Raw genomic sequence first — 243,611 nt, forward strand, 5'->3', positions numbered from 1 at the left:
GTAGTGGCGCGCTCCCCACATCCTCCGTGTTGGCGTTGTCCGGCCTGTTCGCAAGCATTCGCCGAATGTATATTAGGGTCGGGCAGACAGACACGTAGATTGGTCGATTTTTCTTCCCAATTCGGGGAGCAGAGTCGGTAATTCAAATTGCCAAGATAAGGATGCAAATCAAATCTTAAATACCCTCGCGCTGTCCAACTCAGCTTAGCTCACTTTGTTCGCCCCCATTCGCTCACCAGGTACTATACAGCGGAAAGGGCATTGGCGAAAAGGCTACTATTAACTAGCAGGCGACCCTTGCTTAAACCTACAGAGCTTTAGAAGAGTAAACATCACCCTCTTCACCTTTCGGGGTGACCGTCCAATCCTGCTCTGGACCTTTTTTTTTTTTAGAATTTGTTCGGATCTGCTGCTTGGTAGATGTGGTAGGTTCCGCACTCCTTCCCGGAATCCAAAACGTTGTATTCGTCGTCACTTTCGAATCCATCGGGGAGAGGATTTGCGGAACCCTCAGTCACGTCTTCTGGGACCTGGTAGTCGTGATATTCAGTCTCGGTTGGATCGGAGGGGGGCGCCCTTGAAGGATCTGGCTGTCGACGGAGACTCTGGTAGCCAATTCCTTTCGAGTTGTTCTTCTGACTTGCCGTGTCGTTGCAGATGTTGGACTCTGCCTCTTGAATTTCGCCTTGCACGTGTTTGAGAGGTTCATATGCGCTGGAACATTCTGGAACTTTCTGTTGCTGGTTAGTGGTCGTATGGTGCGATGTTGCCTCTCGAATGGCAGATGCAACAGAATCATTCTTCTGGTCACAGGGAGCAGTTTTGCCAAGTGTTTTGTCGGAGCTGAGGGAAGTGTATCCCCCTTCTCCCGATGGCAATATCTCGGTATACTCTTCGGGTACTTGATAATCTCCCCCGCTACAGACCCGTTCGTTGGTCTCCAGTGCCTGGTATTCACCTTGGCAAGGAATCTCTTTGACGGGGGAGTGCAGGTCATGAGGAGCTTCGAGTGTGTAGTAGTTGTGATTATCTGATTCGTTGTCATTTGACTTGGTCTTGTGGTGATGTGGTGCAGTCTCCTTGTCCTGGCCATTCCGGTTATCTTGAAGACTTGTGTAACCGCCATTGTCACTATTCGTATCAGCAACTGGGGGATAGTCCTTATCGCCAGCAGCGGACGTCAACAGAGACTGATAGTTACCCGTGGCAGGATTTGCCGGTCTGGTCCCGTGCTCAGAACTCAATTCCACGTTATTGATTTGTCCCTGTGTCTGGGATTCAAATACACCATTGGTCTTGCTGAGTATTTTGTCGGGGGTGAGAGCAGTATATTCCCCTTCACCCGATGGCAATATCTCGACATATTCTTCACGAACTTGGTAACCTCCGCTTCTACGGTCCCGTTCATTGATCTGTAGTGTCTGGTATCCATCCCTATTCTGAAGCTCTTTATCGGGAGGATATTGTTCAGTCGGGCCCTCTAGGGTGTAGTAATTGTGGCTATCTGGTCTCTCGCCTTTTACAGCATCTGCATTCATGGACTCCAGAGGTGGCTTAGGCAGCAATATGTGGTCTTGAGAAGGATTCTCTAGGGTGAAGTACTCTTGACTCTCAGACATGGGCCTACCGTCATCGAGTTCTTGATACATCTGGGTGTCGGCTTGCCGTCTGTCCTGAGGCGCCCGTTCCTGATATGAACCTTCAAGGCTATCATAGGCATGATTTTCTAGTGCGCCATTTCCACACACCGAAGGAATTGTGTTGTCAGGTCTGGCCAACGTGGAGACTCCGTTGTGCCGGTCTATGTTACTGAGAGTAACATGCGAGTTTTCAGCGGGGACTTTCGGAGTTTGCAGGACGCCTGATAGGATATCTGGCCGAGAGGGAATCAGTTCCTTGGACAAGTAAGCGCTGTTGGTATGCATGTAGACGTTGCCCTCATCGTCATCGCAAGAAGCTCCAGACTTCTTAGCTTTCGTTCTATGGAATGAAAAAAAAAAATATGCATATGCATATACATATACATAATAAATTATAGTATCCATAGAGAGAGGGGGAGAGAGAGAGACAGTGAGAGATGAAGAAAGAACGAAACAAAAGTGACGGAAAAAGAAGCAATGACAATGGAGACTGCCGGTTAAGGATTACAGCGGGTGCCAAGAGTGCATTGGAAATCGAGTAAAAAATTAATCATTTAGCTGTTTCCAGTGACAGGGGAGACCTTTCTTTCCACGGTTAGCAGTTTCTTTGACGATTTAGAAGTCAAATGATATATGAACAAATCATCATTATATCAAATTTGTAAATGCATACAATTGTTTATGCCATACTTGCCAAATTTACGCATTACAGAATGTAAAGTCGGATATACAGTTTGCTGTACAAAAATGCAAGAATTGAAAAAAAAACAACCTTTAAGAAACAGTATGATTGAAATCGAGCTTAAGGAATGCAGAAGCTAGCTGTGGTGGTGTGTTACGTCATTGTATTTTATTTATAGAGTCAAATGGGATTCTCCATAATCTCATACCTCTTTCGGCGACAGGCGTACAATACGGCTGCTACAACAGGAGCAGATAGCATAAGTACCAGGAAAATACACACTGCGACTATCGCACCTGACGACAGGGCTGCAGCACCTTCAGATGGAGAGTGAGAGTTGGGGACACTGACATGGAGGGTAATCAGCCACCGAAATGTGGGGTTTCAGTTTTCGAATGAAGTTGATAACTGACGTATACGCCGAATGTGGTGAATGTTGTCTCTATTAGGAAATACTTCATGTCACAAACACAACTTTCCTCAGAGTTGTTAGCGTAGCCATCATCATAGCGTACCATAGAGTCTTCCCGAATTAGAGGAAAGCTCTACCCCCGCCTCCCCCCCCCCCCCCAAAAAAAAATGAAATATTAATGCAAAATAAGTAAAGTAATGACGTACGTCATGGAGGATGTGATTTTCAACTTTTCCAATTTGTCTGTATTTTTTCATAATTTCATATATTTTCATAATTTATTGCATGCAGAGCTTATACAGACAACTATTTACGATACTTATATTTGAGTTGCGTGCAGGATTAGAAGTTTACATGATGCGATTACGAGCTTTTCTTATATTTATGATACAAAACATTATGGAGTAAGTTCCCATGTGACATCACGATATTGCCAATTTGTTTTGAATGATCCCAGCTTAAATAGGTCAGACTTTCTTTGCGTTTGATTAGATTTTTTTTCAAACGTTCATTGCCCTGTTTCTATTTGTTTGTTTCTTTTTGTATACACAGAAACTGAATTTGAATGCAGACTTCACCTTTAAGACTGAATGGTCGATATAATAAATTACCAATACAAATGAACTGCTCCGTTTTCAATATTGAAAGGCAGAATTTCTTTCTTTCTTTTACATCCCTGTACGTAAGCTTTATGTTCATAAGATTTCAGTTTAGTTCTTTCGAGGTACCCTTCTTTTAAAAGCTGACGAATCAATGACAGTATTACGCAGGAACGACAAACAGTCCATGTCAGCCATGCATCATACCTCCAGGCTCGCCAAACACTCCAGTAGTTGATGAAAACTCTGTCAGGTAAGTTGTTGTTTTTGAGGAATGCGGAGAAGATGATCTATCACCAAGATCCCCGGCGAACGAAGTGGCTTGCAGCGCCCTCAATGTTGTCAGTGAGCCTATGTCAAGTGCAACAATTACTTTTTCATTGGTTTTATATAAAGGGACATTTACTTTATATACATTTAACAAAAATCTACCAAATCTTCTTTCTTTATACTTTTTCTTTTCTGTCAGACCATCCTAATAGTAGTGTTTTTCGTTTTTGCTTGGTAGGAGAGGTTTGACTTTCATTTGCTTTAAAGGGATGGTACAGTATTGGTGGAGATGAGAATTGGGCTTTTAACTTTGTGCAAGATACCGAAAAAAAAAACCACTTCTGAAATAGTACAGAACATACCATTGTAAGAGGAATTCAAAGTTTATTTGATTGTAACCGGGTTTGGGATGACTGAAGCATCTAAAACCAAAGAGGTGGGTCCCACACTTTAGTAGAATCGCTCTGCTTAGGATATCTCAGCTACTTCAAAACCAATTTTCATCAAATAAATTCCTCATGGAATAACATGCTCTTTCATATTTCAAATGAAGTTCCTCATTTATCTCACCAAAAATGTTATAAACCTGAATTTAGGTCTCAACCAAATGTATCGGTCCCTTTAAGGATTAATCCATATTTTTGATAATTTTTATGTACGCAATTCTGTGTGCCCCGACCTGACATGGTATAGATGGGCACACTATGTTATTGTTAAAAAGCTCTAGAAGTTTTATCCAAGGCCCTTTTACCCATGAATGGAGCGAAGTTTTATTTCATGTGTGAATAATATTATGCCAACAATAACGAAACATACCTCCTACAGGTTGGCGAGATATCTGTGGGGACGTCGTTCGAATTGCATTGTTGGTGGCTGAAGTGGCTGCAGATGAAAAACCAAACAGCCAACCCCAAAGATAATTGTTATTTACAGTTTGTTATGTCATTTGTTATCATTCAGTCCAGGTGAGTAATTGAATGGAGAGTTTATGACGTATGTTGTGTATACATGAAACTTTTATATGAGACATCAGACAGCTAAAAGCTTGAGAAGCTTCAGAATATCCATTTCGCTGAAGTTAAAACAAGAGTGAAGTAAGACTTTCGTATCTTCAAGATATATGCTTATTTGACGACAGTCTTCTGCATTCACACTCCCAAAACATTTGCCATAATTCAGTCAGATCATAATGATTCACTTTATCCCGAGTGGTTCCTAATTGATGTGTTGTCTTATTCTTTTTTTTTAATCTGTACACGTATATCTCAGTTATATTCGGATGTACACACTGTATGTTCTATATTCTTGAAAACAAAGAGAAATGATTGTATTTCATTTGTTATATTTATTTCATTCAATGCAGAAAATTCCCAATAAATTCATTTGAATTGAAAAAAAAGTAAATATAAGTAAATTTAGATATTACACTCTCTCACTCTGTCTTTCTCTCTCTCTCTCTTTCTTTTCATGTGTATATTAAATAATGAATAGATATAATTATATCAAAACATCTGTTTACGATAATCAAAAGGTACATCTCAAATTAATACCGCGTAACGGTTGAAGACAACATCCGGAAGAAAAAAAAAAGAAAGAAAGAAAAGAACAAACAAATGAGTGAAAAGGATGGGCCAAAACCGGACAAACTCCCCCTTTTTCACCATGACTCACTTGCTTGAAGTTTCTCTTGAAAAATTGCGATGTTGTCGATGGCTACAAAGTCGTCTCCGCGTACGCTCACAGCAGTGAAAACGATCTTTTAAAAAGTTATTATAAAAAACAAATGATAAATGCAATTCAATAATGGAGTACTTGCAGTTACTGGAAAGCAATGAATAGCAAAGGAAATGTGTGTTCTGTTACCTTTTTATCATAAAACCCACAGTAGTACAGGTGACTCAGTAAATCAATATTCTCGGTATGAATTGTTTTGGTTGAGTGAAGTGAATATTGTATTTCAAATAATTTCATTAAATCAATTTTGAACAACAACAAAAAAGCCAAGGTAGTAAGACATTCAAATGCATAGTGTAATGTATACACATAGCTGTCGTGTTGCAAGAGATAACCGTTTTGATAGGCAACATTTGAAATCAGTAAGCCAAATAAAAACTTGGTAAAGGACAAACATCATAATTATTGAGTGACCCTACATCACAAACTCAGTATTACTTAATATGAATGGACACTCCTAACCTCCGACTATGCACAAATTGAAAAGAAAGTGCACACACTGAAGAAAGTGTTAACTCACAAACGAGGCTTCGACGTTTAGGGCCTATTCAAGTGCTAAAATCTGTAAAACTTTATAACTACCACAATGAAGGGATGATCGAATTAAACTTGAAAGTATGGTATAGCTTTGCACGAGTTTGGGATTCAGGTTTTCACCTTTTAACTTGTGAGATAATGCAGCATGTAATTCTAAGATGGTTCAGAGATTTGATGATTTTGATAAATTTAAGATTTGAAATGGCCGAGATATTCAAAGCAAATGAATCCTAATAAAAGGTTGCACCCACCTTTCATTAGGATCGCATTGTTTCATATTGTTTTTGGATATCCCTGCCATTTCAAGAACGATTTTTAATCAAATAAACTTTAGATTTTTTGGTAGAATTGTATATGCTATGTATGTTTTTTTAGTATCACGCAAAAAGTAAAAAGGTCAATCCTCGTCTCTACCAATAGTAATACAACCCTTGTCCTTTTAACACAAAGCAAATCATTCGACACATTCGGCGAATTAGACATTTTTTGTTGGTTTGTGATAACAGTCATTTAAATTGTATAGGTAAAGCAAGTGGTATTTTATTCCTGCATCAATATGACCTGGGTGCAATGTGATCTTTGTGATGAAGAGAACGAGGGAGAGAGAAAGGGAGAAAGGGAGTGAGCGAGCGGGGAATGTGAATATGATTGTAAAAATCATCGTATACGGTTTTGATTTGTTAATCTATGATAATCTATAATAAACGTTTGAACAAGCCAATATGACCATGAATATCCTGATTCTCGTATGCTCCAAGCGTTCCAAACAGCTAATATCCTGTCCAACTTTATTTCCAGAAGAACTGCACATTTAGGGCGTGATTATAATTAGGCATTTGATAAACACAATATAAACAATGAAAAAAATGAAGTGTTTTTATCATTTCCAAGTGGGACCAACCAAATTATGTCAATTTTGTAAATGATATATTATTGTAAATAAATTATATCCAATTAAAGAGACAAGAACAATAATGCGCGTCACAGAATTTGTATATCTCATAAAACCGCTTTCAACATCCTGCGCTATCGCCCTAAAATGTTCTTGGCAAATATTTGCGTCATGTGACCAGCCCTGCTAACGTAGTCATAACAATGTAGGTGGAGGGAAAAAACTGCATTTTTAATGAAACACACACACACACACACACACACACATACACACACACACAACACCATCACAGTTACATTAGAGTTTTATTCAAATCAGCTTTTATATCTATGAACTTGCAATCGTGCGATATAAAAGATCAATTCGGAGTTAGATTTGTATTTTTAAGAATGGGTTATAAACATTAATATGGGTTTGAGTTGGTTTTTTTTCGGCAGACTCCCTCATACTTGTTTCTCGCAAGTCTTCCGAAAAGATAAGCAATTCACACAGGCTGAAAACAGGTCAGGATGGAAGCTTCCCAAAACTTAATTATTGACAAAAAATCGGAAACATTTTGGTGCGCCTTTACATATTTTCTTGACGCGCTTTATTTCTTGACAGGAATTGAGATAAAGTGTTTACTTTGCGAGAAAATAATTATGATCATTGTATTTCAATGCCGAAGGGTTATCTTTGAAGAACTTAACAAATGATAGGTATTTGTTTCACAAGTAAAGACCGTTTTTGGAAATACCAATTGTATCAACATTTGTTCTATATCGGACTTTCATGTATGCTTTTTCTCGTCCTTGATTGTATGACTTACCTTTACTTTTTCGAGACTTTCGCAGTCATAATCAAGCAGAGCTGAATCTTCTGAATAGCCTTTGAATGCAAATGGTGTTTCATGTGCAAGCCCATTGCAAATGGACACGCACAAAGCGCTGCCATAGCTGTCACGGCTGGGCAGTATAAGGTAATCGAACGCAAGGTATCCTTTCTTTAAAGTTGGTCTAAAAGGCAAAGTGAAACTGACTGAAAGCAGATCTGGCCTCACAGGGAGTGTCGGCATGGTCCAGGGCCAGAAGGATTCATTGATTTCACTGCCTTCGGACGAATCACCATCCGTCTCATAGACCGGAAGCCCATCTTCGTAGAGATACGCAGTATCGGATGCCATTTCAAAGAATGCGTAGATAAAATCTGAACAGGTGGCATAAGAATATCACACGGATAGAAAACACACAAGTTGATGCATGTTGTTTTCCAAACATGAACGTGACATATTATATTCCAGGTGAGAGTAAAGCCTGCTATAGGAAAAGGATTATGTGTCTTTCGGTGGTTTTGGATTAATGCAAACTGGTTCCTCTCGTCGAAAGGATTACTTCTGCCGCTGCCTCCCATTGAAGATGTAATTTCTAAGAAGCTCCTGTATGAATTTCATTCTCAAGACTCTTTCGAAGTCACATATTAGTTTTGCTTGGTTCGGTTTGTTTTTGTCTCTAAAAGTTGACGTCTCACGTAGTCTCTGTCTCAGAGTTGACGGTTTAGTGTTAAAGGCATAATTTTTCATTTGCGGATAAAACAAAAACACAGCTTTACTGCTTCAAAGTAGTTCTGAAATATGAGTTGGGGATAGAAACAACCGATATAAAAATTCATTGCAAAAATTGTAAATAGTAGGATGTTTTGTGATACAACTGACCTATACACATTTGCATCAAATGTGATATCTCGAACAGTTTTAAGTCACTGCTCCCAAAGGTAAAATGTACCTTTAAATGGTGTTAAATGCAAAGGGGTGGTATAGTATTGCTGGAGCTGAGAATTGGGCTCTTAACTTTTTTTTGCGAGATATTAGGACACCACTTGTGAAATAATACAGAGCATACCATTCTGAGAGGAATTCAAGGTTTATTTGAGGAAAATTGGTTTTTGAATGGCTGAGACACCACAAAACAAAGCGATCGTAATAAAAGGTACAGTAGGTCCCATCTTTTATTAGGATTGCTCTGTTTTGGGTATCTCAGCCATTTCAAAACCAATTTTCATCAAATAGACAATCAATTCCTTTTGGGATTACGTGCTCTTTTCTATTGTACAAGATGTTTCTCATTATCTCACCCAAACATGTTTTAGAGTCTGAAGATAGGTTTCAACCAAAATTATACAATCTATGGAGCTGATTTTTTTTTTATTGCCTGTATTGGTTACCTGTTTGTTTGCTTGTTTTTATTTTATTTTTTCTCTATGAACTAACTATTAAACCAATTCTGTGCGATCGGATGTCAAACCCCGTAAGACAATTCGAAACACAAAGTCACAAGCTGCAGAAATCTGAAATTCTGAAACAAATTCGTAAAACGTCTGCGTTTGCAGTGTGCATACAGCGCGCTAACGTATTAAACACTCAGTGAGCACTCTCTCAATCTCAGTCAGTTCTCGCTCCCTCTCTCTTGCTTCTAAATTCATTAAGCATCAAATGACAGGATATATATATTTAGGCGTTATATAAAGAATAATAAATGTTTTTCATTCTTGCAATGAACAGAAATTCTATTCGGTGAAAAATGAAAATTGATTGACCATTTCATCTTTGACCTCATGAAATATCCTGTTCATTGCACTTACAAACAATAATTCTTTGTATGATATATATATATATATATATATATATATATGTATATATATATTTACATATATATATTTACATATACATAATATATATATATGTATATATATATATATATATATATATATATATATATATATATATATATAATACATATATATAATTATTGAAAACTTTGAGCAGAGAAAGTGGTTTTCATCGGGATTCGAACCTGAGACCTCCGGATTACTAGACCGGTGCTCTACCGACTGAGCTATTGAAAGCCCTAGTTCGGTGTTCGTCCCTTAAGTCTCTTTGCTCGTGTGGTCAGAAGCTATAATGTGTATGTGTGCCACACACACACACACACATTAACCTGACATGAATCCAAAGAATGTAAATCAATGGTTGGAACAAATGCGAGGGATCGCCGAAGCGATGCAGCTTTTTTTTTTGTAATATATATTGAAACAAAGAAAGGGAAAACTGACCAGAAAAGAAATGATAAATAGTGAAAATTCTGAGCAAAGAAAATGGGTTTTCATCCCGATCAAAACCAGTTTACTTGCTCTAAGTTTTCACTATTTATCATTTGTTTTTGGTCACTTTTGCGAACAAACTCTTCATATATATATATATATATATATATATACACGTATATATATATATATAAATATATATATATATATATATATATATATCATGATACATATATATCATTTAATAATCTTCTCCGGTAGGACTACCTAAATGTTGACTGTTGTCCATAATGATTTTCCAGTATCCATCTTCCGTTTTGTTTGCCGTTATCAGACAGTCATTGTTGAATGTGCAAATCCAATCTGGCCGGATAAGAAAAAGAATAAGAATGTTTTTCAATCACATAATTTGTTTATGTGTCACATTTCACGCTTCACATGTTTCGTGTTTTTTTTCACACACCGCAATAATATATTCACAGCGCCCCGGAACACTTCTGTTTGTTTTTTGTTTTGTTTTTTGTTTTGTTGTTTTTTTTTGTTGTTTTTGGGGGGGAGGCAAAATTTCGACGGGGGCACAATTGACGATGTGAGTTCCTCGGTCAGGGAGCGAAGCGACCGAGCGGGGGAGGATGTGGAAGGAGGGATATCCCCCCCCCCTCCCACGGTAGGGAATTTTTGTAATAACAGAGTATAAAAGTCGCGTTTATAGAGCATTTCATGATAAAAGAAATCACTGCAAAGGACTATGATCATGTTCGAGCAAAAAAAAAAAAAAAATTCCTATACTGCTAGAAAGCAGAGAAGAAAAAAAAATGTAAGGTTTATTAAAGGTATGTTTTAGTGGGCACACTCGAGGATGTGAGGCTACCTGGTATACACTCAATGTACTCGTAAGTTATTTTAATCGATTGATATGATAATGTATATTAGTTTTTACTGTATTATAATTTTCGTCCCGTTAGGGGCGAAAAATTCGCTTTTTCAGTTATGAATTTGACAGATTTTAGACAAGAATTGTTATTGTTGAGTTTGGTCCTTAAATACTTGATTGATTATTTGTGACAGGGGGCACTTGGGGGGGGGGGGCAAAAACTCGTTTTGCCCCATAACACTTTATTGGGGGGGGGGGGCAAGAATTACATAGATTTGATCAACAGACAGTTTTTCCGAAAGTATGACTACGTCGCCGTCTCAAAATAATAACATGGCACCCGGGGTTTTTACACCATGAAATAAGGTGTGAAAAGTGAATGATGAAAGAAAGATATGGAATTATCAAGTCATGGACGACGGGATTGAGGTCTTCTTACCTTTGTCTTTCTGTTTTCTGTTTCGTTTTTCTCGCTTTCTTTTTTTTTTCATGTAAATGATTTTGACAGCATCACTAACATATTCATAAATTTGTATACTCACATATTGATGTAATGTTATGTACAAAATGTGAATTCCTGTAGTTGGTTGCCCGTCAGTTATGAGCAACCAAAAAAAAAAAAAAAAAAAAATCTAATGGATACCAAGAGCATGCAAGTGCTAAACTTAGGGGAAATGGGCCTCTGTAATGGCATTCATTACAAAGATCCACATTTCTCCATGACCACTGAACCTAACTGAATTATATTTTCTGTAAGATGTAGATAAAAAATTATAGATTCATATCCCTGGATAACATTTAGATTGTTAGCTATTGTGAAAGCTGTCGATGCATGATGTCCGATTGTAATCTAAACTTTTTTTTAATTTCATTTATTTATTATATATCATAAATATATATATATATATTTTTTTTGGGGGGGTGGGGGCATATGAACAGACTAAAATTAATACAGTCAGAAAGCCTGCATGTGCAGAGGGGTCTCTTTCGATGGTATAAAAGTTATTACTGAGTTACATTTGAATTAAGACTTAAAGGCATAATTGACCATTTGCAGATGAAACTAAAACCCAGCATTAGTGCTTCAAAGTTACGGTAGTTCTAATATATGAGTTAGGGATAGAAACAACCAATGTAAAAATTTGAACCGCTATAATCGGTGTTAAGTATTGGTAAATATACAAAATATGAACAGTTGAAATATGAAATTGTTTCCGGAGTAAACCGACTATAGTTATGGTTTACTGAAAGAAATAGTGATATCTTCATGTATTTTAAGCTTTATTGCAAAACTTGTATGTGGTAGGATGTTTTGTGATACAAGTGACCTACACATATGCAGCAAAATTGATATCTTGAACATTTTTGAAATGACTGTTCGCAAAGGTAAACAAGACCTTTATCCACGTCCTTCATACAAAATCGAATGAATTGATTGATTCTCACGTTATTCTCATAAATGTCTTATCATGCATCATGTATAAAAATTCATTATTTGGTCTTCTCAATTGGTACGTTACCTGACAAATCAATTCAATTCAATTCAAAATGACTTTATTTCCATATAAAGTAATACAAAGTAATATACATAACGATTACATGAGTACACAATATTTAAAGGAACTTTGAATCACATAAGTTACAACAAAACATGAATACAATTTTTATAATGATATCAACTCTGGTTTGGATAAATAAACAAGTAAGCAATACAATCTTAATTTATAACTCTACATGGAAAAGAGGAATTCACAAGAAAAGCATAGCTTGTAAAATTTTAAGATAGGCATATAATAAAAATGAACATATATGCATTTATGCATATATACATACATTACCTGGAAAGGGGAAAACTCTGATGTCGTCCAAACGAATTTTGGCTTTGGAATTTCCTCTTGTCGCGATGAAAGAGATCTAACAAACACATTTTAGATCGAAACAAAAGTTTATCATGACATATAGGGATAGATAAATGTGACCCTGCATCACAAAACGAACAAAAAGTCGCCAGATATGGATTTTTAGTTGAGGGCAGATTCTAAAAGAGCCGACTCTGACTGTAAGCTTTAAAATGACATATTACTCAATTCAAATGGACTCCCCTAACCTACCTAAATACTGGAAAGAAATCACACATTCTGAAAAGTGTGAACTGAGAAAAGAAACTCTGAAGTACGGGGTCTTTTCAAGCGCTTAATCTTTACCCTAGCCGTGCTAACCATGCCATGAAAGGGACAAAGCACAAAATGTAAACTACTGTACTACTACAACAATGAAGGGATTATCAGATTAAGCTGAAATTGAGTATGTTTTATTAACACATTCTGTCCATAATTAATGCTAACTGTCAAAGCCGTAGCGTCATCCTTTCAAAAGTTATTAGACTTGAAAGTGAAGGGTGTACAAAGGATTTCAAGACATGAAAAGTGGTCTCTACTCTTCCTCCCAAAAGGGTTGTAGAAAAACTGCTAAAAACACACTTTCCCGGTCATGTTAAGATCCCACATTGAAGAACAATGTAGAAGAAGGATAGCTCTTTCAGAGAATTTGAAGAGCTCAAAATTGACTTTGTTAAACCATTTCACCTTTCTTGAGTCCTCACGTAAAATCAAGGGGTGCGACTTTTTGTTTGTTTTGTGATGCACGGTCACAAATACAAATGTACCGATTCTACACATTTTCAAGGTTTTTTTCTGTTTCATTCTGTTATTCTTAATTTGCAGCATCCACGAGGCAATTTCAAATCAGTCCAAACTTAAGTGACGATTTCTTATCCAGGAGATAATGGCATTAATGAATTCTATTGTTGTACATTGATGTACGCAATTTATGAAGAACAATACGAACCGAGTTCTTGCAGGGGAGAAAAGCCAGGTGTTTTCTTATACCGTTCTCCTTATGACCTGACATCGCTATTGTTATTACAGGTTATGTTTATACAGTACAATACAATACAATACAATACAATACAATACAATACAATACAATTGGATTATTTATATAGCGCTCTTACACAGTCAATGACTGGTTTCATAGCACTTTACAACAAAACTCAATCACAGATTAGCATAAAAAAGGAAAGTCTTAAGATTCTTCGAAGTTGAAGACATGTTTCGGGTAAATAAGCATCATGATATATTATCTCCTTCCAAAAGTAACGTGCTAGCAACAGAGGAAAAACAGTTCTTGACAGTGAAAATTAGGACATACACGGATATCAGAGGTGCCACAGTCGAACGGAAGTAAAGCCGAATGCCATGTGTTGCCTTCATGTCCCCGGAGAAACACAGTACCTCCTTCTTTGCAAGTTACCACCTGCAGGGTGGCTGGATTCGCAGTCGAACTTTTCGAAAAGTATCTAAAATGTAGCAGTCCCCTCCGTATCGGGCTGCGATAGGGAACAGTAACAACAGAAGAAGTTCCAGGATGGCGGTTTTTACCGCCAATTTGGGCAGAGTAGAAGGTATTTTCTATTAAAAAAGATAAATAGACGGATATACAACCATGTATATTTGTATATAATATAACATAACATTTATGTGTAATTTCATTTTATTTCATTTCCAACAAAAACATGAAATACGATATGACAAGTGTATAAGACTATGTAAAAAAAAATAGAGTACAATGTGACTTTTGTATATATTCAAGCGAAATCAATGCAGCTCATTTTTCTTTTTTTTTTACGATAAAACAAAATAGTCTAAGGAAAGGCAAAATGTGATTGCATCGTATCAATGAAAAAATGTCAACAATGTAGAGAATAGTTACTACAGCTGAAAAGTCTCGCGTTCCTCATGAGCAGTAATTGATAGTAGCAGTCAAACGAAACGATTAGACAAATTGCATGAGAAACAGAGAGAAGTTATACAACGCAGCCTACGGATGAACCGCTTTAAGTACACAAAGAAATGATTCTGCCGTATGCAATATTATTTTTCGTAAATTATAATGATAATAGAAATTATAATGATAATAATAACATGAAATCAGTAGCCAATTTCAGCAAGGAAATATTCCAAGTGGTTGGTGAGAAGAACATACAATGTAAGTCATCGTATACCCAGTGAGTCAATATCCCGGGAGTCGTTATATTATAATACATTTTGATATGTCTGTGTATGTAAAGAAAATAATAGAGTCTGCTATTACCATTCCTGATCGCCCAGTTTCTGTTGTCATCATCGCTCTGAATCATATCGCAATCGTGTCCGTCATCGAATGTGCAATTCCATTCTTTGTCATGGGGAAATAAAAATGATAGCACACGCAGAACAATAATGATATTTCCCTGCATTGCCAATTACTTCAAAGAGCAATAATATTCGAAATTGTTTAATGATCAATGGGTGTCAATATTTGCTTGTTTGCTTCTTGTTTTCGTTGTTTTGGTACCCCCACTCCCTGACCCCGATCAAAATAATCCAGTGTCCCATAGCGTGTAACACAACACTAACACTATGAACATAATTATTGTGAACACTGTGTGAAATTTCCTCATACTGTTAAATATCGTAAATTTAAAATCAAACATTGTGAACACAATTCAGAGTATGAAACAAAATATTTATCTGTGAATACTGCGTGAAAAAAAAAATCCACACAGTGTGAAATCATCTTTACAACGTTAGATTCGAATATTATTTCACATAATATGTAACTGACTATGTGAACACATTGCAAATACACTGTGGGACACTGTACTCTTTCCAGCTGGGTGTGTGACTAATAAAACTGAAATGCAATTCCACCCCTATACGCATCTCACATTCTTTGAAGTTATAAGAAGAAGAAAATTTGTATAACGTGGATTTTACATCACCATTGTCCCATATACTTAGAATTATAAAATATGTACTAAATTTTAAAATCACAAATTTATCAGTATTTCCTTCACTACAGTTTATTTCATTTCATATCATTGCACCCTCTTAATGGACAGAAGTTGAAATGAAAAATACTATCTGGTATGATATGTTTTGTATTCACCACGTAATGATTCATCTCATTTTCATGAATGTTTATCTTGTAAGAATTGATGTTGCTTTGGTTATTAACTAACCAAACGTGGCCCTGCATCACAAAACCAATAAAAAGTCGCTAGACATGGATTTGTAGTTAAGGGCAGATTTTGAAAGAGCAGACTCTAAGCTTTAACATGATGAATAACTCAACTCAAATGGACTACCCTAACCTATCTAAATACTGGAAAGAAAGCACACACTTTCGAAAAGTGTGAACTGAGAAAAGAGGCTCTGATGTACAGGGTCTGTATATACTCAAGCGCTTAATCTTTACCAAGGCGTGCTGGTGTGAGATGAAAGAGACAAACACAGGATGTAAACCACCGGAGCTTCAACAATGAAGGGATTACCAGATGAAGCTGAAATTGAGCATATTCTACGAACACATTCTGTCCATGATTTTTCAAAGCAGTAGTTATACCCTCTCAAAAGTTATTAGACTCGAAAGTGAAGCGTGTGCAAAGGATTTCAAGAAATTGAAAGGGGCCTCAAGACATACCTGATCATTCTACTCTCCCCCACCCTCCCCCCCCCCCCCCAAAAAAAAGGGGGCAGTGGGCAGTAGAAAAAAAATGCTGAAAACACACTTTCGTATTCATGTTATATTACCAAATAAATAATAGTGTAGAAGAAGGATAGCGCTTTCAGAAAATATAAAAAACTCAAGTTTGACTCGGTTGACCCATTTCACCTTTTTTTGAGTCCTCACGTAAAATCAAGGGGTGTGACTTTTTGTTCGTTTTGTGATGCACAGTCACAAATAGTGCGAATTTAAAAACACGAACGCGCATCATCATGACCACTAAGGACACTTTGTGATGCACAATAAAAAAAACAACAACAACAACATACAAACAGTGGGTTGGAATCAAAGCAGAATCCATCAACCCGGATGAGTAGACCCTATACATATGTGACGTTAAAATATGAGAAAAGGGTACCCCTGGTGGCATGCCGCACACTGTCTGGAAAGTGGACGTTATTAAGAACGTCACAGCATACGTTCATGGCTGGGTCAAAAGAGGGCCATATCTCAGAGAAATCCTGGATTCCGTGAACAGGAAGTAATGACGTCGAGCGGGGACTCGACCAGTGCAAAACAAAATGGTAAAGAAACTTGTACAGGCAGCAAACGCCAGCCAATAAGGGCAAGGAGGGCAGAACTTCTGAAAAAAAAAATCCAAGAAGTCACATCATCTGACTTATTTAACATGGAGGTCTATCATGGTCTACTAAAAGTATTATTGAAACGTTTAGGTGCAAAATTCAGATGCCGCTTACTATGATTGCAGCTGAACACCCACGATTATAATAGGCTACGTCACTTCAAATTGGGAAGTTCAGTGTAGCAGAGTGTAAGAATCATTACGATTAGGAAATGGATGCATTTCGGCTAGGACAGCCTGATCGTCCAGAAGAGAATCACTCATCAGGATGATTCGGGTTAAAATACTAACAACTGTTGTGAGTACATGGCATTTAATTGAAAGTTGTTTGCGCCTTGCAATTTCTGTGTAATTCCCGATATGGCATTGTTTATGTAAGGTTGTTAAATCAAATCAAATTCCAGTTGCATTGTGGAAGAAAAATATGCCCAGAACAATGCTTAGAATTTAATGGGCTGATTAATCATCCCTTACACAACGTTGAAGGATAATGCTACATTGTGGAAATAATTGTTGCTATGAAAATCATTTGTGGTTGACTTGACTGGATTGTGAATGCATTTTCTTCAATAACATCTAGGGGAACCAAGAGTAACAAAAGACCACATTGTAAGGAAAGATCATGTTGTTGATTGACAGGGTGTTTAGGGTTTCAAGGAGGACCACGGTTTATGGTTCCAAGAAGGACGACTGTTTGAGGTTCCACTGTTGACGAGCCAACATCTATTAAGAGAGACGACCCACTACTCCAGGCAGGGCATCGTCACCAGCTTCGAGCAACCGAGCAAGCGACCAAGTTTAAGAATTGGAAACTTATCGAGTTTGTCTGAATGTTATTACTAAGCTTGTAAACAATAACAACTTTGAAAAACAATGTAATAAATTCGTTGTTATATTGTAAGAATATGATTTGTGATTGGCCATTCATTTCGAAGAACACTAGTTGGACTAGTCGAACAAATTGATTTTAAAAACGGTCTGTAAATAATCTGCAGCATTTGGAGTTATAGTCATTCAATACAGAAAACGAACCCAGTCGCATAGAGGACTTTCGTTCCCCACATGTGAAAAAGGAAGGTCCCCTGTGACAATTATTTTTTCAATTCATTTTCAATTCAATAGTTATTGATTTCCATCAAAACAAAACAAAAATTGATTCAAAGCGGTACGTGTGCCAATTTGACTTTCATCCAACTGATAAGGACAGTTCATTGAGCGCAATATAAAATATATGCAGGAATGATAATATCGTAACCGAAAAGAAAAAAAAAGAACAAGAAACAATGCACACTTCGTCATGGTAACAAACAAGAAGAAATAATTATTACGATGGAAAAGAGTGTTCTACTGAAAACCCAGGTTTGCAGGATGTGGAACACTGGCATTAAAACAACAGCAACACCAATATACCAATAAAAATTAATATAAACCACATTCATCTAATTTATATAACATTGTACATTTAATCATTGATACACTGTATTATGATGATGATGATACAAGCATAATTTTTTATCAACAATATTTGCAATGATTTTAGAATGCATATAAAATATATCATAACATAGCAATATCATGGCACAGAAAAAAACTAAAAACATATAAAATACATGAAACAACATGCCCATTTTGGTACAATTACAGGCTCATGGCAATAAATGGAAATATAAATTGCATTTCTTTATTAATGGATATGTGATGGGGTTGCTGGGGTTCACGCGTCTGAAAGCAAAACTTGGGAGTGTTGCATCCTTGGAAGTAACGCGATTGCACGGTTGTGCAGCGGGAGGGGACTGGGGACCGTCCAGGTGGCATTTGGTGAGTAAAATCAGGGAGGTGAGGATGGAATTTATGAAAGGTCCTCACAATAATAACTGTGAAATTCAGAATTCTGTCCATAAAATCATCACTGTGCGTGCATCCGAAGGGAGGTGATAAATTTCCTAATTAATTGATGTTATCAAGAACCCCTCGCCTCTTTGGAGTATCACAGGTATAGTCTCAAATACAAATGATCACGCCTCTCTGTGTAAAATTAAAATCACAGATCGCCATAACAAAAAAAAACTTACCTATGATACTGGATAAAACTGTGCTAACCATGAAGGGTAGAAAAAATAGGCAGACGAATCGAGTCCCCATGATTTCAACAAGGGAGTACTGACTCCTGTGAGCACGTTACTACAATTAATGTACGTAGTTCCACATTTGCGGCGACTTTTCTGTAAAATCATTGCAGTCTGAAATTTATTTTTGCTCCTTTAGTTCCTCAATTCTTGGCTCGCGCTGTATGTTGAGCCTGTCGGCTGCGCACAATTCAATAGACACACTGTACGTTAGTGCGCTTATACACACACAAAGAAAGAAAACAGGAGAAAAAAAATAATCTAATTTGCTTGTTGAGATTTTCTTCCTTTCTTTATACTTTATGTCCCTGGCTCAGGATAAAGGAGGGGAAGATAAACTCAACAACGCTCATGCATGAGTGCACGCAAACAGAAAATCCACCCTTTAAACGCACACGCACACGCACACACACACACACACACACACACACACACACACGTACACACACACACACACCGTCACATGCAACAGCATACACACAGTTTGAATACACAGAGACAAAAACAAAACTAGAGATTGTAATTTGTCATCACTGACAAATTAAGGTGATCCGATTTTTTTCAATCAATGACTCGAGTCCTGATCGGAATAGGCATGACCATACAGGTTACATCTGTGTTTCAAGAGACATTGGCCGTGTGATGTTTGGATTCTCATTTAGCAAAGGGAGTCATATCTGCCATGTTAGGTACCAAATTCTGTATACACTATAACGAAGAAACAGCAACAAGTACATATGACCTTTGACCCACCTTTGCACTCCCAAGATGGCATCTGATGAAATAGTGGTTATTTTGTAAAATGATTCTTGCGACATCGTCTATACGTGTGAAAAATATGGGAAAGAGGACAGGTATTTACCAAGATACAAGATGAAACATTAATGACCTTTGACCCTAATTTACATACCCAAGATGTTGTCCGATTAAATACTTGTTATTTTATGAAATAATGTACGTGACATGAACTAAACATGTGCAAAATATGGGGGTGATAGGGGTTTTTTTTCTTGAGTTATTGCAAAGAAAGTAGCAGAAAGAAAGAAATTCTCAATACATAGAAGTTAAGCTTTAATTTCAACCAAGATTCTTAACGTGATCCCGACATCGTATGAAAAAACGAAGGGCCTTTTTGTGATAACGCAAAGTCTTAGCTACAACATATTAAAATCTGGGAGAAATTCACCGAAGGGTAAGTGAGCTAGTGCTCGATAAAGACAATCATGTCAATTTTCACATTTAAAAAAAATCCCTCCCATAGAGATAACACGTCATAACGAAAATACAGAAAGAAGTACATATGACCTTTGAACCCAATTTGCATAGACAAGCTGGCATCTGAGCAAAAAAATGTTATTTTTAAAATGATCCTTGTAACATGGTCTTTGTGTGTGCAATATATGGGAAAGATAGGACATGTATTCACCAAGATACAGGATGAAACATTTATGACCTTTGACCCTAATTTACATACCCAAGATGGTGTCCGATCAAGTACTTGTAATTTTATGAAATAATGTAAGTGACATAAACTAAACATGTGCAAAATATGGAAGTGATAGAGGCCGTTTTTCTTGAGTTATTGCAAAGAAAGTTGCAGAAATAAAGAAATATGTCAATACATCGAAGATAAGCTTCAATTTCAACCAACATTTTTGACGTGATCCCGACATCGTATGAAAAAACGAAGGGCACAATTCGGTAGCGTAAAGTCTCAGCTACGACATATTAAAATCTGGGAGAAATTCACCGAAGGGTAAGTGAGCTAGTGCTCGATAAAGATAGTCATGTCAATTTTCATTTCCAGAAAAACTACACTCCCATAGAGATAACACGTCATAACAAAGATACAGAAAGAAGTACATATGATCTTTGACCCCACTTTGCACAGACAAGATGGCATCTGAGCAAAAAGCGGTTATTTTGTGAAATGATCCTTGTATGATGGTCTTTGCGTGTGCAAAATATGGAAGAGATAGGGCGTGTATTCACTAAGATACAGGATGAAACATTTATGACCTTTGACCCTAATTTACATACCCAAGATGGTGTCCGATCAAGTAGTTGTTATTTTATTAAATAATGTACGTGACATGAACTAAATATGTGCAAAATATTAGGCTGATAAGGCTTGTTTTTCTTGAGTTATTGCACTGAAAGTTGCAAAAAGAAACGAATATGAAAATACATCGAAGATTAGCTTTAATTTTAACCAAGTTTTTGGACGTGATCCCGACATCGTATGAAAAAACAAAGGGCACACTTAAGATAGCCCAAAGTCTCAGCTACAACATACTAAAATATGGGAGAAATTTACCGAAGGGTAAGTGAGCTAGTGCTCGATAAAGATAGTCATGTAAATTTTCATTTCCAGAAAAACTGCACTCCCATAGAGATAACACGTGAACTGGTCAAATTTGACAAGATTACTTTCAATCCATTTTTACGAGGTGATACCGTTATCCAATCAAAATAATGTAATTTTATGTTTGAAAGAACATTAAATAAGCTACATCATACTGAAATCTGGGTGAAAATTGACAAAGGACTAGTGAGATACGCTCGAATGAACTTGAAATTTGATGACGTTATTTTGAAAATTTACTTTTTTACTTTATTAAGAAATTTGACATCTTTTAATCAGTTTGTCAGCATTGCCACCCCATGAAATGACATGTACAACTCATCAGCTTTCAAAATATGTAAAGAAAATGGGGGGTCACCGTCCATCCTGACGAGTAAAATCGGATTTAAAATTGGCAGTTTTTTGGCATAGTTGCACTGTGTATCGCCATTGACGCGCGCGCGGAATTTCAACTTTGACGGGCCCGTATGACGTCATATTGAGTCAGATTGACTTGAAACTTGGTATAAATATTCCTTGACATTTCAGACATCCGATCAAAGTGAAAAAACTGGAAATTTCAATTGCATATGAGCTGTGCGTGCGTGTATGCGCGCGCGCGTACGCGTCCGTCCGATTTTTTCAATTTTTCAAAAAATGCTCCAAATGGTCTGAAACGTGTGCAAAAAAATTTTGAGCTCGATTGGAGCATACAAATATTTCAACGCGCGCGTACGCGCACGTTTTTAACGATGGGATGAATTTCGAAAACATGAGTAGAATTCCCTTTAATTGAACTTTATGTGACGTAAATTTCATTGAAAAATTCCATTCCAATAATGAGATATGAATGAAAATGTGTTTTCATATAATGACGTCATAGTGACGTCACGGTCGACTGATCACTCTGATTTTAGTTCGATTGCCGTCTTTTGGACACGATACATATATGGTATAAGTTTGTCATTCATAGGCAATGCACTTTCTGAGCTAACCTCTACACAACTTTTGGGGAGAAATAAAGAAAACTAGAGATTGTAATTTGTCATTACTGACAAATTAAGGTGATCCGATTTTTTTTTTCATCAATGATTCGAGTCCTGATCGCAATAGGCATGACCATACAGGTTTCGTCTGTTGTTGAAAACGTTGGCCGTGTGATGTTTGAATTCTCGTTTATAAAAGGGATTCATATCTGCCATCTTTGGTACCAAATTCCGTATACACTAGATAACGAAGATACAACAACAAATACATATGACCTTTGACCCACCTTTACACTCCCAAGATGGCATCTGAGGAAAAAGTGGTTATTTTGTGAAACGATTCTTGCGACATCGTCTATACGTGTGCAAAATATGGGAAAGATAGGACAGGTATTCGCCAAGATACAAGATGAAACATTTATGACCTTTGACCCTAATTTACATACCCAAGATGTTGTCCGATCAAGTAGTTGTTATTTTATGAAATAATGTACGTGACATGAACTAAACATGTGCAGAATATGGGGGTGATAAGGCGTGTTTTTCTTGAGTTATTGCAAAGAAAGTTGCAGAAAGAAAGAAATATCTCAATACATAGAAGATAAGCTTTAATTTCAACCAAGTTTTTTATCGTGATCCCGACATCGTATGAAAAAACAAAATCAAATTTAACAATAGCGCAAAGTCTCAGCTACAACATATTAAAATCTGGGAGAAATTCACCGAAGGGTAAGTGAGCTAGTGCTCGATAAAGACAATCATGTCAATTTTCACATTAAAGAAAATTCCCTCCCATAGAGATAACACGTCATAACGAAGATACAAAAAGAAGTACATATGACCTTTGACCTCAATTTGCAACGACAAGATGGCATCTGAGTAAAAAGTGGTTATTTTGTGAAATGATCCTTGTAACATGGTCTTTGCGTGTGCAAAATATGGGAAAGATAGGACATGTATTCACTAAGATACAGGGTGAAACACTTATGACCTTTGACCCTACTTTACATACCCAAGATGGTGTCCGATCAAGTAGTTGTTATTTTATGAAATAATGTACGTGACATGAACTAAACATGTGCAAAATATAGAAGTGATAGAGGCCGTTTTTCTTGAGTTATTGCAAAGAAAGTTGCAGAAAGAAAGAAATATCTCAATACATCGAAGATAAGCCTGAATTTCAACCCAATTTTTTGACGTGATTCCGACATCGTATGAAAAAACAAAGGGCACACTCACGGTAGGGTAAAGTCTCAGCTACAACATATTAAAATCTGGGAGAAATTTACCGAAGCTTTAGTGAGCTAGTGCTCGATAAAGATAGTCATGTCAATTTTCATTTCCAGAAAAACTGCACTCCCATAGAGATAACACGTAAACTGGTCAAATTTGACAAGATTACTTTTAATCCATTTTTACGAGGTGATACCATTATCCAATCAAAATATTGTAAATTTATGTTTGAAAGAACATTTAATAAGCTACATCATACTGAAATCTGGGTGAAAATTGACAAAGGACTAGTGAGATACGCTCGAATGAACTTGAAATTTGATGACGTCATTTTGAAAATTTACTTTTTTTACTTTATTAAGAAATTTGATATCTTTTTATCATTTTGTCAGCATTGCCACCCCATGAAATGACATGTACAACTCATCAGCTTTCAAAATATGTACAGAAAATGGAGGGTCACCGTCCATCCTGACGAGTAAAATCGGATTTAAAATTGGCAGTTTTTTGGCATAGTTGTACTGTATATCGCCATTGACGCGCGCGCGGAATTTCAACTTTGATGGGCCCGTATGACCTCATATTGAGTCGGATTGACTTGAAACTTGGTAGAAATATTCCTTGACATTTCAGGCAGCCGATAAGTGTGAAAAAACGGGAAATTTCTATTGCATATGAGCTGTGCGTGCGTATATGAGCGCGCGCGTACGCGTCCGTCCAATTTTTTCAATTTTTCAAAAAATGCTCTAAATGGTCTGAAACGTGTGCAAAAAAATTTTGAGCTCGATTGGAGCATACAAATATTTCAACGCGCGCGTACGCGCACGTTTTAAGATAAAATATGAATTTTGAGAATATGAGTAGAATGCGCATCACTTGAAATATATGTGACGTAAATTTCATTTAAAAATTCCATTCCATTAATGAGATATGATTGAGAATGTGTTTTCATATAATGACGTCATAGTGACGTCATGGTCGACTGATCACTTTGATTTTAGTTCGATTGCCGTCTTTGGGAGACGATACATATATGGTATAATTTTGAAATTGATAGGAGGAGCACTTTCTGAGCTAATCGATACACAACTTTTGAGGAGAAATAAAGAAGAAGAAAAACAAAGAATCCGTACAGATACAGAAGGTGATCCGAGAGGATACTCGGATCACCTAACTAGAGATTGTAATTTGTCATCACTGACAAATTAAGGTGATCCGATTTTTTTTTAAATCAATGATTCAAGTCCTGATAGTGCAAAGTCTCAGCTACAACATATTAAAATCTGAGAGAAATTCACCGAAGATAGTGCTCGATAAAGAGAGTCATGTCAATTTTCACATCTAAAAAATTCCCTCCCATAGAGATAACACGTCATAGCGAAGATAGAAAAAGAAGTACATATGACCTTTGACCCCACTTTGCACACCCAAGATTGCATCTGAACAAAATGTGGTTATTTTATGAAATGATCCCTGTAACATGGTCTTTACGTGTGCAGAATATGGGAAAGATAGGACATGTATTCACCAAGATACAGGATGAAACATCTATGGCCTTTGACCCTAATTTACATACCCAAGATGGTGTCTGATCAAGTAGTTGTTATTTTATGAAATAATGTTCGTGACATGAACTAAACATGTGCAAAATATGGTGGTGATAGGGTATGTTTTTCTTGAGTTATTGCACATAAAGTTGCAAAAAGAAAGACATATTTCAATACGTCGTTGATGAGCTTTAATTTCAACCAAGTATTTTGACGTGATACCAACATCGTGTGAAAAAACAAAGGGCGCTTACATGGTAGCACAAAGTCTCAGCTACAACATATTAAAATCTAGGAGAAATTCACTGAAGCATAAGTGAGCTAGTGCTTGATAAAGATAGTCATGTCAATTTTCACATCTAGAAAAACTCCCTCCCATAGACATAACACGTAATAGCGAAGATTGAGAAAGAAGTACATAATTATGACCTTTGACCCCACTTTGCACACCCAAGATAGCATCTGAGCAATTAGTGGTTATTTTGTGAAATGATCCTTGTAACATGGTCTTTACGTGTGCAAAATATGAGAAACATAGGACATGTATTCACTAAGATACAGGATGAAACATTTATGACCTTTGACCCTAATTTACATACCCAAGATGTTGTCCGATCTAGTAGTTGTTATTTTATTAAATAATGTACGTGACATGAACTAAACATGTGCAAAATATGGAAGTGATAGAGGCCGTTTTTCTTGAGTTATTGCAAAGAAAGTTGCAGAAAGAAAGAAATATCTCAATACATCGAAGATAAGCCTGAATTTCAACCCAATTTTTTGATGTGATTCTGACATCGTATGAAAAAACAAAGGGCACACTTACGGTAGTGTAAAGTCTCAGCTACAACATATTAAAATCTGGGAGAAATTTACCGAAGCTTAAGTGAGCTAGTGCTCGATAAAGATAGTCATGTCAATTTTCATTTCCAGAAAAACTGCACTCCCATAGAGATAACACGTAAACTGGTCAAATTTGACAAGATTACTTTCAATCAATTTTTACGAGGTGATACCGTTATCCAATCAAAATTTTGTAATTTTATGTTTGAAAGAACATTAGATGAGCTACATCATACTGAAATATGGGTGAAAATTGACTAAGGACTAGTGAGATACGCTCGAATGAACTTGAAATTTGATGACGTCATTTTGAAAATTTACTTTTTTTACTTTATTAAGAAATTTGATATCTTTTAATCATTTTGTCAGCATTGCCACCCCATGAAATGACATGTACAACTCATCAGGTTTCAAAATATGTACAGAAAATGGGGGGTCACCGTCCATCCTGACGAGTAAAATCGGATTTAAAATCGGCAGTTTTTTGGCATAGTTGTACTGTATATCGCCATTGACGCGCGCGCGGAATTTCAACTTTGACGGGCCCGTATGACGTCATATTGAGTCGGATTGACTTGAAACTTGGTAGAAATATTCCTTGACATTTCAGGCAGCCGATAAGTGTGAAAAAACGGGAAATTTCTATTGCATACGAGCTGTGCGTGCGTATATGCGCGCGCGCGTACGCGTCCGTCGATTTTTTCTGAAATACTCCAAATGACCTGAAACGTGTGCAAAACAATTTTGAGCTCGATTGGAACATATTAAAATTTCAACGCGCCCGTACGCGCTCGTTTACCAGGGTCGTGATGAAATTTTATTAAATATATCGATAGAACTTGACTTGAACTCTATTATATGTAAATGTCGTTGACAAATTCCATTTCATTAATGAGATACGAATGTGAACGTGATTTCAGATAATGACGTCATAGTGACGTCATGGTTGACTGATCACAAAGATACATTAGATCTGTCGTTCTTATGACGTGATACATATATGGTATAAGTTTAAAAGTCATAGGTGAATGACTTTTTGAGTTAATCGCTGCACAACATTTGAGGAGAAAGAAATAAAGAAGAAAGATTCAGTACAGATACAATAGGTGATCCGAGAGGATACTCGGATCACCTAAAAAAGAAAGAATCCGTACAGATACAGAAGGTGATCCGAGAGGATACTCGGATCACCTAATAAGAATGCATGTGCCACACATGCACACTTCCTCACTATTTTGTGTACACAAGGTATTCCACACTGAACAAGTTTTGTAGTTTCGCGACCTTGTCCTTATTTGAAAGCCAAATGTGTCTTACCCAAAGTCCGTTCATTCAAGGCCAGTGCCACTGTTGAAAACGAAAAGTGTGAGCCCGCGGTATTTCCTTGGGACAATGGTCTTTTGGTATTCTGTTGTGGAATCGACATGTAGTCTCAACGCATATCTCTGCTGAAATGGCAGAGCCTAACTTGCTCGCCAATAGCCTGATAAGGGACGAAAGCTATATCTTTTGACAAACAAAGATGAAAAATCGCAGCTTTGTAGCGTTTATTATTAATATTATGAAACATTTGTCAAAACGTGCCCACACGGAAACGATTCCTGTTTCAGAAATCATACAAACCCTCCCCTCCCTAACACAAGTTTTACTTTAAACGCGAGATATCAAGCAAAGTTTATAGGTGACAGCAATGATTTGTAAACAACAATATTGGACCCTGCTCATGGACAGGTGACATGCCTACACTCTGCAAATATCTACCTTTACAAAAATGACCCAATGGTGGCAAACCACTATAACACCCTGTACACCGAAAAAAGAAAGAAATAGAAGTAAAGAAAGCAAGCAAGAAACAAAAAAACAAAAACAAAAACAAAAACAAAAACAAAAACAAAACAAAACAAAATGGTATAGGGCCTATGTGTTCATTTTGGGGAAGGCGAGGCTGGCGTGCGACTTGCGAAGAACAATTTTTGCTACCCGGAGGTCCCCGCACGTGACCCGCACATGACGTTCTTGGTACTGTCAGTGCGGGCTATCAGCGGGGAGCTCCGGGTAGCCAAAGAAAATAAAAAAATCCCCGCAAGGCCAACAGCAAGGCTTCCCCAGACAGGGTGGATAAGGCCTCGAGTATGCTCAGAACTTGTTCCGTGTAAGTGGTGGGGGTTTACCCGCAGAAGTACACGCAAGAACACCAGTCGGAACACCCTCAGCGGCAGCACCTCGCAGGCAACTCCAACGAGGGTACTTCGCAGCTGTAACGTATATGTACACCGTACATACTGTAGCTTGCCCGGAAAGGTGTGACAGGGCCTTAAAGTGTGCACATCACTGTCTATCAATTTTGGTCTCCCCCGCCTCCCCACAACATCATTCTGATTTTGTGGATCTATGAGTATTGCATGTGTATAATGCCTATTACATGTATGTGTGTTTGAACATGACCTCTATTTTGTTTCAAAGGAGCACTCTCAATACCTCGATGTTGATTTAACTCTGCCACTGGCCTCGCGATTATGTCTGAACACGCTGTAAAATTGCATGCGTTATTTGGCATAATGTCTCCTGTACGGTATACGGCACAGCCTCACTCTATTGACCTTTGTTGCGTGGGAAATTCCCTTTTTGAATATTTAGTGCGGCTACGTTTCGCAATCGATCAGCATACAATGGCATACGTAGTGTGGAACTTAGTGAAATTAAAAAAAAAATGAAAGTCTCTTCGGCTGATCCCCCGATAATGCCTAAAAATTGCGTAGCGTTTTAGCAGATCTTGACGAACCTCCATAAACCATTCCGTCTCAAGCTGATATTGCTCGTTTTTCACTCATGACGACCTTAATATCCTGTGGATAAAATCATACGAAAACTTTAGAGAAGCAGCTTTTTTGATACTCTGGTAAGGTGTATATATTAATATCATTAGAGTTTCTGCTCTGGGTCTTGAGTACTTTTATCATGTTTATTATCAATTCACGTAATCTCGATAAAGGGGCACCCATTCAGTCTGTCAACTTACCCACAATAAATCATGTAGTAAGTTTGGATAGAAGCACCTTTTACTTTTATCGGTTTCATATGTTGTCATATTAGCCGAAGAATGCCAGTCCCGTGTAGTGTGTTTCGCCAACTCCTCTCACCTTTTTTTCAATATCTACAAGACTTCCAGTTATCCTAACAGTTTTGCTGTTTTAAATTGTAGTTGAGGAGCGAATTTATGTTGCTCAGGTGAAAGCGTGGGAGCAATTTATAGTTAACTGTGATTGGTATGTTTATGACTGAATGTTTGCTTTGGAGACAATGGTCATTGATGATGTTCGTTTCGTTTTGTTGCTACTGAGGCATTCTACATAAAATGATTCCTTTTGTAAACGTCTTTGTATATTTTTGTACATTATTATGTACATCCACGCAATTCGACCTTAGTTCGTCATTCAGATTTTTGATAAGGACCTTTACAAGTCGATTCAACTTAAACCCTCTCTCGAAACAACTTTCGGAATAGAAATCTCAGATGGTGTATTTTGATTTTTTCCCCTGTTTGCATACAAAATTATGCTGACAAACAATTTCCTTCGAGAATTTCCGTTCCTTTACTGACAAGTTGACTGTCATAAAAGGAAACGAATCAAGCGAGCAGAAGGGGAAGTTGCGAACAAAAATCAGGAAGTCTTCACTACAGTATTTTTTGACAAGACGGTAAAGATCGTAGAACCATAGAAAAATGATCACAATTTATATTTGATGACGTCATTGCATCCCATTCTGTTATACCCTATAAAGCCATTATATGAAATTGATAAGGCGGTATATAAAAAAAAACAAAAACAAATAATCATTTATTATTTCCGATACTGGTGTTATCATTGATGACGAAACAATCAGTGTAATTTAAATTTCTTTATTATTGGCGTTGTCATTTTTGACCTATCACCATTTCCGTTAACTGGACCTTCAATGATTTTTCAATTGTATTACATTTAATATGTTCAGAGGAAAAAAAATGTCATACCCTAATGCAGATATTTTTCATGCACACAAACCATACTGTTTTCATTATGACAAAACAACAAGAATATTTTTGGTTACCTAAGACACACATAGAAACAAATACCCTTGACATATACAACGTGCGGAGTCATTCAAGACAACACATGTAGTTACGAGACTTGTTCATTACTGCTTTTGATTTTCTCTAAAACGGGAGTTCACTGTCACTACGAGATGTTTTTCATTACTGCTTTTGATTGCCCAGGACACTTCCAAATTAAGTTCAATCCAGATCAAATTTTATTTCCAAGGTAGCAATTCTTTTTTCTCATACAACAATTACAATAAATCAATTTTACTCACAACATAATTATATAGACACACATAATTACTTCACATTAATGTTGAATTGAACTCTGACGACACTAATGCCACTTACACATGTTTGTCCACTTGATTGCTGTAAGAAATGAACACATCAAAAGGGATATGGCATGAAGTATGATATCTCAAATTTTATTGTAGAAATTTCACTCTTGATAAAAGAGTTTCATAAAATAGCAATCATCACTGTATTTATGAACGTACATCATACATCGCACGTGACCCGCACATGACGTTCTTGGTACTGTCAGTGCGGGCTATCAGCGGGGAGCTCCGGGTAGCCAAAGAAAATAAAAAAATCCCCGCAAGGCCAACAGCAAGGCTTCCCCAGACAGGGTGGATAAGGCCTCGAGTATGCTCAGAACTTGTTCCGTGTAAGTGGTGGGGGTTTACCCGCAGAAGTACACGCAAGAACACCAGTCGGAACACCCTCAGCGGCAGCACCTCGCAGGCAACTCCAACGAGGGTACTTCGCAGCTGTAACGTATATGTACACCGTACATACTGTAGCTTGCCCGGAAAGGTGTGACAGGGCCTTAAAGTGTGCACATCACTGTCTATCAATTTTGGTCTCCCCCGCCTCCCCACAACATCATTCTGATTTTGTGGATCTATGAGTATTGCATGTGTATAATGCCTATTACATGTATGTGTGTTTGAACATGACCTCTATTTTGTTTCAAAGGAGCACTCTCAATACCTCGATGTTGATTTAACTCTGCCACTGGCCTCGCGATTATGTCTGAACACGCTGTAAAATTGCATGCGTTATTTGGCATAATGTCTCCTGTACGGTATACGGCACAGCCTCACTCTATTGACCTTTGTTGCGTGGGAAATTCCCTTTTTGAATATTTAGTGCGGCTACGTTTCGCAATCGATCAGCATACAATGGCATACGTAGTGTGGAACTTAGTGAAATTAAAAAAAAAATGAAAGTCTCTTCGGCTGATCCCCCGATAATGCCTAAAAATTGCGTAGCGTTTTAGCAGATCTTGACGAACCTCCATAAACCATTCCGTCTCAAGCTGATATTGCTCGTTTTTCACTCATGACGACCTTAATATCCTGTGGATAAAATCATACGAAAACTTTAGAGAAGCAGCTTTTTTGATACTCTGGTAAGGTGTATATATTAATATCATTAGAGTTTCTGCTCTGGGTCTTGAGTACTTTTATCATGTTTATTATCAATTCACGTAATCTCGATAAAGGGGCACCCATTCAGTCTGTCAACTTACCCACAATAAATCATGTAGTAAGTTTGGATAGAAGCACCTTTTACTTTTATCGGTTTCATATGTTGTCATATTAGCCGAAGAATGCCAGTCCCGTGTAGTGTGTTTCGCCAACTCCTCTCACCTTTTTTTCAATATCTACAAGACTTCCAGTTATCCTAACAGTTTTGCTGTTTTAAATTGTAGTTGAGGAGCGAATTTATGTTGCTCAGGTGAAAGCGTGGGAGTAATTTATAGTTAACTGTGATTGGTATGTTTATGACTGAATGTTTGCTTTGGAGACAATGGTCATTGATGATGTTCGTTTCGTTTTGTTGCTACTGAGGCATTCTACATAAAATGATTCCTTTTGTAAACGTCTTTGTATATTTTTGTACATTATTATGTACATCCACGCAATTCGACCTTAGTTCGTCATTCAGATTTTTGATAAGGACCTTTACAAGTCGATTCAACTTAAACCCTCTCTCGAAACAACTTTCGGAATAGAAATCTCAGATGGTGTATTTTGATTTTTTCCCCTGTTTGCATACAAAATTATGCTGACAAACAATTTCCTTCGAGAATTTCCGTTCCTTTACTGACAAGTTGACTGTCATAAAAGGAAACGAATCAAGCGAGCAGAAGGGGAAGTTGCGAACAAAAATCAGGAAGTCTTCACTACAGTATTTTTTGACAAGACGGTAAAGATCGTAGAACCATAGAAAAATGATCACAATTTATATTTGATGACGTCATTGCATCCCATTCTGTTATACCCTATAAAGCCATTATATGAAATTGATAAGGCGGTATATAAAAAAAAACAAAAACAAATAATCATTTATTATTTCCGATACTGGTGTTATCATTGATGACGAAACAATCAGTGTAATTTAAATTTCTTTATTATTGGCGTTGTCATTTTTGACCTATCACCATTTCCGTTAACTGGACCTTCAATGATTTTTCAATTGTATTACATTTAATATGTTCAGAGGAAAAAAAATGTCATACCCTAATGCAGATATTTTTCATGCACACAAACCATACTGTTTTCATTATGACAAAACAACAAGAATATTTTTGGTTACCTAAGACACACATAGAAACAAATACCCTTGACATATACAACGTGCGGAGTCATTCAAGACAACACATGTAGTTACGAGACTTGTTCATTACTGCTTTTGATTTTCTCTAAAACGGGAGTTCACTGTCACTACGAGATGTTTTTCATTACTGCTTTTGATTGCCCAGGACACTTCCAAATTAAGTTCAATCCAGATCAAATTTTATTTCCAAGGTAGCAATTCTTTTTTCTCATACAACAATTACAATAAATCAATTTTACTCACAACATAATTATATAGACACACATAATTACTTCACATTAATGTTGAATTGAACTCTGACGACACTAATGCCACTTACACATGTTTGTCCACTTGATTGCTGTAAGAAATGAACACATCAAAAGGGATATGGCATGAAGTATGATATCTCAAATTTTATTGTAGAAATTTCACTCTTGATAAAAGAGTTTCATAAAATAGCAATCATCACTGTATTTATGAACGTACATCATTATTCCTCCAGAAAAGTACTCTGAGAGCGCATATCTAAAACAAAAGACAATCTTTCGAAAATCCATAGAAATTCCCTGATCACTACCCAATTTAATTATATCTTCCTTGTGCCGCAAGTCTCATCTACATTCGTCCACAGTTTTTGGAGTTTTTTTTTTTTTTTTTTTTTTTTTTTTGCACATAGACAAACAAACAAGCTAGCAAACAAACAGCGAAACCCCGACAAAAATACAACATCCTTCCTTGGCGTAATTCAATTTGAGGACAAGAGCACTAGGTGAAAAAAAAAGAGCAACAATTAATCTACATCAGTTTTGTAAATCTGTGCGTTGTTATTTTTCATTGATTACCTTGCACTGAACATTGTTAAATTCATATTCCACATGCCACTGCACATGTTAAAGGACAAGTTCACCTTCATAAACATAAGGATTGAGAGAATGTAGCAGTATTAGTAGAACGCATCATTGAAAGTTTGAGGAAAATCAGACAATCCGTTCAAAAGTTATGCATTTTTGAAGCTTTTGTGCAGTACCCGCTGGATGAGAAGACTACTGCAGTGTATGAACAACTTAGATGTCACATGCGTACAACAATATAAGGAAAATATAAAGAGAATTTCACAAAATTCCATCTTTTGAAAAAAGTACACATTCCCCTGAATCATTACCGACAAATGTTATGGGTAATATAATTCCCCCTGCCTTTAGAAAGAGGCAAGTCAAGTGCTCTTTTATTATGCGAAAAAAAGTGAAAATATGTTGAATTTTCTTTTACATTTTCTTTATACTGTTGTACGCATATGACTCACAAGCTGTAGTAGTCTCCTCATCCAGCGGTTCCAACACAAAAATTAAAAAAATTCATAACTTTTGCATCGATTGTCCAATTTTCCTCAAACTTTCACTGATGTGTTCTACTAATATTGTTGCATGTTCTCGATCCTTATGTTTATGAAGGTGAACTTGTCCTTTAAACATAGAGTTTGGAAGGTACGATAAAGTAAATCAACCTTGTAGTCAGTAGTGTCCTACTCCTTATTTCCTTATCTCTTTTCCCTCTCTTTCCCCCCAAATTAAATATGAAGTTGATGTGATATCTAACAAGTAGAAAAGAAAGCAATGATTTTCATACTTTTCATTTGATTGACTGACACAGCTATTGTTTATTGATTTTACTTGTATGTTCTTGTCTTTTCGTGTTTCTAATATACAGATCTCCTCTCCGTCAAAATCATTCTTAGCCAGTCCTGTGTATGTAATGATACTAATTGACGATGGATGGCTTAAGGGACAGAGAGAGGGGAGAGAGGGGAGAGAGGGAGAGAGAGAGATAGATGACTGAACTTGAACTCTATTAGTGAAGTTTGTTAATTACGTGTTTCGTTTCCATTTCTGACCACAGGCATGCACCATTTACATTTTTTCTTTGCTTTTCTGAGATCCTCGGCTATCTTATCACATGTACATATCTATGCATGCCTGTAAAGTTGTTTAATGAATCTCCTGAAATTAATCTTTAATAAAAACCGGGGAAGGTGACAAACTTTTCTGCAGCAGGTGTATAGCGGATGAAATAAAAATGGACTTTAGAGTATCTGCAAACTGATTGGTCAATTGTTTTACATTGATTTGTACTCGTCCACACAGACTGAGCCATGCGACGGGTAAAATCCGAATACATACAGTTTGTAGCCGTGCTTCCAGTAAAATCCGAATGAACGCCTTAATCCTTGTATAATTATGTGTTTTATGTGTACCGGATGCATGATAGGGAAAAGGGTTTCATTAATTTACATAGCCATCTTAAACAGTTTAAAGGTAAAACTCATGCATCCAATTGTCACCGATCCATCTGTCCCGTGCATCATTTTTAATTGTATACATGTATCATTGTTCTGGCAATATTTTACTTTGATTCTGATGTATCAAAAAAGTTGGAATCAAGTTTGATTCATTCTCCATCCTGATGACTGAAGCCAGGATTAACGGTTCCCTGTTCGACCGGTTCTTTCTCCTTTTCTGGGGAATAGATCACGCTGAACTCTGGGGGCGCCCCATTCTTCTCGCCGTTGGCCAATGACCCGCTGTTCTCCGATTTGTCCTCCAGATTACTGTATGACAGAGACAAAATAAACGAACGTCGTAAGAACGATTTTTAGACCATTTCGTAAGATCTCACAAAGAAGGCTGTAAAAACCACGGCTATGTTATGTAATGCACATGTATGTGTGATACAACTGCAGGTCTATTTGCATCTTTTGATAATTTAATAATAATTGCTTTTATTTTCTGTTGTAATTATTCATGTGTAATTACTGTTGTTGATAGAATATCGTATTTTGAAAGAGAATTGTATTTGTGGTTATAGCTATGTACATGCAATAAGGCTCACTTTTTGCATCTGTTTCATGTGAATGATTATTGTATCGTATTGTTTTGTTTTGTTTGTATATTTATATCAAGAAGACGCAAATCACCCTCTAGGCTGCTATGTATTTTCATTTTGATGAAATAAACAAATATCTATCTACTTTTCGTATGTTCGTGGCCTGGTTACAGATTGTCTTGTCCAAGATTTCTTATGACCATACGAACGTCTCAAGAACAACGTATGAACCACGCAATATTTTGGATAGATTTCATAGGTTTGCTAGACCATTCTAGAAGCATCAAATTCTTCAGATGATAGTAAGAACGCCTTCAGTTGTTCACAGAAGGCCCTTACACCGTTCGTAAGAAAGTTTTACCAACGGAGATTCGTACGGCGTTCATACGAACGACTCATAACCTTCATAAGACGTTTGTAAGCTGCTCTTAAAGGAGTGCGTACACAATTCGTGTAATTATTGTTGGGTATTAAGGAGTAAGAAGTCAAACGCTCGAAGTTCTAATTATCTTTCTGTTCATGGTGCTAGACGAGGAAGCATGTCCCGTCAAAGAAAATGCGGGACTATCAACAGTCATGATTTATAACTGTAGACTGTACACGACAGCGTATGCTTGAACCAGACAAAGTAAACACATTCATAAAATTTTCTTACGAATGACTTTAGAATGCCATGATCTGCACGTACAACTTTCTTGCGACAACGAAAAAATCTTAAAATTGCCATAGGTATGACGCAGTGTTACTCAAGGCATTAGTGTCAGATACGTACGAACTCAAGTCCATCTTATAACCGAAAATCACTTCGTCTTTCTCAAAATAGGCTTAAGTTATTCTTACGAATTAATCGGTGTTCGCACGAATTTCTACCAACTTCAACGAAGTCCTGAATTCATACAAAGAGGAGATTTGTACGAACGCAACGTTCGTACCAAAAATTTGTGACTGAGGTTTGAAGTAAAACTTACAGTCCAAAGTTTTCCCCGTCCTCCATGGTCTCGGGTAGCTTCTGGCCGCGAGTCTCCGGGAAGAAGAGGGAGAGCAGTCCCGCTAGGACCGAGGCGCTGCCGTAAATGACCAGCGGGAGTGGAGTCCAGTACTTGTCCAGCGTGAGGATGATCGGGGCGATGATGCCGGCGACGCGAGCAAACATCGAGCACGTCCCCATCGCCGCAGTCCTGATCGGGGGCGGATGTAGTCACGGTAGTATAAATGACGAGAAAATGTACGTGTTTTTTTTTTTTTTTTCATTAGCTTAGATCCGATCAAAATACTCCTTTTATAGGATTATAATGTTGATCATGCTTTTCAGAGTTCACAAAGGACTATTCTGCGACCCATGATTCAATGATAACCATCTATTGATAACACAGTGCATGACATTTTTTTTTTCACTAATTCAGTTACGTCTAAAGATAATGTTAATATTTCTATATTGCACATTCAGAAAAGAAAAGCGTATTGAGATAGATTTGTAACAGGATTCCCCTTTACGGGACGGACGAATGAATGCAATATGGAAAATTAACCGTCAATATACAATTACAAAGTATTTTTGTTGTTTTTTTTTTCTCCGCCAAACTTTTGAAACAGAGTACAACAATGTACATAATTATGTAGTTACGTCATATAGCTACCTACAAAAGGAGAGAAGTAAAGAATACAGAAGAAAAAGACCCGCCCGTCCACCTATCAAAACTGCATGCTCCATTCACTTGGAACTCTCTTTAATAATGATTATTGTGTGGTTTTACAAACCCTGCTACTAAACGAATTCACAATTTGCAGTTGAAAATGACAAAAAGAAGATATAATAATGCTTATGAACGGAATGTAATGATCTATACCTCTATTATGAAATTAAACAAGGAAGAAGTAAATTGTAATGTTTTTACCAAATCTTCGTCATTTTAACGGCTTTTCTTTTATAATTACTCTAAAACGGCCGAATTCCACACGCCACTTTTGATATGATAAGGTACCCAATATCATTACATTTTGACGCATTTGTCTTGAGTTTGCTTACCTGATCTCTGTAGGGTACAACTCCACAGTGTACAGGTAGAGTATGGCGAACGAGGCTGAAATGCCGAACTTGCCTATCATAGCAACAGTGGTCAGGGCAGCTCCAGGGGCTGTTGATAACAAAGCATGTTCTAATTGTTAATATCATTTGTTTTTCAAATTTATGAAGTTCTTCCGTCGTGATGTTTTCATTGCAACTGATTGACAAATTGCCCTACATCGACGTAAATAAGCACTGAATTGATCAGTGTTTTAGTAGTAGCCATGATAAAAATATCATGGGCGTACATACTCGAGCAGGATTCGAACCCACGACCTCCTGATCACCGGACAGGCGTCATCTCCACTAGACCACCGAGCTTTCGCCCGACAGCAAGTGTTGGTTCTAATCCTTATAGCATGCAGCGGGTACTGCTTTTGTTATTCAAATTTATGAAGTTCTTCCGTCGTGATGTTTTCATTGCAACTGATTGACAAATTGCCCTACATCGACGTAAATAAGCACTGAATTGATCAGTGTTTTAGTAGTAGCCATGATAAAAAACCATGGGCGTACATACTCGAGCAGGATTCGAACCCACGACCTCCTGATCACCGGACAGGCGTCATCTCCACTAGACCACCGAGCTTTCGCCCGACAGCAAGTGTTGGTTCTAATCCTTATAGCATGCAGCGGGTACTGCTTTTGTTATTTAAATTTATGAAGTTCTTCCGTCGTGATGTTTTCATTGCAACTGATTGACAAATTGCCCTACATCGACGTAAATAAGCACTGAATTGATCAGTGTTTTAGTAGTAGCCATGATAAAAAATCATGGGCGTACATACTCGAGCAGGATTCGAACCCACGACCTCCTGATCACCGGACAGGCGTCATCTCCACTAGACCACCGAGCTTTCGCCCGACAGCAAGTGTTGGTTCTAATCCTTATAGCATGCAGCGGGTACTGCTTTTGTTATTCAAATTTATGAAGTTCTTCCGTCGTGATGTTTTCATTGCAACTGATTGACAAATTGCCCTACATCGACGTAAATAAGCACTGAATTGATCAGTGTTTTAGTAGTAGCCATGATAAAAAATCATGGGCGTACATACTCGAGCAGGATTCGAACCCACGACCTCCTGATCACCGGACAGGCGTCATCTCCACTAGACCACCGAGCTTTCGCCCGACAGCAAGTGTTGGTTCTAATCCTTATAGCATGCAGCGGGTACTGCTTTTGTTATTTAAATTTATGAAGTTCTTCCGTCGTGATGTTTTCATTGCAACTGATTGACAAATTGCGCTACATCGACGTAAATAAGCACTGAATTGATCAGTGTTTTAGTAGTAGCCATGATAAAAAATCATGGGCGTACATACTCGAGCAGGATTCGAACCCACGACCTCCTGATCACCGGACAGGCGTCATCTCCACTAGACCACCGAGCTTTCGCCCGACAGCAAGTGTTGGTTCTAATCCTTATAGCATGCAGCGGGTACTGCTTTTGTTATTCAAATTTATGAAGTTCTTCCGTCGTGATGTTTTCATTGCAACTGATTGACAAATTGCCCTACATCGACGTAAATAAGCACTGAATTGATCAGTGTTTTAGTAGTAGCCATGATAAAAAATCATGGGCGTACATACTCGAGCAGGATTCGAACCCACGACCTCCTGATCACCGGACAGGATTAGAACCAACACTTGCTGTCGGGCGAAAGCTCGGTGGTCTAGTGGAGATGACGCCTATCCGGTGATCAGGAGGTCGTGGGTTCGAATCCTGCTCGAGTATGTACGCCCATGATTTTTTATCATGGCTACTACTAAAACACTGATCAATTCAGTGCTTATTTACGTCGATGTAGGGCAATTTGTCAATCAGTTGCAATGAAAACATCACGACGGAAGAACTTCATAAATTTGAATAACAAAAGCAGTACCCGCTGCATGCTATAAGGATTAGAACCAACACTTGCTGTCGGGCGAAAGCTCGGTGGTCTAGTGGAGATGACGCCTGTCCGGTGATCAGGAGGTCGTGGGTTCGAATCCTGCTCGAGTATGTACGCCCATGATTTTTTATCATGGCTACTACTAAAACACTGATCAATTCAGTGCTTATTTACGTCGATGTAGGGCAATTTGTCAGTCAGTTGCAATCATTTGTTTGTTTGTCCGTTTGTTCATTTCCATCTGCAGATGAGAAGATGGCTGGATAGCCCATATTCAGCTACGCTAAGCTGGTCTTTCATGGGGTCCAGTTGGATGTGAGGATGTGAGGATGTGAGGTGGGTTAAACACCCTGCTCTTTGCGATGAATGAATGAAGCGGGATCTCTTACGTGTATGCGTCATGACTCTTTCATACACTTGACATCCATTTTATGTCCTATCCGTGGGACAGAGTGTTTTGCCTCTTGCTAGGGGGACGGTATGATTACACACAACATTGCTCTGTCAAGACGCGGGTTCGAACCCGGGTCCTTAGGTTCGTGAGGCAGACGCGCTACCGACTGAGCCAACTCACCGTCCTTGCTAATAAAGTCTGCAATTGAATATTTTGTTTTTAATTTGTGTTGTTGAATAGATATAATTTGGTATTTTCTGTAGAAAACAACGAAACACATTATGTGACCCTGCATCACAAAACCAACAAAAAGTCGCCAGGCATGGATTTTTAGTTAAGGGCATAATATTCTTAAAGAGCAGACTCTAAGCTTTGAAATGATGTTTAACTCAATTGAAATGGATTCCCCTAAACTATCCAAATATTACTCTGGAAAAATGTGAAGTGAGAAAAGAGGCGCTGAAGTACAGGGTCTATTCAAGCGCTTAATCTTTACTAAGCCGAGCTAGCTGTGCAATGAAAGGGACAAAACACAGGGTGTAAACCACCAGAGCAACAACAATGAAGGGATTACCAGATTAAGCGAAAATTAACTCTTTATGTGCCACGTTCGCGCGTCCGACTCAGTCGACGGCATATTCTGCTCAACAAACAAAGCCGCCAAATCGATCGATAAATCGCTAATCACTGCTAATCCCGCGGCATAATGAAGGCGTTTCTCGTGCTTTTGTTCCTCTCATACACGGCTTGCATTCTATGAGGTGATTAACTATCAAGCGGTGTTCCCAACTAGATTTGCTGGTACATTCTAAGTTTCTGTCACGGTTTTATGTGCAAAAGTCATGCCTTTACAGTAATGTAGCAACTGGTCATTTAAAAGAAAAATTGAAAATATATTCGTCATACAATTTATATTGACACAAAGCTTGGCGTTCCTCATTAATTTTGCCTGCTTTTATGCCCATCTTAACATATTTTGTAGAAGTTATACACATTGGAAAAACAGAATTCTTTCTCAAAGCATGACTACCTTCCTGTCTCAGAATAACGTGGCACACAGGAGGTTTCCACCATGGCACATAAAGAGTTAAGAATGTTCTATTAACATATTCTGTCTGTAATTCATGCCAACGTTCAAAGCAGTAGAGTTATCCTTTTAAAAGTTATTAGACTTGAAAGTGAAGAGTGTGTAAAGCATTTCAAGAAATGAAAAGGGAACTCTAAGACATACCTGATCTTTCTGGACTCCCCCATAAAAGGGTTGTAGAAAAACTGCTGAAAACACACTTTCTCATCAATGTTATGATCTCAAATCAACGAATAATGTAGAAAAAGGATAGTTCTTTTAGAACATATGGAAAAAAAAACAATATTGACTCGGTTGACCAATTTCACCTCTTTTTAGACTCCACGTAAAACAAGGGCGACTTTTTGTTCGTTTTGTGATGCACGGTCACATATGTAAATATGTACATTGTGACAACATTACGGAAACAATATTTCATTTCATGAATAACGAAAAAAGAGATGATGATGATTGATTAAGACAGAGTTGAAAATGGATTCTCGCTTCGGGAAACATGCTATTGTGAAGGTTCATGATACAAGGACAATTCAGTTTGCTTTGAACTGGTCGAAATCGTTTGAATTGCTCCCATCGACTTACGAATAAAGGTTGTACACAGACAGGCGACGCCACCAAGCAACAGACAGCCAAACATACTGAGCCGTCGACCGATGAGCTCAATGATGAACACGGAGAGCAGGTAGGCCGGGATCTCGACCGCGCCCGACACGGCAAAGGCCACGTAGTCGTCGACGCCCAGATTGGACGTGTTCAGAGAGAGCCCGTGGTAGACCATGACGTTGACCATCCTTCCAAGGATTGAGAACCAAAAGCACAAAGAGGACAATAACAACAGCAACCGCTTCCCGATCGTTGTGACAGAGCCACGATATCCCGTGTTTCAGGTTTGTTTGTTTTTTTAATTACACACTCAGACGTTACGTTCACCGCTAATAAATATTGCTAAATAATTAGTTAGCCTCAGAAATATATATAAAGATCTGGAATGGAAACAACTTGTTGACACTGTAAGAGGGCTAAACTGTATAGCACCATTAACATCATCATCGGATTAAAAAAAACAGTTGCTTTTGATAATCAAGACAAACCGCCCGTTTACAGAGTCCAGACTTGGCAGAAAGAAAATTGTTTGTGTAATAGCAATGACTTAAAGACATCACGAAATAATAAAGTGGATAATCGTAATGTCAACCTTCTTATTTAATCTTGTATAAATAATTCGTATACCACACAATGAAAGTATTATATTGACACTGTCCCATCATCCTCGTTGTTATATTATCATATCTTTATGGTTGGATGTTTTCAGTTTTACACGAACCCTGCCGTTAAATAATTTGCCCCAGGGAATACAATAATCATTACGATGTTAATTTCGTCATCTTTGAATAAGAAATGAAGATATCCACCTTTACATAACCATTATTTTTTCTTAATATTGTTTTCCTTCCAGTTTATCACATAATTTATTTTCATCGCATTCTTATCCATTGATTTTGGCATAAAACTAAAGCTTCAAAAAATCATAACTTCTAAAAAGATCTTCCTATTTTCCATAAGGTTAACAGACAAGTCTCATAAACGTGTCTGCATTTTGAATTCACATCTCTATCTAGGGTAAATTCTTATTTGACCCTTTTCTGTGACAGGGACTTTGGACAGAGTGGGCAACGCAATACCGGTGCAAATTGACACTAAGTCACACAAAAGTTTAAACAGGAGTTTGAAAAACAAATACACACACACACACACACACACACACACACACACACACACAACACTGCAGTTGATCAACGGTGTAAATTATAAAATGGGAAAGCACATACCAGTTAAAGATGATATTCACAGAGCGGAGACGCATTCGTGGGGTACGGAAGATGTCAAGACCTGTTTTACGCCGACCTTTGGTGGCGCTCTCCTGTTTGTTAAATCCATCGATTTTGGAGTCCAAAAAAAGAAATAAGATTGTCGGATCAGCATTATATGCCCAATAAATACTTATGATGATATGATGGATCCATTCATGACTGTCTATGTCTTCATCTCTCTCTTTTTTTTTTTATTTATTCATCTATCCATGCCAACAGTCCTCCGTTTCGCCTTTTGGTGATCCTTGTGGTCTTGTGATATCATCATTTTTGTTAGTCAACTTGTGTTGATAGCACTGACTCTTATGACCTGCGTGATTAATGTTATTGTTTCCATGCCTCATCATAAAAAAAACCAACGCTATGATAATATCTTGCTTCAGTTTTATGTTGATTCGTGATGCCTGTTATCAGTGCGTCTATATATACATCTGCCTATACGTCTGCGATTGAATTTCCAATCAGTACCAATAGTAGGAGAAGAGATTATTACATGTAGTGGATGACCATCTGGACAAAAGCTAAGTAGTCTTTTTTTGTGATGTATCCATCTATTACCGAACATATCAAGTTGATATTTCCGGTGACAGGACATTTGCTATTGCAACTACCCCAGTCTTATTTTCTCCAATCACTTAGGGTTAGGGTTGTGATTGTGTGGGTAGAATTTGTGGCGTGCAGGCTTTTCATGGGAGCAATAATTGCCGCAGAAGCAAATGCCATGGAACCATACTCCCAAATCTTTATTCACATGGTGTCATACTGTTCGTCTTCCCATTCATCAATTCTGGCATTCCTACCATTTCCTTGACGAACTCGCCACTGAGGATGGGGCCCGACGGGGATTTGTCGTTCGACTCGGCAACCTTACGCAATGCTTTCTCCGCCTCCTCGTACTTCCCCTGCGAAATCTGCCATCTCATAGATTCGGGCAGGAAGCTGTTAAAATGTGTATTACAGAAAAAAAAAAACAAAGTGAGGAATCAATTAAAAAGAATTAATCAGTGAAGTTGACGAGAAAGTTAGGGTAAACTAGGAAGAAATTAAACACAGAGAGAGAGAGAGAGAGAGAGAGAGAGAGAGAGAAAGAGAACAGGACGTAAATGAAGTTTGTATTTTAGGATGAGATACAGGTGGAGAGAGGAGAGAGAGAGAACACTAAGTGTAATGATTATGTACCTGAATGAGGGAGAGAGAGATAGAGAGAGAGAGAGTGAGAGAGATAAGAAAGAGAGGGAAAGACCCTCATGACCATAATTTGAATAGTAATAATCTATGAGAAATAGGTAGGAATATCTGACAACAAGTAGCAATATGAACATAGCAATTTGTTTCTTTCCTCTCTCTCTCTCTCTCTCTCTCTCTCTCCCTCCAGCCTCTCTGGATTGATTCATTTAAACATTTGTATTCTTGGAAGATATTGCATTTGTTTGAAAAATGATGAAAAAAACATTGTGATCAATAAAATGGGGTTACATCAAATTAGAGGGGTATTTAACAATACGAACATCATCTTTAGTAACCCCCGATTGCATTGAGATGTAATCATTTAAAAATGTCTCTTTGCGTTTGTGAACTTGGGCAGTGGATCATGAGGGACCGTTAGGGTATGTTTTGAATTTGTTTCTGTTTGTTTGTTTTTTTTTTACTTTGTTGATTATGGGGGTTGAGGAGGGCTTATATAGTGGTACAGATGCATCACTTTTTAACGAATTTAATCGATGTGTGAGGAAGGATTGTCTACCAAACATACCTAAGTCTGTAAATAGTGAAAAATATCATTTATAGGGATGCTGTATTGTAAGTATTGACGGAACAGCTAGGCCTGGGATGAGTCCAAAGAGGTACATCTTTGTAGCTCACTGCCCCCCCCCCCTCACACACACACGCAGGCACACAAACAAAGAGTAAATACTACAACATAGTCTTCTAGCTTGACTCACAGTCTTGAGAGGAATGACTTACAACATCAGAACTAAGAAGGCGACCGTCGGGGCGGTAGCCACTAGCTCCAGGGTCTTCCAGTAGCGGAGGAGGTAGGCGAGCAGGGCCAGTAGCATGTAACCGAGGGCGAAAGGGATGACGACCACGATCCCGACCACGTTGCGTTTGGAAGGACCCACAAACTCGGTTCCTGTGGTATCAGAGAGGTCAGTGAGTTTAATAATCCAGTGTCTTCAGGATTCTGAATTTCCCACGGATTGTGTATTCCCGTTGCCAATGGGATAAGTTTTATGAGGCACTCATGCAGTAGATACACTGCGTATCGCAGTGGAAAATGGACTCTACGACAATTTGTGAATGCTTTCAACAACAACAAAAATGTAAATACACCTAAAATGAGTAAATGCAGCAATATATCAATAGAACACATAATGCGTAAATTTGCACAATCCTTCCAAATGTTATAAATTGTTGCGTCTCTTATCTCTGGATGAGTAGTAAGACAACAACCGTTTGTGACGTCACAGCAGAAATACAATAAAACGCAAATGATACATAAAAGTCAACATGATATCGAAGTGAATGAGCACCGAAGTAATCAGAATCAATCAGTAAACCAAATTTAAAAAAAAAAATATTGGCATATATACATACTGGGGCAGGATTCGAACCTATACGATTACCGGAAAGGCGTTTTATCCACTCGACCACAACAGCCAGTGGTGATTCTAATCCACTTAGCACGCAGCAGGTACTGCGTATATTCAGATTAAGGATTTGTCTTGTAACTGATTGACAAATTGATATACATCGATGGTATGCAATGTTAGCGGATAAAATAACTATCTGGTGATAGTATATGTGTGCTTATATATTTTTCTATTAATTCGGTGATTGTTTACGTGACTTGATTCAGGGACACTGTGATTTATAGTCTGAAGTCTTATCCACTGCGCCGCGAGGGCTCCTCGATTACACAACATTCAAACTTTCAAGCCTTGGTGACAAGATTCTCTAAAATGATTTCATAGTATATTCCATGGGATGTAGGCCCTATATTTACTCTTTTGAGTAAACTACAGTTCCGAAGACTCTGCAGCAGTATTCGACGTGTAGACGAGCTTACCATGCCCCTTTTCATCACGAAGTACCTTATAGGTAGTGTAAGCATTAGTCTCTAGAAATTGACTCTCACCAAGCACGAATGTTATGATGTAAATGCTGATGCCAGCGGCGCCTTGGAAGAACCTCATAACCGCGTAGACTGGCCACGTCGGCGAGAACGCCAAAGCCACACCGGCTATCAGCCTCAGCACCAAACACGCCATCAACGTCCACCATCGGCCAACGCTGTAAAAACAACAACAACAACGTAAAACCTATTATCATAAAATGAACCGTCATCTGTAACTTTAACATGATCTCATTCTTACGATGAAGGTTTTTGCGTTTCCACATAATTTGATTTTTGTTCTTTTATGATTTTCTTTATAAAGTTTAGTCATCAGATCAAACAAGACTTCTTTAGGTAATTTAACCAGAATCTTGTTTATGAAGTGTTAACAAAAGTAACAAGTATTGCTATTGTGCTTTGTTATATTGGCACAGTGAGATTCTTCTTTTGATTACCGAAAATAGAGCTATTCCATCATGTGAATGTGTATAAACATCAAATGCATTTCTATACACTTTAGAATACATGCAGTTTGCACGTGATATGCCTTTTTCAAAAATGTTCTCAAATTCACAGATATTTTGTCTTTCTCTACGGACATAATAATACTGCTTTTCGTCTCTACTATTATGTCAAAATACATTCAAATAGTGAACTGCCTCCAAAGAAAAAAAAATCAAAGAAACAAACTAATAAACTCACACTCACAACAACTACTCGCTTTGTATTCAATTGCATTCATTTGGATGAATGCAATTGACACAAACTAAATGGCTGCTAGAATTTGATATTAGGGAGCTTTAGATTATGACGCGCGGACGTTTGAGACGACGAGTGCGCTGGACGTTCTCCTCTCCACTGCGTCGTGCTGAAAAGTAGCTTTAGATTACGCTGGGACGCAACGTATAAAGAATAAAATCGCGCCCCCATATGATCGGTGCATGAAGTAGCTCTCTACGTTGCAAACTGTGCGGACGTAAAAATAGCCCACAGTACGTGTAGTGAAAAACTCAGGCGACGCAAGCTAAAAATAGATCGACTTGACGCGCGCTTGACGCGCGCGTTTCTTTTCCCTCTGAACGTCCGCGCGTCTAAAATCTAAAGCTCCCTATTAATGAAATGAATACTCTCTAAAAAAAAATCGAGTGAAAATATTCACTCTTAAAAGAGTGAATACAAAAAAGAGTGAATTTCGAGTGAAGTTAGAGTGAATTTTGAGTGAAAATATTCATTTTCACTCATTTTGGAGTGACGTCAGGGATCACTCCAAAATCTTCGAGTGATTCCTGACGTCACTCCAAAATGAGTGAAAATGAGCATTTTCACTCAAAATTCACTCCAGTTTCACTCGAAATTCACTCTTTTTTGCATTCACTCTTTTATGAGTGGAAATTTTCACTCGATTTTTTTTAGAGAGTACACTGATGAACATGACTCTACCTCTCCACCCCACGTCCCCACCTGTCTACCCCATTACATCGGAATCGCTGTGTTATCTAATTGCCTGTTGCTGTTTTAATTTTCTTCTTTTTTTTCTCTCTCTATTTGCTTACGGTAAGCGCTCTTCTGTTTTTTTGTTTTCTTTAAAAAAAACAAATAACAAAGTAAAAACAATACAAACAACATAGTAAATACAATTAAAAAAAGTAGTTGTTATGGATGCCTTGATGGTTATACAGAAACCTTAAACAAAAAGGCTTCGGCCTACATTTGCACTATGTAGAATATCACTGAACCATCCAGTTGACCTGAGGAAGGGGAAGTGTATTCGATTTTTTTTTTTTTTTTTTTTTAGTTTTTAGTTTTAACGACGTTCTCTCACGCAAGGGACAGCAGCTAATCAATGGCTATGTCAACATGTTTTGTTGCATTGTCGAAAAGAAACAAAACATCTCATGAAAGCACGGAAATACGCGTAGACTGCTAAAATATCAGACGGGCTGCAGTTCAATGGACACCGCGATGAGGAAAAAAGCAGGAAATTTCTTTCATGTTCTCAATAAAGAAAAAGCCATTGGGAATGGCAATTATTGCGCTCGAAGAGCAACTGAATCTATGATACCGAACAGAAAAACAATAATGCTTAATCACTGAATCAGCTGTGACTAATAGAAGACGCAAGTTTGCTAGAAATTGTTTGAAGGAGAAAGACTCAATTTCAATTTTCAATTTCAATTTATTTTCATATTTCTCGATGAAAAAAAAATACATCAAATATAACAAAATTAAATGAAATACATGATATCCAGCTATGAGACATACATAGAATATAGCAAATAAATAAAACATAGTGGTCGATCTATAAAGGTTGGAATCTGTAAATGAATGCTAAAGAAATATGAAGGAACCTACTTAAAGGCGATCTTGTTGATCGTAGGTTCCAGTTAAAATCGAGTTAAAGATTAAGATGAGGAGCACGGGTACAACAATGACCGAAACATAGAGAAAAACAAAATAAAAAGTACAACTATACAGTTATGATACAGCAAATCCTTCTCTAATGCAGGTTTGGGGTCGGGTAAGCCACATGCTGTAGGCGGATGAACCATTGTCGTTCTGGCAATAATAATAATAATAATAATACGGGTGAAAACATCACGAACAAGGTAAGCGGAGATCTATAATGTGCACCACTTCTGCAGCGAACAGTGGACTTTTCACAGGTCTGCTGCAGAGCCACGCGCCTCAACTCCAGCTCAGCCTCACATAGTCTGAACCCTTTTCACTCATGGACATTAGATGACGATACATGCGAGGAGAGCAATACCCACACTGAGTATAAAAAGATACTCCCGAAGGAGATCAGTTGGGGCGCAACCCTTGAAAATTATTATTACGTCCGCCGAGGGAGGATTTTACACCGTTGGTTTGTTCGTTCGTTCGTTCGTTCGTTCGTTAGTTAGTTTGTCCGTGTGCAAAATAACTCAAAACGTAGTTACCGGATTTGGATGAAACTTGCAAGAAAGGTTGAGAATGACACAAGTAAAAAACGATTAACTTTTGGTAGTGACCCAAGAATTTTCGGGGAATTTATGAAGGATTTTTTATATTTTGGCAGGTAGGGTCAATATCCGGGTTCACATGTACATCAATTAGCGGGATACAAATCTCGAGATTTGCATCGCGATCGTCATCCCGAGTTTTTTGCACGTGTGGACAGAAAAAACCCGAAAATTAGCGGGATAAGCATCGCGATGCTAATCCCAAGGAATCTTGCGCTAGTTCGTCAATTAGCGGGATAATTGGCACCGCGCTGGTATGTGTGAATGGTCGGGATTAGAATCTCGAGTTTTTATATCCCATCATGCAATGCGCACATCACAACAGCGAGGCAGGCCTGCTCCTCTGCGAAGAGCTCCTTCACCTCTTTGGAGCACAACAACAACAGCGCGCGAACCACACAACTGACCAGTAAAAGACAATGGACAAGGGTAAGTGCGCGCAGGCAGTGATAGAGAAGGGCGCTGTGTGACCCAGTTTGCAGGCTTTGCTGTTGTCTCTATCGGCAATTAGCGGGATAATTCGGTACGTGATGTGGACGCTCGCCAAATTAGCGGAATACCGATCGCGATCGCTATCCCGCTAATTTGGTACGTGTGGACGCTCGCAAAAAAACTCGGGATGTGCATCGCGATCGTCATCCCGCTATTTTGTACGTGTGAACCGTGGTGTGAACCCGGCTAATGAAATTGGGAGTTCAGGCTGCGCGTATTCGAGGTTTCCATGCGCTATCCTCTAGTTTCTGCTGGGGCGAGGCGCGCCGCGCATCTGAAGGTTTATGACGTAACAAAGACATCTATAATAATTTGGGAAATCGGGACGATTTTTCAGTGGATGGAGATCACTGATCTCTATGGAAGAGCAAGATCACGGTGGAAAGTAGCTGCTTGGCGGAGGTCTGAGGTCTCAGAGTGCTTCTCTAGTTGTTATTATCATCATCTTCTTCATCATCACCACCATCATCATTTACCGGGTCATGCAATCAAACGGTTTGCGCCATCTCTCGGCGTGTTGCGAAAGGGGAATATTGTTCCAAAGATGATAATAAGATTGGGGAACTGTACCCCAGATTACTCACATATCTGCCAGAGATCCGAATACGATCGAGCCCACCAGGTAGCCACCGTAAAATACGGATTGGGAAATGTCGGTGAGGTCTTCATCTCCACAAACGAGGTCAAACTAGAATTAATGTTAGAAAATGAACACATTAAAAGGGTACATAAATTAAGAGACAGTGTAGCAACAGAAACACGTTTAAATATTATGCTACTGTGATAGTCACCTCACCGGACAAAGTTGATCATGATGAGTCACTGACTGTGATCAAAGATGATTATGAAATATGATTACCTACGCGAGTTACCCTAGACTCAAAGAATGCAAGACGGAGAATGTCAAGAAACGGGAGGGCAAATCTTGGGGCGGGGGAAGAGGTAAGTTGTGAGATGTGGTCAAAAATGAAAATCAAAGACCTCAAACGAGCCACTAGAAAGGGAGAAGAGATGGGTGGAATAATGCACGAGACTACTGTGCGACCATTGATCACTGGCAATCTTTCTATACATCTCATGTTACCGGTACGACAGAAGAGGTAAAATACAAAACATCGATTTATGTTAAAGTATCAATTGATAGTAATCTCAGTGCGTACGATCTCCAGGTATAACATTTCTATTTCATGTCGAAGGCTGCCAATGACTCAAACATTAATGACGATGAGTCTTTGCTTGATGAGTATAGAACAAGAACACACGAATTAAAAAAAAATATGCTGGTAATTTTCATGGCCGTACCTCAGTGACGATAGACGATTTATATTGTGACCTGTCGTATTCCCAGCCTTGGTCACAGGCGATGACTTCCCCCGGTGCGACGCCGTAATCTTGGGGAAAGAGCCCCGGCGAGAAGTCGACATTCGACACGTTATATTTAAGACACTGCTCGTACACCAGCTCACCGTCGGCGGTGAAATTGAACGGGATGCTGGCGTTCCTCTTGGCGGCGGCACAAGCATCGGGTGTTAAACCTGCGCCACTGCAATCAAAATCGTCCCATTCCGGTACCTGAAAGTGCAGGCAATTGTGGAATTATACATTCAAATGTGCATCATCTGTCTTTCTGTCGTTTCTCATATTTTATTCAATCATGTGCAAGTGTCTCATGTTATAACACAATACATCGAGCTGTGGAATTCAATTCAGTTCGATTCAATCTATTTCACTTTCTTCTTCCACAGAAGATAACTTTAATATACGAAAACTACAAACTATCTTGAGTACATAATGGTTGACTTTTGACAATGACAATTAGAGGTAATCAATGAATCAAGTGTGTGCATACGTAGTCTTAAACCACTTCTTTTAAAGTTACACTATCCGTGCTCTTAGGAAAAGCAAAAAAGGAGGTTTTCTAAAAAGCAAACTTGTATACTGTGAATAACTTGTATAGTCGACTAATATTTATTTCAACATATTTTGACAGGATAACAAGATCAGCAAGTGAATGCTGTTTTACATCAAGGTCCTGTACAATCCAACTATATGAAAACAAAAATCATGTTACATAAATATAAGCATAAAAACCACTACAATTAAACAAGCAATCAGAGCTGAAAGGAGCAATACGTTAAATTGAAATCAGTAGTAACCAGTCTAAGTATAATATAATGAAACAATATGATGCAAAAGAATATATTAAAACAGTGAATAAAATGATGCAAGATTATATACACAATCATACCATTTGGTGTACAAAAGGAATGTAAAAACTCTGCCAGAAAGGACTTGAATCAACAAGCCCACGATCATAAAAAGCAGATAGAAATTCTATGTAAAAATCTACACTAATAAATAAATTACATGCAATCTGGCAGTCATGCCCGTTTAACCTAATCAGTCGAATGCATGTATACCCATAACACACATTCATGGATTCATGCACACATAATTTGCACCAGGCAAGTGTGGGTAACACAGTGTGACAAAAAATAATATGGTACATATTATGTAAAAACAGGGCGTTTGATAAAATCAGTGAAAATACATTTTCTTATATAACAACTTAAAAGCTGACAATGACTTTGATTTCTTTAAAACATTTGGTAGTGAGTTCCATATCTTTCCTCCTGCATATCTAAAACAGCTTTTAAAACACTCTACATTCGGTTTAGGTGGTACCACATTCAAAGAATCAGCTGCTCTTGTGTTAAACCCATGCCTGTCAAAAATCATCTCAATATTATTGCACATTCGTGTGGGGGCAAGTCCATGGATGCATTTATACATGAGCGTTGACAAAAAATAATTCCTTCTATTTTCAAATGCTTGCAAATTCAAAACCTTGATTATGTCATTCCCATTTGCAGTTTCGTAATCAAAATTTGATGTGATAATTCGTGCTGCCCTCTTTTGTAATCGATATAGAATATTTTTATTTTTAGCAGAGCAATTTCCCCAAACGGAGCATGAATAATCAATACACGGTTGAACAACTGCAGTATACAAAAGTTTAAGTGAATCTTTATCCAAAAATTTATTCATTTTTCGTAACATAAATAATTTCATAGAAATAGATTTGGCTAAATTTTGTACGTGTGCATCCCAATGAAGATGGTCGTCTATTATAACACCCAAATACCTAAAATCATGAACCTGTTCAATCCTTTTTCCATCAAGAAAAATGTTCAAACTTTTGGAGCACCGTGAACTTAATAACATTACCTTAGTCTTATCTAAATTAATACTTAATCTGTTTCTCTTGTACCATCTATATATCGAGTTCAGATCATTTTGCAACATTGATGTAACTCTATCAGTATCTTTGTGCGAACAATAAATTACTACATCATCTGCGAATACATTACAGGAACATGAATATACAGATTCGGAAATATCATTAATAAATATGAGGAAAAGTATAGGCCCAAGTACACTCCCTTGTGGTACCCCTGTCGTGATACTTTCAGATGTTGAGAGATGACCATGACAAAAAACATTTTGACTCCTACCAGTTAAATAATCAGAAAACCATTTCAATTGTTTGCCCTTGATGCCATAACATTCCAACTTATGCAATAATAACGTATGATCAATTGAATCGAAACACTTAGAAATATCAAGAAAACATGCTGCAACTACTTCACGATCGTTAAAAGACTCCAACCAATCATCAACAGCTCGATGGAGACAAGTGTTAGTTGAGTGATGGGGCAAGAATGCAGCTTGATCTATGTTAATCAAATCATTTTGCTGAAGATATGCCAATAACTGATCTTTAATCTGCTTTTCAAAAATTTTTGATACATGACAAGCGACAGAAATTGGTCTATAATTTGAAGGATCATTTTTACTTCCTTTGCCCTTGTATATAGGCGTCGTTTTAGCCCTTTTCCATTCAGTGGGAACAATTCCATCAGTCAAACTCTTATTATATATAATACAAAGTGTTTCAGAAATGACAGGAGCAGCTATACATAACAACTTAGAATCAAAACTCAGAATGTCAAGGTTGCTATCTTTACCAAGATTTATGAGAGAATTACGAATGCTATCGACAGAGACACAATCAAAAATAAACTCATAAATACATTCAGAATGATTCCATTGAAAAGTACTTTTACCACCTTCTACTATTTGTTTACCGACATTAACAAAATATTCATTCAATTTATCGGCAGTCAATTCCATCGGAACGTTATCTTCTTTACGTTTTCTACCCGTGACTCTATTCAGTTCTCTCCACACTCTCTTACTGTCATTTTTACATTTATCTAACATAACATTCATATACTTCTTTTTACTACTGCGTCTAAGTTTTGTAATACTGTTTCTGACTCTTTGATATTCCTTCTTAAAAAGAGGTTGGGATTCACATTTTTTCTTTAAATAGTCTCTTTTATAAATCAGCTTTACAATATCTTTTGTGATCCATGGACAACATCTCTGTTTAACTCTTACCCTTTTTAAAGGGGCGTGCATATCACATACTTGTAAAAATATAGTTTTCCATTTTATCCATTTTTCATTAACTCCTTCTGCCTCATCCGTGAAATCATTCATTGAAAAAACTCTCTTAAGATCATCCAAGAACCTAAACTCATCAAACGCATTAAAATCACGGAAAACAATTTCTTTATGTTTCCTATCAGTACTTATCCTCATGTCAACACATGTATATATGAGATAGTGATCGCTGATTGAAATCTTAGCTACATTACAGACAGTATGTTTATGAGGGAAACTGGTAAGTATATGATCTAAACACTTTGATGATTTATCTGTTACCCTCGTCGGCTTGTGAACGATTTGTGTTAACAAAAACAAATTTTCAATCAAATTGATAGGATTATTACACAAATTTTCATCAAACTTATAATCATAATTCAAATCTCCCAAAATCACATTCTCTTTATTTTCATCTGTTATTTTCTCAAGAATATCCAAAAAACAATCAAAATACAACCTATCTGCATTAGGTGGTCTATATACACAACCAACGATTAAATTTTCCATCCTAGTTTGTAACAATTCAATCCATACAGCTTCCAGAGAGTCTGAAAAAAGGTCCTGTCTTATAATAAAAGATAGCGTTTTATGAATGTATATACAAACTCCTCCACCACGTCTTTTTTCTACTCTATCTTTGCGTACAAGTACATAATCATCAATTGATATCAAATCATCACTCATCATAATAGACGTACAGATAAAAGAGTAAAGTATTCGGAATTAAAATAGATTGTTACAAAGTCTATTGGTCAGCAAGCGACCAACAAGTAAGCAACCAGATATTAGAAAATTCCCGTATAATGTAACCAAATTACACATTACCAACAAAAGTTGTGAGAATGGTCAAAGTCGCCGAGCGACCATCCCCTGCACCCCCCCCCCCCTTCATAAACATTTCTCCACCTTTTTTCATCTCGATGATCAAATTCAAATCATTCAAAGTAATATTATTTTCTTCAATATCTATTCACTTTGACAATGCAATAATGTCAAAATTATTGGTCTATTTGAGCAAGGATCGCAATAAATTCTATAAATCCATACACTGCACGACTGATTTATGCGCTACCTGGTGTTGAATTATTTGGAATACCCGGGTAAAGGTTGGTGACCAAGGTAAGCGCTTCCGAGTACACTCAGTTCTAAATTGTGACTGGCGACAACGGTTTCGTGCAAAGCTTAGGAAATGGGCAATGTGATTCAACGAAAAAAAAAAATGAATTTTCGAAATTCCCGACTTTTACCTATATCCGTTATCGCCGGTCACAATTATTTAAGATTACTAGTAGAACACAATTAAACATAAACGCTTCGTCCACTTATCACCAGTTTCTGTGTATGAGCACTGACAGTAAAAGAAAAAAAAAAGAAATAAAAAAGAGGGGGTGGGGAAGACAATCGAAAACCTGGGTAAGGAAAAAAATATTCTCTTTGCCGTGTTTAAACTGTCATGTTTCTTTAGTCGTGTTCCGTGATCAGTGGTGATATCTTCCACCTAGCCCATTTGTCACTTCATGCACTTTATGCATTGTTCGCTTTTTTGTGTGTTTTGTTTGTCTGGTCCTGTCTATCCTGTAAACTCTGTGCTCTTTTGAATTATCATTTTTCTATTCGCAACTTTTTAGTCGATTGTACGAGTTGTCAACAGTATTCAAGCTCTGCGCGTTTTAAAGGGATTGTACGGTACTGGTTGAGGTGAGGATTCAGCTTGTAACGTTTTGCAAGATCTTCAGAGAACACGATGAAATGTTGAAGATCGCACAATTCTAAGGAAAATCAAAAGTTTAGTTGATGAAAATCGGTCTTGAAATGACTGAGACATCCAAAACCGAGGAAAAAACAAAGAGATCCTAATAAAAGTCGTGGCCTGTCAATTTTATTAGGATCACTTTTTGTTGTTGTTGATATCTCTGCCATTTCAGGACCAATCGTCTTCAAATAAACGTTAGTTCCTTTTTGGAATTACATGCTCTTTCGTATTTCATAAAAGGTTTCTCATTATCTCACACATACATACACGCACACACACACGCACACACACACACACACACAAATGTCATACACCTGACGTTAAGTCTCAACCAAAACTGTACTATCCCTTTAATCGACCCTCACTTCTTTCTCTTTTTCCCCCTTCGGGGCAAGAACAATAAAACAAGTTTGATTTCAAATTATGTACACTTGTCTTGTTTCGTTAATTACATCGAATGTTCTATAATAGGGTCAACCATATTGTGTACTCGCGGTCAATGTATGACTTTCTGATAAATGTCATGTTTTGTGGAGGGAGAAGATAAACTAAAACAAAAGGATTAAAGGGATGACACAGTGTTGGTGGAGATGGGAATTTAGCTTTTAACTTAAGAGGAAATCAAAATTTCTATCATGAAAATCGAGTTTGGAATGACTGAAACACCCAAATACAAGGTAAAATAAAGCGATCGGAGTAATATGTGGGTCCCACTCTTTATTAGATTCGCTCTGTTTTCAGTATCTCAGCCATTTCAAAACCAATTTTCATCAAATAAATGTTAAGTTCCCCATGGAATTACATGCTCTTTCATAACTCATAAGAGGTTTCTGTTTATCTCACGAATAAGATTTAATGTTAGAAACCTGAAATTAGGTTCTAAACCAAAAGTTTACAATCCCTTTAGATTGAACTAGGATATCCTGGTTTTGACTCACCGCACACCAGTGGTCCATGGAGGCACTGAGAAAGACAGTGATCATGGAGATCCATGAATTGAAAAAGATGATGATGCAGCAAATCAGGAAGACGCGCCGCTGGTAGGGCCCGAACTCCCCGATGTCCTTCAGGATGTCGTCCAACTTCGGCATGATGTCGATGTCGATCCGACGATGTCTTTGGAGAGTGAGAGTGTTTTGGGCAGTCGGGAATATCGAAGCATTTAATGTTGAGCGTTGGTCGTCCGGCCGTGTTGTGACGCATTCTGCTATCCAGACTGACTTTTTCTTTATACATACGATACGGCTTTCTCTCCCTCTCTCCTTCTGTTTCTTTCTTTCTTTCTCTCTCCCTATCACTCACTCACTCACTCTCTCTCTCTCTCCCTCTCTTTCTCTCTCTCTCTTTCTCTCTCGTTACACTCGTTTTGAGGCCTGATTGGCTACAACGGAACAAAAGCACTATTGTATAATGTTGTTGCTGCTTTTTTTTTCTAAGGCAAACATGGAGCAGCCCAGATCACGAACAATATGTGACCCTGCATCACTAAACAAAGTCGCCAGACATTTTTTTTTTTAAGTTAAGGACAGATTCTGAAAGAGCAGACTCTAAGTTTTAAACCGATGTATAACTTAATTCAAATAGACTCTCCTAACCTGCCTAAATACTGCAAAGAAAGCGCAAACTCAGGAAAAGTGTGAACTGAGAAAAGAGGCTCGGAAGTACAGTGTCTATTCTAGCGCTTAATCTTTTGCCAAGCCGCGCTAGCTGTGCGATGAAAGGGACAAAACACAGGATGTCAACCACCGGAGCAGCAACAGTGAAGGGATTATCAAATTAGACCGGAATTGATCATGTTATAAAAACACATTCTGTCCATGATTAAAACTAACTTACAAAGTTGTAGCGCTATACTTTCAAAAGTTATTAGACTTGAAAGTGAAGAGTGTGCAAAGGATTTCAAGAAATGAAAAGGGGCCTCGAGTACAAAACTGATCATTCTACTAACTTCAAAAAAAAAAGAGTTGTCAAAAAACTGCTGAAAATACACTTTTCCATTCGTGTTATGATCCAAAACTCTAGAATAGTGTGGAAGAAAGATCGCTCTTTCAGAAAATATGAAAAACTGAAGATTGAGCTAGTTGACCCATTTCATCTCTTTTGAGTCCTCATGTAAAATCAAGGGGTGTTTTGTGGTGCAAGGCCACAAATAGTCGACTCTTACCGCTAGTTGTACCCCGTACTACATTTCATTTCATTTTATTTCATTTCATTTTATTTCATTCTCACTTATCCAACAGAACACAACACAGTATGAATTAGGTTATTATCACAATCGTATACACACAACTTGGAAATGATATCAAATGATACAATAATAGAGTTACATATATGCATGTATACGCAAAATAATACAAGTCTATGTTTCAGTTGGAAAAAAAGGAGAACTGAGAGGTCCACTAAAAAGCAAGCTTGTAGATTGTGAACCACTCAAAAAACTCTAACGAAATACTTATTTGTATATGCTTAACACAAGTATAATTTAAACAAGACGGAACAAAACAGGAGACACACAATAACATGACACGACTAGACAGAAAGGTGGAAAATGGAAGTAAGGAAGGAAGGAAGGAAGGAAGGAAGGAAGAAAGAAAGAGAATGCCTACACGCTGATCAAAGAAACGAAAGAGGGAATTGAAAAGGGAATTGAAGAGATGCTTTAAACAGCCGGTGGTTGCATACAGCCGTGTAAAGAATATGATGGCTATTTCATGAATTAATGAGTTCAGAGATTGATTGATTGATGGTTGGACGATGAACCCTGTGGTTGTTGGGACTTGGTTAATAAAAACGAACATCAGAGATGGTTTAACAGAAAGGATTTCAACTTACGCTTAAAGGAAAACAAAGAAGGAGAATTTTTTTTATTTCACAACTTAATGAATTCCAGAATCTAAGGCCTGTGTAAATAAATGTATTCTGAGCCAATAATGTTCTCAGAAGGGGTAGATGAAACTCAGTAGATTGTCTGGTGGGATAATTATGGAAAAATTGGTTCCTTGTAAACATTGAATTGAAAACATTGAATACAAAATGTCTACACCTAATATTATCTCGATCTTAAAACTCCTTATATTGATATCAATACCCTCACCAGTGTTGTTGATGACCAAGGTGAAATTCCCACAGTACTAGTCGAAGCTCATTGACAGGAAACTCACTTCGAGGTGAACTCTGGTTGCGGCTACTGTACTTAAATGTCTTTTTGTCTATGTGTGCCCTACTTATTAACGGCCGCCAGCTTGACTTCCCGAATCCGTATAATCAGGAAGTCGGAGCCTATTTTTCACGTAATAAACCAAATGATCGATTTAGCAGGCGATCGAGCTCAACATATTTTTTTAGGAGGGGTGAATCATAAATTATCGTAATATTTATGCAATTAAGATGGACATTCAGAAAAAGATATCGTTAAAACTTCCATGTTTTTATATCCATGCTTTCATAACCTTGCTTAAAGTTGACCTTTAACGGTAATGTACAGCACCCCCAATAATTTCTCGCAGTGAAAATGTAGATCTCGACGAATCCTAAATCATTCCCAATTGAATATGAATATCAAAGTCAGCAACACTAGCCACACTAGCATCGCAATGTGACTCTGGTGGTAACGTGATTATGGCGACCTATTATCGGTTCATGTGAGCTACACTAGTTTCGTAACGTCAGACAAAATACCTTTCATTAAACGACTCTGACTGAGCCGTAGACAACGAAAGGCGGTTTAGCCGAAAGAATACGTTTCTGGTTCGGCTCAATACAAAAGTGCCTAAAAGTGCCTCATAATCATTAATTGAGCAATTCCTGAGCATAATTGTAATTATTTCAAGGCTTTGTGCCGTTTGATAATACGTTTCTGAGAACTTTATCGTTTTTGCGTAGAAATTGTTCTCGCGTTGTCTGAATTGTATTTCAATGTAGATTCTTCCACTCGTTACTGCATCTATGCTTCAAAACTGATCCAATGGTACACGTATAAGCTCATTGACCAGTTCTTCGAACTGGTTCTGTAATTGGCTTTTAGGCAGTGAAATCATAACAATAATGTAAAATTGCGTGAGAAGTTACCGCTCGAGGGATTCTGTGGTACCACTGTAAAGAGAATACTCGGGAAGGTGGCTCCTTCAGGGAGAAGTGTAACGTGTTCGTCCTCCAAAATGTTCAGCTTTATTTATTTAAATGATATCAGCCATTTTCTCCTTAAATCTAGTCGGCTCGACCACCATTATAATGCCCAGTCTGCACCAATATTTGCACTTGCAACAGTCAAACGAAATCCACAAACACTGTTGTGCGGAGTGAACTAACACTGCGTAATGAATCCCGAACAACGCCCCCTTTCGGGTTGTGAAATCGTGAAGAAAGTGCAAAACATTCCACCATCGCGGTCACATGAAACTGGAACGAGTCGGCGCTAGGCTCTTGCAAGCTTAACTTCAAGAAAGCACACTCCGCGTCAGCACAAACACTCACATGTGAGTATCAATGTTTGGCCAAAGTCTGTTCACCAAAAACTGTCCTTATTTTCATTCTACTGTGTTTCCTTTCAATCATTGTTTTCTCTCTTTGTTCATTTAATGGGTTTTCCATCTTTTTTTATTCCTGGATTTGACAAGTCTCCCATGAGGTTAACACATGGTACATCTTCTTCCTGTAAGCAATTGATTAGTGGGCTAAAGTGAAGCGGTTTGTTGCCAAAGTTTGTGTAGAGTCCAGAAAGGTCACTTGTCCCGAAAGCGCTATTTTACTTACTAAAAAAATACAACAACAACGCCAAAAGTATGGATCAACAGGAACTATGCCACGACACTCGTTCCTTTAATCGTTTAAGCATGGAGTAGTAGAAAGCAACCATGTCACGGGATATTAAACTAGCTGAATGACAATGGTTTTCCTTGAGACCTTATGGTAACCCAGGCCCTCATACAATAGTGAAGAAAGGAATGATTCCAGACTAAAAATGAGTGTTGCAATTCTGTGTCTCCCCATACTTCTACTTTTTTTCTTCTTCTCATTATAATGATTACAGTAGTAACGCTAATATTCAATATTTATGATGATGATGATAATAATAATGATAATGCTGCTGATGAGGATGATTCTGGTAGCAATGATAGTGTCATTAAATGATTATAATTGTAGTGAAGACAATGACAACAAGAAAGAATTAGTACTTTTATTATCATTAATATCGTTATCATCGTTGTATTTGTTATTGTCATTTTTATCATCATCAAATATTGTTGTTGGTGGGGTTATTTTTACGTCGTCTACAGTTTAGTTGTTGTTTTTTCACTGTTGAAAGAACGATGAGGGTTTCCTAGCCGCCCATAGGACTGTGTTGATAAGTCTTTCTTTGCCTGTTGGTCTGCGCAAAGGGTTGTCGTTTGTATCTTCAGAGTCATTGTCAACCTACACGTTCCTAACAACGTCTCGTTGCCAAAGTGTCAAATATCGTGCTTTTGTGGTGGAGTTTAGCTTTTGTACTGGCGTCTGGCTTGTGATAACGTAAATAATCAGCGTTTCATCACTGTTTCATCAGTATTACTCTCATTACAAAGATAATTCTGTTGTTGGTGTCTCACATTATTCTAAACTTCTAATCATTGTTTTTTATTTAATTTCATCGATGCAATGAAAATTAATATGATATATATGCACATACATATATATATATGCACATATACACATACACAAATCATAATACTCATCATCACACACATACACATCACATTCAAATTTTTCCCACACCGGGTGCTAATAACCCTGGAAAGAACTCTTCCTCATTTACTTCGAGACAAGTCGTTTATTTGCTTTAACATATCATACGGTTTTAATTGCTCTTAAATAATATCTTTAATATGACAAATTACATCACAATGACCAATTGTCAAACCGAAAACACGTAATCATTATTTCTTCAGAGAGTCATTCGCGTTACATTAAAATTTCGTTCCGATTGTATTCAAGTTCTAAAATATCTGGTCCATGTAGGTACTTTTTGCGATGTGTCTATAAAGTCATCGACCGGCAACTTCATTTCGTTATATCGAAATTTCGTTGTATTCGAACAAATAAACAATAGAAAATAAAGTGGATAATGTTTCTATTCGTTGTAACCGGATTTGCTTTATACCCGTGTTCGTTATTAAAAGAGTGCACTGTAATAGGCGCTGATGAACAATACTTGAACCAGAGGCGTTCTTTCTTAAATTTTTCTGATTTTAAGTAGACGTATAGAATAAAGCAAATAATAATGTATGAGAAAATCGTATGTCCCATACACGGCTTTGATGCCAGAGTATGAATTAGCTGCTAGATTATATTGAGTTTGATTTTATGAACGATCAAAAAACAACAAAACCAAAATTCTGTGACGGAATAGCAATATAAACATAAACATCACATACTTTCTGAAAATATTGATTCCAATACATACATTTGCAGACCAGTAGCTGTTTCAAAGATTATGTTGATGCAGTCTTAAATTTTACAGAAATTTTCATCAATTTTGCTCGGGATTGTGAAATGCAAAGTAAGTTGGATAGATATTAAACAGTAAAAAGTCTCTTATAACAGACAAAACTTAACGAAATATATAATGCTGTAAGAAACAGGGTACTATGATGTGAAGTCATATTTCATGATATATTACGACATTGCGTCATTAGCGATGAAAACATAGAATGGCATAAAATGTTTCATCCTGCTGGTGGAATGCATGTCTTAAGAACATTAAAGAATTCACCACCAGCATGCTTAACGTTAAGATCCGTTTCCAAGGCAAACATAGGCACATACTGCATCCACCCCTGAGCGAAACAAATAGATTACAAGCTGTTAAATATGCCGTTTAGAAGACGATGATAAACTTCACAACAATTATAGATATGATATATTACGACATTGCGTCATTAGCGATGAAAACATAGAATGGCATAAAATGTTTCATCCTGCTGGTGGAATGCATGTCTTAAGAACATTAAAGAATTCACCACAAGCATGCTTAACGTTAAAATCCGTTTCCAAGACAAACATAGGCACATACTGCATCCACCCCTGAGCGAAACAAATAGATTACAAGCTGTTGAATATGCCATTTAGCAGACGATGATAAACTTGACACCATACAACATTTATGATACAATTTACAAGAGTGTAATGTCATAAGATATATTTCAGTTACACATTAAATTCGATATGAAAAGGTATTTTAGTTCAATGATGTACACAAAACTTCCTCTGAAATATGTCTACCTTAATTTCACATTATTTGCGTCAAGTAGTATGTGCTGCCATAGTTTCTACGGTGTCCTGTAATCACGCGTGGAAAATCAACATGTAGATGGACATATTAATTATCTTCTCTAAGCTAAAATAATAATGATAACAACAACAACAACAACAAATATTTCTGAATCCATCATCACAGCTGACCAATGGGGTTACTCAAACTGGTCAAGTGGTCCATCTTCACTGTGTTTGCATGGTCAAAGTGCCCTGGGTGACATCCTGTCGCAGTTGAACGCCAGAGGTAAAACCCTGCCAGAATCCTGATGAAAACAAAACCGGATTGCACAAAACAGCATTGTAAACATCGGAAACAGACTTTACAAGGTTTGATTCTATGGTCAATAAATTTCAAACTTAACCGTTAAACCGAAGTACGCCTTCAACCACATAAACACTGAGCTAATAATTTTGTATTGTAATTACACTTTTCCTTGATGACAAGCTAATAAGGTTTCATCGCACAGATTATCAAATTATATACTGTGTGGTTTCTTTTTCCTTTGTCTCTGACTGTGTGTTTATGTGTAGGCCAAATAGATGGATTAAAATAACTTCTTTATCACTATAATAGCTTCGGCCAACTATGTATGTAGTCATGTATTCGTGTATTTCTGCCCCCCCCCCCCCCCCCCCGGGTTGTTTGTTTGCTTGTTTGTTTTTGTTCTGTTTGGTTTGTTTGGTTCTTTATGATTTTTCCTTCTTTGTTTGTTTTTGTTTTTGTTTTTGTTTTATTTTTGTTTGTTTGTTTGTTTGTTTGTTTGTTTGTTTGTTTGTTTGTTTGTTTGTTTTTTGGGAGGGGTGGGTTAAACCAAAATTTATTTAGTCTGTGAAGATACGGTAGGGATAAACACTACCTTGATGTTGGGTAGTCCGAGCAAAGCCAGGGTTGAGTGGTCCAGCAGTACGGTCACATCCTTCCCTGGACAGAGTGCCGGTAGATAAGATCCATCCCTCAGAGAGTGGCGGTTGGGGTGCAGTCTGGGTGCAGTAGAAGCGTCCTTGGTCGAAGTCGTGAGTGGCGCCCTCAATGGCCTGGAAGCTCGGTCGCAGGAGACGCGCCCCTGGACTCGTTCCCGGTTGAGCAGCTTGGGTTGAAGAGGACCAGTTTCACCGTGTTGACAGGGAGACGGTATAAATAGGCCTATTCAGGTCAGCAGACGGCTGTAGTTCCGGCTGGGTGTGGACATCTGGGTACCACTCATCTCGCTGACATTCCGGTAACCTATCCTGTAGAGGTAACTCTTGGTTGGGGATGGGTTAAGCGCGCGGTTGTGAACGGGTTAAGAGCGCGTTTGGGCATGAGAGCGCAGGGAGTTAAATTCGGGTAGCGGTGAATTTTTGTTAAGGATCCAAAATTCATGAACATGATTTCAGGGAAAATTTTGCTGTAAAAATGCAGGGTTTTTATTTTGTTTGTTTGAAGAAAATATTGTCCGAAGTGACTTGTAACATATATAAAAACAAGTAAGGACTAGAAAAATCACAGACCAGGCAAGTGAGTTATGTGCAGAAGTTGCTCATTGATCTAACAAAGTGGTGTTTTTTGTTTATTTGTTTGTTTGCCTAATTCTCTTTTGTTGCCTGTTTCATTTTTTTCCTTGAAATTTCGTTCATTTTTTTTCCTATTTCATTTTAAACAGAAGTGGCGAGATGGAAAATTTCCTCTTATCCTAAAAAAGAGGGGGTGGATATTCACACCAGGTGTTGCTGCTCACGCGCGCACCGCTCGAGTGTCGACTTACTCACCTTGACAATGACAGGCGGTCAAAGCTTATAATAGTAGACGCATACTTACTGGGACCCACGGTACAGACTAGCTGACCAAGGGTGTGATAGGCCTCCTCAGAGCCCGCCCCGCCCCCGGTGTCTCCGAAGCGGAGTTGGGTGACGGGAAGAAACTCCCCTAGAAAATCGTTGATGTCGCCAGAATCTGATGACCACGAGTTAGCGTCCTTGTCGCAGTTGCAAACCTCAGAGGCACCTAAGAACGAGAACCCAGTTGCGGGAAAGATGATAAATGGTCGGTGTTATTTATGCAAAATATCTATGGAAAGGTAATTCTTCTAATACACATGTGTAACAAAATGGTATAACCCGTAATAAATCTAAAAGAGGGCTTTAAGTCCATTGTACAAAAAAAAACAAAAAAACTATTTCCAACATCAGTCTTTGTCCTTGGTAAGAAAGTGTGTATCGGGCATTACGAGATTTTGTTCGTCAACAAGACAAATACATTGCAACTGATTGACAAATTGCCCTACATCGACGTAAATAAGGAGGTTTTTTGATCATGGCTAGTACTAAAGCACTGATCAATTCAGTGCTTATTTACGTCGATGTGGGGCAATTTGTCAATCACTTGCAATAAAAACATCTCGACGGAAGAATTTCATGAATTTGAAAAGACAAATACAGTTGTTTAATTATAATTGCAAGATTCTGGAAGCAATTGTTATTATTGTATTACCCGACGTACGATCGCATTGCTAACATGGAAAATCGATACAACGAAGTAACGTCATTGGATTATGGCATTTGAACATCATCGGGAAATAAAGACCATGTGATATCATTACCACAACCCCCGTAATTGTTGCTGTAAAGAAGAATCAGGCACTGTACAATTTTATGTTCCTTCTTTGATATTTCGTCAGTATCGATTATGTCTTAAACTTTATAGTCGTATCGATTATATTCAAACTCAGTTTTTGTCTATGGCTTGTCATGACAGTAATTACACAGTTACTTTACACGTTGTTTTTTTCTTCTTCTTTCTTGACTAATTCATTTCATGTATATTTCAATATATGTCAGTTTCGTATCTTTTCAAGCGTGTATTGTTTTGTGTATGACGTGTGTTATACTTGTATGTGATTTTTATGAAGTCTATTGTACTCCAGTCTTTTATCATGTATATGTATGTACACAGGGCTGCCCTGGAAAGCCGTTGAGAAACTGAGGGGACTACCCTGTTTAAATATGACAGAATAAATATTACGGCAGTGGTATATAAACATACGGCTGCAGGAGCTGTCAACGCCGCATTCGCAAGAAGACAGGCTCGGATCCGCAGTCCCCCAGTTGGTTCTCGCCGTCCCGTGTCGATCCACAAACCAGCCCATGTCGTCCTTAATGAGGGTGGAGGCTACAGTGAGGGAGGAGGAAGAAAGAAAAAAAACCCTCTAAAACATAAATTTGTAGGGTCCGTACGATAAAAAAAAAAATCAGTTATGAAACACTGAAAAAAAAAGCAGTGGGTGAGTTGCTTAACTCGTTCCCACAAGAAGTCTCAGATCGCCTAGGAATACTACGGTATACCTCTGTTCCCATGGTTAGCTGGTTTGTCCAAATTATATTCATATACATTTTACTTTATAAGTTCATGTCTTGTCATATTGGCAACTTGATAACTGTTCATGGGCACTGGACTACATAAGATTCTGACAGGTAAGGACAGGAATTACCACGGTCAAGTCATTCGGTATTGTAAATATGGATAATAAATTGATAAACTAATTTATCACACAATGTCTGAAGATAATATGTACTGTGCCTGGATTTAAAAAACAAAGAAAAGAAAATAGGGGAGTCTCTTTTGTTGTTGGGTATTCTATTGGAGGCGGAGAGGGGTTAGAGGAGTTGTTTTGGTCAAATCTACTAATGATTTCTACTTGTTGCCTTTGTAAATATGATAAATAATTATGATTATATCCTATCAAACATAGACACAGCACTGAAAGGATACGCGATGGCATGTTTCTATTACTTAAAATCTTCCTCTTCTTGATTGTTTTAATGTCCATTATGTCACTTTATGCTCTAAGAACAAAAACGTACCAATCAAACAAAAAGGGACCGTATTCCACACAAGCAAAATCATGAAATGATGTGATATGTATTGCAGCAGCCTTTTCATACCTTTGCAATCATACGTGAACGATTGCGTGCAAGCTATATGTCTGCGATTTGGGTCGTTGGTGAAGAGCGCGTCTATTTGCTCCTTCGTCAAACCGTCGTACGTCACCATCTTCTGATACTCCCCCGCGGACGCCATACCCACGACGTGAGTGCGAGCTTCTGAGTCGTGGGGCAGAAGCATTTGCGCATGCGTGGAGTTGAAGGCCGGAACGCAGACAACTGATATTATTGTTGAAGAGACAAAATTAATACAAGCGTCAATACTCCAATCATTACGCTTGTTCAATATTCTTACAAGAATTATTCAAACAGATAGTCGACATTGATTGAATTTATTTTGGTGTTTAATACAACTTTGCTGTAGTCGCATTTATTATCACTGTTTGTAATGTCGCACACTTTTATATGCCTTGCGAAGTGCATATTAATAAAGACTGAGCTAGAACGTTCATGCTTTCGAAAAGTGCATTCGTTGAATGTCTTTTTTAACCAACATTTTTCCTGCCAGCCAAGTTCGAGAATTGCTAACACGAATAATTAATTTATGACAACGAAAGATCGCAAAAATCCATTTTTTTAAGTCAAAAAATGTATTCGGAATAGCTTTCGCCTAATTCGAACATGTTGAATGAATGAAACGGCATATTTCTATATCTATTGACACGCACACACACACACACACACACACACACACACATACACACACATACACACACACACACACACACATACGTACATACACACACAATGAATAAGAGTTGTTTCTACAAATCACTTTGACAAGAAATTATCATCACAATTCGACCTGACAAGAATCTACGACATAGTATACCATGCATGGAGTTTAATCTTACATGTATACACAAACTATTGTCCGGTGTAAATCTCACGTCCCACGCAATCACAATAATAAGAATGCCCATCAGACGTAGTATTTTCTTCTTCCTTTTTTTTTGGGGGGGGGGATGCATCGTTACACGGCTCAATGTAAATAGTACGCGCTACTCTTTACAACGGAAAGACGAAACAAATTCACAAACAAACAATCAATCAAAAAACCAAAGAAACAGACAAACAAACAACTGAACAACTAAGATCTAGTCTATACTAATCTTACCAAGAAAGGGGTCAACTCCCCCGCTACCGTCCGGATCGATAAGGTACGCCCCGGCAGCTGTGTCTCCGTTTAATTTGACGTCATAGCAAGTTTCTGGAGGCTGTGATCCCGACTCTGATAGAAGTAAGAATACAAAACAAAACAAAATATAATAACTTTGAAATCTTTACTACGAAACATTCACATACAATACATAAATACAAACTGGTACATACAAGTGCAAAGACATATTGGTTTCTTTGATTTTGTTTTATATATCTGTTTGTAGTTTCATTAAGTCATTATTCATTCTCTTTCAATGTCGTACAAGGCTAACATTGCTTTTTAGCGAGACCCTCCATTTCCGTTCCCATCCTTATTTGTATTATGCATACGTATACATACCTTGAAAATACAATTATGTCGTTACTCATGATCACATGTATTTTTTTTTTATTTACGTTTTACAAATTAGTACAAATATGTTCTGCGAATGCATTGTATTATTTTACCATGTTTATTTAATGAAAATGAAAAATAAATGAAGTTATATTGAAAAAAAAAGAACACCTTAAGACTATTAGCCATAGTACAAACACCTGTGTGCACTGGCGAAGACTATATTTCTATTTTGCTGTTAGTTGCACAATAATATACGACTTTACCTGTATAAACATCTTTATGAAGCATAATGTTCGAAATATTCGCATTATAATCTTATTTTCTATTTTGCAGAAAGAATTGCATAAAACTTCTCTCTCCCCACCCACCCTCTCCACTTTTGTCTCTCTTCCTGTTGTCCTCTTTTCATTCTTCGTCCACATTATCAAAGAACAAGGGACATACCTTCGGACACACAATCCATGTAGGCAAACTTGACGATCGCTTCCTTGCTGCCGGTAGTGCCACCGGCCCGTATCTGAGTGACCGGGAGTTTGGTGCGGTCAGTGATCCACCCGTTGTCCTCTAGACGATTTGAAGAGCCGGCGTCACAGTTGCAGCCCAGCGAGTCGTCATAGCAACTATTGAGGGCACCTTTTTTTCACACGTTGGGAAAGAAATAATCATATAAACAAACACATAAAGGACAAAAAAGATGAAAAGTATGAGTCCATGGATTCAAATTATGTCACCACGGAAGTGAGAAAAACAGTATGTTCATAGAACAAAAAAGGAAACTCACAACCTCAAACACAAACACACGCACGCACTCACACAACTGGACAAACACGACTATGAGATGACTATAAAAGGATTGGGCATAGAATAATTATAGTACGCATGCCTTGAAAGACTGCATGTGATTAACATGCCGAATATCTGTGCCAAATGCTAAAAATGTCACCATAATGTGCAAGGCTAATCTCGTCATGGTGCATTTAATATAATCATTATCATGAAACTGAACTAGGTGAATTAGGATGAAAATACGGACTGAAATTGAAATAGATGAATATACACATATTTCTATATCTGTATTACTGTATCCTATATGTATTGTATACATTATTTCTATATCTGTATTACTGTATTCTGTATGTATTCTATACATTATTTCTATATCTGTATGACCGTATATCTGTATTGTTTATATTTCATACTTTTATACACGTATTCATTAAGTTTCTTTCAAATCGTCACCACCCTTCTCTGTCCCTACTTCGAGGGCCCTGTGCAATAACTATCAGTCACTCACCACAGGCGCACTTGTTGGCTTCGCTCGTGCCCGCCCAACTCGACGAACTCGTCCCGTCCCTAATTCCGTACCACACCGCATTTGGTGGATCGAGAGGAGCAGCTGACAAAGGCGACACCCAAACACAGAGAGAATCATGAAAATGCAATGATATGATCTGTCCATATCGACTGGTGTAAGAATCTATCTGTCTTTAAATAAGTTATGAATAAGCATACATGTTTTTCTTTTCTACTGACCATAAACGCTCGTCTGAATAGAAAGTGACTATTGTACAATTTTGTCTTTTAGTTGCATTGCTTCGTTAATATCTTTCTCCCTTCCCCGCTCTTTTGATCTCCTGATGCATGTATGATTGATAGGAGTCACTCTTTCAGTTGACCCCCCTCCACAAGCTAAAACTAATATCTTGCTTGGTTTCTTTAATTTTCCCTTGTCTTATTCATTCTTTAATTATTTTATCTATACCAGCGCAAAACTGTTAATACTTACATCTATAAGTATGAACTTTACTAAACTACTCTGTTTGTCTAGTACCTACAAATAAAATTGTTGAATTTTTAAACTACTTGTTGTCTTAATATCAAACTTCAATCTGAAACAAAGAGGAAACAAAGGAAAAAAAAAACTATAAAAAAACGCAGATGAGAACACTGTACTGCAGCTCTGTAGTTGGAAAAAATTACTGAATACAGTTATGGAAAGCCAAATAGGTCAAAAGAATTTTTCCTACCATTTTCACAACTGTACTTGACGCTTTGTCGGCAGGCGTCTTCGCCATCAACATATTCGGAGATGAGAGAGATCAGAGCACCGTAATCGTAGTTGAGATCGCGGGAGAACTCCCCGTTGGCACTGTACCCGTTTAGGGTGAACTCTTCAATGACGTCATGCCCGAACCTCGTCACGATGCCGTTCTCCACTTCGTCAAATGCACACTCCACTGAAAATCGACGGAGAAACATAGAAACGAATGCTTATGAGAAGAGAACCACGAATAATAACATTGTGCTTGTTCTTTATTAATGAAAAGAGCATACACACGCACACACACAAGCATTTCGTTTGACATTTAAGGCAAAGTCATGTATTGCTATAACAAACTCGCTTATGGTGACTTTTTAACATTATCTAAATCATGCTGCGACATAGTGACATGTTGGTCATCCTGGTTGTCGCACGCCAAACGCATGCACAGAAGAAACTGCATGGGAGCACTCATTCTCCGGTCTGCCGGGTTCCATAACATTAGTTGCTCCTGTGACAATAAAGTCTGAAATATTAGAAGATATCACTCTTCTCCCAAATAAGCTATAACTGTAGACGTTTATTCTAGGAATATTTTTTTACATTATAACTATTGTTCACATTTTGAATATTTAACAATACTTAGCATTAACTATACTGATTCAAATTTTTACACTGGTTGTTACTAACCCTAACCCAAATTGTAGACCTCTTTTGAAGAACTGCGATGAGCTGAATTTTGTTTCATCAGCAAAATGGTAAATACTGCCTTTAAGGTACCCGCAAACATAACCTCAGTCATAATCCTACACCTCAAATTAGATCAAACTTTATCACAACCCTAATCGTAATCATGATAAAGTCTGTGGAGAAAATACAATCGCAGGAATTGTCGCAGGAGCAAACTTGAATGTCGTATCACCGGTCTGCAGAGACTTGGCGAATTTTAGCTCACCGAGGCTAAAATGTTTTCATTTCGAGTTTGACAACGGAACATCAGTCTCGCGCATATTATAGAACTCCCCCACTTTTTTTTTCGGGGGGGGGGGGGGGGGGACAAGCAGCCCGCGTCTTCGGATTAGCAACGGGGATGTGACGGATCTGTCCTAGACCACTCACCAATCATGAAGTTCCCGGATGTGAGTTGTATCAGGAATAGTCCGTCTGTACTTTCTCCATTTTGGTACGCCTCCAGGCACGAACCAGGGGGAGTCGCATCTGAAAGCCCCGGGAAAACAAATATGCACAGAAAAAATAGACAAACAAGCAAACAGATGCATTAGTACCACAATTCATGGATGTATATATACAAGACACAAACCAAAATAAGATAAAACAAAACGTAGTATGTCAGATTTTCGAAAGAAATGAATAAAACCAATTCATAGAGGTGAACAATTTTGAGACACGAATCTTTTGATTTACACTAAATTTCGAAGACGAACTTTGTTATTTTGCACCGAGTGAATGTACATAAACGATGAAAACATAATAAGTCAGATTGGTAAAATATAAATAGAAAGATAAACTAAAAGATAGGCAGATATATATATTTTTTTTTTGTTGTCTGCAAAACAGTAAGAATAACAACATCAGTAATAGCCAGAGTAGGATTTTGAAATTATGGAGCTGCTTAGGTATTGAGACTTGAGTTTTCTTAGACATGAGTTAGAATTTAATGTTATAGATATCTTCGGACAATTGAAAGAAGAAAAAAGGTAAAGAGATTTTTACGTCAACATTGTTTCTTATCTAAATATTTAAGCAATAGTACCATTGTCCTAAGTATAGATCAATTACGATAGCCAGAGTCAATGGCAGCTCATGATAAGATTGTTGGCTTTCCCTCAAATTGCACTTGTTTATGTTGACGAAAACCTTTTGTTTCTGTGCAAAGACAGCCTAACCATTACATCAGTCATCGAGGAGTATAATAAAACTTGAAAATCATCGTTCACCCATATTCCCCATAACACAAACAAACAAATAAAACAAACAAACAAACAAACAAACAGACAGAACGAAACAGAAATCATGACTCACCTGTATCAAAGCAGATGAGATCGCCGACGGTATAGTTTCCCTGATTCGCCGCGTTCGTGACCCCGCCCAACACCAGCTCGGATATGGGTAACAAGTTCTTGTTGGTTATCCAGCCACCGTCCCGGTAGGGATTCGCCGATGCCTCGTCACAGTGGCACAGATTGCTGGAACCAATACAATTGGAATCCTAGATTCGGTTTAGAAAGAATGAAGGAAAGAGAATGGGGTGAAGATGAAAAGAATAAATGTGACCCTGCACCTCCAAACAAACAAAAAGTCGCCATACATGAATTTTTAGTTAAGACCATATTCTGAAAGAGCAGACTTTAAGCTTTAAAATGATGTATAACTCAAATCAAATGGACTCTCCTAACCTATCTAAATATTGGAAAGAAAGCACAAACTCAGGAAAAGTGTGAACTGAGAAAAGAGGCTCTGAAGTACAGTGTCTATTCAAGCGCTTAATCTTTACCAAACCGTGCTGGCTGTGCGATGAATGGGACAAAAAACAGGAAGTAAACCACCAGAGTAACAACAATGAAGGGATTATCAGATTAAACTGAAATTAAGCACGCCTCATTGACACATTCTGTCCATAATTACTGCTAACTTTCAAAGCAGTAGCATTATCCTTTCAAAAGTTATTAGAGTTGAAAGTGAAGAGTGTGGACAAGGTTTTTCAGAAATGAAAAAGGGATTCTAAAGACACACCTAATCACACCATTCTACCAAAAATGTTCGAGATAAACCGCTAAAAAGACACACTTTCCTGCCCATTTTATGATACCAAATTTTAGCACAATGTAAAAGAAGACCCGCTCTTTCAGAAAATATGAGAAAGTCAAGTTCGGCTAGGTTGACCCATTTCACTTATTTTCAGTCCTCACGCAAAATGAGTGTGTGCGACTTTATGTTCGTTTTGAGGTGCACGGTCACAAATAATATATGCCTCATCAAACGGATTTAATATGATAAAATTTGCCTTGCATAGATATATTATGCTCCCTGTAACAGTTGCATGGTATAAGATGGTATTTATGATCATGAATATTATTGAAAAATACTCATTGCTTTATTTCTTATCCTGGAAAACCGAAAACATCAAGTTCTTAATCCGTCTAAGCTCTTAATGAACCTCGAGATGAGCTTCGATTTCTGTGTTTGAGGCAGCTGTTGGATTGGCCATTTCTGACGCGAGAATGCATAAACTTTCTTTATTGTTTCACGTTTAGTCCCCCCATAAATAAACAGTCTCATCATAACTATGGACAGCGCTAGTAATCACAGCGACGTGCAAAGTTTTCTCACCGCGTTACAGTAGCAGCCGGTCGACTCGGCCTCGTTGCCAGCCCAGTACGCCATCTTGTTGCGATCTTTGTCCCGCCACCACGAGAGGGCAGTAGAGCTACTGTAGAGCTGGGACTGCGCGCACTCGTACATGAGGTATTGGTAGCAGAAGTCGGCGTTCGATGCCATTTCCCCGACTTTCGCTGTTTAGGTGAAAAAAAAAATTAAAATATGGAAAGTTTTAGTGTAAAAAAGAAAAGAAAAAAAGAAAAGTCAATCGTCACTTTCAAATGATTTAAGGTAAGACCAGCATTAAATACATCGTAAGGGGGGGGGGGGATGATTTTTTTTTTCAAATGAACCTGAGAAGAGATATAAATGTGAGTACACTCCGTAGCTTTGTCTTAAGATTCACATCAAAGGAGCCGCAGCATCACCAGTTCTATTCTTGTTTATATCTTCACAAATTTTATAATGTTTGTTTTATGTTAAGTGCTGTCTGGGGCAAATTATTTGTATAGGGCCCCATTTTTCTCTCTCTCTTCTTTCTTTCTTTAAACAAACAACAACAGTTCTAGAATGCCCAGAGGATACAAAGATACAGCTGAGTTTTAGCGACGTTTAAAACACACACACACATAAAACTCCCAGATAACAGAGTATTCTTTTGGTATATTTACTTTTCGAAGCCCGTCACTGTGAGAAACAATTAAGGTAGGCCTACATGAGACCATCGATTTTGATCTACTCTAGAAACAATTTACGTACAGATGTAAATATTGAATATTTAGGTAATGGAATGACGTGGAAATGAAGTGAAAATGAAAACGGAGATGAAAATATAAATGAAATCAAAATTGACATTACAATTAAATTGAAATGTACAAGGAAAAGGAAAATGGAATGAAATGAAATGAAAATAAAATGAAATGAAATAAAATGAATTGGGCGATAATAAAATGAAATGAAATGAAATGAAATGAAATGAAATGAAATGAAATGAAATGAAATGAAAGAAATGAAATGAAAGAAATGAAATTAAATTAAATAATGTTTAATGTTCGACTATCACATACCGGGGGCGCCCTCCGGGTACGTGATATTCTGCTCAAGAGTGCCGCCCTCGTTGGAGACCAATGTCCAACCCGTCTGGTCGTGCGTGACGGTAGTCATTATCGTCGCGTCGTTGACCACGAAGCCGAAGTTGCAGTAGGCCAGGAACGACTCCGATTCTCCTCCGTTCGCCGGGTCGAGGAAATAGTAGCCATCGTCTGTAAATCCATCGTTGTAGTATGATTTACAGTACCGGTAGTCTGTGCGGAGGACGGATGTAAATTGATATTTTAATATGTCGGTGCAATGAAATTGCTCACACCCTACAGACACACGTTTGTAAGACTTATCCCATTATGATACTTCAGACACATACGCAAAACAATCAATGGGCAATCAACAATATTGCTCATATTACTACACATTAACAGAGCAGATATAAGGAAAGCATTGCTCTTTAAATTTTTCACAAAAATATTTTTCTTGATATCGTTCGTCTATTATGTCACATCTAGAAAATTACATAAGAACTCATGCAATCAACCAAAGCATTAGAATTGAATGAGTTTTGAACGACTTGCCTCAAAATTTAACAGAGTGTAATCGTTAATCTTCTAGTTTTACTGAATCTACGAAATATTTTTGGGAAATTTCCTCTTTACCAAATTAAACGGTAAAACGAGAACCATGTTGGGTTGCTCAAGCGAAGTGAGAATTATTTACCTATTGAACACACAACGTAGTCGCTCTGTTCGGAGTGCCAATAGACTCCTGTGGTGTCGGCGATCTGGTATTTATTTGTCATCCATTCCTCGCATGTTGCGTCTGGAGAATGGGCGAAGATGCACAGGGTTGACGAGGTCGACGACGAAAAGGAAGAAGATGAAGAAGAGGATTTCAGTGTTAAACAATGATCAAGAAGGAGAACGATGAGAAACATGGAGACACAGAAGGGTCAGAGAAGAAGATGGAGAAGAGAAAAATAAAAATAAGAAGATAAAGAAGAAGGTAGGAAGGAGGGGGAGAATAATTGGCGCAAGAGAGAGATGATGAAAATATAGAAAAGGGGAAGAAGAGGAGGAAACAAAAAACACAAAGAGAGCGACAATGACAAACAGACGAAAGACAGATGCAGAGGGCAAAGAAGAAAAGACGGAAGAGACGGGGGATTTGGAGACGGAATCACGAAGAGGAGAAGGAAAGGAGGTTCTTAAAATATTCGTCGGAACTTTTCACGTTTACAATCTCACTCAAAATTTGCTTGGAAAAAGCACAGAGTTAATAATATGTCGTCAAGAGAATGCACAACATATGCGCTATCATTAACTGACACAATCAATGGTTGCTATGTGACAGTTCTTCCTGCCGAAGGTTCGTAATTCCGAAGGCTCTCTAATTCGCATCTTGGTCTGATTTTCGGATTACCGACCCTCCGGAATAAAAAAACATTTTTTTTTTCGGAATGTACAAATCCTCGGAAAAACAAACCTTGCGAATAATGCCACAAATGTTCAGATAAACGTGTCGGACACCTAGGTTTTCTTTTGTGTGCTTTGGAATAACGAAACGTCGAAATAATAAACGTTATTTCATTCAAGGATTGAAGAAATTGCAGAGTAACGAATACCATTCCACCGACGTGGCAAGGACTGGTAACCTACTCAGGCATACGTGAATCGTGGACAGTTTGAGTTTTTGTCACTGTTTTGTGTGCAAAAGTTATGCATTTAAAGTAAAGTTACTGGTCAGTTGAAAGTAAAGGAAGCATAGATTTGTCATACAATTTAGGCTAAAGCAAGGCTTGGCGTTTTCTGTACATTTTTGCTGACTAGATATCCAGCTTTTAACAGAAATGCAAAAAAGTGGTATAGATTAAAAACAGAATGGTTTCTAAAGGCATAACTATACGTTGGTGCTTCAGAATAATGTGGCATACAGAGGATTTCCACCATGGCACATAAAGAGTCAATGGTTTTAAGTTCAAAAGAAGAGAAGTACAAATAAAGTAATGACTGAAAATACAAATACATCGTGTGGTTGAGCAACACCGTTAAGTACACATAGATGCATCCCAGCCTGCGAGCTTTAAATCTGCGACGCAAACGCTGCAAGGCGAAACAGCCTTCAGGGTCAAACAATGGAGACTGCTGCCTCGCGACTGCGCCGAACACAATTTTTAGCTGCATATCGTCGTCATTGGCGTTCGCGTCGTGAATCCAAATTTCGCTATTGCATAATCGTAGCGGCCAAGAATCAACACAGCGGTACTTGTGAATACTCACTGTACTGCAGGCCATTGAAGCTCAGTCGGAGACCTGGACCACCGCTACCCCAGGTCTGTGGGTTGACTCTGATGTAACGGGCGAACAGAGGCGGGCTGAACGACTCCGTGACGACCTGATTGGTACCAGAACCGTCATTGCCAGCGATGAGCTGTTCATAAAAGGGCCCAAGCCAAAATTTTCATAGTAATCAATTTGTATCCAAACGATGCTGGCTTCATGAAAGAAAAAAAAAAAACTCTATAATGTCATTTTCATATTTCCAAGCAGATAAATTCCAAAGATTGATAAACCATAATTTCCGTACCCCACTATCTTATATGCAGAGTGAGAACGGAAATAATACTAGAACCATTTTAGATATAGCTCTCTGTAGATGCGTATGAAACAAGTGCATGATATCATGTAGTAATACTCTTGTTCTAACGGAATATCAGTACATCATGTCCCTTGGTAATCAATATTTAAGAAACGTGAAATTTCGCTATGGTATATCCCGATTTTTTTTCAAGAATGATTCAGGTCAAGGATAGAATAAAATACACAATGAAGAGTAACAAACATCATTCTTTTCATTGTCCTTTATTTGGGTAAAGTGTGAATAGCATATTATATCTTGCGCTTTTGTCGAAGAATACAAATCAACAAAAAGAATACATTGATCAAATTTGCCATGAGGAGATGCCACACATAAATCAGTTACGGTACACTCAAAATGCACTACAGCAACCCTTAACGTTGTGACTCATGGTAGATGTCTGCGCATTTAATAGTGCAAAATGTTCCAATAGAAGATGTATCAAAGGTATAATTTTCGGGAAAGAGAAATAATAAAGAAAGTGAAAAACCGATTATGGATAAGAGAGCAACAGGAAAAAAGATGGCCATACAGAATTATTGGTAGATAGGTAGATAGATAGATGAATAGATAGACAAATAGATAGATAGATAGATAGATATAGATAGATATATAGATAGATAGATAGATAGATAGATAGATAGGCATAGATATATATATATATATATATATATAGATAGATAGATAGATAGATAGATAGATAGATAGATAGATAGATAGATAGATAGACATAGATATATAGATAAATAGATAGAGAGACAGACATAGATTGAAAGATTAGATAAATACAAAGATAGATAGATAAATAGATAGATAGATAGACAAATGAACAAACAGACAAAATATAGAAATATCAAAGGAAAAGAGGTAAACGACAGACAAACGGATTTTTGCTCTTTCGGCTTACCACAGGTTCGTCTCTATGTGTGTAGTCAATGAAATTGGTACCACCCATCGAATGCTGAACGTAGAACGAGGCTACGTACTTATTGGCGTTCGTGTTATGCCCCTGTACCAAGATCTATGTAGCAGAGTTTTAGGGAAAAAATAATAAGAAGGAATCGCAAATTTAGCATGCATCACTTGATGCCATCGATCACATTCAAATATACTCACTTTAATAATTAAACGACATTGACAAAATATTCCTTGAAATGCACTTTTTTTCTTTCTAAAATTTGAATGTCTGCAATCATTTTGGGATATTTAATGTTGAAGTGTAGTTTGGATGCGAATCCCATTGATTTTTTTTAAATGAGAACTAATACTGCAGATAGTTGGTGAGGTTCTTTTTTTTTCTTTGTGAAAAAAACACACAACTGGAATTATATGATCTGGGGCCCGTTTCACAAAACTTGCTATCAGTGACAACTGCCACATTTCTATGACAAATTTTCTCTCAGCCAATCAGATGCGAGAATTTCAGTAGCTTGTCACATCTATGACAACTTGTCACCAACTTGTCACTGAGGACAAGTTTTATGAAACGGGCCCCTGATCACTTCTCTCTCTCTCTCTCTCTCTCTCTCTCTCCAAAAAGATCGCTGCAACAATAAAAATCACTAAAAGCTCGCCAATATAGGATCTACGACTTAAGATATGGAGGACAAACAGTATACCTGAGAAACAAGGGTACCGAAGAGAAAATCGACCATAATCCACTGGTTTGTATCGACAGTATCGGGTATCCAACAACCTGTAAAGAGATAAAGAAGAAGCGAGGGGGGAGAGGAGGGAAGGAAAGAGAGATAGAAAAAGAAAAATACAAGAGAAAGAAGAAGGAAAGGCAGACGAAGAAGAGGGATGGATTTTTGTTTTTCAATTTCATTTTCAATTTATTTCTGCAACTGTTTTTATTTTCAAGAATTCAATGTACAAACAGGAATACACTAAAACTGATTTAGATTAAATAACATTTTTTTAAGTGAGATCAAGCGCTAGTATTCAAATATAAACGTAGGTAATGATGTATTGACAAAATGGGAGCCCGCTACTGACAAAACGACCACAAAAAAAAAAAAAAAAAATCTAGCTGCAAAGTGCGAATTATCCCGCTATGGATTATGTATTACATAAATGTTTACACAATTATTTCCTTTACTTTAGTACTATGCAAAACGTCGATGTGACGCTTTTATGCTTATTATTATAGTTGTATAAAAAAAGATCTGATCTTTGCAACACATATACAATGAGAGTTTAACAAATGAGAATGCCTTTGTTTTCTTTTTTCCATCAATACTAAAGCTATAGATTTTAATTCCCCGACATCTTATGTTTCAATAAACAATTATAAACTCTGATATGAGAGAACTAATTTGTGGCGTGCCACAAGGTAGTATATTGGGGCCGTTGTTGTTTATTGTTTATATTAATGATTTATGTGCTTCCTCCCAAGTGTTATCATTCATACTTTTCGCCGATGACTCAAATGTGTTTTATTCACATGAAGATTCAAATATTCTTGTGCACACAGTAAATTCGGAGTTACAAAATTTACGAGATTGGATACGAGCTAATAAGCTGTCCCTGAATATCAATAAAACCAAGTATATGTTTTTTAGTAACACTTTAGATAATTTGAATATGGATATTTATTTTGATGATACTGTTTTAAAAAGTGTTTCACATACAAAATTTCTTGGAATTACAGTAGATAATAAACTTTCTTGGAAATTTCATATAGATTATGTTTGTAAATTTATTTCACACAATATAGGTGTCATTAACAGGTTCAAATTGTTTCTTCCCCAACATTCATTATTTATATTGTATTCGTCTTTGATATTACCTTATTTAAATTACGGAATTTTGGCATGGGGAAGCACGCATACAAACATTATTAGATAGGGTTTTATTATTAAAAAAGAAGGTACTTCGAATCATTTGTAATGCCGCTCCTTGCTCTCATACAGCTTCTTTGTTTTCTGAAAATAAGATTCTGAAAATTAAAGATTTGTTTTTATTTCATTTAGGACAATTTATGTATAGTTATAATAATAACTGTCTTCCGCTTATATTTGATTCTATGTTTCCTCGTAACCTGACATACCATAGTTACCCAACAAGACAGTCTAATGAATTTCACTTGCCCCCGCTTAGAACTGTGTTAGCTCAGCAGACATTTATTTATACAGGCCCAAGATTCTGGAACTCCCTTAGTCCAGACATAAAAAATGCTCCTTCTTTGTTTTCATTTAAAAAAAGATTGAAATGATTCCTTCCTAAGTCTTATAATGTAACAGAAAGAAATTAATTTTGTTTGTTTATTTTTTTCAGTAAGTAGGTTTTGTAAGCACCAGGATGCTATTGATTTTTCATAGGCTTGTCAGGTCGCGACTTTCGCGTAATTCCGCATCGCATCCCCTGTTTTTCTTATTGCAAACTTGTACATTATTACACGTGCCTTCACAGAACAGATAATATGTTCTGCTATCAGCAATTCCATACAATTGTATCGATCACTTTCTCGTCGCTTTCAACGCTCTACACTTCTAATAATAGCATGGCTAATAGTCTCTGTTGGTTTGATCTTGATGGTATCGATTGATCTAGGCTTTTTGTTTTTAGTTGTCTCGTCTCTTTACTTGTATTTCTGCTTCTTCCCTTTCCCCTTTTCCACTTCTTTTTTCATCCCGCACACTTGTAGTTAAGTTTTCACCTTTTTTTTTTCCTCCTGTGAGGTGCCCACGTTGTACAAGCATAGTCTTTTCAGTGGGTACCTCCACTTTTTTTTTTCGCAGAATGTATAAATATGTCTGTATGAAAAATGCCTAAGTTTGTAATGATTATTGACAAATGTTATTCTTTGCTATCTATGTATCATTCCTTCAAACGCATGTCGAATCTATATTTTTTGTACATTCTGTTGAAAGAAGTGAAAATAAATAAACCTTTGAACCTTTGAATCACGGCAAACAAACAAACTCCGATAAAAAGAAAAACAAACATTGCATACGTTTCTGTGTATTCTCCTAATTTCTTTAGATACATCGTTCTGTCTGTTGTTTGCTTGGTTTTATTTTTTTCCAAGTTGTTACAGTCCTAGAACTTACCATTGTAGTTCAGACGCCCCTTGTATGCCTGCCTGGACGAGCTCTCTGTCGATGCCGTGATCTGCGAGTTTGCAACCGTGCTCGTCGACGACACACCGAGATCTTCCATGGCGTCGGTGTAGCTGCCCTTCACTAAAAGGGAAAGAACGACAACGTACATCATGACTGCTACTGCTTCTTCGCTTCTGTTTTTTTACAGTGTAAGTGTGTTTCGGGTGAGGATTTTTTTTTGTTGTAAATCTGCATAAATTCTTCATTTGCGTATTTGAATATTTATGATCAAGCAGCAAACACTTATAGGAATACTAGCTGTAATTTTTTTGTGTGTGTGTTTCTGGGCTTGTTTTTTGGTGACTATAATTTTGACATTATCAACTGAAACTGGAATAAATGGTACAAAAAGTGTGCGTTTGTGTGTGCAGACACTTCATCAAATTCTTATTGGTTTTCATGACAAAAATAGAATTTGTGCGGAGACTTTAAATTCAGTTGCACACGTTTGAGATGATTGTGTCATCACCTGTTGCAGTTTGTATTATGTGGTTGCAACTGATATTCCATCTTAGTATGATCATAATATCAAACTGTAATATTTTATAATATATTTCTTTAAGCTTATTCAATGACAAGTCCGATCGATTTATTTTTCTTCATAAACTCTCTACCATTTTGTTCCCCTGATTCGAGTGCAGATATCATCATCAACTTCATTTGATTTTCTTTTTTGTTTGTTAGGTTGTTTGTTTGCTTGTTTATTTCATTTTCCATCCGAGAAGATGGCTGGATAGCCCATATTCCGCTGTAATATCTGGGTGTAGAACCGCACATTAAGAAGTTAAAAAAAGAGAAAAACTCAACAAAAAGGATCATTCTGGAAAACGTATTAAAACTCCAAAATGAAAAAAAAAAAACACAACATGCAACCAGATTTGCTTTCATAAGTGTGGTATCAATGGTTACTGGCGAACAGTAATGGTGATGTTACAATAATAGTAGTATATAGTAGTAATGATAAAATTGATAATGATAATAATGGTAATAATAGTAATAGTAATAATAATAATAATAATAATAATAATAATAACAACAACAATAATAATAATAATAATAATAATAATAATAATAATAATAATACCAATAACAATAATAATAATTAAAACAAATTCTCACCGTAAGTGCGAAGTCTCCAGTCTGTAGGCGAGTTGTAGTACCATCCGTAATACACACCGGTATCTTCCACCACACTGACATCCGTCCTGATAGCTAGAGGTACATTGAGTACAAAGATGTTTTTAAGCATCATCAACCAACACACAAGTCTAATTAACTTTTAATCTCAATTTGTATTGCCATGGCATTATATGGTGACAACGTTCCAATTGCATTTGTCTTTAAGCTTTGACCCAGCGTTAAAGACAGAATTAATCTGTAATTTTTGGTCACTCATTGGTATCATAGGATTCATAACGAGGTATCAAAAAGTTTTCAAAATTTGTCGTCTTCACTTCGTATTTATGAAAGCTGTACTGACCTATTCATATATTTGTTCCGTCCTGTGTTAAAGTATATTTGCGCTAAGTATTCGCAAATTAGTATTTCATACGATTTTCTTTGATTAGTTCACAATATGCAAGCTTGCTTTTTAGTGGACCTCTGAATTCTTTTTTTTTTCCTCAACTGGAGCATGACTTTGTTGCCAGTATGCATGCATATGTTTACCTGTATCATTCATTCTTTGCAAAGTGACTAGTAGAATGTATAGGTTTATGATATCATTCCTGATTTATTTTCTGCTATGTTTTGCTGAAACAAAAGTAAGAATGAAAAAGAATGAATTATTGATTGAATGAATGAATGAAGAATGTATAATTTATTAAAAAACTACATCAATCATTATTAATTTATCATTCTACTTATTACTACTAATATATTACTATATCAACGATCAATAAGCAGTTGTCAAAGAGACCCAAAGAGAAAGATAGGCATGACAGGAGGAAGAGAGACAAGATAAATATGATCTTGCTTTCATGTTTTTGACTCATCGCACATTCAGTACCTGGGATTGAAGGACAAAATCACAAGAACACTTACAATCGTGACAGCCGTAAACGTCGACCCGCATGGCGATTAACCCGTTCCAAGTTTGTGGATGGAAGCGTACGTAACGCGCCTCGAAAGGCGTGTCAAAAGTCACTCTGGCCACAGTATCCTGCTCGGAATTACCGACGCAGATCTGCAAAATCAAGAACCATTTTAAAATGGGTGATGTTTGTCAGTCCGACAAGTTCATTGGTCCAAATACTATGAAACACACCAATTCCCCTTCACCTTAAAAAAGTTATTGTTTTTTTTTTCTTATTGTTATTGTTTTATAGTTGGTTTATATCAAGATTAACACTATTATGACCGTTGTAATTGTGTATATCACTATTGGATTGAAGAAAATGTGACCTGCTACAACAAAAGGATCCGAAAGTCGGGGAGGACAATTTTCGGAAAAAGGCATGACATTATTCACTTACTCTTCTACTTTGATTTCATATATATATAACACAACTCATAGAATTACTCGGTTACGGAGATATCCATGATTTCATTATTGCATGTCAAGAGGTTGAGGAAATCAGAGTTTTGAGAAAAACGCCTTCAAAGTTTTCCTTCCGACGCTAACATGATCAAGGGGAGGCGAGACAGTTTTCGCCGCTTCACAGTAGAAGGTATGCTCCTAGCGACCTCCGTGATGTTCACGACCAATCAGCAATCAGGATGCCACGCAATGACCGATAAGATTACTCCCTCGTTGCTATGGGCGGAGTCTAGCTGCAGCGCTAAATCCAAATCTTTTCTGTCTCTTAATCCGTTGAAAGTCGGAAAATCATGGCCAAGAAAAAAACCCTGATTTCTTGCCTTTCCTTTAAAGACTTAGCTCTGAAATTTCGGCAAATGGTAGACAAAACATTAGACTACAGAATTATGCCCAAAACAGGAATGCGATTGTATTGACCAATTCTAATGATGTGACTTCAAACTCGAATTTTCTCGGCTCAGCCGTCAGCGACTTTAGGATCCTTTTGTTGTATGCTTGCTTGTCACAAATGCAACAGTTCTGATTACTTCTTTTTAGTGTAAAATCAATCATCAAGTAGCCCTGGTGTGGGGTGCTGTTCGTTATTCCGAAGGGTCGTTAATCCGAAGCACACAAATTCCCTATACCTAGAGGTTCGTTAATCCGGAAATGAAAAAGGGTTCGTTAATCCGAACATTTGTGGCGTTATTCCGAAGGTTCGTTATTCCGAAGATCCGTTAATCCGAAAATGAAATTAGGAACAATGAACCTTCGGAATAACGAATCTCCGGACTAAAGAGCCTTCGGAATGACGAACCTTCGGAATAACGAGCTGTAACCCTGTTGTATTCAGCTTGTGTTCTTTCTCTTCCTTTTCATCATTCCCACTCTCTCCCTCTCTCGCTCTCTTTCCTCCTTGTATGTTGTGCTCTTTCAGATCTCTCTATCTACCTCATTGTTTTTTTCTTATTCGTAAACTTTCCCTGTCCAACCATCCATAGACTACATTTATCATTCTTGTTATTTGACCTGGGGCCTGTTTCATAAAACTTTTTATCAGTGACAACTGCCACATTTCTATGACAAATTTGCTCTCAGCCAATCAGATGCAAGGATTTCAGTAGCTTGTCACATCTATGACAACTTGTCACTGATGACAAGTTTTATGAAACGGACACCTGATCTGTTGGCGTATATTGAACGAATATGATTAAATGAGAAATTGATTGAAGAGTTAATAAAGTAGATTTTTTTTTTAAATGATTTATTTAAGAAACAAATTTTGAAGAAATGAAAATAAAACAAACATACAAACAAAATATCCCTGCTGGAAAGAACACAAAATACTACAGTTCGTAAATTGTTGAGACACAATGTAAAACACAGTGTGAACACATTGTGGTATCCCTTCACACTGTTATATTCTTGAGTTTTAACAATGTGAAGGCATGGTCAATCATCAATTCATAGTGTGAAACGGAAAATTGGTACGTGAACTCTCTGTGAAAAAAAAAAACACACACACACACCACAGTGTGAAATCATCTTTACACTGTTACTAAAATTTGAGCGTTTTCGCACAGTCGACTTTGTGAACACACTGTGAACACAATGCGAGACACTGTGTTCGTTCCAGCAGGGATAATCACGGTACGTCAATGCTTAACAAATCGGCCTACCTTGTCCGATCCACTTTCCTGTACGTAGGTCCAGGTAGAGTCGTCGAAACTGTGGCTAACTTTGTACGTCTCCACCCACTGCGCATTACCATTACCACGACTCTGGGTGGCCACCTGTAAAAGTACGCAGTTAAGCCTTTAAGTCCTGAGGAACTTTTTAGCGGGGTAGATCATGTGATCACCCTCAATGTTCAACTTTTGAGTTAATGCCCTTAGTTACGTAAAATTGCATGAAGATCAGGTCGAACTTTAAATTCTTTGAAACTTTAAGTTCTTGAAATGACAACAAGAAATCCTAATGAAGTTTATTAAACATTTTAAAGAAACTTTTTTTGTAAACAATTTACGAAATACAATTTTTTAAATTCATAGGCGTTGACATTTTTTTCTTAGTTTCAAATGAACAACAAAGAGCTGACACGAAAGTGAATTTCTTCTTTATCGTTGTGGTTTCATTTAATTAACTCTTGTGTTTTTGTTGTTGTTATTGTTGTTGATGATGTTGTTATTGTTGTTTTGGGGTGGGATATAAATCAGAAAATCAAATATTTTATATGTGATTATTCATCTTTACACGGCTATGGTATCGTCGCCTTTTCCACTATGCAAGCGGTGAGAAGTTTCTCGATAGCATTTCAAACTCTTCAGATTCGACAACTTTTAAGTTTTATGGCAAAGTTAAACAAGATTGTTACTGGACTGTTCGATTGAGATTCACTAATCCTATCATCACTCAACCCGTGGCTAACATAGTTATTTTTTGTTAGAAAAAGCGCTCAAAATACATGGATGAGTAGCATCATAATTTTCATAACAGTGCTGTTACTGTACTGTACTAGAGCCACCATCTCAAATATCACAAGAAACAATCATAGCGTCATCATGCTCATGGTATACACGTACATCGTGATAGCGTTCATCTACTTCAATCTACACACATGCAGAGCTTCCTGTGTTGTTCTCCTTTGACAACATACACCATAATGTAACCGTGCATCACAAAATACAGAAATTAGTTCCTTGCTCTGAATTTGAATACGGGAGTACTAAAAATAGGTGAAACGGGTCATCCTATAAATCAATCTTGACTTTGTAATGTTTTTCTTAAAGGGCAATTCTTTTTCCACATCATTCTAAAGTTCGGAACTATAACTCAAATGGGAAATTATGTTTTAGGTAGTTTTTCTGGAACACTTTTTTTTTGGTTAGAATATTGAGATTAAACGTTTAGGTGTTTCTTACAAGATCTTTTTCATTAAATACCTCCTTACACACACTCTTTACTTTCAGCTCTTTTACCTTTTGAAAGAATGATTCTATTTCTTTGAAAATTGGGAGTAATCATGAATAGAATGTGTCAATGTGTAATTTCAGCTTAATCTGATAATCCCTTCATTGTCGTTGCTATGGAGTCATACTACTTTTTTTTCGGGGGACGTCCCATTCATTGCACAGAGAACAGCTTGAAGGTTTGTTAACCACCTCCCTGTTAACACTACGCTCTTGAATAGATCCTTCTCCTTAGAGTCTGTTATCCTTAGTACATACACACTTTTCCACAGTTTGTACTTTCTCTCCATTATTTGTGACCCTGCACCTCAAAACAAACAAAAAGTCGCCAGACATGAATTTTTAGTTAAGACCATATTCTGACAGAGCAAACTTTAAGCTTTAAAATGATGTATAACTCAAATCAAATGGACTCTCCTAACCCATCTAAACATCGGAAAGAAAGCACAAACTCAGGAAAATGTGAACTAAGAAAAGAGGCTCTGAAGTACAATATCTATTCAAGCGCTTCATCTTTACCAAACCGTGCTGGCTGTGCGATGAATGGGACAAAAAACAGGAAGTAAACCACCAGAGTAACAACAATGAAGGGATTATCAGATTAAACTGAAATTAAGCATGCCTCATTAACACATTCTGTCCATAATTAATGCCAACTTTCAAAGCAGTAGCACTATCTTTTCAAAAGTTATTAGAGTTGAAAGTGAAGAGTGTGGACAAGGTTTTTCAGAAATGAAAAAAGGATTCTAAAGACACACCTAATCACACTATTCTACCAAAAATGTTCGAGATGAACTGCTAAAAAAACACACACACTTTCCTGCCCGTTTTAGGATACCAAATTTTAGCATAATGTAAAAGAAGACCCGTTCTTTCAGAAAATATGAAAAAGTCAAGTTCGGCTAGGTTGACCCATTTCACTTATTTTCAGTCCTCACGCAAAATCAGTGTGTGCGACTTTATGTTCGTTTTGAGGTGCACGGTCACATTTAGAATCGGGTTATACTTCATTTTCAAGCTTTGAGTCTGCTCTCTCGGAATCTGCCCCTCTCTGAAAAAAAAAAAAAAAAAAAAAAATCCTGTCTAATGACGAATCCTGTTTCTGGTTCAATGGTTACCAACCCCTGTGATCAAAGGAACCGTGTTTTGTCCCAGGTCGATTTTCAGCCACTGACTTGTGTCGTCTGATCCTGCCACCCAGCCGTACTGGGCCTCGGTCGTATGAAGCCGTCCCCTCGAGGGTCCGAAGTTGTTGTTCCATCGCACACTCGAAGCGCTCATCTGCGAGTTTGGTATGATGGTTTTTTTCTGCACTCCAAGGGATTCCCTGCATGTTTGATATACTGCATAATAAAAAGGGGTAGAAAGGAAAAAAAAAGTTGTATACATAAAATAATGTGACCACGCATCACAAAAAAAAACACACAAAACAAAACACGACTTTGTGTAAAGATTAAAAATAACCAAAAGTGGGTAACTCTAGGTAATTTTGAGTTTTTTGATATGTATGCTATTTTTGACAGAATCATATTTCTTCTACACACATTTCAGAAGTTCGGGATTGTAGAATGGATGGGAAATTTGTGATGGGTTACCTATTTTTCCAACACACTTCTTTCTGGTAGAATTTGTTATAAAACCATTCACACACTCTTCACTTCATAGCTAATAACTTTTTATAGGATAATGCTACTTAGAAAGTCGGTATCATTCATGAACAAATGATAGAGCAACACTTTAAAACAATGTGTACTTTCTTTCCATTTTTAACATAGGTTAGGAAAGTCAATCTATCTGAGGAGATAGATTCTACTTTGTGAAAACCTGTTTCGGAAAGCACAAATTTGAGGTTTTCAAAAAGGCTTTTCGAACCTCATGATTAAAACAGCTTTGCGTTTATCATCTCATAAAAATTCCCTAAAAGCCGTTTGGAAAACCTGTTTCTGCCGAGAAAAAGAGTTTATAACGACTTTTTGGTGGTCTTGTGATGCAGGGTAACATAACTCTTTGCCTGAAGGCCTGATGAAGTGGCGAAGATATGCGCCGGTATGCTCTGTATTTCCCAGATACAGAAATTTATGATAATGATATCTAATATAAATACATAGAATGATAATGAATTGTTTCGTTTTATTTCAATGAGCAACAAAAAAAAAGCTCCCATATTATGATAGCTATAATACTCAGCAGCCACGGGACACACACGTCTGAATCGCCCTTGCAATTCTAGGTATGTAGAAGATTTCGGGTATGCAAAAAAAAATATTATAACGTAAGAAATTGTGAAACATGTACATTTAAGCAGGTTATAATTTTACGCATCACTCTCCTTTTCTTTTGTATTTTTTCAGCCTCATCACTTTTTTTCCCTCAGTTCGTTACTCTTTTTTTTATTAGGGGGGGGGGGGGGGGGAGTCAATTTCTTGCATTTAATTGCATAAAGGTTACTCGATGACCACTCAGATATGCCATGCAATCTCACAGTTCCCACATCCGACTGCATTACGCTATTAAACTTGGGAAATGGAAAAAAAGAAATCAAAACTGAGGAGATAGATTGCACTTATGCATTACAAGGCTAATATCCAGTGAGACTTGATTATCTTGATTTAAATGTTATATTATTGATAGTATTGGTGATAAATAAACACATAACTTCATTGATAATCTTTGAAAAATACACACAGATTGACATGTTCAATTAAACAATTGACTGGAAAAAAAAAATCTCCCCGAAGAACTACGCTCAAGTCCTTAAGTCAAGAGATTATGTTCATATCTTGGCAATATAAACTGAAATAAAAGAGAAGAACGAACTCGCTACAGTTACATGAAAATAAGTTACAGAAGTGTACCATCAGGAATGCTTGGGCAGAGTCATCAGGTGGTGCGGTGTTGAAATTGCCTGTGAATTTGTCTTTTTGTTTCTTAGATAATTTGTTTGTTCGGCTGTTTTCGTGTCCATGCGCAGGACAATGCCTTAAGCTCTCATTTGTTAAAAAAAAGAAGAAAGAAATGCCCTGCTTCGTTTCCCCCATATCACTTCTTTCTTGCTGTAGTCATATTTTATCCCAAATGAGCATCGTGTTTTCCAGGGGTCCAAATCAAAATAAAGGTTCTGCTCTTTTTTTCACAAAGAGATTTTATCCATAATAAAGATTCAGGTACAAAATAAATGTCACATACAATACATAAAGACAAATAATGATCCAAATTTGACAGGCAACCGCGAAACAACTGAATAATGTAAATGCGATTCCAATTAATATTAGATCCAAAACCTTTAGTTTTCTAAGACATATATTCATCTACTTTCTTCGCTTGCTTTGAAGACTGACAAAATTGGCTAAAATGTAACGATTTCTTTCTATTTCTTACAGAAAATATGAAGTATTTTTGCGTACATATAAACAAAGTTGTAACATTTTGGATTTTAGAATAACTTCTAGTAATTTGAGTTTGATTCTGTAACATAATTTCTGGTATTTGATAAGTAAACCTTTGAGTATCATCACATTCCCGAAACAGATGTGCAATTGTCTCTGTGGAGCTCGAGTTCTGCTCTTTCTTACCTTGGTCTGTGAGTCTGGCGCAGTATGTGTAGACTATAGTGCCATTGCCATAAGGATCCAAATTCTGCCATCCCTCTGAACCAGAACACTCAGCCGCTGGAGGGAAAAGTCAAAGGTCATTAAAAACTTCAGATTTCTTTTTTTTTTTCAAAATCACAAATTGTCCTTATGAGCAACAACAAAAACACTGAACACAGACTAGTAATAGAAAATCGATATGTTATATTACACAAAAGTGTTTTACGTAAAGAAATTCAAACGATTTTGTGTTTTTCAACAAAAAAAAAAGTTTCACGTTGGTATGGAGCGTCATCAAAGCAAAGCAAATGCATTCATTCATGGGCGAGATAAAAGATAATTTTATTCATGAGACCGCTCGTGACGTATAAATATCCTCCTTATGTTTTTTTGTTTCTCCTTTTTTTTTTTTGGGGGGGGGGGGGGTTCTTAACAGTACATTTGGCAGCACATATTAAGCCATGCAACACCACGGCCATAATCTTTATAGACTGCAATTATCTTTTGGCTAAGACTCAGATCTGTAGAGAGCCCAAAATGACAGACATAGAAGGTATGCTGAAAGAAACAAGAACTGAAACAAAACAAAGGAAGCCCCGAAAAAAAAAGTTATAGAAAACAATAGCAAGGAGGAAACGGTACTTACCGCCACCTGACGCAGACGTTGTAGCTGTTCATGGTGGAGAAGCGAAAAAAAAGTAAGATTACAGCTTCAATGAATTGTCCTATTCCTTACGATTTCTCAATTTTTTCATGCTTTATACCATTTCAAGAAGGAAACTGTGAGGCTTATAACTTGTCTCTGATTAATGTTCTCATTGTAATGCTTAATGAATGACAGTCAAAATCATTTGAATTTGCTTGTTTGATTTCTTTGATCACAATAGTATAATATGCGTTTAAAGAAGGCATTCCATACTCATCTTTGTATCACTTAAATAGAGATGCATTGAATAAGAAATTGTAACATAGTGTAGCATAACTACAAATTGGCGAATGACCAGTTGTAAAATGTGAATACTACAGAACCTATTGTGATGGGGCTTTCTTAACAAAAAGCTTTTGGTTTTTAGGTGCGACATTTTGTGTTAGAACTTTCACACACACCGTAAACAAGAAATGAACAGTAATAATAATAATAATATTATAGACATGTATAAAAGCATGAAACCCGTGATAAAGGCAGCTGCTTAGTACTGTTAAAGTAAACTTCTTTTCAGGACAAGTATTCTATTTTGTTATAATCAAATTAGGGTAAAATACTTTTTTTTTGTCTGTATTCTAAATTGAATGAATGCGGAAAACATGTTATTATTTATACGACCAGGTAAAGAATATAGGATACATATCATAAACATTACAAACATGAAACAAAAACCAGAATGAACATTACAAAGGATACACTGTACTGTACACGTTACACAATATGAAAATGAAATGAGTGGAGACTACATGACGGTCAAAGCACACAAAAGTAAATATATTTACTATTGCCCATAGGCATGTGAACCCACAAATGTCAGTCGTTTGTATGGTTTTCCGCAACCTCCTTACGGATTCTTATACAAAATAGGTGAAAATGGAAAGACATATTTTCATATCTATGTAACAAGACCTCGGCAATACGACAGACAAGTATATTGTTAGGTAACTTACCCGGAAAAGCAGTAGCTGCAATAACCGAAGGACAAACAAAAAAGAAACAGTGAAATATAAGGAAAATTTCAATATTTTATAACCTTAAAATCATTAATATGTTACGGATAAAGTCTTTGGGTGAATTTATCTCAGGAAGAGTTCGTAGCACGCTACAGTATAAAGTAGCAATATTATGCTTCCTATTTCAGCGAAAAAAAAAATGATCTCGTCAGATAAGAATGTGAATAATCATGTGGAGGTTATCAGAATTTCTGCAAAGGGAAAATTGGACGAAATAGCACTCAAATGGGCCATAAGCTGTCTTTTCGTGAAATTTGATAGCCAATGGTAGCTATGATGTCGTTGTTGATAATAGACCTCAATGTGGCACTATCATCATCACTATAAATACAAGTTTTAAAACCTTGACGCGATAAATACAAACATACATAGCAGACATTTAACTCAGTCCATTTGTGATTATTCACTAATTGTGGAATTTACTGAACTCTGGACCGTATACTTATAAACCTTTAAGAGAAAGCAGAAAAGTGTTTGCACGGTGCACTTTCAAATCTGGTGACAACTTGGCGACGAAGGTAATGCAGCCGAAGTGTCAGTCCACGTACTGTACATCGTTAGCGATTTGTGTGAACGATCCTTGAATATATACCTCTTTTACAAATTCACATCATTTAAATATTGATTGTGTGCCATAACTCATTTTTCCCATACACTATCAGCAACATTGATAATTACGTCTAATTTCCGTCATGGAGTCAGCTATCGTTTACACACGATCGTTTGTAAATTTCGCATTATGTTATGTTCTGTGAAAAAAATAAATAAATTGAAGTGCAGAGAATGTATAATGTACGAAGTCACTTACGCAAATGATCACCACAGCCGTAAACCTCCACGGCGAAGGCGATGTTGTTCGTCCAGGACGCCATGGTGAATTTGATGTACCGACCCGACATTGGAGTTTGGTAGAGGTAAAAGGTGTCAATTTCCTGGGGCTGAGGTTGTAGGAGGGGGGGGGGGGTGGAGAATAGTTGACAGATAATCATGGAGTTATCCGTTTTCCCTGGATTGCGCCTCACTTCAGTTAAGGTTTATGTACTGTACATACCCACGTTTTTCAATTAATGTCGAAATTTACCCAATTACCAGATCCTCTTCAGGTTCACGAAAGGGTTTGATGTTATGAAATATTTTATTCCAATTAGGAAATTTTTTGATTAAAATTGTCTCGTGAATGAATAAAATTATTCTGAACTTCTACGAAAATGGTTTCTCCATTCTATTCGCAAACAAAAAACCACACACACACAAAAAGAAAACCGATGTGGGTTCATTCCAATTCAATTGTATTTCTGTGTGATATTTTCAAATAAAATATGATAAAGTGTGGACATGACTATACATAAAGTACATGCGTAGTTATGCATGTGATACAAACGTAAAGCCGGATAAGTACGCAATAATACCAAAATATAAGAAATCAAATCTAAAATTCACAACCTTTGACTCGGCTTTTACTACTCTTATCATTTCATCATTCATCATTTGATTCATCACATCAAAGTGACAATGATATTCAATTGATATCACATCAACTGTAATTATCTCACTGTGGCCGATAAACGAGTGGGGACAGATGTTCAGTCTGTTCCCTCCCACTCCTATCACACTAAAATGCGTTTCTATGTGTTCTCTCCGTATACAAATAATTCGGTTCCATTACCTCAGCGAATTCCGTCTGAGAACTGTAGCTGCTTCCGTCGCTGCTGTATGTCATGTAGAATGTGTCGGCCTGGTCTGAGCTGTCTCGGTCGCCGCGAGATTTGAACTGAAACGTGACGAAACATTACAATTAACATTTTCCAAGATGTTTTATTTCCTCTGACGATTGCATGGGGTTAATGGTATAAAGATTCCTTATGATAAGTTGGTGTGCATTTGGAAAATCTACCTTGCCATTGTGTGTGGTACACATGCACACTGTGAATGAAATCTCACTGGTTCTGCTCATTTGTTCTTCTCACATTCAGAAAGCGAAGAAATATTCAACGGTCTTTCCCTACACAATCTCGAAGTGAGGTTTGTTATGAAAAAGAACAATGATTTCAAAGATCTTGGCATTTACTGATGGGCAAAGCCTGAGAATAATCTAGTGTACAAATTACCACAGTTGAAAATTTTGAGCATTCCTGCAAATATAACAGAACGTGATATTTTTAAACCTGTAACTGAATGTTAGCACTGCGTTCAAGAACTTCTTACCCCACTTATGTAGGCATCCACCGATAAGTCAATCAGGAGGTACTCCGAATTCGAGTTTGACGAAGGCATCCAAACTGCAAAGTAATTCACAGAAAGTTCGATACATTAAACATCAAAACTGTTACAATTACAAACAAACGGCTGCACAAACACTCACACACACACGCACATAGACACACAGACACAATGAATAAACGTAATGTATGATTCAATACAAAGCTGAATTACTACTCCGTACAATGTCCGTTTGCTTGAATACTCATTTTTGAAAGCCCATTCACCTGATTTTAAGTTTATAAGTATGTGCTGTCATGAAAAAAAAAATGTTTATTTTCATCGAAGCACCAAATCTCATATCCCACAAGATGAAATATATCCCTGTACTATATGAAAACTGATAAGCCTTACTTTGAAAGTTCAGAGAAAAAAGAGATGACGAAAATCGCAAGACCTGTTAACTGGTTAAGGGCGCAATTGCTTCAACGTCTTCCAACTACGAGCACATTGAATTTTAGTTCTATACCAAGTGTTTACAAAAAACAGCTTAACATTTCTTCTCCCCATAAATCCTCTGAGAATATATCGATGGATAGATTTAGATTCACCCAGGTAGTATAACGAGAACACGTGATTCAATCTTTTCGACTGGACTGTTATACTTAGGAAAATCAAGGAGAGAACAGTTTTGTGACTCGTCCAAGTCATTTCTTCAGCTCTGTCTTGCTCGACGGAATATTATCAATGCAAAGCCCATCACAGGTCACACGTGAATGTTCACCACAAGACAGAGCTGACAAAGTGACTCGGACGAGTCATGAATAATAATGTAATCTCCGTAATTTTCACAATAAGGACCAGTAGAACAGATTCAATCACATGCATCAATCTTCTGGAAACGGTGAGGTAACCTCTGCAATATACCTCCAGACGGTCCGTAGCGACCCTTCCACGCCTCGTACCCCGAGGCTGAACTCGACGCAGTCATCTGGGAATTATCGATCCAGTTGTTCCCGACCCCCAGCGAAGACGTGCAGTCCCAAATGTCTAATTGGAAAGAAATTGAGGTAAATCATGTAAATTGTTTTTAAGAACGATACCTATGCTTTGACTGCAATGATATTATGTTGAATTATTACTACTACTCTCCATCATGACTTTCATATTATGGATGTAGCATCACAATGATATGATGATAAGAAATGGTATTTCTGACATGGTGTAATTTTAAGGTTAATGTTTTATACCTTATATTACACATTATGACAACATTGTATTTAATCATACTTTTTCATCATATAAGGGGGTTCTTTGAAAAAAAAAAGAAGATACGATCATTACATTTAAACAAATTATGTCACCAGGCTGTTGCCATTTATGTTCACTATAGATCTAGCTTCCTTCTGATTATGCTTATCATAGTGAAATTTCGCATCTTCACATAAATTAAATTATCCTCACATTATCCACATGATACAAGCGTAGTCTTTTGAGTGGGTACCTCCACTTTATCGCAGAGTGTATTATAGTTAATACGGTTGTATGTTTCTTGTTTGTATTGATCATGTAGACATGAACATGTTGTTATCCCTGGCTGGCTTTGTATATTCTCAACGACACGCATGTCAGATTTCTCTCTTTTTTTTTGGTATATTTTGTTGATAAGAAGTGAAAATAAAGTTTGAATTTGAATTTGAATTATAGAAATTCTTGTTTCAGTGTAGAACGGATAAGATAAAGGTTTACGTATCTGACCGCAAACATTTCCCCAATCTCATCTTTAATGACGAGAATACTGAATCATTTTATATACAAATTAACATTGAGTATGATCTTCTTCATATCAAGAACGATGAGTCTGAATCAGCAGATTAATGTCAAAGTTAACATGGTTAAGTTCGAGAGCAGACAGGGGTATAATTATTCAACGTCAACAAAAGAACCTGCAGCAGCCAGTGTGGACTTAATGGAAGAAAGACTTCATACTTTCCTCTTCCTCCTCCTCTTTCTTCTCCTCCTCCCCTTCTTTGGCTCCTTTTCCCCCTTCCTCTTTCTTCCTTTCATTCTTTCTTTTTCGTATGGGCTTGTAAACTCACCAGAAGAATCGTCGTAACAGACGGAGACGCTCTCGTAACCTTGTGTGACGTTGTAGTAGGCGCGGGCGTACGACGAAGAGGACCAGAAATAGCCAGTAGTGTCCTGCATGACCGTTGTAAAACCAAGCCACTCGGCGCACGAATGAGCTAGGAAACAACCGCCACCCACCACAAAATTACCAATGTTAGAATTATGATGTTATTATTGCATCACTCCTATTACCATATTACCCTTATATTGTGTAGCAGACATTTGGCTTTAAAAAAAAGAAGAGAAAATAAAGTCCCCCTAAAAATGCTTCTTCATGTTTGCCGAATCTATTTTTGTTATATTTACGGACCAGTTAGAGCTCTGCGTGTTTGTTTGTTTGTTTGTTGGTTGGTTGGTTGGTTTTTCATTAAACTAACGCGCTACAGCGCACTTCTTGAATTCAACGTCAATTTGACTTCATGATCATAGCATAAGTTCACCTGATGAATATATAGGTTATATGCCATCATAAATCATTCTTTTTCATCGTTCTTAGTGCGTTTACAAAGCAGGAATACTCTACGTTAGAGGAAAGATAGGATTGAATAAGACAAAAATATTGTATTTCGCCCTTATCCTAAAGCGTTATAAGCTCTTCACGATAAAAAAAATTAAAGTAAAAACTTTTATAATAAGATCCAACAAATACACAATGTATACATAATATTTTGTCAATAGATTTCTCGTGGTTAATAAAATTTAAAGATATGAAATACATGAGGAGTTGCTAGCCCTATCCACCATCAAACACCACTCTATTCTCCACCCTCACCCCCCCCCCCCTTCCTCATCTATCCAGAAATGTCACACCATTCTAATTCTATTAAAGGGCCCCCTGAAATTCAAATGCATGTTGATTTGCGTTGACTTATGATACTCTGTGATATTTTGTAAATAACAAAAGACATGGGAACATGCAAGTTATGCTGAGTCGAAGGGAAGGTGCATTCCATTGTCTTTCGTTAAACATTTCAGTACTTTAGCAATGATTGACAGATGAGGTCATCTGAGGAATATTGGTCTGGAAGGATTTGTTGTTTGTTTGGGGTTTTTTTTTCTTGTGGGAGTTCCCAAGTAATCTGAAGAAAAATAGAAGAAAAAATCGTTACAAATAGTATGGAATGTTTCTAGATTTTCGTTTCACTGCACAAGTGATGTTGAGGGTATCATAAATCACCTTAAAATTTCAAGGGCCCTTTAAACTCACTTTCGTAGCACCCATACAACTCAAGTCTGAGGGCGGGCTTAGCATCGTAGGTGAGAATATCCATTCTGATCACCCGCGCCACAATGGGGTTGTTAAACGTGATGGCTACTGTCGATCCCTCTACGGTGTTTCCATCAAAGACCTACAACACAGTGATACAGAAATGAATATGCGAAGATTGATTGAATGAATGAGAAGCTCTCTGCTGAATTCTTATCAATTATGGGAGGCTTTTGGCAGCATAACGAGGCCCCATCTATTTCCAGCTTAACAAATCACTTATTTGCTAGAAAAATACCTACAATAATTATGATAAAATATGTTCTTTATTTATTATTAGTTATTCTTTGCTGTTATTATTGCTCTATATTTATTTTCTTATCTGCACACTATTATTGTTTATTGCAACTGATTGACAAATTGCCCTACATCGACGTAAATAAGCACTGAATTGATCAGTGTTTTAGTAGTAGCCATGATAAAAAATCATGGGCGTACATACTCGAGCAGGATTCGAACCCACGACCTCCTGATCACCGGACACAGGAGGTCGTGGGTTCGAATCCTGCTCGAGTATGTACGCCCATGATTTTTTATCATGGCTACTACTAAAACACTGATCAATTCAGTGCTTATTTACGTCGATGTAGGGCAATTTGTCAATCAGTTGCAATGAAAACATCTCGACGGAAGAACTTCATAAATTTGAATTATTGTTTATGTTTATCTTTAGTTGTGTAATGTTATGTTATCACTTTATAACATTGCATTACATTTTGTTATTGTTCGTTTCTTTGAACTTAAGGATGAATTTGAATTTGATTGATTGCGGAAATAAATAAAACCAGAAAAAAAAAACCCTCAATGTATAATGCCATAAGAGGTGTGACCTCATAAAGAAACATTTTATCCTTTAACATTACTCCATGCAAGATGTGAGCAGCAAGTACATGCCTATGTTTGTAACTATGTGTCGACAGTTAAAGTGCATGGATAATAGTTTGGTGCTACATTAAAGTTAACACGGCAGGGAGATTTCCAGCCCACCCGTCTTAAGGACACTTACTAACGGTTTTAGGAATAGATTCTTTTCGGTGTAATAAACTTTAGATCAAAGAAATAAGTTTCAGAAACGCGCTAACGACTTCTCTCGTTAGTCTGAAACACCCCAGATTAGCCCATTCATATGAATAGAATCTTTATGCATTGATTCACTTTGCACACAAAAAAAAATAGAGTTCCGAGAGTTTTCTTACCACCACGGTGCTGCTCTCCTCATAGTCAATGAAGTTCGTACCATCACTGCTGTAGGATATGGAGAATGTGAGGATGCGCTTGTTCGTCTCACCCGCGTCCATTCGTCCTTCCATTATCAGCTGGTGGAATCAAACATGAAATACACGTGACGTCATTCAACTATTCAATTACAGGAAGCAAACAATCTAGCAAAGAAATTATGGTATTACGTTTGTTGGATCAGAAATTTGAATCTCTAATATTATAGGTTGTGGAAAAGACAGTAAATGCATAAATTTTTGATAGTAAATATTTTCAGATATTTTCATGTCGGTTAGTCTTTAAGGGAAACTCATGAGTCCAAGTGAACAGGTAACATCTAGTGTTTTTTTTTTGTTTTGCTTTGTTTTGTTTTGTTTTGTTTTGTTTTTGTTTTTGTTTTTGTTTTTGTTTTTGTTTTTGTTTTTGTTTTGTTTTTTGTTTTTTTTGTTTTTGTTTTTTTTTTTGGGGGGGAGGGGGTCTCTTCATTCCTTTCTGGCATAGCGATGTGTAAATTACATCACACCCATCTCTAAGTACCTGCAAGGCGTTTTAGGCTAATACGTCAAACCCACTGAACATAGGAAAATATTTTTCATGTCTTTAACTTTTAACAATATTTAAAGAATATGTAACATAAGAAATATAACATGTTATTAGCAGAAGCAACTATGGGATATATACACTAAACGGATATCGAACCCACTTACCCCTTCGATGATAGTGTGTGCTAAGAGATCCACCTGAAAATGCGGACTTCCAACAGCTCCATTACCTGTCCAGGCTGTATTAATGTCTGCCAATAAATCATATAAGAGAAGATAACGTTTGCTCAATGTAAAATAACAGTAACGATAACCTTAAAAACAGAAAGCTTAATAGTAGAGACCGTGCGTGATGATAATGGTTGCAGGAGTTTAGTATACTAATGATGATTATAATCATGATAATAGAGGTAAAGGTCATTGTAAAGATGATAATGATATTAACTGTAATAAGTATATTATCACTAGATTATGACTTTTCATCCTGTCATTCTGCATTCTTTTTAATTTCATTTCCTTAATTCTGTATCATTATTACGTTTTAAGTTGTTGGGTTTCTTTCAGTTACGAATAAATCGTTACCGGTTCAGGCTATTTGTTTATAATCTGATTTATCAGATGAACAGTGGCCTATATTGTATTTTATGTTGTCATAAGTATTTTCAAACTACCAATGTTTTGCCGAGTAACAGTAGAGTGTTACCTTGTTTATTATTTTTCCATGCCCCCAGATGCGGCCATTCAAGAATAGATTCCGTTGTTATTGTCATTAACTTATTCTCTAAAAGATATGTTCATGAAACATGAGACGGGCCTGCTCTATCTTGCGTCAAAGGGGATAGATAACGTACTTACCGTCTGATATGCGACCATCCGAAGTTGGATATGAAGCGTAGTCGTGGCTGGTTGACAACTGCGAGTCTTGGATGAAGCCGCTCTGCATGCCGAGAGGGACTGCCGAGCTGCAGCTTGGCGCATTGGCCGAAGCGCCGGGGAGCCGAACCAGCACGGAGACGATGACGCTCAGCAGTGCAGCCGCTGAACATGCTGACACGCTTCGGCCGCCTTCACATTTTGAGCGCGGAGAGGCAACACGAGCGGCGTGTTTCGAAGGCATCTTTAAGAGAAGATAACAATGATTAAGATACAAGATGATAGTGATTGGGAGAAAACCCTCTTTTTTATTATCTCATCTACAAATCCCACACATGTAAGGGTTGCATTCAACATCACTGTTAACCCCTAGACTTAATACGCAGGCTACCAGGTTACCGTAGGGAACGGGTTAAAAGATATCACTATGAAATTACAACATTATCTAACTTTATCATATCCAACTCGAGTGGAATGAAACTTCCCCAACTCAAACTGTCCAAATTTGCTCTATTCATTCTAAGTAATATAACCACTAACAAAAAAAGTCAATCAATCAATCAATCAATCAATCAATCAAGTCAATCATGCCTTCTATCATGTTTTGCCATATGCGGAATGTGCGACTCATCAGCTTAGCTTTATCCGTCGTAAAATGATTTTGCAATTGACAACAGTGTAGGAATTTACACTAAACCAGAACAAACACTACACATTTTTGCAGATAAAAGATTTCCAAAGAGATCGAGTGCAACGCAAATGATGTTTTTAAAGTGCAGAAATAAGTACATGAGGCAAGTAAGGTAGCCTAAGAAATTCAAGAAGAAAAACGCACACCTTTACGGTAGGCGGTTTATAGCAATCAAAGAACAATCTTTCTTCAAGGCAACATTAGATATAACTTATAGTCTGGTGTCATAATCTAAGTGACATATGCCAACTAGTATCTTACCTTTTTTTCTTTCTTTCTTTTATCTCGCTGGTCAATGCTGCACAAAGGCAGCAATGAATTCTGTCATGTTTAAGTAAGATATCATTTGTGTCAAATCCAACCTTTTTGCTCAGCCCAGATTCTGCGGTGTTTCAGTAACTCCAGCAGACGTAACAAAAATACGCATACTGCACACACCGTTTGCAGCAGCAAAATGGCGACTGTTTTGCAAGTGTTATACGATTGCGAGTCGACGCAGTTTGACCAAAATCGATATTTGTAAAGACAATCATAGTACGTGTGCACGACAGTACTTGTCTCTTTTCATCCCTTTCTATTCGATGGCAACGAAAATCGATTACTTGTACGAGTCTGGCGAAATCTTCAAAGACGTTATGAGGTGTAGTTATCGATTGCTGCCAGCCGTTCCAATGTGAGTGGCGGAGCAGTGACGTCACTAACTCTGCGGGCCAATCACAAGTCAGGACCAGAGTAGGGTTATCCTGAAGAGTTTATAACGAGCATAATAACGAGTGTGGTGGAGAGGAGGGGAACAATTGTCTTTGGGTTATCCCTATAGGATTCTATGATAATTGTCGCTAGCTGGCGCTTTTTAGTTCTCTGGGAAAGTGTCGTACGTGGTCTCGACGGCTGCTTTCTGTCAGTGGGTTATAAACAACGACTCTGCTATCTATTTGTCAATGCATAGTGGGCGAGATGATGAATTGAAGACTAAAATGCAAAAAGGAATATCGTATCCAAATGTCAACCTGAGATGGAAGATACCGAAACACACACACACACACACACACACACACACACACACACACACACACACACACACACACACACACACAAACAATTGAAATACAAACCTGTATAAGATGAATTTGATAATAGTTATCATGTTCGAAAGTATTGCTTGTATTGATGAGTGCAGTATCACTGAAAAGAGAAAACTGTTCTTCCTCAATTTGATGATAACCCAACTTTGAAATAAAAAATCATTTGACAATGTCAGTTATTAGTTATTGCATTCAATTTGTTTAAACAATACAAAAATAATGATGCATCGAGTAAGTCATAAATTTACAAACATAGAGAAAAGCCGTTACACAATCCTTAGTGAACTCTCTAACTTCACTTACACATAATTATTGATCAATATTTGACGAGGAGTATGCGTATACGCGGTTAGAACAAAAACAGTGTAGAAAACAGTTATTCCTTACCTTTCTCAGATTTTTTTCTCGTTATAATAAAGTACACCACGTAGGTCCTGAACATGTCAAATACATAATTGTATCAATTCAAGGGCTTGACTCTAACTTCATGAACTTATTTTCTGTCGGGTGACCCGCTCCAAGCATCTAAATTCTTTGAGTCTGATTTTGTTTTGTTTTGGTGTTTGTTTGTTTTTTTGTGACGAGAAAGACAATAGCGGCCTGAAATAATCAAAAACAATATGACAATTAATTGCCCAATACGGCCAGCACAAGATATCCTATCTACAATTTGTCAGACTGACATCAATTTACAGTGGTTACAGGCCACCGGACCACTGCAAGATATATGTCGAGTCCTATAACTTACACACACACAACACTTGAATCTAACAACAGACAAAATTGGAAATGACTTCAAAACAGCACAGACTCGTCATTCACAAGTTTGTTTACGTTTCAATCGTCCCGTTATCACGTGACATGACCCGATAGATTTTTATTTACTGTTTTTACAAAACATGAGGGTTGAAACGTAATGGCTGACAAAGCATATCTGATATCGCGTTGCTACTTGACGAATGACAAGCATCATAAGCCAGACTGTACTGGCAGGTATAGGATCATCGTCCAATAATTGCGTATAATATAGCGCCTGGCGGTTATAATAAGCAAGAGATGGCCGCCATGTTAGACTGCGTAGAGGTAAGTAAGTTTCATCAACTTCCGTTACCGTGCATTGTTGTTTTTTTTCATTTAACATGAATAACATTAATATCACCTGCACATGAAGTATAGATCCTCTTGACATTTAATTTCTATGTAACTAAGGCATCTCAAAGCTGGTGTGCTATCTATAAACATTCGGGTCTTGTAGTAGGGTGTAATACTCCCAACTATCAATCCAACGCCAAACGTTTTACTGTCATTCTCTGTGCCACAGCCAAATGACAAGTGATGATTGTAATTCTCCTTGTACCGTATTATTTTATTAGTTTTATTAATTGATTAATTAATTGATTAATTCTAATTATTTATTCATTTATTTATTTATTTATCTATCCATCTATCTATCTATCTATCAATCTATTTATCTATGTATTTATTTATTTATTTGTTCATTCATTCATTTATTTATTTATGTCTGTAAATGAAAACCTACCGAACAAAGAAAAAAAAATAAGATACCCTAAGTCCGGAAGTGAAATTTATATCCGTCAAAAATATCAGGGTTATATTGGTTATTGGTTTCCAAACAAGGAAAAAAAAAACAATAAGATACTTAAACGTTTTCTACTGGGAGGATTAAGGTAAGTTGATCTGCAATTATCAATCTGAATACCATATTTATATCTGAAATATTTACAAGACTTGATAATAATTATGAAGTTTTGATTATCAATTATCGATGATCTGGTAACGCTGATTTCTTTCCTTTTAGCCAAGAGGCACCATCACCCCGGCAGATCCGTTCGACCGAGAAGCCGACGCCAAGGCGCTTTACGACGCCGTAAAAGGACTCGGTAAGTTTATTTGGACACTTCGCCCTTCCTATATCATGCAGTTAATGGAACAGTTGTCATTACATCCAGTCAACAGCCCCAAACATGATCGTACTTACCTCATGAAATATCAGCTATTAACAAAATGTTCAAAATCCGATTGATATCCCTTTCTGTTATTGTCTTCGTTGTTTAGATATTATTTGGAAATATTCAACAGTGTTTCATGATGTAATTATAAAATTGATAACTGAACCTTGCTTCATTTCTCATCCCTTCCTGTTATACGAAGAACTTGCTTCCAAAAGGCACTAAATCCATCATTTTTTTTTCAATGGATTTAGCACCTTTTGTTTGAAAGGGAATTATGCTTCATTTATGCCAAAGTTTCATGAGGAAGTTGTCCTGTGCTCCAGGTACTCTGGAGTCGACGATTACGGAAATCCTCACCAAGCGCACCAATGGTCAGCGACAAGACATCGTGGAGGCGTACTCGCTGGAATACGGTGCGGTAGGTATTTTCCTCTGACTCATTTCTGATATTCTGCACTGGTTGTACGATATGAGGACTTTGATAATACAATTTATACTATAAACGTCAACGTGGCCGTCATTACAAGTCATGGCTGGTGATTACTTTGTACTCCATCCACTTCCGTCCCTATGCAGTGACGCATCTATGGCTTTATAAGCTCATTGTTGTAATTGCCTGCAAAATGTACACACGGATGACGTGTCCTGAAAGCCGATCACTTAGACAGAATCACGTGTCATGGCCGTTATATTTTTCACGGCAAAACTTGAAAGTAGGCCTACCTACCCGCATGTCTTATAGATAAACAGGGTTGCACGCGAGTCAAGCTCACAAGATCATCCTCCGAAGAAAATAGATTCAATATTCTTTGTTCTTGAGAGCGAGGTCAACAATTTTAATTTTAAGCTAGTAACCATTTTGGATGCTCATTGTATTTTTGTTGGCAGTTGTAATAAGCTATAACGTGACAGATAGCCGAATGACTTCCCAATTGCACTTGAATGCCTCCTCGACTCGTTTTTATTTGTTGTCGCTTACTACCTACACGACTTCTCCTGAACGTTGCAAGTTAGGGCATCCTCATCCCATTATGATGACCAATTCGGGTAAATGCATAAATATCTTACAGTCTGAGTTTCCATAGACCGCATGACAGACACTTCCCCGTCGAAAAAAAAAAATCTTATTTTCGATGAATTTTCCCTAGACACAGGTATGTTTGTGGTAAGCCGCTTTGTGATTCACTCGACGCATTTCACTTTTCTCCTAATCTCCGCTACGTGCTGATCTGACACTCTTACTCCGTTTATAGGATCTCCTCGAAGTCATGAAATCAGAACTGAGTGGGAGCTATCTGCGTGTCGTAGAGGGCCTCCTTGATGAACCGCAGTTACTTCTCGCACACATTATTCACACAAATGCCACAGTGAGTTGAGTACTTTTTGCAATGTTATTTTATCATTATTGATTATATCATTATTATTATTATTATTATCATTATTATTATTATAACCACACAATTTTTATATAGGCCCATGAATTTATTCAAACCACTGGTCAAAGCAACATGTTGTTTAAGGGACTACAAGTCCATTCTTCTGCATTGATTTTGATATTGAAATAATTTTAGTCGGACAGGACTTTATATTTGTTCTCCTTATATTTTTCACACCCATAACTTTGGGACCTACAGTTTTAAAAGCTAGCTTTTATATATATGTCCCATCATATTTTTGTTTCTCCTTTGTTACACCTTTATTATACCGGTACCACATACCATAACCATTAGCATAATAATGTGCTTGAGCTCTCTTTATTTGATTGAATCAGAAGACATGTTTGAATATATACATTTGTATTCTTATTTGTCGTATTAATGCCAAGAAATTTACGAACTGAGCTCCATGATACTGCGTTCATTTCATTTGACAGAATACCAGCTTACTTGCTCCCTCTGACCTTGCTCTCAAGATATTTGAGATAATATTTCCTCTCAACTACGTGGTAAGTGCGTATTGATATCTTAAAGGAAAAACATTTCCTATGAATAATAGAAATCAAGGTGTGCTTGTGCAAATTATGTGATATTGTAGTTTCACTATTCCCAAAACAACATGGAAAATAACACGATTGGTATCTGTTAATGCATAGAGAGGCTACATGCCACACGGGAGGGTAAATCTTTTTTTTTAACTTCTTCAAATTGATGAAGTTCTTGCGTCGAGTGTTTGTGGTTGTTGTTGTTTTTTTTTCAACTGATTGACAAATTGCCCTACATCGATGTTTCTTTAGCTCATCTGAACATACCTCAGCTTTCTTCCTGTACTTAAAATAAAATTATGATACTGTGTATGTCAACCCTGCGTACATATAAGTTGACCTCACACAAATTGAAAACCTGGATAATTAGAAGAAAACTTTTACCCGAATTAGGATATAGACATGTGTTGATTGCACTGTGTAAGTCGAAATATTTTTCTCCAGTCCCTTTAAATTGGATTCAACTCGCAGAATAGGTCGACTGCACTTGCTTAAATTTAATGTCGTGAAAGTAGAGATGATGTTTATACCAGTCACTGTGGTTGATTTTGTATTGTGTGATGAAGTGCAGAAAAGATTTACATAACACATGTGATAATATGACTCGCTGGCTGTGTTTCTATACTACTTGAAATAACGTGACGGACATTGACAAAATCGGTGCAATTGCGACTGATCGATACAATGAGGTTGGGCATTGTCCTTATGAAAAAAAAAAAGTTTTCATATAACGAGTGAAATTCTTGTTCGATATCACGTTAAAGATAATATAAAGTTTTGGTACCTCAAAAGTTTCCCTGAGTTTCCTTGTCTTAGTTTGTATTCAGGTTAAAGTACCTTTCATATAGCTAACACTGTGAGACTTACTCGCCCCAAAGTGCTCTCATGTCTTAGTAATCATGCAATAATGGTTTCGTACAATACATGTATATTGATTGTCGCGGTACCGCGTCGAGTCAAACTAACGGCTCGTTCGAATTTTTCAGAGCCCGCTCTGCTCTGGTACGAAACCATTATTGCATGATCACTAAGGATGAGAGCACTTTTGGGCGAGTAAGTCTCACAGTGTTAGTTATATGAAAGGTACTTTAACCTGTGGGAGAAGGGCTGGTTCTCTATATCCAGAGTGAGGGGATCAGCTCCCTCTGCCTCCCTAGCTGTCTCCCTCTGTCCCTGTACGCTGTACTTTCTCCTATTTTTCTCGAAGTTCCCTGCCTGCTAGGTTGTGTAGGTCAGATAGGTCTGATAGGGTAAAGGCGCCTGCCCCCAGGAAAGGCCGAGACATCACTGGTGTTGACATGGGGTTCATAACCCTATGTTGACGGGAACGGCGTAACCAGGCAGGTCAAACTTCGAATTTCCTACTGTCCCCTTTCCTACAAACTCTCTCATTGAGTCTTGAATCGTTGTTAATTGCGATTAGGAATTGCTAGGAATAAGATCTAACCTAGTATGAGAAGGCAACTCAGGAAACCCGGGTCCCTTTGTCACCAGCCGTCATGCCTCGGCATTCCGTTGGATCTTGAACTAAGGGATCTGAGAGTGTCAACATAACAGTCGCGCGGTGTTTGGCACTTTAATCTTAGCGAAGGCGAGACTATCCATTAATGTGTATCCTTATCTGACCATCTTTATAATGGTCCAGTATGCAGATTATGTGTTGAAAGACCTGCGGCGATGGATTAACGGCGACGGCAGTAGGACTAAGAATCTGGAAGCTGCTAGTCAGATGTCTACACGTAGGCGGCCGAAGTTAGATGGTCGTGCGGTGCATGCAATTTGGGGACACAATGTCTGCAAGGCAGCTGCTTCGGCGTCCAGGCTGCTCTATTTAGAGATGCCACAGCCTGCCCGCAATGCGGGAAGCCCCTAGAAAAGGTGGGGTAAACAACGGGTGTTCCCAGATTCAACCTGGGTGGGTGACCACGCCCATCGGGTCTTCAAATCAGTGGTCGAATCAACAAAAGAAGACACAGTCTGAAAGTAGCCACATGGAATGTACGTACTCTACTTGACAAGAAGAAGTCTGACAGGCCAGAGCGACGCTCAGCCCTGTTGGACAGAGAATTGGACAGATATGGTATTGACATTGCAGCCTTGCAGGAAACCAGAATGAAGAGTTTTGGGCAGCTCAAGGAGCAGCATTATACTATCTTCTGGTCAGGTCATCCACCCGAGGGGCCAAGTGAGGCTGGAGTCGCCTTTGCAATCTCAAACAAGCTTCTAAGAAATGTACACTCTCAGCCCAAACCAATATCACCTAGGCTGATTCAACTACGTGCAAACTTAGATAAGCAGCAGCATATTACCATAATCTGTGCTTATGCCCCTACAATGACCAACAATGATGACATCAAAGAGCAGTTCTACAGCCTTCTTGCTGAAACCCTCAGATCCATCGAGAAATCAGACAAGATCCTTGTTTTGGGTGACTTCAATGCCCGTGTTGGCAGTGATCGTGCTGCTTGGGGAAATGCCTTAGGCAAATTTGGCAGAGGGAAGATGAACAGCAATGGTGAGCTTCTTTTGTCATTGTGTACAGAGTATGATCTTGCTGTGACCAACACATACTTCAACAACCCAGACAAGTGGTTCTACTCATGGTCTCACCCCCGATCTAAGCATTGGCACCTGCTAGACTATGTGTTGACTCGAAGACAGGATGTCAAGGATGTCTGCAGCACAAGGGCAATGAGGGGTGCTAACTGTGATACTGACCATGTACTTATACGCTCCAAGCTGAAATTACAGCTGTCCCCACCACGCCGGAAGACTGCAGCAAAACATCGTACACAACTAAATGTATCTGCCCTGCACAACCCAGAAATTTCTAGTGAATTAGCAAGAAAGATGGACGCTATCCTAGATGATGCCTTGTCAGAGAATAACTCTACTGAAGAACTATGGGAGGAATTCAAGTCGAAGGTGTATGAGACTGCATCTGAGGTTCTTGGCCAACCTAAAGGCAGAAACGCTGACTGGTTTAATGAGAATGACAGTGAAATCCAAGCTCTCCTCGAAAACCGGAGGAAACTGTACCTCAGGACACTTGAGGGTAGATGTACCCGTTCATCAAAACTGCAGTACCAGGATTCAAAAGCCATGTTGCAAAAGGCTCTTAGGGACATAGAGAATCAATGGTGGCTTGACAAGGCACACGAAATCCAACAGTTGCATGATGCTAAAGACAGCAAAAACCTTTTTGCTGCACTGAAGAAAGTCTATGGGCCTTCAACAGGCAACACTGCACCAGTCACCAGCTCAGACGGCAAAGTACTATGCACAGAGAAAAGTGCCATCATGAATCGATGGGTGGAGCATTTCAGCCAGCTCCTGAATAACACTCCCGCAGTAGATGCAGCTGCAATAGAGCGAGTAGAGCAGCGTCCTACTGATGATTCTCTGTCAGCACCCCCAACTTTAGCAGAACTTGAAAAAGCGATTCAACTCTGCAGCAATGGTAAAGCTCCAGGGATTGACAGAATACCGGCAGAAATATTCAAGTCTGGGGGTATACGCATTAAAGAACAGCTCTTGCACATAATAACAGAATCATGGAACAATGAAACTCTGCCAAAAGACCTCAAAGATGGCGTTATCGTTGCATTGTACAAGCACAAAGGTGACAGGCATGAGTGTGGCAACTATAGAGGAATCACCCTACTATCAATCGCTGGGAAGCTCTATGCAAAGATCTTGGTTATGCGGCTTCAGTCTCTGTCAGAGAAACACCTTCCTGAATCACAATGTGGTTTTAGGCCAAGTCGTGGTACAACCGACATGATTTTCACACTACGACAGATTCAAGAGAAGTGCCGTGAGCAGAATCTACCACTATACATCTGCTTTGTTGACTTCCGCAAAGCCTTTGACAGCGTCCCCCGAGACATGTTGTGGAGAGTCCTCGGCAGGTATGGCTGTCCTGACAAGTTCATCAACATCATCAAGCTCTTCCACGAAGGCATGGAAGCCCAAGTCATGATTAGTGGAGAACTTTCTGACACTTTTCCTGTGACCAATGGTGTCAAGCAAGGCTGCACCCTGGCACCCACACTCTTCGCTCTTTATCTTGCTGCAGTGTTGGAGGTAGCCAAAAAAGACCAACCAGCTGGAGGAGTATGGCTGCGCACCAGACAAGATGGCAACCTTTTCAACCTGCGCCGTCTGTCTGCCAAAACCAAAGTAGAGGAGGTGTGTGTACAGGAAATGCTTTATGCTGATGACTCAGCCTTTGTTGCTCACTCTGAAGCAGAGCTCCAGCGAACATTCAACTGTTTCTCTACAGCAGCTGCAGACTTTGGCCTCACTATCAACGCCTCCAAGACAGAAGTGATGTTCCAACCTCCTCCTAGAGCTGAATACCATAACCCAACCATAAACTTCAATGGTCGCCCCCTACCAACTACTAAGAGTTTCACATACCTAGGCAGCACTGTAACTCACGACACCAGCCTTGACAACGAGATAAGTAAGCGGATTCAATCAGCTTACTCCTCCTTTGCCAGGCTGAGAGACAAACTTTGGCATAGACATGGTGTAAAACTGTCTACCAAGATAGCTGTGTATCGGGCAATTGTCTTACCATCACTGCTGTATTCGTCAGAGACCTACGTCCTTTACCAACGTCACATAAAGCGGCTATCCAAGGTTCTACAGAGACAGCTGCGCAGCATCATGGGCATACGCTGGTGTGACCATATCTCTAATGAGGAAGTGCTGCAAAGAGCAGGTATGATGAGCTTGGAATCCACTATCATGCGGTCACAACTCCGATGGACAGGTCATGTTTTGCGCATGGATAGTAATCGTCTGCCAAGGCAAACCCTCTATGGAGAAATGAAAACATGCAGAAGACCCATTGGCCGTCCCCTCCTCCGCTTCAAAGACACCTTGAAAAGACAGCTTTTGCTGGCCAAGATCCCACCAGATAGTCTGGAGAAGGTTGCCGTAAATCGGACATACTGGAGGAATCTAGTAAGGGATCAAACAAATTCTGCTGAGAGAGAGCGACATCAGGCAGCAGAGGAGAAGAAAGCAGTAAGACACGCCAATGCTTCTTGCTTACAAGAAACAGACAAACCCTATGCATGCACTGCCTGCAACTTCCGCAGTACAAGTAGAATTGGTCTGTGGAGCCATGTCAGGAAGCATAACAAGAACTGACTCGCATCCTTACACATAGATTGTCTCAGTCATCATCGAAATCGATGGACAGCCATATACTTTAACCTGAAACACAAACTAAGACAAGGAAACTCAGGGAAACTTTTGAGGTACCAAAACTTTATATTATCTTTAAGGTGAGGAATGTAGTTTACTAAATTGTATTACACAGTGCACTCCCTTTATAAAGAACACGGTTTCAACGAAATTCTCGTTACAACGGACTAAAAACAAAGTCCCATTCTAATTATCATCTCTATGACTCTATTCAATTCAATGTTCTGCTATAACGAAACTTTAATATAAGGAAAGAAAATCATCGGTCTCGAGGATTTTGACAAAACGAGAGTACGCCGTGTGAATCGTTTTCAACATGAATTTGAAATATCTAAGAGTAATAAATCACACGATGTATTTTGTATATGTATTATAGTCATGTACCTATCTCTAACCTCACAGGAAATTAGCTGCATCAAGGAAGTGTATCATCAAGGTATGTGTTCATGTTTATCATCAGAGCGTGCCTTGAATAAAACGACCATATGCAAAAGAAGATGTGAAAATGTAAATAGGCCAGAGTCGTAAACGTATGTTGGTCCACTTCCGAAAAACGAGCGCTCCCATTAGAACACTTAAGTAAGGATATTATACATTATATCGTTATAGGATATAAGGGAATAAGTGAACGTTAATGTTAAAATACATTTTCTCCTGTCAGACATTGGAGTCCTTCTTCGGTGTCAAATTCATAGCCATCAGTAGATCACATCTTTCTTTTTTTTTATTCAATTGCTACAGATAATCATGACTGTATATAGTACATTAAATGTTTAAAGTGTAATCAATCATTAAATGTCTAATGGCAATCAATCGAACAAAGACTTAAATACCAGCAATGTATAATGGTTTACAAGATTTTGAATAGCAGAGTGCCGGCTTATCTAAAACCATTCATTATCATTAGACCAGTATACTACCACACCAGATACGCAGTCAACAGCCCCCTCTTTGTGCCTGCACCACGGACAGAATACATGCGAACGTCCTTTTCTTACCAGGGAAGTGCAACATTCAACACTTTACCAGTATTCTTACAAACTTGCCCCTCTTCTGAAAGATTTAGAAAATTATGCCGTCAGTTGAGTTATACGTTTCATATAAATACTTATTATGATACAATGGTTATTTATAGATTGTTTTAACATTTCTTTAACTGTTTATATTGTTTTAATTACTTTTCCTTTTGGTTCCACTAATCCCTTTTATGGTATTTAAAACTCAGTTTTTATTTTCGGTGTGTCATAACAGTAATTACACATTTTTCTTTATGATATAACACTTTGTCTACGCTGAATGTAGTATATATTTTATGTCAGTCTCCATGATCTAGTATCTTTTTAAGCGTGTATTGTTTTGTGTATATGTGTTATACTTGTATGTGATTTTTTATGAAGTTTATTGTAATCCAGTGTTTTATCATGTATAATACACAGGGCTCCCCTGGAAAGCAGTTGAAAAATTGAGGGGACTACCCTGTTTAAATATGACGGAATAAATAAACAAATAAATAATGTTAAATATGAATCATAATTGAAGTGTGAGGAGAAAATTTTATGAATAGTGGGCAAACTTAATTGCCCAGAAGTGCATCTCCTTTCATTAGTTGATGGAAATCACAGCGAATTTTATCTTAATTCTTTAGAATTTACGTCTATCTGATTACGACAGTGCAAGTGTGCCAGCATAGTATGCACAGTAACGCCTTCTATATACTGTGTGATGAACTATGCAAAGCATAGGAATAATTCATAATTGCTTTACATTTTTAGCTATCTTGTATTTACACATTATTTGTCAACTTGCCTAGTAGTGCAATGTGTAAGTGCCTCTCCTGCTATAGTCATGTCAACATTATCTTTATTTCGATAATACATTAATCATGATGATGGTATTGATGATGGCGTGGTAATTATAGGTACGGTTCTGTCAAAAATAAATCAGACCAAATAAACATTAATCCAAATCTTCCACAGCGTTTGGAACGGAGCTGGAAGGCGACTTGGTGTCTCACCTATACGGGCCTTGGATAGGGATACTCATCGATATTACCAAGGTAACCATGTCACGTCACTAACCTCGTTCTATTTCCTTCTGGGTTTAATCGGTATTTTTCCCCTCGAATGAATGCATATCATAATGACCCTCGTCACCATTATCTTGTCACCCCTACAAAATTGCACACTTTTCTTCTTCCTCTTTTTATCACTCAATTTCCAGGAATCTTCACAACATCTGCACTTCAAACTTACATTCTAACAAATGGCAGTGTGTAGGTGAAATATGCCACACTTATTTATGAAAAATTGTTCTAAGTAATGCAATGTAATTAATTTTCAATGACTTAATCATTCGTGATCAGAGGGCATGTGTCCATATAAAGTCTGTCGGCGTGTGAGTATTTTTCTTCTTTATCTCTGAATTTTCTGAATTTAATTCTCTCTGAATTCGACAACCTTGAGATGCCTTTCTTAAAAAAAAAAAAAAAAAATCTCCAAGAGTAATGATTATGACTTCAAGGTTTTAGTTCCTTCGTTACTGTAGGGAGATATCGTCCACGGACCATTAGGCCTACCCCTGCTGCCAATGAGTTCCAATAGGAGACTTCAACTGGAGTTCTCACTCTCTGCGTTTTTTTTTTTTTGTTATGCATGTATTACTTCGAAAAACAAAACAAAAAATCTCAGCGTGTTGTTGAGGTACAAAGAAAAATTGTTTTGTCTGCAAATATTTCATTCTTGACCCCCCCCCCTTTTTTTTTCTTTTTAACTCCAACAGGGCAGCCGAAACGAGAATGCTCCTGTGGATGACGCCAGTGTCGAATCAGACGTTGAGTACCTCATGGAGGTGATAATGATGATACGTTATACAGTATTCGTATATTGTGGTTACATTGTATGTATGGATGTTTGTTTGTTTGCTTGTTTGTTTGTTATTTGGTTTGCTTTCTTTGAATGATCAATCTCATACAAGCTATGATTTCCTTGTATATTTGTGTGTGGATCACTCTTTTCCATCGCCACATTTATTTGGTTTTGTTACATTTGCAACGAGCGCATTGTGGGTTTTTTTTCCCGCCACATATTACTTTGTATGTTACAATTATATGTGTCAATTGAATTGATAAAATTGTAAGCCCTGTCACCTTCTATTATAATGTTCCTTTTATTGATGGAAATAAAGCCTTTGCTTCAATTGAATTGAACTGAATATACTGAATTGAATGATAACAGTAGTTCTGTTACTAATTATTATTATCGTTATTATTATTACTATCATTATTGTTATTGTTATTATTATTATTATTATCATTATTATTATTATTATTATCATCATCATCATTATTTCTGTTGTTATTACTACACTAATAGTACTTCTTGTACTACCACTAATACTACTGTTGCTGTTAGTACTATACTACAACTACTACTGCAGCTACAGCAATCATTATCATCACTACTTCTTCTAATGAGCATGATATTACTTCTCAAGGCTGTATTTTCTCCGTACGCAGACATTTTGTTTTAGTTCTAGTACTTAATTTTGTGACAAGAAAAAAATCGCTCTCTCGCTCAATCTCTGCTTCATTCGCAGAATGCCGTTGATAGCTGGATGCTGCCCAATATGAGAATTGAGGATCTACTGACAAAGTCGAGTTTACCCCATCTCACGGCAGTGTTTCGGAAGTTTGATGACGTAAGCATACTCCTATTATAAGTAGATGTCAGTGAAGACAGGTATTCTTGCATCTCATGTGTAATGTCTCTATCATTATGATTATATAACCATGTCCAGCGCGCTCCACTTAAAGGCCACCGCTGCACACTTTCATTCCCACGACTAACTTTGCATCCGAAATAAATCACGATAGCCTCACAATAAATACGCTTGTTTATTTCAGATCCGAAGTCGGTCAGTCGTGCGACCGAAAGTTGTATAGCGTGTGGGGACCACAAGTCCACGCGTATTTCGAATAATTGGCCCTATTGAATAAAATAGATAAAAATAAATGAAGGAACTGTAAATCACAAGCAGGCCAAGATTATCAGCAGTCCCCTGTATTTCCAACAAAATGTTCTTTCATACAATAAATTTCATATTATGATTGCATTCTATTACATTTTATTTTCAATCATCACGATAAACTGGCTTGTTTGATTTCATATAACTTAGCAAATATAATTGTTGTAACTATGTGTTGTTGGAAATTATGTAAATGAAGTGTGAAGTTAAATGAAATGAAAAGGGTACCATTTGAATTTACAACCTTAGGTGAATTATTCCACTGTAGATGCAGAAGTGAGAACAATGCTTTTAAATTCAGTGTGTTTGCCTCAGTCCCGACAAGATCTTCTTACAAAGAGTGTCCAGCATATGTTGACATGACAGGCAACAGGAATAATGTGTACTTCAATAATCGCCAGAAACCATATTGCACTGTACTAAATAATAGGAATTGAAGAAACAGATGTGTAATTGATGTTGTATATTGTTACTGGTATACTATGGCTCTTTCAGGCGTGGACTCAAAAGACTGGAAAATCGCTGACTGATGCCATCAAAGTTAGCAACTTGACAGCAGAGCAGAAAGACGGCTATTCAATGATCGGTGAGGATGAAAGATCAAACCTCATGCCTTCGTGCACACGTCATTCTAACTGAAATCACCAGCTTATGAAAACACTCAAGCCTACAATGCACATTATGAATTTGCTTCATACTTTAGCAGGCATAAGCCATTTCCTGTTCATTATATTTATTATGAAGTAATTTTAAGTATTTACTAAATTTTGATTTCATTGCTGATGATGCAGTCTGTAATTTCGTTATTAACGAAAAAGTATATAGGCAGTAAGAATTGCGTGCAAAATCTTGAGACTTGCATCAACATTTTCAAACATATTCATGATCTTTGCTTGGCCTACTGACACCAAAAACAAACTATTTAACAAAAGAATGGAATGTAAATATCAAAATAGTAATGGAGGTTGATAGCTGATAATTGAATGTCCACTTGATTTAAATGTCAGTGTGTCATGAACCATAAACATTACAGACACGATGTAACCTTCAGAATAAATGCAGTGATTTTGATGCATTTAAATTGACAACCTTTCAATCTATTTTCCTCTTTAACCTTGTATTCAGTGAACATGTGTGTGGACTACATCCGGTTCAACGCCATGTCTCTCCACCGGGCCATGGCTGGCTTGGGCACCGACGACGACACACTCATAACGATCATTGTCCTGCGGGCTGAGGTAAATATTCCACACACACACACACACACCCACACACACACACACACACACACACACACTCTGAGTACCTATTACGTACCACCTCTCTGTCGGACCAGTAGAAAAAAAGGAGTTATCGTGCACACACACACACACACACGCACAAACACACACACAAAAAAAACACACAGTACGCACGCACACATTGGCTTTCCCACACTTCAATAAATATCCTATGAAATTATAGAGTTCAAACTGGCAACTCTTTTTGACCTTCAAAAACTGCCTCTCCGTTTGACAATAATATAGTATGCAGCATCGTAAAATAATCATTTAGGTTCACCTTTAAGATGCCTTAAGCGTGAAACTATGCAATGCTCATAAAAACAAGAAATGAATACGTAAGCTAGAAAAAAAAAATATTGGCAGCATTATAATATTATTGTTTTGGTATCATTCCTTGTTTCTGAGCATGTAAAACAAACAAATCTTAATACTGAAGCCAAATCTGATGCTTCGAGACCTGCAGGTGTCTTAAATGATATTACACGATTTTCTATCAACCTGTATTATGAAATTTGATCGCCTAATAGGATATCAGCAGTAATAACAACAACAACAAAAAATACTCGAAATGAAAAAAAAAACCCTAAGTGAAGAAAACAAAGATATCAAAATGTCATCAATGTCAATGTGGCATTGTGCACATGAGCACATTCATATCGTGATTTAGCGGCTTAGACTCTTTTAACTTAAGTCGAAGATTACGAGTTCGAATAATCCTTTCAAGTACTCACTTCCCTGGACCAGATGCCTTTACCAAGGGAGCACCTCCCTGCTTTTCCCATGATGTGTAACAGCAAGTAGAGTAACATTTTTTTTTTCGACAGCACTAGGAGTTTCCATGAATTAGGATGCATAAAGAGCCACATTCGCGAGCATTGATCAGTGCTTATCTGTTTTATAGCTTGACCTTGAGAACATCAAGGTCATCTTCCAGAAGTTGTATGACAAGTCCCTCCGCGACGCTGTCTCCGGAGATACCAGCGGTGACTATCGTGCTGCCCTCCTTGCTATCATCGGAGACTGAACTAACCTGAGGTACCCAGCCTTTTGAGCGTCTCATGCTGTAAGAATGATCGTGATAGTAGAGCGCCAGCTTGAGTTGAAATGTTGTCATTTTGGGCATGTTGGGGCCCTGCACAAGAGAGACTCCTCTTGATGTGATGGATCAAAGAGTCAATAATATGTATGTAAAGGAAATGAAGAAGAAAACGTCAAGATGAATTTATATGAGGAAATCAATGAAGGAGTTAACATAAATTGTGTAAATAAGTATTGTAGGTAGATGTGTACATATTCATAGAATCATTTTGTGTACGACTTTAATTGTAAAAAACTACACCACAATTGTTGCATGAAATGTAGTTCTTTTTTCTTTTTGAAAGTCTACTTTAAAACCGTAATCATTCTGTATTAAGTAGTGATTATGCTATGGATCAGATTCTTACATTTACTTTTGTGTGTACAATATTGCGTTCAGTTGCACATTTCAATATCCTGTAACACTCTATTTTTCACATTTAAAGGCATTTCAGAGAATATAGGTTCCAGTTTGTACCTATTTTCTGTGGAAAGCAAGGTTTCCTATGTCAATGAAGATTTCATGGACACAAAGAGTTAAAGTAAATCTTATTTTGGTATAACGATGATACAGAGCCTTGACTGAAATCACTCTCGCTGCTGCCACCGGAAGGAAATGGAAGTATGAACCCTTTGGGTGGGAGCCCTTGGTCTTATCTACTGTGAAAAAAGAAGCTCCTCATTATGTGACTATTGAATGCGGGAAAACGTTCTCCAGCACCGCCTACTATTTTGTTCATCATTCTCATGCATTAAGTCATTATAACTATGATGCAAATTCACACAGGTACAATTATAAAGCAATTTCTTCTTCACTTGTGTGCACGTGTATGTCCATGTGGCGTCGAAATATTTTCTGGATTAGACATTTTGATGTAATAAAGTATAATATAGCCATTGAGTTATCGTCAGGAAGTATTCTAGACGAATGCCTTTGCAAACATTTACGAATTCAATTTTCGATTCCATTATATTTTCTATATTGCGCAATGGAGAGCAACGACAAATGCAACGTATAGCTGTACGGCAAGTTCCAGCTAGGCTTTGATAAAATTGACGACTCAATTTCACTTAAGGCATTGTCCGTGTTTTCTGTTTCTTTGCTGTCGTATCCCCCCCCCCCCCCCCCATCCCAGAAAAGAAAATGAAAAGCAAGAAAGGAAAATAGATAGGAGCAAAGGAATGGGAATAGAAAGTAATAGTTGCAGCATTCAGAAGAAAGAAATAATCATGAAGAAAAGGTTAAAAAATGAACAAAATGATAATAGTGAAGGATGCGAACAACAACAACAACACCAACAACAAAACTATTAGATCAAAGACATGGGATATGGAGAGAGAGAGAGAGAATAAATAGTACAAGTATAGTAGCCGAAGGAGGAGGAGGAGAAGGAGGAAGAAGAAGAGAAGGAGAGAATGAGAACGAAGCGGACGGAAAAGGGGAAGAAAATGGAAAATAAAGATGATGAAGAATAAGAACAGAAGAAGAAGACGACAAAAAGAAAAGACGGGGAAGAAAAAGGAAGAAGAGGAAAGAAGGAAGGAGCCTATCATTGGTAGCAACGATTACCTATAAGTATTTACCATTATTCTGGTATCACAAAGATCACAAAGATCTCCAATGTATTATCAGTATTTTTATTTGTTGTAACCTAAGAAAGAATCTATCAGTACTATACTGACTTTAAAGATACAGAATTGACTTACATACCAAACTATATACACAAATGTTACAAAAAACGTGGTCATTCATATACTTTTTTTTCTATCTTTTCGGCCTTAAAGTGCCACATGAATAATCTAAACAAACCCTGTCTGTATCATGAAATCAGGGAATTGATTTTCTTCTTTTTTACGTAGTGGATGTCAGCCATGTTTATGTAATTTGACGAAGGCACTTGCCTGATGCGACGTCGTATTATCTGATTATGCCGACGATATTTTGTTCCTGCTGTTTATCGCAAAAGGTTACTGAGAAGTAAAGCATTAAAATGAATACTAAACCTTCTGAAAATTCTTTTTTTTTTCTTCGTCTTTGCTCAGGTCTGTTGTCTTCGAAATGTGTCAAATCTTCGAATAATTTCAATCTTTGAGCTTAGTGATGAGTGACAAAGAAAAGACAAGGAAATACTATGTCATTTTATTGAGTCAGTATCTCTACGCTTACACCGGTTGCTTAGGAATGTGTGTGAGCAATCGAGTGATACACACATCAATGAACTCGGGCGAAGTCAGGCACACCGAAAGAAAGTTAAGCATGAACATTGAACGATTTCTAACACGTTTGTCGGTAAACACGTTTGTCGGTTGAAATCATTCCTTTTATTGCCTGTAATCCCACCACTCGACTTATCATGAAAGCAAAGCAAAACAAAGCAAAATAGTGACGACCCTTTTCACAGTAAAACATGTAATGCGGCACACAGTCGACGGATGTACTCATGCAATGGACGTTGCAATGTCACTTTTAATAACATTCAGTGACAATCGTAGTCTTTATACTTGTTATTTCACATATTACGTCATCTTCAATAGCGATGAGATTTCAATTGCTCGCCAGGTGAGGAGTCTCTTTATGACATCCACTCCCATCTATCACCGAGTGATTGAAATTTTCATAGTGCACCTTACCCCGGCTCGTGCGCATCGGAATTTGTAGTCAATAAAGAATCCCCTTTATCTGTGTTATGTGTATAACCGCCTGCATCTTCGATCGTCTGCACCCGCACGCAACTGCAGCGGCGCGTTTCGCCGCGGAGTTCAGTCCTTACAGACCGGCGTGCTTGTTCATCCTGCACTTGGCGTTGTGTTGCAAACCGTACCGGTCGACGATCAAACGCGCTCGTATGCATTGGGGAGTTTACCGTACCCTGTCCACTGCACTGGATCTTGTCAATTTTGCCCCGGGCAGAACTCGCTCGCTGTCTACGCCTGGACGTCCGCCTTGGGATATTACCAGCGTTCCGTTTCTCTCTCAACTCGATTAAAATTGTTCGCACCCGCAGAACTACTCATCGTTTGCATGAGCAATGGCTGCAGTTGAGGTATGTCCTGATTATAATATTCTCAGTAATCCACACATTTTTTTTTTTGTCAGCTCTGCCTATAGTTGTATTATCTTTTTATCTTTTTATCTAGTCTAGGCCCTTTATACCTGTACTTTAATGTTTGTTCATGTTTCCACGGTGCCCAGGGTTGTGAATAGTAAAAGTTAATAGCTCTCATCAAAGATATAATGTCGCTTATCGCATTACAAAGTCTACAGTCAAGTGAAGCAATTATATAGCGTCATAACAATCAGCTCATGGGCGTATAGAAGCATGGCGGTGACACGCAAGCTAAACAGTGTCCACGCGACTCCCGGAGCAGCCCCCATCTTTCAACCCGTCCCGTGTTTTGTTTTCATTGGTTGCCTGAGTTACATTCTCCCTCAAGCACATAACATTATGAATGCATTATGATATACCAATACATAAACGAATGCACATAATAATGAATAAAGATGGCATGATGTGATATGCAATAAACGTGATGCACTCTGCACGGTTGATGGCTAATTTGAGAAATTTCTTTCGATGATATCCTCGCTAATGGGTAGGTATTAAAGGCACATAGAGATTTTATTGCACACATTATTTTCTTTCATTGTCATAAATAGATTTCTAATCTAGACCTATAGTATATCATGAGATATGATTATGAATTACATAATACATATATGTTTGTATATGAATATATGACTGTGTTTATTTGTGTATTTATGTGTTTATAATCTATATGTATAAAAAAAAATAGACAGAATGAGAATTTAGATACGCTTTCGTGAGGTAAGGAAGTGTACACAATTGACGTTTTTCTTAATCCCACCGTAACATATATTATGGATGATCGCGCAGTATATTTTGAGATGCAATAGAAAAAAGCATGTTCAGTGACATGCTTTTCTAGCATCAATATACCCCAATATGTGATATACCCATATATGTATATAATTATGAATGAATAACATGAATAGAGAAAATCTGGGAAGAGTAACGTTTGCATGTTACTTATTATCAGTTTTCTCATTTTGTTTTTGATTGGGGGTTATTAATCGTCAGTGCAGATCCTTTGTAATGTAGGGATGTAGAGATGTAAAACTCATGTACGGTCTTTGTTATCATTTGAAAAATAAAAGGATAATAGAAAACAGGTATATATTAGCTATACGCTGAACTCCCTGCGAATCGAAACAATCAGAAGCAGAATTTCTGATGCGCTCTAATTATCTTGCCGATGCTACTAGTCTCGCTCTATACATGAGATATGCTATTTCGTAATTCAACATCCCCCCTCCCAGAAATGCGAATCTCAAAATGATGAACCAACATACATTATGGTCCCGCCTTTGCCATAGAAGAAAACATTCCCAGTAAGCTAGAGCTAGAGGCACCCCTCCCCTCCCCCGAAAATAAATACATACTAAGTATACATACATGGATACATACATATACACACTTTCACACCCAGACGTTATCCTTATAATTATGATGAAGGCATTATCATTTTTTTTTCTCAAGTAGAACTGTGGAAAGTATTACTTTAATTTCTGCTTCTATGTGTATGTTTTGTGTATTTTCTATGTATACCGTGGCAAACTGGGGGGATCTGGTTTGTGGTCAAGGAGAGAATCCAATATCATCTCTCTATTATTACTGTAGTTCTAAGTGACTATCATGTTACATCTGCATTGGTGCATTCATGTATTTGAGTACACATTCGTACATACGTGTGCGTGTGTGTGTGTGTGTGTGTGTTGTATGTATGTGTGTGTGGGCGTGTGCTTGTACATTGCTTTTTTGCGTGTGTATCTGTGTGTGTATTGTAGGAGAGAAGCCGCCAAGGGATCTTGCACTTAAAAAAAAAAGGAAAGGAAGAATACAACGTCTTTACTGGATACAACGTATTCTACACTCAATGAGATTCACCCGTTGCATCTTCTTCTTTTTTTTCCTCCTCCAGGCTTGTCCAAACACTTATTTTAATATCGGTGGAATCCATTATCAAATCCCTCCCTTGGAGCCCCTGTGGAGGGGAGAAAAACCCTTAAATTATCTTGCGGGCAATTATTTCGCTGACTGCTGTGAGAAAAAAAAAAAAGAAGGTCATTGCTCCCTGCGGAGTGCATATAAATACAGCCATACTAACGAAAACCACGCCGATCAGCGCGTATGATGATGAGGGCTGCGGCAGCCTGCGCCAAATGATCAGCGAGCAGTGGCGTGTCACACAACGACGCGTTGACTGCCTATACGTGTAACACAAATATGCAGTACAGTAACTATCAAAGGCCCAAAATAATCAAGGAGCTTCAAGCACATACCCCTCGTATCAAGCACGTACACAAGCGGACAAGTACGCACACACACACACACAAACACAGACGCACAGAGAGACAGATAAGTTCGTCTGAGGTCGTGGTGAACTCTTGCAGCTTGGTGGTTGTATTAAAGGATGAGGATGTTCCCATGATATAACCAGGGAAGTGGGAAAAGGTATCCTATCTCCCTGATGTAACAAATGTTTAGATATTGTAAATAAAAGTATCACCGATTGCAATTCTGGCGGTGGAGTTGATAGCGTTAGAGAAATATATTTTCTAGATACTGTTATTGTTATTAATAGCCATATTATATCATCCCTATAATCATCTGCATGACAACATCATTACTATCAAAGCGAAAAACACCCGTGTGATATCACTGAATTTGCGCTCATTCTTTTAAAATTGCGTGCATTCAACAACAACGAACAGCGGTAGCGCCTGACCACTGGAAAGCTTGTCCAAGGCTTACGCGACATAGCAGCAACCGATTATACCGGAATCCAGGTATTGAAATGCATTGAGTTTGTACAGGTGGATGGAATGACCTTTTACAAGGTACCCAGAGGCATACTGTCCATGACTCAGACTTTGTTTGATGGTGGGCTCTTCTGTTGTCATTACTGCTACCCATGCTATTGCAGCGCCGTAAGTGGTGAAAATTACCATCCTAATGAATATTCATGATTTCAACGAAGAACAAACCGACAACAGAGTAGCTGGTAAACCTAGACTAGGTACTCAGGATGGCATATCTCCAGGGATCCTCTATGAACTCAATCACCTATCGAAGGATACATCACATGTGTTCACACAGGAAAAGGGGGAAGAAAGTGAGAGCCCCCGTGCTGTGGCACGCAGACGAGCCAAAGATAGGCGGGAGTAAACATGGCACAGACACATATTCACATACCAACACGCACACACACACACACACACACGATCACACACACGCACGCACGAACACACACACACACACAAACATACACACACGCACAATTTTTTTTTATGGCAATGAACTGTTTTTTATTAGATTTTCATTCAATATCAGGCTCATTTTCACAAGGAAATTAGTATGGAAAGACATAAACAGCTGTATTCCTCTCGCTTGTGCTGTTCAATCATTTTTCTTGGTTTAACTTACAATACAAATATGCCTATTTTATGCAAACTATGCCATACAAAGCTGATATAAAATTCTTTGTAAATCTCATAATACAAAAAAAGCTTCTTCATCAACTTGCTCAAACTAATCAGCACACACACACGCACACACATGCACACACAGACAGACAGACAGGAAAGCGAGACGGGGGTGGAGAAGAGGGTAATGGGGAGGCGGGTTGGGAGATGCAGGGGACACAAATTGAGCTTGGAATAACACATAGATTGTACGGGAAGTAATGCGGATTACCCCCATGAACGTGGCTCGGTTCCATTTTCCCTTTTGAGTTTCTCCGTAGGTTTCCCTTTTGGAAAGCCACGTACGGAACCGTTGGCCGGACTTGCTGACTATAGAATCTCAAAGACCGTCGATCGTATTGGCGTCTTTTCGACAAGATCGTTCCCCCTCCCAAGGCCCCGTTATATTCGTGACTAAGATTGTCTGTGTCCCCCTGCTTCATCGTTCAGTCACTACCGAACATCCCGAGTGAGCAAAAACACGCCAGATATCTCTGTATCGCTCGGGAATACATGCCTGCTCACGTCACGAAGATGAAGGAGAAAAATATAGGTGGGGGGGGGGGGGGGGGGGTATGAGAGAGAGAGAAAGAGAGGATAGCAAACAGCAAGGAACGCTGTGTATATACATGTAATACGTTAAAGGGACTGTACAGTACTGGTTGAGGTGGGGATTTGTGTTTTGAACATTCCTAAGTGAGATAATGAGAAACCTCTTATGAAATATTAAAGAGCATGTAATTTTAAGAAGGATTCAACGTTTATTCAATGAAAATTTGGTTTTCAAATAGGTGAGATAACCAAAAAAGTGATAATTATAAAAGGCGACTGGCCACGCGTTTTATTACGATATCTTTGTTTCACATTGTTTTTGGATATCTCAGCCATTTGAAAACCGATTTTCATCAAATAAACTTTTGATACCCCTTAGAATTGCATACTCTTTGATACCTCATAGAGTGGTTTCTGAATATCTCGCAAAGCTAAATCTTCACCGCAACCAGAACTGTACACACCCTTTAACTTTTAATATACGCAACATGTATAGCCTTAACCCAATGCCTCCAATGTAAGTCGATTCTCCATAGAGTTAATACATAGAACACAAGGATCGTGTGCGCAAAGGGGTAATCCATCCGATTCTGCTATTCATGCACTTTCTATAATTCCGACTCATTATGACTGCCATATTTACCATAGTTACTCACACATTCGATTTCGCTACAATTGATTTTCGTATTTCTAAATGAAAATGTATGCCAAGTAACAAAATAACATAATACATGATATCCAGCTTGGATGTATACATTCGAATATTATCAATATAGAACAAAGCGGTCTGAAATTCAAGTAGAAAAATGCGGGAGAAATACGATGGAACCTACCTGAAAACATGCTTATTTAGCGTAGGTCCCGATAGAAATCTAGTGTGAAGAATACGATAAGGAGCAAGGATACACAACAAACTAAGGAAAGACATAACGGTATACAGAAGTGAAGATACTTCGGATGAAATGCAACTTATATAGGGTAAACAAATGAATCACATGCTGCAGGCAAATTAACGTTCGTTATGATAGAAGTATTGACAATAGTGCAAAGGTGCGATTAAGACATTCCTAAAACGACATATATACGTTACATTAAACTTGTAACGTCCACTCAGCAAGATACAGGAGATCATTGAGAAAAATAAACAACAACCTGCTGAAAGCCAATTTGTTCCTGAAGTAATCCTTTATTTTATAGCTCTGACTTATATGCCACCGCTAACGACCTGACAAGTTTAGAATCACTGTTTGTTTGTTTTTATTTTGTTCTTTTTCTCTTTTGTTTTGTGTAGTAAATATTGTTTCAATTTCAATCTTATTCAATTTTCGACAAAAAACATGTAGACATCACTCTTTAGGTAATAGAAAATAAGGTGCGTAATACTATGTACAATGAAAAAGTGTACAGTATTGTAAAACCTTACGATAATTATACATTGCATTTTGTTGAAATGATATTGTTGAATCGCTTTGAGTCTGTACAGAAAAGACACTTCATCAATATTGGTTAATGCCATTATTGTTTTCTTCTTCTTCTTCTTATTATTATTATTATTATTATTATTATTATTATCATTATTATTATTATTATTATTATTATTATTATTATCATCATTATTATTGTTATTATCATTATTATAAAAAGAAAGAGTATGGACAAAACAATTCCAGAGTGATTTGATGTATATGCTTTCCCGTTTCCGTTTGTGCCAGGATTCCAAAGGGTTATTACAATCGTGTTAGGGGAAATGTATTTGCACAGAGAAGAGAGGAAAAGGCCAACGAGCAAAAGAAGTACATAACAAAGAAGAAAAATGGAAGACGGAAATACCAATATTGATTAAAAAATGGATCATAATAGTGAAGAGACTGTATACCCTGGGGAAATATAAGACCACAATTTATGATACATTTATAGCATTGGCATTGATGATAAAAACATGCATATGACTTCCCTACTTTTACAAAAGGTATCACAACTTTTAATATCATTCTTTTATTGATTATTGAACGTAATAATATTTAGAACGAACGATTTGGTAAAAAAAAAAGATAAGAAATAATAATCAAGTCGGTCGTGTGATCAGGGAACTTTCAGGTTCCACATGTTTCCCCAGACGTTAACATTTATTGCAACCACCTAGATAGAAGTTGATGGTACCTTCACTTAATAACACTTTCATGTCATTGAAGAGGGAAAAAATGAAGAAGTGCCCCAAAATATGATATAAAAGATATGTTTCGTTTTGTTGTTGTTTCTTGGATAGACTATCAATAACAATTTCTATCGCTGAGCTGCCATGACAACACAGTCGTTCATCAGCAGGATGTGAAATATTCATATCGATGTTGTGAAACAAAATGAGGTTGAGTGGAATGACTTCGTCTAATTTGCGTTTCAGTTAATTGGTCGTAAAGAATGCGTCATGATCGCATGTGATATTTCATCTCAGATTTTAGGGAACCTACTTCACCGCTTGCTTTATTTTACCAAGGGTATCAATTTTACTCAACTCAGTAGGGCCTACAACCAACGTTTACGCGGGCTGAAGTTGCACTTTAAAAGTGGCAATAAAATTGTCATTGTATCGCGCTGACAGGGATGTCATTTTTGACACACAGCGGCATTCGGAGAAGGAAGCGGTGCCCTCTTTAACAAGAATGGTATGAACTGGCGGCGCCTCATATACCTTCTTGACAACATCCCTCCTCCACCCACCCCCCCCCCCCCCCCTACCTACCTACCCCTCGAAACCTACCTCACCACTCCCTCCCATCTCTCTCTCTTCCTCCTGTGCATGTTTCCGTTTCATGCTGCTCCCAGAGGTCACGTTTAAATCGTAAATATAACCATTTTTAAACTACAATATGAATATATAGCAACACACGCGAGAATTATAGTGCGCTTTCCTGATGGCGTGCCGACACGTCGGGGTTTCCCTATCGACTTCAATGAGCTCCTTAACTTGTGATCAGGTGCTATAACGCAAACGCCACCGATCAACAAAATAGGAAGATAAAGGTAGGTTCAACTACGGAGGATCGTCACGGAGTTATGATGAAGGAAAGATGGAAAGGCAGACAGACAAATAAAGACCGACGCATAGAGACGGGAAAAGTTTAAAGGGACAGTATAGTATGGGACGATGGCCCGGTGGCCCGGGGCCACCAAAATGAAAGTCGGGCCACCAAGTTTCAAAAAAGGGAAAATTTGGTGGCCCGCCTTGGGCCACCAAAATTTTTTGAAAAGTGTCATTTATTCATGTTAAGATGTTGCAACCCATGTGCCTGTCAATGAATATTTATACTTAGTCATACCATTCAGCAGTTTAATTTGTTTAAAGGATAGATGAAAAGGACTGAATGAGTGCCTGAGAGTGAGTGTTGCAAGTTTGTTGAGGTTTATTTATGAGTAGATACTTATGTCCAGCTTCCAATTCTTACTGTGGTAAAACTTAAATATTTGACTCATCAAAACAAAAAAAGCAGGAATTTTAATGTTTTTTATTATTTTTTTTGGGGGGGCGCACCAAATTTTTTTCCTCGGGCCACCAAAAATTTGAAATTGATGATTTTGGTGGCCAGATAATGAAAAAGGTTAGTGTGGAGCCCTGTTTAAAGGGATAGTATAGTATCGCTTGAAGTGAGGATCTAGCCTTGAATTTCTTGCAAGATGCTTAGAAAAGAAAAAGATGATATAAAATTTTAAAGAACATATGATTTTAAGAGTAATTCAGGGTTCATTTGATGAAAATCGGTTTTAAAATGGCTGAGATATCCAAAGAAAAATTGAAACATACTGTTTTTAATAGGATTGCTTTGTTTTGGATGTCTCGCCTATTTCAAAACCAATTTTCATCGAATTAAACTTTGAATTCCTCTTAGATTTATACGCTTTCATTTTTCATAAAAAAAAAAATCAAAGGGGAGGGGGGCGACTTAATACAATTATACTACCGAGATGAAAGTTTAAATAATTTACAATTGCAATCGAGATGAGGAAGAGTCGCAGAATGTCAGGGGAAAAAAGTTACGGGTTAGGTGGTTCTTTAGTCCAAAGGATACATTTTGTAAAAATACAGCCCAACATTCGTAAAGATCAACTTGAAGCTTGCTTGAATTATGATCGAAGCCGGAAATTGTAAGTCGATCTACTCGTAATACCAGTACAGAGAAGTATATGAAATAGGGGAGAATATCCCTGAGTGGGGAAAACACAACAAAAGAAAACAAAACCCATAAGATTGTTGGAGAAAAGATGAGTATTGTGTATTTATCTTAGTTTCCATCCAACATGTTTAAAGACAAGAAGAGAAGTTACTATTTTCTTTCTCATGCTTTTTTTCGCTTTCGTTTTATTTTAATTATGTCTTTACAATCAAATGTATATTTACGCACTAGGTAATTTTGTTGATTTTTACTATTCTTGTAACTCTGAGCTACAGAGGGCACAAACTATACTTTCTTTTTTTGATTATCGGAATATCAAATGTATCATCGAATATAAACGTATTGCAAGGAGGCGGGTTATTGTGCGCGTTAATTCACTCCTATAATAGAACATGTGTAGAGCATTGAGCAATTTTAATAACCACTTCGTGTTCAAGTGAAATCCCGTCAAAATTAAGCGTGGAATGTGATGTTTAAAGCTCACGCCTGCTTTCAGGAAAAAGTAAAATTTCTCCACAATCACTGACAGCACATGCACGCTAAGCTTAGATCGGAATGATGCTAATAAGTTTGACTGGAACACCAATCCTGACTAAATGTCTTTCTTTTTTTCATTTAAGTACAAGAAGATGGCAGTACGCAGTCATCTCACATTTCTGGCATCTCTTTCAGACACACCGAGTTGTCATATAACCATACGACGTATTGATATACTTTGACAGAATGTACCAAAATTCTTAATTTTTAGAAACGTCATACTAGTCGTTGCGTAGAAAAACAAACAAACAAACAGACAAACACATGGAGCCATTAGGGGAAAACTAGCATTTCATGTTACATAGAACCGGTGGTTCCCTGTTTGACGACAGTCGAAATTATTGTAACATGTTTATCGCTTCAATGTCAAGTATAGTATTAACAAAATAATCTGGGAGCTGCATTTTGGACTCCCGAATAAAAAAAGATAGAGTCTTTGGCTTTAAAGGTTTTAAACGGACTTTGTATGACATAAATAGCAAAGTTCACTTTAAAAAGCATCGCACAAAATTAAACGGATGTGGGGAGTTAGTCAACTTTTTGGTTTGTTTTGCTTTACAGGAAATGACCACAAGGTTTAGAGAAAAAAAAAAGTGTGCAGGAATTGTTTATTCTTATCTTCACCCCAAAACAACGCCAGCGTTTATTAATATCTCCAAGCTAGTTATATACGATTCACTCCAGGTTTTAATTGTGTTTGAATGACATGCATGGTTTAATTTAGAACCGCTGCGGTGGATTAACAGGTCTATTTTTACTCATGCCTTGCCTTCCTCATTTACGTGCCATAGGCTAAACTATCTGAAACTGGTATGCGGACATAAGGACTATATATGGTCGCTACATCAAACGTTGCCTTGGTATTTCGAGTCGCCTTTGGTGTAAGATTTTATTATTATGCTGTCAGGAGGCAACGCAATTTTAGAACATTTTCATCGATGTCATATTGCTCGAACTATTAACAACTTTGATTTTATTCTCAGCACCTACAACACCTCTCCCCTCAAATTCTGTCTCTTGATAGCGTATGCTATCGTGAGTCCTCAAAAATGCATTACTCGTTATCACTTTCTAAATAACAACTGGCGATTTTTAGTGGTATGCATAGGTTTGCCGCGGAACTTTTTGGCTGTTAAAGAAAAAATTGGACACCCCCACCCCGGCAAAATAGAAACAGAGAAGTAAAATGGAAAAAAAAAGGTACAGAAAGAAAGAAAGAAATCACAACAACCCCCACCCTTCACACACACACAGACACAAACACACTTAAAAATGTTTTGGCGGCCCCTGTGCATAGTCATATTGGTTATCATACTTTGCCTTTAGAGTTCTTGGTTAAAACTATATAGGCAGAGGTGGCAGTGAGACCTATTATTTTTATAACCAGAAGCTCGAATTTAGGCAGAGCATAATTGCTTTATATTTTGGATCTAAAATCTCATTAAAAAAAAAGGAGGGGAAAGTGTGAGGAGAGAAGGCGTGTGGTGGATGCGATGTTATGGAGGGCATGGCCGTATAAGGAAGCAGTGCGCGATGTCACAATTGCTTTGTGACATCATTTCACAAACAGTGCACTGATTTGGAAAATGTCGCCATAAACAGTGACGTCATTTTCCAAATAGTGGGGCCTATACCATGGAGTGTCAGACAGGCCAACGTTCTAAACAGTTGAAAATACATTTGTAGGATCACGAGAAGCTCCTTCAACCAATCACTGGAGGATTGATAGCGATAATCATAACAAAATATAATAGTAACTAATAATTTCAACTACAGCATAAAGTAACTCACGTGACTATCTCTTTGATTTCGAGGCATATTCAAGTGCCGGTCTGACTTCTTATTATTATAATATTATGCAATCATACTTTTATTTTTTTTTTCAATTTTCAACCTCTTGCATAGTAGGTAGCACACTTTTCTCTTTCAACAAGTTAAGGTTTGTCAGCGCGTTTCAATTAGAACGAACTTTTATCTTCCGTTTTATGCTGATATAATAAATGAAAAAACTCAAACGTAGTGATATCGTTCCTTGTTCTCTCCAGATTACTGTCCTTTGCATAATACCATTCGGCCAATTATGAGCCAATAACAAATGCGTCAAAATCTTTTAATGCGAAGGGCTGGGGGGGGGGGGGGGGGGAGCTTACGAGTCCGCAATTCTGTGTGGTAGGGCACGCTGAGGACGTGGCGAAAAGAGTAGACCCTCGGAAAGGAGGCTACTGTCGGGCATGCGACCCGTAATTCGAGCGCGGAGATCCGGGTTGACTGTCTCGATTTCACAGGCTACGCGATGCTCCCCCGTAAAAACTTACAACGACTTAAACCCAGGCATATTCAAGTGCCGGTCTGACTTCTTATTATTATAATATTATGCAATCATACTTTTATTTTTTTTTTCAATTTTCAACCTCTTGCATAGTAGGTAGCACACTTTTCTCTTTCAACAAGTTAAGGTTTGTCAGCGCGTTTCAATTAGAACGAACTTTTATCTTCCGTTTTATGCTGATATAATAAATGAAAAAACTCAAACGTAGTGATATCGTTCCTTGTTCTCTCCAGATTACTGTCCTTTGCATAATACCATTCGGCCAATTATGAGCCAATAACAAATGCGTCAAAATCTTTTAATGCGAAGGGCTGGGGGGGGGGGAGCTTACGAGTCCGCAATTCTGTGTGGTAGGGCACGCTGAGGACGTGGCGAAAAGAGTAGACCCTCGGAAAGGAGGCTACTGTCGGGCATGCGACCCGTAATTCGAGCGCGGAGATCCGGGTTGACTGTCTCGATTTCACAGGCTACGCGATGCTCCCCCGTAAAAACTTACAACGACTTAAACCCAGAAAGAGACATGCGTTCCTGTCGGCACGGGCGGGTACTTCTAAAGAATACGAGACGGCCAATAATAATTTGATTGTAAGTTGAGGTCGCGATGGGAATATTGGACTCAATTGAACAGAAAGCACGTCACAGTGATTTTTTTTTCAACCAATTTTAATAAGTGCCATGCTCACCATAAAGCACACGTCCTTTTCAAATCGGCATGTTGTCTATTGTGCGAGATTTTACACCTATACAATCAGAAGAAGATACTTGATATCAAAGAAAGACGTAATTCTCACCGGCAATGAAGATTTTTGTAATGGAAAAAAAAATGCTCCGTTCACCTATACATATATATAAAAATATATATATATATATATATATATATATATATATACAAAGTCTTATTAAATTTTATGATAAATATGCGGCTTTGCTCATGTGTTAGCCACAGTATTCGGGTACAAAATATTAAGCAAGTTTCAGTTCAAAGTCAGATTGAGATTTGTGGGGTTTGTGTCGCAGGTGTTTGTAATGAATGCTCATTCTACCTAAAAGATACTCCTGGCGCTGTGGAATACAGCATGAATAGGTTTATGCTACGTTACAACATAGTATCATAGAAGATGCAACGATCAGGGACAATTAATAAGCAAACAAACACACAATGTACGTATAGGCACATAGTACAAACACACAATGTGCGTATACCATACACCTAAACAATATTACGAATGCAAATTAAAAAGGCATGTTCGTATAAGAACTTATCTGAACCTTGTTTGTTTAAGTATCGAAATAAGGGGTCAACTCAGTATTTGCATAATATCAAAATGATATGTCGGGATGGGTCACTTTCTAGTCCCATGTTGTAGAGGGAGTTATGCTGTACAGAAGTGATCATTACCCCTCTCAACACTTCCGCACGTATCATATTCAATTACCGGTATTGCGATACTTGAGGGTATAGCATTTCCGATGACAGGCAGTGCGCACGCGCGAATGAATTGGGTCGTGATGATAACACATGGGTCATTACTCCACTTTGGCGGGTTCAGCCACCTCCCCCCTCATCCCGTGATAAAGAAATATGAGTTTTAATATTCCCCATGCTATTAGGTACGTCTGTCATATATTTCTCGTTATGATGAAAAAAAACAACAACAACAACACTCATTCGTATATAGAACGTTCGAGAAAATTCCCCGTTGAAGGAACCTCCGGATGATTTTCAGATTTTTACGTTTGAACAACTATAAATTAGTTATACTGAGGACAGAGTTTCTGAATTCATGATAATTGGGATGAAGAATAAGAATATTTTTCAAAATTTAGAACAAATTGCAATGAACAAGGATGATGACATGGCAGAGTTACCATAAGAATGCATGAGTTGGGGCTCAAGGAAGCAGAACAAAAGAAGAAGGCATGCATAGATTATACACAGGTGAACTGGCAAGCAAGCGGTATTGTAATAGAATTACACTGCTACATTTTTGAAATATGTGAATCTCCTATGTCATCATCCTTGTTCAGTGTAATTTGTTTAAGGTTTTTCAAAGTATTGTTTCTCTGCTCAAGCACCACAATAACTTCCACAAATCTACACATGGAGTTGTCAATTTATGTACTACATAGTGTGAAATAAATTATTATGAAAATCGTCTGGAATGCCCCTTTAAGTGCGTTTGCTTTTCATCATTTTTTTTAGAGAAAAAAAAAAACATCAACAAAATCTGTCAATTATTCTGTCTCTCATGGCTTCTTTTACTTTCGACTTATATGGATGGCGACTCCTAAATCAGGTAGATTTAACTAGGAGCAAAACCTGGACAAGCTAACCTGGCAAGATTTCAGGATTGTATACAAACATGTGTCACGTAGAATTACTATTTGAATACAAAGCCAACGAGAATCAATAGCTCAAGCTCGGGGTAGGTCCTATATGCACGACATATGTGTTCATGGATAAAAAGGGGAAATTACCACTTGAGGGAATTGGCTGTCACTGAGGTGGTACTGCTTTGAAATTGCTAGATCACATGTACCAAGAAACTTCACTAGTACCATGCTTGCATTACATTATTTTATCCCAGTGTGTATCATTTCATGGGATGCTTGAGCGGAAATGACGGACAATTGTTGTTTCATGAGCACATGTGAAACTTCCATTACCAATTTCATTTAATGTCCAATTTCAATGAAACTTTTGAAAATGCTCTTTGCAATCTATTAGGAAGACACTTAGAGCCAAACTTCAGACGACAGCAGTCTAAGTGAACACGATATATAAAGTGGCGCAATTATTTTGAATTTTCCAATAGTTAACGCAATTTTCCCATTATTAACGCAATACATACTCCAAACTACTTGTTTGTATGCCCTGTATGCCTCTCACCTGCCTTTTGTACCATTTTCTTTTGTGTTGCACCTTTTTCGCATAAGCAGTATAATGTTTTTTATTCGTAAGGTGTAACTGGCTTTTTGTACAAGAAAATAATTAATCTCGTTCCACTGCTGTCTGATTGTTATAGCCTTCCTATCCACCAATGACGCAGGACGTGTAACTGTATAACTATATGATTATAACTATATAACTTCCTACCTTTCGAACGGATTGTCCGATTTTCCTCAAACGCCGCCATCGTCCTCTGCTATTAAATATTTATCTTTTCATTACGTTAACCTAGAATCATGTTCGGAGTGAATTTCCCTTTAAATCTCCATCCGCCATCTCGCAAACGTCCTGAAATCGAGAGTTCTTAAATACAATGGAGAGAGCAATCATATAGGCGGTGCAAGTTGCTTGGCTCTGTTTTCAAGGTGCTAATTTCCAGTCAGCGCTTCCTCTCAGCTCTGTGTCTGAAGTGTGTGTGTGTGTGCGTGTGTGTTGTATTGTGTACGTGTGTGTGTATGTGTGAGTGTGTGTGTGTGTGTGTGTGTGTGTGTGTGTGCGTGTCGGATGTATCAAACGCTCTACCTATATCCATCACGTGACTGAATGGCTCATTATGAGCGCGCTGAACGTGTTAAAATCGGATGCGGCCTGCAGATTGCCGGTCACACGATATCAGCCGGAGACGTGACTTCGGAGGAGATTCGGTTGCCGAACCGGGCTCTTAAAGGGAGTTATGTGGCATTGATTAAAGACCCTCATTAAAAAGCCTCTTCCACACATGACAGTAGGATTCAAGACAGCAAATGTTAAAGGCATAATTTACCATTTGCGGATGAACATTAGTGCTTTAAAATAGTTCTGAAAAGTGAGTTATGGATAGAAACAACCACTGTAAAAATTTGATTCTGTATAATCGATGTTTAGTATTGTTAGATACGCAGAATGTGAACTATAGTTGTAATAGAAATGTTTCCAGAGTCGGGAGACAACAAATTCTACTATATCCGAGACGCAGTTTCAATAGGGTCTTTACCACGAATGGAGTAGGATGCCACCATCTAAACATGGAAACTGTAGAAGCTCACATTATCGACGTTCGAAACGGCTGTTAATCAATACTAAACGTGTCAGTGCTCTGATGTTTTCAAATCGATTATGAGGGTGGGGTGGTGCAGGAAGATCGACATTTTAAGGTGCAAAGCACACGCGTTCGGCCTCACCGACTTTCCGAGTAGGCCTATGCACACTCCATTTCAATAATGGTGCTTTTATTGTGACCAAGAGAACGGTGTAGATCTAAATTTTGTCTCACAGACAATCAAACTAAACTAAATGTAAAAAAGGAAGGCAAACAAACAACATGAAAAAATGTAAACGATTCAGAATGTTTTAGATTAGTCATTTTAACAAAATTGCATGAGCCAATGAATTATGATGTAAGTTGCAAACTATGAACTGAAACGCAAAGCAAACCTGTTGTTTCGGATGCACGTCACGAGACCAACACCCACGAGTCATACAGCCCACGAGTCATCACAGCTCACGAGTCATACAGCCCATGAGTTATACAGCTCACGAGTTATACAGCCCATGAGTTCGACACTAAGCCAACAAGGCCCACGAGACCGACACATTTTAAGCCCCGTGTTGTATCTGTCGAACTCGTGGGTTGTTTTTACTTAGTGTCGAACTAATGGGCCTATACAGTGTCGAACTCATGGGCTATATGACTCGTGAGCTGTATGACTCATGGACCTGTTTTTGATGCCAAACTCGTGGGCTGTATTACTCGTGGGTGTCGGTCTCGTGGGATGACCCCGTTGTTTTTAGGGCTGATCTTAAAGCTGACGCCTTTTCGCCAGCTGCACGTGGACTAGTGACCTCGGAGTATAGCGAGATGAATGAACCTTCATGACTAACGATTTCTCGTTGTCAGTTTTCTCTCGTCTTCGTTTCGTGATTGATATTGAGTCTCTTTCCCTCTCCCCCTCTCTCTCTAAGATCTCTCTCTCTCTCTCTGTGTTATGGCTGTCATGTCCGGTAGGATATTGGCTATTAACGGAGCTTCCGTAGCCACTGCTGAGTAAGTTGTGAGGGACGTACGCAGTGACTGGGGTCTCTTCGAATGGTCATCGTCCAACTTGTTTTGTCCTATACTTTCAACTCCTTCCTTCTCTACCCCTCCCCGCCCCCTTCTATTTACTTTTCTAAGTAAGCGTTTCAATGCAATGTGATATTGTTACTATTCCCTTTCTTTGTTTTGCTTACCTTCTCATGAAGACATTCATGACCTCGAAGCACTTACACGATTTGCATTTCACTTTTCGTCAGTACGAGAGCGGACCTAGGGGCATTTTGTGGCATGAAGTGTTTTGTCGGATACTTTTTTTTCGGACACATTTGCCAATCAGTTGTACTGATTTCAGTAGCTTATAACAACTTGTCAGAAAAACAAATATCTGACAAAACGTGTAATAAAATGCCCCCTGATGTTCACTTCATCTCATTTATTCTCATTTCCAACATGGTTTCTTTCTGACTATCCTTTGTTGCAATGTTATGATAATTTTGTAGATCTGGAATCTTTTGTCTATCTTTTGTTAGAAATGGAAATAAATGGACGCGATGAAATGTTGGGAATTTATTCACCTTGCACAGCTTACAGACTTACACTTACCCGACAGATATCAGGCACAATATGGAGAGAGAGAGAGAGAAAAAAAACATTAGCCAAGCACAACATAGAACCAAGTGTGCTGTTTTGATGCCAACGTGATTGCACGCACAAAAGCGATAAATATCTCTAATTTCAAGAGAAAGTCATGGCTGAGTTGCCGTGTAATTATTTTCGAGTGTTTCTCGAAGGTTTATGCCATCCTTATGACTAGACACATCTTCACGTGGTCTGAAACACACACACACACACACACACACACACACACACAAACAATAAAGACTTTTACTAGAAAAAAAAATACATAATGAAAATACATCCATTTACCAGTATCATAATGATTATTTGATAAACTGTATGATAAGATTGTACTATACTTTTATGATAGGCACTGGTGTAATAGCAAAACACTTTTTTGTTACCAAATAGTCTCGTTTTGCTAACTTTCCCTATTAGGGTATTTTTTCCCCTTTACTCTTTATTTTCATGCACAGTAATTGTACTAAGTGAAATTATAGAGGGAAAGGGATCTCAAGACATGAGAATGACAGAACAAAGAAAAGTATGCCTTTGAACGTGGCAATATCGTCATCAGCTACGGGGCAACGTTCGGAAATAAAGGGGTGGGGCGTGACTATTTTCTCCCGGTTTAGAGCTCCGGAGATTCACTCGGCACGCATCGTTAAACCCCACGATGCATAGAAAGTCCCCGCCATCTCGCTGGTTATTGCCCCCCTATGTTCCGCCTTCGAGATTGGAGGCGTGATTCTGAATTCGTTCCAAGCCAGACCAAATCGTGACATCATCACTGACGAGCCCCACGTTGCAGGGTTTCATCAGGGAGGTGGAAGTCTCTTTTACACCTCCTCGGTTTCATTGACACCTGAAAAATAAAAGATAGAGAATTCCAAGGGAGAGCTAATAAAAAAAACAAAACAAAAAAACACCCCAAAGTGAGTCTATCTGGAGCTTCCATGTAGCGCAATAAATAGACACTGCTTTCCTATAATGAACTAACATTCTATGCATAGCCCTGCAGCAAAAGATGTTGTTGATGTCTAGACATTATTCTCTCGAGGCATGTCCAATATAGTAACCAAAAAAAAAAAAACCGTATTAAATGGATTCCAAGTATTAAAACGCATTTCATTATGCACACCATACTTTTGATGAGGTCGTTACTAATGACATTAGCTGAAGGACGAAAAACAATATCGCACAATGAACACCCATTCTGTCGCATGCCAGAAAAAAATATTAAAAAACAGAATCAGCCAAAAATACTCGTTTTTTAGATAAGTTACTCCTCATGCCTTTGCCCCACAAAGGAGAATTATTCCCATAAAAGATTGTTCATATTTTGTCGGTCTTTTTGTGAGGAGAAATACCACGGAATATACCGTGCAAATAGCATCATGCGTTTTCGGGCCAAAGCATCCAGACTGTCTGTAAACATTTTTAACATCTATTGTCCCCCTCAGTTTTGCCCGTCATGCTATCCTTAGCAATGTTGCATTTCACATTTATCTGTTCCTGCTTTATTTCGCGACCATTTTCTCTTGTTTCGAGTTTCATTGCATACCCTCACTGAAAGGGGCATTTACTCCACAACATTGTATAATGATATGGTTTCTGTAATGTCGAAATGAGGAGTTTATTTGCAAAAGGGGCTAGATCCACTTTTAGTACTTTATAGAGAAAAACTGGTTTGTTTGTGAGAACTTGTACACAAGTGTATGGAAAATAAAATTCTAATTTTGCCAGAATTTCTTTTCAAATGTTTGTCTGGATTTGAAATTTTCACTGTAACTAACTCAAATGAAATTCTGTGAAGTGATGCTAATAACTCAATTTTCATCAAAAATGGATCTAACTCCTTTTTGCAAATGAGCTCTTCAAATACTAGTGGCCAAAATCAGTTTAACGAAGGTCAAAGGTCGGAGGAAGCAACGAAGTTTTCTAATTTGATTAAACTCGATTACCATCACTGCAGGATGGCAACAAAAATCCGTGATGTCACAGTTAAGGAGACTCTTAAAAAAAGGGGGGGCAATCTAAGGGGGGGGGGGGGAGAATCTACATGTCTTTGAGATTACAAGGACACTTCCCCTGGACTGAGAGTAATGTTATTGAAGGGTTACAGATGAAAATAGATGGATTTTCCTTCATTTCTTTACACTGTTTCACTATCGTAACATCGGGAAATATTATAATCTTCATATCCAACAATGTATTCTATACAAATACTTACCAAAACATTACTTTAAATCGGCTACAGTCGGCTTTTCTTCAATTTCCGCATTCACTAAATCCAGGGTTTAGCAATGGCTAAGTAGTCCCGTGGGAGGGACGCTATAGATGAGCAATTCACGATGAACACGATACTAACCTTACTCACCCTTTACGTTTCTCCGCCTGTCAAGTTCACAGAGTGTGATAGAGATAGACTTGGTTCAAACTCGTCATCATTTCATCGGGTTCCAGAGGTGCATTTGGTCGTATAGAGCTAGTTCAGCTCAGTTCAGTTCAATTTCTTCACGCATTTCGTTTTCGATACAATCTGTAGCAGAATTTGATAAAATAACATAAATTGTACATATGAATTGTTCCCACACACTAATTCACATTAAGGAGAAATTATCGTATAGGGAAAGAGGAAAATCCAAAAAGCAGTGTCAAATTTAGGGACCATTACACGAGAGGGGACAATTTGAATTATGTTTTGAGACAGAAATTGTATATTTATAAATTGGAAATGTAAGAGGGGACCATCTTCATAAGCAGAACTTGATTGGGAAGATGACCTGAGGATATAGCCAAACGGTCCACTCCGTACGTTCTTCATTATAAGCGTTCAAAAATTGTACTCGCGTGTCTTGCTCCATTCTAGCAAACCTAGCAATCAAACGGCGATTGTAGACAGGACAATCTCCCACTGGTTCACCAGCGGTTACGCGTTGAAATTCTTCTTCGAAAATGCATACCTTATTTTCCGATGACCTTGTCAATGAAACACATCTGGAATGTGGTTTATAAACTGTCCCTGTGGAAACATGGGACCTTAAAAAAGTTATAAAACAAATATCCCCTCCTCACATCCTACACTTATCGTACCAAGAGTAATGTTACACGATAATAGTTGAGCGTCGAGTCATCTCCCACGGAATCCTCAATGTATTCTCAGGCACTGTGTTGGGGGTAAACACAGAAATTGCTGCTGGCTTTACACGTCGGGAATCCACTCCCTCACGGTGCAATGAGTTTCATCGGACCTCATCGTTCTCTCGGTCTGAAAAGAGATAGGGGGTGATTCATCCCCGCTTATCGGTGATGCGCGAGGCATTTTCCTCCTGTGGAATTACCATGAGGAGTGTATCGAAGAGCTAATCGGTGAAGTCTGTCTTAAATGAAGGAGAAGCATGCTGTAGGATGGACGAAGACGGAGGAGCTACACACACAGTAGTGTGGGATACTAAGGATGGGAATAGAGCAATGTAGTGACCCCCTTCATCAGTTTGATTTTAATGAGGTATAGGCTTGTGTGTGGTTAGATGGCCGTATACGGTTCATACGGCTTGTTATAATAATGCTAATTCGTTTTTATTATTTTTTTCTCCCTCTTTCACATCTGCATCTCCACAGTTTCACGCTAGAGGTGGCGGGAAGATTAATGATAAATGAAATACGTTGCGATGGAGAAAGATGGGTACTCCCTTCACCCCACTGAAATTTGCATTGTGGGGAAAAATGTAAACATGGGATCTGGTCTAGACGCATGCTGTGCGAAGGAGCAAAATTTTAATTATGGTTCATAACCATTGTGATAATCTGTACTCTTAATAACGATGCCGCTTTTTTGTTTGTGTAACGTTTGCTTCATTTTGACTCTTGAATGTTTTTTTTTTTCTGTATGTTGACACGTACTGTATGTTCTGATGACGATGGAATATTTATTTTATACATATTTCAACGTATTTTTTTTTTCTTCAGTAGTTGTGTGTGTTTCGACTTTGATGGGTACATACTGACGGATCAGCCAATAGAACGTACACAGTACGGTGGCTTTTACGGCACAAGAAAACTACACGGCATGTACGGGCTCCCATTGCGTTGTGCCTTGGGATATGGCGTGTCTGGGAGGACCGCGTGGCGCCAAAACCTGATATCAAGCTTGCGACGCGCGCCAAAACCCAATACCAGCCAATTCCGCCAAAATCTCGAACATGCCACTCGCATTCAACCCTTGTATGCTCTTTTCCCTTCATCATGTACCCACTTCCGCTTAATACAACATTTGATCCAGGGAACTTGCACCCGGTTCCTTGGAGATTGGAATTACAGGATTATTTTCCCCATCCCACAATAGCAGACAAGCATGCACACATACACGCACACACACACACACATACACACACACGTGACACCACACCCGACGACATATTATGTGACCCACAATTTAGACATCCTCAATCATTGCCTCATAAAGAAAAGGGAGAAAAAATGCCTGCGAGCAAAGGGTTCACGTTTTGAAATTCCGTCCAATCTGATGTGTCCAAAAGAAAGCCGACGCGGAAAGAACATTAAGACAGTAAGCATGGTAAGGCGTAATTATCACTGGTTCACTTATAGATTTCAAGGCTGTGCGTTACAGTTGACTCTGGGATGAAATCGATTCAAACCTTCCAGGTGAAAAGGTACACTGCAAAAGTCAACCCATAGGTGACCATCAGCCGATTACGTGTATCATGATTATTTCCGTCTTCATAAGATCTCTTCTTTTTTTTTTGTATCCTGACACGTGAGGCGTTGCAGATCTTGTGTTTTTCTTCTCGCGCGCGAACACGAAGCCGCAGCTATTCCATCCCCTCGTGCGCCCGAACGCGCACACACAAGTCTACGCTTACCAAGACAATCAGTGCGTTATTTTCTAACCCTTCGTTTGCTTTTGGTCAATTCCCAAACGTCCAAGTAGACGTGATACCGCTCTGGGGTCTCTGCTTCGGACTTTGCAAACATTTGGCATACTTTCTTTTACTTTCGAGGATTGCGGTGTGGGCTTCGTTTCAACACCAGTCCTTTTCTCACCGTCGAATTATCTAATAAGAAAGGTAAGATGACCGCTATTATATCTCAAAAGCTTGAAATTTGCAGGTGAACAATATGTGATATTACATTGTTTAAATCGTCGTCGTTTTTGTTTGTTTTTGTTTTGTCTTTTCTTTCGATAACTGCCACCTTTAACTCATACCATATCAATGCCAGACAACAAAACGAGATAAGATAAAAGCTATGCAGCGTATAAGAGTAGAAATGCAATGACAACATGTACTACATATGTCAAAGACCGAGAAACAGAATGATGTCATAATAGCAAAGTTTTGGTATGACCTTGTCACTATAACGTTGGATTACTTCTTCCGTTTTTGTTGTCTACACAGGAGAACGCTATATTTAATTTTGACACCACCCTGTGTACATGGCTGATGTTGTCATTTTATGATACATCCTCCCATCTGTATTCATTTTTTTTTCTGGATATCACTTTCCCCTTTCATTAAAAAAAAAAAAAAATCTTTTCAGTAATTCATCTGAAAGAGGGAGAAGGCCTATACACCAGATGTGTTTATAGGCATGCTTTGGTATCCTCTCTGGTTTGTTCTTGCTGCCGTTTGTCATCGTAACTTTTGCACTCTCGTAGCTGAAATCTGCTTGTGACACATACATAGTTTCTATCAATCTTGCCAGGAACGAACAAACAAACAAATAAAACAAAACTCTTCTTTTCTGGATGTTTAAGCGCAGGAAGTTCAGATTCACTTTTAGTAAGGAAAATATTTCGGCACGTAAGCACTGTGGATTCTACTCAGAAGCATCAAGAAAGACTATACAGTCACATTTGAAGAGTTTTTGTTTTTGTTTTATTCGGAATAAAAATTTCCACGTTTGGTTGTTAGTAAACAATCCCGGGCCGAAAGGCAATGGAATGCCCCCAACTACGTGTATAAAAGCTTTATTGATATCAGCTCTGCTTTGAATAACCACACGACGTTGATGCGGAGTTGCTTATATACTATTTTTTTACACCCATTGTCTTTGTTTATAGGCCTACTTAGCACACCTTTCCTGCATCTCTTCCATTAAATACTCATCAAGCTAACATGCCCCTCCATGTGTTATCAGGCCATTAATTCTTCATTAAAGCGGGCATTTCCTCGTCGGTGCTATGGGTAGCTGTGTATGTTTATATCATACATTAAAGCAGGTGCAGGGGAATCAAATGAGGTCAAGTCGAAATCCACACGATGGTGATTCTGGCCGTTCACTTCCAAGCAATCAAAATCGTCCGTAGATGTTGACCTACTCTGACCCTGGGATGACCTTTCGAACAAGTCTCTTGAAACTGAGCGCACTTCAGCGAACCCAAACCCGAGACCGTCTTTGATCGCGGATTATTATCTTTAGTGATCGACTCTCCTTGTTCGCCAGAAGCCTGCCTGTAAATACTGAAGATATCCCAATGTGACGCCAAAAGCGAAATTATTGCTTTGTGATCTGTGTAAAGTGTGCGGGGAGAGGTATGTATGTAGGCATATTTTAATCGAATGTGTGTGTGTTTTCGTTTGTGCGCAATTGCGCATTCAATGCAGAAGGTTTGTCTTTACTCGAGTGTTGTTTATTGTGGACCTGTACTGTGCTGAAAATACATCTGGTGTACACATTGTTCCCCGAAATCTCGCTTGAGATTTGCTTTCTTCCTATGCTTATGTGTAGTGCGTAGGCCTACTTTTTTGATAACCAATTAACGCTTGGACAAACCGTTTTAAGCCATGACCGCGATGGGCGTAGTCCCTATAACTGCCAATTTACTGTAAGCATTAATGAGCAGTGAGGCATCAGGCTTTCACAGTGGCTATTGACTGGTATCCGAGCAAAACGCCTCATTGATCTGCCTGCATGAATATATTGACAAAATTTATTTCAAATGCACTCCCTTTGTTCTTCGAATTACACTCAGAACTGTACAACGGCTTCTACATGCGCACCCAAGTAAAACGCAACAGGATTTTGTGTGCGCGTAATGAAAGTATGTATATATCGCACTCATGTCGTACATAGAAAAGATCTCTAAAATATGGATGTGATATTATAAAACAAGCTTGCTACTATCTTGTTAACCCTAAAGGGGCCGGGCTTTTTTTGGCTATGCTCAGACCGGGGGGGGGGGGGGGGATGGATTCCGCCCCCCCCCCCCAGATCTCGGCCATCGGTGGTGTGATCGCGATGAAAATTTGCATGCGTGAGACCCGCGTCATAATCTACAAGATTGTGTCATAAGATTTTTTTAAACAATCAATTTCTAATTTTAATTAGTTAATTATGTAAATTAAGCTCAAGATGATATTTTAGCCTAATTAAAAGCAATGAGAGTCTAATTTTTGATCTGCAAATCTGTTTTAGCATATTCAACAATTGTACCTCACAAAAACTTCCAAAACTCATTTCAATTCTTATGTATTTTATTGTTTTCAGAATTTCTTATGTATTTCTTTGTTTTTCAACTTTTGTTTTTTTCTTTGTTTTTTCATTGGAAATTGTCACTGACCACTTTTCTACCATAATTAGCACAAAATTAATCAATGAAAGTGATTAATTGTAAAAACAGTCAGGTTTTTATGACTTTCATGACAGAGCACTGTTTTCCATAGGAAATGTACACAAAATCACAAAATTGTGCCCGTTTTGGGGCGACATTCCGTTACAAAAATGGGCGTGGCTTCGCAAAAGTATGCGCGGACGTTGCAAATTTGGTCTCAAAAAAGTTGCGCGAGACTTGAATAAGAAAGTCAAGAAGCCTCGCGACGAGGCCTTCTCGCGTTACAGAATTATAGCGCGAAACGTGGGGGGGGGGGGGGCGGCCCTTTTAGGGTTAAGTTTAATGATTGTTATTCGTATACCTCTTAATACTGAAATGCGCTTGGTGGGATTACTAAAACGCTCAAGGCTGTACATGATGAATTTCCTCGGAGAGATTAACGTAAAATTCATCAATCAAATGTCAGTCGAACCAACGTTTAACATTAAACCAGTCAGTTTAACCCTTTCTGTCTGCTGTTAAATCATGTTGACCTCTTGTGAGACATTCAGCAGAATTTTTCTGGTTATACTGATTGGTTCCCTGCTTGAAAGAACACAGTGTCTCACAGTGTGTTCACAGTGTGGTCACACAGTCAACAATGTGAAAACACTCGAATTTAACAGTGTGGAGATGATTTCACACTGTGGTATGGTTTTCACAGAGTGTTCACATGGTAATGTTCTGTGTCACACAGTGAATTGATGATTCACACTGTGTTCACATTGTGTTCTTACTATGTTTCTCACACTGTGGGACACTGCGTTCTCTCCAGCAGGGTTTCTTTGTATTGATACTTATTTACGTAGGGCCACACAACTGATACACTATACACGTAAATGTTGTTACAGCCACTCGAGCGCAATACACAGCGTAGCATAGATGATACCACATACGTAATCCATCATTATCGCAATGGACGCTGGGATAATCATCTATCCAATATTGATTGAAATTGGAGAGTCTACTCTTCGATACTTCTCACATCTGGACACGTGCCAACGCTAACGTTGGTACACAGCTTTAGATGATGCGTCAGCAGTTGAATAAATGATATTTCCTTTTGCCCAACGAGCCCCACACCTGACAGCTTCTGATATTATTGTGTATTCATCGTTTTCGAAAAAAAAAATGGGAGGAAGAAGAAAAGACATTGGCAGCGGTTGCAGATTTCAAGGCACTCGCTAGATAGCAGTCGTTGCATATTAACTCTGCTTCCCCGTACGAATAAAGATCTTGATAGGAGTGCATACATTGGTAGTGCACAACCTTGACTTCTCTCCGAACGTTGAGACGAAAGGAAACGCCGACTCCAAGACATAGTCGAATACGCCGTGTATCATCTATCGTACACCGTGACGAGTTACGCGATTTTGTCTTCAACACACCTTGACTGCGGCATCGACTTTGAAATACAGAAGTCTAATTTTGCTCTACCCACAGGGACACGTGATAAACGATCTTTGTGTACCACCATATCGATCTCTTACGTCTTCGGAGCACTATGAAAGCAATAATGTCTTTGACTATGAAACTGTTTTTTTTTCCATGAACGTTGGAATGGGTGGGGCTGTATCGACTATAATGCTCCTTTCATTCAATATGTATGTTGTATACGCTTTATTTCGTGTCATATGTATTGTGTGTGTGTGTGTGTGTGTGTGTATTTGTGTGTTTTTATTTCAAATTGTAGCGGCCTTGGTGGGGAAATATGACTGGCGTAACAATAAGGGGGCTGACAATGCAACGCGGAACAAAAAAAAAATGTGATGCAATATTGAAGAGGGTATGGATTAGCTCGGTTAGAAGACGTAAGAGCGATAAAGGGACGAAAATTATGCTTTATCACCGCAAAAATACTTCTTGACTGGTGAAGACTCTATAGGATGTCAATATGAAGAGGATGGGAAATGGGAAAGGTAGGGGTAACAGGAGAGGCAGACAACATCAATGCTGGCACATTTCAATTTGATTGTTTTGTTTCTGAATAATGGACATAAATATTTTGTATGGATGGATACATGTATTTGTTTGGGGTGATTGTGGTGCTGAAATCGCACGTGGATGGAATGGATACGTAATAATAGAGAGGAGGTCTTGGGGAACATAAGGATCACAGAACAAGAGATAGATAGATAGATAGATAGATAGATAGATAGATAGATAAATAGATAGATAGATAAATAGACAGAATGAAAGAGGGAGAGAGGAAATAAAGAGAAAAACACGATGACATTCGCAATGCAAGAATCATGTGAAATAGCATCTTTGTGTCATTTTCTTTATATTAGTTATTTTAATTAAGACCCAAGTGTTATTGTGTACAGGACAATAACAGAGTAAGAATATTCATTTGTACAAACAGGTGATGATAAGCGATACAAGCAAATATATTTGCATATTTATCCTGCATGTGCGCATACATGCAGACATATAACGTAACATTCTTTTGACATTATTGGCAACAAGGAAAATTGAAGACAGCATGCATTGATACTGAATTGTAATGAATACGAAAAGAACTTGCCAAAACGAACCAAAGATTGTACAACTAGAAATCTCTCTATATAAACATGATAAAAAAACGAGAAGTTTCCCTTCTTTCCGTGTGTAGAAAAATACATGAAATAAAAAGTATTTGCATAATTATGTAAAACTTACAATCGAACTATAAGATTGGACATGCACTCCAATAGCATAAATTATAGATACATAGGTTTGCACTGTATTTCCGTACACATAATCACTTTGTGAAAGTTGCTGTAGCTCCATAGGGTAGCTCCATGGTTGAATTGAATCATTAGACGTCTAACATCCAGAGGTAATTAGTCACTGCCTTTTCTCCAGAAAAACAAAGCAAGAAGGAGTGCAGGAGAAGATCCTGGGAGGCGACCCGCTTGTGATTTCGCATCATCTTTAGATCGTTCTTATCCTCCGAACCGAAATGAACACATCCCCCGGCCCACGCCGTATCGTGTAGCTCTGCATCTGGGTTAGCGTTTAGCGCATTCCATCCTGTGTGTGGAATCCTAATGCAATTAACACGGCCATACAAACGCGTCCCTCTACGTTCTCCTCCTTCGCCCCCCCCCCCCCCCCCACCTCTTCATTTTTTTTTTCTTCACCTACAACCTCTAATGGCGTGTTCTTGCCATCCGCGGGCGAATGGTGTCGGATGGTTAATGAACATTCCTTGATAATGAACGCGAAATTTCAGCGGCTCTTGTGCAAGCGGCGCCTGCCACGCAGGTATTGCTTGCAAAGATTCAGCATGTGAGATGAGAGTTTGGAACCAATCCCCCCCCCCCCCCCCACGGACCGACTCTTGACTACGACCAGTGCATTTCTTTCTTTCTATTCAGATGTCATGTAATCTACGTTCTTCGTCAATATTTACCGAAATATGGAGATGCGCCTATATTGCAATCGTTCGAGAGTGTAGGGTCTAATATCAGTCTCCCAGAAACAAAACGTCGGTCTGACATTCTAATGCTTACGACCATTGCGAGAGACAATAAGCACATCTCATGGTATACAGGAGATGAGACTGGCTGGTCATCATCATTGCCATGGTTACAGTGCGGATGTTTGAATTGTTCCTCTGTTTGTACACATATCGACTGTAGGGAAGTGGTTGCCGTCGGTGCAAGTCGTTGCTCCAAGCTGACACAATGCGTATTTGCAAGGCCCCTCTCCCCCCTTCCCCATCATCAGTATTCGTGATTTCAATTTATCTCTTGCGATAAAGATAGGTGGCTGAGAGTAACAGAGAAACAGGAGAGAGAAATAGGGAGGAAGAAAGATACATCGAAAATGAGAGAGGGAGAGGAAAAGACCTGAAGATGGCAGAAATGCAAGAAGGGGTAGGGAAAAGAGGATGAAAAGAAGAAGTGGCAGAAAAGGGGAGAAAAAAAAGGAGGAGGAGGTGGTGGAGGAAAAGGAGGAGGTGGTGGAGGAGGAGGAGGAGGAGAAGGAGGAGGAGAAAGAGGAGGAGGAGGAAGAGGAGAAGGAGGAGGTGGTGGAGGAAGAGAAGGAGGAGGAGGAGGTGGTGGTGGAGGAGGGGTGGTAGAGGAGGAGGAGAAGGAGGAGGAGGAGGAGAAGGAGGAGAAGGAGGAGGTGGTGGAGGAAGAGGAGAAGGAGGAGGAGGAGGTGGTGGAGGAGGAGGAGAAGGAGGAGGAGGAGGAGGAGGTGGTGGTGGAGGAGGAGAAGAAGGAGGAGGAGGAGGAGGTGGTGGAGGAGGAGGAGGAGGAGGAGAAGGATGAGGTGGTGGAGGAGGAGGAGAAGGAGGAGGTGAGGAGGAGAAGGAGGAGGAGGAGAAGGATGAGGTGGTGGAGGAGGAGGAGAAGGAGGAGGAGGTTAGGAGGAGAAGGAGGAGGAGGAGAAGAAGGAGGAGAAGGAGGAGGTGCTGGAGGAAGAGGAGAAGGAGGGGGAGGAGAAGGAGGAGGAGGAGGAGGTGGTGGTGGTGGAGGAGGAGGAGAAGGAGGAGAAGGAGGAGGTGGTGGAGGAAGAGGAGAAGGAGGAGGAGGTGGTGGAGGAGGAGGAGAAGGAGGAGGAGGAGGAGGAGGTGGTGGAGGAGGAGAAGGAGGAGGAGGAGAAGGAGGAGGAGGAGGAGGTGGTGGAGGAGGAGGAGAAGGATGAGGTGGTGGAGGAGGAGAAGGAGGAGGAGGTGAGGAGGAGAAGGAGGAGGAGGAGAAGAAAGAGGAGAAGGAGGAGGTGGTGGAGGAAGAGGAGAAGGAGGAGGAGGTGGTGGAGGAGGAGGAGAAGGAGGAGGTCGTGGAGGAGGAAGAGGAGGAAGTGGAGGGGAGGGAGAAAAGTACAAATACATGGAAAGGAAGCCAAAGAAAGAATTAAGGAAGATGAGGAGGACGAGGTGGAGGAGGAGGAAAGAGGAATGGAGCGGGAGAAAAAGAGGCAGAAGTTGATAGCATCCAGGCATATAAAAGGTTACAACAAAAAGATGCATAGGGCTTGGTGGGTGAGGGGTGGGGAGGGATGGGGGAGGGGTATTCCAGGAAAGAGATAAGTCGAAAGCGGGTCATGTAGCAGAGGTCTCCAGGAATAATAAGCCGGCAGACGGACAAATGAAAAATGTAACCTTGAACGTTGTTTTGCCATCCCTGCAAACACAGCTATATGATCATGATGATATAACATCTATGCATCGTCATACGTACTGCCCTTGTGTATATTATCTTTTTCTCATTCTCAAGGACAACCAGTCGATCAAAAATAATCATAAATACATGACTTTGCCGTCATCTTATTACAGTATTGTGTACGAAAGCTGTCAAGGTTACAGCCGTTGTGTTAGGCAATATAATAACTGCTCAGAGCGCGTTATGGGAGTTATTGTTATTTTTGTTATTCTTGGAATCAAACCCTATCCTTAATTCACGCTTTTCCCAGGGGAGTATGTTTAAAGTGATGGGATGTTCATGATTAGCATACGCCATGCTTCTTGTAACCATAGCAACGATTGGTTTACGAACAGGTATTCCACTGATCAGATGCACTTGGGTAGGGGAAGGAGCGTGTGGAAATAATCGAACTCAGAACCTGCTTAGTAACAGCGTTGTATGTATTCTTTTGGAAAACCACACATTCAATGCCGTTAAAATTGCAGTGATTTGGTAGTATTATCCATCCCGGGTATAGCCTTTTCAGTCTTAGCTGCACTGATGTACGAGCACGGACCGAGATATCATTACTCTTACAATGTTTCACGAAAACCGTGTTATTCAAAAGGACTTCCATGCACTTCTGGAAGAGTATTTCATCACTCACGTTACGCGATGACTTCAGATGAAACCCCGTTTGATTTTGAAACAGTTACACTAACTTATCAGTGATTATGTCGGCCATAACGAGGGGAGGGGGCTTCAAAAATAAGAAGAAAATGTAATTCCATGGATTATGCGATAAGTCGCGTGACATAAAGCATCTATTGTTAGGTATACTACCCCCCCCCCCCCCCCCCGCTATGGCTGAAATAGACACTTACAAAAAATAGATAACTAAACTAGGATCAAACCGAACAGATCTTTACGAATTCTACACTGTTCTCTCATATCATAATACTCTGGACTCTCCATACACATGGAGAAGAAAACCCATAAAGCCAATTAAAGTCCCTTATAGATGGGGTATGTGACATCGATGGCGGTTTATGTGATTGTTAATTCATTCATATAACGATGTATCACATTGAAAGTTTAAAGAGGAAAAATTTCTCACGCTGTTACAAATTCCCGAAATCGTAAGTAGTGTCTGTCCTTTTGCTCAGGCGTTGTTCAATATACCTTTGTATCTAATGAGATATGGACGGGACACAAAGCGTTTGGAAGAAACTGGGCATTAATCTAGTATGTTAAGGAGGAGAGAGGAGTATGAAAATCCCTGCTGTTTCAGGGTGATTCAAGGGCTGAAGAGTGACCTTTCTCCTGCAAACGGAGAATTGACAATAATGCTGTCACGATCAAAATGTATCTTGCCGGTATTACCGGTAGAAATGAAATTTCAACACAATATCAAGCGTAATAACTGGGTCTCGACAGTGGTCTCGCGTTGCCAAGGAGACGAGCACTGTTTAATCATCTGCAAGTTTTTCCCGCCTTCCCCTTCCTCCTCCCTCCCTTTCCCCTCCATCCCTCTTCTTTTTGTCTCCCCCTTTCTCGTCTGTTTCTATTCTTTCTTACTGTCATTTAGCTTCTTTTTCTCACTCATTTTTGTTTCTGTCCTTCATCTCTCGAGTCTGTCTCACTTGCCCTCCATCCATCCCTCCCCCCTCTCCCAATCTCTCTTTATTCACAATGTTGTATTCTGGTCTGTCAGGGCAACATGTCGATAAAGACGTAATGGTTTTGATGAAAATTATGCTGCAAATGCATTTTCACACGACCTCATCATACCCTGCAACATGTTATTAATATTCAAACACGTAATGAAATGGAAGGCCGTGTTTCCGTCGTATAGCACAGTGCTGACGAAATACGGAAAATCAATATAGGCGTCTATTCGAATTCCTACTTCAGTCACACAAGTGTATTACTTTTTTATTTGAGAGTAAAGATATGAGGCAGAACTTTTTATCGTCTTGGCGTATATATAATACATCCATATATTGCTAGTTGTTCAGGGTGTTTCCTTCCGTGCAGTACAATTTTATGCGTTTATGAAATTGTTGATATAACAGAACGTCATAGACTAAGAAAGGAGAAAAAGCCATGTATTCGTTAAACATGAACAAAAACTAATATTAATGTTCAAACAACACGGGTTGTACAACTGTGTCATTTCCGAGTTTAGCATCCTACTCTCCCTGACAGGTGCTTTTGTTAAAGTGCATCTACATTCGGCCCAGTTTTTCTAATCTGAAAAGCCAGAATATTCAACACTAAAATTCTAATGTTCATTTACGGCGTTACAGTGCTTAAAGTATGCAAAGACGGGATTTCTAACGGCCAAACAACACATCACAAAATTCTTCAAGTATGTTCAGTACCTACATGTATGTATCTCTAAAAAAGAGGGAATGTATAACTTTGATGTAGTCTTCTCTTCAGACCCGGCATTAACAGAAGTCTTTCCAATGCATCAAGTTCAAGTTTAAGTTCAAGTTCAAGATCAAGTTCAATGTCATTTATTTCCAACAAATATGTATCATTTGTATGAATACAAGTAACATGCAGCCAATTTGGAAATACTGGCATCACATTTCTAGAATTACAACAACTTGTGACGAGTGTGCCCTTAACCTATATAAATGAGTATTACGTTCCATAACAATGCAGCATCATAGTAAATGAAACTACAAAATCGAGGTAAGGACAAGGACAAGGACAGAGATATAGAAAATAACAGACAATAATAGGCATACTCGTGTGAGACATAGACAATAACATAAAAACATAGACAATAACATTGACAATTACAGCTCCCGTCAACAATCAGCGATGATCAATTAGACTTTTATCTCATTGTTGGTCCAATCGACTAATTATTACGGTACCACTCACATGTTAGTATTATGAGCTATATAGATAAGAATTGAGCAGGTAAATATATGGCTAAACAAATTAATCAATTCATGCAGAGTGAATAGACGTGTGAAGGCACAAAATAAAGGCTTGGGCAAATAGATATTATAGGAACCTACATGGTGTAATTACAAAGCGATTAACAAGAAGATTCCTGCTAATATCCGGACGGTAGAGCATCTAATGTTCAGAAGTTTCTATGAATCATTAACACTATCTAGATTTCAATTTGATTGCAGAACGATTCAAGTGTGCGTTTTGGTTTCTGCAGAGTACTTTGATAATACATGCAGGAGTTTGATGTTTAGTAATCGTATCGTCCATTTTATGGGTTCTTTTTAAGGAAGATGACACCCAAATATAAATTTCTATTTCTATTTCTGCAGCAATATATAAAAAGAAAACACCATTGAAGTTTGAGGAAAATCAGGCAATCTCTTCAATCTAAACGTTATGAACTGAAAACGTTTTGGTGCCTTCATGGCTGGATGCGAAGACTACAATATCCTGTGACGTCACGCATGGCCAACGATATATGAACATGAAAATTAAACATATATTTTCAGTTTTCTAGCAAAATGAAAAGAGCACTTGACTTACCCCTTTCAGAAAGCGGTCGGGGGAATGTTACCCTTAGCATTATAATCATTTACAAGTCCATGCTTGGAATGTGTACGTTTCATTGACATTTTATTCTAATTTCTTTCTCTCTGTTTTCTTTAAATCGTTGCCCATGCGTTACTTAGCATGTTGTTGTCTTCTCATCCAGCGATGGCGGCACCGAAACTTTAGAAATCCATAACTCTGTCCAATTTTCCTCAAATTTCAATGATGTGTTCCGGTGATGTGTCCTAATAATTTCACTGCATTTACTCAATCCAAATGTAGAATATCTGGGTTGTATTCCCCTTTAACATGCCGGTAGCTCCCCAGTTTAGCAGACGATTTGAACAGTTCAAGGCACACGCGCGGGCGCAAAAATAAAAAGAGAAGGTAATAACAATAATAATAATAATAATAAAGATAATTACGAACGTCGCCAAAGTGGCGCTCGGGTGCTTTGCAAATCGGAATCCACGCAGTGTGTAACGCAGAGGAACGATACACTGTTGCATTCTGCTAAACATATTAACATTCCATCTCTGGAACAACAAGGAAAAAACACAGATGTCACGGTCATTGTCGTGCGCACCCTATTTGTCGTTTCCTCTTCGCGGGCGCACGAGAAAAAGCCATTTTGAGTGAATACGCAGACCGTGCCATGTCGGCTATCAGCCCTCGATCCTATCGAGCAAATTATCAATTTGCGTTGTTAAAGCGAGAACTTACACACAATTTCCGTCCAGTACCTATGAAGCACAAGATGTTGGTTTTTACAAAGTCTTAATATGTTGAGTTATGTTTAAGTTTTAAATTGCTTACAGGGTCCTTCAACAAATGGGGCTCTAACTCGCGTAAGTTTTGGAAGCCAATTAAAAACATCCATATTCTATCGCTGGTGTCTACTTCTGAACGAAGGCAACATCTGGGCATTTCTTCCTTTGCGCTACGAGCCTCTGTACCTGCAAGAATCAAACAGTATAGTCACAAGCGTAAGGATCCCGCTGTTCGCAGCCAGGGCAGGGGCGCAGTGTGATATCCCCCGTCAACCAACAAAAAAGAAGAAGAAAAGAATGGAATCAAAAGAACGAGGTTGGTTTCTATGCTGTCTGCGCTCGTTCAAGTTCAGAGGTGGCACTCGAACCAAATCCGAGTATTTCCTTTTCTTGCACTTCGCGTCTTTGTTATCTGTCAGAATCAAACAATCCCATCGTGGGCTGGGATACAGGAAAAGATTCGAACAGGCGTAGCTATGGCAACGACTGTTATGAGTCATCCTTTGTTATTGTTCCTTGTGTCAACTGCAAGTAAGGCATTATTGTCCCCAAGGGACAAAATAATGAAATGAACTAGCTGAGCGAATTATCACAAAACAGAAGATATTGTTACTACATATCTCATATTCATAAGTCTCCTCTGAAAAGTGAAAATTGCCCCTTTTTTCAGTTTCTTTCCTTTTTGTTGTAAGTGTGTATATATGGGCTCGTGTGCATTATGCGTGTTGTCGTGCAGGGAATTGGAGTATAACGATCAAAGAAAAACTATTGTTGGTGAAATGTTCACACGGGTACTACCTGCGCATTTCATTTTATAATGAGTGTGTTAGGCAGTGTGCATGTACACCTTGCGTGTGTGTATGTATGTATGCATAAATGCATGTTAAGTAAGTGTGCGTGTTGTTAGCAAAGAGCGAAAGATAGACGTCAACAATAATGATACAGGGATAATGCGAGATAGAAAATAAGTAGAGGAATAGAGAGTGAGAAATGGAGTTTAATAGAGTTGTAAAAGAAGAGGTCAAAAGGAAGCATAGTTGACTTAGAAATCATCATGATGTCGAAGAAAAAGGTCAGTATTAATCTAGCATTGTTTACCTGTCGCTATAGGCTATATACGTACAATTCTCAAACAACTTGGTTTCGTCAGCACAGCTGTCGGTGTATACCATATTTCATATTTGTGTACGTTCAAAGGCCAGCGACTTTTAGTGCTCCTCCTATACTGGTTTCAATATGAAATAGCACTGTTTCCATTAAATCAGAAAAGGGGCAACATTATACAAATGTATAGGTCTATTTACTACGAGTGTGGCATATCACTTTCAACGACCATTTTAGTCGCCAATCATATCTGTCTATTGTTTATTTGCATCGAACTCAGAGATCTTGCAGTTTATTGCCCCATGCTGTCTGTGCTAACATGAAGTCACATCGCAACTCGTTATGAAAGGAGAACTAACCACAATAAAAATAATAGTATTTCATGTGAAAGATGCAATAAAGAGATGCAATAAGTAACATCGAGCAAAATCAGATCAATTCGTATGAAAGATCACCATGATTACGAGACATTCAAAATGCGTCATCTGACATGACCTCCCATCTTGTGCCGCAATTTAGGAGGAATCATGTGACTATGACGTCATTGCCTATCTTACCCCCTTTGCTTTATACTTGGAATGCTCCACATCTCACTAATGCTCGAAAGTAACAATTTGTATACGTGACTCCGCTCAAAATGACTCTTCGAATTTTGTTTTTATGTATTTTCTTCTAAAACAGAGGATGCTGAATTTATAATCCCTCAACAATGCGCAATCAAAGAGAAAGACCTCATAGTCATTTTGAGTTCGAAGCATGACAAAATTAATGAAATGTTTCGTCGCAGACTGGCCTATTAAACGGTAGGTCATTTGAGATCATTAACCGACATTCAAATGGTTGTTCTCAAATTGCCGAATCTCCCTGCGATCATAATACCTCCAAAGTACTGTTATAATGTATCTGCAATCATGCAAATAAGTTATTCCCATGAAGGTCGATCGTCATTAATATTGTGTGTATCACACAGCTTTATTATTATAGGCCTATAGACAGTTCGTCATATCTTTATATAAAAAACAAACAAACATAGAAAATACAGGAGGTGGGATCGCGAAGAGAGCTAGGGATGAATGTATCGTGAGCATTGCCCTTACCTATCTATACCAGTGACCCATTGACCAGCACTCATCTGCCTTGAACTTTCCACCTATTTTTGTTTTTATTGTTGTTTTATTTTTGTGTTCAATGATAATTAAAGGAATAGATCACATGCATTGCATCGAGAGTTGATCGCGGTGAAGTAATGACTGTTAGTAGCAAAAACAAACAAACAAAAAACACAACAACAGCAACAAAGTGTTGTATCGTTGCTGAATTATGAACAGCAGCTCGATTGTATAACAACACAAACACACACCACCACCATCACTGAGAGGGTTTTGAGCGGCGATGACGTCATCATAATGAATGTGACGTAACGAAATGTAATGTAACGTAATTTTAAGTGAGGGGACAGCACAATATACAATTTCGCTTTTTAGCAGCCCCTCAACTTTCATTTCCATCAAGTCCTTAATGAAACAAGGTGTATTCCTACTGATCATGTGATACTATGTTGCAAGAATTAATTATTTTGACGTTTGTGTTGTCAATGTATGTATATGTTATTTGGAAATGAAGATTGAAAAAAAAAGGTGATATTCAGGAATGAATTAATGAATATCAAACATTCAATAGCGTTTTGAATGAACCTTTAAAGTCGTTGTATACATGCTATAATGCCAGTTGGAAATTTATTGCCAATTGGGCATGATCAACTTATTTAGTTTGTTATAATCGTATATTCAATATCATTGCTTGCTATGGTAACAATCCATGGCAAACTGCTACAATTGCCTCTTTCTTTCTTTTTTTCTTTTCTTTGCTTTCGTCCTTTTTCTTGGGGGGGGGGGGATGAGACAACACAGCAGTTACGATCGCCTTGTGTTTTATTTCATGCTTTTCAGTAAAAGATTTTGATTGAATTCTAAATGTCAGTGAGAACATTCAGGGTAGGCACGCTACGATTGTCTGTCTTTACATCTTAATGAGACAATTTCGTGTGGATTTACATCATTAGGCAAACAGAGAAAAAAGAAAGAAAGAGATAAACCACCTAGAATTCAGTGTGGTTGTGTCATTTCGACAGATGACATTTTTTGAGCTTGACTCATACGTGATAACTAAAATACATGTAGGGCCTATTATGTAGGTTGATTTCGCGCAACAGAACTTGAATAGTATTAAAAACAGCGCTTTGCCGAGATTGATATGGGTTCGAGAAGTCGTGAAGAACTGACATTTTTGTGAGAATTCTGCCAGTGAGCGTGAAGAAACATTAATATTCACCACCGTGTCTACTGCATTTCTTCAAGTCGGCCTTTGTCATTTCTCAAAGACTGTAAAATCGAACGGCACAAGAATGGACGACATAATGAGGGGATTATTTACTGTCGTAGATTTGAAAAAAGCAAAGAGAAGCCTGACGGAGAAGACTAATCGCACCCTTCCCTAATTCGCAAGTTCGAATTATGCCCAATTCCCCGCAGACGTGTTCCGATCCAATTACGCGCACATTCTGATGTGAGCGGCGCGTGTCGTAGCTACGTGACAGGCTAGTGCAGATCAAATTAGGCGTCTTCTCCAATTGCCCCGTTTTTCGTATAGCTCATACCGTCTGCTAATTGATCTAATTCGGATGAATCCCTGCGTAATTACCGCTCGCCACTTCCGATATTTATGCTACACGTGCGTAGATTCTTCAACGACCGTCGACCGCCCATATACCTTTCTATGTCTCTCTATATTTCTGTCCACCTTCTTTTTTCCCCCGAGTGAATCTTCGTGTTCTTCAATGTTCCAATCCTTTATTTTCTTTTTCCTGGTAAGGCCTCCTCGATAACGAACCAGGCTGAATGTGCATCGTCATTAAATGCGTATGAGCTTTGTACAGTTTTGTCGCTAATGTAAACATTCCATATATGGAGAGTGGAAGTGAGGTATCAAAGCTATATGGGGAGAGTGATTAACATCACGGGGCAATTAGGATCTTGATTGAATGCTTAATTCTTATCTCTCTTTTTATGCATGTAAACATTTGGTATTGCCTTCATTTTTTTTTTCGCCACTTGTATCTCATTAGTCCCAGACAGTTTAATCTTTAGTGTTGTTTTTTTTTTTGTGTGTGTGTGTGTGTGTGTGTGTTTCCGGATCTCCCCAACTTTGTGTGTGCATGTGTGTACGTATTTGCTTCACTGGTGCTATGAGGAGTTTAAGGTTGTTACAAAGGAATATAGGCCTTGATAATGAGGAGTATAATCTACTGAAGAATCACATGCTGTTACCTTGACGTTCGCTCGAGAAACTTTAATGAAATAGAAATGCTTATTATATTGGTTATAACAATAACAGCTTTGTCCAATTTATAAACAGTATCAAAAAAGGAAAATTGTAATCAAGGACTTGACTGCATGTCATTCAAATAAAAATCGTCAGCGAAATTACACGTCCATACGTCTAAAACTTCATAATGGAGAAACCACACATAGGCCTACTTTCATCATACAGGCACACCAGCCCACTCACAACGTTATCAACATACGATAGTAATTTTGTATAAGACATCGCAATATATATATATATATATATATATATATATATATATATATTATTATTATTATTATTATTATTATTATTATTATTATTATTATTATAATTATTATTATATGAGAGAGAGAGAGAGAGAGAGAAATAGGGGATGAGAAAGGGCTGCTTGACAGGATTAACCCATTCGGCACCATGAGCAAGGTATCTTTGTATTCGTTACCAATTTTAAGACGGCGGGCGTGATGGGTTAAACGGAAGGTCAAAAAGTTGTGGATTGAAAATGCTTGCAGCACGTGCGCTGGTACACCACGCGCGCATGATTTGTTAGGCTTATCAGCGCAAGCGAGCCCAAATTAAGGCATGTTGGCGATAGACGGAACAGCTGAATAAAGCACGGTGCGAACCCGAAATTGAATGATTAGGGTTAATCAATTAGGACAAATCACAAAAGCTCCCGCACTCAGGGCTGCAGAAATTCAATAATTGGGTAACGGAGTCAAACAGCTTTCCTCCCCCCCCCCCCCCCCCACTCACACACACACTCTCTCTCTCTCTCCTCTCTCTGACTTTATGTAATAATACTATATCTTTGCTTCACTATCTTCGAAGGGCTTCGTCATGTTCGTCCGTTGAATGAACGTTAATGAAAATACGTTCTTTGATGAATACAACCGTGATTTCATTGTGCAGTCGGGGGGGGGGGGGGGGGCACATTGTGCCTCCACCCCCGCCACCATGTAACTTCTTTATGATTTAATGTATCGCCATCATATTTGGCACCTGGGTAGAACAATTTATACTCTACGTGACCCATTATTTAAAACTTCTCAAGGTCACTTAATTGAGGGCGCTATTCACCAAAATATAAAGAAATATGCAAAATATGCAAAATATTTTTTTTTTGATAATTTCTTTATCTCTGTATAATACTTATTTATTTCAGACCAATCATTTTCATATTTGCCACAGAGGAAAAACAAGTCAAACTTGATTATTTGTGACCCTGCACCTCAAAACAAACAGAAAGTCGCCAGACATAAATTTTTAGTTAAGACCATATTCTGAAAGAGCAGACTTTAAGCTTTAAAATGATGCATAACTCAAATCAAATGGACTCTCCAAACCTATCTAAATATTGGAAAGAAAGCACAAACTCAGGAAAAGTGTGAACTGAGAAAAGAGGCTCTGAAGTACAGTGTATATTCAAGCGCTTAATCTATACCAAACCGTGCTGGCTGTGCGATGAATGGGACAAAAAAAAAACAGGAAGTAAACCACCAGAGTAACAACAATGAAGGGATTATCAGATTAAAATGAAATCAAGCATGCCTCATTCACACATTCTGTCTATAATTAATGCCAACTTTCAAAGCAGTAGCACTATCCTTTCAAAAGTTATTAGAGTTGAAAGTGAAGAGTGTGGACAAGGTTTTTCAGAAATGAAAAAGGGATTCTAAAGACACGCCTAATTAACACACTATTCTACAAAAAAAATGTTCGAGATAAACTGCTAAAAAACACACTCTCCTGCCCATGCTATGATACCAAATTTTAGTATAATGTAAAAGAAGACCCGCTCTTTCAGAAAATATGAAAAATTCAAGTTCGGCTAGGTTGACCCATTTCACTTATTTTCAGTCCTCATGCAAAATCAGTGTGTGCGACTTTATGTTCGTTTTGAGGTGCACGGTCACATTTGTTGTAGTTACAATTTCTCTGGGTCAACACATGGGGGCGTTTTTCATTACAATTAAAGAAATATATGAAACCTATGATGTATTACTTGGGATATATAGGTACATAATAATGTGTAGGTATCACATTTCTTATTTTCATAATATTGGAATTTTGAGTTTGCAGATTGAAAATATGGTAAAGAAATGATACTACAGGCAAAATTGTGTGAAAGATTCAAAATGACAAAGAAATAAAGGAGTAGTCTTTGGAAAATACTGTATTGTCACTTATTTATATTATATCTATGGCATGATGCCGATGTTAAATGAGAAATAAAGGAAATAATAAGAAGTCTATTTCAGGGTCATTCACAGCTCCGATATTATTCTTCATATTTCGATCCTTAAGCAATTTGTGGCCAAGAAAATTACTCTTTCATCTCCCACAATATAGTTAACTAAAATTGGAAATGAAAAATATGCAAAATCTGACCGACATGCATGGTTGTCACTTTATGGTTACCCTGAGAACCATCAATATCGGACATAGCTAAATTATAATATATGAAAATGTTTGCAATGAAATTTTAGGAAAAGTCACCAAATTTGGTTGAAATTGGTGTAGGGCGTAGGGGTGACAAATGAAATATGGTACGGGTTACAATGTGCCCCCCCCCCCCCCCCCGGTTTTAAAGAGTCAAAAGAAACACCATTGTATTATATAAGAGACATATGTCCGTTTTTGTTGAAATTGCGTGACTTTGTGTGATACTGTTCTACTGCAACGCAACAAGTTAATCCCTTAATTCGTTTTCAAGCTCCTATTTCAACACAGGGCAATAGGCAAAACGTATACCTGTGTACTGGAATAGACAGTATACAGGAAGGCACCCCCTGTTCAAATATCGCTATACTGATATGTTTGTTCCCAAATGTGACGAATGATATGTACATAAAAAGGGAACCCACATATTGACTGAACAATCAGTATAAATAGGTCTGCAGAGGAACATAACGGAAGGACAAAGGTCTGTTTGAATTGGGTTACCTTTGAATTGATTTCATCTTTATTCCCTGTTTCGTATTGTTTAAAGGAGACCTCCGGATAATATTCCGATTTTTACAATTAAACAACTATAAATTAGTTCTACTTAAGACAGAGTTTCAGAATTTGTGATAATTGGGATGAAGAATAAGAAATTTTGAATTATTATCTAGAACAAATTACAATGAACTAGCCGAGGATGCTGACATGGGAGAGTCACCGTAAGAATTCACAAATTGGGGATCAACAAGCAGAACAAAAGAAGAAGGCATGCATAGATTTTACACAGGTGAACTCGTGAGCAAGCGGTATTGTTTTGGAATTACAATGCAACATTTCTGAAATATGTGAACCTCTATGTCATCATCCTTGTTCAGTGTAATTTGTTTAAGGTTTTTCAAAGTATTGTTTCTCTGCTCAAGAACCGCAATAAATTCTACAAATCTATACATGGAGTTGTCGATTTACGTACTACATGATGTGAAATTATGAAAATCGTCTGGAATGTCCCTTTAAGTTGTTCCAAACGGGCTTGTATTGCAAAATTAAACGGGTCACATTAGGTCCTACGTCTTAATGACTCACATTTTGTGATTTTATTTTATAATGAACACCACCCTGAAAGATATCTGTTGTTTTTTTTTTTGTTTCCTAATGTCCCACTTATAGAGGTGACATTAACTGAAAATCTATTTCTTTAAAACAATATTGGTACTTAAATGCAACTAGCCGAGAAAACTCAGAAGCTAATAACGCCTTAGAATTAAAATACATTGTGATATTTAACTACATAAGTTGGAGTCATCGTTGTGATATTCAACTATATAAGTTGGAGTCGTTGTGCACGATATCCCAATGTCAAGGCAAACCAACCTCTTCTCACTTTTACGTCAAGATAAATATTATATACTAAATCGACAACAAACTATTACGCCATAAAAATAAAACGACCCAGGGGTAGATTAGTGGGGTTGTGGACATGAGGGTCATGAAAAAGGAGGTATAATTTTGCAGGAAACGTGTCGTATATCCAGCAGATGACAAAGGTCCCATGTCACACACTATTTTTTACAGGCATTTTACGTCATAATAAAATAATTACATGGCAAATCATCTACTATAAGAGGTCGGATGATATGCGCTATGTGAGCTTGATGAGGTCTACGCAGATTTAAAAAAAAAAAATGGTAGAATAGAAATACCTCTAGACCGCTAGTTCCTTCACAACTATAGTCCAGGGTGATATTCGTGGATCCGAAAATGAAATTGGTTTCGTCATTTCGATATTTCGTTATTCCGAAACACACGAATTCCCTACAGGCCTACCTATATGACCAATGCTTCGTTAGTCTGAACATTTTGTGGCTTTATCCGAAGGTATATCATTCCGAAGGTTCGTTAATGCGAAAGTGAAAATGAAATAAGGCTTGTTATTGCGAAATTACGATAATCCGAAAATTAGATAGGGTTCGTTAATCCGAATACAAAAAGAACGTGCGTGCTACTGAACCTTCCGAAGTACAAACCTTATATCGTTTCAAGATTAAGGAACCTTCGGAGTAACGAACCTTCGGATTATCGAATCTTTGGGGTAACGAATTGTTAACCGTATCCTAGAGTACGCCTGCGTAACGGATAATATCGTCAGCCATTCTCTCTGCATGAGGGTTGATGAGGATAACACACAATTATACCAGATCCAAGGGTGAGAAATACATAACACACACACGCACGCGCGCGCACGCACACACGCACACACACACGCACATACACAAGCACTCACACATACAATACACACTGTCCGACAGACAAACGTTATGTTGATGTTGAAAATGAGGAATCGGTTCCTGGATGCCATTTTGTTGTTCTCACGAGAGCTTTTATGTCTCATGAAACTCGACGGTCCATAAAAATACGGGCCATTCTAATCCAGTTTCAATTTTCTAATAACACCTGCAGCGAGCTATTCGTGCGTGGCATGATTACAGAACATACAAGTTGAGCCAATCAAGAAATGAGCGCCAATAGCGCTATGAATTCAATAGCCACGTTGGTGGTTATAATAGGAGTGTATGAAATGAAAATTTTCAAGCCATGTTTCATCGGTGTCCAACATCAAGAACAATGCTTACTGCACACTTCATCGTTATTACTCTCCTTCACTCGCTCTGAAATTGATGAAAATTGAAACCAATATACCTGTTTTACATTAATTTGACACCGACACTCATGAACTTCCGCACATTATTAACACATTATGAGACGGTATGTGATAAAATTGGTGTGTATCAAATTCGAACAGAAGTTGAGGATGAATTAGGTATTCCCTGCACATTTTGAACGAGCTTGGTATAGTAATACACTCGGTTTTTTTACAGGCAAGTGCCAGTCTTTTTGTTTTTACTTATGTTCGCCTACAATGTTCACTTGAGCACATGCAAATTTTATCATTCTGCAAGTCAGTAAACACCTCCGCCTGGAGTAAAATGTCGCGGGCATGGCGGGTGTCTTTTCAAGTGAGTAGGAAGCGCACGTTCGCACATTTCGGATAAGCTTCATCCTTTTATTCTCGGATATTACTTGTGTTGTACTTCGACTGTGCTGTCCGTCTAAGAAGTACTTCTATTTGGACCAAACTGGCGTTTCTTTCCTCAATTTCGGCAATAGATGCATTGGAACTGCATATTGCGACCATTCTGCGTCGCCTTCGAAGCCACCGCCCCCCCCCCCCCCCTTCCTAACGCTTCGTCAGCGAAGAAAACTTCCTCATTATGCTACACAGTACGCATGCCCTTACCTTTGGAAGGCTGTTCACCTCGGGGAAGTGAGCGCAGCATTTATCACGAGGGCTTACTTAGTCTTGTCTCTGACATAGTGCGGGTGCTACGTTATGAATCATCCTGTTTTTCTACCGTCCGAGAAAAGGTTGATTTCTTTTCCATACAACTAAATGCCTCAATATAAAGCGACCTAGATATACAATGTAATATATATCTTGAAGTGTAGACTTATATATTTAGTTTTGTAAACTATCTTAGAGAACACAGAGACAGAAACAATCGTGCCAAATTCATTATTGATTTATCATGAGTGTGATGGCAGTAGTCTGCCATAATTATATTACAGGCATTTCCAAATGCTTTCAGCCCATGGGTGGGGGGGGGGGGGGGGAGAGACGTAGGCCTACCAGTTACATGTTTTGTTCCGGTGTCGCATCATATTGTGAACAAAATAGTGTCAATCGACGCCTTACTTTGTTCTGCACTGTTCCAAATGTTCATCTTTTTAACGGCAGAATTCGAGTTCTCAGGTCGAAAAACCAGTACAAACCAGTAAGAACCAGCAAACATTTCTATCTGGTCTCTGCTGGTTCTAACTGGTCTTAACTGGTTTCAGCCGGTACCAGTTCAAACCAGAAGACCGCTCCAATTTTCCCGTAACTGAATACTGGTAACTGAATACTGTGATCACGTTATACTTTCGCTGTTGCGAATCTAAAATTCATGTTTATTGTGTGTCCGACAACAAACATTCCAGATAACAGAACAGTAGATAACATTGTCTATTATAGGATTTTTGGTATATTTCTGGATTTTTCTCCCCTGAACGTAATAAGAGCTTTTTGCACTCCGCTGTTTATTTTTACATGAATTTTGTGCGGTATTGATTGTTGCCAAAAAAAAGTTAGTATTAGCGGACATTGATTTCTAGATGCTTCTGTTGGTGACCATGATATAAATGTTCATAGCAAAAGGGGAAAAAAATCGACTCTGTGTGTGTATGTGCGTGTGCGTTGGTATATGTGTACGTGTAGATAATTGGAAACATTGAATACAACGTTGACGTTGCGTTTACTGATGTCAAACAATATCAACGATGCTCTGAATGCCTTTGTCAAGAGCTGACAGATCCGCAAGTTTTTTTTTAATGATAGGATAAACAATCAAATGCACAATATCACCCTTGTTTTTCGCACCATTGACCTGTTTTCAACGCTTTACGCCCAATTTCCTCAGCTTTCGGAATCTTAGCATCAAGGAGGTAGTAATAACTACCTCATTGGCCTGAAGATGTTCTTAAATCCCCTCCTCGGACTTCCACGACGTCCTTCGATTTGCTTGTCGTTACCTCCGTAGAAAACCAGGTTTTCTTCCATCGAAGCGTATTAACCCCTTCTGCGCTATGAGTCAACTGTGCACATATTTCACACACAAACATAAGAATAGGTAGTTGATGTGGTGTGCAGAGGGTTATAAAGCCCGCTGCTTTCCGACCACCAGACGCAGACGGACACGGGCAATACCTATTCGACCGGCGCATATCTTCCCTCATTATTATTGGGCAGTTATGAGTTTGCAGCGTGGAGCGCGGTATTCCAGCTCGGGCTTTGTGTCACTATCAATATTGTACCTCATTGCATCCAATTTGGTGCTCTCCACAATTTCAAGGTTTGCAGAAAGTCGGCTGAAAGAGGTGGTGGCGATCGGCAGTTCGAAGCTCTTCCATACTGCGTTCGGCCGTACATGCATTTCTCCGCATTATAAAAAGAGAGCATCGCCACATAACAATGCAACTCGATATTGCTTTAATATGCAGTGCCGTTTCTTGAAACATAATAACAAATAATGCAGAAGGCTAATAACTGGCCAACATTTCGAAAGGTAGATGTCTTTTGAAATAATCAGATCAAACACAATGGTATAAAAGCGACCAGAAATCTGCAAACACATCGCGTACACTGTAAAAACAGCGGTGTTAGATTTAACACCACGGGTGTTAAATCTAACACCGATCAAACTTCAATAAAGGACCACACCCACAGGTGTTAAAAATGCACTGTGATGGTGTTGAAAAGTGTTCACCTGACACTTCGCGGTGTTAATTTGACACTGTACCTGGTGTTATTTTGACACTGTACTGGTGTTAATTCAAAAATGACACCACATGGTGTTGATTTGATATTTGTTGGTGTTAATATCGATGGTTTAACACCCGTCCAGCTTCAATAAGAGACCACACCAGCTGGTGTTACTTTGGTGTAAATTTATTTTCACATTTTTTCAAAAATCTAATATTTTAATGTAAAATTCTTGATCGTCTTGTTTAAATTAAAAATCAAAAAGAAGTGCAGTTACTAAGAAACTCTTCAAAAAACAGTTTAAAATTTGGAAGTGACACCCGGAGGTGTTAATTTAACACCATAAATGAGCACCGAAAATTTAACACCAGCTCGGTGTTCACTATTTAACACCGGACTTTTTGCAGTGTACCTCATACAATCTCACTGTATATTTACATGTATGTGTTAAATTTTGTAGTTTTATACAAATGAATATTCCAATAAACATACACGCACGCGCGCACACACATCGTTATGCCATAGAAAGTATACGGTTTTAAAGATTATGTGTGTCTGTGTGTGTGTGTGTGTGTGTGTGTGTGTGTGTGTGCGTACGTGTTCATTAGTGTTTGCCCGTGAGGATATATAGATATGGATATGTGGATACACATATAGATCAGCAGGGCATAAGAACAGAAGTCGCGAATTATGACATTATCATCAAGAGACATTTCTTGGCGTAGAGAAATCCCTCGAGAAATTGGTGAGACGCAAACTAGAACAAAGAAAATCGGAAAGCTTGCTCTGATTTGAGCCCACATTGTGATTATTATTACCATCTAATAATCATGCCGTCATCGATAACAACCACAGAATATCGGGGGGGGGGGGGACAAAATATCGGGAGAGGGCGTGGGTGTGGAGGGTAGGGGGAGGGTAGTTTCATTGCTATCGGCATGGGATTGGAGAATCATCGTTCGAATGCAACGGGAACCGTATGGTGATAATGTTCTCCAAGGGAGAGAGAGAGTATTGTCCACAACTATAGATTTATAACAGCCATCGAAGATGCTACGCGGAATTGTCAACGGGGGCGTGACTAGTTGGAGAAAAATGTAATAAGAGAAGAGATACAATTCAGTTTGATCCTTTGTAGAAAATGCTTATTTATCCCTTTCCCTTTTTTTATCTCCCATTCCATCTCTCTCTCTCTCTCTCTCTCTCTCTCTCTCTCTCTATGTATATATATATATATATATATATATATATATATATATATATTCATGTATATATGTATTAGCATATACAGTAATATATATGTAATTATATACATCTATCTATCTCTCTCCTTCGCACACAGTTGCTGTACGTTCTGACACACACAAACACACACAAACACACACATACTTATTAGACAAAATAAACGATTTATACACGATGAAACATATGAATGTTATTTCCGCATAATATGTTTCTCACTGCAATCGGTTGGTACTTTCTACATATAAAACTGCTTCCGAATCCTCACTTTGAGAACAGCCTTTCAGTGGGTACCTTCATTTTTCGCACTTTGCGCAAGGTTATACTTTATTTCGACCACTTCTTTTCACAATGTATAATTAATATATGCTTCCTCAGTTATTGTATACCTTTTCATTCTACAATGTTCTGTTTACCTTAATCTCTGCTATATCAAAGGGAGTGACATGTATGTGTTTTGTCGAAAAATCATATAAATAAATAAACTTTGAAATTGAAATTTGAACATGTCACACATTTAATTTCACAACTATACAACGTTCGTGTAACACATACACACACAAGCACAAGCACACACACATAATCGGCATGTATTGAGAGTTAAGTCAATGCGTGTGAAAGAAAAAAGATAAAAACATGAATCTTTAAATACGTAGGCCCTAGACTGTGCATTCAGTTTACACTGATACATACATGGAGTCAAACTACAATATGCCTCTCTTGTCCCCCCCCCCTTCTCTCTCTCTCTCTCTCTCTCTCTCTCTCTCTCTTTCTCCCTCTTCTTGTATTGTCCGGCTTTCTTGGTTATGTCAGAGTCACGCTGGATTCATCCAATATAGGTATAACTTCGTTTGTTGGCTGTACGTTCGAAAATTGCCAGCAAATTAGATTGCAAAAGGACAGGAACATCAACGGAACAAAAAAGAGCACACGCGGATTTCAGCATGATGTGAGTGTGATTTGCATAGGACAATCCACATGATGAGATTTTAGTAGGGAGGAAACCCTCAAACTGTAATAGCCATTATAGTTTCCTTTATTACCGCGAAATATATCTGTTAACGTTCCCTATCTATCCCTCACGTTATACCCACACACACGAACAACACACAAACGCGCGCACACACACACACACACACACACACACACACACACACATATATACAACCGTTATAAGTACAACATTTGATATTACATAGGCCTACATATTACATCAAGTGTACAATCCCCCCTCCCCACATTCCAGTATGCACATATTCAATACACACAAATGCAAACACACACCTAGTATTTGATGTTGGGCCTACTACATAATTATAATTATAATAATAATGTATTACAACTACAAAATACACTCCCTGATTTGCTATGCATTTTTCCTTTTCATCGAAGATATCATATGTGACCCTGCACCACAAAACAAACAAAAAAATCGCCAGACATGGATTTTTAGTTAAGGGCAGATTCTGAAAGAACAGACTCTAAGCTTTAAAATGATGTATAACTCAATTCAAGTGGACTACCCTAACCTATCTAAATTCTGGAAATAAGGCACACATTCTGGAAAAATGTGAACTGAGAAAGGAGGCTCTGAAGTACACCGTCTATTTAAGCGGATAATCTTTACCAAGCTGTGCTAGCTGTGCGATGAAAGGGACAAAACGCAGGATGTAAAACATCGGAGCAACAACAATGAAGAGATTATCAGATTAATCTGAAATTAAGCATGTTCTTAAACACATTCTGTTCATGACCAATGCTAACTTTCAGAGCAGTAGCAATATCCTTTCAAAAGTTATTAGACTTGAAAGTGAAGAGTGTGAAAAGGATTTGAAGAAATGAAAACATACCTGATTATTCTACTCTCCTCCAAAAAAGGGTTGTAGAAATTCTGCTGGAAACACACTTTCACATTCATGTTATGAACCCAAATGACATGATAATGTAGAAGAAGGATAGCTTTTCCGAAAACAATATACCTCAAGATTGACTCGGTTGACCAATTTCACCTTTTTTAAGCCCTCACGTAAAATCAAGGGGTGCGACTTTTTGTTCGTTTTGTGATGCACGGTCACATAAAGTTATTAACACAAGAGTAATTTTAAGCACTTTGGTTCTCACATGAATTTTTTGCTTTGATTTTGGTTCGTCAATATTATGTCAGTTCTGATAAATGTACTCTTTACATTCACACAATAAAGGGCAATGTGGATCAAATAAAATTGATCCGATCAGTTCGAAATCCACGATCAATTTCTTTTTTGTGTGTGTGTTCGTCGCTATAGCATCTTAAAGATTGAAAATAGGAAAGTAAAAACAAAAAACAAAAAAAACTAACTATTCAACTAACTAACTAACTAACAAAGAACAGAGTTTACTCTCACCATGGCCAAACTGCAGTGAATATTATTCTCTTTCAGAGGTACAGCTAGAAAACAGATTTATTGCGCCAGCCCTCAAGTTCCTTGTATGGTGCGAAAACCAACTAAAAACAAATGAATAATAAACAGACAAAAATCCTTGCCCGCTGCTATTCAAATAAATATTGATGGCGAACGGGATGCCCCATTGCTCATTTATAAGTGATCGACTTTTGGCCGACCGAGATAATCGAACTCCAGGGATAGGGGCAGAGGGAGCAATGGACCTGTGTGTGCATCAATATTTCCGGATAAAGAATTACCGGGGTACAAAGTTACAATGTTCAAAACATTGAGTCAAACTTTCATTCTGATTTATGCCCCTCAAAAAAACAAAAACAAAACAAAACAAACAAACGATCGTCACCATCGTTAACAGCAGGGATCATCAAATCATATTTCCCATTTTTTTTTGTATGTGTTGTTATTATTGAATACGCACAACTTTATAATGTGGTTTCAAAAAATGTTTCGAAGCAAATTAGTGTCTTCGAAGTAGCCATCATGAAAAATATAAAAATTACCATGGGTATACATATTTGGGTTATGCATGCCCATAATTTTTGTTTATTTATTATGGCTTATGTCTAAACACTGAATAATAGGCACATTGAAGAAGGGCTATTTGTCAATCACTTACAGCTGTAAACAGGTTGATGCAAAAATTAATTAATTTGAATGTTTCGAAGCTTTTGCAGTACATGATGATATACAAATAATTATTAACACTGAATTAACATCAACAATTGACAAGAGAAATAAACATATACAAGACAATCGCAAGATGAAGTTATATGTCAATTGCACATTCATCAACTTTGTTCCACAAACAGGCCTGTCTTTCTTTATAGAAGTGTCAGCGAGTGCTAAAACGTGAATATGGGTGGAGAAATTGTTCGAAAAAAAAAAAAGAATCATATCCCCCCACCCCAAATTGCTTTCTACCCGAAACCCTATTTTAACAGACCTTACCCCGACAACGTCGGGACAACGTCCGGAAAACAAAATCCTTCGCCTTGGGCAATAAACCGCACGCAGGAGAGAGCGAGGGGTATACCGTTTTAACAAACACACCGCAACTTTTCTCCGGGTAGGTTTCCATAACAACATCCCAGTTCATGCGCAAAGGGGCTGTGGTTACAATCCATGGACGCGATCGGCGCTGGGTGTGTCATTCTGTGTGGACTACAAGCATTGCGCATACGTGTTGAGTGTATCATCGGGATGTTACCGCGAGAGCCGCGTCTTTACAAAAGAGTTGTCGCGGTAATGTCGCGGTAGTGTCGGGGTAATGTTTGGTAGTAGGCTTAGTCAGAATTTTGCAAAAGTTACCGACCATCATTTTACGAGGACCGTCTTGATAGATATGGAAAGAAAGATTACCCGGAAGTTGTCGCGGTAACTGTGAAACGTTCCGTTAAAACGGGGATTTAGTCTCGCTGGCACGTCAGTGTTGTATCGTTTCTGTTCTGTAAAGTAAACATCGCAAATAAAAAAAAAAAAATTGTAACAGTAATCTGGGCATGCTAGCAGAATGCATGCAAACGATCAATTAATTATGGCGAATGTTTCATACGATGTAACATTAGCAGTTTTTCTTCATATCTTTGAAAGGAGCTCCAAGGATTCCTGAAAGACAATGAGACAATCAGAAGCCCTGAGACATTGTTATTGTTTTTGTTTTATTATTGAAAAGTTGTTTTGTATGTACCGTTGGGAGTGAGGGAATGCCAAAATAATTTCACAAAGTATGAAATCTGCTGTAGGACCAATATTTTCCAGCTCATGAGACGGTTTTTTTTTTTCTTGAAGTGCCCATGCATATCAAGGCGTTACCATGGATACGCCGCAGCCAATAGCGAAGACAGTGTGGCTACATGGTGTAAGACACGTTGTCACTAATAATGACCATCTTATGGCGTAGGAGTGTGGATATGGATCGGGGTTTTGAGAGAGGGAAGAAGAGGAGAAACCTGAGGTAATGTGCCCTATTGACAGTGAGCGATATGAATTTCATGATTTGCCGGGAAAAAAAATACACAAGGGCATGTACATCATAATGGGCTCAGCCTTTCCCCTGTCAAAACATTACGGCGGTCGCAGATTCTGATAATTGCTGTTGCAGATTTTGCTTTCTTTTTCTTGGAGATACTAAAACTTCACTTTATTGCAACAGCGGGATACCTTAAAAAAAAAATGCGAATCTCTTACTTGAGCGTTCCATTTCATAATGGACTCTATTATAGGTGTATCACTCTATAGGTAGGCAGACGGCAGTAACACTTGTTGTTTATCATAATATTTCCACTTTGGGCAACAGTGAGAAACAATGAGAAACAAAACGTAGAAAAGAGATGTAAACAATCTCCGACATTTGATAAAGTTCTGGTTATGTTATTCTTTCTTATGACTGCTAAATTACCTAATAAAATTTAACCAATAATAAGTGGGATGAGCGTCTCGAAACATGCTAATTACTATTTTATTTTTCGGATGATCAGAAGATTACAAATTTAATGTACAAATGGTAACGTTGCTTTAGGAGTTCTTTTCGTAGTCCTTCAAAAGACATTAGATCCTTGTAACGTCGGAAGACTACCCCCCCCCCCCCCCCCCGCAAAGATATCGATCGCATCAGGAAGTGATTGACAGGGAATACGTGACAAATTCACCGGAAACGAAAGGGCTATCAAAAATAATTTTACTTTCAATTATATCACACGGTGTAACATTACTTGAGATGAGGACTGCGGTACTACTTACTTGCAGTGGCTGTCTAGGTGTATAGGTATGGGAATATAGTTGATGTACACGTATTGCCCAGGGAAGATTGCGCCAATATAGAGATAATTACCTGAAACTGAAGCAATTTTGAGACCTATCGTCAGAAAATCATGTTGGGGGTTATTAGATTGTAATCATAACATCAATGAAAAGTGCCCGGAGGTGGCAGAATTTGCGCTTATCACTATATCGATAAACCTCGTTAAATTTGTCAAGTTCTATGTAATCTAAATACCGTGATATAGTTACCAAGCCCTTATGCTGTTATAAACCTTGGAGTTAAGTACTCATTGCATCTGCCCAGCTCGTAAAACCCCTACCAAGAATGTATTACCCACTGTAACCGTTCGCAGTGAATTTTCAGGTGTACCATGGGTGTACAAACGGGGATCTGTCAACCACGGCGCTCGCACGGCGATGCCAACAGCGCCCGAAATGGAACGAACACATCTAGCTTTAACTATGGGTAAGGTAATCACCCGGGATAAAACGTAGAAAAAAAACACGTGCTGTTGTCGTTAATAACTTTAGTTCAACTCGATATCAATTCTGAGAGATCATATGTATTGCTTGCTTGCAGCATCAGTTCCGACAAGGATACAGACCCACATTTGCAGTTGGCTCTTCTTTACGGTCATGCCATCATTACGCTCATGTTACATTGTCAGCCGCTTTCATTATATCCCATGTGTGACATTCGTGACGAAGGCATATATATATATATATATATATATATATATATATATATATATGTGTGTGTGTGTGTGTGTGTGTGTGTGTGTGTATGTATATATATATATATATATATATATATATATATATATATATATATAATATAAATATATATATTTGATCCATTGTAAATAAATTGATAAATTGTGTAATGCACGTACCAACATATCTCCAATGGCACCATGACACTTAGTGGTTGGTTAGTGAGAGAGTGTGCTTGTTTGTGTTTGGGTATATGTTACGGAAGGGTGATAAAAAATCCCTTTACAGCGTGCTTTTCTGCAACAGTCACTTCCAGCATATTTCATATTTTTAATACACACTCTCAAATATGGTAGCATATGTCTCGCTTTTATACACATATGCATTTCATATTCGGTTTTTCCTGTAATTTTCATTATAGCAAGTCGACTCATTACCCGCTCTTTTATCTATTTTCACTGCCAGCCCTCTCCCGAATATCCATGTTGCCTCTCCAAACTATATACTGTAGGTTTCCGTAATAGTGTAAAGTGCGTCAACCTTGATATACAGAGCTAATTTCATCCGCTGGATCCAACTACTCTTGCCTCATTTTCTGGTCGGCCCGATTGACCAAATAAGTCAAGAATACGATATGTCTCTTCGACCACTCAAACTTTGCAAGTTACATGCAGACAGATGGTTTACAGATTGATAGAGAGAGAGAAAAAATGAGGGATCCTCATTCCTAAATCTGTGCGGATTTTCCACCGAAATTTCGGATAACGTTGGAAGCGGCATTGTCTGAGGAAGGTGTAGTTGACACTGGCATGCTAACTCTTGAAAGACCTGGGAAATAAAAAAATCTTTTTTTGCGGCGTGTTTGTGAACAGTCATGAACTCTTTACATCCGCGATGAAGCAATCGTGTGGTGGTAAAATGAATTCTCCGCACTAATAATGGTAAAAGTGATTCATGCTAACATGATGATATGGCAATGTCGTTATTGATTATCATCATCACTTCTATGATGATGATAATGGTGTAAATGATAATAATGACAAGATATTAGTTGCAGACATATCCCTTGTACAAAACGCAAGATTTCCAATCGCTTTCTCGATGAAATAGAATAATGTAGGTAAATTTGATATATATCGAGATAAAAAAAGAAGAGAAAAAAACGGCGACTAAGAACAGCATAAGACAAAAGAATAACCAGTATTTTACAATATTTGATTGAAAGAGATAGTGTATTAGTCAAATTACCCTTAATACACACGTATCCATGTCAGCCAGAGTAAGATTTCTCAAATCTTTGGATGGGATGAACAAGTCCGAAGTCAAAACAAAACAAAACAAACAAACAAACAAACGAACAATAAAAAAGGATGTTGATCCTGCAGTTAGCATTCTAGAGGAATTGAATTTCTCGAGTATGGATGAATTTTCCACTGGCAGCATTGAGAACTGTTGTTGTTGGTGGTGGTGTTGTTGTTGCTGTTGTTGTTGATTTTACAATTTTACCATGAGTTAGCTGTATAAGAATATCAACTTGAGTAGTGTAGTGTATGTAGGCCCTTGTATCATGATTATATGTATAAGATATATTCGTATATGTGTGTGTGTATTACTGTTTTAGTTATGTATTCATTTATTTGTTTATTGTTTTGAATTTTGGTAGGTTGACGATGATCATTCAGTCATGTTAGTGAGCCATATATAGTTATGGTTATATTACAGACACAGCGTTTTGCTCCGAGATTCACAATGAATGCCGTGTATAATGCCCATAATCATCTGTTGCCATATAAGAGCAAGCTTGTTCCCATCTCTTTTATATACCCTCTCCCTTTATCCCTATAGCTCCCTTCTTCCTTTCCTTTCTCTGTCGTTCCCTCCAACTTATATTTTTTTCCTTCCTCATTTGAAGCATCAAGGTCGGTTGTGCAACTATCGCTCATTAGCGTAATGCAAAAAAAAAAAAAAATGACAAGAAAAAAATATATATATCGCTGCACCTCGCATGCATTACAGGACGGCACGCATGGCTAATGGTGCGGCCTACATTAGCAGCGAAGAAAATAACCCTTCTCTTGTTGATGAATTACATATATATTTAAACTTCGAAAATATGCTTGCACGCAGCGGTCGTGAGAAAAGGTTGCCACGATTACGCTTTGCAAGTAACGCCATCAACGCACACCCCAACCACATATCTACGCTAAGAATATATTTCGCTCAATAACATGTATACAGATTATGATTATTAGAGAAAATCGTCAAAAGGGAGCGCTCAGCTCACAAAGTTACATACAAAACCCATTACCTAATCCATTCAGCTTGACTTACCTGTTACTAGAGAATTTCGATTTCAATTTCCGTTCAAATTTCTGATTGAATCTCTTTTTGTTTTGTTTTTCTGTTTTGTGGAGGGCAGTAATTCAACATGATGTCAGTGTGTTAATATTCCTATCTTCATCTCAAAACGCAAAAGTTTTATCTCTTCATTTTCTGAGAGCGAGAGAGATGGAAAAATTATGTTCCGTAATTCATTCCATGCAAAGCAATATGAAGTCGTTTGGGTTTTAAACTGTATTGCTATAATGTAACTACAATAGTGTATTCATTTTCTGCTTAACACAAAGGGTTATTGTCAAGTTGAAAAACGATAAGAGATCACCTCGTTTTGTTCGTGTGCGCGATGGCTTTATTATGACTATGCAATAACGTTGTATTGTACGTTGTATTAAAGGCATAATTTACCATTTGCAAATGAAACAAAAACCCAGCTTTAGTGCTTCAAAACAGTTCTAAAATGTGAGTTAGGGATAGGAACAGCCAATGTAAAAAGCTGAATCAGTATAAGTATTGTTAGATATACAAAATGTGAACTATAGTTATGATAAAGATATTTCTAGACTAAACTGTCTACGGTTATGGTTTCTTGAGAAAAATAGTAATATCTCCTTATGTTTTAGACTTTCTTGCGAAATTTTTACATGGTAGGATGTTTTGTGAAATAGCTGACCTACACATCTATGCATCAAATGTGATATCTTGAGGGTTTTTTTTTAAATAACTGCTTCCAATGGTAAAAAGTACCTTTAAAGGACTGCCATGATAGTATACAGAGCGATATAGGAGTGTCTATTTCTTGACCCCCATTATAGTCTCCAAGTTGTCCACTCCGGCCCTTTCCTATAAATACATCCAAACAGGAAGACGACCATTACAGCGCCCGCTTCCTGCCCGTCAAAACACATCAGCTTGTCAAGCAAGTCACGGGACAAATCACTATACGTCACAATAATAGCAGCATCGGTTGTCCACAGCAGCCCGGAGTCGTTAAGGACAAAAGGGTCTAAAAATGAAAGACTATCAAAGCTCCGAATGTGATGTTTCTTAAAATATTTCTTTTGGGTGTCTCTTGCAAGTCAATTGCCAAAGAACCTGATTTTGAGCTCAACACTGTGCCGCAGATTATTGATTTCTGTGCAGAGTATATATACGTACGATTAGACAGGGACGTTTCATAGCTTTTACCCTAATATGAAAAAGAGGAGGGGGGGGGGAACAAAGGCTTACCATGAAGTAGTGTGACATACCTACTGGACGCAATTTTGCAAGATAATTGCCACTCCTATGACAGAAGTAATTCCCTTGTGAATGCCGTGTTCATTTTACTTTAAGACATCATAAAATAATAATTATTTGGCTGATAAAAATAGGAGGAAAAAATTTGATAGCATCGACGTGGCGGTACAATTCATTCTTGCTTTCTTTTGGGGCTTTTGTACTTATTGAAGTTTGCTACAAATATATTACTCTGCATTCACATCTTAAAGGGATGTGCAGTATTGGTTGAGATGAGGATTCAGGTTTTTCAGCATATTTGCGAGATACTTGGAAACCACCTATGAAGTGTTTAAGAGCATACAATTCTATCAAGAGGTATTACAAATCTTAATAGATGAAATTCGGTTTTGAAATGACGCCTTATTTTGGATATGCAGCCATTTATATTATACAAATATACTTGGCCTTGAGAGTTTCTTGTTAAAACTATGGGCAGAGGTGACTCCAAACTAGTACTATTCACTGAGGGGCGCAGCCCCGAAGTGAATAGTACTAGTTTGGAGTCACCGAGGCCCATAGTTTTAACAAGAAACTCGAAACTAGGCAAAGTATATTTGTTTTATATTTTGGATCAAAAATTTGAATAAAAAGTGAAAATCATATAGGCTTAGCCGCACTGCGGCGGCAGCGCAGCGCCTGCAATACGCAACAGTGCGAGAGATCGGAAATTGAAAAACGTAGTAGCCGTGGCACTGCCAGAGTTGCCCGTCGCATGTATCCAAGCGCTCGTATGGCCGCTGCAAACCTGAACACTAGAATTCGGGATCGGACGCGGACGGGTACACTTGATTGTAAAGAAGAGTGATTGTGACATCATTTTGCAAATAGCATACTATTTGCAAAATGTCGTCATAAAAGTGACGTCATTTTGCAAATAGTACTTCATGGAGTGTAAAACACACCAACACTCTAAAATAGTTCAAAATACCTATAATCACGTGAAGCTCTTTTAACCAATCAATGGAAAACAAATTTTTGATCCAAAATATAAATATATATATATATTATATATATATATATATATATATATAACGGTCTACGCACGACTAATTATGCCATATGCCACACACTGACCAGTAAGATCACTCCTTTGTTGCTAGGGGCGGAGTCTATCTGGGGCGCTAAATCCAAATCTTCACTCACGTTTTTGTTCCTTTGAAAGTCGTAAAATCATGGCTCAGAAAAACGCTAATTTCTTGGTGTTCCTTTGATCAGCTTCGAAATTTCGGCAGATGATACACGAAATATTAGACAACAAAATTATGCCAGAACCAGAAAATAGATGGTTTTGACCAGTTTTGACTTTAAATTTGATTTTCTCGGCTCAGCCGTCAGCGACTTTCGAATCCTTTTGTCGTGGCGGGTCATAATTTTTTTTTTCTCTCTCTCTCTCTCACTCTCTTTGTTCCTACCTATCTTATTATTTCTCTATTTTAGTTATTACATGATATATATACATATATATATATATAATATACATGGTTATATGTTTACATTTATAGATTTATTTATCTCTCCATCTAAAATCTCTCACTCTCTCCCCATATTATTATATTTCACTCAGGAGGGCGGGAAGCAGATCATGCCAGCCGACCAGCCCCCGTGTCCAGTAAGGACCAGACCCGCTATTGTATGCAGAGATTTCCTTTCGAGGGTGAGAAAAAAAAATCGTTGTGATACGTATGTATAATTATGCCGATGATAACTTTAAGTGCACTGGTGGTGTGTTGCATTTAAGTGAACATAGTCATGTTTTTTTTTTCTGTAACTTATTTGTCATTGCTAATAGTACTATCAATACCGCAATAATTTCTGATGTCTTCAAGTATAGGGCCTACACAAACACGAGTAGGCCTTTGTAAATTGAAACAAATTATCAAGAAGTAATTATAAATCAAATCATCAGTCATTAATATTTAGTAACGCAATTGTTTAAATGCATATATCTTTATCATTTAAGTATTACTCCTCTATCCCTCTTTTTTGCTGTTTTTGTTATACACTTTCAGAGTGCAGTTTACAATGGAAACTTTGCAGACTGAACATGTATTGAATTGAAGACAATCGAGTTTGTTTGCACGCGCTTAATAACTTCCTTTTCTCGCACGTAACTCCAATCGAGTCGATGCAGCTGTTAACGTTAAATTAGGGTAAGGGTGTTTCATCCAGACTTCCATATTGTATGGCAGCTCTTCTGGGGACGATAATTACAGGCCTAAACTCTCGGTCCCCAATAGGAGATATCCGAAACCGAAGTGGGACATCGAGACTGGCCGAGTGTTAATCAATTAACTTTATTATTATCATCGATTGTTGTTCTGTCAGGGGACCGTACAGCCAGCAGACCCGTTCAATGTTGAGAAAGACGTTGAGGATCTGCACAAGGCGTTTAAAGGTAAGCTATGTCGCATTAAAAAAGAAATGTAGTTTCATACAGTTAACTCCATGCATATCTTACACGCAATCACGCCGTGATCTCCTCCTTTATTGTAGATATATACCAACAAATCACAAGAGTCAAATTTTATGATCTACTTTATCCGTGCGGTACCTGTCCAGGAAGTGTACATTTACCATTGACACCTCATTCATGCAGTCAACCCGGGGTAGAGAACAAGTCAGTGGATCATTAATTTGTGGGGGAGCTCTTGTGAGACACACGGTTATTTTCATGCAGGACGCATTTAAAGGGATGGTACAGTTTTTATTTAATAGATGGGGCCACCAGTTTCGAACTTTGTGTGTGTGTGTGTGTGTGTGTGTGTGTGTGTGTGTGTGTGAGATAAAGAGAAACATCTTATAAAATTTGAATAAAAATGTAATTCTGAGACGAATTCACAGTTTCTTGATGATAGTTAGTCTTGAAGTGGCTGAGATATCCCAAAAAGTGATACTAAAAATGCGACAGGCTACGACATTCATTAGGGTCTCTTTATCATGTTTATTGTACATTGTACGTTGTTGTTTTTTTTGTATCTCAGTCATTTCAAAACCACAGATTTTCATCATATGTTAAATAATATAAACTTTCAATTTCCCCTAGAATTGTATGCTCTTTAACATTTCATTGAATGGTTTCTAAATACATAATTATTATCTCGCAAAACATTAAAAGCTGAATTCTCACCTCAAGCAATACTATACCAACCCTTTAACATTATTTTGGTAACGTCATTACACACATTCAATTATAATTTTGCGTTGGATGAACGAGAAAAAAAAAAACACAACATAATCATAAATATACAATTTACGTAGAAATGAAGCAAGTGAAATCAAGAGCAATATTATTGAACATACATCAATTGGAAGCGGACTTGCACAGCCCTAAATGACAAAGAAAGAAAGTAAAAGTGATGTCATTTTTATTTATTAGTATTTTCACTTATACATAAATTGTTCTATTATGTTTTGTTTCGTGTTGGTTCTCCGTATTTCTTTGTTTTCTGATATACGAGCTCGTAATGTTAACGCTGGGCTTGTCATATCAATTGATGGCATTTTCATTCTGTTTACTTACATGATGAACAAGCTCACTGACAATTTCTGAACTTAGAAATGATTAGATTCATTAACTTTTCGCCAAATAGTTGACGCTTGTCGTTCAGCTTCGTACGAACAACAAGAATTACGTTAGTACAATGCGCTGCCGACCTCAAGGTCCTATAAGAGTGGTGAAAACATCAGAGAATATTGCAAAATGTCACAGACAGCGAGCAAAGCGTGGGCTTGATTGACGGATGCTTCCAGACATCATGATATTACATCTGTCATGCCGTGATGCACTATTTTCTCATCTAATGGACGTAATCATAAAACCTTCGTAAACACAGTCACGCAGGCTGCCTATTCACATCTTATCAAATTAGGGCGTGGCGCTTTTTTTTGCGTCAGCGCGGAAGAATACCAAGTTATTGATTTAAAGCAAATCGTCGTGCATTGTTTGAGATGCTGGTTAAAATTTGCTGCCGAGAACACACAAAGCACCTCCACAAAAGATCGTCTGATAATATAACGTCTGAGATTGTATTTACACATGCATGCATATGCTAGTGCGATAATTTAATTGCGCCAGGTATTGTTGGATAAATTGAGGGGGTCGGTGCAATATAGTGCTAACCCACACTTTTGCTAAAATTGAGTTACATGCATTGTCATAATCCATATCCTTCACTCTAACCTCAGTGAAAATATCATATTTGAATTCAACCAATAACATGGTAAAAATGCATGCATTCATGTTTTATTAATGTACAATGTATGGACTTTCCAAACCTTCAACAGCGATTATCTCAAAATGACTATTGTTTGGGTTAGCACTATATTGCACCAACCCCCTCAATTACGAAATTCCCCCCATGATAATACTAGATAAACGAAGTTGACATCGTACTAGAGAATGTGGATCAGAGTTTCTCATGACATTAAGACAGGACAAAAGTTAGGGACACCGAGACCATAAAGAAGGGTGTGGTTCGATGATTTACTTATTCATTCCACTGGAAACATTGATCATTAAAAGGGAAAGATAACAGTTTGAGCTAATGTGATTCGTTATTTTTTAATCCATAGGTTTCAAAGGGGAATTTGAAAAGAAAACAACAGAAAATAATGATAGCACTTAATCTGTTGCGTGATGTAAAATAATTCCTTATAATCGGTGATGTTGTAATCTCAGAGACTTGAGGAAATAATTAAATAACTTAATATGCAGGTTTTTTCTTTTCATTGAATAATATGGTATGGTGATTGTTCTTACAGGTTCGGATGATAAATCAATTACAAGCATTTTGTCTAGACGTACTAATGAACAGAGGCAGCTGATAGCGAAGTCTTACGAAGCCAAATACAGCACAGTGAGTATTGGTAGGGCGGGCACATTTGAAAAGTTTGTCCTTTCTTATTTCTCTTCCTTAACATCTCTGTGTCTGTCGTCAATGTGCAATTCATTGTGATAATTTGTTCTTATTGCAGTTGTTTTTGCTTTTTTATTTTACTTTTAAATTGCAGTATTGGCTATTGGTTAATATCAATCTCGAATATCTTTTCCGTTTTTTCTTTCGCCTCCTGATCTATAATGGTTTTATTTGTATGTAAATATGGGTATCACTTTTTTCCTTTATATTCTTTGTCAAGGTTGAGGTTTATGGTGCTTAGGTTATTCCCCGCACATTTCTAGTCTTTTAAAACTGATGAAAATTAATGTCGTTATTCGTCAAATCTTTTATACAGAGCCTTCTTGCCGAAATGAAGAGCGACCTCAGCGTACAATACCGGAAAACGATAAGCGGCCTTATGGAGAAACCAGACGTATTTTTGGCAAAGCACGTTCACAATACACTACAGGTATGGGTAGGATAAGGTAAACTAAACTACCTTCAGAAGTAGATGAATAGATATATAAATAGATAGATAGATAGATAGACAGATAGATAGATAGATAGATATATGAATTGAATTATTCAATTGAATTGAATAGACAGATACTATAGGAAGATAGATGGATGGATAGATAGATCAATTGATAGAAATATACATAGATAGATAAATGGATGGATAGATAGATAGATAGATAAAATATAGATACATAGATGAAACGAGAGAGGGAGGGATAGAAAAGGAAGGACAGAACGAAGAACACACGGTTTTTTTTTTCTTTACGCAACAGTTATATCGCATCGTTTCGCAGGATGTGAAATCTAAAAAAGGTTTCCATATTGCAGTCTGCCTCAAAAAATTTCCATATAATTATTATCTATCAAGTTGAATATTTCACGAAGTCAATGGATGCTCGTACGTGCCTACCGGAAAGTGAAAAAAAAAAATGAGGAAATGGCAGACAAATTGAGCCCATCATTGATTCATTGTCGGGGTATCCTGCATTTCTTATTTTCTACAATCCCAGCGCTTCCCTAAAATAGTCGTTGTGGAGTACCGCGAAGGGCGAGTATTTCTTAATGAGGCAGGTTTCCTTTCACAAAGTTGACGCTCCATCACTTGACATACACCGCAGGAAAGATTGATGCTATAACCTCGATTAAAATTTTAAAGACTCTGAGCGCCACACTTTGGCCACGCCCTACGTCCTTGTTTCAACGGCAAGCCATTTTTTTTTTCTTTTTAGTAGTTCATCGACGTTTGTGATAAATTCATTACCATAATCACTTCCATCGCTCTTTCTATGTATAGTGATTGACGCGAGGCATAGTTTTTATAGGTTTGCATTATAAACGTGTCAAATTTTAGGGAAGGATAAACAACTTACAATGTCACCTGTGCGATTTGCTCCAAGTGATCTAGAGAGACTTGACATTTAGTGTGGTAAAAAAGATGGAAGTGAAATATTTTCTGGTCATTCCCGCAAACCGGGAAAAATCATTTTAGTGAACGTAGCAAACAAAATGCATCAGGACTCAAGTCAGGGTTTCATTTTTCTTGAGAAGACAGAGTAAAAAAAAAAATATTATGTTGTAATGTGGAGCAAAATTATGAAGAGCATTGATTCTAATTTGTTTCTTTTGGTTGAATAATCCCATTCCGCATGTCTCAACTAATTGTGACTCTTTGCACCCAACTGTTGCTGACTGCTAATTCACTAATGGATTTCTTTTTCTCTTTTTCTCTCCCCCCCCCCCCCCCCCCCCCAACCACAGAATCCCTCGCTGGCTCACAAAGACGTTGCGCTGTTGGAGATGCTCTACCCTCTTGAACCCCAGGCAAGTCGCGGGTAGTGTTTGCCAAGAATTCATTTATTTCGAGAATGAATTTACACGTTTTGATTATAATGGGCTCTTTATAAGTATAATTAGATAATTCTGACGTGTTGAGACAACAAGCGGAAAAAGTGTAAGAACATCGGTTGAGAGGTTACGAGATTGCATTATTGTGAAAGACGGGATGATTATAAATCTATGCATTCAACAATGACTTCAACAATTCAGTTGATGTTCGTGTGATAGCGTTCAGTCGTGCACGAGCCAAAGGCACGCCAATGACACAGAAGAATAATCATAATACATACTTAATTGCTACCCATAATGTCCTGTTCAACCCAGCTAAGGAGTCCTGACTAAATCTCCTGGTAGAAGTGCAGCCACGAAATTGGATACCCTCGTAGTGCGTATACATAGGACATTCTGTTGTTATCTACAATATTGTTATTATTATCATGAGTATGACAATAGAAATAATAGTAATAACAACAATAATGATAATGAAAGTGATGATGATGATAATAATAATAATAATTGTTATTATTATTTTCATTGTAATTATTATTGCTATTATTATTGTTATTATTATCATTGTTATCAATATGATAGGTACGTCTACTCTTACTACTGCTCATATCATTCTGACTATCATTTCAACCAATCGTCATCAGCATCAATCATCATCGACGTCGTCATCTTTTCTCATGTTATAATGACGTCACAATACAGGAGCCTCAGAACGGGGGAATGGCAGGGGGCTGCAGCGCCTCCCCCCCCCCCCCCCCCCCATAGTTTGGGTTGAAAAAAAAATCTGAGAAATGATCGAACAAATAATAAGAAGAAACCCACAGCTATTTATCCACCTACGACTTTCCAAGGGTACCGTCGAGAGATCCTTTCCGTCCAAGCGGAGGGGGGGGGGGGGGGGGGAGGGGACATTAAGCCCCCTCCCCCTTCCATCTAAAAAGGACAATCAATATCAAGTTAAAACAATGACTTTTCCCTCTTTTTGTCTTTGCTTTCTTGCAGGAGGTAGAGGCAATCACCAAAGCTTATAAAGAAGGTGAGATTTTTTCTTTTTCTTTTAAAGAAGTGATACATAGGAAATAACTCTCACTTATTCTGTATTCATCTCATTACCCATTATAAATTACCTTTTTGTGTAGACGCCGGGTTTATGAACCTCAAAACTCATACGCACTCTCTCTAAAAGAAATGCGATTAATTAAGAATTACACATGATAAGAATAAATTTCCGTCATTAAGCAAATAAAGTACATGCTTAAATGTGTAATAGATGATTTCATGATTTCTTTTGGTCAACGAGATTAAGACATTATAATTATGCTTTTTCTGAAGAGCAGCAATGGTATTAAAAGTAACAATTTCGTCTGACTTTTTATTTTTCTTCAGGATAAAAGTATTACATTTTATAGATTTTATAAAAAGCCAATTTTCTGATTGTGTTCAGAATGGTATTTTACAGTAAACTGGGCTTAATTACAGGCGTGTGATTGGCAAAACGACAATTAACTCAACTTGGATTCATTTTGAAAATTCGTCATGTGAATGTTGCAATTTGCGGCTGATAATTGCACGCGATGACTCATCCTCCAGATACACAGAGGACACCCTCCCCCTAAATCTCGATCATGTTGAGGGGATCGTATAGTTTTGTTTGAGACCTAACTTCGGGTTTCTAACAATTTTTTTTTTTTTTTTTTTGTGAGGTGATGAGAAATCTGTTATGAAATACGACAGAGCATACAATTCCAAGAGGAATTCAACATTTATTTGATGAAAATTTATTTTGAAATGGCTGACATAAAATCATAAAAAAGAGGAATCCTAATAAAAAATGGGACCACCTTTTATTAGGATCACTTTGTTTACTTTGTTTTCGGATGTCTCAGCCATTCCAAAACCGATTTTCATCAAATAAACTTCGAATTGCTCTTAGAATGGTAGGGTCTGTAGTATTCATAGGTGGTTTCTTGGTATCTCGCAAAAAGTTACAAGCCTGATCCTCGTCTCCACCAATCCTATATCATCCCTTCAAGTTCCTACGTTTTTATTTAGTACTTTGTTTGGTTTGGGTTGTTGTTTTTTTTTTTTCTGGGGACCTGCACTCACAAGCAACTGCATGCTTCAATGTAGGTTCCCACCGCACACAATTTTATTCATCCGTCATGAATGTAACGTACTTTAGATTGATTTTAATAGATTTTGTTTCATGTAAATGTTAATAGAGTCTTTATAATTATACTGAACTCATAATATAATATTATGTGCTGCTTTACAATACTCGATTGTCATGGATGGGTGTTGCAAATACAACACTGTATAATCTGTGTGGAAAATCAAGGAAAGAAATGAAATGAAATAATAAGCCGTTCAAACCGGAACACCGCAGGGACGATCAGTGTGTCGTAAAAATTATATGAGTCCCATTATCTATGTCTGTCTGGGACTGCCCGTTTGACTTTATTTTCTACCATCTGACAAGTTCCTGTTCAATGCTACACAGGCGATTTCCCAATGTGCAAACTTGTGCTTCGCCGTGGACGTTGTGGGGTTTTGCGGACTCCCTTTATAGATATCAATTACTGGCGTGTAATTGACTTCGTCGCTGAAATTCTTTGACATTTATTGGCAATTAATCCTCGCTCATTTTTTTTTTCTTTTCCTTTTGATCATTTTTTTTCCATATTCAGAATTCAAGCACAGCTTGGAGGAAGAGGTGGAGAAACAGACAAAAGGTTTATTTAAAGCCATTCTCTTGCGCCTTATCACGGTGAGCACCAAGTCTCTCTCTCTCTCCCTCTCTGTCTCACTCCTTTCCTGCCTCTTTTTACTTTTCGTTTTGTATCTTTTCTGTCTGTCTGTCTGTCTGTCTGTCTGTCTATCTTTCTGTCTGTTTGTCTGTCTCTCTCTGTATCTAAAGTTGTATATACTAGTATACATTTATATATGTTTATATTTTACAATATTCTTCTATTTATCTATTGATCTATCTATCTATCTATCAGCGTTATCGATGTAAGATTTCTGTAATAATAATAATAATAATAATAATAACTAGAGATTGTAATTTGTCATCACTGACAAATTAAGGTGATCCGATTTTTTTTTAATCAATGATTCGAGTCCTGATCGTAATAGGCATGACAATACAAGTTTCATCTGTGTTTAGAGACATTGGCCGTGTGAGGTTTGGATTCTCATTTAGAAAAGGGAGTCATATCTGCCATCTTTGGTACCAATTCTGTATACACTGAATAACGAAGATACAGCAACGAATACATATGACCTTTGACCCACCTTTACACTCCCAAGATGGCATCTGAGGAAAAAGTGGTTATTTTGTGAAATGATTCTTGCGACATCGTCTATATTCGTGTGCAAAATATGGCAAAGATAGGACAGGTATTCACCAAGATGCAAAATGCAAAGTCTTAGGTACAACATAAAATCTGGGAGAAATTCACCGAAGGGTAAGTGAGAGCTAGTGCTCGATAAAGAAAAGCATGTCGATTTTCACATTAAAAAAAATCCCTCCCATAGAGATAACACGTCATAACGAAAATACAGAAAGAAGTACATATGACCTTTGACCTCACTTTGCACACCCAAGATGGCGTCTGAGCAAAAAGTGGTTATTTTGTGAAATGATCCTTGTTACATGGTCTTTGTGTGTGCAAAATATGGGAAAGATAGGACATGTATTCACCAAGATACAGGATGAAACATTTATGACCTTTGACCCTAATTTACATACCCAAGATGGTGTCTGATCAAGTAGTTGTTATTTTATGAAATAATGTACGTGACATGAACTAAACATGTGCAAAATATGGGATTGATAGCCATTGTTGTTGTTCATCTATTGCACAGAAAGTAGTAGAAAGAAAGAAAAATAAAGAAAAAAATATGTTATTTTATAGAAATTTGAAGGAGAAGCATAAAAAAATCAGAAAAAGATAAAGTTAGGAAGGGAGATTAAGACTAACTAAAGAAAAAGAAGAAAAAAAGTGTTTAAAAAATGAAAAAAAAAATATTGGCAGGGGTGAGCCTCGAACCAGGGACCTTAGGATTACGAGTCGGATGCGCTATGCAATGACCTATTTCATGCTCCATAGGCCCTGTGTATTAAGCAAAATGACGCTGCATCGAAGCCACGTGCCATTTTCAACCAAGTTTTTCGACGTGATGCCGACGTCGTATGAAAAAATGAAGGGCACATTTACGATAGCCCAAAGTCTCAGCTACAACATACTAAAATCTGGGAAAAATTCACCGAAGCAAAAGTGAGCTAGTGCTCGAAAAAGAGAGTCATGTCAATTTTCACTGCCAGAAAAACTGCTCTCCCATAGAGATAACACGTAAACTGGTCAAATTCTACAAGGATACATTCAATCCATTTTTACGAGGCAATGACGTCATCCAATCAAAATGTTGTTTTTACATTAATGAAAGAACATTTCATAAGCTACAACATACTGAAATATGGGAGAAAATTGGCAGAGGATAAGTGAGATACGCTCGAGTAAACTTGTAATTTGATGACGTCATTTTGAAAATTTACTTTTTTTACTTTATTAAGAAATTTGATATCTTTTAATCATTTTGTCAGCATTGCCTACCCATGAAATGACATGTACAACTCATCAGCTTTCAATATATGTAAAGAAAATGGGGGGTCATCGTCCATCCTGACGAGTAAAATCAGATTTAAAATTGGCAGTTTTTTGGCATAGTTGCACTGTATATCGCCATTGACGCGCGCGCGGAATTTCAACTTTGACGGCCCCGTATGACGTCATATTGAGTCGGATTGACTTGAAACGTGGTATAAATATTCCTTGACATTTCTGACATGCGATCAAAGTGAAAAAACTGGAAATTTCAATTGCATATGAGCTGTGCGTGCGTATATGCGCGCGCGCGTACGCGTCCGTCCGATTTTTTCAATTTTTCAAAAAATGCTCCAAATGGTCTGAAACGTGTGCAAAAAAATTTTGAGCTCGATTGGAGCATACAAATATTTCAACGCGCGCGTACGCGCACGTTTTAAGAGAAAATATGAATTTTGAGAACATGAGTAGAATGCGCATAACTTTAAATATATGTGACGTAAATTTCATTGAAAAATTCTATTTCATTAATGAGATATGATTGAGAATGTGTTTTCATATAATGACGTCATAGTGACGTCACGGTCGACTGATCACAATGATACATTAGATTTGCCGTCTTTGGGACATGATGCATACATGATATAATTTTGAAATTGACAGGCAGCGGACTTTCTGAGCTAACCTCTGCACAACTTTTGAGGAGAAATAAAGAAGAAGAAAAACAAAGAATCCGTACAGATACAGAAGGTGATCCGAGAGGATACTCGGATCACCTAACTATTTCTTATTGAGCGCTTTTACAGGACCTGATCAAAGCGCTGTACATACATCAACAAACAGCATTCACAAAGCATAGGAACATACTTAGTAGTTACAATTGAAATAGTTCAGTCTTGAGTTTCCTTCTAAACACTTCCTCTGAATCACATAGACGGAGTTGTTTTGGTAGAGTGTTCCAGACAACAGATCCAGCATATGAAAATGTACGTTCGAAAGCTTTGGTTTTTGCTTGTGGGATTTGTAGGACTGTCTTATCATTTTGTGACCGGAGTTGATATCTGGTGGCTGTAGGGGTGGTTAGTAGGTTGGATAGGTATTGAGGAGCGGTATTCGTCATGCATTTATAGACAAGAAGGGCTAGTTAGGTGATCCGAGTATCCTTCGGATCACCTTCTGTATCTGTACGGATTCTTTCTTCTTCTTTCTTTCTTTATTTCTCCGCAAAAGTTGTGCAGAGGTTAGCTCAGAAAGTCCGCTGCCTATCAATTTCAAAATTATACCATGTATGCATCATGTCCCAAAGACGACAAATCTAATGTATCATTGTGATCAGTGGACCGTGACGTCACTATGACGTCATTATATGAAAACACATTCTCAATCATATCTCATTAATGGAATGAAATTTTTCAATGAAATTTACGTCACATATATTTCAAATTATGCGCATTCTACTCATGTTCTCAAAATTCATATTTTCTCTTAAAACGTGCGCGTACGCGCGCGTTGAAATATTTGTATGCTCCAATCGAGCTCAAAATTTTTTTGCACACGTTTCAGACCATTTGGAGCATTTTTTGAAAAATTGAAAAAATCGGACGGACGCGTACGCGCGCGCGCATATACGCACGCACAGCTCATGTGCAATTGAAATTTCCAGTTTTTTCACTTTGATCGGATGTCTGAAATGTTAAGGAATATTTATACCAAGTTTCAAATCAATCCGACTCAATATGACGTCATACGGGCCCGTCAAAGTTGAAATTCCGCGCGCGCGTCAATGGCGATATACAGTGCAACTATGCCAAAAAACTGCCAATTTTAAATCCGATTTTACTCGTCAGGATGGACGGTGACCCCCCATTTTCTGTACATATTTTGAAAGCTGATGAGTTGTACATGTCATTTCATGGGGTGGCAATGCTGACAAAATGATTAAAAGATATCAAATTTCTTAATAAAGTAAAAAAAGTAAATTTTCAAAATGACGTCATCAAATTTCAAGTTCATTCGAGCATATCTCACTAGTCCTTAGTCAATTTTCACCCAGATTTCAGTATGATGTAGCTTATTTAATGTTCTTTCAAACATAGAATTACAATATTTTGATTGGATAACGGTATCACCTCGTAAAAATGGATTAAAAGTAATCTTGTCAAATTTGACCAGTTTACGTGTTATCTCTATGGGAGTGCAGTTTTTCTGGAAATGAAAATTGACATGACTATCTTTATCGAGCACTAGCTCACTTAAGCTTCGGTAAATTTCTCCCAGATTTTAATATGTTGTAGCTGAGACTTTACGCTACCGTAAGTGTGCCCTTCGTTTTTTCATACGATGTCAAAATCACGTCAAAAAATTGGGTTGAAATTCAGGCTTATCTTCGATGTATTGAGATATTTCTTTCTTTCTGCAACTTTCTTTGCAATAACTCAAGAAAAACGGCCTCTATCACTTCTATATTTTGCACATGTTTAGTTCATGTCACGTGAATTATTTCATAAAATAACAGCTACTTGATCGGACACCATCTTGGGTATGTAAATTAGGGTCAAAGGTCATAGGTGTTTCACCCTGTATCTTAGTGAATACATGTCTTATCTTTCCCATATTTTGCACACGCAAAGACCATGTTACAAGGATCATTTCACAAAATAATCACTTTTTACTCAGATGCCATCTTGTCTGTGCAAATTGAGGTCAAAGGTCATATGTACTTCTTTTTGTATCTTCGTTATGACGTGTTATCTCTATGGGAGGGAATTTTCTTTAATGTGAAAATTGACATGATTGTCTTTATCGAGCACTAGCTCACTTACCCTTCGGTGAATTTCTCCCAGATTTTAATATATTGTAGCTGAGACTTTGCGCTATCGTTTCATTTCCTTCGTTTTTTCATACGATGTCGGAATTACGATAAAAAATTGGTTGAAATTAAAGCTTATCTTCTATGTATTGAGATATTTCTTTCTTTCTGCAACTTTCTTTGCAATAACTCAAGAAAAACATGCCCTATCACCCCCATATTTTGCACATGTTTAGTTCATGTCTCGTACATTATTTCATAAAATAACAACTACTAGATCGGACAACATCTTGGGTATGTAAATTAGGGTCAAAGGTCATAAATGTTTCATCTTGTATCTTAGTGAATACCTGTCCTATCTTTCCCATATTTTCCACACGTATAGACGATGTCGCGAGAATCATTTCACAAAATAACCACTATTTCATCAGATGCAATCTTGGGAGTGCAAAGGTGGGTCAAAGGTCATATGTATTCATTGCTGTATCTTCGTTATTCAGTGTATACAGAATTTGGTACCAAAGATGGCAGATATGACTCCCTTTTCTAAATGAGAATGCAAACATCACACGGCCAATGTCTCTAAACACAGATGAAACTTGTATGGTCATGCCTATTGCGATCAGGACTCGAATCATTGATAAAAAAAAATCGGATCACCTTAATTTGTCAGTGATGACAAATTACAATCTCTAGTTTGAAATCGATACGCTCTTTGATGGGGAGCCAGTGTAACTGCTTCAGTAAAGGAGCACTCGGGGATCTTCTCTTTACACCAAGCACCAGGCGAGCCACTCGATTTTGGACTTTTTGGAGTCTTTTCACATCACTGACATTCATATTTGCCAGCAGAGAATTTCCATAATCAAGCCTGCTCAGAACTAGAGAGCGCACTGCATGATTACATGCATCTTCTGTGAGATACTTTCGAACATGAGATATGTTTCTCAGATGGAGGTTTGCTGTCTAGCACACTCTACTGACATGATCTGTCATCGACAGTATCTGGTCAAAATGAACACCTAGATTTTTTACAGTGTGTGATACATTGACAGTAGTGTTTCCAAGCCGAATGCTTGTATCACACATGTTTACATCATTAATATATCTATAATCTCTTTGATTGTCTTTTTTCGTCTGCCTACCTATCTTTCTGTCTATCTTTGTCGTTCTCTTACTTCCTTGTGTCCTCTCCCTGCACACGTATCTCTCTAACACCGTCCCGTTCTTCAAACTACAATGTACATCCTTCATATTATCCAGTACTGCAATTAGTAAGACAAATATAGCACAACTTGTCGACCTTGTCGAAGGTATAGCATGAAGCATACAAGAGACACTACATACACACAAATAAACATGCACGTTAACACACTGAAAATAAATGCTGGATAAGGAATTTCCCCCCTCCCCCATTCGAGTAAAAATTCGAGTAAAAATGATAAACGGGAGAAAAACAAGAATGATCCTCATAATGCCAAAGTTATCAAATAACAATACAGAAAACATTTCGTTTATTTCTCACCAGAAAGACTTATATTATCGCAATACAAAAACAAAAATATAATTATTGTTTGAGAAAAAAAAATGTTCTTGCTAGTTGCTTCGTGCCACATTGTTTCAAATATTTCCTCATGTCTTTATGTTCTGTTTTTTTTTCTCTTTCTCTCTACTCAGGGTCAAAGGTCAACTCAGCGGAAAGTCGACGTGCCGCAACGAAACAAAGACTTAGAATACCTCAGAAACGTAAGTTGCAATACAAATTGCAAACATCATACATGTACAAGATAAAGCCCCAGCTGTATCTCATGGGGGGGGGGGGGGAATAGTGATCCCTTACCCGACCAGTTGTGAGCACTGCACCCCCCCCCCCACACACACACACACCGGAGTACAGAAAACATTTCGTATACTCATAATATAGTTGCAGTCTTTGCCAACGTTTAGGTGCTGAGCACGAGATATATTATCTTATATTGAGTATTGTGCAATGCGCTCATAATGCCCCAATTCGATTATTGTGATCTTGTATGGCCAAATTGCTCGTTGACTCTGTTGAGAAAATTGGATTTGTTGCATAATAGAATGATACTGGGTGCTCATCCTACAACACACATTGTTGATTTGTTCAGGAATCTAAAGTGGCAGAACCTTGAAGAAAGGAGACATGTTCATAGAATGTGTGAGGTATCTAAGTGCGTTAACAATTTGAGCCTCCATATCTGTCACAACGCTTTGCAAAGCCCTCACACACAGTGGGTACTAGGTCAAAGACAAATGCATCTCTATCTGAAGGTGGTTGTCAAATTTTGAATAATAGTGGCAAACGCACTTTCCAGTACGTGGGCACTACAGAATGGAACAGTCTCACACCTGAGCAAAGGCAACTAAATACAATTAATGCACTACGAGCATCAATGAGAGGACGCACGCGGCCCATCCCTTACTTGTAAAAACAGTGTAATCCGATTTATGTGCTTTGTTCCTCGATTGTAGCAGATTTTGTTGGTATTGACGTTTGTTTGTAAGCCGTTCACATTTACTTTATCATGCGTTTGGAGTGCCTTCCCTTCTTAGCCCCTCCTTGAGTTATCTCTTTCTTTCCTTCTACTGCCTTTTCCTTCATCTTTCATCTTCCTCTACAATCTCCTTCTTCCTCTTTTCTTCTTCGTACTCCGCCCGTTACCTGCTAATTTTGTGGACTGATTGGAGTGATTTTGGGAGTAAGAAATCAGATTAAACACTTTATCAGTTTATCAATTGTGCATTGTTTTTTTAAGGAGCATTTTATTTTATCATACTTATGGAAATTGATATATGATAATCTTAGACATGTATGTGTACTATAACGAATATTTTGATGATGAATTAATGATTATGTTTCAAGACATTTTAAGTTTATTGTTATCAATTGTGTAACTATGTTTTGAATCTATGTTTTTTTCAGTTGCGGTTTTATCTGTAAATTTTTGTTTTTAAATGTTATGTATTGTATTTTTATGTTTTCACCCATCTGCAGGGCCCTCATTGAAAACAGTTTTATAACTGACGAGGCTACCCTGGTTAAATATAACTGGAAATAAAAAAAATAAAATATTACCTTTAATATAGTATAATATAATATAACATAATATAATATAATATAATATAACATAATATAATATAACATAATATAATATATAGTATCATATTATATCATATATTATAGTAATTATCATATTATGATGTTATACTATATTATATTATTTTATCTTATATTATAATTGTGACATTGCATCACAAAACCAACAAAAAGTCGCACTCACTGATTATGTGTGAGGACTGAAAATAGGTGAAATGGGTCAACTCAGCCATTCTTGAGGTTTTCGTATTTTCTGAAAGAGCAAGTCTTCTTCTACATTGTACTCAAGTTTGGGATCATAAAACAAACAGGGTATTGTGTTTTGGCAGTTTTTCACGAACACTTTTTGGTAGAATAGTGTAATTAGGCGTGTCTTCTAGAGTCCACTTTTTATTTCTTAAAACCATATCCATATTCTTCACTTTCCAGGGGCGGATCCAGGGAGGACCGCAACCGGCGCACGCCCCCTTTATTTTTTGTTGAAACAAAAGAAATAAAAAGAAAAAAAAATGGGGGAGGGGTGCGTGCGCCCCCTTTAATTTTGTAAACGGAATTCCTGGATCCGCCCCTGTTTTCAACTCTAATAACTTTGAAAAGAGTGGTGCTACTGCTGTGAAGTTTGGCTTTGATTATCTACAGAATGTATTAATAAAGCACGCTCAATTTCAGCTTAATCTAAAAGTCCCTTCATTGTCATGACTGTTGTTGCTCCAGCGGTTCACATCCTGATTTTGTTCCATTCATCGCACAGCTAGCACGACTTGGTAAAGATCAAGCGCTTGAATAGACCCTGTACTTCAGAGCCTCTTATCTCAGTTCACACTTTCCAGAGTGTAAGCTTTCTTTCGAGTATTAGGATATATTAGGAGAGTCCATTTTGAATTGAACTATACATCATTTTAAAGCTTAAAGTCTGCTCTTTCAGAATCTGCTCTTCACTAAAAATCCATGTCTGGCAGCTTTTTGTTGGTTTTGTGATGCGGGGTCATATATTGCATTATATAACACCATATTATACATTGATATTATATTGATATTGATACATACTATTGATATCATTATCATAATTATAGATCATATATCACTGTTTTGTTGCAATCAACAGAACACCCAGGAACGCCTTCAATCTGGCGACGAAGAAGTGATCAGGATTTTCGGCAATTCGAGTTTACCCCAACTGTCTTCCATATTCCTCAATTTTGACAAGGTGAGTTATGTAACTCACTCTTCCTCATCTGTTTGTTTGTTTGTTTGTGTGTGTGTGTGTGTGTGTGGGTGTGTATGTGTGTGTGTTTGTGTTTGCGTATATAACTGTCTGTCTGTCAGCAAACTACTCGTATTAAATTTTCAAACTGATGGGATTTCTTAATTCCCTATGTCTTCTTAACCTGGCAATTCGAAAGAGAAGGAAGGAAAGCTAAGGAACGGATTTACAGTTTCAAGGTGTCATTTACACGCCTTCTAATATCTACAAATTTGGACACGTCGAAACTAGTTCTTATTTACATTGATGTGAAAACACATAGCATAATATACAACGGGTTGGTAAAGTAGGACTTAAGGCTTGATTCGCACATATTTCAAAACAAGCAAATGTCTTTCTCATATTCTTATATTTTCTTAATGAAAACTGTTCTTATTTGCCAATTCTACATCTAGATAATATGATATCTGTTTTATCATTTTACTACAACTGCTACTTTTAATATAAAATCATCATCATCAATCGTCAGCATCATCATAGTAATAGTAGTAATAGTGGAAGTAGTAGTAGTAGTCATAATGATAACAACAACAACAATAGTGATAATGATAATAATGATAATAATAATAATGATAATAATAATAATATTAATAATAATAATAATAATAATAATAATAATAATAATAATAATAATAATAATGATAATAATAATGATAATAATAGCGCAGTACACGTAATTATGGGGCGGAGTGGCATAGTGGATAAGACTCTCTACTCTCAATCGGAGGGCCCGAGCTTGATTCCTGCAGTGCTTTAATACATCCTTGGACAAAATGTTTTTACCCACCATGTGTTTCTCAACCCAGGACTGGTGTATAAATGGGTACCTGGCTACGCTAGGATATTGATAATGGCAGGGCCCTCTGGTAGAGCAGTGACAACACTGAAGAGATACCCTGGATAAAAAAGACCTTATTATAACTATCATCTTGAATACTAGATATAGTCATTCCTCTTAACCCAAGAACCATTCCCTTTAAATGAAATATTGATATACCGAAACACACTCCCACGAACGTGAACTGAAAGTCAAACTGGCTATTGCTATTAGGAAATAAATTTTGTTGGAAATTGATCGATGGCTCACGTTAATTTGTCTGCACTGTGTATCATTTATGCGACGAACAGGATGCATCCCCAGCGAAACAAATTTTTCTTCTCTGGCTTCATGGATTTGGTTTTTAGATGACAGATTTATGATTTTAGTCCTTGCATAAAGGATCACGGTTTCCTGGCGACAAATAGGCCACAACTATTCGCATCATAAGACACACAGTGCACAAAATATATGATTTAATTTCCATTATTATGACCAGATGTTAAACGTTCGAAAAGAAGAAAATACGCTGAATTTGATGAGATTCAAATTATCATTCTGCTATCGCTGTTTTTGTTGTTAATCAGAAGGCTGAATAAAGTGAAGTTTCAGCGATGGAGAATTGAATAAGATAAATAAATATAGACATTTTTAGAGCGCCTTTTCCACTGGATACAAAGCGCTATGAGATGTCATCCCTGGTCGCCGTAGGAGATATATATATACAAGTTACCAGGCAGCGACAGTACAAGTCCAGTGCACATATATATATTTTTTCTTCATGTTGCTGCTGTTTGTTGACGTAATAAACAGAGGAGAGTGGAATCTTCTATAAGCAGTGTCATAGCGTCGTTCATGTTAGTTTGAATCTTGCAGATAGTGCAAGCTTGGATGAAAATGTATCTCGGCTGTCACTCAATGTTCGCACTGCAGGGACATTGTGCTTTAATAGTATCATGACAAGAAGAGGAAGAAGAAAAGCTGTATTGCAAAAACTTTTCAATCCTCCTGTATCCCTTGGTTACCCTATCAATTTGAGAGCAGCCACAAAGTTATCTTTGCCCTGGTGCATTTGTGCGTAGGCGATCGACTGCCAGGCTGTAGGGCCTCAATCTCAATGGTTCAAACAGACAACACGTTCTGATAAAGAAAAAGAGCTTAGTGTGGGGCCTTGCTATAGGATAAAATAACACGACGGAGTAACATCAAAACAACGAAATGCCCAATCTTATCATTGATGTCGTGCTGTTGGTATGGTTACAGGCCGGAGGATGCACCCTCCAGGAATACATCCAGCAGAGTAACCTTGATAATCACACGAAGGAGGGATTCAAGGTCATGGGTGAGTTGAGATGAGGGATTATCCCTTTAACTTGTAGTGTTGTTTTTTTCTCTCTATTTTACCGTATTCGCCGGCGATAAGGCCGCACCGGCGGATGGGCCGCATCCCGACTTTGGTGATGAAAAACAGAAGAAAAAATATCAAAGTGATTGTGTTCTTTTCTATGTTATTTTTTAAAAGAAACTGTTATTTCTACGTGTTTCCACACGTTTTCTACTCATAACAATAACAGTCGGCACATTGCATAGTCCCATAAATGATTGTGTGTGTCGGTTAGGCAGGTGATTTGATTATGCTGATGTATAGGCCTTATCCCGACTTTACTGCTTTATTTTTGTTTAAAATAGTGCCGCCTAATTGTCGGCGAATACGGTACCTACCATAGAATTTTATTACGTAAAGAAATTGATTGTCTGCTTTTATTCATCTGTACTTTATTTTGATTTCATTTTGCATTTGAAAACTAGAATGGAGAAACAAACTGATCTTTTTATCTTTCCCCCACCCTGTGGCAGAACGAGTTTTGTGCATTTCACTCTCTGTTCTTCTTTTTTTTTTTGTTCTTCTTTGCTTTGTTGTCTTGTTTTTTTAAGGGAAAGGTAAAAGACGTATATTTGCAGTGAATGACTTGGCGTTTTCCTTTGGATTAAAAGAAAAAATCCTTGCATATAGGGGCATGCAACGATACGATTAAAAGAAGAAAAAGGTTCATGCAGATAAAGAGCATACACCTTTCTAATGTTGCCATGTGTTTCTGATTTGAAAAGTGCGATGACTGGCTTTGTAACATTACTTAACATTTCGTATATTAACGATAGGGCTTGATATGCTCAGTATGTGTAAGGGTTCACACATGGATGCGTGAACTCCATCCACTCGCAATGCGGCGACAGATGCACAGGGATGAATAATTGAATGTTTGTATTTTCAATCTCTCTGCAGTCAATTCAGCGCAAAACGACGCTATGATTTCTATAAACGATTGGCGAATGATTTTTCACTTTCGCCCAAATCAATTCATGATGTCCAGAAGCAATTTACTTACGTATGGTGCATGATATGACATCGTCGATGATTGTCTGTTGACAAGCTTTCTGCAAAGATGTCTTTCCGTTTTAACACTAAACACGAAAGTATGTCACTGGTTAATCGCCAGCATTAAGACGTCAAACATTGCTTGTTTACTAGAAACATTTTGAGAAAGAGAGGGAGAGAGAGAGAGAGAGAGAGAGAGAGGGACATAGACATATGTTTCATAAACATCTTTTTTTCTTTTCTTCCTTTTTTCTTTTTGTTCTTTTTTATTTCGTCATTTCTTTTCTCATATCTTTTTCCTCACTATACCATTTTATGATATTATTTCCCCTCCCTTTCGTACAGTATGTTCATTCTTCATGCTTTGTCTTTTCTCCTTATTTTGTGTGATTTATCTTCTTTGTTTCTGTCTTATCTTTCTGCCAGTTAATCTCCAAGCTTTTCTCGTATCATCTTATTTTTCTCTGAAGTGTTTTTCCTTCTTCGTCTTGTGCCTACTCTTTCAACAATTGTTCCTTTTTTATGTCTCTCTTTCTCTTTCTCGAACCCATTAAACCGATTTTTCCTCCTCATATTCTAATTGTCTCTCTTTTTAAATTGCCATCTTCCTCATCTTCTTCTCCTCCTTCTTCCCCTTCTTCTCCTCATCCTCCTTTTCCTCCTCCCCCTCCTTCTCCTCCTCCTCCTCCTCCACCTCTTCCTCCTCCTCAGCTTCCTCAACCTCCTCCTCCTCCTCCCCTCCTCCCCCTCCTCCTCCTCCTTCTCCTTCTCCTCCTCCTTCTTCTCCTCCTCCTCCTCCTTCTCCCCCTCCTCCTCTTCCTCCTCCCCTCCTCATCCTCCCCTTCCTCTTCCCCTCTTCCTCCTCCTTCTCCTACTCCTACTCCACATTCTTCTCCTCTTCCTTCTTCTTCTTCTTCTTCTCCCCTCCTCCTCCTCCTCCTTCTCCTCCTCCTTCTCCTTCTCCTCCTCCTCCTCCTCCTCCTCCCCCTCCTCCTCCTCCCCTTCCTCTTCCCCTCTTCCTCGATCCTCCTCCTTCTCCTACTCCTCCTACTCCACCTTCTTCTCCTCTTCCTTCTTCTTCTTCTTCTTCTCCCCTCCTCCTCCTCCTTCTCCTCCTCCTCCTTCTCCTCCTCCTCCTCCTTCTCCTCCAGTGCCTCCTCCTCCAGTACCTCCTCCTCCTTTTCCTCCTCAACCTCCTCCTTCTCCTTCTCCTCCTCCTTCTCTTCCTCCTCCTCCTCCTCCTTTGTGTTCCCTTTCCATTTGTTCTCAATTTCCTTTCTCCCCCTTCTTCAGAATCTTCTTTGGCCGTCTCTTTGGTCTCTCTCTCATTCGGTATCGCGCTGTAATTATGATGTATTCGTCTTTCACGTCTCCCCCCGCAGTGAAGAGCGTGTACAACAGGACGGGTTTCTACGCTGACCAGCTCCACATGGCAATAAAGGACATAGGCTGCAAGGAGGATAGTCGACTCATGCGAATCGTCATCTCGAGATCGGAGGTAAAACTAATCATAATGATTGACACAATATTGCTCTGCAGGCCTATTCATACAATACCAATCGAATACCGTGATTAAAATGTAAGATACAACGCCCTACGTGAATATTATTTATCCGTGATATCACACGACGAGTGTCATTTTCCACAGTAAAAACTCCGTGTGACCCCTATCCCTCGCCTTTGTTCTTTAACGAGACGCTAGAATATACCAAGCATACAGATGCCCAGAAATAGCACACACAAACACGAGCAAATGAAACAGAATACGAAAGGAAAGAAATCAGATCATCTAGTATCAAAGTTCCCCATCTTAGGCGGGTATAGCCTGACATGAATCCAGATTAAATTTTAGGTAAAGCTTGAGATTTCTTGTTCTCATTTCAAAGTATTGGAGTCAACATAATGCAGGTATTGAAACATCATTGGCCAATGCAAATGAGCTTGGGGCACAACTTCTATCCTGTCACTCATTATATCACTTTGACACACCAACCCCCCCCCCCTTCCCGTTTTGCCATGTTCAAATTCTGATCTTAAATATTAATTCACTCTAAAGGTAATTTATTGTTGTTGTTTTTTTTACTCGATGTCTACATAATTAAAAAGGAGCAATTGATTGGAATTTCATTTTTGTGTTTTTTTTTTCATCTGTTATGTTTGTTTTTATCAAGCTCAACGCTAGGTTCAGATCATGTATTTTTTTTTCTATTCAAGTTTGTTTCGCTCATTCATCACTCCAACGTTTTATTTTCTTTTTTTTTCAGCATAAAGAGTGGAACAAATTACCAATTCTTATACAGTAATCATTTAGTTGGACTGCATTACAATCGACCCATCCATGCATCGTGTAGCGATTGATATTAATGATTACTTCCTTACGTCATAGCTCAGCATGTGAACACTACTACAGATCAATTTGGCATAAGTTTTGAAATAATTGTATTTGTTTTCATGATTTTCCCCTCTTTATATCTCCTTCAAAGATCGATCTGGAGAACATCAAAGACTTTTTCCAGAGTGCGTACAGCCATACTGTCACAGACCTCGTGTACGACGACACGAGCGGAGACTACCGCGATCTTCTACTCCGATTGGTCGGCATGTGAGCGCACGTGACCAGATAACGTCGTCCAATCCGAGAGCGTCGAGCGTCGAATCCCAGCCAATGAACAATCAGCAACTAGCCCTGTCACAGAGAAACATTTTCGTGCCAGTGTCGTTGGCATGCTAAATCTATGCTAGCATATTTCCATTGTCTTCTTACTGCGGACACTGCTATTCGCCATCTTCATGGGAATAAGCTCATTTTTTCTTTCTTCTTTTCTTTTTACGGAACATTCGAATTTCAGTGGAAATTATATTTTGGTGCCAAATGGCTCTGGAACAGTATTTATGTTTAAAAATCACAGATCAAATCACATACTTGTTGAAGCAGCCAGACATAAAGAAAGTTACATATTCCTCGCGTAATTTCGAATGTATAATGATGGTGTCTTGCACACGCCTGAAATAATTTGTTAAGAAATGGAAGTAGAAATGATCACGTCCACTTCTGGATGGAGCTGTGATATGAGGCACATTCTTCTTATCAACAAACAAGGGTTCCAATATTGGCTGAGATTCTTCTTTCCCACTCCCAAATGCTCATTACGAGTAATTTATTCCTTTTTATCTGTAGTATCTAGCACGACATTGCCACATGACGGCTACAGAGGGTGGGGTGCGACAATCGCTTTACGCTCTTTATTTTGTAGGTCCTATAATCTTTCTTTGTTTATTTCTACCTGTCTATCTTCCTACTTCTCCTCTATCGTCTTCTTTTTTCCATGTTTTCAGGGAGTGTATCTAAATGAAAGTATATAAAAGCACACTTTGTGATATGAATACATCATGCAACGGTACAAAAGCGTATTTCGTGAACAATGTTGATACATATAGTGATTTGCTCGTTTGTGATTTTTTTTTTCATGCATGGGATAGAATGATGTAGATTGTTTATAGCTAGAAAGCGAGTGTAAGAACAAGACATTATTACGATGATACACAAATCAGATATCGGTCAGAAAATAAAGGCTTCAAATCATGCTCTCATAGATAATTGCTTCCCCAAAACCTCTTCGGCAGAATATGTTGTGTTTTGGGATATTGCGATATTTGCGGTTATATATCTGTAGCACACTCTCGTTTGCACAGTGAATACTGCACATTTCGAATTGATATAATTACTTTTTTCTACCATCACTGAAAGATTTCATTCTTGCTGCAACCGAGCGAAACTCTTCTAAAAACACTCATATGGCGCTTCATCATCCGTCTTCAAATCCTATGACTACTTATGAAGTAAAACCGTCAACAGTGTCAATAACGAGACTTCCTAAAAGCTCATACCTGCATGCCTGTAAGGTTGTGTGCGTTACCACGTTGGTGTAAACAGGACTATAATTATAGAGGCACGTGGACAGGACTATAATTATAGAGGCACGTGGATAGACCAGATTAGTATCGATAACAGATACTCTTGGTCAATGTGAATAATAAATGTCATGAAACCAAATCTGTCTTGTGAGAAAGTTTCATTATCTGTAACAATTTTCGCAATCAATCATTCATGACTTGTTCACCACATTCAAATCAAAAATTTTCACTGCATGCAGAACTTCGAGCGATGATGACATACTCTACCCGCATTTATATTATTTTGTATTTGTATCCGTTAACAAATATCATACGACAAAGCTGAATTTGGACTATAAGTACAATCCAGTGACAACGTACAGCAGACGTATGTGATTTGTGAATCTGTCCGGAGCCATTAATGTGTACACTCGCAGCTTCCACTTGATTTTGTTTTTCTCCATTCATTCTGACTTCTTCTGTATTGATATTGCCTTTGTGTGGACATGTGGTTACGTGTGTGCGTATGCACGTTCACGCGTGCACATGTGCCACGTAATGTTACAATGCATCTTTTTTTTTTCAATAATCACTCACCTGATTGTAATGAGAAGATTCTTAGTGCTAATTATTTGAGCAGTTGAACATTTTAAAGAGAAAAAAAAATGTACAAACTTTGCATGTCATAACCACATTTAACAGGAAAAAATAAATCATGAGAAAAACATTAAACAGATAAAGATCCTACCGTATGACACAAAAATAGAATAAGAGTCTTTCACTTTTGTGTTTGTTTACATTTTCATGAATCACTGCAGGGGTAGAGTAGCAATGTGTATAATAACCTCTATACGATATCCAAGTGTACCAATATTTACAATTATAATATTTATGTGTAATTTATGTAAGTATTGACAATTATTTTTGGTCATTGTATTTGACCAGAAGCAAGTCAGGATGAAAAATACGGAATGTGTTTTAATTTGATCAATATCGACTCCTTTGAACTTGTCAAAATCACCACTTTCGACCAGTGTCAACACTACATTACGCAGCAAATCTACACAATTAGTATCAACAGAGTAAGGATTAAGAAAGGGAACTTTAAATGCCAAGTTCACTTTGTTTGGCTCGCGTAATGCTTAAAGAGTCCGTCGAGACAATAACGGCTCCTATGACGTCAGTCTCTGCCTCAGCATGAGGGTTATGTGTTTTATAGACCAGCATGCGCACTTTTTAGCCTGAATATCGACGATTTGTAATGCGATGACACGATATGCGTTTAAAACGTGGACGAGAGGTCATTTTGGAGTGTACCGTTGACTTCACTGTTTCCTGCCCATTATGCTTTGCTGCAAGTGAAGGCTGTACTGTAATTGATGAACTTCCACGTGGAAATGGGAGGGGGATATATATATATGTTATAACCGAATGACCCATTGAGAGACCAGAAGCTGACGAGTATGCAACGTTCTTAATGGTGTAATGATGTGCAATCGTCTCGCTGGGCAAACATTCAAGTTATTCATTAGGGCTTAAGCTCCGTATTTATCCAAGGGAAATAATTTATTCTGCTGACAGGGAGAATGTTTTACTGATAGAATTATAATTCTGCAGATGGCACTTTCATAATTATTATCAAAACAACGTTCTTTTTTGCCGACAACGTTAATGGGTAACGATGATAAAACAATGATTCACCCCCCCCCCCTCCCAGTATCAATGCCTCGTTTGTGGTTTGTATAAGAGTGTAATTATTTTGTACATGTACTGAAATAGAATGATAGTTTGTTGGCTTTCCAGTTTGCGTATTTATGTAGTTTTTGTGTGTTTACCATTACCGTTCAATCTTTCTTCATTTCTGTTCTTTTTGGTGCAATTGACATTACATCTTGTGGATTCTGAGGGAATAACATTAAGTACAAAAGACGGATAATATTGATGTCATATAGCTGCACATTCATAATAAGAAGAGGAAAAGACGAAACAGGAAAAACATCAAACAGTATACACCGGTGTTTTTGTCAGGTCTGTGCATAGCATAAGTCCTACTGGAAGTGTTGTGAGTTAGATGATTGAAATAAAGAAACTAATAGAGCGAATACGGGAGAGCTGTTTTTTATGACTTTTCTTTTCTTTTTTCCATAAGGTAACAATCTACGTATTACATAAACACCGACTGGAAAGGACGGTGTTCAATCATGACAACTGTGCCGCGAATCGTAAGATTTCAAATGGTCTAACCAGTTAGCAACTCAGCGAATGTGTTGGCCGTGTGCAAAGAAAATGCTTTACGGGAAATTCCTATGATAATATAGTCTGCCTTGATAGGGGAAGAGACGACTCCATTACATACCATGATACACGTTGAAAAGATCAACTGTTAACTTTCGGAATGCAACAATAATATTGCAACGTAAGTATTTTATTATGTCCCCTTGTCGTGGATGGGTCGAAATTGATTCTTCAACTCTGTCATGTTTGTTGTGTATGATATAGGCATATATAATTATACTCCAGATAACAGGAATAAAAAATGTTCCAGGTAATCGAAAAAAGAGAAAACGGAAAATTATGTTTACACTATGATTCCGTTATAACGAGTACTTCAGAATGACATTGATTCAAAACTGCATTTTCCCATCAAAATAACAAGATTCGCTAGGGTCTGCGGGTATCATGCACAATAGTCTGTGACATCGACTCTAAATGATTTACAAATGTATATCATATCTTAGACTTCAGTTTGTATTCTCATCGCAATGTTGAACCTCCGAACTTATATAGAGCTTTGACACTGTATTTGCTCATAATTGCGGAGAAGAATATCAACGTATAATGTAATAGACGTTCTAACAGTAGAGAGATTGAAACGCTTTTAACGGTAGAAGTTGAATATGTGTAGCATTGACTTTGTGATCAAACGCGAATGTACATTGTATAATGTCTCTTGCAGCAGGGATCAAACAAAAAGGGTCCAACATTTTCCGTCGGAGACAAAAAAGGGTCAAAAAAGGATCAAACAAAAAGGGTCCAACATTTTCCGTCGGAGACAAAAAATTATATAAAAATCAAGCGATTTCGGCACGCCTCTTTTTCTTAAACTTGACAACTTGCCTTCATACATATCCGACAGAACATTTCAACCATTACAGAAACCCCACGTGACATTTTACATGCATGCATATTTGATCAATATCATACTGTGGCAACGCAAATAATGAAGGAAACCAATTTGAATGGCATAGGTTTATGATAGAAGTCGATAGAATATGTAACTCTGTTTTTATGACATCGGACAAAATATGCTGTTCTTCAAATCTTATGGTCTCTGATGGTCAGAAAGAATCGGTGTAAATATAATTCCTTTTGAGAAAAGAGGTAACTACTGATGTTATGGCAATAACGCGTGTACTCTTGTATCAAGTTGATGTGTAAACAGCAACTATTAATGAACAAACAAACGAACGAACAAACAGGAGGAAAATTTTGTACACTGATATTGATACACAAATGTATCACAAAATACACTTTTTTCTCTTTTTGTGTGTGTGTGGATGAATAATAAACTCCACCACAGGAGACTTAAAGGAGCTATGAATAATACGTGCACATACTGCTATTTCAATTGCATGTACATGTATGTCTTCGCGTATACAAATGTTGATTCACCAGCAAATGTTGACCCTGATTGCAAAAATAAGATCAAACCACATTCCTTGTCCAGTTCTGTTCATTCGGTTACCTTACGTAGTATACTGTAGGTCACTGTTATAGGAATACAACAGATGATATGGCGAGATTTAGAGCAATATCGTATTGATGTTTATCCGGTGCAGGTGTAACTCTCATTTTAAACGTTTGTGGGTTTTTTCTTTAATATTTCTTGGATCCAACATCCTGTTGACATGTTTCTTTAATTTACCTCAGTGTAGTCAACATCAAGTGAGCGTGAAAACAGTCATATTTTACTAGTTATTGTTAAACAGACAATTTCAGAGACAGCCAATGTTAGAGACGTTTTTCTGGATCGTTGTTTTCTTGGATTGGAAACACAACCAATGTTAGAGATGTTTTTGGGAACTGTATTTTCCTGGATAAGAAGCCAACAAGTTCATCTCGGTCACGGCGTGTATAGCGGTATCACAACTAATTTCTCTCTCAGACTGGAAGCCAGGTCAGTGCATTTCATCGTGTTAGCATAGTATCAGTGTTTTCACTGAGAGAGGTTGCGGACGAGCCATAGCCATATTGCGCGAGTTATTGTATAGAAAAGACCATGTTAATGGCGGGGAAAAAAAGATCAGCTCTTCAGCTTCTCAGATGGTGTCTTTGGAATGTGTTGATGTGATGTAGATAATTATACCAACCTGTTGCCTCTCCCTCCCACACACACATATCAGTTTTTGTGCTCGATATGAAATATTTCTGAATGTCTCCTGTATGATAGACCAATTTCTTGACTGTAGCGGACTGATTCTGTAAAGCATTTTCATTGTTTGTGGTAATAAAAAAGAAACATTTGATATTTCTTGACGAGAAACAACAGTGGTTCCAATCTGTGACTCATTCTGTGTCCTGCATAACCATACCTCGCAAGAGTCTAAAGTTTAGATTCCACATCGGGCGTCTTATTCGAAACTATTTAAATGTATCAAACTTCTGGAGTCGGCAACATACTGGGCTCACACGGGTAAATAATTCCCCATAGAGACGTGTGTTAAAATTCAAATTTCACAAAATTCTGTAAAATAGCTGGGAGAAATGAGGTGTTTCATCTTCACTAACCTGGATAAGTGAGATATACCCTTTCATCCATCAAATTTCCAGGGTGGGTTCTTCTGCTCAAATTCTGTCCAAGGGTCCGCAAAGCCAGATTACGAGTTCTTGTCACTCAAAAAATCACCTATTTTCCGTACACGTACCCAATGAAATATAGTCCCCTCAAATTCCATCAGAAAAGCTTTCATCTTCCAACCAAAATGAAGTTTGCAGAGGAATTCATACTCAATATCTACAGCTAGTCAGTTTTTTGCCAAACTACGTCATTGATTTTTAATTGATTTTTTTCTTCATTTATTTTGGTATCTTTGGTACGAATTTGTGAAGGGGTCTGGGACATTCCATCCTATTTACAGGTGTGAGCCCAATAGGGGTGAAAACGCTGTAGAGTGCGGCTGTCGGTTGTGCGTTCACCCTTTGCCTCGCCGTCTCCACCGAAACGAGCTAGTCTCGAATAAGTCGCGAAAGGTCTATATCCATCACCCATGCCTCATTTACGTCGTATTCTCAATATAATGTACTTGTAATTCCACACAACGTTCAAGTTGTGTAATCAAAACAGGTAGAGGACAGACACCAGGAGCGAAAGAAGTTTCAGAAAAAAAAAGAACAAGAAATAGGAACGCTATGAAATTCCAATATCTTGCATATTTTGATGAAACAGTGCCATTAGGAAAAACTACATCCTAAATGCACTGGGGATCACAGGGGATGACGTCATCATCTTCCTAAATGTTCCTTTTTCTTAAAAGGGAAAAAAATAAATAACTGTTATCATATCATTGTAGTCTTGTAATAACTTAGTAAAATTGACAGTTAGAGGGAAAGAAGTTGTAGTTACTAATTGTCGGCCGAAAACAGTGTTCATGATATAATTTCCGTACATACCAATGGGAATGCTGCCAGTTGGCGACACTATCGGCTCTTTTGATTAGTATGGGTGCGTTTGCACCTACACATTACTACCAATACAATTCAACTTGCGTGTGGTGTGGATAACCTGATAATTCCAGACCAGTTAAGATTTAGTCTGAAAAGAAAGACTATCTCTATCGACTCTTCATCAACTGTTTTATGAAAATTAGAAAAAATTCATATTCGTATCTTTCCTGATTTTTATCTGATTTTTCATGAAATTTTACTTGTTGTGCTTATCAAATTTGTCTCTTTCTTCTCAAGACTAATTTTCAGCTGGTCCAGAATGGCCATTAAAGTGCTCGCTGGAGCCAATTTCGCTCTGGTGAAGTAGAACAGACACACAAACAAACACATACAATCACTTTGCTTTCATCCCATGACTTCTGTTTCTTATGGACAATTACGGTAAAACCTCAATATAAGGAAAAACGATGAAACTTTTTTTTTTTCAGACAATGTAGTTTAATTGGTCCAACAATTCACAATTTCTTATACAATTTCCCCGTTTTCTGCCATTCTGATATAAAACCATCTCGATACTACAACAAAATTCGGATAATGGGGATAATGCAGTTGAGGATAGATGTATACTACCCTAAATTGTAACAAGATCAATGACCCAAAAGATACGCTAAAATTGTGCTACATTGGTGCCAGCGGTCAGAACCCGACAACATAAAGGCGATCAAGGAATGGCCAACACAACTCGATGTCTAAAGGATGTCAGAAGCTTTTTTACGCCTGGTTTCAGTGGTCAGATGCCTGCAAAAATGCAAACACCTCACAATCATAGACATAGCCACGGCAATAACACTGAAATACTGTCCCCAACTAGCTAATAAGGGACAAGTAGTACAGCCAGCGAACGAAGATGAAGAACGATCAATTTTTAGCCTGACTTCCGCACTCGACTTTTGCGATCCCACAAAGGAAGCAGCGCTGAAAATGGACGCCCCATACAAGAAATGCAGTATGAGCCTGGGAGTAACATTTTTGGTGATTTTGTACCGAATTATTGATTTTTATTCACAGTACCAGACATTATAAGGTATCAAAGTTAAGCTGGAGTTTTCACAACAGACTCTATATACGGATAAACAGCGACCCCAAAAGAAAATCAACAATTCCGAGACCCATGAACACCTCCGTGTCGGAACCGCGGAATATGAGCGATTTCTCCTAACTCCCGCTATACCAGAGGTCGCTCATGGGGTAGTGTTGTTGGAGTTGGGCACCGTGTAGGCCCCACATGGGGTTGTTGGCTGGGATGTAAGGACTGATACGTTCTTACATCTGCTCATTATTTGTATAACTATCCTTTTTCATCCTTTTTTTTTTTTTTTTTTTGATGCAAGAAGAGCTAACTGGTTGAAATTCAATAAATCTCAACGCCAGGGAGGCCACAGTATACATATAATTCAATGTGTACTGCATTGCCCTTTACAATTGTCCCACACGCCCACAAACTCGGTTTGATTGACGCTTTGGCGAATTATACCCATACCTTCTGATAAAATTATGTATTTGGGGTGGGGATGAACCATCCTGACAAATGACATTTCATCCCATAAAACCCCTTACATAAATTGGTGCCAGGAGTGGAATGTCAAGGTTGGTGTTGAGATTTACACATTTCATATAACATTTATTCATTTGCACTTTAGGTTTATGTTTAATATGCCACAAACATTGTGAAGCAATGCATCAAGCAAGGTAAATGTTGGAACATTGATCAGTTCACATTTTACACGGCCACATAAATGGAAACATTGTTCAGGACAAATCAGTGACAGCCCATTACTGAAAGGCGACAATGTTTAAATGTATATTTAAATATATATTTTGTCTTGTGTTTGAATGGGAATTCAAAGTCAAAATATTTTTAGTATAAAGTACACAGCACATCCACGACAAACCAAGTAGTCCAAGTAGATAGTGCTGGTAACCAAAATGAGAAACAAGTTCCATTGCCTAGTCCTAATCAAGTGGGCAACAAGTCCACAATGGACCAACCAGACCAACGCACACCCGAAGATCAGAAGGTTGGGGTTATCCTGCACCACCTTGCCGGAGACGCAAGAAGAGAGATTTCGGTGCTTCCTCAGGAACAGGGGTTGATAGAGAACATTAATACTTCAAAACTCTGAAGAGGCTCTATGAAGAAAAGAATACCGTGACATCGCTTTTCGGCAGGCTACACGACAGGCGACAAAAGCCAGGGGAGTCAACAAGACAATAATAGCTGGCCTTCAAGGAAATCGAAGGATACGATCTGTGAAGCCAGACTTTGTGAAAAATATCGACGAACTGTTGTGTAGCTGCTTTACTGATGGACTCCGTCGAGAGTATATAGGGTAGCTGTCTCCCGATATTTATGGAGGCAGCAGCAACCCATTTCTTTTGAAGACCTAAAGGAGATTCAGGGCGTACAAAAACTTCGGACCCTATAGTACAACTGGTTGACAAAATGAAGGCCTTTCATAAGATGGTCCCTGCACTGACCGAGCAAGTGACCCAACACAAAGCTCAGGATCGGCAAGGAAACCCAAACTGGGATGAATCGGGGCGACCAAGATGTTTTACTTGCCAAAAGTATGGACACCTGACACGTAATTGCCCCGTAGCAGTACCCCACCAACCATATGGCTGGACCCCCCCCCCCCCCAAACCAATCGATGCCCAGCCGCGGCAAGCACCTGCCAACCCAGTACCACAATGCAGCCTCCCTAACAGCCTGGTTTTCCTCCCAAGTGCCCAAATAAAATGAACCAGGGACCACGTGCCCCTGACCCGGAAAACTAGATTGCTCCAGCGCCGAGGGTTGAGCAACAGAGAGCAAAGAAGGAAGACCCTACAGGAGATACCTCGGTATCAACAGAGAGCACCCAACACGTCATTGGGGGACATCTGTTAGCCACTGCCAGGATTGAAGGCATCGACACCTCATGCATTCTTGACACTGGCTCTCAGGTTTCTACAATTGATAATCATTGTTTGGTATCTCTTCATGTCGAGCAACCAACTGAAACTTCGGGGTAAGAACGGACTAGAAATACCCTATATTGGATGTGTTGAAGTGAAGATGGAGGTGCTTGGCCAGGACTTAGGGAGAGTAAGCATGTTAGTAGTGGACAGAGCATCCTCATTTTCATCCCCCTACCTACTGGGAATGAATGTCACAGACCAATGCCGAAAATCCCTCTTTAGCCAGCTTGGACAGAGCTTTCTCCAACCTACGCAGGTACACAATGGCGAAGCATGGAAACAGGTTATTTCAGTAGGGCAATACACGGATAGCTCAAGCTACTAATTTTAAGTATACCCTGCAGCAAAGCCAGTACGGGTGAAGGCTGGTTGCAAAGAAATTGTCATGGGAGTGTGCCATGCAGTTCAGAATAGAGGGGAACTAATTGGTTTAGTGGAGCCTTGGAGGGATGGAAATCTGCCGAAGGGTATCCTTACCGGCCGTGCAGTGGTGACCGCAAAGAGGGGATTTGTCCCACTGAGAGTTGTAAGCACAGCCCAGGTGATATTTACCTGGACCGATGTACCCAGCTAGCCACACTGCACACCGTGGACCCAGGTGCCATAATCCTATGTGACAGAATATGACTGGAGCAGATTGATGCTGAGACGCTTCAAGTCTCACTAGCCGAACAGTCCCTCCACGACGATATATTTGCAGATGTTGACGTATGTACTGATAGGTCATCAGATACCCAAATCGACATGATAGGGCAACTCCTGACTCAACATAAACAGGTATTCTTGCAGGGCGAGGGAGATTATGGCCATACCACAATAAGCACCCATTCCATACCAACTGGGGACGCCTCGCCCCACAAGGAGCCGTTCCGGCGCATCACTCCTTAGCTCTTCTGAGATGTCAAAGAACACGTCAACCTGCTAGAGAGTGACATCAGGGAGAGCTCATGCCCTTCGGCGTCACCAATAGTCTATAGTTAAGAAACGTGACGACAGTTTACGCTTGTGCATTATCTTAAAGGGATGGTCCTGTTCCTGTTTATGTGGCGTATCAGAATGTTATTTGCTAGTATTTGCAGAATACTCGATGAAATTGTGTTGAGGAAGGATAGTATCAACATCCACGATGGTTCGTTTCACATTACAGGGTAAAATAGATGAGAAAATTACGAATTTAGTACATAGTAATTTGCTGCAAGAAGGCAAAATCTTTCAAACATCTATCAGGATGACCGTTACATACAGAGCGCCACCTGCCGTTTCCATTGCAATACGATACTGTCTCTGCGTTTTGCGAGCCAAACTCCAGCCACCTTCCACGCCTTCCATTCCTCCAAGCGACAGGCCCTCCTGACCCCTTGACCGAAACACATCTATTTTTAGGCTTTCCTATCACTCTGCGAGCTCCCCAAGGACTCTCGGCAGAATCTCTCTCCCCTTCTCCCAACTCTCGCCGTACAGACCTACACACACCAGAGAAACACACCCAATACCCAATGATGCCCAGCCACTTGCTTCATTTGGTGTACGGTGGAACACACACCGGTATCGTAACCCCATTGAACGTGTTGGGTCGCCGATACCAGTATCCCTACCTACCTGGTTATGGAAATGATCCGAATGTCTATATAGTAATGTACAGCTCCATCCATTGAATACTATGTATCCAAGGTTGTGCCATTGGGTACTAAACTTTGTGAGTCCGAAGAAAGTAATTGAATGGTTATGGCACCGACTGTAGATATTTCACGTATGTCTGTACTTGAGCCCACCGGCATCAACGATTTTATCATCTATTCGAACATGAAAGTTTGAAGCTAGACACACGTGTACTAGCTACTACACACACACAGAAAAAAGATCCTAGATGGATTTCGATTGAATTTTTGATGTTCAAACCGCCAGCTCAGAGATATGTTTATGACTGTCTTGACACAGGCTTGATCAGCGCATGTGAGGCACTATTGAATAATCGCGACTAGCCACCCTCACAATTCCCAAAAGTAGGAAAAAAACTCGATCGGTAACTTCCGATTTTTTTTTTTGTGTGTGTGTGTCAAGACATTACAGAAAGTATCCAAACAGATAGACGACGCCAATATTTGAAACGCTACACCTATATTGCAGTCTGCAGCTTCACACACATGAAACGAAAGTAGTTTGCATCAAGATTTCAACCTCCAAATGAGCCAAAATACATTAGTATAAACACTAAATTTTTATAGAAATTAATTGTGAAGTTACAGCCCCCCCCCCCCCCCCCCAAAAAAAAAAAAAAAATTGCTGGGGTGAAATTCAGGCAATCTATCGTCCGGTCATTTATTATCATTTTTTAGTCAAAATTTACCGCATACAGTCACTTCCCGTTACAACTGCCGAAAAAAAGCTAACGAGCAGAGATTTGTTTACGTGAATGATCCATATTACGGGCAGGTATCACGGAGTACTTCCTTGGTATCACAACGTTTTGTACGTGAAGTATTTATAGAATATAATAGAGACAATACTTGGTTTCTTATCATCAAACGATGATAATAGATTTAGTGTTAATTTACTGTTACGGAACTATTGTGGCAAAGTCTGTATTATCAATCGCGTCATGAATAATATGACTTACCTGCTTGACAAATGGTTCATTCTGCTTTATTCTGCTTAGCGCGTGTAAACAAAATAAGTAAACACGTACCGAACGCGATGTGATGAATAATTTGAATCAAAAATATTTTAATCAGAATTATTTTAAGTAAGACCCCCTGGCAGTGACTTGATTACATATTTATGCTGTATATACTTCATGGAAACTTCTAGTTAGAATGCGGTTACAGCTCGTTATTCCGAAGGGTCGTTATTCCGAAGGCTCTTTATTCCTAAGATTCGTTATTCCGAAGGTTCATTGTTCCGAATTTCATTTTCGGATTAACCAATCTTCGGAATAACGAACCTTCGGAATAACGCCACAAATTTTCGGATTAACGAACCCTTTTTCATTTTCGGATTAACGAACCTGTAGGTATAGGGAATTTGCGTGTTTCGGATTAACGACCCTTCGGAATAACGAACCTTCGGAATAGCGAACCTTCGGAATAACGAACAGCACCCTTAGAATGCTATATATACTATCAAATGTCGGGTTTTGTCACCGATGGGATCGTATGTTTTGTTCAGTATAATTATAGTGGTCGAGATTTCACTGATTTCACTGTGCATAGCATACAAACTGACTTGCCCATGTTTAGTGGATCGAGCTATAAGAGCTCCACCGGCGATATTGACAGAATGGAGTTATATGGTTCACAATAGGCGTTTTCACATCAGCCCGATAAAAATCCAAGCTCGAGATATTTTTTAATTTCCCAAGTCAGAAAATAGCGCGCTATTTCGAAACATCGGGCTGATGTGAAAGCGCTTATTGAGTCTTACTGAGCGTTATATTGTTATAAACAATGTATACGTTGGAGGCGATGTGATAGAACCATACACAAGTTTCGGTACGGAGGAATCAACAATGTTTTAATCAAATAATTTTTAGTAAGACCCCCTGAAAGACATTTTATTTAGGTTTATTAATTATTCTTTATGGAAATGTCGTGCTACAATTTCAAATCAATGATAGCTTTTGTTACCAATCGTATAATTCGAGGCCGAGATTTTTGTTTACGTGAATGACCCATATTACTGGCAGGTATCGTACGTAGTACCTCCTTGGTATCACAACGTATACGTGAAGTATTTATAGAATATAATAAAGACAACACTTGGTTTCTTATCATCAAACGATGATTATAGATTTTGTGTTAATTTACTGTTACGGAACTATTGTGGCAAAGTCCAAAATCTTCGAGTGATCCCTGCGGTCACTCCAAAATGAGTGAAAATGAACATGTTCACTCGAAATTCACTCCAATTTCACTCTAAATTCACTCTTTTTTTGTATTCACTCCTTCGAGAGTGAATATTTTCACTCAATCTTTTTTTTTAGAGAGTTATGTTTGATAATAATGTGAGTTATGCGACATACATTTGTAATTGTCAATTGAAAATCAACGACACTGCAATTACCGGTAGGCCTGTAGGACTTGAGTTTCTGAAATTCAAAGTTTTTTCTTAATCATGTCTTTTCAAAGATGGAAATAAAGAAATTAATACATTGAATTGAATTAGAGAAGGAAAATATATACCATTTATTGGCTGGTTCCTTGATTTTGACTGCCAAATCGGTATGTTTAGCAACCAAGGGTCATCTCTATAGGTATGTTAATATTTCAATCTCACTGCTGCTTCTGAAATGTATGAAATTCATGTCCGAAATCATGCGACAAAATAGTAATAATACACGTTTGCATGAATGAAATCACCTTTTTTTTAATAGCTGTGTCTGATACACCTACAGTCACTTCCCCGTTACAACTGTCGAAAAAAAAAAATAAGAGCGGGGATTTGTTTACGTGAATGATCCATATTACGGGCAGGTATCGTACGTATATAGTATCACAACGTTTTATACGTGAAGTATTCATGGAATATAATAAAGACAACACTTGGTTTCTTATCATCAAACGATGATCATAGATTTTGTGTTAATTTACCGTTACGGAACTATTGTGGCAAAGTCTGTATTGTCAATCACGTCATGAATGATATGACTTACCTGCTTGACAAAATAGCATGGTTCATTCTGCTTTATTCTGCTTAGCGCGTGTAAACAAAATAAGTAAACACGTACCGAACGCGATGTGATGAATCATTGAATCAAAAATATTTTACTCAGAATTGTTTTTGGTAAGATCCCCTGGCAGTGACTTGATTACATATCTATGTTGTATTATACTTCATGGAAACTTCTAGTTAGAATGCTATATATAATATCAATTGTCAGGTTTTTGTCAGCGATGGGATCGTATGTTTTGTTCAGTATAATTATAGTGGCCGAAATTTCACTGATTTCACTGTGCATAGCATGCAAACTGACTTGCCCATGTTTAGTGGATCGAGCTACAATAGAGTTCCGATGTATACCTATAATGCAAGTGAATTCGACAGGATCATGCTGGAACATTCAACTCCCTAGCAGTTATCATGATGTACATCTCTCAAGCACCCCACAGTGAAATTCGACTGCGAAACTCGAAATATATTGACAGAATGGAGTCATGGTTCATATTACACAAATCTTACTGAGCGTTTGTTATAAACAACGTATACATTGGAGGCGATGTGATGATCCATAAAAGTTTCGGTACGGAGAAATCAACAATGTTTTAATCAAAAATTTTTAGTAAGACACCCTGAAAGACATTTTATATGATTCTATATTTAGGTTTACATTATTCTATATGGAAATGTCGTGTTACAATTTCAAATCAATGACAGCTTTTTATACCTATATACTCACGTATGAAACAAGGTGTCTTGGCTCATCTGCAGGTTGAAATCTTGGCTGTACATGGAAGGGTGCTGTTCGTTATTCCGAAGGTTCTTTATTCCGAAGGTTCGTTATTCCGAAGGTTCCTTAATGCGAAACACACAAATTCCCTATACCTAGATGTTGGTTAATCTGAAAATGAAAAAGGGTTCGTTAATCCGAACATTTTTGTAGCGTTATTCAGAAGGTTCGCTATCGAAGATTTTGTCAATCCGAAAATGAAATTCGGAATAACGAACCTTCGGAATAACGAAACTTCGGACTGAAGAGCCTTCGGAATAACGAGCCTTCGGAATAACGACCCTTCGGAATAACGAGCTGTAACCGTATGGAAGACGATGCCGTCAAGCAAAAACTCTTGTCAATCTATCTCCACAAGCAAAATCTATAACATGCAGTGACCATATCACAAACAGTGTTTGACAGTGTTCATACAGAGATGTGTGTACATGTGTATTTATTGTAAATTTTGAACACCGCTTGTATTCGCGTGTCTTTTCCCATTCTTCAGAATAGAACTGGAAATTTGAGTAATTTCGAGACAGTTTTACGTATATATATATATATATATATATATATATATATATATATATGTGTGTGTGTGTGTGTGTGTGTGTGTGTGTGACGGAAGGAAAACTTGCAGTATAGACGTTGCGGTGATGTTCAGTCTTGCCTTTATTCCCCAAGCTTTCGGCTGTTTCACCAGCCTTTTTCAAGGGCTTGATGAGACATAAACATAAAAGCAAAATAGCAACCAATTTGCATGCATTTGAACAGAAATAGAAATAGTAATAACAAGAGGCCAATATATATATATATATATATATATATATATATATATATATACAGAATTGTAATAAGAAAATTGGTTTGCTCGGCATCTTGATGATAATAAGTACAAGAATTAGTAGAAGAAGAACGCCGTAAAAAAAAAAATCATAGATCCTGAAGATCTTAAAAACGGAGCATAGCTCTCAAATACTGAAAGGCAAGGTCACACTCTTGAACTGATGAAGAGTGTGACCTTGCCTTTCAGTATTTGAGAGCTATGCTCCGTTTTTAAGATCTTCAAGATCTATGATTTATTTTTTTACGGCGTTCTTCTTCTAATTCTTTTACTTTATATATATATATATATATATATATATATATATATATATATATATATATATATATATATATCTGTATACAGGGGAAACTCGGTATAACGAACACTGCTATAACGAGATATCGGTTATAACGAGGAAATTTTCTCGGTCCCAAATTTCCTTCCACACAAGTCTATGTAAAATGCTACTCTTATAGCGAGATCGGCTATAACGAAATAACTGCTATAACGAGATAAATTTTGTGACTTCCAAACAAAGAAAAACATAGTAAATCAAACCTGCTATAGCGAGGTAAAGCAAAATGCCTTCGGTAAAGCTTTACTTCGCCTGTGCTATCATCTTCCGAGATTGTAAAGCTTGATGCGCCAAAAACTGTCTTGTATACACATAATCATTTTCTTCAGTGCACTCCAGCTAGCACTGCATATTGTACGTGTGAAGTGTGTGTGTGCACGCACACTGATACATGCAGAAAATGTGGTGGGACGGCCATATGTATACATGACATCATCATGACGTTTAGCAGGTGTGAGGCAATCTGATGCTGTGATTGGCCTTCTACTTTATAATAGGGAATTCCCCGTCTTCACACACACGCAGTCATAATGTACATACAGAATGTGTCACAAACACGCACAGCATTGTGCAGACCATATTCAAGCTTTCCACACAACACACACCCATACGATAACCAAATACCAATCCACAGACAATCTTGATACAATCGCAAGCTATATAAATTTACAAATTCAAACATCTACAATTAATAAGTAACACATTCTTGATAATGGATTTCCTTGGCGAAAAACATCTTCTTACCCATAAAGGTGAGTAATTCCCTCACACACAATATCAAGTTATCAGTATTGATTGAAATATGATGGGTAGTCCCACATGTGCAAATTAATGTCTCTATTTTATGCCTTCTTTTATGCCTACTGATATAACGAGATATCGGATATAACGAGGAAAATGACTCGGTCCCGACCATCTCGTTATATCGAGTTTCCACTGTATATAACAAATACTTGTATACATGTACCTATGTAAACCACACCACATATTTTTTTTTTCAATCACAATTCTGACAGTGCTAAACAATGTATCTTGTTTGATGTGAAAAGGTAAGTAGCATACGAAACAAGCCTTATAATAAATAGGGCCTAATGATAAATCTGTTGATCTTAACATTGGAATATTTAAAAAAAAATGCGTGTATTATGGTAAATAATTTTCACATAGTATAAAAATACAACGATAGGCCTACAGACTGCAGCAATTCTCTTTAAATTAAATAGCAAGACTCTTTTGGGCTATTTTGGAGGGGAAAACTATAAAGTATCAACATGGAGACAATTCGCAAACCATAATACAGATGAGACATTGGTGTGAACTATAGATACATGTATCATTTTATAGAAATTGTATACATCACATCCAACTCATTTCGGGCATATACAGATACATAGATGTAAAAGACAGTGTACCAAAATTTTGTGTAGGAATAAGATGTCAATATATTCCTGAAAATCCGGAGATCAGGAGGTCGTAGGTTTGAATTCTTTTCGATTATGTACATCCATGATTTATTTTGTCAAAGATACTTCAAAAACACTGATCAGATTTCTAATGCTTATAAACGTCGATGTATAAAAGGCAATTTTTCAATCGGATGCACCAAGACGAGGGATGAAACTGTGCGGCAGCACACCTCCCCGACCATGGATTACATTCAAATCTTTTCCGACAATTCTGATGTAAAAACTGAAACAAAACAACACGGTAAGCCTGAAACTAAGGTCAGAAAGAGAGAGAGAGAGAGAGAGAAGGAGAGAGAGAGAGGGAGGGAGAGAGAGGGAGGAGATATCTTTCCGTTCACAGTTCCTTGCTGAAACATGAGGTCGACAAAGCTGTGAACTTGACGAACGAAACAAGGTTGATCTTGTCAAGGATTACAAACTCGGTTCTAGTTTAGTTCAGTCTAGTTTTATTCACCATCATTCAAGTACAATGAAGTGCAATAAAAAGACACTAAAAATAATTGAATTACAATATAAATAAATTAGAACAAAACAAGAAGAGTTGATCTTGAAGGTGAACCCTATACATACATATTTTCATATATGCTTTATATTCCCTGGAAGAGCATTTCAGTTGTGCTTAATCAAGTTCCCTCGATTGTTTACAGTTAGTTTCTCGTCAGTGTATAAAGTTTATCTTGCAAGTGCTCTGGATCGGCATCTCGCTTTAAAATTATCCCTCTTGAAGCTAACCGAGCTAACCAGTATCCACGATTACTGCACATTATGACCTCGGACAGAACCGGAGATGGTGATATCGGACCGTACATACCAACATTTCAAGGGAAATGTAAGTACAATTACAAGACGAAGTGTCGATCACTTTTGAAAATGAATATTTCTGTGATTATTCTTATCAACTCGTATAACAGCTAATGAGGCCAATGTGGTTGCGTGAAGTAATTAATGCACTTAACTTTTTTTTTTCATCAATCACAAACACGCAGTTCGTGGTATTAAAAAAAAAATTCGAGGTTATTGCTAAACAAAACAGCTAACTCCTGGAATTGGTATTGCCGCTTGAAATTGTTGCCTTTGTTGTTACCGTTTTTTATACCATTGTAATGATTATCATGAATACTGTACTATTATCATCATCACAAATGATTTCATTCTCTATATAAGTTGTCATTACAAACCTCCCGAGAACCTCTGTTTTGATTGAGGAGAAAATATGTTTTGTCAAGATTATTTTGACGATGCTCATAACGCCAGAGTACGTGGAATCCGTTCCAGTTAGTGCTAATGCTATCGACAATAATTATCTGATATCATTTGGCTCCCAGCCATTAGCCTCTTCACGATTCGCGAGATATAGGCATATAGCACACATACAAAAACAAAAAACACCAATGACCAATGACCAGTAACAGGAACAACAACGATGGCGAGACATAATACTAATAATGTGAATATTATACAAAAATGAATTACACTGATAATACTGAGCAGTAACATGTGAATTATCATTATCTTCGGTTTGACAGTGTTCTTCCCAGTCGTATTCAATATATATCACCTATAATAATTCCACGTCAAGCATATCGCTGTGCTTGAAAGCGCAAATTTAAACTTCTCTCTGCCATTATTTTAAAGAGGTGCGAACATTGCCTGTTTGTTAATAGCAAAATTTACATACTTACCGATGTAATAGATTATCTATAAGAAACTTACGGTCAAGCCACATATTTGCAAAGAAAATTCATACAGGGATAATTCACAGGGATAATATGAGAAAAGGAAGAGAAAAAATATACCTTCGACATAAAAAAGGAAATGTCTGAAAATCAAGCTTATCCGAGGTACTAAAAAGGACAGATTACGAACATCTTGTGGGAATTTACCAGCAGGCCTGTACAGCGTATTGCACTACCAAAGAAATTAACCAGCATACATGTAAACATGTGTGTACACAATGTGTGAACTAATGATTGATCGTTGAGTCAATGTTTTTACTGTTTGAACGTCACTGTACAGTGTAAATTAGGCCCTACGTCCATGTGACGGGGGATGGGCATTCAGGGTAATATCTTTGGAGTGACTGTTGCGTAATGTATACTGAGTATAATATTATTATTTTGTATCGTAATTTGTTGTTTTGTTGAATATGACAAGGGCAATAATAAACAAACATACAGCCTATATAAACATGAAAAATAAGTGAAAACGCGCTGGCATTCATTACTCATCTATACACGCCTATAGGGGGATTCACACGTATAAAAATTACTGGGTAACAAAACGAGAAATTTGTAACCCGCTAGTAAACTGAGTTCTTTGCACGAGTTGACAAAAACCCAACAAAGCGCGGTCAGCAGCGCAATGCTAAACCCAAGAAATCTTGCTGTTATTAGCGCGCTAATCTTTGTCCCGCAAATACACTACACACGTGTGAACGGTCGACCACAAGAACTCGAATCTTTCATATCCCATCATTCATAGCGCACGCCACAACGGCGTGCACTCGACAATGTATGTGAGGTTCAAGAACAATGCTTGTAGTTTTATCGATTTATCGATAGGCAATTAGCGAGTTACTAGTATTTCTGTGAGGGAGAAAGGCTGCAAAAATAAAAACAGACAAATAAAGAAACAGACAAAAAGCCCAACAAACTCTAGTTTCCGAGCGCATAGTATACTCTACTAACCAATTAATTTGGAGAGTGTCGATTAACGGTTTCAACAAAAACAAAGAAAACAAATAAAACAAAACAAAATAAAAACTCGAGTTTCGGGGAGCTTGGTAACCCGCTATATGGTACGTACAAACGCGGCTACTACACTCGTGGACCTTATACGTACAATTTCCTTCATAATACCCTATCAGTACAATGAAACAACCCGGATCGTTCGCATTCATGATCATGCATGTCTTGATATTGTGTTTACTATCTTTCCAGTATGTAGAATATCTACGCGCAATTAGCCGGAGCCACACGTATAACAACATAGCGGGATGACGACCCAGGATGACGATTGAACTCCAAATCTCGAGATTTTTCCCCCTCTTCACGCGTTTGCATGTACCGACAATATTTACGCAGCTGCCACACAGTAGTGTGATGTTGTCATTTACCCATTATTGTGATGCTCGCTTGAATGATGGAATATAAAATCTGGAGATGAGTAAAGTATTTTCGGTCAGCCGTTTACGCCGTCACCGGGAGCAAATCAGCGCACTATTTCAGAAATCCAAGTGCAAGATTTGTTGGGGGTACCGTCGCGATGCTGATCGCGCAAATTAGTGGGATTTTGCGTGCACATTTGCAAAAATCTCGAGATTACGATGGTCATGTAAATCTCGAGATTTGTATCCCGCTTTTTGGCATACGCGCGAACCCTAATAGTGGCTCTTGTGTTTGTGGGGATATAGTTGTGTGCAAAACTTAGAACAATGTACAGTACACTGTATTAAAAAAAAAAAAAAAAAAAAAAAAAAAATACGGCCAAATAGTACACCATGATATAGTCTACTGCCGATTCCACAGCAGAGTAGATTACCAAAGGAACTGTTCATACAGTTTGAACAACCACCGTGGATACTCGCTGTGATGCCATCAACGTCGTTCCCCAATGATCAACTCTTTAGACAGGTGGGCAGGGGTAGCAGCGGGCCAGATGGAATGACAGGCCTCGGGCTGGGCATGGTTTTCGCCAGGAACGTTCAGGCTGTGAAGGGGCTCAGCCGAACTTCGGAGAGGTGGAGAAGAAACTTTTCAGGAGAAAGACAGATGGATAAAGCGACTTGTCTCTGGCGATACTTCGTGGCCGGGAATAGAAAATCGGCATGTCCGAACCTCTCCAATTTTTTTAGTGCTTTTGGTTTTGGTTTTGTTATTCTGTTGAACACATCTGCCTGTGTAATAAAGAACAAAACAGAAACATTTTCATATATAATTTTATCATTACCATGGTTCCATGAGTAGACATTTTCTTCAACTAATATACGATTCAATTGCACATCCTGTAGTTTATGTACCAGAGTAAAATGATATTCACACAATGCCTTCCATTCTGACTAATAAGAAATTCGCGGAATAAAAATAAGCGTCATATAGGCCGATATAGGCCTTACGTGTTTTCACATTCTACAAAAAAAAAACACAAAACAAAATAAAACAAAAACACAAATACACATGCACACACACACACACACACCCAATGCGAAAAAGAACAGGTCACGTTTGTTGATATATTTATTAGAATAACATTACCTTTGTTGACTGGCTTCCAATGCGCATTCCTGTCTTTTCTCGATTTGCTCCTGAGATCTATAAAAAAAAATTGATACAGTGGAATTAGAGATTCATTCTTTTTTCACGCGTAAACGTATATTGAAAGAGTAACGTCGGGTCATACAACGTATCTCATTGACTACCATGATTCATCGTAATATCCCGCGTTCCCTGTTAATGGAATCAATTGAGTTTTCACAAGTTAATTCCGAGACAAACTTGAGTTTTATTTATTCATTTATTTTTGGTGTCCTGTTCGGATCGCTTACAAAAACGTTCAATTCGAATTTTGATGACCCGAAAAAAGAAATGTATCGTGGCCTACCAATGAAAGGAAACATTTTTTTCGACACAGTTCTCCGATGGAACCGTCAAAATATAAACTGTTTAGAAGTTAGGTGGTCTGATTTCATTTTCAGAGGTCCCGAGAAACCACTAAAGTGCCACTTGAGATGTAGAGTATCCATAGCCTACTGAAAGTGTAAAAGGAAAAGACATTGGTTGCATTCATAACCGACAATCTATGAAAAATTATACACGCATTGTTCCCAGGATGAATCCCTTTTGAGAAAAAAAAAAATACATCTGAAGATTTTTTTTTTCTCAGAAGGGATTCATCCGGGGAACATAATCATAGCATCCTAAAAAGTTTTAGAACCTGACATCAAGCTGTTCTCACTGACTGTGATAACAAATTATGAAATGGAAATGGAATTATGCAACCTGCAAATCATCTTATAGCTTGTCAAATTACAAAATCTATTTCATATTTCCATTTATCATAACTTTCATATTCATTCAGTACTTCAAAGAAAAGGGCACATCAAAGCAAACAGCAATTCATCATGATGGATCTATGTACAACATGTACGATCTACATAGATGGACAAAACTGACACTGAATGAACAACCTACAGTCTTCTACGGCATATACATGTAGAGTCTCAGTCAATTTAATAATAACAAACAGTAATTGAAGAGCTTTGAAAACAAAAGCAAACAAATCAAAATACAAATCAAAATACATATAAGACTTTAATTAAAAAAGTATATAGGATACTACGCAGAGAAAATTGAATGAAAATGATACGTAAACACACGCACATTATCATGATGCATCGGACCACTGAACCTCCGCCAAACGGCCAGCGTTTAATAGTCGTTATGTTGCAGGTATTGTATACTTCATTTTTATGATTATGATATGACAGATTAATTACATCATAAGGATGAGCTATGTAATATGATGAAGAAACGGTTATTATAAATAGGGGCTACTCAGAGGTAGGGAAAAGAAAATGACACGACGAGGGTGCAATGCTGCCGCGCCATTGTGTTCCCCTGTTTCTGATACTACCTAGCACAGTGTAGATCATCCCCTTCCAAATCTCATGTAAACTATACTCGACAGAAATTATGATCACCCCTTCCCCCATTCTCTTCGGGCACATATTATTCACTTTTAGAATTAATAACGAATATTCCTTCATTTTTGACTAACGAATCTCCTTTTTGGAATAACGAGCCTTATTTCGTTTTCGGATCGATACACATAATCTTGAGAATACTATGGACGCTTCAGAATAAGGAAATTTATTTCATTTTCAGATCAACGAACACTCGGCACTAAGGGACCCTACTTCATATTCTCGTTTGGCCGATTACCCCTTGCGAATTTCATTATTCAGAAATCTATTTTTCTGAACTTTTTACACGCATAAAACCTTGAAAATCAAGGTGAAAAAATAAAGTAATCAAGTCTTTTGTGGGTCATCCTACATACATCTTTTCTAGCAGGCACAGGATATTCTTCACGAGATAAACTTCAAGCTCTCACATCATGCACTTACGGATAAAGATGGGTCGGACTGACTAACTTCTACACTAAATGCCTGTATACTCACTTTTTCACTCAGGACATCGCGAGCTGGGGTCGGTAGATCCAGGTGTCGCGTCGGTTCATTTCTACGGGATGAAGGCATCTTGTCCAGTTTCAATAATCGCGATCCCTTCGTTGTCCCCTACGCCTCATTTCGAAAGATTCTATATTCTTTTGCGAGATTTCTGGGTCGGAGACGTATGTACACCTCGTCTCGCAAAACCTAACTGTTTTAGTTGCTCTCGAGTCGGAATCCGTAGAGCTCTATACGCAGCATCACACCGAGGAAAAGAGACTATGTGCCCTCAAGTAAACAAACGGAACGACGCGACGGCTGATAGCGCAGTGCGATCACAGAACTCCACGCACACACGACGTGCATACAGGTCTGCAAATGTGCCATGAACCCCCATGATTACGCAATATTCCCTCGCCGCGCCGTCTCTCTCCCAAATTCACGGAGGTGAAAAGGTCAACCTCCCAGACCAAGCCGTGCGGTACACATCGCTCGCGTGTGCGGAAGATAACGGTTGAAAAAGCCCCAAGCCCAATGTAGTCAAATTCAAACGGTAGAGGGAGGTAAGGTCGTATCACGGGGGAAAGTGTGGGTCCCACACTTTTATCGGACGACGTATTTTTGCATTTCTCAGCCATTTCTAGACCAATTTTTGTCAAACAAACTTTGAATTCCCCATAAATTTCAATGCTCTTTCATATTTCATAAGTAGTTTCTCATTATCTTGCCAAAAAATTTCATCCCGACGTGCCATCATCAACCAAAACAGGACCTTCCCTTTAAGATCAATGCCAAGACCAAAACGGATGCTTTCCCCCTCTCCGGGATTGAGTTAAATCTCTTGGCAGGTGGAGATGGAAGAAGGTGACAAAGAGAAGACAGTATTGACAGCCCCCATGGGGCTTTTAGAATTTAACAGAATGCCCTTTGGCTTTGGCCTCTCAAATGTGCCAGCAACCTTTCAACGACTAATGCATCACCGTCTTGGGCATCAAAAATATGAAACACTCCTGGTTATACTTGGACGATGTAGTCATCTTCTCGCAGGATTTTGACTCAAACCTGCTGAACCTGGACAGAGTCTTCAACCGCCTGTCTGAGGCTTGACTCAAGGTAAAGCCCTCAAAGTGTCAGCTCTTCCAATATGAGGTCAAATACCTGGGCCACGTCATATCAGCTGAGTGGATCTCTACCGACCCAGACAAGTGTGCTGCACTGAAAGACTGGCCGCACCCTCGCAACGCTAAGGAAGTCCGGATGTTTTTCGGGTTTGCAGGATATTACAGATTTGTGGAGGGCTTTTCAAAGATCACCAAGCCCCTCTTTGCCCTCACTGGCCAGTCAAAACGGAGGCAGAAGAGGCCTGAGACACCCAAACCATTCACCTGGACCACAGAGTGCCAAATTACCTTTGACACGCTCAGGAAGTGCCTCGTGACATCACCAGTTTTGGCATACCCTAAATTCAACAGGCCTTTCAAGTTATACACAGACGCGAGCAACCTGGGATTAGGCGCAGTTCTCTCACAGGAGACGGAGGGGACTGAGAGACTATCTCCTTGTTTCGCCGTTGAAGTCTTTACCGACCAAAACCCACTTGTTCATCTGAACAGTGCTAGTCTTGGAGGGACAGAGCAAAGATGGTTGTCTAAGCTAGCTAATTTTGACCCGACGATCCACTACAGTCCAGGGAGGACCAATGCTAGTGCAGACATACTGTCCGCCTTCCAAACTCCGAACAGGTACAGCCAGCTACAAGGGATGAACCTAATGAAGCTGACGATGTAGAAGTCTTCCAGACAGCGGTTATAGAGGGCGAAAAGGGGACTTTTGTGTTACCTGGAATGTCAACTGAGGATTTTGCAGCGCATTAAACTAATGACCAGGATGTGTCCAAAGTGATGCAACACCTTTCCCGAGGAACAAGACCCACGGCTGAAGAAAGGAGGGAGTACAGCAGCATGACCTGCAAGCTCCTCGGGCACTGGGCAGGTGTGTTACGGCACATTTTGGTAAATTGTACATTTTGGTAAATTACCAAAATGTGCAGGACACTGACGTCACATTTTGATAACTCTCTGCTCCTCCACAATCATCACAAAAACAAATTAAGCCTGAAATTGCTGTAGTCGACAATGATGACTTTAAGAGTGATACGTCGACTGGTGCTGGCTAGGCACATCAAACTAACGTCATGTTCGTGCAGCCAGAAACATTTGATGACCCTCAGAAAATCAGGATGATAGGACAAACATGACACCTCAGTTCCTTTCAACATCTCTCAAAGAGATTGGAAGTAAAATGCAGCACGTCAAGCCGTACAAGACAGTTAAGTGTGGGGAACCGCCTATTCGAGAACGAGCCGCAGATGACAGCCCTCCTCAAGACACATCCATGCAAAGAACTTGTGGTGTGATCCATGCATTGGCTAGAGCTCAGGATGACCGAACACATCCTAAACCAGAGGAACAGACCGTACCAGCGTTTTCAGGGTTCCAGGCCAGAATGTCAAATGCTGACGGAAGAGTCGAGATATATATTACATGACCTATCCCGACCCACAAAGTAAGACTGTTCTCAATTATGTTCTATGTAAGCTCGCAAAGGCAATCGAAGAGAAAGGGATGCCTTTCGCAATTATTGTGGGTGACCATCCCGTCTACGTGCTCATGCTGGAGCTGAAAAGTGAAAACCCACAACAGTTTAGCAAAATCTTACCATTCGTGGGTGCCTTTCATATTCAGATGTCATTCATATACACGATATGTGACAGTGCACCTCAAAACAAACACAAAGTCGCCAGACATGAATTTTTAGTTAAGACCATATTCTGAAAAAGCAGACTTTAAGCTTTAAAATGATGTATAAATCAAATCAAATGGACTCTCCTAACCTATCTAAATATTGGAAAGAAAGCACAAACTCAGGAAAAGTGTGAACTGAGAAAAGAGGCTCTGAAGTACAATGTCTATTCAAGCGCTTAATCTTTACCAAACCGTGCTGGCTGTGCGATGAATGGGACAAAAAACAGGAAGTAAACCACCAGAGTAACAACAATGAAGGGATTATCAGATTAAACTGAACTTAAGCATGCCTCATTAACACAATCTGTCCATAATTAATGCCAACTTTCAAAGCAGTAGCACTATCCTTTCAAAAGTTATTAGAGTTGAAAGCAAAGAGTGTGGACAAGGTTTTTCAGAAATGAAAAAGGGATTCTAAAGACACACCTAATGACACTGTTCTGCCAAAAATGTTCAAGATAAATTACTAAAAAAACACACTTTCCTGGCCGTTTTATGATACCAAATTTTAGCATAATGTAAAAGAAGACCCGCTCTTTCAGAAAATATGAAAAAGTCGAGTTCGGCTAGGTTGACCCATTTCACTTATTTTCAGTCCTCACGCAAAATCAGTGTGTGCGACTTTATGTTCGTTTTGAGGTGCACGGTCACATATACAAAAGGTTCCATGGAACGGGTGTCTCAGATGTGTTGGTAGCTGCAGGTGTTATTGCAGACGAACCGGTTGATCAAGTCCTCCGTGGAAAACATTTCAAGCGTTGGGTTCGCTGTCTTTGCCTGTTCTACGAGACTCTGGTCCATCATGCCCTAGACAAGCGTTTGGAAGGTTCTCTTCTATCCGAAGAGGTGAAGTCATCTCTTGCCAAACTCAGACATGAGATTGATGCTCAAGGACTTGCGGATGTACACACAGAGCTAGAGCAAAATGCAGAGGTGAAAGATCTTACTGAGATGCTGTTCAGGGATTTCAATGGTGCCCCCTTGGCGGAATACTGGTTATCCTTCATGGAAACGGTGGAAATTCTGACCCAAAATATCCACGCACTCAGAACAAGCAACTGGAATGAGTACAAATCCTCACTTAAACTGATGCTTCCATGGATGCAAATCTATGACAGTTGCAAGTATGGTCGGCATCTTTCAGATTTCATTGCAGTGCTTGATACCCTTCCTGAGGAACAGGCTGCATTCATGAAAGATGGTATGTTCGCTCAGTCAATGACAGGAAATCTGTATTCGTGTGTCGCTCTGGACATATGGATTGAGTCAACTATGAACAAGGGCTCCAAGCTGAAGTCTGGTTGGTCTGCCATCCTGAACAATGAGAAACAACTCCTTTCAAATACATGCAACGTGAATAACATCAATCGAGTGAGAAGAGCTGTTCATCATCATGCTAACCGCAAGAAGCATAGGAAAGCAAAGCATGCAGATTGCTCATCTAGCAAAAGAAGGATGAACAAGCAGTGCAGGTCCCTTCAGTCAGGAATCACAGCCTCCGATTCGCTTGTTTTAGATCTGGCATCAGCCAAGACGGATGGTAGAAGTAAAGGAGTTCATGGATGAGAGGGTAAATTTGAAAACAAAAACTTTGAATGACAGAGTTAATCGGAGTAAGCTAAAGAACTTTTCCAGTCAAGAATGAAAAGAGGAGTAGCTGACAATTTGAAGGGAAAGGCGGAGGGAATGGAGCGGGATGCCATGGCATCATTTGTCGGACTAGTTGACAGCAGTGGGACACTACAACTTGAAGATATCATGCAACATCGTGTCACGCCTGAGTGCCTTTCTATCTCCATTGCAAACGGAACATTCCGCAAGTCACAGAAAAGCAAACTTCTGCAAAAACTGACCGTGAATGCGACTCCAGAAACTGAGGTGCATACATCCCTTATTGACATGGGTCTCATTTGGCGACTTGCAGTCCAGACCATTGAGGACAGGGAGAAGAGGGACAGAACCCAGTACAACTGGGGCGACTATGCACAGAAAATGGTGAACACTATTAAGAGTAGGCACCCAAATGCAGAGAGGATCATTTGCGTAAACGATTCCTACGACCAGGACTACAGCATTAAGGACAGTGAAAGGATACTTAAACAGAAATAGATGACAACAAAGAATGTCTTCATGAATGCAGAGGACAAGTTTCCCTCTAGCAAGGAAAGATCCGCCTACAGGCATATCTTCAAAAGGAATTTCAGAAAGTGGCGTAAACAACACGGACCGAGACTGTCTATTTGTTGTTGGCAGTTACGCGCGGAATCTCACTACAGGTGAGGATTTGCCTGAACTCCTACGCTTCCAAGCTGAAGCAGACACTGCCATGCTCATGATGTACATGCATAGTGTATTTCGTCAGATGGCTACAAAGAAGCAGTCATACTTGGCACAGAAGACACTGACAACTATGTCCAAGCTGCATATGTTGCTCATAGGACGTCAGGGAACTTGTGCTTGAAACGCAAACATCGTCTGATTGATGCCAAAAGTCTATGCAGTGAAGCAATCTCTCAATCCATCATTCCAATACATGTCATTAGTGGATGTGACCATAACTCTGCTTTTTTCGGAGCCAGTAAATTGCAGATTGTAGGACGCTTGGTCAATTCTAAAGAGGCCCATAGTCTGCTTGCAAAATGTGGCACCCAGCTTCCAGCCCAACAGAATGTCATCAGCGATTTAGGACAGTTTGTCATTCGCTGCTATAGACAAGTGGCCGCTATAGACAGGTTATTCAACTTTGTGTGCATTGCCTACATGTACCTGTATGTGGTGGTTATGTATGCACACGTGTGTTTTATGCATTGGACAATTCTGGTGCTTATCACCGGTTGCACAGCAGCATGTGTACAGTCGTGAGGAAAGCTTAAAACTAGTGCATTATCATGACTGAATGAGTGATGAATGCACCGGTGGCTATCACTGAATGTTGCCAATGAATGACTGGCACAGCTACAAAGCAGAAAAACATGCTGAATTATCGGCTGAGCTAGGGCTCCATAGGGTCTGCGGCCGGTATAGACGGGTTAAAGTCTACCGCAGGAAACAAAATTTGTGGCCGCTGGCCGCGTTAGACAGGTGGTCGCAATACACAGGGGCTTCAACAGGGCGTTTCTCGGGGGGGGGGGGGGGGGGGGGGGGGGGGGGGGGGAGTGGATTTTTCAGTGGTTGCTATAGACAGGTGGCCATTATGGCAGGTTTGACCGTACTTAGTTAAGATATTTAATGGGCATAATACAGTTTAGGATACACAAGCCTAAATTGTAACAAGATATGCTAAAAATTTGCTACAACACAAATGGATTATAATATATAATGAACAATGTATAGAAAAAGCATGTCTACATGTATATGTGTTTGAATGATTTCATGTTGACAAGTTGTATGGATATAGGTCCTATTACATCGAAACAATGGTTTACTGCAACATAATTTCAATACACCATTATACCTTTATTCATGCCTGAACGCTCTCATACGTTGTACATCCATATGACGCGTTGATACACAATAACTCTGCAGTGTGTCTCAAAGCGGCCTTTAAATAGTGAGTAATCACTCAAGTCAAAATTAAGGTACGGCATCTGTTGGCTTACACGAAAATTCTACATGACATGGAAAGTTTTTCACCCATCAAGTCTTAAACACCATCCATTGTTTTTCTGTGGTTTTGTGCTGAATCTCTTTCTTTGTAATCTTGACTGCTAATTGTTGTTATTTCAAATGGTATAAAGAGACTTCTTTTTCATTTTGAGCCCTGTTTTGGACATTATTAATGTCACTGTCTATCTCTGTTGCAGAATTACCAAAAGCCTATAAAACTGCTTCATGACATAGGCCTACCCAATCTTTAAATTGGCAACACACTTTAGCAAAAGAAAGTGAGTATTTCTGTCTAGAATTGGCAGATTTTGTACATTTCTATCGATTTTGTGCACATTTCATGAATATCTGCCATCAAGACTCTGAAAAGTAAACTGACACTTCTCTTTTCAAGCAACTTTGTGACACATTATGGGAGCCAGGCGCCATTGAATGTTTCTACAGATAAATGGCGCTATATAAAATGATGTTTCATCATCATCAAGGTATATATGATTTGATGTATCCCTCCATATACAGTTACAGTACATAATACACCTGTAGTTACATCTTATCTCTCTCTCTCTCGACAACAATTGCACAAATATATTCTACAGCTTGTAGGTTTCCTCCACAAAGCGCACTGATACCAGCAGTTCCAGCAGTTCCTTTTGCATATAAAATCTGATAATAACACAGGAAGTCTACAGATACATGTTCACTGCTATCATCAGCCCAAGACTTCACTCCTACAGAACAAACTGCGTTCTGCATCCCACGAGAGGCACCATTGTAGCAACCATCCAACAGCAATATCAGCCACCAAGTAGCATGACCATAATATTGCGAGATCAAAGTGGTATCTTCAGGACACACGGTGGGGCCCCCTCTCACAGAGCGAGGGGTCCGCTGCAGGTGAGATTGATTCCTCTACCTTCCAAACTGGGGATCTTGTCATGACACGGGGATGAAGCTCTCCGAGCCAAACTTGTGCTGGAAGAGGTGGACGTACTTTTCGCAGTGTTCCCCTGCATCAGTAATATGAGGGTGAAAACAAAGACAACGGCTTTAAAGGAGCGGTATGTGTCCTCTTAATACCCCTGTTCACAAAGCATTTTTTGCGACTGTTCATATTAGAGAGCATTCCTACAGCTACGTAGGCTGCAAACCACCTGCAGACCAAAATAATATTTTACTTATACTGATGCAAGTTTGACAATGATTTCAGCATTTTAACATCATAACAGTGGTGTCTGGCATAAATTTTGCAAGATAAGGGGAATGTGAATGGTTATATTATACTATTTGCGTGGCACGATGTAAACCTTGTCTGTGCCACATTATTTTGAGACTGAAGTGCATGGACAAAATAGGAAATCATACTGTCTTTCAAAGCCTTGTAACTCTTCATAGAAATGTTTATGCTAGGAATGCAGTACAGCAAAATAGTAGAGAAAATTGCAAACTTTGCTGTGATGTAAATTAGAATGACAAAGTTATGGCTATTCTTTTTAGCAAGCAATAAGTACTCAAAACAAATCGGTTTGAGGAATAGAGCAAAAACAGTGTGCAAGCACGCAAACTTGGTAAACCATTGACCGAGTCAAGAGTATGAATGTTGCACACAAAGAGTTAAAGCAAACAGCAAAACAAAACAGAAACAGAATAGAAAAGAAGAAGTACATTCAGTGTTTCCATATGATCGTACACTTAGTCTAAAAGGGAACTTACTCCAGAGTTTTATCCTCAACCTGGTGATACGTTGTACGTAAGTGGGGTCTAGGGCAATTACCCCAGAGTCCACACCCTTCCCCTAGCCATAAACCTAATCCTGAACCTAATCCAAACCCAAACCATTACCCTAATCTTTACCCTATTAACCCTAACTAGGCCGGGGGGCCCCCCCTCGACGTTTCGCGCGATGTATCACTACCGCGAAAAGCTAACGGCGCGACGTTTCATTACTTTTTTCTTTCGAGTCTCCCGCATCTTTTGACACCAAATTTGCGATGCCTGGGCACGCGATTCCGAAGTTGCGCATAAATATGTACGTGCATGTCAGACCAAAAATTGCTCAAAAACGTGAATTCGTGTACAATTTCAATGCAAACTGTGCTTACAGGCAAATTTCACTAAAGCATGATTATTTTGGGGTTTTATTGATCAAAATCAATCAATAACATATTTTCTTGTTCGGAACAATGTCGCGGACAAGTTTCATTGAAAAAACAATGAAAAACATAAAGTCGAAAAACAAAGAAATACATAAGAAATTCAAAAAACAAAGAAATACAGAAGAAATTTTTCAGATGGCACAATTTTTTTGTCATGTATTGGCTCAGTACACTAAAAAGAATATTTACACAAAAAATGTGCCCATTTCGAGCTTTATTTAGTGATTTATACCAATTTGTCTGATTTCATGCATCATTCTGCATAAATTAGCATAATTAAGCATAAATGATAATTTTTTAAAAATTTAACTTCGTGGTACTTTAGATTATGTCATAGGCAATGTGCGTGCAAATTTTCGTCGCGATCGCGCGGTCGACGGCCGAGATCTGGAGGGGGGGGCCTGGGAGGGCCCCCCCCCGGCTCTATGATCTACCTAAATAGCCCGGCCTAGTTAGGGTTAACCATATCACTAGCTAGTATTTAGCCAAGGGACAATTGTTCTCTGGGGATAAATGCCCTAATACGGGTGAATATGGATGGAGGAGGGTATGATAGAAAAAAAAAAGAAACCCACCTGGGACAAACAAGGGATTCCCCCGGAGTCTCAGGTTCCTCTGCTCAAAGAACTTGAAGACAGTGAAGAAGAGCATGTCATCGCTGGCATTCATGGCCGCCTCCAGGAACTTCCGGGCGGAGGCACTGTCCGCCCCACCCACACTGCGCAGGAACCGCAGTGCCGCCAGGATCTGGTTCTTGGAGAGGAGGACCTCGATGATCTCCTCATTGGCTGTCGTCAGTCTCTGGGAGTATGAACACAAAAATAATGCAGACAAAAGCTGATCAGTTCCTTGAGAAGTACGTACAAACTGTATGTGTGCTTGTTGCGACAACACCTTGAGGGTTCTGCTGCAATTTGAGTGACAAGAATGCATTTCACAGCCTAGTTTTGTGTATTCTGCGTGGCGTGGATGTGTGTCTGTATGTGTATGTGTTTATGAAATCTTCATTCTCGAAGAAATCCTCATTTTACATTGTATAAATACATTGTATGTGTATGTTTAATAGGGTTAGTCCTCATGTATACTTGCCATGTTGCACACTCAATGTGTGACCTTGTATGGAACTTTAGTCTGTAGTCTGTAGTCTCAGCAACTGATCCAATTAACCTATTCTGTAGAGAACCTGGTGGCCTGTGTAAGTCTATGGGGCTTTCAGAATGCAGTATGGAACAGGTTAATTAATAATTTATTTGATTATGAAATATCATTTCCTTGTCACTTGACATCAGTAAATGTTGCCCATTGTGCCATTGATTCCCAACTTTTGTTCTTTGTGTAGGGCTCCACTCACAAGTTGTACTTCTTGAGGGGTCCTAAAATATGTTTGGTTTTGAATAAAGTTGAAATTGAAGTTAAACTTGTATTGAATGAAAAATAATGAGGAGGAAGGGAAAACAGTCCTCTTTACTTGCTAATGTTTGGGCCCTTTAGAAAGAATCACTGTAATGTAGTATCTGTGTACAAAAATTGTAATGAAGGGAGAAACACAATGTCTCTTTACAACCTACAAAAATCAAAAGTCACAAATCATAGCTATCAAATCACTCTGATATAAAAGTCTCCCCTCTCTCTATTGAGTGAGTCAAACTCCTGCTATCAATTGCTGCTCCATTGTCTGAGCGCAGCAGTTTTACTCCGGCACAAGCCTTAGATTGAGCATGTCCAGCACAAGGGGACTTGAATAATCTAACAACAAGTTTAAACTTGAGCATGTCCAGTGCAAGGAGACAATCTGACACAAGTCTTGAATACTTTGAACATGTCCAGCACGAGGGGAGCTCCTCTGACAAAAGCCTTACCTTGAGCATGTCCAGAATGAAGGGAATTACTCTGACAAGTGAGCACGTCCAGTACAAGGGGGACTTACAGTGTACCATGACAGATACCAGCCTTACTTTGGGCGTTTCCGGGCCAATGACAACTGACACAAGCCTTACTTACCTGTACCTTGATGTCCAGTACAAATTGACTCACAATGACACAAGCCTTACCTTACTCATATCCAAAACACGAAGACTTTACTTTGGCACAAATCTAAACTTGAGCCTTCCCACTGCGAGGAGACTGACGCAAGTCTCACCTTGAGCATGACCAATACCTACCTTATTCATATCCAAAACAAGAGGACTTTACTTTGGCACAAATCTAAGCTTGAGCACTCCCACTGTGAGGAGACTGATGCCAGTCTTACCTTGAGCATGACCAAGCCGTACCTTATTCATATCCAAAACAAGAGGACTTTACTTTGGCACAAATCTAAACTTGAGCCTTCCCACAGCCAGGACTCTGACTGAAGTCTTACCTTGAGCATGAACAAGCCTTACCTTATTCACATCCAGAACAAGAGGACTTTACTTTGGCACAAATGTAAACTTGAGCTTGTGAGGAGACTGACGCAAGTCTTACCTTGAGCATGTCAAGAGCCAGCTGATAGGCAGGAGGGTAGCAGCTCTCCAGCGAAAGGAGCAGGCAGGCGATGGGCTTGGAGTCGCTCAGCACGTGGTACTGCAGGAACTGGTGCAGCTGGTAGAAGCAATTGTGGTGGACCAGTGTGTTGATCACCAGCTCGTAGAGGAAGTGCTACATGGGTGAATCCCGGATTGGAAACATATTTCACAGGTATAATCTTCTTTATGCAAAGATGGGATTATTATGAAGAATTTATGAGAGGTTGAATTTGTGATTGAGAACCACATTGATAGAGTCGAATGAGAAAGACATGTTTTTGTTCTTTTTGAAGAAAGAACTTTGGGCTTGTCATTTGGGAACAAGATAAATTAGTTTGTGCTATGGGAGACAATAACAATAATATTAATGTTTGTGAATTTTAATGTGTTGAATACCGTTGACTTGCAAAACATCGCAACAAATAAAAACACCAGAATAACACGGCATATCTACCCTTGAAAGATATCCTGATTTCATCATAACGATGTAACAGCTCATACTCTCCTTACCTCAAAAAACATGTGGAATTGACTGTACCTTTAATAGACAACTCACAAATATGTTACCTCTCTTCATATGAAACATAGAAAGGCACAATACATTTTAAACGGACAGCAAACCCTTTTTTATATTAAAGCAATGGGGTTCAAATACAAAAGCTAGAGGAATATTCAAATTTGATCCCTCGTTGTGGTAATTGTGTCAATGACATTATTTGTGACAACGACAAAGAATAATGGTGATGATGACGATGATAATTACAAACAATGATAGCACTGCTGCTACTCATACTGCTTATATTCAGGACACTGGGTTAGATTTGAAAAAAAAAAAAAAGGAAAAGAGAAAATGCAGTTAAAATCTTGAAGAATGGAATGCAATTATATTCATTTCATTTCTCTGAAGTATATCCAGAAGTGAATTGAAAAAAATGGAATAAAAGATAAAAATCCTGGGAAATAAACAAATTGTCTACCTGAACAGGGATTTGATACTGGTTGAGAGATCGAATGTATTCAACCAAAACTGCCACCAAGAACTTGTGATTCATGTCCTGTAAAGTAGTCAAAAGAACAACATGGAAAATAGAAAGCATACAGTTAGTAATTAAAAGTTGTGTTTACAGTATACAGTACACAGTTATTATTCTAAAGCGGTGTTTCTTTCACCACTGTCCTTTTGTAGTACACATGTTTATTTCAATCGCTATTAAAGGTAAAAAAATAGTGCAAAAGTATGATTCTAAGCATGAAACAAAATAGCAAGCTAACCATTATATCATGTTTCTCCGATTTGATTTAATATATTTTTATGTCTGATTCACAAGCACTACTGTCGACTAACAGTAAAGAATCAAACAATTTTCCAATCAAGCAGCATATAGGAAAGTTCCACTGGGGAGGTAGAAAGAGAGGATTCCACTGTTCTGAAGAACTTACTGTACACTTGCCATCAAAAAATGTCCACACCATTACTGTAAAAGTGGATATTTTCTCGCAAGTAATCTTTTTTTTCATCCTCAGCCAGGTAATTCTGTGTGTGTTTTAATTCCACAGAATCAGGACATTAAACTACTGTAACATATGGCTTGCAAAAATATTTACATGCTTTTATTTTCACGCTAGCTTCTGGTTGCAGGAAATGCACGAAAATTTCCACAACGCAAAAATTTCCACTTTTACAGCATAATGCTTAACCCGTTGAGGACGGACTGATTTTGCTACAACACGCATTTCCCATAGACACCTGCCCGAGTATACTCGGGACTCGTCCTCAACGGGTTAACATGCCACATTCATTTTAACTCGCCTCAGATGGACAGAATGCTACATTTATGTGTACAAATGTGGTGCATCATCACGTTACCTACAATGTATATAATGTCAGAGATCACAAAAGGAAAAAAACTGAGTGTAAAGCCAACTTTGGAAGAATAACCTTTACACTTTTCTAACTGTTCATTTTTTTGTTTATATTTTCCTTGAAATGAAGTACAGCATATAATATATACCCGATATATATATATACTGTATACCCATTCAAAGCTTAGTATCTGACGAATTAATGTCTGCCAAAAACCAAATAATTTATTTTCCTGACATAATATGGCTTTTGTAATGATGCATCACAAATCGTACGACAGTGTTGTTTTCTTTACAGTCAATATACAATCGCCATCTCTACCCAAATCATTGATCTGTCAGTACTGTATTGAATACATTTGTATACGCCTGACTCCATTGCTCACGCAATCTTCTAGAAACCCTGATTATTGTTATAATTTCTTTATTTCTTTTCTTTTTTTTTAGTCAACTACTCTTATTCATCTAATCTAAAAAAGTCCCCAGATACTTGTCGCACTAGTGGGTTAGCACCACAGCACGTAAAGGGTTAAAGTTTAACTGTACAGTTGAGAGCACAGCAAAGCAAAAAAAAAAAAAAATCAAATTTAGTTCCATAAAATGCGTTTCACTACAAGCATTCCCTTGGAAGCATTGAAGGTGGCTTGTACACACCATATCATATGTCGAAGCAGCTGATCAAATGAAAGCAAACACAGCTAAAGAAAAAGACAAGAAAGAATTTCATTTGATTCATTTACACCAGAAGACCAGGAGCATATTGTTCTATATATTTTTTTCCATTTGCTTGAATCTTTTTCCTCTTTTTTTTTTTTTTTTTAAAGGGGGAGGGGGGTGGAGGGGGGGTAGTTATTAGATACTTTGGCTTGACTTGAACCACCATGATAACTTTGCCTCAATAAGCTTTCCATCAACAAATCAGTTGGTGGGTGAGTATTTTTTTTTTCCAGTCGATCAGGTACATGAGTTTAACATGTTGTTAATTCTACAGAATCAAAACATAAAGTGTTACTACGAAAAGCCAAAAAAAGAACAAAACAAAACAAAACAAATGAAAAATTGGTGCCTTTATTTTTGCACTAGTTTCTTGACGAATAAAATGGGTGAAAATTTGCACTTTTACCAGTATAGTGTACAAGGAACACAGTATAGCTTAGGGAGGGGTTAGCTGGTGATTGGAGGGGGTTGGGAGAGGGTAAGTGAATAACATGGATATCTTCAGAAGAGGAAGGTCACGTGAGGTGTACAAGCAAGCAGCAGTGCACTTTAAGCCTGCCGTGCACTATACGATCAGACCAGTCATACGACCTTAAGACCGAAAGTGTGACGTCACCAGTCTTGCCAGTTTTCAGTTGTACGACTGGGTCTTAGTGCCAGGCGTAGAGATTGAATAGACATGTTGAATTTCCACGACCGGTCGTGAGTTTTCAGCCAATCACGATACAGTATTATGCAAAGAGCATGGAAGGGCACACAATGCGCACTGTGTGCACTTCTACACTCATTGGTAACCTAATAAAGCCAAAGCTTAGTTGTAAGGTCAGGTTGTATAGTGTGCGTTGCCAGGTCGTACGACCTGGGCCCCATTTCATAAAGGATGTTATGATAGCAATTCTCACTGGAATGGCAATTTCCAATAGCAACAGCCAATCAGGAAGCTGGATTCTTGTCATTACCATGACAATTGCCATTCCAGCAAGAGTAGCTATCATATCAACTCTTCATGAAATGGGGCCCTGGTCTTATGGTCTTAAGGTCGTACGGTTGTATAGTCGTGAGTCGTATAGTGTGCGGCGGGCTTAGGGAGAATCAGCGGCAGGTCAGATTTTCAATAGTAGGATAGCAGAGGAAATCACTCACCTTCATCCTTATCTTTGGAAGCCGAACAAATGACAAAGTTTTAAAAATATGAACACACACAACAAATATGGGTGATTACAGAGAGATGATGAATAGACCTGCTGTAATCATTGCTTTGCTATGCTGAGTGATTGACAAGTTATCGTTATCATTTACTTTATTTTTCTTTTACAGTGCACTCCTGCTATATTGAACACGGTTATAACCAAATTCTGGTTACAACGATGCAAAAATTCAGGCCGCAACATTATCCACTCTATGTATTTTTATTGTTTATTCGTTTGTTATAACGACATTTCGAAATAATGAACCAAAACTGCCAGTTCCAAGGACTTTTTTATGACGGGAGTCCACTGTACAAACTGTATGTCCCAATTGTTCATACAAAAACAGGAGCTTGTCTACCTAACAATATGATCATAGCTATTTTTGAGGGGGTGGGGTGGGGGTGTGTGATCACATAAACAACCATACCTTTCTATACTCTCCATTTACGTTGACACATTTCTTAATTGGTCAATTCCAACATGCAATTTAAATGTGACCCGCTACAACAAAATGATCCTAAAGTTGGGCGAGGTCGATTATTTGAAAATTGCATGACATTATTCCCTATTCTTTGTGCTTTAAATTGATATATAACACATCTTACAAAAATAATCAGCTGCGGAGATATCGATGTTTAAAAGACAGCATGTCGAGACGTCTGGGAAATCACTGTTTCGAGAAAAGCGCCCTAAAAATTTTCCTTGCGACGAAATCGCGATCAAGGGACACGCAAATCAGTTTTCACCTCCGGACAATAGAAGGTAAGCCCTAGCAACCCCCAAAATGCTTATTCAAACACAGCGTCGGCTGTCTCCTTACCGACCAATCAGTGACCAGGATGCCAGGAGAAGCGGCTGGGCATAGCGCACCCCACCCGCATGCACCAGTCGACTGGGCAGTGTGCGCGCTTCACGCTTCGGTTACCAGCAAGCAGCAAACTGACCAATGAGATCACTCTAGTCGTTGTTAGGGGCGGAGCCTATCTGTGGCGCTCAATCCAAATTTTCGGACAAGTTTCTGCTTCGCTGAAACGCCAAAAAACATGGCCTAGAAAAACGCTATTTTTTGGTCTTTCCTGTCATCATTTTGCTTCAAAATTTCGACAGATGATAGAAGACATGTAGGACTCCAATAATATGCCAAATTTAGAAAACCGTAAGTTTTGACCAATTTTGATGCTCTGACTTCAAACTCGATTCTCATGGCTTCGACCGTGCGCGACTTTAGGACCTTTTTGTTGTAGCGGGTCACAAATATTATAATGTATTATCAGGTAATTCACAGCACAGGCTCGCTCCCCTTTTCAACATCGCTATCAATACAGAAAAACAAGAAAGAAAAGAGAGGAACAGAAGTAATCCATGTAATACCTTTATGATAAAAGAAATCCTCTTTTAATGCCCCCCCCCCCCCCTCCACTTTCCCTGTCACACTTTTGGAGAAAGAATGGTGTCTGGCTCTCTTTCTGACATAAAACCTGTGTATGGCAATTTGTTAGAGGTGTCCCTACATTTGTATATCAAGGGGGGGGGGGGGGGGTGAGGATATAACTTGGCAGAATGTCAAAACCAGTAGTGATAATATGGACAAGGAAATGCTGAATAATACTATAGGGAAAACTGAACCTTTATGAGCTCATGACATGAAGTGTAGCATTGGTTGAGAATTTTAAATGTGCTAATGGTGGCCCCAAAGGGTGTCAAAAGCATTAGTACATGGATAGGATATTGAATACAGTACAGGTGGCATGGGGTAGGTATGATGATGGTGAGAGATTGTGGCATAAACGTATCTGTGCTTTGAGTATCTTATGACACGGAGTTAGCATTACATTGTCACTCCTCATTATCAATATTATTGATATGATTATTTACATTATCATCAGTAATATACAGTCAACCTTGCATAAGTCGAATAGCTGTCTATCCTGAAGGTCTTTTCATATACTCTTCTCTTCTTTATATTCTAGGTGAGGTTGACTGTACTAGTAAGAATTAGAAGTAATATCATCCATACAAATATCATACCTACTATTGACATACCATTCAATTGTAATGATTTTAGGAAAGTTGAATATACATAGTACAAATTATTCTGTTTGAAAGAGCAATCTGGGAACATCCCAAAGAAAACTGAGGCATTTTCCCCCAAAGGCCTTAAAAAACTATCTATGTTGGAGCAGATCATGAAGCTGCAATAGTAAAATAGAAGCCACTTTATGTATTTCTGCACTTGCATGATGATGTTGGAGAAATGATTATGCACTTAAACCAGGTCAAAAGGTTCCCAGCCCCGTCCTTGTTCTGTCTTTGCAAAATTGCTGTATTAAAGTGAACTTGGGATGGCGTGGCATTGTGTATTTTCGACAGACATGAAATATTTCTTCCGTTTTAATAATTTTCTTTGATTGAGAAGCGAAGATGAATTTTTAAGTCAGCAGGAGGCAGCTATG

The 243,611-nt window shown here is 38.3% G+C and overlaps 5 protein-coding genes and 1 pseudogene across 5 annotated transcripts; 3 read left to right on the forward strand and 3 right to left on the reverse strand.

Annotated features, from left to right (window-relative positions):
• Window positions 1-35,117: 35,117 nt before the first annotated feature.
• Window positions 35,118-56,828, reverse strand: LOC139710056 (organic cation transporter protein-like). The gene is made up of 11 exons (XM_071622003.1): window positions 56,676-56,828; window positions 50,775-51,044; window positions 50,057-50,160; window positions 46,000-46,154; window positions 44,826-44,994; window positions 43,661-43,799; window positions 42,819-42,910; window positions 41,572-41,780; window positions 37,579-37,687; window positions 36,521-36,730; window positions 35,118-35,277 (listed from the first exon to the last, which is right to left on the reverse strand). Exons 1-11 carry the CDS (start codon window positions 56,826-56,828, stop codon window positions 35,118-35,120), a joined length of 1,770 nt encoding a protein of 589 aa, XP_071478104.1.
• Window positions 56,829-63,210: 6,382 nt separating this feature from the next.
• Window positions 63,211-100,885, reverse strand: LOC139710057 (uncharacterized). The gene is made up of 34 exons (XM_071622004.1): window positions 100,624-100,885; window positions 99,934-100,019; window positions 99,205-99,324; window positions 97,949-98,090; window positions 96,711-96,857; window positions 95,539-95,661; window positions 94,618-94,691; window positions 94,079-94,183; window positions 93,221-93,350; window positions 91,340-91,363; window positions 90,676-90,771; window positions 88,226-88,446; window positions 85,814-85,927; window positions 83,660-83,801; window positions 82,736-82,828; window positions 81,566-81,697; window positions 79,130-79,206; window positions 78,418-78,531; window positions 77,153-77,303; window positions 75,594-75,695; window positions 74,894-75,130; window positions 73,839-74,020; window positions 72,531-72,717; window positions 71,607-71,705; window positions 70,474-70,683; window positions 69,741-69,842; window positions 68,891-69,079; window positions 68,066-68,179; window positions 66,949-67,167; window positions 66,050-66,175; window positions 64,777-65,011; window positions 64,190-64,269; window positions 63,885-64,115; window positions 63,211-63,290 (listed from the first exon to the last, which is right to left on the reverse strand). Exons 1-34 carry the CDS (start codon window positions 100,883-100,885, stop codon window positions 63,211-63,213), a joined length of 4,746 nt encoding a protein of 1,581 aa, XP_071478105.1.
• A 2,597-nt stretch (window positions 100,886-103,482) lies between these two features.
• LOC139710058 (annexin A13-like) lies at window positions 103,483-118,093 on the forward strand. The gene is made up of 12 exons (XM_071622005.1): window positions 103,483-103,500; window positions 104,237-104,318; window positions 104,714-104,808; window positions 105,644-105,757; window positions 106,264-106,335; window positions 111,994-112,027; window positions 113,568-113,647; window positions 114,370-114,438; window positions 115,186-115,287; window positions 116,110-116,200; window positions 116,740-116,852; window positions 117,799-118,093. The coding sequence occupies exons 1-12, from the start codon at window positions 103,483-103,485 to the stop codon at window positions 117,919-117,921; spliced, it is 993 nt and encodes a 330-aa protein (XP_071478106.1). The 3' UTR covers window positions 117,922-118,093.
• Window positions 118,094-120,826: 2,733 nt separating this feature from the next.
• On the forward strand, window positions 120,827-203,099 carry LOC139710039 (annexin-B12-like). The gene is made up of 13 exons (XM_071621985.1): window positions 120,827-121,018; window positions 179,328-179,417; window positions 180,089-180,158; window positions 182,525-182,619; window positions 182,996-183,109; window positions 184,417-184,479; window positions 185,506-185,539; window positions 187,191-187,270; window positions 193,597-193,665; window positions 196,146-196,247; window positions 198,385-198,463; window positions 200,881-200,996; window positions 201,982-203,099. Exons 1-13 carry the CDS (start codon window positions 121,004-121,006, stop codon window positions 202,102-202,104), a joined length of 1,050 nt encoding a protein of 349 aa, XP_071478086.1. The 5' UTR covers window positions 120,827-121,003; the 3' UTR covers window positions 202,105-203,099.
• Window positions 203,100-228,623: 25,524 nt separating this feature from the next.
• Window positions 228,624-231,231, forward strand: LOC139710059 (uncharacterized; annotated as a pseudogene).
• Window positions 231,232-232,722: 1,491 nt separating this feature from the next.
• On the reverse strand, window positions 232,723-241,117 carry LOC139710060 (regulator of MON1-CCZ1 complex-like). Its single transcript, XM_071622006.1, has 5 exons — window positions 241,112-241,117; window positions 238,366-238,443; window positions 237,348-237,521; window positions 235,457-235,682; window positions 232,723-233,735 (listed from the first exon to the last, which is right to left on the reverse strand). The coding sequence occupies exons 1-5, from the start codon at window positions 241,115-241,117 to the stop codon at window positions 233,662-233,664; spliced, it is 558 nt and encodes a 185-aa protein (XP_071478107.1). The 3' UTR covers window positions 232,723-233,661.
• Between the last annotated feature and the right edge of the window lie 2,494 nt (window positions 241,118-243,611).

The sequence above is a fragment of the Diadema antillarum genome, unplaced genomic scaffold, assembly GCF_040938485.1.
Source record: "Diadema antillarum isolate AM-2024a unplaced genomic scaffold, OU_Dant_1.0 seq00001495_RagTag, whole genome shotgun sequence".
Lineage (NCBI taxonomy): Eukaryota > Metazoa > Echinodermata > Echinoidea > Diadematoida > Diadematidae > Diadema > Diadema antillarum.

Coding starts and splice junctions, on each gene's coding strand:
- LOC139710060 (XM_071622006.1), bottom strand. Junction 237,522..238,365: donor AGTATCAAATCCCTGTTCAG/GTAGACAATTTG, acceptor TCACCCATGTAG/CACTTCCTCTACGAGCTGGT. Junction 233,736..235,456: donor GAATCCCTTGTTTGTCCCAG/GTGGGTTTCTTT, acceptor TTACTGATGCAG/GGGAACACTGCGAAAAGTAC.
- LOC139710039 (XM_071621985.1), top strand. Junction 182,620..182,995: donor ACGAAGCCAAATACAGCACA/GTGAGTATTGGT, acceptor TCTTTTATACAG/AGCCTTCTTGCCGAAATGAA. Junction 184,480..185,505: donor TCTACCCTCTTGAACCCCAG/GCAAGTCGCGGG, acceptor GCTTTCTTGCAG/GAGGTAGAGGCAATCACCAA.
- LOC139710056 (XM_071622003.1), bottom strand. CDS start 56,828: ATGCCGAAGTTGGACGACATCCTGAAGGACATCGGGGAGTTCGGGCCC. Junction 46,155..50,056: donor TTCGGATCTCTGGCAGATAT/GTGAGTAATCTG, acceptor TTGTTTTTACAG/CGTTGGCCGATGGTGGACGT. Junction 41,781..42,818: donor GTGAATATCATCTTTAACTG/GTATGTGCTTTC, acceptor AATCCTTGGAAG/GATGGTCAACGTCATGGTCT.
- LOC139710057 (XM_071622004.1), bottom strand. CDS start 100,885: ATGCCTTCGAAACACGCCGCTCGTGTTGCCTCTCCGCGCTCAAAATGT. Junction 90,772..91,339: donor AACGTCTGCGTCAGGTGGCG/GTAAGTACCGTT, acceptor TTTTCCCTCCAG/CGGCTGAGTGTTCTGGTTCA. Junction 88,447..90,675: donor CGCCAGACTCACAGACCAAG/GTAAGAAAGAGC, acceptor TTTATTATGCAG/TATATCAAACATGCAGGGAA.
- LOC139710058 (XM_071622005.1), top strand. Junction 105,758..106,263: donor TTATTCACACAAATGCCACA/GTGAGTTGAGTA, acceptor TTCATTTGACAG/AATACCAGCTTACTTGCTCC. Junction 113,648..114,369: donor TACTCATCGATATTACCAAG/GTAACCATGTCA, acceptor TAACTCCAACAG/GGCAGCCGAAACGAGAATGC.